At 38.6% G+C, this 263,844-nt stretch overlaps 27 protein-coding genes and 4 long non-coding RNA genes across 52 annotated transcripts in view; 15 read left to right on the forward strand and 16 right to left on the reverse strand.

Moving 5' to 3' along the window:
• Positions 1-8,124: 8,124 nt before the first annotated feature.
• Positions 8,125-15,367, reverse strand: LOC113683221 (uncharacterized). The gene is made up of 8 exons (XM_089180926.1): positions 15,058-15,367; positions 13,877-14,122; positions 12,898-13,437; positions 11,982-12,155; positions 11,008-11,700; positions 9,524-10,525; positions 8,965-9,094; positions 8,125-8,699 (listed from the first exon to the last, which is right to left on the reverse strand). Exons 1-8 carry the CDS (start codon positions 15,188-15,190, stop codon positions 8,555-8,557), a joined length of 3,063 nt encoding a protein of 1,020 aa, XP_089037052.1. The 5' UTR covers positions 15,191-15,367; the 3' UTR covers positions 8,125-8,554.
• A 437-nt stretch (positions 15,368-15,804) lies between these two features.
• Positions 15,805-17,634, reverse strand: LOC113683226 (uncharacterized). The gene is made up of 4 exons (XM_027200440.2): positions 17,444-17,634; positions 17,006-17,176; positions 16,482-16,611; positions 15,805-16,142 (listed from the first exon to the last, which is right to left on the reverse strand). The coding sequence occupies exons 1-4, from the start codon at positions 17,529-17,531 to the stop codon at positions 16,088-16,090; spliced, it is 444 nt and encodes a 147-aa protein (XP_027056241.2). The 5' UTR covers positions 17,532-17,634; the 3' UTR covers positions 15,805-16,087.
• Positions 17,635-19,123: 1,489 nt separating this feature from the next.
• LOC113683223 (uncharacterized) lies at positions 19,124-23,025 on the reverse strand. Its single transcript, XM_027200438.2, has 8 exons — positions 22,708-23,025; positions 21,650-21,997; positions 21,222-21,248; positions 21,012-21,038; positions 20,858-20,872; positions 20,275-20,637; positions 19,821-19,950; positions 19,124-19,673 (listed from the first exon to the last, which is right to left on the reverse strand). The coding sequence occupies exons 1-8, from the start codon at positions 22,790-22,792 to the stop codon at positions 19,385-19,387; spliced, it is 1,284 nt and encodes a 427-aa protein (XP_027056239.2). The 5' UTR covers positions 22,793-23,025; the 3' UTR covers positions 19,124-19,384.
• Positions 23,026-23,096: 71 nt separating this feature from the next.
• Positions 23,097-30,785, forward strand: LOC149041765 (uncharacterized). Its single transcript, XR_016188899.1, has 3 exons — positions 23,097-23,331; positions 30,078-30,192; positions 30,610-30,785. It is a non-coding gene; the product is annotated as an uncharacterized LOC149041765 (long non-coding RNA).
• LOC113683222 (uncharacterized) lies at positions 24,122-26,353 on the reverse strand. The gene is made up of 5 exons (XM_027200437.2): positions 26,287-26,353; positions 26,058-26,084; positions 25,574-25,768; positions 24,992-25,121; positions 24,122-24,558 (listed from the first exon to the last, which is right to left on the reverse strand). Exons 3-5 carry the CDS (start codon positions 25,749-25,751, stop codon positions 24,387-24,389), a joined length of 480 nt encoding a protein of 159 aa, XP_027056238.2. The 5' UTR covers positions 25,752-25,768; positions 26,058-26,084; positions 26,287-26,353; the 3' UTR covers positions 24,122-24,386.
• Positions 26,508-30,821, reverse strand: LOC113683218 (collagen alpha-6(VI) chain-like). 2 transcript variants are annotated; one of them, XM_089213756.1, is made up of 6 exons: positions 30,777-30,821; positions 29,877-30,419; positions 29,280-29,327; positions 28,604-29,140; positions 27,860-27,913; positions 26,508-27,288 (listed from the first exon to the last, which is right to left on the reverse strand). In XM_089213756.1, the coding sequence occupies exons 1-6, from the start codon at positions 30,796-30,798 to the stop codon at positions 26,648-26,650; spliced, it is 1,845 nt and encodes a 614-aa protein (XP_089069882.1). In that variant the 5' UTR covers positions 30,799-30,821; the 3' UTR covers positions 26,508-26,647. The 2 variants fall into 2 exon arrangements, with proteins under 2 accessions (XP_089069882.1, XP_089069883.1); XM_089213757.1 differs by lacking the exon at positions 29,280-29,327.
• Positions 30,822-31,087: 266 nt separating this feature from the next.
• LOC113683216 (collagen alpha-3(VI) chain-like) lies at positions 31,088-39,176 on the reverse strand. Its single transcript, XM_089180927.1, has 11 exons — positions 39,060-39,176; positions 38,907-38,987; positions 37,705-38,022; positions 36,793-37,350; positions 36,294-36,365; positions 35,229-35,780; positions 34,537-34,950; positions 33,612-34,157; positions 33,414-33,449; positions 32,620-33,171; positions 31,088-31,671 (listed from the first exon to the last, which is right to left on the reverse strand). The coding sequence occupies exons 1-11, from the start codon at positions 39,079-39,081 to the stop codon at positions 31,088-31,090; spliced, it is 3,735 nt and encodes a 1,244-aa protein (XP_089037053.1). The 5' UTR covers positions 39,082-39,176.
• Positions 39,177-40,402: 1,226 nt separating this feature from the next.
• LOC113683245 (collagen alpha-1(XII) chain) lies at positions 40,403-51,691 on the forward strand. 2 transcript variants are annotated; one of them, XM_027200461.2, is made up of 19 exons: positions 40,403-40,649; positions 41,344-41,385; positions 41,767-42,348; positions 42,737-42,763; positions 43,158-43,187; positions 43,430-43,468; positions 43,989-44,039; positions 44,199-44,249; positions 44,736-44,777; positions 44,954-45,592; positions 46,286-46,603; positions 47,273-47,329; positions 47,987-48,244; positions 48,559-48,852; positions 49,209-49,244; positions 49,431-49,756; positions 49,886-49,994; positions 50,375-50,523; positions 50,878-51,691. In XM_027200461.2, the coding sequence occupies exons 1-18, from the start codon at positions 40,472-40,474 to the stop codon at positions 50,506-50,508; spliced, it is 3,213 nt and encodes a 1,070-aa protein (XP_027056262.2). In that variant the 5' UTR covers positions 40,403-40,471; the 3' UTR covers positions 50,509-50,523; positions 50,878-51,691. The 2 variants fall into 2 exon arrangements, with proteins under 2 accessions (XP_027056262.2, XP_089036733.1); XM_089180607.1 differs by lacking the exon at positions 44,954-45,592 and having other exon boundaries at positions 40,405-40,649.
• A 610-nt stretch (positions 51,692-52,301) lies between these two features.
• LOC113683214 (uncharacterized) lies at positions 52,302-55,886 on the forward strand. Its single transcript, XM_027200428.2, has 6 exons — positions 52,302-52,630; positions 52,977-53,066; positions 53,401-53,499; positions 54,661-54,882; positions 55,208-55,312; positions 55,758-55,886. Exons 1-6 carry the CDS (start codon positions 52,439-52,441, stop codon positions 55,869-55,871), a joined length of 822 nt encoding a protein of 273 aa, XP_027056229.2. The 5' UTR covers positions 52,302-52,438; the 3' UTR covers positions 55,872-55,886.
• A 1,575-nt stretch (positions 55,887-57,461) lies between these two features.
• On the forward strand, positions 57,462-66,188 carry LOC113683212 (uncharacterized). Its single transcript, XM_027200427.2, has 13 exons — positions 57,462-57,689; positions 58,067-58,186; positions 59,008-59,124; positions 59,318-59,488; positions 60,048-60,152; positions 60,612-60,749; positions 62,938-63,111; positions 63,436-63,552; positions 64,171-64,341; positions 64,578-64,694; positions 65,314-65,490; positions 65,697-65,804; positions 65,994-66,188. The coding sequence occupies exons 1-13, from the start codon at positions 57,564-57,566 to the stop codon at positions 66,114-66,116; spliced, it is 1,764 nt and encodes a 587-aa protein (XP_027056228.2). The 5' UTR covers positions 57,462-57,563; the 3' UTR covers positions 66,117-66,188.
• Positions 66,189-66,485: 297 nt separating this feature from the next.
• LOC113683208 (dystrophin) lies at positions 66,486-81,476 on the reverse strand. Of its 4 annotated transcripts, none has more exons than XM_089180609.1 (18): positions 81,403-81,476; positions 81,018-81,193; positions 74,428-74,489; positions 73,993-74,088; positions 73,340-73,417; positions 73,005-73,097; positions 72,453-72,550; positions 72,270-72,353; positions 72,062-72,177; positions 71,396-71,487; positions 71,169-71,275; positions 70,632-70,785; positions 69,930-70,111; positions 69,578-69,722; positions 69,070-69,381; positions 68,611-68,793; positions 67,975-68,121; positions 66,486-67,552 (listed from the first exon to the last, which is right to left on the reverse strand). In XM_089180609.1, exons 2-18 carry the CDS (start codon positions 81,130-81,132, stop codon positions 67,301-67,303), a joined length of 2,316 nt encoding a protein of 771 aa, XP_089036735.1. In that variant the 5' UTR covers positions 81,133-81,193; positions 81,403-81,476; the 3' UTR covers positions 66,486-67,300. The 4 variants fall into 4 exon arrangements, with proteins under 4 accessions (XP_089036735.1, XP_089036734.1, XP_027056223.2 ...); XM_089180608.1 differs by having other exon boundaries at positions 81,006-81,193; XM_027200422.2 differs by lacking the exons at positions 81,018-81,193; positions 81,403-81,476 and adding an exon at positions 78,918-79,085.
• A 1,694-nt stretch (positions 81,477-83,170) lies between these two features.
• LOC113683202 (uncharacterized) lies at positions 83,171-98,079 on the forward strand. 7 transcript variants are annotated; one of them, XM_027200413.2, is made up of 24 exons: positions 83,171-83,506; positions 84,633-84,694; positions 85,182-85,355; positions 85,698-85,790; positions 86,063-86,145; positions 86,239-86,322; positions 86,686-86,801; positions 87,059-87,195; positions 87,296-87,484; positions 88,058-88,144; positions 88,909-89,040; positions 89,456-89,548; positions 89,666-89,728; positions 90,162-90,380; positions 90,516-90,718; positions 91,176-91,229; positions 92,209-92,362; positions 92,695-92,876; positions 93,313-93,457; positions 93,845-93,946; positions 94,484-94,696; positions 94,816-94,998; positions 95,272-95,418; positions 96,047-98,079. In XM_027200413.2, exons 1-24 carry the CDS (start codon positions 83,479-83,481, stop codon positions 96,293-96,295), a joined length of 3,192 nt encoding a protein of 1,063 aa, XP_027056214.2. In that variant the 5' UTR covers positions 83,171-83,478; the 3' UTR covers positions 96,296-98,079. The 7 variants fall into 7 exon arrangements, with proteins under 7 accessions (XP_027056214.2, XP_027056215.2, XP_027056216.2 ...); XM_027200414.2 differs by having other exon boundaries at positions 94,487-94,696; XM_089180612.1 differs by having other exon boundaries at positions 83,206-83,506; positions 83,616-84,694.
• A 771-nt stretch (positions 98,080-98,850) lies between these two features.
• Positions 98,851-101,932, reverse strand: LOC113683240 (metabotropic glutamate receptor 3). Its single transcript, XM_027200457.2, has 2 exons — positions 100,911-101,932; positions 98,851-100,317 (listed from the first exon to the last, which is right to left on the reverse strand). The coding sequence occupies exons 1-2, from the start codon at positions 101,719-101,721 to the stop codon at positions 99,494-99,496; spliced, it is 1,635 nt and encodes a 544-aa protein (XP_027056258.2). The 5' UTR covers positions 101,722-101,932; the 3' UTR covers positions 98,851-99,493.
• Positions 101,933-102,789: 857 nt separating this feature from the next.
• Positions 102,790-108,765, reverse strand: LOC113683237 (dimethyladenosine transferase 1, mitochondrial). The gene is made up of 7 exons (XM_027200452.2): positions 108,491-108,765; positions 107,879-108,027; positions 106,486-106,594; positions 105,682-105,833; positions 104,918-105,037; positions 104,400-104,527; positions 102,790-103,783 (listed from the first exon to the last, which is right to left on the reverse strand). Exons 1-7 carry the CDS (start codon positions 108,615-108,617, stop codon positions 103,540-103,542), a joined length of 1,029 nt encoding a protein of 342 aa, XP_027056253.2. The 5' UTR covers positions 108,618-108,765; the 3' UTR covers positions 102,790-103,539.
• Positions 108,766-115,187: 6,422 nt separating this feature from the next.
• LOC113683239 (uncharacterized) lies at positions 115,188-117,666 on the reverse strand. Its single transcript, XM_027200456.2, has one exon. The coding sequence runs from the start codon at positions 117,368-117,370 to the stop codon at positions 116,639-116,641; it is 732 nt and encodes a 243-aa protein (XP_027056257.2). The 5' UTR covers positions 117,371-117,666; the 3' UTR covers positions 115,188-116,638.
• An 8,344-nt stretch (positions 117,667-126,010) lies between these two features.
• Positions 126,011-135,001, reverse strand: LOC113683231 (Golgi-associated PDZ and coiled-coil motif-containing protein). The gene is made up of 7 exons (XM_027200446.2): positions 134,762-135,001; positions 132,780-132,944; positions 132,070-132,245; positions 130,892-131,183; positions 129,358-129,611; positions 128,313-128,426; positions 126,011-127,684 (listed from the first exon to the last, which is right to left on the reverse strand). Exons 1-7 carry the CDS (start codon positions 134,975-134,977, stop codon positions 127,366-127,368), a joined length of 1,536 nt encoding a protein of 511 aa, XP_027056247.2. The 5' UTR covers positions 134,978-135,001; the 3' UTR covers positions 126,011-127,365.
• A 3,201-nt stretch (positions 135,002-138,202) lies between these two features.
• LOC113683203 (uncharacterized) lies at positions 138,203-168,832 on the forward strand. Of its 4 annotated transcripts, none has more exons than XM_089180615.1 (14): positions 138,203-138,313; positions 150,664-150,766; positions 152,805-158,493; positions 158,860-159,016; positions 159,411-161,836; positions 162,173-162,335; positions 162,448-162,726; positions 163,179-163,567; positions 164,089-164,394; positions 164,648-164,968; positions 165,555-165,785; positions 166,534-166,855; positions 167,135-167,263; positions 167,613-168,832. In XM_089180615.1, exons 2-14 carry the CDS (start codon positions 150,717-150,719, stop codon positions 167,831-167,833), a joined length of 10,683 nt encoding a protein of 3,560 aa, XP_089036741.1. In that variant the 5' UTR covers positions 138,203-138,313; positions 150,664-150,716; the 3' UTR covers positions 167,834-168,832. The 4 variants fall into 4 exon arrangements, with proteins under 4 accessions (XP_089036741.1, XP_089036740.1, XP_027056219.2 ...); XM_089180614.1 differs by lacking the exon at positions 138,203-138,313 and adding an exon at positions 145,094-145,182; XM_027200418.2 differs by lacking the exon at positions 138,203-138,313 and adding an exon at positions 150,224-150,345.
• Positions 138,776-140,022, reverse strand: LOC149041766 (uncharacterized). Its single transcript, XR_016179237.1, has 2 exons — positions 139,916-140,022; positions 138,776-139,204 (listed from the first exon to the last, which is right to left on the reverse strand). It is a non-coding gene; the product is annotated as an uncharacterized LOC149041766 (long non-coding RNA).
• Positions 168,833-172,817: 3,985 nt separating the features above from the next.
• LOC113683211 (uncharacterized) lies at positions 172,818-182,101 on the forward strand. The gene is made up of 7 exons (XM_089180616.1): positions 172,818-174,631; positions 176,042-178,191; positions 178,276-178,542; positions 179,095-179,166; positions 179,336-179,657; positions 180,094-180,224; positions 180,719-182,101. The coding sequence occupies exons 2-7, from the start codon at positions 176,374-176,376 to the stop codon at positions 180,761-180,763; spliced, it is 2,655 nt and encodes an 884-aa protein (XP_089036742.1). The 5' UTR covers positions 172,818-174,631; positions 176,042-176,373; the 3' UTR covers positions 180,764-182,101.
• Positions 182,102-183,771: 1,670 nt separating this feature from the next.
• On the reverse strand, positions 183,772-189,615 carry LOC113683233 (patched domain-containing protein 3). The gene is made up of 4 exons (XM_027200448.2): positions 189,121-189,615; positions 186,697-187,920; positions 184,975-186,119; positions 183,772-184,652 (listed from the first exon to the last, which is right to left on the reverse strand). The coding sequence occupies exons 1-4, from the start codon at positions 189,171-189,173 to the stop codon at positions 184,369-184,371; spliced, it is 2,706 nt and encodes a 901-aa protein (XP_027056249.2). The 5' UTR covers positions 189,174-189,615; the 3' UTR covers positions 183,772-184,368.
• A 1,586-nt stretch (positions 189,616-191,201) lies between these two features.
• Positions 191,202-194,851, forward strand: LOC149041767 (uncharacterized). The gene is made up of 2 exons (XR_016189204.1): positions 191,202-191,960; positions 192,683-194,851. It is a non-coding gene; the product is annotated as an uncharacterized LOC149041767 (long non-coding RNA).
• A 2,842-nt stretch (positions 194,852-197,693) lies between these two features.
• LOC113683207 (uncharacterized) lies at positions 197,694-217,129 on the forward strand. The gene is made up of 13 exons (XM_027200421.2): positions 197,694-197,887; positions 201,774-207,441; positions 207,558-207,714; positions 208,063-210,497; positions 210,920-211,082; positions 211,582-211,860; positions 212,181-212,569; positions 212,829-213,125; positions 213,498-213,815; positions 214,319-214,549; positions 214,649-214,964; positions 215,182-215,310; positions 215,597-217,129. Exons 1-13 carry the CDS (start codon positions 197,832-197,834, stop codon positions 215,815-215,817), a joined length of 10,659 nt encoding a protein of 3,552 aa, XP_027056222.2. The 5' UTR covers positions 197,694-197,831; the 3' UTR covers positions 215,818-217,129.
• Positions 213,228-215,303, reverse strand: LOC149041768 (uncharacterized). Its single transcript, XR_016189205.1, has 2 exons — positions 214,672-215,303; positions 213,228-213,829 (listed from the first exon to the last, which is right to left on the reverse strand). It is a non-coding gene; the product is annotated as an uncharacterized LOC149041768 (long non-coding RNA).
• Positions 217,130-219,383: 2,254 nt separating the features above from the next.
• On the forward strand, positions 219,384-227,979 carry LOC113683199 (patched domain-containing protein 3). Of its 3 annotated transcripts, none has more exons than XM_089214721.1 (6): positions 219,384-219,565; positions 220,046-220,129; positions 220,780-220,853; positions 223,326-224,549; positions 225,133-226,277; positions 226,618-227,979. In XM_089214721.1, the coding sequence occupies exons 3-6, from the start codon at positions 220,798-220,800 to the stop codon at positions 227,043-227,045; spliced, it is 2,853 nt and encodes a 950-aa protein (XP_089070847.1). In that variant the 5' UTR covers positions 219,384-219,565; positions 220,046-220,129; positions 220,780-220,797; the 3' UTR covers positions 227,046-227,979. The 3 variants fall into 3 exon arrangements, with proteins under 3 accessions (XP_089070847.1, XP_089070846.1, XP_027056211.2); XM_089214720.1 differs by having other exon boundaries at positions 219,425-219,565; positions 219,997-220,129; XM_027200410.2 differs by lacking the exons at positions 219,384-219,565; positions 220,046-220,129 and adding an exon at positions 220,394-220,459.
• An 843-nt stretch (positions 227,980-228,822) lies between these two features.
• LOC113683197 (patched domain-containing protein 3) lies at positions 228,823-235,722 on the forward strand. Of its 3 annotated transcripts, none has more exons than XM_089214718.1 (4): positions 228,823-229,277; positions 231,760-232,983; positions 233,545-234,770; positions 235,068-235,722. In XM_089214718.1, the coding sequence occupies exons 1-4, from the start codon at positions 229,228-229,230 to the stop codon at positions 235,538-235,540; spliced, it is 2,973 nt and encodes a 990-aa protein (XP_089070844.1). In that variant the 5' UTR covers positions 228,823-229,227; the 3' UTR covers positions 235,541-235,722. The 3 variants fall into 3 exon arrangements, with proteins under 3 accessions (XP_089070844.1, XP_027056210.2, XP_089070845.1); XM_027200409.2 differs by having other exon boundaries at positions 233,545-234,689; XM_089214719.1 differs by lacking the exon at positions 228,823-229,277 and adding an exon at positions 230,800-230,950.
• Positions 235,723-236,409: 687 nt separating this feature from the next.
• LOC113683201 (macoilin) lies at positions 236,410-246,336 on the forward strand. 2 transcript variants are annotated; one of them, XM_027200411.2, is made up of 10 exons: positions 236,410-236,629; positions 236,739-236,880; positions 237,052-237,178; positions 237,425-237,554; positions 239,516-239,582; positions 240,646-240,757; positions 241,466-241,962; positions 242,083-242,156; positions 242,505-242,690; positions 243,953-246,336. In XM_027200411.2, exons 1-10 carry the CDS (start codon positions 236,550-236,552, stop codon positions 244,662-244,664), a joined length of 2,127 nt encoding a protein of 708 aa, XP_027056212.2. In that variant the 5' UTR covers positions 236,410-236,549; the 3' UTR covers positions 244,665-246,336. The 2 variants fall into 2 exon arrangements, with proteins under 2 accessions (XP_027056212.2, XP_027056213.2); XM_027200412.2 differs by having other exon boundaries at positions 236,444-236,629; positions 236,757-236,880.
• A 1,447-nt stretch (positions 246,337-247,783) lies between these two features.
• Positions 247,784-251,382, forward strand: LOC113683247 (superoxide dismutase [Cu-Zn]). The gene is made up of 5 exons (XM_027200466.2): positions 247,784-247,939; positions 249,061-249,154; positions 249,598-249,667; positions 250,546-250,663; positions 251,150-251,382. Exons 1-5 carry the CDS (start codon positions 247,865-247,867, stop codon positions 251,255-251,257), a joined length of 465 nt encoding a protein of 154 aa, XP_027056267.1. The 5' UTR covers positions 247,784-247,864; the 3' UTR covers positions 251,258-251,382.
• An 863-nt stretch (positions 251,383-252,245) lies between these two features.
• On the forward strand, positions 252,246-255,792 carry LOC113683246 (superoxide dismutase [Cu-Zn]). Its single transcript, XM_027200465.2, has 5 exons — positions 252,246-252,442; positions 253,074-253,170; positions 253,762-253,831; positions 254,221-254,344; positions 254,673-255,792. The coding sequence occupies exons 1-5, from the start codon at positions 252,380-252,382 to the stop codon at positions 254,820-254,822; spliced, it is 504 nt and encodes a 167-aa protein (XP_027056266.2). The 5' UTR covers positions 252,246-252,379; the 3' UTR covers positions 254,823-255,792.
• LOC113683248 (glutaredoxin-like protein C5orf63 homolog) lies at positions 254,800-257,812 on the reverse strand. Its single transcript, XM_027200467.2, has 3 exons — positions 257,603-257,812; positions 257,065-257,121; positions 254,800-256,246 (listed from the first exon to the last, which is right to left on the reverse strand). Exons 1-3 carry the CDS (start codon positions 257,810-257,812, stop codon positions 256,073-256,075), a joined length of 441 nt encoding a protein of 146 aa, XP_027056268.2. The 3' UTR covers positions 254,800-256,072.
• LOC113683249 (c-Myc-binding protein-like) lies at positions 257,804-262,405 on the forward strand. 3 transcript variants are annotated; one of them, XM_089214722.1, is made up of 8 exons: positions 257,828-257,944; positions 258,035-258,107; positions 258,179-258,227; positions 259,214-259,343; positions 259,922-260,005; positions 260,794-260,885; positions 261,945-261,983; positions 262,262-262,405. In XM_089214722.1, exons 1-6 carry the CDS (start codon positions 257,927-257,929, stop codon positions 260,878-260,880), a joined length of 441 nt encoding a protein of 146 aa, XP_089070848.1. In that variant the 5' UTR covers positions 257,828-257,926; the 3' UTR covers positions 260,881-260,885; positions 261,945-261,983; positions 262,262-262,405. The 3 variants fall into 3 exon arrangements, with proteins under 3 accessions (XP_027056271.1, XP_089070848.1, XP_027056270.1); XM_027200469.2 differs by lacking the exon at positions 259,922-260,005; XM_027200470.2 differs by lacking the exons at positions 259,922-260,005; positions 260,794-260,885 and having other exon boundaries at positions 257,804-257,944.
• A 618-nt stretch (positions 262,406-263,023) lies between these two features.
• The window catches only part of LOC113683210 (kelch-like protein 18), a 2,896-nt gene continuing 2,075 nt past the window's right edge, over positions 263,024-263,844 (reverse strand). Inside the window, exon 1 of the mRNA XM_027200425.2 lies at positions 263,024-263,844. This exon is cut by the window's right edge and continues 2,075 nt beyond it. The gene's annotated coding sequence lies outside the window, so the exon portion shown is untranslated.

Here is a 263,844-nt window from a genome sequence, read left to right on the forward strand (position 1 = left end):
CTCCTTTGATATTCATCGATCCATCTACAAGTACGGCAAGGTCCACTGAAAATAAATAATAATTTGCCTTTCATGAGATTTTTATGGATAACACCTGTAAGATATATATCTAAAAAATTCTTGAATTCTTAGTCATGCTGACATACATACCATGGAACTTCCTAGAGGATTCTCTTAGGTCAGGTAGTCACGATGTAATGCTACCAAAATAGTTGTGTTGTATGCTTCCAGAATGTTTTAGAATACTTTCAAAAGTATGTTACGATTCCATCGTGCAGTAGTGGTGGTTGCTGTTGTCGGGAGTAACCGACTGTATGGAAAGCTATACCGAGAGAGAATGTCTGTGGAGATTGTTACATCGCTAATAGAGCGAGTTTATACTCACCGGCCCTCTTTGCTCCTCCCGCTATAAGATTAAGAAGTAAAAAAGCAAGATTTTCATATTCGAAAATTTCAACTTAACGCAAACATACGGTGAAACTCACACCAAAAGATTAAGAAATTCAATAGCAATCAACGGTAAAATTTAAGGTATTCATGGAAATTATAGAAACGAAGGATCTTTCGATCGAAAGGGATTCAGTTAATGACAAGGGTTTGGAACAACAAGCGGCGGTCTCCCCTTCAAACACTGGTGAATAATATACAAAATCCAAAGAGCCTAAAATATTCGAGCAAAAAATTAAAAAAAAAAAGCGATTGAGCAGCTCATCTCGTCAAGAGAGTGCGATTTCTTAAACTTATCTTATAAACTTACTTGTTCCTTCTGCGACGGCCTTAGCTGCAGCTGTAAGAAATAAAAAGAAAATAAATATCTTTTTCAGAAACTTTGAAAAAAGGGAAGAATTTGTCAAGTTGCTCAATGTTAAGACTTAGAAATGTAAGATGGCTAGAACTAATTTTCGGTTTCATTTGAATGTTAGAATATTGTTCGGCGCTTCTATTGACATATTCTATGGACAAAAACGAAATCAAAACTAAACAACGACAAAATAGTACAACAAACGAACAAACAAAAATATCACGAAACAAGGAACATTAGAAACAAAGTGCAAATAAGTTTCTTCTGAAACATGCTCCATTCATAGGCTAACCAGATATACATAAACGGGTGAAGAGCAAAAGAAAACAAAGCATATCTTCACATCAAGAAAATAAACATTAATTAAGTGTGACTTCTTATATCTGCATAGGTTTGTCTGTATTGCTGTAACTATAGACATCATATCCGGAAAATCAGCGGTGAACAAATGCTCCGGTATTGATTCACTCGCCATAGCCTCCAGCTGGGGTTGAAATCTCCTTAGTCGTCTCAAATTGCCAAGCCCAACTGAAAATATAATAACTCCTTTGTTTCTAAGAGCTTCTGCGGGAGCTCTCACGTCATCGCCTGCTCTCCCGTCAGTTATAACAATGAGCACTCGGGGTACACCCCCCCTAACGTTGTTGAATAAACGTTCTCCCGCCATCTTTAGTGCAGCGCCAGTTTTCGTCGTATATCCGGGATATTTGATTCTGTCAATCGCGGCTTCTACTGCCTGTTCTGTTTTTAAATGAGTGAAGTCAAACTGAAGTTCACTTCTAGAGGAAAATAAGATTACACCAACTCGCGTATCATCAGGAGATATAACAAAAGCGTGTATGAGGGCTTTGACGAATTCCTTGCACTTATCGAAATTACCAGCACCATAGTGGTTGACACTTCCGGAACCATCTAGTAGAAATCCAAGGTCCACTTTGGTTTTGCAAGCTACGAGAAATGAATGAGTTTCGTGACTACACGATTAAACTGGTTAAAATGGTCGCATATTGCTGTAATCTGTACCTCTTTGATAGAAATTAGAGCATCTCTACAATTATTTTCTTATGAATGGACTTGTTTGACTAGTAAATATAAAAACTTGTATTTGCGACGGTTAATTGAGGTATGCACATGCAGATATGCAAATCACATAATAGTAGCTCTTCATTTCAAACGCCTTGGCTCAGAAACGAAAAAATTTCTTCTTAATCACGACTGAATCTCAATAGTCGTAGCACTCTGGGCCCATTCTAGTTGTGGCTTCCTGCAGCTGATTCAGGGATCCTCACCGGTCAAGCTAATAGCTTAATTGCATTCCGATGTATCTTTTCTAGAAAGATGAAACTCTACACCATACTTACTGATTTATGGTGGTATGACAGGCCTCTTTGTTATAGAAGTGATACACAAATTAATATTTTTTGTTGAGTGATAATCGTGTTTACCTTGCGTTGTCGATGATCGTGCAATAAGTTGTCTTCTGTCCCAGGATGTTTGCGAGATTGATTTTAATTTTGAGCGATGTTTCGTTGTTTTCTCATTGGAAGGGCTCTTTGGAGTCGAAGTTAAAATTTTAGAGCTGGCGTTTTCGGCTGATTTTATTCCAACTCTCTTTCTTCCTGTTTGAGAAACAAAATATTTTAAAGCTTTAAGCCGCGTGAAACATTTTGTATTTTCCGACAGAACGCACTAGAAATATATCCCCAATACACCAATTTGAAGTTTCCACGGTTATTTACAATAGCAAAAAATATTGGAAACCAGTCGAGCTCAAAAAAATTAATCATGGCGGAACCAAACGCAAATTACGAGGCAAGGCGCGAAAAACCGATGATTACTTTCACCCCCTTAGTAAACAAGAGAGTCTTTGGGCTTTTGGCCTTTATATTCAGTTTTTGGCGTTAAGCACCTCAGTTTTAAACTTATAATCTACAACTTATTAGGGCTTTATTTTATTACTCTGACGCCATTTTTCTTTTAATTCCATCATAAAAGTGTCATATGGAGATGAAATAACTCCCTCTTTGAACCCCACCTCTTTTTATTTCAGCACCAAAGTTTCCACTGCTACAGCGTATGAAGACATTCCACAATAGAAGGAGATGAAGTATGCAGGTCATTTCTGTACAAAGAACAATGTGAATATCTCTAAAGGCAAGAAGTATTAGGTTACAAGCTCCAACAGAGGGGTTACTAGATGCAGAAGCATCGAAGATCTCACATAACGAAAGTGGAAAAGAACAGTAATAACAGTAACACTGCTCTTTATTTTTACGAGTGACAGAAAGAGGAAAAATTTAGAATATTTTGGTTACGACCACTCCACACTTCCTCCTTTTTTTTTTTTTTGTTCTTGTCTTTATTTTTCTTGCTTATAGTTTGCGACTATGGACATCGGATATCTTTGCATTCCCGTTTTCTCTATAAAGAAATCAAACCGCTTTGAAAAAAACTTTTCAGCTGCTTTTCTGGCGGTATATACACTTAAATTCATCACTTATCATTATTCGTGTTACTTTTTTTCCTACCTAGAATGGCGATTCAAACGCATACATTTTTTTAAACACATTTGTGTTTAAATTTCAAATATTTTCTCTTGAACTAGCAAAAATAAGTCCCCATCTTCTTTACCTTCAAAACTTCAACTAAACCGCATAATACTGTACTGAAATGGCAATAGAAAGCAATAGTCCAATCAAAGCTGTCGTGCAACGTAACCAAAAAAAAATGTGGCATATCATAAAAACTTCACTAACCTTTTCCTCGTCGAGATCGTTTTGTTGGTGTTTAGATTCCCCTTCTTTGATATTTACTTGCAAAAATCACTCGTTCTTTAGATGTGCATAATAAATTTTATGTAACACTGTAGAACCTACTATTACCAACTAAAGTAAACTTTTAACTGGTCTTATTTTAGGAACAATGGTCAGTACATGTTGTGGTGCCGAGATCAAGGCAGGTAGACAAACGCAATTTCATGGTGCTAGAATTTAGACAGGTAGATAACATGCCAGGAATCACTTCGTTTGTTGAAGATCTAAAGAAACTCAAACGTGGCCATGTTGTGGGATTCCATATCAGAAGCTCATAGAGCATTGAACCTGACAAAACTGACAAACGTCTTCTACCGAGAATTAAGGAAGCGGAGTTTGAGCGAGTTTCAAGTTCCATGGTTGCCGTAGAATAAATAATCGAAATTTTTTAATTGAGGGGGCTCAAAAATCTAACCCCGATCTGCAACTTCATGAAACAAAATGTTTCCTTAATACCGCACTCGTTGTGAGTGAGGACCTAATCTCCGTGAGCTTTTCCAAAATGCCAAAATGTTGCTGGGAAGTCAGTGAAATTGCATTCGGTAGAAGTTTCACATTAACCACCACTCTAATAGTAGCCGGACACTGCTACAATGTAGTTGGAGTGTAGTCTCTCGCACTGCGAGAGACTACACTCCAACTGCATCTTAGCAAATGATTTTAACGCTATAATTTATTTCTCTCTTTATTTATTTATTCTTTTTTTACTCTTTCTCGAAATTAAGTGACACACTAGATGGAATACTTTACATCAGAAACTTGACCAGCAATCCAGTTACTGATCACGGCAACGCTTACTCATTCTTAAAATTTGTCCGTTCTTTCGTACCCTTTGTCTCCAACTATGCCGGTATTTTTTGCACGTGTGTCAGCTCTAACGGATACATGAACGAGGGAACTGATTCTTGTGGAATTATTTATCAAACTTATGGCTGTATTCTGGAAATCCGGCGTCCTCCTCATTCATAACGTCATCTTCAATGAATTTGTCTTTTGTTTGTCCCCTAAGTGCAGAAATAAAATAGACCTTAATGGAATAGTCTTACTACAAGATAATTATTAAGTGTTCAGTAACAGTTATAGCTGTTATCATTAATAAGATGTGTTAATAAAGGAGTAACAGGCGAGATCTTTCAGCCTCCAAATTCGAAGATGCTCAGACTCATTTGAGCCGAATCTTTTAGCCATAGAGATTGCAATTTCAATGGTAAAAATGAACGTCTGTTTCAAGGAAGATGAAAAAAGGAAACAAACAAACATAAAAACACCTACCCATCGCAGAAGCCGCATGAAACCACACAGTAGTCTCGGATGTTGATCTCGTCAGTGAGTGAAAGTGGATTGTTACACCATCCGAATTTTACCAGCATGGGACACCGAGGATCGTAATCCCTACAAGGACCTACATACAAGAAACACAGGTCATTCAATAGACTGAAGTATTGTACTTAAGGCCCATTACGCCTTTAAGTTTCCATAGGAAGCCTTAAGCAAAGCAAACAAGCAACAAGAGCAGCACATTAAAAAAAAGAGAAAAAAAATCGAGTTTTTGGAACTTCAACGTAAAGCGCGGTGCTTAAATAGCATGAAGACTAGGCAAGAGATTGTGCAGAATTTTCTTGCTGTGAAAGAATTAAAAATCCATAACAATAACAAATTGATGTTTCCAATCTTAGCTAATAACTACCGTAGACTTCAGGCTTTGGCGAGGTAACTGAATCATGCTTCCCATGAAGATCGGCCATCATAAGGGCATCGGAAGACATGCTTCCTTGTTGAACCCAGATTGGAGCTGGCGTACCCGAGGCAATATTTGCTTCCGTAAACGCCTTCCTATAGCCTGAAGAATGATGACGTATTCTGATTTTTTGTTGGCTTGTTCGCCGTTTTTGGTAATGTTACTGGGGGCGTCCGAGAGCCCTGCCTAATGTTTTCCTTTTTGGCCAGAGTCGTCACGGATGTGGGTTTGATTTTAAGTTTCTTTTGTAAAACTAATCCTTTCCTATTGCGTCCTCCATAAGGCGAAGCTTCATCATGAGTGTTCAACTGTCCTACTCGGATATTCTTAGTTATATGTGCAGAAGGGACAAATCGAGAGTCATTTCCTTGCGATCTGGATGTGCTGGAGCTGATATTGTTTGGTGGTAATTTTTGGGCGATGTCTTCCGATTTTTTCGTAGCCTGCGTGGAATTTGAGGAAGGAATAGATATTTGAGAAGTCGGATGCAGTCGATGAATACACGTAGAATTCCCGGAAGAACACTTTGCCGCGGGCGGCTGAGCTTTCGGTGTTATTCCTGAAGAATGAAGTTTCAATTGGTCGCTGTTGCCGGTGCCATGAGGGGTATTCAAGATGGGCTGTTGAAAGTTGTTGCTCGAGAATTGCTCTAGATTTCTAGTAGGTTGTTTCTTTCCGACACCACTGCTTTTTGACATCCTTAAAGTCCCGAACAAGGAATGGAGAATTTTAATGTTATGAGCGGGAAAATTCTGAGTTTGAACCACTGGGATAGGAAGCAATTGAATCTTTAATGGCACTGAAAAGGAAAAGGACGCATAAATTTAAATACGGCTCTCATTTCTTGCCCTGTGAATGAAAATACAGGTAGTATCAAAGCAGGGTACCAGCTATTGCTTCATCAACGACTTCTAACTTTCAGATTCGCGATCGTACGATACATTGTTTAGATGACTGGCGTACACTTGACCGAGGACATTTATCCTGTGCTATTAGGGATTTCCGCCTAACTTCTGTTCTGCACAGGTTTATACCAAACGGCCTTTGATTAATACAGACCATGTAACGACGTAAAGTCCCCTTAAAGTAATCTTACCTGGTGCATTTCCGTTTGGTTTTTGTGTGCTGCTGGTTTTTGAAGGAAGTGCCTTTTCATTTTGCAAAGCAGTTTTTCTTGGTATGACTGGGTTCCATGTAGCTTCCATTATATGGCCAAGTAATTTCTTGTCCCCGCCATTAACAACGTCGGAGTGAAGAGACGATTCCTTCGAATTTGAAAGCAAGTTTGTTCTCATCTGGTCCCCAATTGGTTCTTGTGATGTATCTATGAAGTTCATCTTTAATCCCTCTTCTTTATTATTATAATTTTCTGCAATCTGCTGATGAGTTCTTGCGCTTCCACCTTGTTCATGATACCCTGCTTTTACCATCATCTTCGTTAGTGTTCCCATATGGACGCGTTGGATATTTTGAAAGCCGATAGCTTTAGCTGAAGTTTTGTTTTTCAACCTGGAATTTAACAAACGCTTGAGTTCGACGCTGAACAAATGAGACGTCCCAGAGTCTGTCAAAATAAAATGTGAATATCCAAGAGAATTGAGTATTTGGCCACTAAAGGCTTATTGCCTGACTGCCAGAGCTTGTTTCCTGTTTTCACAACATCGCGCTAAGATCTCATGTAACCCCCTGAAATTTTTACTATTTTTTTACGAGGGTATCCATTTTAGAAGGAGTGTCTTGCTCAAGAACGCGGTAAGCGACAACGTAACAGGACAAACAACAAGCTCAAATTCCCATGCTTTACAAAGTCTTCGTACAAGTACATCTACATTAATAGTGACCTCATAATTTGTTTTTCAAAGTCCTCCAAAACTAATTTTCTGATCATATAGATGACAGAATATCTCAAAACATAGTGTTTTTTTCCCGAAATTCATAACATGCATTGCTGCTAAATTTCTTTTATCTGCAGCGTTTTATTACGTGCAGCACATACCTTTCCCCAATTTCGGAGAAATTTGTCTAGGCTTGATCTCAAGTGAAGGAATAACAATGCTAAACGAAACACATAAGAAGAGTGCATACGATAAAAAATCCATTCGAATCATTCGAGAGAACATAGTCTCAGCCATTAAAGACATTCCTCCGAATGTTAATTATTGACCAGCATCTATGGATACAATGAACTAAAAAAATATGGAGGCGTTAGAGAAGTGTAACATGACCTGCCTGTTTGTTTTTAGCGTGAATTAGTGACTGACCGAACCACACCTTTTTTTTTTGTTCCTGTTTCACTATGGGTAATGGTTTTCTTGCAATCGTTGTAGTGGTAACAGGGTGTATAGACAAATTAATAATGGCAAAGTATACCGGCATAGGTACATAGGTATCAAGTTATCGCTACTAAGGGAAAAGGAATGGAAGTTGGGTGGCAAGTGGCACCAATTTGGAGTAAACAGGAGTACATCTATTTCCTTTTGTATGGGTCACTTATTAATCCATTTAAGTCGTACATGATAAAAATGTAGACAAATAAATCATCACTTAATATAAAAGATAGTTTTTCGTTATACTTTGAATTTTCTTTGTCTATCCTTATCGCTTGAATGGGGCACTGATCTATTGAAGCCGTATGTAATAAAATGTAAAAAAAAAAAAAAAAAAAAATGAATTATTTCATATAAACTTCACAAAATGTAGACAATTAACAGTTCATAGCGATCGTTTTTTTTTAACCCCGTTAGATAGTTGAATCATGATATTGACTCAAATAATGAGATTCTCATTTTATTAACAGCTAATTTAAACATTGAAGATACAACCACTCCTATAAACGGACCGATAACTATGATAAAGCTGCATTTCCATGCCGAGATTGATAGTTGTGCTCCTTCTAAAACAACTGCAAAGTCGATATCGACGACCAACATCCGGTGTGCATGTACATTTTATTTATTGAAATGAAGTAAATAGTCCTTTGAACCTGTTAACTCTCTACAATCGCTTCATCGCCTATCAAAGCTTTATTACCCTGCAAACTTAGAATATCTTTATATGTTTATTTTAATAAATAAATTAATATGAAATTTTTTTGAAATGTGACGATAGCAGGGGGTGCGTTTAAGAAAGTCGTTTGAGCAAGAATGACAACGCTAATTTTATATACAATAGACATGCTTTTCTTTCGAGACTATGTAACGGTTATCGCTGCAGCTCTTCAGGCATATGAATTACTCGTAAGTTACGTTTTAGAAACTTTCTGCTGTACTCGGGAAATCCAATATCCTCTGGCTTCTTTTCTTTTTTGTGCAAGTCAAAGGTATCTTTTTGTCCATGTTTCACGAAACTGTGGGAGATCAACGCAAGAAAAAGTATAAACAAAGAATATATATAAAAAAAAGGGAGCTATGCCATATTTCAATTCCTGAGACTTGGCTGTTTCACAGGTTTTCATATACCATGAACAGCAACATTATATAGGTGAAGAGAATAAACAAAGCTTTCTCGCAATTTTTGTGACATAACTGCCTAATGGATTCTTCGAGATTGGGACCTTTAACTGCAGTATGAAAAAATTAAATAAATAAAACGCTATTTGCATGCAAACGTACCTGTTGCAGACGCCGCACGACCGCATACAAACCTCACGAACATTAAATACCTCTAAAAAAGGATTGGGCTGATCACACAGGCCACTCAAGAGAAAAGAAGGACAGTCAGGGTGGTAATCTTCACACTGACCTGGACAAGGACAAACACGTTTAGCCGCAAAAGTATTTATGAACCTGCTTATCTGGTAGGTGTAAAAGGATCGTTTAACGAATTGTTGCAATGACAGCAGGACCTGAATTGTCTCACGTTATTTGCTGCGACATAATGTTGTAATCTACGGATTGAATAATCGACGTAGGTGTGGATATAAACAACGTCAATTTTCATCTTTGCTACAAAACAGTAACTAATTGCGTAGAAAAGGTTGTGGTTATTCATCGTGGTGAATAACAATAAAAGCTAATTTTTTTAACTAAGGAATATAATTACTAACTATTAATAACTAATAACTAAACTATTAATAACTAATTAATCTCAATAGTAAAAACTCAAAAAGCAAAAAACTATTAACAGAATGAAAAGTGATTTAATTCTATTTCTAAATGAATTAGTTCTTACCAGCAAAAATGTCGTGTTTGTCTGTTTTGCGAAATGAGCTGATTTTAGGAGCACTTGTTGCAGGTGGAAGAGTCATATACATATTCGATTGAGGATGAATTGAGACTGATCCAGGATCAGTTCCAAATGGTAATGAGCTAGGGGGCATGGGTAAGGGAGCAAGGTTCTGAGGGAACCACCCTGGTCTCTGAGGATAATGTATAGGAATAGGTGGGCCTGCCAGCACCTCAGGGGGAGCCTCTTTTGTTGGTTTTGTTGTTTCCTTGGGCTTTAAAGTAGTTGTTTCCTTCGTAGTCGGTACAGTTGGTTTTGCTGTTGATATGAGTGGACAACAGCCAGGTCCACAAACTATTTGACATAAAACAATTGGTTGTTGCTGATGTGACTGACTGCTCGCTTTATTGTTTGGTTTTGTGGGCGAAGATTTGCCATCAGGCGCACCACCCTTAACTGCGGTCGTAGAAATTGGTTTGTTTTTCGAACCATCAGGTTTTCCAGAGTGCGCTTCTTTGTTGGATGTACTCGACGGAGGAGTGGTGGGATTTGGATTTCTAGAGGTTCCCGATTTCGCTAAAGTTTCTGCCGGCGCGCTCGTAGGTTCTAACTTTGCCGAGCTTTTATTCACAGGCGTTGGCTTTGAAGAACTAGGTACTTGGTTGCTACCATTTCCTGATTTTCCTGGTTTAGAGTTGGCAGAACCTGAGGGATTTTGGTTTCCTGAAGACGATGACGGGTTATGGGGTGCCTCTGGCCCTTTTCTGTTTTTACCCCCTCGGTTGCCTGCGTTAGGGGCTGCAGCTGCACTACTAGTTGTTGGGGTCGGAGTCTGAATGGTTTCTCCATTGCCCTCACGTTCGTTTGTATTATTTGGGGCCTGAGGCTGAAGTTTTTGGGAATTTTCTGATCCTGCTGTCTGTATTGATGGAAGTGCTTGGATCGGAATGGTTTGAATTGGAAGGACTGGTATAGATAACAACGGGGTTTGAATAACTGGCACCACACCTGTTGTAACAAATGCAAAATCCGTTTCAAACGAGGATCAGTTATACAGAAATAAGTAGCATGTGCTTTGGAGTTACATCTTACATATTCAAGAGTTGCGTCTCAAAATCTCTTGTGTGTTAGGGAAATGCAAAAATTTACCTTAAATGAGGTAATCACCCGTCTTGAAGTTAAAAATAGCTCAGTTTATTTTTATAATATCATCAGTCAAATAGATATTTTCCGAATTATGATTTTTAAGAGGATTTTAAAACGTATTTTCTTATTTGTAATTTTTGTAACACCTGGTGGACTAGAAGCACCTCCGGAAGTTCCTCCTGTCCCTCCTGTTCCTCCTGTCCCCCCTGTTCCTCCTGTCCCCCCTGTTCCTCCTGTCCCTCTTGTTCCTCCTGGTCCAGAACTACTGGGATTCGCTACACCGCCAGTTGTTGTTTGGGGAATTGATCCTAATACTTGGTTACTACCCGCCTTATTTGGATTACCTGTGGTACCTGGAGTGACTGCGCCACTGGAAACAGCTGGGGCTACTCCTGGAACTCCTTTCACCTGGCCTCCACCCATCTGATTTGGATTTTCTGAGGTAACGGAGCTGCCTGCCCCATTACTGCTTGGTGATCCTTCAGAGGGAATACCATTTCCTTGATTACCACCAGATGGATTAGGATTAGCTGCTGTAGGAGGGCTGGCTGCCCCATTAGCTGAAACTTCACCCGTTGCTCCTTGTCCCTGGCTGACACCGCCTTGCACTGATCCATTTGTAGAAGCAGTTGACGGGCTCATTGCACTATTAGTGCCAGACCCTTGAGTAGTGACCTTCCCACCAGTTTGACCAGACGATGCCTGCCCTGCTGACCCATTATTATTTGGTAATGGGTTCATAGGAACTTGACTTACTGAGTCTTGGAGCTCATTTTGTGGGCTGTCATTAATGCTATTGACATTATGGAGCGGATTTTCTGCAGCTAAAGTCGGATTAAATACAAATCCTTCATCATTCCAATTATTTAGAGGAGCGGCTGCAAGAGTTGTTCCCACTTCATAAGTAGTACGTGTGGGTCGCGTGCCAAGATTTCCTGTGGTTGATGGTCTTTGAGAAGGATGAACACCTGGACCCGGATACGAGGCATCATGCTGTGTACTGTCACCTCCCAAGGCGGAGATCCAAGAATCTATTGCTTTAGTTTTAAGAAAACGGGAAACATAAGTAAAACTGATCATCTTAACTCAAACTAAGTATATCATAACTGAGTAATAAAAAGTTTTAATACCAAAATGAAGTGGGACCTGGGCATGAAATTCATTCCACCGCCCTAGAAGTTAAAGTAAGCCTTCCAATTTATGGTGAACTTATGTGGCATTCAGTACTTAGCCTTTCTTCATATCTTCATCCACTACTATTCCTTCCTGACTTACAATACTGTTTCACCAAACCAACCTGATTTATCCCCATCCAATTAGTCAAGAATTGGTGGAAGACCTTGCAATAAGTCGTTATCTGTGTAGGGAGCCTCTTCTATCTCGTTGGCATCTAAAGAATTTTCTTCTTTGTAATACCCACTATGTTTTCCCTTTTGAATGACGGACGGATCAGAAACAACTACATTTGCATTAAGCGTCTTAGAGTCGGTCACTGTGGAGTTACACAGATAAGGAAATAATGTTTCAAAAGGAAATGGTACGTACATACATAAGTATAAATATAGGGCCAGGGGTCATGGAAAGAGTTGGAGAAAGACCTCATGATAGTATTAAAAGTCACGAGTTTAGTAAAGATAAGCTCATGGAAATACAGAAATTCGACAGAAAGGAAAAAAACAACAACTTTTGAAATATGTCATTTTGTTCTTAGTTTGTGAGAACTGCTGAGTATCATTCATAACCTGAGCAATATGGCCAAAGAGATTTGGGAGACACTGTATACAATTTTCAGCACAGCTTTTATCTTTCTGTTTTATTTTACGGTCTTTTTAAGCGAAAACGTCAATCATGAACAAACAGTTTCTAAGACATGGTTTGATGCTACTCTGGTTTACAGATTTAATGAATGTAACCAAAGAAGTTACGATTCATAGACCCAACGTTTCGACACTCCTGTCTAGTCGAAAACCTTGGGTCTATGAATCGTAACTTCTTTGGTTACATTCATTAAATCTGTAAACCAGAGTAGCATCAAACCATGTCTGATTGTCAACCTGGTTGCCGTGTGAACTTTAACATATTACACAGATTCTAGTTCGCTGATAATAGTTACATGTCAATAAGAATAATATATCCCAGATTTTTCCATCCTCTCTTTTGTTCCTTGATTTCAATTTTTAAAGCGCAGGCAATAAAATTACTCGCTATTAGCCTTACTCTAGACAAGCATGTACCTCCATTTAAAAATCCAACCACTGTACCGGACATTGCTGGCAAATACTTGATAACCGGAACCTTGAAAGCGTAGAGTGGTGAATCAGCAATGGTTGCCAACTGCTTCATATCTGCTTGACCACCCACACCTATGGTTACGACTCTCACACTTAATCTGCTTAGTTCTTTCGCCGCGTTAGAAACGTCATCCACCGATTTTCCAGCCATGACCACCACCACGGCTTTTGGAGAACCACTTGGCATTTTCATGAAAACATTTTTATTTAAGATCTCAAGAGACTTTCCCAACTCGCAACTTCCACTTACGGGGATAAGCTTGTCAAGTGTGAGGTCAAGTACTTTGGAATTTTGAATTTTTCTGGGAAGGATGTTTCTCTGGGTGTAACGTCTACTGCCACATTCTAGAAGCCCAAACGTAATTCCTCTCGTAGGAATGTTTAAGTTTTTATACACCTTTTTCACAAACAGTCTGTACGAGCTAAGGTCCTCATTGCCGATTTTTCCTGAGCCATCTAGTAAGAACACCACTTTTGCCGAGCCTGAAATAATTAAAGAAATTGGCTTTAAGACGAAAGACCCTTGAATAATTTTCTTAATGAAAATCATTTACGTATAATACGACATCTTGAATCTCATCTGTCTTCGAGGCAGTTGATTATCAAAAGAAGAAGAGGTGTACGGAGATGATGATGGAATAAAAGGAGAAAGAAGAAGAAGAAATGAATGTCTTTCCAATGTCTGGATCAGAAACCATCTATTACGAACAGAATCAGAATTTTTCACCGCTCATTATTCTACCTTTGAACTCCTATTGCTTTAATATGTTCCTTCAGATATCTGAAGTCTTATTCTACTCTTATTGTACTATCTTCCCCTCTACCCTGCCTCACTTTAACAATCATCTATCTCATACCCCTATCCTGTTCGACTGTAATCAACACCTCGTTTAACTAAACTGAAATTACTCTTTTTTCTTACCAGCTGGTCGTAACGATGCATCTTCCTTTTCTTTGATGAATGACGCGATCCTCTCCAGATAGTCCCGACCTGAGGATCTTTTAGATAAGTTTTTAAAGGGTTCGTGTCTTCCAGTTGCGAGGGCCTGTCTTATTTTCCAAAGTTGGACGTATTTTTTGTGCTTCAAGCTGTCCCTGGATGGTGTCATGTTTAATGGACGTACCTTTTCAATTAACCATCTGCGTTCACGATGAAAGGACGATGAAACTAAAAACGATCAATTTCATTATATTAGTGAGGAACTCCTGTGCTTCGGCTTCATCTCGATTCATTATATACTTTTATTCTACCATGACTTAAAGCAGTCACTTGCTCCTTCTTTTCAGGCCTCCATTCAAGAAATCTTTTTGCTTAATACCATTATTTGTCCTCATTAACTTGATTTCATACCATTGCCACAATAAACGTATCTTGTAATGATATGAATCCTTACAGTAACAAAAATAAGATTGGCATGTTCTCCCAAAATCACGTATTTTCTTTAATACTTTTCACAATCAATTTGCACAAATGGAATTTGGCACCCTCTAAGAACTGGTTTCTCCAATTGATCACGTCTGATACAATGAATGTTTGGCTGACCCAGAAATTACGACGTAAATATTAAGACGGCAGAGTTTGTGCTCGGTCGCTGGAGATGGATCAAGATTGTTATTTCTCACTAGCGTGGGACGAAGCTCTAAGGGGTACGCATATTCTTCATTGGTCTCACTCTGCAACAGTTTTATTTAAATTTAAGATTATTTTAATGAAACTGCTTTCAACTGAAAGAATGATCATTAAGCAAGGATAACCCAGTGAACTTATGTACTTAAGATTTCTCCTTGTCGCTCAAGGCTTAGTAAATTTATTCTGTAATAAGGAAACAGTAATACACAAGCACATCCACTAATATATCTATTCTGTCAGTTTCAGGCGTTTTTCGATCAGAGATCTAGCGGTAACACTAAGTTAAATTTGTTTCGAAAAAAAAAAATTAATTAAATCATCGAGTTCCAGGATATTTATTGGCTTGATTGAGTTATGCATCAACAAAAATTACTTGGAAAAAATAACTTATCACTCAATTGTCATGTAACTGCTTTTGATGTAAGTCTAGGGGCTGTCTAGATCCCAAAATAATGATCGAGATATATACATACCGGAAGTATCCTTAAATTGTGGTGGTCTTGGTATCCCGCCTACAACTTCCAACAAAAAAATGTACGCCAAAAATAGAATGGAAACATAGTGCTTTTGTAGTAAAATATCTAAAATGTGTACGTTTTTCACCATAGTGACTCATTTTAAATCCACCGATATGGACCAGGTATTATGTTTCTCGTGAGCCATCGTCATTTTAACGTTATATTCAATTTCCACGGCGATAAGCAATCTTCAAAATTACTTATGCTAGTTGAAGAATTAAGTGGGAGGTAAAGAACACTTGACCCGTTAATTCAGACCTCAATATAAGACCAACAAAACCCTTTTCAAGCCAACTGGTGGTCTGCACTTAAAAGTTATTCATCAATTATTAACTACCGCCAATTTTAAAACTCCTTTATTCTTCAATAACATAACCTACACATTAATATACCAGAATAAACGTTGGTCAGACATCATAGGTACAATGTATCACTTTCCCAGAACTCAAAAGATAATTCCTACTTCTTTTTTCCTCTTTTTATTTCTTTTGGAAAGACAGTGTAAAAGCTTCTTTGTTAAAAATGCTACTTTTATTTCTCGTTTAATTTCATACTTATCTTTACCACAACGTATTAAACGCTTGATGAGATCAAGCGCTTTGAAGAAGTCAAAACAAGTTACTAAGTCCTAGGTAAATGATGTCGATCTTAGCGATTTTTATTTCTCTCTCTCTCTCTCTCTCTCTCTCTCTCTCTCTCTCTCTCTCTCTCTCTCTCTCTCTCTCTCTCTCTCTCTCTCTCTCTCCCTCGATGAACATTAACTACAATGTGGACAATGAGGAAAAATTAGATACTACCAAGATTGCCTGAGCTGTCTTTGGTCACACAGTTAGGATAACCATTACTGGAGTCTCAAGAAACCCCTCCTAGGTTTATGGTGCTAAGATTAAAACATATCAATCCGATTGGCTCGGCCATAGTAGACGTCGTTCAGCCCTTACATTGTGTTTCTAGTCTAAGGAAAAAAACCCGAACCACAAAGGGATCATTGATTATTCCAGTTGCCTCCAACAAAATCTACCTCCCCATTTCGTACGTTCCTAAAATTAAACAATAAAAAAATTAAACAAATACTGAAAACATACTCAATTGAGCTAATTGGAACAGTACTAATGATATTGTTGTTGATGACAATACCATTAATGATGATCATGTTAACGATAGTGATTATGGTAAATATACTTATAATAGTAATAAGAATGACAATGATAATAGCATCACTCATCCATAAAAACCAAAATCAATTCTTAAACCATATAAGGGAACCTGGCTATGCCTAACTATACACCATCGAGCGATGTTGTTTGCAGGCTAGGCTAGGCTAAAGAGACTGTTTGCTGTTTATTACTTAGAAGCTTAAAATAAAAGTTCAGACGTACTTTTTGCAGTATCCACATGAAAGTGCGCATGTCTCATGGATGTCGCGGAGGTCTTGGAAGAGTCCAGGCCAATCACAAAGTCCGTTTAACGCGTAGGAGCCACATAATGGATGCTGGTCTTTGCAAAGACCTGCAAATAAGGATTTGTAGAGTATATTCAGACAATGATTTTGGTTCTGTGAATGAATTAGGAAATTCATGCTAACTCCCCATTGATTCGTGGGAAAGGATACACGGTAATTGCTTCATGGAGGGAAACAAGGGGCTTTGCATCACCTCATGATCCATTTTTAAGGGTTGAAAGGGGAGGGGGATAAATCGCTCGCTTGTCTGTAGTCAAGATCAAGGTATTCAAAAAGCTAAAAAGTTTAGTTTTCTTTGCCACCAGATTCCCAATTTACAGGAAATATCAGTCCATTCCTAAATGTTTTACCTAAGCTACATAACATCAAAATTCATTAAAAGCAGCAAATAATAAAATAAGCATCTAACAGCACTTTTAAAAGGTACAGATATAGCCTTACCAACTTTAAGCGGAACAGTGTAAACCTGCAAACTCTTTCGCAAAGGACGAGGCTGCCTGCTCTCTTTGTGTCTGACTTTGGTTCTTGTTAAAATGAGATCCCAAAGTAACTTTGCTCGAGCAGCTTTATCGCCATCGTCCTCTTTGTAATGGCTGTCGAGCCTCTTGAGGGCTGTAATGATTAGTTTAATCAAAAATGAAGAGTGGCCCTTATGAATAAGACAAATCGTAGCACCAAATAATAATGGGATAACCACCAAATCAGTTCATGTATAAGGTATGGCTGATATGGATTAAGCCTTTATACATTGATCGTATTACGAGCAAAATACGACACCATTTAACCCGTTTGCGGATTACATGAACTGAAAGATTCATTTGTGAATCTATAACCTAGCAGAAAAGACTTAAAAATAAAATGACGACTGATGTACTTTACCCGAGTGATGGTTTCTCGGACGAGTCACGAAGACTAATGGTATGACAACGAATGATAAGTAGAGAAATAGTCCAAAACGGGCGATCATTATTATAGCGGCGAGCCAGCATTAAGTCGTTTCCAGTCGAGACTACAATGAATAATCGATAGCCTCCCTAAGTCAATTGCTTCCCTTCTAAGTGGTTTACGACAGGGGGTTTTGTTTGTCTGGGGTGCAGCCATTCACCGTTGAATATCCCGATGATTGACATGGGGAGTAAATAGGGCGAATGAAGTTTTATACCAGCAATATTATCAGTTTTACAAATCTTCATTTGCTAATAAGCAAGATGGTTGTTAACCTGAAACAATAGCATATGGAAAAAATAAACATACAGAAAACTTTACTGACATATCACTTGAAGTCCTAGATAATAATTATCAGTGGTGTATGTCCTAATGAGTAAGATAACAAAACCACCCGCTAACAAACCAACCATAATGTGATATCTGATCTAATCGCTTTCCAGCCTGGTGATACGACCTTTGATCAGCTTTACTACCTCTTTCATTGCTAAAATGATTAAAACAAGTGCAATTTCAATATTTTACACTAAAAAGGTTATATTTGCACTTTCCTGACTAATTCCAGTTTCAACGGACTGTGACACCGTACTCGAAAGAAAGTTTGTTCATAATCAAGGCTGGTTACAAACAAAGTGTTCGATCGTGTATTGATGTAGGTTAGATTAAAGATGTCTGGTAAGGTTCAATTTTTAGATCGGTTGCGAAGGAAACTTGTCCAAAAATATGTGCTCCAGTCATTTCCATGCGCTTTTTATTTTTGGAATTTTATGAAATTTGCTTCATGTCCAAGCCACATTGCTTTAATGACTGTGTTGCTACGCTTTAACAATCACATGATTGTTCACCCTGAGTCTCTGTCTCTACTACTTTTTTATTCAGTGTATTTATTAAATAAAACAAAGAAGAAAGGAAAAATGCTTATGGAATTAATTAGTCGGTGATCGAGGTTCCTTTAAGTCCTAGGCAGTGACTAGAATCGAACTTCTTCTTACAGTGGCACCGCTGGATCAAACGTTAAGGTCATGAAAATAGATGGAATGATTGCCACCTGGAGTTTCTCTTGATTGTTAGACAAATTCTCTTTGTCAATATCACAGGGGCATTTAAAGAACAATTTGTGAATACGCTTACTGATTTCAGCTTGCAAAAGGGTTAACAGAATTCGTAATAATGACGATTCCCCTTAAATCTCTTTAATTTTGGTTCAGGCCTTTGAGTAGTCCTTCATTTCTAGGATACTAGACTCTCGTCGCTTGGATGATTGCAATCGAGTCCAACATTGCAGATGTATTTGAGATTTGGCTTATTTGGAAGGAGAGCTCAACTAGTACCTTAGAGGCGCCGGCGGGAATCCGGTCAAAGCCTTAGTTGTTTCAAGCTTCGTTTCTGCAACATCTTAACTTGCAGCTCGACTGCCTGTTCATAAACTGAACTATAACTCCGTAGTATCGTAAGGTTAAAGGTCGGATTGCATCGTTAGATGGAGAAAATTATCACAAAACCAGGTAATCTTCGTCCACCACGTAGAGTGTAACGAGGATTTTCTGATTGGTTGTGTAGTGTAAACACGGAACTTATTTTCTCTACAATAATCAATGTGAAATTAAAACAATCTCACAAAATTCTAAAATTTATTTGGAATTATGCAACAATTTTTTTTACGCTCGTTTCTTTAGAAATAAAAATATATCCATCAAACTTAGCTTTTCGCCATTTAAATTATTCAAAGCTAAATTATCCTAAACTTATCGTCACTTTTCCCTTTTTGTTGCCATTTGTGGCTGTGCATGTATCACGGCTATCCTACAAAATAGCTATTCGTCGGGCAATTTAAGCCTCCCCATCTTTCGTAAAAGTAGAACTGTTTCGTGTGAATCATTTCAATTTATCGAATGGTTCGCCCGATCCACTATTCAGTTCGTCTCCTTCAGTAGGCTTCTCTGACTGAATCACACGACCCAAGGCCTGATGACTTTTCTTTACTCCAACTTGTTCTTCTTTAGAGTTGCTTTTAACATGTTGAGACTCGAGTGTTGAATTTCCCTCGAGATCCCTATTTCGAATGATTTGTACTAAGGCTCTGTTCAGTTTCGCACGCATTGCAGGCCTCACATGGAGTCCAGAAGGTGTCTGCCTTCGAAGAAGTGCCGCATTCTCGTCGTAACTGAAACAGAATAATCGGGAACAGATGTTTAGCTTTCGGTGATGTCTTTAGAGTATACGTTTAAGGAGCAGTGAATATTGGGTAAGGCGTAGAACATAAAAAACCAGTAAAGGAAGGATACTTGGAGTGGAAAGATGATTTACTCACTTATTACAAATCCCGCAAGAGAAAGGACATATTTTTCGTATTTGTTGAATGGTGTGAAAAGGCGATGCATGATTACACATTCCCCTCTTGGCATATTGTCTACATTCCGGTAGAACGTCGCGACACTGATCTGTTAAAAAAAAGAAAACAAAAAAGCCACAATAATCGGGCTGGTAAGGATAATAATGAGAGAAAAAGCAAAATCTTAGTGAAGAGAAAAAATTGATACCGTGCTAAATAAAATGCATTCATTTGTGGTAGTTTTACCAAATTGTCAATTGTTGATACACAAGTTTTACAAAGCTGTTTGGCAATGATATTCAATCATCTTATTCTATGCATATCTATCTCAGTAGAAAAACTTTTTCGCAAAGTTATTTAAAATACTTCCTAAATGCTAGTAATGGCTTCTTTGTCATTTGATATAATAAACATAAAACTGTCAGTAAATTACCTATGAATATAGGGGGGCCTTTTAATGGATGATCCACCACTATTGGCCTGTTAGATATGATTGGAGGGGCTGGGTGGAGCGAAGCAGGCACCAAGGGTTGCCTTTCAGGAAAACACGGAGGATGGCACGGTCCCATAGCCGGCGGGGCTGGCACACAGGGTCCTAAGATTGGTGCATGTACTGGTGGTGCGGGTATACGGCACGGCGAGTGGCATGGACGTGGAATACATATTGGACGGCATGGGGGCCTAGGGCAAGGGTTACATGGTACACATACCATAGGGCAAGGGGGAGGTGGAGGTTTCTTTGGGGGAGGGGGTGGTGGCGGAGGTGGACTGGAACAGCAACAGCAGCAACAGCAGGCTGGAATCGTTAAGATTTCAATAAGAAACTGGACTATAGATAACAAATCCCTAAACATATGGATAACAAATCCCTAAACATATGAATAACAAATCCCTAAACAGAATTATATGGTAAGATGTAAATTTCTAATACTGGAGGTAGTAATAGAGGTATACTTTTCGATGTGAAGTGCTATTTCGCCAACTCCTCATCTAAATAAAGGCTACAAAGTACTTACGCGGTCGTGGACAAACTTGTTATGCGATATAAAAAGAAAAGAAAGTGAATTAGAATATGAGTAACATTTGAGTCTGATATTATTGCAATCGAATAAAGTTTCAGCAAAGACAATTTGAGAGGAAAAATTTTATTCTATAAGCCATGACACTTACTTGGCCGAGGACAGCAGATGCATGATCCTAGGAAAAAAAATTGGACTTAGGATAGACATTTGCATTAATCTGATCTGCGACAGGATCTTGACGGACGTGCATTTTTTTTTTCGTTTTTTGATGACTTGCATACTGAAAGTATAGCCTTCACGAATATTTGAATTTGGGGCTTTCATTCAATGCACGGTAATTAAGATTAAATGAGATTACCTGGTATTGTGGATGGACCACACATTGCTGAAAAGAAATGACAAAGACACGTGTGTTATAACTTGTATTACACGCCAATGGACATCTTATCCAATGCTAAGGTAAAATAATGATATATTTTTCAATTTTATCGTTCCTTTTCTTGGCGAAGCTAGATAAAGGTGGTTCTTAGCCTTAAACGGATCTCTAGTGGCATGTATAACATTGAAACCACAACCGATACAAATAGATAAATAGCTGATTCAGATATCATACCTCTGTTGGTCTTAATTCAAGAGTTATGAAAGCATTTCACTTGTTCGAAGTGATCGGGAGGCGATCTTAAGTGTTCCATCATGTGGTACTAAGCAGCCCATAATATTTGTGTAAACATGGATATACGCTTTCGATATCATGCACAACCTCAAAAAAGCTTGTTAATCACTCACATCCGGGACAACAAACCGAGCAACATCCAGGGCGTTCGCCGTAATAACAGGCACGCCTTCCAGCTTGGAGTTTGTTTGGAGCACCCATGTCATTTAGCTTTTTATAACTGAGGCTTAACAAGTAGTTGCTTCCATTTCCACTTTGCGCCTTGGCTGATTTATCAGGATATATTCTAATGATGGTCTCTTGGTTTTTATTCGTGATTTGAGGTAGTATAAGTTTTGCCACTTTCATTGGCATGTTAATGCGGTATGTGCTTCGCCTGGACGCCAATGAGCTGTTGTAGAAATCTTTCACGTTGTAACGACGCGATGCATTGTGGTCTTTAGCTTCAACTGAATGTTTCTCTAGAGTAAAAAATAAGGTGAAATACTTTATTGCACGTTTTCACACCTGAGGGTTTATTGTTATTTTTTATCGCGGTGCGAAACCAATCAAACATGATCAATAAGCACGGTTTGAAAGTAATGCTTCTACGGAATTCTACCCTTTACTAGTATCATTTTTTTATGCTTATCGTGAAGCATATAAACTGCAAACATATCAGTATTATTTCCTTCAGAATTGTCACTGTCTTTTTTTCCACTTACTAATTGTCAAGTGTCCCAGTCCACCTATTTTAGGAACGCTGGATTTTGACTTATTTAGCACGCAGCTCGGCTGGTCGATCTATGTGACATAAACCTCCTTAAGAATAAATGGTTGATACTTACAAAGCAATGGACTTCCAGTCTAAGAGTAAATTTAATTACGAAAATAATAAAGAGAAATTTATGTTGCTCCTCTGCAGATTTCTATGTTGGTAGGAAACGAGGCCACTCGAGGAAATTTAATATGTGATTAACAAATACAATTCCTGAGGCTTAAGTGTGTTAATTTTTGAACGAAAAGACCATTAGTACCATTTAACATAAAGACAAATAGATTAAAAAAACAATAAATCAGCACCTCGGTTGATAATTTTAGCACAATTCTACTCTAAATAATTGATGACTCTGAAACAAAGCCAAAGCCAAAGCCAAAAGAAATATTGACTACGAAAGAAATGATTACAAACCTGATTTCAGTCGCAATGTCGAAACATTGTGAATGCAGATTGCTACAAGAAATATTTTAAAATTTTCCAAAAGTCGAAGACACATGGTAAAACCCACTTGAGAAGGTTTCTCTGACAAAATGCCACATTAAATAGAAGTCTTTGTAGAGTGTAAATGTTCTTTTACCCATTCCTCTGTGGCATGTTTCAGTCTTCAGGAAATATCACATGTTAGTGAACTTTGCTATGTATTTCCAGTGCCGTAAATACAACTTCGGAAAAGCAGAGGTAAAAGTGGCTGGTGGTGTTTTTTCTAGGACAAACGACCACCTTAAAATGGAAATAAATAAAAAATCAGGTCGCAAAGGTCTTCAGCGTCTAAACACCAGCGCAGGTCATTTGAAACAAAAGTGTCGTCAAAAAACTTCAAACTTATCGCTTGTTCGGCCAAAGAGGGTAAAGTCACTCAACAATAACCAAAATTACCTCACGGCCCCAAAGAAAAACTCTTCTGACGTTGCAGAGTTGTACTGAAACCGGCAATGTAACATACATTGATTGGGACCAAACTGAGAAGATGAGATAAAGCAGCTGACGATTTAGATAAAAAATGTCCTCAGGTCTACTGGGATCAAGCATTTCGTGGTAAGACCAAAAATACTGATATCGTCTTTTAATTACACGGTTGAGGGGTGAAATAATATTTAAACGTTAGATACATAATTTGAAAAGCTTGACCGAGCCATTGACGTTAAAATTGCTATTGCACTGTGTTCCTTCAATGTAGTTTCCAAGAAAGGGACTAAAGCCAGGTTATGGTCGATTATGCCATATAAGCTTTTTAAAGTCAATTGTATCTAGTCTACATGAGTTGTGTGGTGAACGATTTATCTGTACATTGGTTAATATAGATTGCAAAGACCAACACTCGGTGAGACACTCGGTAAACCACTTAAATCCTTCTCTTAACATGATCGTGTCTTTATTGACTGAGTGGGAGGGGAGGACGGGAAAACATTTAGATTGGGGTCATGATGTACATTATCATATGGCCACTAAATTTTGAAAATTAAATAAGACTTTCTTGCCTAAAAACGAAGGGCACAAACTGTAAAACTACTGAAAAGACTACAGAAAAAAATTTTTTTTCAGATGGCTATTTCTGTCCATGCACGCACGGGTCTACATACAGGAATCGTTTGTTTTTTCCACAAACACGCGCGGGGGATAGTCAGGGTCATGTGGGCGTTACGCAGTTACGAAGAACGGATCTGCCGTTGAGTTTTATTTTACTCTGATGATGACGTCGAAAAACTTGTTCAAATTTGATATAGTATCACAGCAAAATCATCGGGATGCTCTCGCTCGTAAGATCGCATCACATCGACGAATTTCGGTAATTTTCTCATAATGTAAGAAAATTTGAGAAAACGCTGATGCTACGAGGGGAATTATATATTTTAACCAAAATATTATCATAGATCAATTCAACGTCAAAATACAAATCTACAAATAAGTTCATTGAGCACCAAGATCGCCTAGAAAGGGTATTTGTCGTAACTTAGGGCTACATAAGTATAACCGGTGTATTTGTCTTTCCCCATATTTAAACGGTTTAATTTAGAGCTCACAATGTAACTGTTATTCAGGTTTGACTGAACCGTCTCCATTATGAGGAGGTAGCTTAGTGTATGGGAACATCACGTCACTGGTTTGACATTTTCCTGCTTCTTCTTCTCTCTCCTTCTTCCTCTTTTAGTTCTTTCTTTTGGATTTTCTGAATTTGCGGCCTTCTTCCTTTGTATATTATCAGTTCGTTTTGGAATTTCGTCCCTCTTTATCCATATTCCTCCCGATGTATAATCTTGCTCTCTAGGAAATTAAAAGTTTCAACTAAACATTTCCTCGGTGATCGAAAAAGAACAAAATAGCCAAATGAATTATATTTGACTTTACACATGGCGTCAACATTAAGAAATTAAATCGTGTGCCGACTAAACATTTCCACATAATCACGTTCAACTTTTGTTACTCACGCCACATAGATTGCTAGCTATGGGAAGTCATATGTGACAGGTATCACTCAAAAACTGTTGGACAGTTGCAACGAAATGTCGCTGTCATGGAGTTGTCGAATAAATTACCTTAAGGGTCTTGTTTTACCTCTTGGTTGCACAACAAGCCTATTATAAGATCTGATCGCGTGGAAAAATCAATATGTGTAAAGAAAACTTGAAAGAATCTTTCAACAAAGTGCGAGTGTGGTATCGTGTTCACTGGATTTAGTGAAAGGTATGTAACTTACGTCTTGCATAAGTTGCAACTCTTTTTGCACATCTTCATTAAGTAGTCATTACTAAAACCAATCGCATCTCCATCACAATACCCGTTGACGGTATATCCAGAACAGGCGGGGTCGTAATCTTCACATTGCGCTAAACAACAACGAGTGCAATAAACTTCATCAGGCAAACCTGACGATTTCATGAATTGTAGTAGAAAATTCAACGCACAAGAAAGAAACTGAAAAGGTCAGTGGCCTATCACTTTGGCGTTTCCACTTACCTCACAGTGTAAAAAAACGCGAACAAGTGGAAATTTAGAACTCTTGAAATACTGAGTTTTACAGTTCAAAATATGTGAGTCTCATTCACTGAAAATATTTAGAAAGAAGCTGTAGCGGACTTCACAAGGTATGAGAAATTTAGTTTTTTCGTGCCAAAATACATCGTCTTTATATCTAGCTTGGGGCAATAATGCATACCACGAGAGCACTGCCTTCAAGAGGGTTATGTAACTTATGAAATTCAACGGTGCTGAGGAAGAGAGCGTTACTACCCTGACGCGGTGCTTGCGTTAACTGCTTAACATCAAGTGGATGACTCACTACTGTATTGATAGGAACTGCCAGGAACAGTGTATGGATCTGGGGGCACAGGATTCCGTTGCATTTGTATTTCATAGTTCCAAATGTTAGGGGCTGGACTAAGCGCTTGAGGATGAACTGGGACGAGAGAAGGAACCAATGGAAGAACGGCTTCACTTGGTCCATTATTCCAAAACATGTTTGGCACAAGAGTACCTAATGTAGATTCGAGAAGTTAAGTCTCTCCCTGTCATAACTTAGTCTTAATCGATCGAGAGAATGAAAAGGTGAAATATGTATGAAATGACATGTATGCTTCGTTCTTCGTTTAAGTCCAAGAAAAGGAAGATCAAAACAAAAAGACCAATACCGACACAAGACGCAATACTAAGTTCTCTCCTTTGGGCCCAACGTTTATCATTGTCATTGAAAATATTTTTACCAATTGACTCAATTTTGTTTTTCATAAAAAGTGGCAAGTTAGATTCTTGATTTTTATACTCACCAGTTGAAGGTTCAGAAACATTTTGACCTGCAAGTGCATGCATAAGATTAGGAAGTATTTCCAGTTTTTTTTCGAAAGTAAGGTAACAAAACCAGCACTGTGATGTTGAAAGTGAATCTAAATGTTACGAGTTAAAGGAAATGAAAGGGTATTGGCGGAAGGGGGGTAGGAAGAGGGTCATTTCTTCGAATTTCAAGTGGCCTCTCCCACGTAATTCAAGTAGTCTTACCTGGTTTTTTTTCCGTGGTATTTTTAATAGGAATATCTATAGATAAAGAAACAGTATTAAATTCAGAGTCCTTTCGATCGGCTGCACGCGCTAGTGCTATTGATCTCAATTAACGTGTGTGCGGCATCAAAAGCTATCAAACAGCCAATATGTCTTCATAAATGTCATAGGTTGGGCACAGTTTGGGGCTTTTGTTCCATTTGATTATCCCTATCTCTACTTATCTACCACTTTTGCGTGAACTAGCTTACGTTCTCAATTATGAGTCGACCAATCTATCTAGACTTAATTTTGTAGCGTACGTAAATAGAATGCCTTCTATAACATATGGAGAGCACAAAAATTCATCTCTAACTTTTCTCTAACCTTGCTTCAGTTTATTGGCCAGCTCTTTCCCAGGAATATTCGGTGGCTTGAGTGTATTGATAAGCACAGAGTTATTACATACCGGAGGACTTCCAATGTTGCAAAGCTCCATTTTATTAGCCTCAGGACATGCGCCGGCTGCAACTATTTTGACCTTTGCTTCTTTAAGAACTTTAGCTGGCCCAACTACGTCATCAGCTGACTTACCACACGTAATGTGTAGGAGAACACGCGATACACCAGATTCATTCGTTCTTCCAGCTCCATCAAAAACCTTCGTTCTCACAGCCTTCAGAGCTTTTCCCGAAAAAGCAGCGCCATAGGGCTTTGGAATTGACACTAAAACTTTGTTCATTTCGCTAGCATTGAAGTAGTTTTTGAGATTGAACACTATTTGGGTGTTGGAGCCGTAAACGACTACGGCCACGTGTGTTTCATTCAAGGAGACTGGAAAGCGACTATAGACGTCTTTTACAATGTCGAGCATTACCCTGAATAATGTCTCATTAACCATATCACTGCCTTCGACTAAGAAAACCAAATCAACTGGTCCTATCTTAGCTGCAAGGGGTTGACGAGATTTTGTTGCGTTTTGTGATTGAGGTTGTGGCTTTAACTTTGATGAAGGCTTCGTCTCTGTAAAGAGTAGAAGGCAAAAGTATGAAAATTATTTGAATAGGTCAAAAAAAGACCAACTATTTATGAATAAAGATGATGTAGATTGATAAACAAAAAAATAAAATTTAAAATTTTCCACCAAAAGAAACAACAACTACAAAGAAGTGCAAAAAAAACTACAACAAACAAAAAAAAGAAGAAACGGAACAAAAACAAAACAAAATAAACAAAGCTCTATCATATAGCAGGTGCCGGGTAATGTTGTCAAAAAAGACAGCGATACTTCATTTTGTTTGCGATTTTACTTTTACAAGGAGGTTCTCCACGGCATTTTGAATTGGGCCTGTAAAACTTCCTTATTAACCACTAAAAAGCACTCGCGATTGAAATCTCTGAATATTCTGCTGGAGAATACAAAGCAAACAAGAGGGACATTGAGAAGTTAAACGCAGAAGATGAACGGGGAACTTATTAAACCCTCTATTTGTGTAAATCTAATTTTCAAGGTGACTAAGGTACCACATCGTATAACTCAAACAAAAACACCCGCTCTGAAAGTACGTGTAAAATCATCAGAAGGCAAACTTACCATTATTACTACATTCTCTCACAGGACAAACAAGTCTTTTTCCAATTTCAATATCTTCAATAAACAAAGAAAACGAAAATCTTAATTTTTAGACGTTGTGTTCTTATCATCACTGCGCAGAATGCTTATTCTTGCGACATTTAGTTGCTTTAGCTAAAAAATTATAGATCTGTAATATTAGCGGCGAAACGTACACTCGTTGGTTTTATTGGTTTTCTATTCAAAATGCTACAAAAGCCTACCAAAGGCTGATTTGCACCTGAACTTCTACCAAAGGCAATTGCATGCCAAAATCGTATTTAAAATTATAAAATGAACGAACAAGTCACGTCGTTGCAAACCTACAATATGTTTTCAAAAGGCGATTTTTATCAGCTCAGGATTTGATTACCCAAAGAGTTCAGCTGCTCGATTTCTTAGAATATGATTCTAACCCTTGTAGACCTATAATCTACAAAAGGGTCATGGTTGGCACTGAGTATGAAAGCTTAAGTTTTTTGCAAGAGGTTATTAACATTTTGTCTATTGATATGCTACTTTGGGCTTTCTTTATTAACTCAGAATAGCCGCCTTGTAGTTGCTATGCCTAGAATTGTCCACCATGCCCTTGATTGCGTTTTCCCCTTTGTATTTTCTAATATGCTGGACCATAACTTTTGATTTGTCATGAATTAAGAATTGGCAAAAATTCTGGTATATTGATTAAATTGGGTGGCTGAAAATAAACCGCTCCATTTATCAAACCTCTTTCTAGTTTATCCACAACTGCCTGCTTCATTGTTTCAATAGGTAGAATGCCTGGATCTGGTATAAAAAATTCTTTAGTGGGGTCACTGGTAATGTTGGAGGCAACGAATTCACTGACTTTGTTCTTGGACCCAACTGCATACATTAGGACACCTGCTTTGCTAATCTCAATTGCAGGCTTCGAAACATCATCATCAGATTTCCCATCCAACAAAGTGATCAGCACTTGGGGAATACCCCTTATTCCGCTGTTCCTAAACAAAGCAAGCGCTATTTCCATTCCTTGCCCAAAAGTACAGAGTCCGCCAGACAAGTGAGAAGCTGAAGACACTGCGACGGGGTTGTATGGTTGTGCTTTCAAACCTTGAACTATTTCAGCTCCATTAGAAACTGATATGAGAGCAGTGCGTACGCTTCGAGGATTCACCGTCAAAGAGTGCATTAAATTTCTCGCGAAATCCAAACGTCGAGGAAAATATTCTTTGGAGTTATTCCCACAGTTGCCTATTAAGAGCACAAAATCCAGTCTTGAATCTGAAAACAAATGAGATTCATAAACTATTGAAAAGGTGTTCGATGTTAGGAAAATGGTGCGTTGCACACGGCTGCACATGTATGTCTTGTCTTGTTTGATTATTGGTTTGTTCAGTCGTGTTCAAATTATTGCACTCACCTCCTGGCTGCACACAAAGTTCAGAGCGGGACTTTTGTATCGAGACAACTGTAGAGGCAACGTAGTTGTTGATATGAAAGCTCTTCGCTTTTGACTACTAATACATTCTCGGCATTGATATTTTTAAGCTACTGTAGATGAAACGCTATTTTTGCGGCTTTCGATGTTAAGGGTTGGTCATTGAAATAGATGCATTCCCGCCTATTTCCTATTATAAGATTTAAGAAAATAAAAATTTCAACCTAGTTCAAATGTAATCAACGTAAGTATTGGGCAACAATAACGTTTTGCGGCAATACTGACTCATGTACCACTTATTTTAAGGCGTGACCTAGGCAGTCACATCGTTTTGACTATTACTTTTTCATAGGTCATCACCATGTCAAGAAAATCGTTGAAGAATTTTAAATACAAAAGAAAAGCCATAACTTTAAATATTTTTAATACATTAAAGGAAGATCAGTTTTCACTTATTTAGCCAATAAGAAGCCACGTGTTTCGAAGCCAATTTCAGTTTCTAGCTGTTAGCGTCCGGCCCGCTCGCATTCCTTTGTACCGAAACACACGGCTGGAAACTGGGCCTAATGAGAAACTTACCCTTCTTTATTTTGGCAGCCATTTTCTGTGCCACTGAATTAGCTTCTGGAAAAGTTTCGCTGGTCAGTATATATTCAAAATGAGGCTCACTGGATGCAAGATCCAAAATCTGGGGACTGTAATTGGAAGTGAGTCCCAAAGCAAATAACAAGACGCAAGACATTTTCAACTCATTGATGTATCTTTCAATTTCGTCTGCAGGCGCTCCCGTCAATACAGAGATCAACACTTTAGGAACATTTGGTCGAGAATAAACATCAAATATGTGCGTTTTCACGTCTCTTAGAGCACTCCCCATCATACCTAGTCCAGAGAGGTAAGGAGCAGTGTTTATATCGTTGTCCATACCTTGGGGATCGTAATGCTTCTTCAAACTGAAAACGATCTGTGTCACTTCAGAATATACGACCACTGCAACATGAGTTCCATTAAGAGACACGCCGAATTTGTAATAGATAGCTTTAGTAATTTCTTTTATTTGGTTGAAATCCTCAAGTTTAGTGTTGGCACTTCCATCAATCAGAATGACCAGATCAATAGCATCTATAAGATAAAAGACTTAAATCAATTTATTCACATTTTATCCATATGTATGTCATCATAAAATACTTATGTTCTAAATGTGATCCACAGCGATTTTCTATCATTTAAATGTAATATGTACATTTAAGCTTGAGAAACTTGCGTAAAGCTAACATCTTTCATGCCTAATTCCTTCACAATTCTTTCTCAGATGTTTGTACCCGTGAAAATTAACCAGGAAGGCGAGGAGGGAGAGAAAACAATGTAAACTGAACTCCTTAAGATATATATTTCTAATTTTCTCATAACGATGCATAAAAAAACGCTACAGTTTCCATGTAAAATATATTTTCCAGTTCGACAAATAAAGAACCTTACTTCCTTTTCCATGTGGGGTCATCCGCAGTGTGGGAGTTTGTCTTTGCGCTGTGATAGAAAGCAAAAATTGACTGTTCAATGAAAATAAGGATACAACACTTAAACACTATAATTAAGGTCCAAGGAAACCCCTCTCAAAAATATATACCCATCTGAGTCATTTACTTTGATCGCAAACGGAAGGCGTAACAAACTCGTTCTCGGGTTCTCAGACTAAGAAAACGAGGTGGAAGCGATGTTTAAAGTAGTTACTCTAAAACAGTAATGACACTTTGACGAATATTAGTAAATAACTTCTTTACATGTGTAAGTTAAGCTCTTAAAAACTTACCTGATTCCACTTTCGCAATACCCAGCTTCCCAATAAGATTCTGTGCACCAGCTAAAAAAGTACCAATACCGTTTATCACTACGTGTTTATTCGTTGGCGTTGTCGCTATTTCTGCAATTTCTTGTACTTCTACTCTGTCTCCAAAGCCAAAGCCATATATCTTTATTCCATCGTCCCGCAGCTTTCGTGCAGGGTCGGAGATCTCGTCATTGGATTTACTTTTAATCATTAAAACAAGAACTCGTCTAACTCCTTTCCTGGTACTCTTACTGTAAAATGTATCCCTAGCCGTGATAAGACTGAGTCCAACGTTCGCCACCTGCTGAGCTCCAGAATACTTGACACTGTCTATGGCGGAGTTGAGGCTAATCTTATCAAAATACTTGTCAAAGCCGAATATTATCTCTGGATTACTCGAAATGACACCAAGACCAACATGAACATTTTCTTGTGAAACGGGAAAGGCACTGTAGATATACTTCACCATTTCCATGCATCGAAGGAATTCAGTTTCCATTACATTTGATGATCCTTCAACAAGGAATCCCAGATCAACCTGGATAGCTGTAAAGAAAAAAAATACCCATACTTCATCCCAGAAAAGAGACACGGCTAAAGAGTGGATCCAGTTAGACTTTTAATTGCTTCTTGAAGAAAAGTCGAGAACGTTGGTGAAAAAAACACTCTTAGTAATGACGATGCTAAAAAAATTAAAGAATAGATAAAGATGTTTTTGGTCTTGTCGCGAGCGTGGGACAAAAAAAAAATTCTGAGTCGAACCTCAAACCTTCGGATTCCGCCTTCCGATGCTCTACCACTGAGCTACAGAGACTCTACGGTGCGCGACAAGACTCGTGACAAAACGAAAGACATCTTCCTCTATTTCTTTACTTGGCTAAAAACTTACCATCTCTATTATTCTATTCACAAAATTATGCTATCCACATTGCTGATCTTAGCAATATGCAGGACGTGCGTCTTATAAACTCCGTAATAGACCTCGCTCGCCGTCGAGTCTCTGTGGCTCAGTGGTAAAGCATCGGAGCGTGGAATGGATTCTTATGGGGACTTAGAAATGTTTACTTGTCCCACGCTCGTGACGAGACGAAAAAAATCTCTCTATATTTCTTTATCGAGCTCAAAACTTTACGTCTCTCTTACTCTATTGAAGTAAAATGAACTTGCAAATGACGCCATAGTCATAGAGCGAAACCTAGTTTTGACAATCAGAGCAGAGTGTTCTATTGGATGCGTCATCGTTACTCCCTTATTGTGCTCCTGATATCCCATGACACCAATCAGCGCTTAATGAGTAAGGAATTAAATAATTCTTTAAGGAACACTTTTTGATGCTTCATCGTTGCAATAGAAAGCAGGGTAATGTGAAGGGTCAGTTTGTCTATTACTGGGCGATAATTGAAAGGAACCTTGTTATTTTGGGGATCATGCCTAAAAAATCTGAGGCTACTACAAGCCACAAGGGGGAAACTGTTTTTTTGTTTTTGTTTTTACCTTTTTCAATCCTCGACGCTAGATTTCCTCCAGCAGTTTCTCGGTGTGATATAGTTGCCATTACTACGTGACTCACTGCTGGTAGAGTTGCTATGGCTTCAAGTTCGCTTCTGTCTACATTCTGTCCAACTCCGATACAAAATATCGTTACATTAAGTCCTTTCAGCTCTTTTGATGGGCTCAATACGTCATCTTTAGACTTTCCTCCCGAAATGACCACAAGTATTTTGGGAACTTCCGGACGAGGTTTACCATAAAACAGCTGACTTTTTACAGCAGCTAGACCTCGTCCGAGGAGATTGTCTCCTGATGTTGTGGACGTTACTACCTCATCCAGCGCAATGTCGAGTGACTGTTGTGAAGAATACTGACCCATGGCAATCATTGTGTGAATGTGCTCGTCGTACGCCAGAACACCGATCCGTGTCTTTTCGTCACCAATAACAAACGGCGCATATGTTGATTTTATCGAGTTTAAAACGTTACTAAATTCATCACGCCTGAAGTTGTTGGAATTGACATCCAACAAGAAACCCAGATCCATTTTGACGTCTGAAAATAAAAAGGAAAAGTAAGAGAAAGAAAAGTAAGTTATATTAGTAAATTAAAACTAAGATGGAAAACAATCACAATACTCCAAAGATCACCCCTAAAACCCTTGCATTCAAACAATTTACTGCCGAAATCTGGCCTTGACTCTTTCTCTCATCATTTATAATTTTCCTCTTTCATCTTCTACTTCACGATCAAAATCTATCAATCAAGAAAACAAAAACAAAAAAACAATTACTTACCAACAAGTCTTAATGGAACCACAGTTTCTGTGATATCTGGGATTTTAAACACATAACCACAATTAATCAATGGGTCAACTCAAAGAGGTGAGAACAGAAAACAAAGTCCGGAGCACGTTGATTCAGTTTGGGACGAAATAGGAACTATTTTGAAAAGTGGAATCCTCCCACACGACTAAAAGTCAAATTTGTTCTTACCTTTTCTGATATTCTGCACCACAGGTCCCAGCAGTGTATCCAGCTTATCTGAACTCACCGTAGCTAAATGTTCCCTTTCAGGAGCTGTTACAACATTTTGAAGTTGATTAACATCTACGTTATTACCAATTCCTACGCAGAAAATCCTGACACCCTCGTCTCTCAAGTCGCGCGAAGGTGCTTTCACATCATCCCGTGAGCTTCCTGCCGCGATGATCACAAGTAATTGATGTCCTCCCGGTCGTGCACTAACGTCATAAACATTTTTCTTAACAGTTTGCAGTCCCCTACCCAGAAAGTTCCCGGAAGAATCATATTTCAGAAGTGAAGGAAGCTTCATATCAAGCGTTTGTTTGTCGGTGTATTCGATTAAGTCGAAAATTGTTTTCGATTCTTCACCAAAGACAACAAGACCAACATGAGTTGAATATTCCCCAATAGGAAAATTGCTGTACAGTTTTTTGATGAACAGCTTAGCATCCTGAAAACCGGCATTTGTGATAGAGGTCGATCCATCAAGCAAGAACACAAGGTCCAGCTTCTCATCTGAAATGATATTAACAAAAGCATGATAATTGCATCTGAAAAAACGAAAAATGCTTATGTGATAGTCCATCCAGGAATAATTGATTTTACAATCCATAACATAATTTTGCTCACGCACGATTGGTATGACACATATCATTACCAAATATGCCTCGGCTAAAACTGTGGAATTTACGAAGATATTCACCATCTGATATCCCCTAATTTTCAAACCTTAACTCCAATACGATAAAGTTTCGTTTAGAATTTTATTTCAAATAAGAGAGCGTTCTTTTGGTTGTAATAGAAGACGTAACTCGTAGAATATGAGATTTAATACAGAAGTGTGATTAATTATGTCTCCCTGTTTATTTCACTTTAATTAGCAACTGTTACATACCTTCGACGGGTACAAGAGAAGGAACTGCTGGATTCGGGTGCAGGGGCCTTTTACTCAGAGCCTCATTTCCGGGTTCTTGTCCCCCTGGCAAGGCCACTGGAGCAGTAGGTAAAGCTAATGATGGTCCAACTGGAGGTAGTCTCCCTGGGGGGGATCCTACTGGTGGAATACTGGGTGGGGTAACAGCTGCTGGCTGTATCCCGGGTGGCGGTGCTCCAGTTTGTGGTACACCAACTGGTGATATCGTTCCTGGTGGTACTCCTGCTTGTGGCACTCCTGCTGCTAGCGGAAACACAGTAACTCCTCCTGGCGGCACCCTCCCTTGTAGCAAAACTGCTTCTGCCCCTGCCTGTCCAGGTATATAACGTTGAAATCTCCCATTGGGATCTTTCGGTGGAATGTATGTCGTGCGTGCTGAAATTGTCAAATCAAATCCCCACAATTAGCTTAGATTCTGGGAAATATTTCTTCTTCAAGAGCTGCAAATGCTCATGCTCAAAGCAGGTGGCCACCTTGAGCTGCTAACGTAGGTAAAGTGTATATTATTAGACATTAAAAGAAAAAAATTACGAGTTTTCCGCCTGTGTACTTTCAGAATGAACAAAATGATAATCAACTGAAGTTCTTAAAGAGACAGAATTAAGAAGACATTATACAATTCAAACTTAGGGGGATAGCTAGGATAATCTTACCTTGCTCGATTTTGTGAATAAGAGGTTGTTTTAAAAATGCAAGACCTGTGTAGGTGGAAACTGTCAAAACGTTATCAGAGCTTGGTGAAGACGCTATTCCATCTATTTGCGTCTTCTCAAAATTGCCGCCTACACCAATACAAAATGTAGTTACTGAGTTTTCTTTAAGCATTTCTGCTCCAAGGAATACGTCGTCCCCAGAGCTACTTCCAATTATTACGACGAGAATCCTTTTATAGGAATCCTGGTGTTTGCTACCAAACAAATGTGTTTCAGTCCATTTTAGAGCATCTCCAACCATAACTTTTCCTCCACCTGGAAATGCTGCATTACTTATGGCATTGTTTATATCTGTAATGTCCTTATAACTGTTATCAAAATCGAAAATGACACTCGCATCCGCTCCAAACACCACGAGCCCAAGATGAAGGCTGCCAAATTGAGTCCAAAACGAGTCGCCAATGGTTTTCGCAAAGTCAAGTGAAATGCGAAAGTTTCTTTCCCCAACAGTGTCTGAACCATCAATTAAAAAGGCTAAGTCGATCTTGGCCTCTTGAAAATAAAAAAATTAAAGGTCAATCCAATGATAAATATCTGCAGAGCAACCAAACTATAACAGAGGAAAATATTGAAAAAACCTTTGTAAATTAATTAGGTTTGCAATTGATGTTTTGTCTCTAGAAATGATGAAAATGTGAAATGTGAGGGAATTTTGAATTCTTCTTAGCATCAGTTTCCTTTTTTGTTATTTCTCGTTAGCGTAGGATTAGTGGAATAAACTAAATAACTTTCGCTGAACATACCTACTAGATCTCGATGATCATACACAATTGGGCAAGTTTGAGGGCGTAAAAGAATGCCCTACAACCCAGAGGTCAGTCACCTATCGAAATTGACCTGTCTTGTGATGTTTTTCCCTTTAATTCGTTGAGTTGAATTCTTGAATGCTTTTTAATCATCAACGAAAAGTTTGATCTCATTGCCGCGAATATAGTAAGGTCGCGAAAAAAGGAGAAGAAAGTTGTACCATTATCTACAAAATTTACACTTTACGGTCTTTCTTACCAACAATTCCTCCATCTGTCCATAGGCTCCCAGTGGTTGCTGGAGTCTGTTTTCCAGTCGGTTCGCTGAGAACTGTAAATTTGCTTGGTAAAGTACTAAACAATACAACCATTCACATAGTGGTCTATTGCGAGGGATTTATTATAACAACCTATATTTCCAATTTAAAATAAAACAGAATTGAGAAATAAGTCGCGTTTTTCGAGGATTTGTTTTTTTTTGGCTCTGTCTTGAATCTTTTTTTTGTGGCCAGCGTTCGTCCGTTATATAAATGCCCTATTTAGTAGGCTCAAACGTACTTTAAAAATTAATAAATCTGGTGGATAAACGATAAAATAATTATTGCTCAATTCTGTCATGTAGGAAGGGAATATATTTGGCCGTTGGTCATCACACACGGACCTCCAGAGAAATATTTTCCCGTTCGGCCCTCCCACTAGAGGAACTAACTTCCATGTTCTCAGCAACATGCGTCCTGTGGGGGGAAAGGGCATCTTACCTGACAAAATTCGCGATGAAAGAGTCGGCACCACATTTCGCAGGGTGTTAAATTCAGTTGTTATCACATAAGTACCAGATGGTGAACTAGCAATTAAGTCCAGCTGCGATTGGTCAAACCTTTTTCCAACGCCGATGCAAAAGATCCGTACACCAGAGTCCCTCAGTTCTTGCGCAGACGACTGCACTTCATCCTGTGAGATGCTTCCTTTAACTACCACTAAGATGTGTGCCACTTTTTCGCGGCCACTGTGTGGGAAGAGTTTCCCCATGGCTGTATCAAGTGCATTACCAGTATATGACTCATCACCAGAATATGGAATCGCATCAATAGCGCTTTCTATACCCGTTTGATCCAAAGATGTGTCGAGATTAATATCCACGAGCGCTTTTCTGCCGTACGTTATTATTCCAGTATGTACACCCTGTTTTGAAACTGGAAATGAACGGAGAATTTCCTTCGTAAACTCAAGGCATTTCCTAAAATTTCCGGTTCCTTGATCATCTATATCCTTGGACCCATCCACCACAAATACGAGGTCAAAAGCAAGAATGTTACCTAAATCATAAGGAAAATGAAATGGAGGTGTATCTTAGAAATAATTGCATTTTTTACCTTACGGCGCACACTCCTTTAAGATTAAAGCTGAACATGATGAATCAAACAAAGATGGAAGATGTCTTGCCTTTGAAAAAAAAACAACCTTTGTCAAATTGCTATCAATGGTTAAAAGAGGAAAATGACATGCCGGCCACTCTGATGAAGTATCCTCCCTTAGAAAATCATATAGTTATGAGACCAGCATGGTTTGAACACTTACAGTGTGAAAAAACCTTTGCATCGGACGGAACATTCTGTATCAGTCTACAAAAGTTTTAAGCTTTCGTACATGACAATTTTAACTAACTTTACCCTCTGCAGTGTTGGCTCTTTTCTCACTGTTATCAATGACGGTAACATGTTGAGGCTTTTCTTCCCTTGATTTCAATAGCTCTGTTAGTTGCTCTAAGTCGTCTGTGAGCCGACTTAAGGAGCGATCGTCTGCGTTTTGTGAAATTGAGCGTTTAAACCTTGCTCTGTTAACTTGTTTTTTGGTCGAAGGAAATTTTCTGATTTTATCGTTTGACGTCAGCTCCCTGCTGTGTTTGGTTTTAAGGCGGAACTGTAGAGGAAGACGCATAAACTTTCCATCTTGGCTGATTGGAAGGAGTCTGACGTTTTTTCTATCTGCTTTAAAGGAAAATATAATTGCATTTTAGTGACATTGGAGGTATAATACATCTATCCTCACTGCTATTCCAGTGGTAATTATAATAGCATATTTGATCGCAGTAATCATGAAAAGCAGTTCTTTGGTAGACTTCCTTAAGCATATTTAATTACAACATATGTCGTCTCTGACTGCTTAATGGCGAATAGACAAATAGGTCATGCATAGAGGGTAACAAGGGATTTTCTTTACGTCTAAATTTTGCAGGTGCTTATATGTCACGACATGCAGTTGCGTTCGTACGATTTTTCTTTGCAGATGTGAAAACAGACACCAATATGTAGTCAATTAAATCCCCGGTATCGTGTAGTTTTTCTGATGATTATCTGGGTCCTATATTGAAATCTGTGGTGGTCAAATTTGTACGGGAGTCTTTACACGGCAATGATAGAGAAGAGAGAAATTGTCTCTTAGCTACATTAACATTTTGAACTTATCTTTGACCACTAAATGGTAGATAAGTAGTAGTATTACACTAGAATATGAATATCATTTCATGGACTCGCTTAAAGAAACTCGATACGAGCTGTATTGTGACTAAATATGTCAATTATCACAATTGTCTTGACTGGATTAGTTATGGCATCTATTGCTGGATGTACAATCGGCTGGCAAGTGGCCATGGCGTACTCGACATGTTTAAAACAATTAATCTCATTAACCTCTCGAAGTTTCGTTACAAATTGGAGCTCCCGCATAATATATCTTTCCGATGCAGGTAGCATGGAAATTGTTTATTTACGTTTCTTTCAGCAACAGTAATAAACCAACTCTCTATTCTAAACATCCAATTCTGTATGTTGTTACTTTTGCGCTGTTTAAGTACATAAGTATCATACTTGACCTTTTATAATGTTATTTAACTGACAGAGAGCAGCAGGAAAGCAAAATGCAATCAAGGTCAAGATGATTCTCAAGAGCTGACCTGTCGGAGGAGATGAAAGCAAATTATTCCATATTTAACCACGTACAATTAAGAAGAAAGGATCAATCTCACCCATAGACATAATTTCTTGCATATGACTTTTTGGAAGTCATTTTGTGGTGTGGTTAACGTTTTGGGGACGATCATTTTGTTGAACCATTACAACCAGTTATTTTTCTGGTACCTGTAATTTTGCTTAAGAGACCACGATATTGCTGAGAACGTTACCTGATAATGACACTGGTCGGCACAATAGCGAACCAGAGCAGAGCAGAAAGCTTTGGCCAATTACAGATCGCAATAGACCATGATTTGCAAATAATTATTCAGGCGTGAAGTTAGATCCCACCCCTAAACATGCACTACAACGACTCTAAAATGAAACGAGGAGATTTCATTCCCTGCTTTTCTCTGGAGCTTACTACTTAAACTCATTTACAAAGGTGTAAAATCAGCTTTTTTGTACTAACGAAACACCGGAAGAGTCTATGGAAACTCTAATATGAAAATTGCGTGATACAAGCAGTTCAAATTGAGTCAAAGCTTAGCCAACGACTTGATTCTAAAAAAAACCGGTTTCACACTCGTTGGACCCTTGCATACTGAACTACATCCAACTTGTAGGGGGTAGCGGGGGACCGATTGAAACTTAGTTTGTTTTTGTTAATTTACTTGCTTTGTTTTCGTTGCCTTTTTCTTTCAACTGAGTTCGACCCCCCTTTTTTTGCTGGTGTAGTGTCTAGAACAATTTCTGAATTCATCTCTTTGTAAACTTATTCAGACTTTTAGATGGCCACCGCTGTGCATGATGATTGATTATTCACAAATTTTCGCTTTCAAGTGGGTGATTTTAAGATGTTGCATTATTTTTAGAATGCGCTGCTGCGTTCATTATGGGTTTTGTTTGTTTCACTAAAAGAACGTTACCATCTCGAATTATTTTTTCTAAGAACCCTTCTTGAATAGGCATATCTTTGTATTTCGTTTATTTTCTTGCAAATCAATCCAAACATTTGCTAAGAACTCTTCTTAAATCGGCACATCTATTTACTTCATTTATTTTAATTTCCTTATTTTTGGATTACCTTTGTTTTTAAGATAGGCCAGTTACTGAGCGCTGAGTGGTTCAAATGGATATGCTTTAACTATACGAAACAGAATTCTAGCTGGTTGTCTTCCACATGCTGTGTGAATCAGGAATAAAAATTCTCAAGAAAGCAGATTTGAAATTGTCCCTAATGATTTTCTCCCCAGTGTATACCCATTAGTTTTCATTTAGCTTTTTGAAAGGAATTAAGTTGTTTTAAAAGCTACAACAGGTTATTGACAGATGTCAGTTAGGTGCCATCCCATGACTACCAATTAGATTGATCACAAATCAAAATATCAAATTTCGCTAACCCTAAAAAATTTTAACAAAGCGACTGGTGCACTTTTCTGGAGCCTTTGTTTAAGGTTCTCCCAAGAAAGACCGAAAGGATTGAATGTTATACAAATTGGGAGGAGATAATGTGATTAAGCGTGCCATCTTCGAGATAACACTTGCCATTTCAAGTGCCTGTAAAACTACATCAACCATGTTTTTGCATGAAAAAGGATCGTCTTTCCGATCACTTGGTTACTTCGTGTTTACGATTCATTGGATCGCCATTTTGTCGTCAGGTTTGGCATATGGGTCTCTTCTTTAAAGAGGCTGGAATGTTTATAATTTCTATAATAGCCATAATGAATATTCAGTGAATAGGTGCCCTGAAAACTTAAACTTTCGTTCCCAATTGGACAAAATCCCCAGTAAAAGATGAACATTGTGAATATATCACGGTCTTTATTAGTCCAGTATGCGAACTATAGTATAGATGTATTATCCTTTCTGCAAACCCCTAAGGAGATGAACATCAACATTTTTAATCTTATCCATCGCATCGTTTCATCTGAACATTATTAAGAGTCATTAAGATTCCCACGACGCGCGAATTTTCATGATAGAATTGACACAGCGTAGCTTGTAGGGTGGTTATCAGCTGACGGTAATATCTTGCCAACATAGAAAATAGGATATAAAACAGTGGCCTTCAATAACTAATACCCGCTTATACAAAGAAAAAGTAGTGCTTCTCCGTCCATAGAATGTAGTATAGTGGTAGAAGTTGGTCATCGTCAGATCACATTTCGAAAAAGTTTTCATCAATTGCTTAAAGAAAGTGAACATTCGTGTGAGTCGTGCTTAAATACCAATTTGCGATATGATTTCAAAGATCTTTTATTTTAAGCAAACTATGCGCTACAACATAAGGCTTCCACCTGAGCTGCTGTTCGCACACACCATCTCAAAGGAAATGTATTTATTTTCTTTTAGGCTCAAAAGTCAATGACACTCAGGAGGTGGCGAATTTAATGGGTAAGATAAACATGTATCACGCTAATTGAATTAAGGTGGACGCAATGTCGAGTGGTTAATGCACTCAACTTCTCTTCGAATCGAAAGCTCCAAGGTCCAGCCGTAGCAAAGCCATTTTGTTGAGTGAATGTAAGCTCATGCAGGGAACAAAATCAGCGGTTGGAACAAAATAAAATAATTTGTGTTAAGTCTGCCATCCAAAAAACTTAATTTTTGTTTTTGGCTAATTTATGGAGAGGGGAATTGTTTGCCTCGTGTGAAGCGCAAATGGTAAAAATCATACTATATTTTAAAAGCTCAACGCAATTCATTCAAATTCAGCAATCATAGTTCGTTAATTTGGTGAAAAACGGAACTCAATTTCTTATATTATCTATACAGGTCAACTCTTTGATGATAGCAAAGCGTGCAACACCCCTACTATGGAACTCGGCTTCCTTGTATCAGGCAGTTATAAAGAATCAAAGGACAAGAGTGAAATGACGTTCAGAAAAGCATTACGCTTTGTAAGAAATATGGCACAAAAGGCAAAGGTTTCCGATTCGGGAACCCATATTGGCCTCGTCGTGTATGGCAAGAAGCCTTATTTGGCGTTTGACTTCAACCAATACTTTGAAATATCGAGTCTCTCGCAAGCCATTGAAGAAGTGAAAACGCCCATTGCAGGGAGCAACCTTGGAGAGGCCCTTTCGTTTACCAAGAACCAGCTATACGATAAAAGCGCGCGTCCAAATATTCCAAAGACGTTAATTGTTCTTTTATCCAAAAGATCGGAAGACGCCATTGGTCACGCTGTGAAGGATCTAAAGGATGCTGGAGTGAAAATTCTTACAGTGGGGATTGGTGGTGAAAACGATCCTTTAGAAATGAGTGACTCAGCTTCAGATATTCAGAATACTTTGATATCAGATGAAAATCATTTGGACACTTTGGAGACAAAATTAGCCCCAAAACTATGCCGAGGTAAATATTACTCATCAGTATCGGCCATTCTATTTTAGAATTAATGTCAAGCAAGAACATGTTGTTGAAATTTCGATCGATAGTACTTATTTACTCCATCTTGAGCGGTTCTCTAGTTTTCTTATGATCTCCATGCTCGAGTTTCTCTCTAATGTTCATTATTTCTTACCTTGAAATTGAGGCCCGGAAATCAGACTTGCACTATTGAAGTAAATATGAACATGTTTACAAGAGCTATTTCGAACTTAATGTTTTGAGTACTATTTGCTTTAGTAATCAATAGCCCTTAATTAATGATATATTTGCTTTTACATTTATACGCTAAATAGTTCCTTTTGCAAAATCAGAAATTTCTTCATTTTGCTTTTATCTTTTTGTTCCCTGCCAGATGTAATTGAAGGAAGTAGCTCCCAAGGTTTGTTACTCTCAGTTACCCTTTTTTAATATTAAACGTTGCTTGAAGGCTGATGTGACAAGTAATTGTTTATATCATTATTTTTTCCTTTGAGGGCTATTGGAACTCAAAGATAGCAAAAGTCACCTTGCACCGTAATCGGAGTTGTTCTCTCTTTAGATCGGTTAATTTTGTTATGTTGACCACGGTGCACACATGTTAGTCCCAGCATACATCAATGTGGGTAGAAGAGGAATTTATTGAAATATAACATGGAGAAATCGTTGAAATACCGTCAAAAAATATAATATCGAGAATGAAGCTTTACCTCAATTTTCTGTCACATTGATCGCTTTGTAATATCAAAAGTAAATGTTCACGTTTCTCTTCTTACTTTACATGGTGCAATTGGAAGAAGTGACACCAGATGACTCAGACTCTGCGAGTGAGTATGGAAACGATCATTTTTGATGAGCCATATGACTTGATTTCTCAAATATGCGAGCTGCCGGTTTACGCTCATCAAAATCTGAAGTTACGGAACAGAATATAATGGCAAAATTTGACAAATCAGGAAGTGAGAATTATAAAATATAAGTAATAAACTTGACAGAGACGCAGTATTCTGCAACATTTATCTCTCTAAAATGTTAAAATTAACGTCTTTTTTCTTCTTATGAACCAAAGTGCAAACAGAAGTGACATTGGGTGACTCTGAAGCAGCGAGTAAGTATAGACTCAGTCAATCGTTATAAAATATTTTGACCTTACTCCTCTACCTTCCAATTGCAAGCTTCCGTCAATGCCCATCAAGAATTAATAATATATAGAGCACACTAATTTCCCGGGTTGTCTTGCATACACTATCAATTAAATTGCCATTTAGTCCTTGATTCCTTAGCCACGCACTGAAATCCTGTGCCAAGTATCTATTGAAATCCTTGCACCTACAGAAGTAGTCCCAGAAAGGTCGCAGGAATAGCTTAAATACTTTAACTGCACTGTGATTTTGCTTTTCTTTCAAGGCAAAAATGGTACTAATTTCAAAGAGAGCAATAGAGAACGCAATTACTATCTTGTCCTATGTTACAAGTATCAAAACCTGACTATTTTATCACGATGTTCACAGGTCTTGTTACCCCCCCCCCCCCCCTCCACTTGCAGACCTTGTCAATTCCTAAAATAATAAGTGACTAAAGTAACTGAGTGTTGACTGACGTTTTCTTTTTCTTTCAAATTATTAAAGTGAACCCAAGCGAGGAGCCAGATCCTGAAATTATCACTGTAACGCCAGATGGTAATAGCTTATACGAGAGTTATATAAGAGTCGATGAGCAAAATGTTTTTCAGGGGGAAAACTGGAAATTTTGTTGATAACTTTAATAGCTTACTTACTAAGTGTTGTCGCAAATTCTCCAAAAAAATTCCAACGAATAATTTTTTTAATCTGTTTTAGAGACTCCAAGCGAAGAAACCGATACAGGAACCATCTCGAACTCTCCAAATGGTAGGTTTTCTTGATAGATTAGTAAGAGGTATTCCATTTTTTCGAGTCATGAGAAAATGTTGCAAGATTTAAGGGTTTAATACAAAAGGTGGAATTAGAGTTGGTCAACACTTTGGAACAAAGTTCTCTAGTTTGAGATGTTTAGCTTTGCGAGCGCGGAGTTGATCTTTTTCTTATAATATTTCGAGTTTATCCGCCGTTTAACATGAAAATTGAAGCTTTCCATCTCGTAGAATCGTGTAATTTGCGAGGAAAAATTTTGAGGTTTAGGTTTAACAAAATTTTTGTAGAAAACTATTTTAAAACAAACTCTTCTCGTTTGCGCATTTCATTTAAAATTTCTTTGAAACTTTGACCACTTGAGTACTCGACTGTACAAAATGCATGTAAGAAAAACGTCTGGATTAAAAATAAGGCCGACTCCTAACCCCTGACATGGAAAAACTTGAGAAACTTAACTCAAAATCATGAAAATTGTCTCATCAGCAATAAATTCGCCGAAGAAGCCAAATATTGAAGAAAATAAAGGTAACACATCATTTTTTGTTCATAGAACTATAATCGATTAATCAAAAATGTCAATATATCAGATATACAACTGGATCAGTTTATCCAACACATGACGCTGTTTTTCCCTGCCAGTGTAGAGATAGGAAGCCAAATGTCCCTGAGTGAGGAATCCAACCAAATCTATTGCCTCGCAGGTCCACGGGCTAACAAGGTGGATCTCGTGTTTCTTGTTCAGAGCTCCGGGAAGATGGGTGTTCCTAACTGGATTCGCACTGTTTTGTTTATGAAATATGTGGCTGACGCTTTTGATGTCTCAAAATTGGAATCAAGGCTTGGTCTTGTCGTGGAGGGAAGAACGTTTCACGTTGTTGTAGACTTCAACAGAATCACTAAAAAGAAACTTTTACTTAGTGCTATTGGCCTGATACCGCTTCCATTTGGTGATCAGAAAATAGGCCAAGGCTTGACCGACGTGAGAGAACTTGTCTTGAATCCTAGTGGCCGACCTAACGTCCCTCATATTTTGATTGTGGTAACAGATGGAAAGTCTTCAGATGACGTAACACAACCTTTGAAGTCGCTTGAGAAAAGTGGCGTGGAAATATTTGCCGTTGGGTTCGGAAACAAGATTTCACTTGGTCAATTGGAAAAAATTGCTAGTTATCCGAGTTCAACACATGTATTCCACGGTGACTTTAAGGAGGCCGTGAAACTTGCAAGCAAAATAGTTGCTCAAATTTACGAGAAAAATTTTTGCGGTGGATTGGACGCTCTTTTGAAAAAGCTTTTACTCAGAAAAGCAAGGAAATCAGGAAAAAAGAAGAATGCCAATGGTAGATAATGGCTTCATTCTTTGTGTGGGAATCTTCATTGTTTTTCTTTTCTCCATCTTTTAAGAAGCCTAATATGCGGCTTTGATGGCAAATTATTGTCGATACATAAATGAACCTGCTGAGCGTGGTACGGTTTTCATACTGGGTCACTAGTTAAATCCATCTGTTTCTCTTGAGTGGACATATGGTAAAAATGGACCTAATAGAAGAATATCTTTTTCCTTTTCTTTCTTTCAAGCTCTGCCTCATCTTTCTCTTGTTAGAGATGAAACACGAACGAAAAACAAACAAACCAACAACGAAGAAGGTCAACAACAGGGCTAAGAAATTACGCGTTATCCGAAAAAAATGTTGACGCTTGATGCTAAGTGCAGCTGGCACGATTCGACTCTTTTCACTTTAAAAATTTGAATCAAAAAGCCCTTCATTGCACTACTCCTATCCTAATAGCTAGGTTAAAAGAGAAATCGACAGGATAACAGAACATGTGTAGCAACGATCTATTCATATTTCTGCATTACGTCTTTCACATGAAACATTATTTTTTTGTGATCACATATGCCCCAAAAGCTGATAAGCGAGGTTACACCTACGCCATGCCTCATGATTTGCCACTGATATCCATGTATATGAATCGGTATGAATTTTTCATCTATAAAGTATGGAACATATGCCTCGTATCTTTATTTGCAGTGCATGCAATTCGCAAGCCCATCCCCAGCCATGATGCTACAAATAGAAAAGAAGCACAAGTGGAAAGTACCTTAAGCGATGATGACACCTTCGAAGACGCGATGGTTAATCCTCCGTCAAATCACTCTAACATCTTAGATGCGCTGTTCGAGAGCAGCTACCGAGACAACAGAACAATAGAACCATTCAGAGGAACATCTAAAATGTACAAGACAGAACCAAACTCGATCCCTCAAAATGGGACGTCCCCATACGATGACCATGATGAAAGAAATGAGTCAACTACAAATGACAGCAGCAGTGCTAACATGACAACAGGTACCATTCTATTCCCCTTTTTTTTCAATAACCGAAAAGAAAAAAAAGTACGGACGAAAGAAATCAACCGAAATGTTTGCATAATTCAAATGGTCTATGATCGATATTCTGTTGCCCTCTGCCATCTTGGTGCTTCCATACTTTCCGAAAATATCGAACTTGAGACGGACGCAAACTTTCTATATGTGGGATAGAAAGTTATAAACTATATACCCTGCAGATACGTGATGGCAAATAATACCAGCATAAAAATAACTTTTGGCTTTTAATTAGCCTGAAAATCAGGCACTACTGAACGATAATGGGTGGCATGAATGGTAGAGGAGGAATCCACTCCATTACGCGACTCTGGCGACTCGAACCTTTGCTGGGGGGAGTTGCATATTGTAATCTAAACAGGCTTGGTTTTCAATAACTGTTCGTAATGGAGGTGTTAATTTTTTCGAATCAACTTAAAAAGATAAATTTTTAGGTGGCCAAATTATTAAAAAATCTATGGCGTTGCAAGTCTTTCTGATTTTTTTTAATGAAAAAGTACCTTAGGCATTTGTAATCTGTAGTTTTCAATTCACAAATGAAGATATCACCTCAAAGTGTTTTTATTTTTGAAATTCAATTTTGAAAGTAATGAAACCACTCTGAATTTCTCTATCCCGTTTTTCATTTTAGAGAGCACTCCAGAATCCAATAATAAACACATTGCACTAAAGGACCTAGTAAATAAAGGTAAGCCCTACCGCTGGCAAAAGAGCTGTAGAAAATATCTTTCGTTTTTGAAATTTCAGTTTCCTCTGCCCTCCTTTCATTCTTTTTGTATTCACACGCGGCGCACGTGATTTCGCAAATTAGACATTGAAAACTGACGTGCACATTTTTCGCCTACTTTTGTTATTTGTTTTACAGAGTTGTTAGTTACTTGTATCGAGCTTTGTTCGCGCAAATTTTTACCCGTTGTTTGCAATTTCAAGAATTTTCGGAGTTTTCATTTTAGCCAAATGCTATGGTTATTTAAAAAAAGTTCAATATATAATTTTCTACTGAGTTTGAACTTTAGGCTCTTTTTTTCGTAAATGGATTTTTTACAAGGGTCAGATATTTTGATTGTGTGATACGTTTTATTAAATTTATTATTTCCTCCTCGCCATCCTACCTCTTACTGCGCTCTCAACGTTTTCCTGTCGATGCTCGTGCATTGGTGCAAAACGGGCGCTCGGAGACAATTGTACAGAAGATATATTTTCATATTCTCTATCTTAATTCCATTGGTAACTAGTTTCCTAAATCTTACATAATAACGAGAGCCACCACTGCATTTCACTTTCACAAAAATATTGGTTTTACTCTTCCCTTAAATCCTTCTAATGATGCATTCTGGTGTTACAGTTTGCTCTGCAAAAGCCGATATTGGAATCCTGATTGATGGCTCATCATCAGTAACGGAAGCTAACTTCGCCAAGTTGTTAGACTTTACAAAGAGCCTGTCTAAATCCTTCTCGGTGTCTAAGGATCACACCCACATTGCAGTTGCCACCGCGTCCAGAGGTCCGCGCATGAGTTTTGATTTTGAGGGATTCAATGACATTCCGAGCCTCGACACAGCAATATCCCGCATATCATACAATGGTGGACCATTTTTGTTAGGTAATTGGGCAAGTGGACCATCAAATTTACTGATGTAAGCCAGTTACGGATTAAAGCTTAAACGTCATTTAAAGAGGTGACTTGAGAGTAACGTGGTAAGCAGAACCATAACAATGATTTCCGTTGTTAACAATTAAAAAGTGAGAATCACTTGTTGGTTTGGCTTTATGAGAACCTACACTACATTTATGTATCTAAATATTCCAAATTCGTGTGAATATTTAACAGATAACCTTCCCATGACATGAAAAAAAAATAGATATGAACTATTATTTGAAATTTTATCTCAATATACTCTTTATTACTCATTGCAGGATCAAGTCTAACTGGCGTAAAAACCAGCTGGTTTAAGAATAGTGGTCGTAAAAGTATTCCTCAACTTCTTCTTGTCCTGGCCACTGCATCATCAATTGATGACATCGCAGTACCGTCACGTGAGATGCGAGACCGAGGAGTTCGAATTGAGGCCGTGGGGATTGGGTCTGGGTTTGAAGGGGGGCAGCTGAAAGAGATAGCAACACATCCTGCACAAGATCACGTGCTGGCTGTATCCAAATATGAGCTGCTACCTATGATTAGACCGCTGCTGACCTTCAGGATGTGCAGAGGTAAGATTTGTATCAGTGAAGCGATAAAACCAGCGATATTGCCATTTTTTATAGTTGTGAGGCCTACTTTCTCCACATTATTTTAATACCAAGATGTTCAATAATTATTCTTTGTTGATATCGTATGTTATACTACAATCGCTTCCCAATAGAGGAATAAAATCTTTCATAGTAATTTATGGGAACAAGCTGAGTACCTTATTGACAAAAATTAAACGCCCTCATTTTTATACCAAGATCGCCATTAACATTTACAAGTTGTAACTGAGGTTGAACATATCAAGTTCTGCGATTGCAATATATCACTCAGTTTTGTAGCAGTCACTTACATGATGTAATGATTTATGAATCTACAGCTGTCGGAGGGAAACTTATTGCAAGACCAGATTCAGGTACAATTTTTATTTATAATTTTTTTATAGTCTTCTCAAAGAGCGTGTCAGTCTAGTTTTTGAAACGTTGAGCGGCCTCAATATACGTATCTATACATTCATTTACTTCAGTGCTTTAATTCCTATAAAACTTTCGTAAGTGATGAAGGTTTTGTAACGGAATATTTAAAATTTTTAAATATGCAGATCCTGATCCCGATGTAATGGTATCTAATTCATCTACTGCTGCTAATCAAACTATTACGAATGAGCAGCAGCCACTACCTGGAATCAACCACGTAAAAAACGATTCAAATGTTGGCAAGGAAATGACAATAGATCCAACCATGAAACAAGAAAGACACCCAAGTAAACTGGCAGCTACCTTAAAGCAGTTGGATCAATACAAAATGATTCGCCAACAAAAGAATTTGGAAAATAGCAGCACAGAACAACAAGATGCAATAGAACACAACTCAACTGCAACAAATAAATCGCAACAAGATGAGATTGAGAAAGAAAAGCTCAGGAAGGTAATTGTACAAAGAATCTATCATATATTCTTTCAACACCTATCGCCTTGTGGTCAAAACCCGATTTCTTATTACGAGCTGGCTACAAAATCTTTAACCGTCCGATAATAGTAAGGTCACTCTTTTCAGGATATAAGAAGAAAGCTTTATTCGTTGATACGTCGGCTTGGCGGAACAAAGAAAGACGTAAGGGCTGCTTACAGATCTATCATCTACAACATAAATGGACACCATGATAGTAAGTATTCCCATTGTTGTCGCACTAAACGTGCACGCCAGATTCTATATCCTCTACATGTACATCTACCTTTCCTTTTTTTCAATTTAAGTACCCTCGTCACGCACCCTTTTGGTTTATATCTACGATTAGACTTTAATCTCTAAAATTAATGCCTACAACGTTTCTCGACAGTTGACCACCATTTTCCAAGAAAACAGAATTTTGCGTAGTGTTCCTATGGACAAGGTCATTTTTTCCTTATCCTGTCCGTGCTTATTACCTCTCTCGAAAACCTTCAGTGTCTCTTTGTTTGGTAGTTTCAACAGGATAGAGATAACAAAGGTGCATGATATGCAGATTATATATATTTTCGCTAATTCTACCCCTCATTACTACAGCTGAATACTGCAAAGACCACCACGATCTGTGCAAACAATGGAATACAGATAACCTTTGTGAAAAGGGGAACGATATCATTGATGCGCAATCCGTGCAGAGAGTGTGTCCAAAATCCTGCCAAGTCTGTTTCTGATATCTGGTGTCTCAGGTTTGTTATCTCACGAAATGGCCCTAATTATAGGATCTCTAGCCTGAGCGTAATTTACCTTACCAAAAGATGTTATGTCATGAAAAAAAACCAAACAAACAAACAAAAAACCAAAAAGAAAAAAGCGAGCAAAAAATTGACAAATAATGAAAGAAGTGATTTTCTGCCCACCAGAGATATTTCCGAATATAGGTCGACAGGTCTGTTATTAAAACAATTAAAAATCATCCCGGCTTAAAGAAAAGGATATCGGGCAAAGAGAAAAGTGAGAAAGGAAAAAAAACACTTTATCACAGATTGGAATTTATGTTTGAGCTTTGTCGTGACTTGAACCACCTTTGTTTTCTTCAATAGGAGATTCCGATGAACGAGCACAGAAGTTATCAGTAGCTTTTAGTATGACAGGAATGGAAATGTTTAGTTATCAAAAATTTGATAGATAAGTTAAGGGACAGAATTAAAGATCGTTACCATATTTGTAAATTAGCTTCGATTATGTAAGTATAGGTCGATCACCTTTAGGCTTTAAAAATGCTTATAAATACTTTACTTCAGAGCGTATCGGCAGCATTAAATCACACAGTGTTTAAAGATCATTTGACAAATTGATCTTTTTTAAGGAAGAAATGTAATTCTGAGGAGAAAAGCGTACCTTACTGCATGGCATGAAATATGAAGAGAGTCAGTATCTGTTTTGAAATACATGAGCAATATCTTTTGAGTTTTCTCAGTCTTCAATCGTTTAATATGGGTTCCTTACAAATGAAAATATTAGAGAGAGTAATATTGTATTCTCGTATGGGCATAATTCCGCAATGACGCAGAGTAAAAAATTATATACAATTCAGAGATTAAATCCAAGAAAAGAGAAAACATCATTGGGATAGCTAAGCTGCTAATTCATAAGTGCCTTCATCTCTTTTTTAACTTTTTCCTTTTCTTTTCTTCCCTTTTATCTTTTCCCATCCCCTGTGTTTTTGTCTTATGTTACTCTATTTTACACTGAACTAAGCTAACGTTTGGAAATATATCGATCAGATAATTATACCTACTAAGTACTCACAGCATCAATAAATAGTTATCTGATGCGTAGGTAAATGATTAAATACGATGTATTTTAGGAATAAATTTAAACAAATAAAGAAAGAAATGTATCTTTTGGAACAAACATCTCCTCGGTGTATGTAGCAAGATATATATTTTGATAAGCTGGAGTGAGGTAAAGGCTGCAAAAAATCAGCTGCAGGTTTTTCTATTTTTCCCAGCAACTGATTAAAGAAACAAATATTGACATACCCTTGCAAATCACATACTTCTTGACAAATTTTTGCTGCAAATTATATCTAAAGGTTGCAATGTTTAAGCAAATTGATTTCATGTCTGCCCGAAACATACATTTTTGAGATGTAATAAGCGGTTTCAAGTTTTTCCTCCCTGCTGCTATACTTTGATACTATCACAGCGTCATTTAGTTGATTTCTAGTATGAATGCATAAGCATTTGGTGGACTGCTTATTTTCCTTTAGATTGTGTGCTACTGGGCCAAAGGCGGAAACTCTTGTCCCTTCTTCATTACCAAAAAAAAAAAAAGATATTGGTAACAACCAAGCTTCGAGGGGAAAATATTTTTAGCTTGAGTCAAATTCGGGCAAACACAGCCGGCGGAAAATCCAGACAGCTGGGCGAATTGTTGTTGAAACAGCTTCCCACATGGCAACAGCTGATACTATTTCTGTTTAACCTAATACTTACTAACCAATCACGAAAATGTTTAAATCTGTACGAGAATTGAAAGAGGATCAACTCTTATTGGTCCACACCATCGTTCGTCGAGTACTTATACGAGGTATACTGGGTGATCAGATACCTTAGAAGCTTTCCGTGTGATTGTTGGAGAAGGGAACTGATTCTTAAGATGAAGAGTCTTTTCTCGCTTGCTGTAATCCTCGCGGTTGGTCTTGTATTGGCCCAAGAACCTCCACTCCCGCCGCCACCGGGACCAGAACCCCCAGGACCAGAACCCCCAGGGCCAGAACCCCCAGGACCAGAACCTCCGGGGCCAGAACCCCCAGGGCCACAACCACCAGGAGGAAAACATCCGAAAGACGTGAGTATTAACTTTTCCCTTTTTCTCAAAAATGAAACTGAGTGCTCACGTACAAGAAAAGGTACAGTGTTGAGACGTCCGAGCTGAAAGCAATCACCACCTCCTTTGATCAAAGATATTTTCAGTTGAGGGTCGAAAGAAATCTAGGAATACATTTGTTTCAAAACAATCACTTCAGCTCTCGCTGACTTTTTGTAATATTGTTCTTTGTTCTCATTGGTTAGGTTGATTACCGTGGTTAGTTCAATCGAAATGTGTCCTACTCAGATCGACGATAAAATACGTAAGCCCTACAATTTAAAACGATGAGCCTTATGTTTTAACTGCAGCATTTCTTTGTGATTAGATTTGTTTGGATGAGTGGAACGCATGCGTGGAGTCCGGGGATGGTTTTGGTTGCTTACCAAAATACTATGAATGCCTAAATGCCTACACAGTAAGTAAAGCATTTACAATCAATTAAAATTTATATATCTTTGACTACAATTTATAACTCTTTACGACATGTACAGAAGTGGCAGCTTTCATTAACAACAACCTAAGAGACGATCATTGCGAAAGGAATTTTCAAGTGGCGCTTTCATGCAGTATTTATCTTAGATTGGTTTACCGCACGTCCCATTTATTCCGCCTTCGAAAACATGGCAACGGTTTCCAGAGACATGGGAAGGGGAACTTATCAAGGACAGTCTTCGTTCAATTTTCTTCTCTTGATTTTGGACCACTAACACGTAATTCACCGTTTCACCTTTTTTTAATTTACTTTGCAGAGGATATGCAGGAAAAAGTTCAGAAACCAGGGATGTTATGAAGCACTCGGGAAAGAAGAGTGTTGGAAGAAGCTTAAAATATGCTATGGGCATAAGCCTGAATGAGGAACTCATGGAACTCGTGCAAATTAGTTGACGACAATAAAAATAATCTGAAATAAGCGCGATGTGATCTTCTGTCTTTATTGCGTGTTGAAGAAAATTACCTTTTTCCCTCTATCAAGTTCTATGTTCTCTCTATTTTTATTTGATCAGAGCAAAATATCCTTGGATAAACATTTACGACGTTGAGTAAATACAGAACCATATGAAAAAAGAATCCTGAATACGCGTTGGGCATGCGCATGCGTTTTGAACCAACGAGGACCAGCTTTTTAATCAATACATAAAAAAAGAGCCCATAGCCTAGAATCAAATACTGCATTCATCCATCGAAATTATTGAGGTGAAGGCCTAGCACAAAAAAACGTTTTACTGAAAGTCATTCTTTGAGCAGAATCATACCTTCTGCAATGAGAACGACGCATGTTTTGTTGGTCTTTCAACAGAACTATAAGGGCAGGAAGGCTCTGGCTCTAGCCCATCCAAACAAGAATTCCCCCCCCCCCCCCCCACTCCACGTTTAAGAACATTTTAGCCCACAAAATGCGCCACTGTGCCTGACAAAGAGATAATAATGTTAATATTATTAAGTAGTTTAGCTATTCAAAGTTGTTACGTTGAAACACACCTTAGCGTCAGTACTGAGAACAACTAACAAGGCATTGAATTTATTCATGGATACAACGAGACATTTTGTCAACAAACAGTTAATGAGCGGTTCAAACACATCTGTTTAATTTTTATATTTCCATCCGTCTTTTGTTTTGTAGAATGATTGAATGTACATGTCATACCTGCTGCAATTATTTGAGCGTTTAGAAAAGTAGACAAAAAGAGTCGTTTAACCCTTTCACTCCCAAGATCTCATTAGTAATTCTCCTTACTGTCTGCCATACAATTATTATGATGTTAGGTAGGAGAATTCGATATTGGATCAAATAGAAATCTCTAGATTGATATTTTTCTTTGTTCTCTACACTTGTCTACTTTATATTGTAAGGAAAATTCTCTCTTGGTCACTCATGAAAGTTAAAGGGTTAATGCCTAACAAAATGACACAGACTGCCTTGCACAGCACACCCATAGTTGCCTGAACACGTAAACAACGTTATGTAACAAGGTTACTAAGTGCGCACATTTGAACGTAGTTATTAATCGTTGTCTCAATTTACAGCCATGAGGTTTCTGTTTTGTTTTTGTCTATTTTTCGCCCTGGGTTTGGTTTCAACCGATGATGAAGTCTTTGAAGCAAAAAGAGAGAAAGATCGTGCTGAAAATAACAACGTCAACAATTTATGGCTGCTTGTTGCCAAAGAGGAGGAGGAAGAAGGAAGGGATGAGTCAGGCCACAGCATTAAACCTACCTTACATCCATTCCAGGTTATTGACATTGACATTGTTACTTACAGCATGTAGGTGTAAAATCGTGTTTTTAATCAGTTAGCGCCATGGTACAGATGTCAGGCATGTAACACGAAAACTAATGCGGGGAACAAGGAATTTTAGCACGGACCAGCAAGGGATACTATTTTGAAATTATACATAGAAGGGAAATTGTAGGCTTAAAAACGTTGGATTGGAATCTTACCCACCAGGGGTATTTCATTCAATCAGAAAACAGCGTCAGCCTTAAATTACATCTTTCTAATGGTCGCTTAATATTTATTAATCTTTCTATGAATATTCTATTTATTTTGAATTTCAGCAATGCCTTCAAAAATACCATGTATGCGTCCAAAACAGCTGCAAAATATGGGAGAGACAGAAAGAATGTTTACTCCAGTTTTATCGATGTCAGAATCAATACACGGTTGGTAAAATTTTGCTTGTACAGTTCTCTTCCTGATGATTAACCTGAAGCGATACTCGAATCAGCAAACGCTATGGCGGCCTAAATATCATAACTATATATCAATTTGTAAATCCTAAGATAATATATGTAACTGTGAGACAATTCCCTGTCGTAAAAAGAAGGGAATAAAAATAAAAGAGTAGATCGCACATGCTCAAGGGCTCAGGTACATTTTCGTGATTATTTTCATGACACCTCATTCTTAATAGACATCCAGTTAATCAACGTGTTGTATCCGTTAGCACGTAGGCCTTCTCATATTTCTTGATACTCTTATGGATAACAAACTTTGGGAATTCAGACGCTTTCTTATGGTTTTTATAGACCAAATCTCTATCTGTATTTATGTACACTGTAGGCACCAAGTAGCAAAATTATTCATGGTCGTTTGGTTTTTTCGTAGAGAAAATGCCGGGAGCTTTATAAAACGTCATCTTGCTATAAACGTTTAGGACGTAATATGTGTCGTAAGAAGCTCATTCAATGCTATGGCTCCGACAGTGGAAAAGCTGATTGACTACAACAGGGCAATGTATGCAGGAATTATTGGGAGCAAGCTTACTGAAATGCTCTAAAGTTCACTTGTTGCTTTTAATAAAACTTAGAACCTTCTCTGTGGCAAAATGTTTCCCTGGTCTACACCACATTGGGATTCACAACCGTTACTTAAACTGGCACATATCCTTAATATACCCATGCCAATATTCATCTGACTAGGACTTTTCATCAGAATCCCGTCAACTGAGCAGACTCGCTTTCTGTGATCTTACCATGCTACCCCTTTTAGTGTACTGGAGAGGAATAGTCAAGCTCGAGTCACCCATGCCGCAGAGACAGGGCAAAAAATTTAATTTTGTGACAACTTAGATATTGCTAAAAATTGCCACAGTGACACTTGGAAGGATGCTCTGGTCTTTCTGGAAAAACCGAATAGAAAGTTTCTATATGATTAACGAAAGAAACTATTTTTGCCATATAAAATTAGTTACGTCAGTGCCTTTAAAAAAGCTAAGGTAAACTGTTCGACCTTGATCATTCACGATTCATGCTCTTCTTTTGTTTCAAACTTTATGGAGGTGTTCATTTTGAGACGAAAATAGATCACCAGACACACCTGACCATGCAGACTTCTTAAACTTAACGAGTCCAAAGCGCGACCGTAAATGAAATTATTTGAGAAAGCTTGAAAAAAATGCGCAAGGAAATGCTCTGATGTGTAAAAAGGAATTTTTTAACGATCTCGAACGATTTCGAACGATTTCGGCCATATTTATACACGGAAGTCCCGCAATTTCTACATCAAATCAATGCCACCATTCCTGATTTCGGAAACATTCTCATGAACTCATGACTGATATGCAGATTTATTATCGAACGTCTTCAAATTAAAAAAATAAAATAAAAAAATGGTAAGCACACATTTCGCTACACGTTTATTCCTTTTTTTCATTACGAGTTTCAGAACAAGGAACGAGGTCCAGAACCCAGTGAAGCATGTGACAGGCAAATGGTGTAGTCATATTTTTGCCAATGATCCTATAATTTTAATAATTTCATAGCTCAATTTTTTTTCTATTGTAGCCTACATAAAGGAATCATGTCAGAAACTGAACAGCGAAAACAAAATTGCCATAAAATCACCTGCGGCAATATTTGGGTAACCTTTGTCACGGGGGAAAGGCTGGCTGAAAAGGAACTGTAAAGAGCTTCCATCAATCTTTTTCTCTCCGCTGATGTGGTTCTATTTATCTCACTTTATTTACGGCAAAGTTTAATTTTCATACCTGAAATTACAATAACAGAGTCGATGGCTATGAAAGCCTTTGTTTTCTATCATTGTTGTTTAGCCGTAGTTCCCGAAAATCTAGCAAACAGGAATTGAATCGGTGGTTCTGAGAGCGTTTTTACATTACGCTTTGTTTGCAGAGCTTCAATAAGCGAGTCTGCTGACTCAATTGAAAACTAGCGAAATCTTTTGTTCAAAATGTTTACCTTCCCCGTAAAAGGTTTCAGTAACTTCATTGTTCACACCTTTGGTTTACAAACACACTGAATAAACCATTATTTCTAACGAAAAAGTCAATAATGCATTTGTTTTTCTAAACCTAAAACAAAAGATAGATATAAAAGAGAGCACTCTTTTGCAAAAGTCTACCATAACACAGGCCAAAACTTCCGAAGGATTTACAAGGAGACCTGCAGCTGCACGATGAAATCTTTTCTGGCCATTCTACTTTTTGCCCCCTTCATCGTTAGCCTTCATGCCAATGATCTTGACGAGTACCTTTTTGATGCCGAAGTAGACGGTGAGATTCCTGATCGACACCCAATTGTGGTAAGCATGAGTTAACGTCCCGCAAATGTTTATTGCCAATTGACTTATTGGAAATTTTCTTCCCGAAGGATAAGGAAGTAAACGATGCGCATTTTAACACTAACAGGTTGGCTATCAAACATGAAGTCCTATTATCATTCATAAGTTTGGACTCTTTCCTCTGTTGTCTACTCATACATGCTCTGAAGCCAACGCCTTAGAAAAGCGAGAAAAAAGTAAAAGGTGCGAACGGTTAAGCGCAGAAACGTCGTATGCGCTCTTTCTTGTTCTATTCTTTTCAGTCGTGTGTTCCTCAGTACACTGCTATAATCACTATTGTTGGTTTAATTATAATTACTAGAATTATTCTACTGATTTTATTCTTTGTTCATGTTCAGCAATGCAGCATCGACTTGTATGACTGTCTTAACCTTGGAGAAAAGGGCAAATTCGAATGTTTAAAAGATTACAAAACCTGCATGTCCGTGCTGATACCAACAGCCCCACCACCATTTTTGGTAAGAATGAACCAGAGGTAGCTTTAGTAAACGAGTCAACGAGAATGTAAAACTATGACAGGGCGCGGCTAAGGGAACTAAGGAATAGAAGGGGTAAGTTTCTAAAGAAACTTTGGTGCTGCGTCAGTGGAAGAGCATAACAGGGTTATTTAGTATTATAAACTGAGTTGATAACGTAAATTGACCACTGTGAAGAGTTTAAAAGCTGACGTTTCGAGCGTTAACCCTTTGTTAGCCCAATCGCTCTGACGAAGGGTTAACACTCGAAACGTCAGCTTTTAAACTCTTTACGGTGGCCAATTTACGTTATCAACGCAGTTTATAACACTAAATTACCCCAAGGGGAATAAGGTTTTTTGGGGGGTACGTGATCCCCTCCAATAGGAAAAGGCATTAGTCAGATCACTTTCACGTGATGACTGACACCTCCATGAGGTGTAAGTCGTTTCTCGGTCAACATACAATCGAAAACTTACCATTAAAGGATTGTGTCTTTAAGGAGAAGAAAATACCTCAACGGCTAAAAGATCGATGGGATTTTCCATTTTGGCAGACTTGATATCAGAGGCAAAAATGTAGTCATTTAATTTCGTGATTGTTAGCTATTCTTCCCTTATTTCCTATAAATGCTCTTTAGTTTGGTTTTAAAAGATATGCACTAGCTGAGTGCCACTTTCGAATCATATGATCTGCCAAATTTCCCCCCAGAATGTTGCCACAGATAAGCACAGAAATAATTTAGTTGATTATGTATATTCTTTCAAATTCCATATTATTCTATTTTGTTTTTCTAATGATTATATTCTGTATTGCACATCTAGCAATGCAAAATAGATCTATTGAAGTGTGTCAAACAGGGAAACAAGGATAAACTCGAATGTCTCAAGGATTACAAAACCTGCATTTCGGCGCTGATGCCGACAGTGCCTCCATACGTGGTAAGTAATAGCTTCTTATCAGTTCGTTTTAAACCTTAACGATGACACACAGTTATACGTTGCCGTAGCCTTGAGGATTCAAGAGATCCTATGGCCACTGAGAGCGATAATCTGGGAAATAAACCGTTTTGATATATTCAATTGACGGCTATTATCGATAATTTTTCTCATTGGAATGTTGTTCTTTTGCCAGGAAACCTGTTTTAACAACGCCATACAGTGCGTGAAAGATAAGAAAAACTTAGCAATGAAAGCTGGGTGTCTCAAGGAACTTTTCGTGTGTATAAAAGACAAAGGGCCCGAAGAAGTTGTTTTCGATGCGATCGAAGACATGGGACAGATGGAAAACTCGAACGGTTTCAGAGTAAGTTCGTGTCCAAGATTTGGAAGCACTTCAGTAGTCACTAACTCTTGTCGTGGCTATTTATAGATTGGAGATGAGAGAATTTCTGTTAATGGTCATGCTTTGACTTGGATTAATACCATAGGTGGTAACAACCTTTGGCAATAATCGAAACAACAGTTAACAGGAGAGGATGAGACTCAGGGGTATAGCGAGGAGGTAAAGAAGGTTTCCAAGGGTACCCACGGAAACCAAATCTCCGGGAAAGATTTTTTTTTTCTCTCTTTCTTTTTTTTTAAGTTATGCACTACTATTATCCATGAGAAAAAATACCGGGTAATGCAACATGGAATTCGGATGGGAATGATACGTTTCCCCCCCCCCCCCTCCCCTTTGAAAAACTCCAACCACGCCCATGATGATAAAGCTAAAGTTTTTGTTCTGGCTTTCTAGTCTCCAAACACAGCCCTCTAAGAATTTTTTTTTCTCATTTTCTTAATGCGTTTGAGATATTTATGCGTTGCAATTCCGTACTTACTCGTTTTCTTTTTGTCTAATTTTTTTTTTTAACTAAACGTAGAAATGCCAAAAAGATTTATACCAATGCTTCAAGGACGGAAACGACGGAAAGATATGTTCAGCTAATTACAAAGCATGTATGGAGGCACTGATACCGGCATATGTGGTGAGAAAAAGACAAGTATAATTTATGATTTAAATTTTGCTGCTCCTGTCGTCGTATCTTACTGATAAAATAAAATAAAGATATCAGCCATTGCATATAATGAGATTAAACACGAAACTCTCGAAGCTAAAAGTAGTAAAAATATATAAAGGACAGAGAGAAGAATTGAGATTAAGATATTGGTTAGGCCTGTCCCTATTGTGCATGCTCTTTAAATGCTGGAAAGTAGCTTTATTTGCGTTCAAAAGGTCTATACAAATTCAAGAAAGTTGCATAAATTGAAGTTCTCTATGAAATCATTAACTTTCGTGCTTGATATGCTCTTTAAACCTATTTGGCAAATTGAGAATTATCTACTATCTGTGTTGAGATAGCGAACCAAGAAAAGTTCAATTTTTATTCGTTTTATATCACTCGTGTTATTGCTGAGTTTTTTTTTCTTACCATTTGAATTTACAGAAAAAGTGCTATGCCGAGGCTAAGGAGTGTTTTGGCGATGCTCAGTCTCTTAAAGAAACGTTCAACTGCGCTAAAAAACTCGGAAAATGTCTCCAAAATGGTGCACCAACTACTTCTCCACCATTACCAACCGAAAAATGATTTGAATTGTGCTGGACATAACTGGAAGTAGATGTACTTAATTAGAGTACAAATATAAGAACATGAGAAATGTGAAGTTGGTTTGTCGTTGAATTTTCTGAGATTGTTTTTGAACCGTATTGCTACCCACTGCAAACATTTAAGATTTGCAAAGTCTCATAACACCACACATTCATGAACATTTTTGTGCCACTAAATATCGCGAGCGACGTAAGCGATATGGGCGATGGTTGAAAATGTCGTTCGAATAAAGGACCCGCCATGTTCTTCCAAGCTTTATCACATAGTTCGACGTTATATACCACATGGAAAGTATCTTTTCTATGATCTGCCGAGGTTTAAGTATATATCGCCCATGGTCTCAGAAGTCACTCACCAATTCGTCCCAACATCTGAATTTGCAGGGAGACATTGGGGGTTCTGAAAATCGGAAAACCAATAAAACAGCGCCAACTTAAATAGGATTCTTTGTAATCCCAATGAAAATAACGCTGACGAGACTACAAAAACATAATTAGATAATAATAAAGACGGTGACACTCACGTTCAATAATTGAGTACGACACCATGATAGAAGCAATGCTTGCAATGATAAAAACATTGCAAAATTAACTTCAATTAAATGAGCATGGATGTCCGCCATCTAAGACCACAATAACTTTCGACGTGGGCAGTGGACCACCAATACAACTGTCAAAAAGAAACAGCGTGGATGTGAACGTCCTTTACTTTGCAATCTGTTACCATTTCGCTTCATGAAAACCAGGAATGTCTTTTCGAGACGTCGGGTTAATATCGAAGTCACTATCGTTTGGATCAAATTAATTTTCCCTTTGAGACTTCCAAGAACAAAAATTGGACGGAAGAAGCGATTGAAAATCAAAAGTGATTGAGAAGCGCATGAGAAGGCCATATAATCATGACATAACATTTGCTTGAAATAACTGCAGATGATTCTTCGGTGGGAATGGCGAGATACTCTCTCCCATAAATAACCCAAAACAACCTATTTGTGACGAGAAGTATTTCTCGATAAACTGGGATGACATTTTTTTTTATTTTATATCAGCGATCAGACCAAGCATGAGTTTCTTTTTCGATGACAATTCGTTTTAAAGATGAACTCATCACTACCCATTTCTGCAGGAGCTGAAGTAACCTCTAAACGTTTCACAAAAGGAAAACAGCTTTTCATTGTAATCACACTCGCGCCCAATGATTAAATAGCTGCTATCTGTCATAAAAATAAAAATAAAGATAGATCTTGATTTTAAAAGCTACAATATTTTTTATTTGAATATAGTATGCTGTTGGCTGTTATGCTGACATAATGCTCCACCTAAAGTTCACATATTAATTCAGTTATCTAACAAAAGACGTTTTGGGAAAGAGGAAAAGCTCTATTTTATGTGATTATAACTATAACTCATCTCACATTCGACATTCAAAATTATGGGGCTTCAAAAAACCGGTCTTGGACAAAATAATTCCACGTAGGTAGGAGATGCAAACAACAATGATTGTCAACAATTCCAAATGAGCAGGATGAAACAATTAGTTATAGAAGTGATAAGTATCGGATTACAAAGATCATAAAAGGCATAAATGCAACAATGGAAGTAGAACTACCCTAACTGCGCTAACCTTTGTTAGATTTCACAGTTTCATTCTTAAGAATGCTTATCAGCCGAACAGATGCACAATTACACCTGTGCGAAGGTAAACTGTTGGTGACTAATAATACAAAGAGGGCTAAAGTAAAGAGTGATTGATGAGCAAATAACACAGATTTTAGTTCTGGTTGATTTGTTTAGTATGCATGTTAACTTTGCACTATAGATAGGCGAAGTAGTTATTCAAGGAAGCTCGTGAAAGCGATATATACATAAATTTTTTTTCTCTCTTTTTCGGTACGTATCATTTTCTCTTAGTATTAAGAAAAGGAAGAGGAAGCACCAAGCGTTCTATTTCGTGAAAAAAGGACGGAAGGAAGAAAAGAGAAAATAAATTCAAAGAAAATCGCAATTTTAGTCAGAACAAATGTTCTCACTCAGATTCTTTTGTCTCTATTTAACACCAACACTCAAATAAAAGATTAAACAGCTGCAGATATCCTCTTTTACAAAGTAACACCTCTTTGACTCCACAAACGCTAACCTTTTATGCTGTAAAGAAATCTCAATAAACTTTGAATCTGCCCGGTATCTTTATAAGCAATCACCCAGAGGTAAAAAAGCACATTTATCTCAGGAAACGAAGCCAGTTCAACATGAAGTTTTTCCTCACTGTTTCACTTATTGTGGCCTTCATAGCTATGGTTTGTGCTGATGAACTAAACGACGAAAAAGGAGCATTCACGGTGAGCACTTTTTTTTCTTTTGTGAGACAGCTTTTGGTGTGAGCTACTTTCCAATGTATGAAGCAGGAAATTTGGTACCTCGAGGGCCCTATCAAATCGTGAACTCTGAAGAATTCGTGAGATTCTGGACTTTCTTAACTCTCATCCTTGTTTATTTATACAATTGCAAATCGAAATATTATTAGCTCTACCTTATGAAATTCTTTTCTCCCCGCAACCACAATGGAAACGTCAGAAAGAAAAACTAATGTTTTGGTGCGAAACATCTAACAATGCATTTTAAGATGCTTTGAGATACACATCTTTTTTGAATTATTGTTATAGCAATGCCACAAAGATCTCTACAGCTGCTACAAACAGGAAACCAACACCGCAAAGGAATGCTTGGTGAAATGCAAAGATTGTATGGCCGCGCTTATACCTACTATGCCTTACTTTATGGTAAGCTCTACGTTAATACGTCATTTTTGTTTAGTTTCCTTTTTTTCGTCATTTATGATTTTCTTTCATTTATTTGTGTTGATTTCAGACAGTGTAATCGAGCGCAAGTTTCAGTTGAAACCCCTCCTCCCCCCCACTCCCCCGCTTTTTTGTTGTTTTCTTTCTTTCTAGCCCTAAGCAAAAATCTCGGAAATTCAATGCATTCGCCTCTTGCTCTAATCTAATTTAGCTTGAGGATTAACGATATTTCTCATTTGCAGGCTGGATATCATTCGTCAGCCGGGTTGAACTAAATGAATGAACTTTCCAAGAAAATTCACCCATCTTTCACTTAAATAATAGATACGCGTTTCAGAGTTTGCGCTCGTTTTGTTTAAGTTGTAGTGATACATATTGGTTTGCTATTAGCCTGAATGTAACATTCGTAGACTTCAGATTTTTTTATTGAAATTTCATCCTTTATGTCACACAAAAAAAGTGTTTTAGCACACCATGCAAACCTGTCAATTTTCAGCCTTAATTTGCTTGAAAGACAAAATTTTTGTCGGGTATGAGTGCAGTATTCTGAAACGTCGAAGCCATAACATGGTCGTGATTTTATCTTTTTTTTGTTTGCAGACCTTATGTAAAAAAGACCTGACCTTTGGCACAAGCCATGCACAAGGCATAAAAGCGAAGGCTGACTGTTATATTGAATACGGCAAATGTTTAAAGAATGGAGGTCCTACCCCTGTCACCTATTCCCCTTCCCACCATGCAATGGACGACAGCAGTAGCGGTCAGTTTACGGTACGTTCGCACACGTGAGCCTTTTGCGAATGAGATGAAAAATTCAAATATTTCGCTTCATCACTTCTTTACAAAGTTGTTAACTTTGTAGAGGAAGGTGTTTTTTCTGCCTTGTCAAGAGCATGAGAGATCGGAAAGAAGTTTCCATCCGATGTTTGTTACTTGAAAACTACTTTCGCTACCCACATGTACATTGTATAAATAAACATCGTTTCCTAAAATCACTTTTGCCTCAGGATTGTCATAAAGAACTGTATAACTGCTACAAAGCTGAAAACAGCAGCGCAAAGGAATGTTTGATTAAATACAAAGACTGCATGGCAGCTCTAGTTCCTACAATGCCGTATTATGTGGTAAGAATAACTATCATTATCTGATTGTTCTGAGTAGAGTACAAATAACGCGCGAATCGAAAATAAATACCTGCGTTATTGGACAGTTGGTTATTTTGTACCGTAAAAAAAACTGTTTAATCAAACGACTGCGTGCGCTACACTCCTCTGCCTGCTTCGTTTTTCCATCTTGATTAGATAAGCGTATGAGAAATGTGTATGAACAAAGCAATTAAAAAATAAATAACATGTTAGACAATTTGATGTGTAGTATTGCTGAGTATTTTCACTCGTAGTTTGTATTTTGACCTGCTTTGCGGGCTCGCCAAAATACGGCAGCACTCGTAAAAATACTTAGCGATACATACCAAAACGTCCAATAAGATATAGTTCTCTTTCGCCCAAACCATACCCCGCCTTTATATATATTTCTCCTTCGTACAAGTATTTAATGACAAAAGGTTTCGTTCGCAATGATTACGTAGTTATAGCGTTCTCTAACTAAGTATAAGTTATTAGTTATTGTCTTTGTCCAAGGAAAACTGATATCCAAAAATAGATATCTTGGTAACTAGAGAAAACTGTCCTCAATTATTAATAGATTAATCTAATTACATATTATACTAATCCTTTTTCTCAGACTCTGTGTAACAAAGACCTAAGTTGGTGTGTTAGCCACGCTCAAGGAATTAAAGCACAGGCTGTCTGTTTCTATGACTACGGCAAATGTTTGAAGGATGGGGGACCTACTCCTGTGACTTATGCCCCTGAGAAACGTATGCCTCCAACTCTGGCTCCAACTCATGGTCCATTGGCGGTAGGAATCACTAATCACACATCCACAGTGGTTTTAGATTCTTCTTTTTGTTCAAGATTGATGTTTAAAAGTTAGAACCTGTAAACATGGTTATATATGCTATTAGTAGTATTGAGCGTATCAAGGTGGTACAGAATTGGGAAATAAAGTCCCTCGCCCCATTCAAAGCAGTTTTTGTTTCATTAAATAATCCGGTTTCCTTGCAGCAATGCCAAATCGACCTGTATAACTGTAATAACAACCCAGATAAGACTGTTATGGAATGTCTGGTAGACTACAAGGATTGCATGGCTCAGCTCATTCCACCCTATGTGGTAAATATCTTTTAAGTGATTATTTGTGTACGAGGCAGAAATCAGGGTGTAATGCCTTTAAGCACGTGAAAGAAGTCTCAACTTTCATCAATGGGATAAGCGAGAGAAGTGAGCTCTTGAGAGTTGGAACCAAAGTTGTGCTCTAATTACCCATTGCTCAACATTATCCTATTCTGAATTTTCTTTTAGGCAACATGCAAGAAAGAGGCCGATAAATGTTACGAAAATGCCACAGGGCTTAAGGACAAAGCAAAGTGTGCCATTGACTTCAGTGTGTGTTTGTCAAATGGTGGGCCAACACAGGCTGCCTAAGAATTTATTGTTGTATTCTCGGTATGTAACGTATTTGTCGAAACCTGAACAAATAAAGACTCTTCAAAACCGACTTCAGTTGCGGTTTGATTTCGCTCACCTGCGCGAATCTTGCGCGCTTAGCCGCTTGTGCTGCAGCGCAGATTAGGGCTCACTAGCAGGCATCTTTCGGGATCTGGAAATATGTTTCCCACATTCTAAGTAGCCTTAATGAGATCGTGTGAAGGAAATATGTAAATATCCCAAACTTTTCATTTGACTGCGCCATCATCGACCCTTTATTCTCACTTGAATATACATGCTTTACATACTCACGGTTAAGGTTTTGCACGCTAAAATACAGAGTTCCAAAAAAACTGGAATATATGATACAATAAAGAAACCTTTTATTCGCTCAAAATTGGATTGTTACAACCGTTTGATTGGCTCAATGCTTTTGACGCAATTGTCTGTGCAGCGGCCCTGCGATATTTTCAATAAGCATTTAAGGCGTAACATCTGTATATTCTTATTATCCCATATTTAATTAGAAACAAACGAATTTTTAATAATTTCCCTACAAACAAATGCGTGGCGTATGTATACATCTTTTGAATCCATTTACTGAAACAACTCTTTCAGTATAATGAGACAGAGACACTTGTGATTATATTAGCTGACATTGCAACTTACTCCCTCACACATGACTATGAAGCCCTGCTGCCTACATGCACTTGAATCTTAGTGTCGTTGAAAGGTAAAACAAATCAGGGTCACAGTTTCGTTTCCCAAAGTTCTGTTTATCCATGTTATATTATGCGATTCAGGAAAAGAAGGCCCTTTTCACCCGTTGACCCTTTTAAACTTTTGAACAAATTTAAATGATTTTCCTCTACGAGGCTAGACGCGCTAGAACAAAGCTTTTTCATTCCTAGTGACTCATCACGTCCATCCCGTGATGAAGGTCTGAGAGAACACGTTTCCCCTTTCCCGTAATTCGTTTTCCTAAATTTTTGTCGGAATTTTGCTACTGTATATTTTCTGCATTTTTCAATTGACTAACATCTGTTTCACACTGAGAAAAATTGCATTACGGTTGTTTAAGTTTACATTCTATCCGATGATGCTCCATATAATTTTCTTAATCTAACCTAATGTGATTAAATTGCTGCAGCTACCCATTAGCTTTAGCTTTCTTTATCATTCTATGAGAGAGATTTAAACTTTCTTTTGATGATTCTGACAATACAGCACTCATTTCCATTAACATCTGGGTATCCTTTGTCGTTGTAGCCTTCCAATGCTGCACACACATCCTGCCAGCGGTCATTGAATTGCTGCAGTTCTCCTTTGACGGCTTTCTGTGAAGGTCCGTCAAGAATTTCACATACGTCTTTTCCAAGCCGGTTGACACGATCTACTTTGACTTGCATAGCTGTCTTTTCCTCTAGTTTAATCTAGAACGAAGAAGAAAGGTAAATATCGGAAAAATAATAGTGAAAGAAAAAATGATGATATTAATAATTAAAGCTTAAAGTCATCTTTGAAAAGAGCAAAAAGGAAAAAACATGGATAGAGCGGTCCAAAAACTGCTGGAGATTATTTTTTCATTCCATTTCCGAAGTTTCAGATATTTTTTTGCCAAAGATAAATCGGTCTGGTTCAAGTAGCTACAACGTTGCACGTCTCTGATCTAATGTTTCAGTACATCCTCTTTGTTTGATGGGAAAAAAATTTTCGATGATCTCGAATGTGACTAATTAGTATTCGTGAAAAAAAAATGAAACCAGAGAAGTAAGTCAGCATAATCGAGTGAGGAGTGAGGAGTCGTTATCCTATTAAGTACCTCGCATGAAATGTGACACAATTTGTGAAGTACCTGAGCTCTTTTCTTAAGATTCTCTTGCTCGTCAGAAGGCAAATCTTCTTTGTATCCATTTATCAATGCTTGACCGTCATCCACCCACTGATTTACAGAATCCATTAGGTCATACATCTCCTTCATTTTGTTTTGAGTATTTATCAACTAGGCGGAGGAGAATATAAATAGATCAATAAGTAAACGGCGGGTGGGTGGGAGGGGACATAGTGACTCACCCCCATCAATCGGGGCATTTTTTCTCATGTGCCCGACTAGAGTTCATCTATTAACCTTTTTTTCACCGTGGCCAATTTAGATAGCTAGTTTAATCCGTCTGTTGTTGTGCTCTTCACAATATAGAAATTTTACCCTATGATCTCCTTAGCCCTTCTGTTGATTCCAGAAGGTGCAAATAACTTATAACTAACTCTGTTTTGCTCATGTATACGTGAACTGCAAAATTTCATCTGAACTCTGAATAAATCTGTGATTATACCAGTAGAGATATCGGGGAACTCCGGCAAAGAGATTTAATCCCAGAGTTGTTGCGATCACATCATCATGGTTAAACTAGGTACAACAAGGTTCCACACAATGTGGCTAACGTATTAGAAGACTGACTAGCAATAAGTAAAATATATACGTTTTACGCACCTTTTCTTTCTCATCAATGACTCTCTTGGCAACATGATTCCAGCAGTCGTCAAAGTCTTGTAACTGTGCTTCAATTTCCTTGGTTGTTTCTTCGTCGCGACCAGAATCCTCAATGAGGTCTTTCCCCAGTTGACGGAGCCTTTGCAGTCTTTCCTCCTGTTCCTCAAGCTCCTTTTGAGTTGCCTGTTGGTACATTCGTAAAATTGATAAAACTGGATCATTATTCATGGGGTAGCATTTTACACCTCTAGGGACTGACTCCCAAAATTATTTCAAAGTAAACAGGTGACTGATACAATCGCGTTCAGTATTTTGCTGCTTGGGGAAGAGGAAAAACAAGTTAGGAAAAATTGGTGGCAAAGGAGTATCCTCCGAAGGAAAATCATATCTCTCAAAAACCAACTGGGCGTTCATAAATCGCACTACCATTGAACACTTTTAACTAGGTGTCATCCTTACCTCGAGAAGTTCAAGGCTTTCCTTAACTTGTTGTTCGTCGGCAACATCAGTGTTCGATACTTCTTTGAGAGTTTTTTCTTTCTGGCTGAGCCAGTTTAGAAGTATAAGTTCTTCATCTCGAAACTTCTGCCAATCGATCATTGCTTTGGTTAGCTTCTGGTTTCGATCCTCACTCCAGTTCCAGGCCGTCGCCCACCTTTCGTTCACATTTTTGATTTGTTCTCGAGTTTTGTCATCCAAATCTGGGTCTGTTAAATCACTCCTTAGTACTGAAGCCACTAAAGACATGTCACCAACTCCCTCTTGAAATTTCTAAGGTCATGAAGAAACGACATGCTCAAAATATTTCTATCAACAAAATTACGTGTTTCCAGCAGCGAGCTCGTCTTTACTATCGATACCTTACTCTTTCCCACGTTACACACTCCTAGAAGAGTACAGGAGTGTTATTTGCTATCTCGCAAGGATATGAATACCACCGTGAAACACGATGACATTTGACAATTACCTGATGTTCCTCCAACTGCTCTTTAACAGTTTCGTAGGTAGGGCCAATGTCGTCTCCTGTGTCCATCTTTTTCTCGGCCTTTTTCAACCATATGGTCATTTTGTTTAATTGTTGTTTCAAAAGAACAGATCTCTGCTGTGAAAGCCTATGGCAAAGAACACCAACAAACAACTGAGTTAAAAATTTAGCTTGTTTGATTCATTTTTCACGTATTCTATGTCAAGGTGGTGTTGCCTAATCGTTTTCGAAAATAACTGTCAACTCAGCCCTTCGATCAATTCTAATGAACAGTAAAACATATATAACCAGTGTCATTTGTATGTTCTAAAAATCATATCCCTAAACAACTCACTTGTCCTGATCTCTCTTAGATTGCTCTAGAAGGTTTTGCAACCTTTTATCGACATTATCCATCCGGTCTTGGAAGTGCTCCTTTTCACCTAAATCAAAGTATCCTTCCCCTATCATGGACCGTCCTTCATTCAAAACTTCATAAGTGTGAGACTTCAGTGGCTCGAGGTCTTGACGAAATTTCTGTGTATGAATGAGCAAAAAAAAATAGTTCGTTAAAAATTACACTTCACTTCTGTGAGGTTCTCAATGGGGTGATCGCATTACGGCAACGGTTAAAATCTTGGCCATATTACAGCTAACGGTTGACCTAAATGACACATTTAAGGAGGGAAACATTTTCACGGATAACTTTTTTGACGACTAATGGTTATAATACGATAATTTTGTATGTTTAATGGCTAAATTCTTTGGTCTTTCTACAGCTTAAAGTTAACCCCTTTAAGACCCTCATCTGTACAAGGATTTATCTTTAGTTATTGTTGAGGAAAAGCACCTTCAACATTTCCAGTTTTGGCAAAAAGGCGTCCATTACGTTACTGCTCAAACTCAGATAGCCCTACAACAATAACTGATGCGATGAAACTCTAGGATTAGTTGCTAAAAATAGATAGCTCATCTCTCCATCTTAAGAACCTTTACGAGAGAGATGCCATGATGAATGGTCAGCAAATCATGCCTTACAGGAAAACAATTTTTCAACCTTTTGTTCCTCCAGCTGTTTAGTTACTTCCTCCAAATTAACTGAATCATTTTCATCGTAAACTGGTTTGGTATGCTCTGCGTCAGACAATCCACTTTCCACCTCATTCAATTTCTTGCCAAGATCTGCAACTGCTTTATCGTGTTCTGATTGGCTAAGAAAACGAAACTATTAGTTATTAGTTATAGTAGAAAACATTTTGTGCGATTAAATTTTGAAGTGAATGTCTTAAATATCGGAATGTTCCCGTGGGAGGAAGATTGAAAGCAATTATTCGGCAAAGATCTCCTCGCTAGTAGCAAAAGTTTATCAAAGTCGCTTCTTTCTTTATACACCTACTGTATCCTCTGCTAGTGGAGAGCATGGAAATGGAGGCTGGTGTATTTGTTTTTTCTACTCCTTCGGCACCTTTCGTCAGTTAGATTTATCAACCAATATGTTACAACTGCGCTTTTTATGTCCTGCTGCAGTCTGCAAGTTTCCAAATATTGTTTTCTCTTCCCTCAATTTCATCATAGGGTGTATTCGTAACCATACCTGAAGGCTGGTTTAGAGTCCAAATTATCAAAGCCGTCGTTCAAGGCTCCCTCCACAGCTTCCACGTTATCGACTATGCAAGGATTCTCCATCATTACCGAAACTTTCTGCAAATTAAAGATAATATATCAAACAGCCATTTTAAGCCTGAGATTTTAAGTGTAACTTTGTTTTACCACCTTCCCGAGAAAGAAATTCGATCTTCTAATAATTCTCTTTCCTCTTACCCTTTCTTTGGCCTTGTTTCCCTCAAGATAGTTATACATCTCAGTTAAGTACATGATAATTAGCTTCTTGTCCGGCTTTTCAACGTCAATATCTGTAAAGTTTTAAAACTATTACAGGCTAACATGCTGACAGGTAAGAGATTACAGTTTGTGATTACATTTCTTTTAATTTATGACATCGATTCAATCAACTAACTCACTAAATGTATTCCTACTTTGAGTCAACCTATCGTCTCCGAGGTAACCGTAAGGAATGATATCATTCACATAAGGTTTTTAGCCTTTTGATAAAACAATATCGTTCAATCAGTTAATAAGTAAACCAAACAATATATTTTTGAATGTCCTTACTTTAAATCTAAAACTTCAAAACAAGTTTTTTGGCCAAGAAGGCTACTTCTCAATGATAAGATGTTACAGTTTACGTTACAATAAAGTTCATTGCATCGCGAGTGTGACATGAAGTATAGAATTTCAACCGTTTTTTGTTTGTTTGTTTGTTCTTTTTATAAGATTCGAACCCTCTAGGGTTGGACCAGGCCTTACGTTCAAATTTTGCCGCGAAATGATCCATATCACCACGCCGATTTCATATCGCAAGCTTCGCACAAAAAGACGACACTAGTAAGAAAGGCCCACGCGGAACTTTCAGAAAACATCACAAACCTGTCGGGTCTAAGTAGCGTGGAACTCCGAAGTGCTTCTCTGCCATCTTAAAGGAGTTGTCCAGTCTGGTTCGAGTTGATGACTGCGCGATGGCATTAAAGTCAAACAATCCAGGTCTGAGAGAACAGTAAATTTCGTTATTTCCAGATACAAAGTAATTGTTTTTTTATGTGTGTGTTGATTAAGTCGCATCACAATTTTTTCGTACCCGTATGAATGAACAAGAGCGTTGAATGCCAGGCCATCCCTCCAGCTTGAAGAAAAATCAGAGATAGTGGCGTATTCCTCATACCTAAATTCGAAAAGATTGTTTAGTTAAAAAGAAAAGGTTTATAAACATCGAGGATTACTGAGAATATACAAGGAACTTGTTCAATTGCATCCTACTCACCCTTTCAAGCGTTCTCTGCACCAATCAAGAAGTTTCTTTTCGACATTGAATGATTTCGCTGTCTCCTCCGTTACCGTTTCCTGCATAACCTCTTGGACCTACCAGGTCAAAAATAAAAATTTATTACTTTCTTTCTGTTTTTAGGAAGGCACGCGTGTTACCGACCTTCAACAACTAATCAATTATTATCCATCTGACATGCACTTTACCTTTCTTAGATAAGATTGTGCAGGCTTTCCTCAGGCTTAGTTAGAAACGAGCAATCCTCTTGGGAACAATTAATTAATTGCCCTCATCGTTATCGATTAAACCAGAGGTGACCTCCACATTTCCACAACTACTATGCTACCGGTAATTCAAAATAAGCCATATTTGTCATTCCCACAGTCTTCTTCATTATGCAAATATTCGTAATATCTTGATGAAGAAATAACGCATAAAGCGTACTTAGCTCTTACAACGGACTTAAACAAAAGTAAATGTGACCTGCTCTCGCATTCTATCTACTAAGTGTATTCAGTGGCAATATCAAGTTGCATATGAGGTTCTTACTTGGAATCTAAGAATTACACTCCACATAAGACCAAGAATTACACGAGGTTTTCCATCCACAATGTCGAAGGCATTGATCCCAACCAGTTTAACCTTAAGAATCATAACATCATAGTGAAGTTAGTAGTTCGCGTATATGTAATGGCCAACTGACTGTCACATTAAAAAAAAAGGAAGAAAACGCAGCTTGGCAGAAATGCTCCAACTACCCTTTCCAGCGAACCTATCACAGCTGTTGCAGCACATCATGAGCTAAATACGTTAATGACTCACAGATAAGAACTAGACTGAAAAGGAGCAAGAGCATAAACAAAAGAAATGCACGGTCTCGTTACCTTCTGCTTCTCCAGCAATTTCATAGCTTGTTCAACATTGTTCAACTTATGGACACGCAAGTTTCCTTTCTCTTTTTTCTGAAACAGCAACATTGAAACAAAAGCGTATACTGAGGTCAGGTCGTAGCCACTAAGACTCAGTTTTGGTTTGTCAAAAATTATTTCCGACGGATCAAAACTGACCAATCACGATCGAAGTACACCACTTGAGTCTCACAGCTAATAACATCCTGGCCAAACTGAACAATCAATGTACACGAACCGGACTTACAACAATCGACTGACAAAAACTTCTCACTGGACGCTGACGATGACATTCCCTTAGGTTGTCGAATTTCGAAACGTCCGTCCCCACTACCGACTAAAGTCCCTCTCAGGACTACCCTCACCCGGAAGATTAGACTACACGATCAAGAAGTGTAAAATATATTTCAGTCCTTCTTTTGACCTTTGTCAGCTAGACTGTTACAAAAATCTATAGAAAACTGTATCAAGCGTGGAACAACAAGAGTGATGACAGAATTTTTCAAAATTCATAAAATTTCCTGAAAATGAACTGCCAATAACAAATCTTAGTTATACTATTTGACGAATTGAGTGGTGATTTTAAACGGGTTAGATCCTAAAAACAGACAACTTTCACTTCCGTTTACCAATTTTGTGTTACAAAGAACCTCCATCATGTTCAGCAACATCTTCCCGTCCATAAAATCTATCACAACATCTTTGATTTCCATGGGAGGATCGTGCTGTGGGAAGATAAGGGTGAGAGCATGGTAAGTAAATACAATGAAATATAGTGAAAAATAATGAGCAGAGTGTGGCCCACTACACTTCGAATCTGGCTGAGAAAATCCGTCTTCTCGTCAACTCAGATTCACAGCTACATGCAGTGCCGTCTTTGACATTGCATTTTCCTACACTTGAGTTAATTTAAACAATTTGAACGCAAGTTTGCCACAGCATCCTTGCGACATTTTACTCAATGTGCTCAAACAAAATGATACAACTAGAGGCTAGCTCAGTGAAAATTGAATTTATTTCAACAAGCAAATATATTTCTGAAAGTGAGATAGAGTTTGCCTTACCTGAGCGAGTCTTGCGTTTACCCATTTTGTAAAAGTTTTCCTATGAAGTGTTTCCCTCTCACCTTCAGTAAAAGCAGTTATTTAAGATATCAATATTAGGATTTTGGGATTCTAAGATAGTCCCAACGATATTGGGTCGCATTAAAAAAGTGCTAGTGAATGTGTGCGTGTGTGTGTGTGTGTTTTTTTAAGAAATGTTTCGTTTATTTGTTTTTTGCTTGGTTTTTGACTTTGCTTTTTCTTTTCTCTTTAGTGTTTGCTTTCGCCTGTTTGTTTGTTTGTTTTATCATTCAAGAAAGCTGCGTTGCTTCATTTAATTTTTAAATTTGCTCATGAACTAATTTGAAATATGCTTTTTTCCAAAGAATTTTGTTTAAATTAACTTTTATGTTCGCAGTCTCTTTGTCTGTTAGAAGACGTATTTGAGTCTGTGTTTCATTAAGAAAAAGAAGGATGTCCTACGCATTATATCGTAGGCGTGCCCCTTACGAAAATCTCGAATTTACCATTCTATTCTCCACGCGAATGTCAAGTGAGATTTTTTGTAAGACCTCGATATCCCAGCCTCCGTGTTTCCATCGCTATCCAAACTTTACATAAAGAAGGCCTCGTCATAATAGGAAAGTAGAAAGGAAAAAGCTCAACGTTATAGTGTTCTTTTTTTTGGCAAACAAACATGAAAAAAGACTTTTGCTTAGTAAGATAATTGTGATTACGTCCAATATCGATTGGAGACTAGAAGACATTGCATTGATAACAAATTGTCTTTATGGGAAGTCGCAAAGTGTTAGAAAAATCTAGAAGTTAATTTTTCCATTAACAGAACATATCGCCCCTTCATACTGTTATTATGATATTATTAAGATTTAAAGAGTTGTTGTTGAACTTCCTTGATTTTCAGTATCACTTTCTAAATATAACCGATGTTATCTCTTAATTTTCACTCCAGGTTAACATTATTTTATTTTCAAGTAGATCAGCTTACGCCATGATAGAATAATGGAAAGAAACCAGAGTTAAGTCGTCTCTAGTGCCCCTTTCATTATTGTGATTATTCCATTCAGGGCAAACACGGAAAATTTACAGTTCTGGAATTATGTTACGTCAAATATGTTATGATAAGTTTCCGTCAGTATTCTAGCGTTTTTGATTAAAAAAAATTTTCGTCGGCGACGATTTTAGATCTACACACACTGAAATATTTTTCAACTAAAAGCAAATTTGGATTTACGTTAACAGTTTTGACAAATCTTCATGATCGTTTTCCTCCTTATTAACAGACTGTATCGAATCCTTTTTTTCTATTTGCCTTGTAAAATGATTTTCGATTGATTTGCTTTTCCTTTAAACCCTTCATTGAGTAAAAATGCAAATATCAAGAGTAATTAGATGAACAGTCGTCTCACTTCATTACACAGGTTAGTATATTTTTAATATTCGTATGTATTGATGAAGTGAATCCATATTTGTCCAAATTAAAATCTACATATACAGCCTTCAAGAATACCGTTCCAAGAAAAGGTGAAGCTTTGATTTACTCGCTTCTTCTTTAGCTGGTAACGTTTTATGAGTAAAATTTAACCACCTGATAAGATTTGTTTATCGAAATAGCCATACGTAGCATTCCATGCATATCTTGCAGCGTAGACAGTTAAACACAGCGAAAATTTGTGCTAATTACTGCTCTATGAATACCTGAGTCAACTGTCTACCTAGTAAACATTTCGGTTGAAATCTGAAAACATGCTCACATCCTTTAAATGTTCAGTACTAGTTTTAAAGGATGTAGCAAACTTATTTAAATTTAAGGTTGAATATGGTAAAGAACACAAGAGTGTCAAGTTTCAAAGTACTAAATAGATCTTATTATTTTTCCCTCTTGAACACCACAAAGTTATTGGTCCTTAATTGTGAAATGTTGTTTAAAGTTTAACAACTTAGCAGGAGCCTTCTCGTTAAAACGTGTTGACGTAAAGGCAAAGAGCCTGTGAATTAAAAGTTATGAAATAATAAAGAATGATGAGATACGCATTGTAATGTGTCCTTGATTGTTTACAACTTGTAAGAATTGCAAGTTGTGATCTTTTTTGCCCAGATTAAGAACATCAAGCCCTGAATTTCTAAATGTGAGTGCTGAAAGCAATGAGCAAACTTGTCCATAAGAGCACTGGAACTTCAGGGAAGGAGCGAAAAGTTGCGCTAATTGTGTCAGGGGCGACAAATTGCGCTGATTGAACGAATCGCAGAGGGTAAAATCTTATAAACATTTTCCGAGAGCTACTGCAGAGATAGTATGACGCAGATGAAAAAAGCTTCAAGATTGTCTTTACCTGAGCGGTCCGAAATCATTCTCTTGATTTTCATGGAGTTTTGGCGAGCGACTTCAGCTTCTTGGCCGTTCATGTTTAAAAGCGAGGTCAGCTCTCCAAGATTCTGCTCAAATAGTGTTGTTCAATTTAGTGTAGGTATGCAAATTTATATTCAAGACTTGTCTTTGATGATGACCCCCAGGCCCAAAGGGTCAACTGATTTGAATATGAATGCTTGCACGTGAAGATCCGTTTTGTGCGTTTTCGCGAAATCTAGGAGTGACTTTGTTCTCTAACAGCTTTAATGTTGCATGTTATAATGATTAACACCTTACAACAAACAGACAATATTTTGGGGAAATTAAGCGTTCACGTCAGATTATCACTGAAAAAGAAAAATTGATGCCAGGTAAACAGAGCACGTGAGTGGTCGGTTAGGTCCGATTCCGGTCCGTGGAGGTAATTGAAGTGGTTGACTATTTGGTGAATGACCTCACGTTTTCAGACTTGCAAGGACCCGATTCTGCTATAATTGCACATTTTGAACAAAAGAGTAGTGAGAACAGATATAAACATCCTAGAAGCGTATTATCTAATTGTGATTAGAAAAAAACGCGACGTGTTGTGAAGAAACGGAAAACGAATCCCAGAACTGAACTTTGCGAACCTTAAGAATTGAACCTTAGGAGTTGAAACTTGCCTACCTTAAGAACTAAACACAGTAATGTTATTTTTTATTAGAACCTAGCATGAAACCGAATACTGCTTATCTTATCAAAAGGCGTGTTTATTGACACACACATAGCTTTTATATATCAGAACTGAGTTTACGTCTTGGAGAGAAGTTGTTGTCCACGAGAACGGATTGTTTCTTTTTGACGAGCAAGAACCTTGGAATCTTGTAAATCTAATTGTCGGAGGGAATAGCTAATAAAAACCCCAACAACTGTATTAGATGGCTACACAACACTAATGTCTAGGGAGAACATTTGTGCAATATTGCTATCCGTTACGAGATCATTCAACAGAGAAAATTTTGAAACATAAAAACGATTTTTGCAAACTTCCTTTCCCTTTTTACCAAAGACTATACGGTAAGCTCTTTGTGTGTTTACGAGACTTGTACTCAGCACAAGTTCAAGTTTCTCCAAATTTGTTATGATTCGTTCCAGATGAACAAAAAGGGCCACACAGAGGCTCAGTGAAGCAAAGACTATTTTGCAAAAGATATACGGAGGATTTCCTCTAGAAAAAAAAACCAACATTAGCTGTAGCCTTCTCAGGACTGCAAATTAAAAGTGATAAGACCGGTACTATTACTCACGCGCAATTACTAAATGGATGTTCTTTTAGTATTATTCACGAGAGCTTGGCTGAGAAATGCTGTGACAAAATTTGCAAACCATGTGTTATTTGCATTTATTTTTGGCCTTTTGTACTCAAGAAGTTAAAACAATTTACAGTTGAAATAGGAAGACAGCAGTAGACCCTAACTAGAGATACATTTACATAGGTCTGACGTGTTGTCACTTCATCTGCCCATAGCATGGGCACATTGTACTAATGGCTCCAGTATTCCTTCTCAGTTTTCCGAATTGGCGATACACCAAAAGGGTCTCAAGGCTTTTTTATTTGTATTTTATTATTGCTAGATTTTTGAGCCGAACTTGGCCATATAATATGCACTCAGCTAGTTTCCCGCCAAAATTCATGATTTATGATTATAATAAACATACGAATCAGCAATTTTTTTTGCATGAACGGTCACGTATAATGATTCGCTCGTGCTCTAATTCTCAATTTTCGACCATTTTTTCTTTAAACGCTCATAATATCTAAGAAGATGATTATGTTTTCCCTTCTTCTTTTCAACTCTACAGTCGAAGCACACATGAGTAAATTGAATGTGTTTCATGAGGATCAAATTTATTTGTGCTTTGCTGGATCACAACGCAAACAGGTTACGATTTTTCCTTATTATTGCTAGCTTTCGACATCATGTTATATAAATCATTATAGTGAACACAATGTTAAACCAAAAAATTGCTTAAATCGTCGAATAACACCCGAGTAATATATTTGTTATAGTTTCACCTGTAGCCAGTTGATATAATTGAATATTTGCTTTGATTAGTGTCTCTAAGTATGGAAATCATTTTGTTCAACTCGCTACCTACTTACCAACCAACTGAGTAAATTTCCTAGTGTACTGTGTATTCCGCTGAACGGTTGTCGCTGCTGCTTGAAATTTTCTTAAAGATGACTTGCGAGATCTGTTTTCAGACGCCATCTTTGAAGCAAAAGTCTTATCGATTCCCGGAGAAAACACTTAGTCCACTGTCAAAATAATTTATGTCGAAAATTTGATTCTAGAAAGATTATCCCTGCACAATGACATATTTGGGCCATCAGACGGTTCTCTAGATACCGTAATACAGCGCCGATTTAAAACAATCATTTTCTTTGAAATGCTAGCGTACTGCAAGGAAAGTAACTGACTGCTTTTTTTTCTCTCTAGTAACACTCGACTTCTTCAGAATCGAAATCTTATGAAGAAACTTTGAAAAGCTCATTACAATTTTTAGTTAAAAAGGCAGCTGGGCATAACTTTTATTGAGGCTGCAAAGCAAAAAGGTATCGTTGGAAATATTCAGTGAACATTTTCATGGGATCGGCAGCTACGTTTGTAAACCGAGAAGGCAAAATAAACATCATTTACATTAGTACGTTGATATATTGTTGGAAACAACCTTGCGCTTTTAAATGAACATCGAAGTGTCCACTTCATTGTGATTACGAAATAAGATGTAATTTTGGTAAATTTTGCCGTCGAAATACCATGTACAGAATAACTTTCTAAAAATCTTCGTCTGCTTAGTTTACAGATATTAAGTGGGTTTAGTGGATTTGTTCGAAAAGTTGAAGTATAAGGTTAGCTATTGACCCTGATTTGACAGAAAGTTTCAACAGGCTAAGCAAACATGGAGATATCAGTCAATACAAAAGAAAAGTCTGATGGCTTTGTAACCGCGGTAGTAACTAAAAAAGGCCTCTATTTTTAATAATGAAGATATTTTTATGAAAGTCTGTTGAACCGAAGTACTAAACTGACAGGAAAATTTCCTTAAATAAGTTCCTAACTGAGAACTGTGATATCTGAAATTTAAATCATTCAACCGACTCTTATACATTGGAATATATATTGTGGAAATTCCACATTTTTACGATTCCAAAAATGTTGAATGTGCTCGTAGAATTACCAAGTGAAATTGACAGATTTTTTCATGGTTTGGTTAGAAAAATGAAGATAAAGAGCTATATACATTTTTAAAAATTGCCAAAAACTTAATATACAGAAATACACTAATCAGCTTGCCTTATGCTATCTCATAGAGAAATAAATCAGTTGCTATGTATTTTCACCCAAAGAGGATGAACTGAAGGAGTTCCACGCAGATCAGCTGAGAGACTGAGTGCCAACATGAATATGTTATACAAATGTAGCTGGTATACATATCGTTGATTAACGTTTGCTTTAAAACAGACCAAAACATCCAGCTTTTTGTCAATATAACCACTTGAAAATAAGCAGCGAAAAGTAAATCCTTTTGACCCTGCCTTGTTGGTTTGTTTGATAATCTTTGCTGTTTATCTGCTCGTTTGTTTGTTGGTCTTCCAGAGCCTGTTTTCTTATCCTTTGTTAAATTGTTGAATGCATTTATTTTGAAAGAAGTTACAGGTGTTTGACCCGCCGAACAGTTTACCCGTATGCGATCAGCATTTTCGGCCGAAACTCGGAAAAAATTGAAGACGAGTTGTAACATTTTGTAACGTCGGGTCATGGACAGAATGATATGCATTGACGTAGTATAAACTGTAGCAGAGCTTACTGTGCACTAGAAGCAAATATGTATTTTTTTCTTTTTTTGTAATATATTTACTAATGAAAAAGAATATGAAACGAGTTCTATTCTGATGAATTTTGTTAGCCCAGAAAAATAACAATCTTAAAGAATTTAAAATCAACAACCACTGCATGACACTAAAGTCTGGGCTACCATCACAATACATCTTAGTACCCTTCGCAACATCCATCTCATCATTAAATTTGAAGGCTACTGGCGAGTAACGTTAAAAAAATGTTGCTCTCCAGAGATAGAGTTTATAGGGAAAGGACCTTAACTTGACACCCGTTTAAGTTAAGAGACGCCCTCTAATTGCGAACGTACTGTCCAAATTCAAAGTATGTAAACTATATATATTCTATACCTGTGTACTTACTCCGTGAGTGGCCAATGGCTGACGTGTGTCGAACTCCAGCTTTGATATCTTTAGCAGCTCGCTGAAACAATTTAAGCTTGGGTCGGGCAACAGCAGCGACTTTCTTTGCTTCCATATTCACATCGAATGTAGCCCCGGTTTTAACTTTCAAAAACGTTTATGCAAAATGCAGCTGACTTAAAAAGAACAACAATACAATTTTTTTGTCACCGACCTGTTCTCTGGAAACTGTTCTTTGTCTTGAATGATTTTTTTAGCTCAGATGCTAATTTAGAGCTTGATTTTTATCAGTAATTTCCACACTTATTTTACTGGAATGCTAAGCGGGATAGTAAACTTATGCAAAGTCTCTAGTTTAGTATTCACACATAGACATCAAACATACCTCAGACAGTGAAGAAATTGCTTTTTTCTGAGGCTTCCAGGAGGAACGGGTCTGCCAGCTGCAAGTCTGCCATAACAGCCTACTAGCAGTATTATGCATTAATTGCTTTTAAAAGATTACATTCTTGAAAAATGACAATGGATGGTATTAATTTTAGATCTCTTAATTAAGTAAATATCAACTCAGTCATCATGAATGATGTGCAAAAAGCGAAACTGAAGGCAACTCAACTGTCGTTTACAAATTAAATTAAACTTCGGAGATAAACCTTACTTATTATGAAATGCGGCTCTATGCTTTTACTTTACCACATGGGTCAGGTCTTTTATCAGGCCATTCTGTACCATTAAGATAACAGTTGTCTCTGAACCCTAAACCTTTCTGTAGTATATTGTAGCGTTATTGCTAAGGAAATTAAATCATTTTTTTTTACCTTTTTACCCCTATGATTGACTAGCATCTATTTTCTCCTTACCAAATCACTCCAGAATCAAACTTGACGGTCACAAGAATAAAAGAAATGATCACCAAATAAAGAAGTTGTTGATTGACAGACCAATTCTCCTTGTTTGCACATAAGATAATGTATAGGGGCAGTATGGAGAATATGCATACTGATGTGAGGGTATAAAAGGGTTAACCCTAAGCTGAATGTACTCCCCTGCAAAACTTAACTATGGGCCAGCGGTAATGTACAGGAATCGACAAAGAGAAGACCAAAAGTGTTGTCAGGGGAATTACTGTTTCATTCACTTTGCGATGTGTTAATAACATACTGACCTTATATTTAAAACTGCAATGAAATTAATTTTTATTTGACCTGCGGATGAAAGTCAAGCAAATATTTGTCGCTCCCATTGTCTTGCTTCGTTGCTCAGTTGGACCAGCTAGTACCTGGGAGGCATGGGTTCGAATCCCGTCGAAGCCTGAATGTTTCAGCTTCTTTTCGTATTTGCCAAAATTACGGTCCATTTGCGAGGATCATTTCTTTACTTAAATATATTTCAGTTTGTTGGTAGTTGGTAGGTTTTTTTTTCTCTTTCTAACTTTAAGGTTGCATTAAATGAAAAGAAATTTACATATGCATCAAAATTTTTATCTGTTCACTCAAAAGCTATTTATAGTATTCATCGATTTAATGAGACTTTTATTTTGTCCGAGCTTTGCTCATTATGCACAAAACTCACTTGCGTTCGAATGAATTATTATGTGTCATCATAAATCACGGTTCACAACAAGAAAGTTTCGAGATTTATACTTATTACTACTCACACTATTCCCTACTCGAATGTGAAAAAAGAAAACTCAAGCCATAAATAACCTTACCTGCTTATCAGAGCTTCATTAACATCTGTTTAAGCTTATGTTATGTTATGCCTCCCTTTTAGGAGTAGGAGTGGTTAAAATCCCTGGAAATTTTTCTACCTATATAAGCTTCATTAACAAATCTTGATTGCGCCACCGATCCATACCCCTGAATAGCGTTTATTTTTTCCGGTGGACTCTTTCGATCGACATCAATCCCGTTCTGCTTCGAATGAGGTGGAATTTTCTTTAAAAAGAATCCTATGACATTCCGCACATGATTTTGGTGGTACCAATTCGATCCTACTTCCCCTTCATAAGGATAAGATTAAAACCTGTCAGAAACGGTAGTATCTGAAACGAATTTCAAAATACCGAGGAGCCATGTTCTTAAAAATCTATTTATACATTAGAACAAAATATCTTCTTTAATTTGCATGTGACATGTAATAAATTTTTCTTTACATGACAGATAACAACAACAGGAAAGGCAGTGTTGCGTGACATTTTGTCCATAATGGCGAGAGAATGATAGAAGATCTTCGAGCTAAGATTCAAAAATATTTACCTGAAGTGTACAAGGGGATTTCATCTGAGTTCCCGATCGCAAAACCGCCGATGGACTGAGATCTGGCAAGTTGAACTGATTATCAACAGCCTTCAAACAATCTTCCCTAGTCAAACTGACTAACTCGAAGTTCGCTGAAAGACCACTTTTTTGGAATAAATTCCTTTGAGGATCTTCAATATCGCTCCCAAACGCAATCGACAATGAACGCAGAATACATCTTTATGAAAGGTAAGAGAGATCGCGGTACCATGAAGAAAAATAAGCTGTAAGCTAGCGTTTAAAGAATATCGTTTGTTTTGAATACCCATTAATTGTAATAATTTACATGCGATAACAGCAGATAACAGCAGCATCTCAAGCTCTCACCCAAGAAGGTGGAATGCCAATTATTAAGGATTATATCCGACTATAGCCTAAAAAGCAGTGAACGTATCAGTAGGACTTTTAAGTGTTGCTTCGTAGAGCACATACGTACTCAGAGAGCAGAAACCAATGGTGCGTAATCAAGAAACTTATGTTAAGTGGATTTAGACAAATTATTCTAGGCTACATCGCAGCTAAACATAAGTTTAATTGCAAACTTATTACTGAAAACTTCAACGTATAGAAATGTGCAATTCAGTCGATTTACGTGCTTTGCAAGCTCATAACGCGCATTAATATGCATATTTTTTTTTGGCGGTTGATACCGCTTCTTTGTCGGGTTTAACGCGCCCAAACAATTTCTTTTGTTCTTTCGAGAGCTTCAGCTGTACGAGACAACTGAAGCGACACTTCGCGTACCAAATTTATCCACTAAAACCCTAAGTAATCTCTTTCTCACTGTCAACAGTAAATTATATAAACTGAATCTTTGTTTTAGCATTTCATTGTCAACAGGCCTCCAAAAGGGGAAAAAACGTCTTGGAAAAAACCGAACTATTAAGAGATTTTCGGTACATTGGTGCAAGCACGATCGATATTTTACTCGCCCTTGAAGTTCGGAAAAAGCTATGGATTCAAGAAAAAAGAGCATCGTTGCAAATTCAATTAGATGAGGGAGTCTTCAAACGACCGTAATCTTCAACTATGCAAAACGCCTTTTTTATCATGTCTAATAAACACTATTTAAAAATCTTCTTGTCATGCATATTGTGACCATCTCGGCAATATTAGCACCCTCGCTCAAACATCTGACTTTTTGAAAAAGAATCAATAAGCGTGATGCGGGATGAGCTAGGAACGAGAAGTCCAAGCAGGTGAGAGTCTCGATTCCCGGTGTCCTGAGAGAAGGTGCTCGCTTATTTTTTACATCAGACCGGTGTAAATTATGATCATGACTGGTTACACTAAAGAAATTTTGCTCTCTCCACAGACAGTCAATTGGACAGGCATGAGAGGGTTTTTACTCGATGGATTAATCTTCAATTAGCAAAAGTAAGAGTCACTTGAAAGAGTGTAAGCCGCCATGACCTTGGGATTTATGGCGTCAGAGGGTAATAGTTGAAGGTCGTCTTAGATTTAAGATTCTCACTTTTTTGCTCGATCGAATTCGACTTGATTGCTTTCTCTCTTTTGACCAGTATAGCATTTTAACATTTTTGCTTTTAGTGGACATACTCAGTACATGTGGAGGCTTTGGAGTGGTAGGGCTATAAAGAAAAAAACTAGGAAAGTAGATATAAGAGTCCAGCTTTAAGCCGAATTAGTTTCACTAATGTATAGCTTTTGAGTGAGTTTCCCAATCATTCAAGGTAAAGCTAAGATTTTGAACTATTTACTTTTTTCTTGCGGTATATATCCTCTCTATCATGTTAATAATATCAGTTTTCTTTCCGTCAATTTGATTTTGTTTTTGTTCACAACACCAAAAACAGTTCAGCTACCCTTGATGATTCTAAACTTCACGAAACATTTTCTACAGGCGAATCCTCCAGTAAGAGTCTCTAACCTTGTCAACGGATCGAAAGATGGGAAAGTTTTACTCACACTTGTTGAAGTACTTCTTGGAATCAAAGTTTTGAGAGACACGAAAAACAGCCGCATAGCTAACATTAAAAATATCCAGGAGGCTATGGGACACTTGGCTAGAAACAAGGTATGCATCCTAAAACAAGCTTGAAATATTCGATCGAGTTATTCCATGACTGTCATTTCTTGCTCCTCGAATTGACTCGTGTGTAATTGAAATAAGAAGATAAATCTCTTCAGACAAGACAATTTGAGCCAAACCTGAGGCAACTGAGTCAAGCCTAATAATGAATGCTGTCAAATAATAGCGTTACTGAATTCGTCAAATAGCTGTTAATTGTAATGAAGCCCTGTATCGACCAATCAGAGCTTGCACAGCTCCATGATCACCTGAGCACTGAGAAAAACAGGAAGTCAATCACCAATGCTGTGTTTAGTTATGCGCAACTAATGTCTTGTTTATTCCTAGGTACGAACAGGAAGCGTTACAGCCAGCGAGATTGTATCCGGTGTTCAGCAGGCTACGATAAGCTTGGTGTGGAGTATCATCTTTCAATTTCAGGTTGTTGAAATTTTGATTTGGATGCAGAGGCAACTTATTTTTTTAATGTCTAACATAGTTCTGATAATTTAATATTTTTTCAGCTTTCAGTGTTCTCCTTCGAAGCCGTACAAGTCTTTTCTTTCTTGACCTTCTTTCCCAGTTATTTTTTCCTTATTCTTTTCTGCTTTCCAAAGTTCGTTATCACTATAAACGTTTCGGCCTACATCGTAATGATTTTTGTTACGTTATCTCTTAAATAATTTTTGTTTCAAACTATGTCCCTTGAAAAGGTAATCAAGGCGATTCAACCCTCTCAAACAGATTATGGAGTCGATCAAAAGCTTCTAGGATGGTGTCAATATCAGCTGAAAGGGTTTGTATCTCTCACGAATTCGCAATCAATAAGGTTGACTAATTCTAATGATGAGTTAACATAGCTTTGCTTTACTCTTTTGATCTACAACAGATACAAAAGTAAAGTAGAAGTGACTAACCTAACCACGAGCTGGATGGATGGTTTAGCATTTAATGCGCTCCTTCACTCTTTCAAGTAAGCCTTTCGTGTTGGTATCCATTCAGGCTGATATGGTAAACATACTTATGCATAGCATTAAACGTTATCGAGGGTCACTTATCTCGTCGCCTTGGTGCCCAATGTGCGAACATAAGTATATTTTACTTACGACCTGTCCAAGACACCTCATATCTTTAACTGAGGAAACCAAATATGAGAGAAATTCCTCATCTTCATGGCAGTGTTGAACGATCGGAAGACTGCGTCTCCATAATAGGTCTGCTTTAGATATTAGTAATCAGGCCTTATTTCTCAACTGCTTAAGTTGAGTATATACTGCGATGATCTTCATTTGCTTAAAATATTAGTAATAGTTGCTTATTTTCTGTCATCTTATAGCCCATCTCACTTTAACTTTGATGCAATATCAGCAAGTGACGGGGAGAAACGCCTTGCAAATGCCCTTAACCTGGCCACTAAAAATTATGGAGTACCTCCTATTTTTGACTTGGAAGGTAAAGTTATTACTTGGCATCTATAATGCAAGTACTTTAGCCTTAAGCCTATGTAAGAAAATCTTTCAATAAGAATTTCGTATAGGCAAACTCCTTTTGTATTTTAAGCCACAAAATGTTTTCCACATGTAAGTAATTTACCAAAAGCTAGTTTTACTCAGTTTGTCTAGAAGTGGGGTTTTGCTGTTTGACCGATAACGTCCAGTATATTCTCTGTGATAGATACATAATTTAATTTTTTATCTAAATTCTTCCAGATTTTGGAATCGAAACACCAGATAAAAATATGATAACGCTTTTCTTATCATATTTGTATCAATTCACGAGGAGCGGAGCATTATCGGTCGAGAGTTTTGAAACATTCAGGAAACAAACATTATCTGAAGTAAAAACGGTGAGTATACATGCATAAAAATGTTATTCGTTATCTGCCAAAAATGAAGCAAACAAATAAGGTATCAGACGGGTTTTAATTTCTGGACTTCCTTTTACAGGAATACAAAGTACAGACCTTTTCCACACGGTATGAAACGTCAAGTTCGCGTGCTACAACTTATGATGTCAGAACGACAAGCACTACTCATCAAGGAAAGAATGATAGTGTCTTCTATGAAAACCAATCTGTGGGAAATGAACGAGTTCTTCATGTGACTGGTTTCCCTTCATCGATTCAGATACAAGGGGTACGATGATTCAGTTCTTATTTTCCCTCTCGTGATACCAGTCTATGTCACAACCGATCTTTTTTGCAAGCCGTAACGTGACTCTCCATCGAGTTCGTTCAGTTTTGTTCGCGGAACACTGCCCCTCTAACACCGCCCTAGTGTTTTAAATAAAAGCTGCGAAGTAGAGTTTCGTGATGATAACAATTATACTCAAAATCGTACAACGCTAATAATGCTGACATTAATTAAAATGAAGATGAAAGTGATCCTCGCTCCAATAAACACTAGTAAAGCAGTGGTGATTTTTTTAGGCTATATTTTCAAGCAGTAAGTGCATGTTCGTTACTGGGAAGATCACTCTCATCTTAATTTATTAATCTGCAGTCAATTATGTAATGTTAAATTTTACAGTCGTTCAATAGTTAAAAGTACAGGATGATGAAAGACAAGATAATCTGAGTTTATAATCTCTTGTGAAACGTTGATGTAATTTTCCTCCATGTTAGGCTTATGATCTTAGGGAGTGACTTAGTAAGATGCTCAAAGGCCGATCTGCCAAAGTTAATGACATTCACTTTTTTATGTTTTCAGCGAAAAGGTTTTGTAGTGTCACCGTTTCGAAAACCCTCGGGCAGTTCATCCAGAAATTCATCGAGAGCCTCAAGTCCAGACTCTAAGGTATTGATAAGAAAATTCGATAGATTTAAGCTGGTAGATTGCATTACTCTTGCAGGCCTTATTCCTAAGGGGGGAGTTCTTTCTGGTAATATTTAGATCACTTCTTTTCCCAGCTCCCTGAGAAACTCGGTAGAACCAACCCTGTGCTACGAATTGGTTGAACATTCCATTCCGTCCAACGAACATTCGTTTTTGACAAACCAGTGAAGTAAAAAAGTTACGAACATAAATTGCGGCGTCGCCAGTGAACTGTGTGCATCGAGTGATGCATCAACATCCTACTAGTCCGCCTCTTTTCATACGCTGTAATTCAAATTTTAAATGCTTGTTACGAGGAGATGACTTAATGTAATATGGTATGGTCTGGTTTTATTTGGGTTTGTTTGATTTGCTCCTAAACGCCGATTAGAACGAGGATAACGTGAATATTTGCTACATCATCGGATAGGAAAATTTAGAAATGCATATAATACCGACACTCGCGCAAAAGCATATAACCAAAATGACCCTTAGACCCTGTATTGCTTATGTGTAGTTCTTGGCGGCTCCTAAAAGTGAACTAAACTAAGAAGTCATCTTGCTTTGCTTTAGCGGTCGAGGAGCAAAACGAATTTTGGACAACCTTTGGGCGACGGAACTGCGTAATGACATCCTCAAAAGTAGTGATGGCTTGAAATTGCCTTCTAAGTTAAGGTTTCAGAAGGAGATTGATAACAAACAATTTCGTCTTTATCATCATTTGATGAATTATTTCACTATTACAGGAGCTCAAAGACGAACCTCTAACGTTCACATCGTCACCTCAGATGTCATGGAATGAATCATACGAGTACAAGGTCGCCACCAGAAATGTCACATCAGATAGTCACGTAACATCCACTTCCAGCACTAACATGGTATATACTCGTTTGTGCATTTACACGAGCATGCTTTCGATTGATTGTTCGTTAAAGACATTCCCATTGTACACACATCGACGACACTTCTCCAGCAGTGATTTACGAGAAAAGCTTTACGCAGAAAACTGTCCAATAAAAGTGCAGATAATGATAAAGCAGAATGAAAAAATCTTGCTCTTGAGCTTATCTTCGGTACAAGATAAATGAATGCATTTTAGCTTGTGATATCTTAAAACAGACGTTCTCCGGTTAGGACAAAGTAAGGAATCTTTCTGGTATGGCTTTATTTTAACAAGTTCTAGGTAATGGATATAAGCTTATATTCTGTGGTTAAATAAAGTAGTCGTCTGTTAATCCCAACAGGATCAAAAGTCCTACAAATAAAATAAATGATCGTTTCTTTCCCATATAGTTATCGTCTCAAAATAGCGAAGATGATTCTGCCAGAGTGGATAAATTAATCAGCATGGTTCAGAATGGTCAAACGCATGAAAACCATAAAGAGGTAATTTTGAAGTTTCTTTGAAGTAGAGAGATTTCAGTGTTGAAAGGAAGAGAAGGGTTTATCATTACAATAAAGATACATCACAACTACATCACAAAACCTACATTCCTCTAATAGGTGGTACCTGGCGATGCAAAAAGCGACTCAGAGAAGCGTATTACCTATACAGTAGAGAAGAGGGTAAATGATCAAAGATATATGCTGCATTGGTGGGCAGCTAAAATGTTTAGTTGACGACAAAGTAAATAGTTGATAACATGAGATGTGCAGCGCAGTGAAACTTAAGAAACAGACGTTCATGACATTAGTCCCTAGTAAAGGGAACACTACCATGGCCCTTTTCAAAAGATATCAGATTTGAATCTTAAAATATGTTCAGACAAAAAATGATGTCGACTTGAAATATCCTTATCAAGAATAGTCAGTCGGCATTAAATCGAGTCTCCTCAGTTTCGCGATTAAAAAAAAGTTCGCGTTACAGCACAAATAAGGTATCATACTCCATCTCCAGTTTGCTATTAAGTCATAATAATAATAGAATGACCAAATATTTAAGATTTTTCTTGTTTCCAACTGGAGCAGCCTTATATTTGAATCTCAATTAAATTTACAGACAGAGCGAGCTCCAGTTGTGAACATAGAAACTGAAGAGACAGTTGTTGATGAGATAGTGAAAAAGACAATTAGCACGGTAGAGGATGAACAAGAAAGAGAGAGAAGTGGTAAAAGTGACGCCGAGATTGATGCAAAAGAAGGTGATGGCTCCAACAAGGACGCAGCTACTCCTGAGAAAGATAGAAAGGGAGAGGTGCTCCACGAAAACACAACACTGGTACGTAATTGAATAATCATAAAGAAAACCAAGACAGCCTAATAAAACATTCGTTACAAATTACGAGGCCCCTTTGTTATTTGCACTTCGCAATAAGTATCGGGAACTAATGTCATTCAATTGTACGCCCCTTAGCCTGACGGCAGAACAAATAAAACCAGAGAGGTTTTGTTGGTATCCACTGCACGTATCTCTGGTGAGGAAAATCCAAAGAAAACAGAACCCGATGGACGGGCGTCTTGGCTCTCCGTTAGCACTGAAGATGATGGCGAACAGTCTCCTGATGCTAGCCTGGTTCATTATTTTAGATATGGCAAGGATGAGTCCAGTCCTCCCAGGTAAAGAAACATTAATTTTGCAAAGCGACAGCGTAAAGCTGCGGTACAACGTAGAAGGTACGCAATATCGCCCTATCGTTTGGTACTACGTTAAATAAAGGCCACATATTCTACTTTCTCAACTACTCTATTTAATGAAGGCCTTCTCTCTAGGCTTCCGTTCTCCTTTCCTTAAATATTGCGAGGTCAATCTTGCGTCCCAGGAATGTCATAAAAATACAACATGTACATGCCTAAGGATTCCAAAAAGGCCGGCTGCTTCAATATCCGAATTAAAGTAAACCAAAATGCTAAGATTAGCCCATTGCCGCATTGCGAGAATTAAGCTATGGGTGAGATTATTTTTGTCCTTGAAATTGGAGAAGAGTCAAGTCAAAAGTTTGAGGGAACAAAAAGCACTGTCCAGTTCCAATACAAGTACAAATCTCAACCTGCGAAGCTGACGTTGTGTTTATAGATACCTGACCCAAATTCAGATCAATTTGGGAGGACAAAGAGAAAATAACGTCGGGTAAGGAGCGATTTTGTTTCAATTTTCTCACCAAATTACATCCATTGAAACACGCATTACTAATTGAACACTAATGCATTTGGATCATCTTTGAATCGAAAGCAAATACTATCATTTGGTGAGATTATCATTTATTAATTCTGATCCTGCAACTTAAATCTAATCTCTTGATCGCTATCTGTAACGATCTATGATGACCTCCGTTACAATTTTTTCCATCCGTTCTCTTTCTTGATTTATCAGTTTCTCTCCTATGGCGATTAAATTTCTTTTCTGCTGGTCCCTCCTATGAAACTGTTATTGATAGTTAAGATCGATGAGAGTCGAGTACAGATCGCATCAAAGAAAAAGATCATTTGTAAAAAAGACATTTTCTTAAACTTTTTCTAATCCGAGTTTTCCTGATCAGGTGTTGAGATATTCGAAACCTGTCTGCGATCGATAGAACCACTGATTGTACCCAAGTCTTGTAAGCATGAAGAGAAGTCTACAAGACGATATGATTTAAATCCCCAAGGTCTTAGAATAAAATGAGTTGGAAATAATGGCTTTTCTTCTTTCCTGAAACACGAGTGGAAACACTGGTCACGGATTATCTTTTTGACACAGCCAATAAATTCCTTTCTTTCTGCAAAATTTGAGATTACAAACTAAACCTAACAAAGCACCTAATTTAATATTTTACTTTACAACGTAATTTCTAATGATGCAAACTTAACTGTAATCTTGCAAAGACCATGCCGAGATAGATAGTATTTTATAATGAGAATGAAACTAACAAATCAAAGTAGAAGCAGCCATTGTTGTTGTTGTTATTTGTTTATTCCAATTTTACAGTATGATAGGGAGATCATATGCACCTTGGTAAGCAAAGCCATAACTCAATAGACTAAACGATATTTCGGAGAAGTTGTGGGGGATTTTTCCTAATGAAGGTATCATTCAAAATGCGTATACTTGATCTTCTCATTCACAACAGCTCCCCAGCTGGCTCAATCAACTTTGTGGACTGCCTGAAGAGGAAATTAGACGCCGTTGATCGAGATTTATTTGACATCGAGTACGGTGCAGGACAGTCGGACAAAGAATCAATGGACTTACAGACCACGAAAAAAGCGTTGGACCAACACAAGGTTACTCTTATTATCTGTAGCCCTGATGTTTGACGTTTAATGAGTTTCCGTGTGTTATCCGTTTAGCCTGAGAAGTTGTCTCTACGTTGATCACTATGAATACATATATTCAAATAAATGAAAGAGAAATACGCTTCCCGAAGTCCCAGTTATTCGCAAAGAAAATAAGCAAAAAAAGACACATTTTTGCATAGTTTTACCCCACCAACGAATGGCTTGTAAACCGCGTTTTACATTAATTTGTTGAGTTACTTCCTGCTTAACTACACAACAGATCAAACGTACTTGAAACTAAACTAACGTTTGGGATGATTTCACATTGTCTCGAAAAGGACGTTCTGCTTGAGTTGGAGTCGGTTGAGGCCCATACTTATGATGTTCTAGAGGAGGGAAAAAATCTGGTCAACGAAAAATGCTTTGATAGTTCGCATGAGGAATACTTTAGTGATAGAATGGAGGCAACAGAAGGAAAACTGAAGAGGACTGAGGAAGTCGTGAATAAGGAGCATCAAAGGTAATTGTTTTTCTGTTCTCTTTAAACAGGATAGGATGAAACTGGATCCTGTCTGAACCCCTCGTGACGCGCTAGTTTCTTAATTGTGTTTCTTAAAGATATCGCATTTTGGGATCTAAGAATAACCAACCCTGAGCCAAAAAGTTATGTCACTGGGAATTTTAAACACCTTCGTTCATTCTTCACCAACAGAGCATTTTATTATGTTCTCTTGTACCCTACCAAGACTTTTAAGCAACTCGCGAAGAAAATGCAACAGTATTCCCGGGAGTCCAGAGAGCTTGAGTCTGAAAATACTTGTAAGGAATTTCCTTTAGGATAGGGTCCAGTCTCTTGGCTAATAATTCTATCCTGGCTTAACCTTAAGATAGTTGATAAGCTGACTTATTAAATTGCAAACTCATTCATCATTTACTGATTCTTCCTTCCTCCGTAGGTTGTTCGACCTGTATGTAATTTTGCTCAATCAGCACTTGGAGCGGATGAATGACTGGCTTGTCCGTGCCGAGGCCCGGATGGCCTTAGATGATGACGTGGAGCCAACATACGAAGGAGTAAACCTTCAAATCGTCAATCATAAGGTTTTCAATGAACTCAATAACTAACGTACTTTGCGTCCACCGTTTGTCTTTAAAAGCCACTGATAAGTCAGACATTTTTCAACCTTCCACTGTGGCTGATGCATTTAGATAAGTTGAGCTTGTAGTTAGCTTACCCTCCTATTTAGGGTTATATATATAAAATAAAACTGCTAGAAACGTCGTCCTACTCAATAAGATCCATTAAATTTTTCAAAGCTTTCGATTTGTAACAATATGGAAAAGCTGGTCTTTTTATCTTTCTTGCATAAAATAAGTAAGATGAATTCCTTTATCTTCGATCTTCTCTCGTCTCAAAGTGAAATAGTCTCTTAACTTCACCATGCCCCTCCTACTGTTTCATTTTCTAAAGACTCGATCTTATCCTAGACATTCCAGGAAGACTTGTCTAATCATTCCATGGTGAATATGATACTTGATATGGACATGGAAGATCCTGCTATAGATGAAACCATTCGGGACTGGGTCAAAGTGAGTGATAATCTTTCTAGGAAAATCTCAATGGGGTTAACCTTTAGTCGAACAACGGCAAAAAGTTCAGCCTTAAGGCGTGAAAAACGACAAATTTTAAACTTAAGTCATGAAAAAATTAACCATATAATTTTTTGTTAACTTAAACAGAAAGAAACCATCCGTTACCCATCACCCCATTGAGACCCTCTTCTCAGTGTGAATAAACACAAAAACCAGGAGATGTATACTTACATCGAGATCCCCCTTCAAATAAACTTATCTTTTAGGAGTTAAATGAGTGGTGTGAATGGAATATTTTATGAAATCTCACCAGTAGGCGGCGCATCTTTTAAGTATGAAAAAAATAGGTATGAAATCCTGTCTGTTCATGAAAAAAAAACAGCTAGGGTAATGTTTTGGTGTAAATGATAGAAAACACTGTTCCCGATTAAAGATGAAAGAGAATGGTAATCACCAATTATCATTTGGAGCAATTAGGACGGACAACTTGGTCCTCTATCTCTAATTCACCAGCCCTCCTCTTTTTCTCGGAAGCAGGTTTTGAGTGAACGTTGGGCTGCAGTGTGGACGTGGGCAGAAGAATGGAAAGAGAAGCTTTACAAAGCCCTTATCGACTGGAATAAACTTCGCGAAGAAGAGACTGTTCTACTGTCCTGGTTGTCAAGTAAAGAACAAACCATGGATGTTATTGGCCAAACGGATATCACAGATGAGGAACAAGTGAAAATGCACTTGAATTTGCTAGAGGTACGAAAAGAGCTGATCAGTAATTAAAAGCACAGAAACCCTCGTTCAGTTCTGTTTTACAGCAGCTCTAGGCCCAGCTGCACAATCGTTCACCTTTTCAGTATTTTTTTTTCCAACAGACATTAGAGCGCGAAATGGATGCACAAGGCACGCGACTGGAATCTCTCCACCAGATTGGAGAAGAACTCATAAGAGATGCTGACTACCACAATTCTACCGCTAAAGCAATCTGGGACCAATTGGAAGACTTTGATGAATGCTGGAAAGCGATTAGTAACTCAGTCAAGGAGAGGAAAGCAGTGGTAAGCATTGAAAGTAAAACCAGACGAAACTTACCGTTGCGTTTTCTTTGCAGCGCTTATATTTTATCCCTCTGTTTTTCCCTTTCAAAATAAATCCAACCAAAAATGGCATTGTTGCAAGAATAATCGATGGCGCTGGTGAGTTTAGAGTAAAAAATTATTAGCAATTCCCTTAAATATTACATGTAAGTGTGAATTTCAACAGGAACTTCTGTTGTATGATAATTATGATACAACTAATAACATTGTCGTTATTGAAAATACACATTTTAGCTTCAAGATACCCAAAGTAAGGTGAAACAGATGGGGGATTTGATGAAAGAAGTTCGAGCCTGGATGGACGAGGCCGAAAAATTAATCAAATTTATTCGATTGCAAAGTGACCCTGAGAAGGAAACCAAAATCCAAGAAAAGATAGAGGTAATGGTCAATATGTGTTGCATACTTTACTATACATTCCATCAGAAGTTACATAGACACTGAATACGAACAATCTTTTATGTGAATCCCCGAATGCTTTTCTTTTTTTTTCGCAACATTGCAACAAAGTGTCGGGGCTTGACAAGCTGTAAGGCAGGGTACCTGAATGTTCTGTGTAGATTTTAAAGCAGAAGAAGTGATTTGAGTGCCCATGTAACCCACTTACTTCTTCACCAGGCCACTTTTACTCTTGTAAACTTTCCTCGTGAGGTTCCTCTTGACTATTTCTGATCAAAAATTTTAAGGTTATCCTTCACATTCAAGTCCCATTTTAAAAAAGAGTCTTTTTAGAAGAAAAACTTCTAAAAGGTAAATCGTCTGGTGCACACGACTTGAAAATTGCACTAGCCAAGCATGAAGTTTAAGGGAAATTCTAATCTTGGCAACGGGACAAGTTTATCGACAAATTTTGATTGTTTAGTAAATAAAGTAGACTCTTTAGATATTAAGTTTTTGCTGGGGTAGATTTTAGTTCCCGGTCGTTCTCATCTTAGGGGAAAAGGATGAACTAGCTCTTTCTCGATGTTTAAAATAATCATGAATAGCTAATTTTTACTTCATTTTTCAGCTTAAATGTGAGGAAAAAGACAGAAACCAGCTCAAAGTCGACGAGATCAATCGCCTAGAGGAAGAACTAAGCGCAAACATCGATAAGAGGTCCAATTACTACATGAAAAGAGTCACCAAGCCATTCAACAAACGCTGGGATGACACAAGAATTGCCCTCGACAGATTTCGTAATGATGACTACCCGTTTGTCAAGCCAGACGACTGCTTCCTTGTTAAATGTTTAAAGAAGGCCCTCGTAGTTAACTGAATAGATTCCTCGTGTGCTTAAAATCCAAAGTGACGATAAGGCATGATGTGTGATGCTTTACGCACCAGCTCTCTTTAAAATAGCCACGCTTATTTTTAAAACACCATTCGTGTAAATGAACTAAAGAAAAAGTGGATTTGGATCCTTCCATGGCAGAGGAAGAGAAGGAGTCCCGTTAATTGACTCGGCAAAACGTTCCCCATTTAATTCAGTTTTAAGAGGCTTGACACATCTGCAATCCACTGCAGAAAATACGAGTTGGCTCAGTGTTCGAGCTTTAGTTAACATTAGGTTTCAAAAAAACCATGGAGATGATTAAACTTTCTATTCTGCCACTCAGAGACTTTAGACTCCACCCTAAAAAGATTAGGAATTGAAAAAGCTTAATACCTTATTTGGCTAAAAACTTGGAATATATATAAATGACGAGCTTTGGGCTACAAGGGTAGTAAGCTTTTGTCGCCAAAAAGTTGAGCCATATTCTAAATTAATTTTAGTGAGAAAAAGTTACAATTTTAATATTCCAACCTGTTTAGCCGAGCAAAACTGCCAGTCGCTTTACGTAAAAAAGCTAGAGCAGGTGGAAACAAGGTTCAGTCTGGTTGCATAGTGCCCTCAGCAAACAGCTTCATATGTGTTTGAGAAAGGGTACCATACTATGCCCTACACAAGCTTTGGTGGGTAAACTTAAGTCGTTTTCAACGCCGCGTATCATGGTAATTACGCTAAGCCGTAGGAAATTGTTTTCCATTGACCACGCGGAATTTCATGATGCAATTCCACGCTTTTATCGATGCAGCTATTCTCAATAATTTCATCAGATCGCACGTTACACTAAACATCACGTTTCAAGTTTCCCAACCAATCGAAAGACAGCTTTTGAAGCGAGGGCGTGCCGTGTGTCACATAACTTCAAGGCGTTCCACGCTCTAAAGCTTGTATTTGAAGACCTGAAAGGCTAGACTTTCATCACAAAAGCACTTTGAACGACTGGGTGAAGGGAAGCGGCCAAAAAGCAAAATCCCGATTGACCTGAACGTAAAAGAATATCTACAAAAGACAAATACTGCTGCAGAAATGAAAGGAGTTACTCAACGCCGTCGTATGGTGAACTACATCGAGTATTACATGGACGAATATGATTATTATAATTTCGATCGTGTGGCTACAAATCTGAGTCACTCCCGAAAGGGAAGATCGAAGAAGGAAGCCAGTTTGAATACAAACAGACCAAACCCGGCCGGCCACGAGAGAAAATTATTGACGAAACTACAAAATACGGAGAGGAAGAAGAAGGAGAGTAACCTTAGAACTTCTGCAAAGTGAAGGGTCGCCGATTTTGGAAAAAAATGCCGTCATTTCGACTGAAACTATTAAACCACTGCTCGATCAAAGTCAGTGTTTCAAATTGAACTACTGTAGCTTGAACTGGAATACACGTCGCGTTCTGATGTTTTGTAAGCACTGTTAAGTACTCTGCGCATGTTTTATGGTTAGGTTTGTTGACACAAAGTCGTAATTCAATTGGACATTTAACTCATTAAAATTTTAGCTAACCAAACAGCTAAATACTACAATTCCGGAAAAATGGGAGTTTGTATTACTGAGGATAAATAAACGCTGGATCATATAACGCCAATTAAGTTTCTACATTTGTAATTGCTGTAGTCCGGCTTGTTTTTTGTTATGAAGAAAGAATTGAACAGGTACCTGTTGGGAACACGTTTTGTTACACTGTGTTATGAGAAATTACTATCAAAATAAAATAAGCAACCATTAAACGATAACTTGTAGTGGTCTATGAGAGCACGAAACTCTAGCCTCGTTGTCTGTTAAAACCCATTGTCTCAATCGATCGTAGACAAGTATCTAGAGCTGGGAGACTAGAAGTTTAAAAGCCCGAATCGAAACGGTATTATACGATAAATCCTGATTGAAATTGTCACTTTAGAATTTGTACACAATATACCAAATCAGTGCTCCATTTCGTTCCTTTCAGTTTTCATAATTGACTTTGCGTGTTTTTATTCTTAACTTCATTCCTGGTGGTTTGAATAGGATAACACTTTGCGATTTAGCATTAGTGGCACTTGTGAATTGTTAATCCTACACGATTTCAAATATTGCTTTCTACCTAATTGTCTAACGATGGATTTTTGTTCTCTGACGTGTCTTAAGAGTGCTCATGAGTGTAGGCGTAAATAGAAAGCTTTGAAAATCATCCTCTAAACAAAACAAGTCAAGACACGTCTTTAAAGGCTGGCGTCAGTACACTCCCTAAAAGAGGAGGTTCCTTTTTGTAGACTTGGTTTTGCTTTGCACGGTTTTTTTAAATCTTCCAGAGCAGTTTGTTTGTTTGCTTCTCATTTGAAATGTAAGTTCGTTTGATCGAGTTGCTTCCTCGCCTGCAGTTTTCTTTCTCATGATCATGTGCGTTACTGGTGGACCTGTTACTAGGCTCGGGTAGGAAAATACACCATTCACTTGGTTTATTTAGATAGCGCATGGAATTGCTAATGAAATTGGATTAACATTGTGAACAGTCATCCGAAATCTAACCCAGACAATCATTTTATTGAAAGTAAGATGGACAACATCACAAAATCTCTTTGACATTCAACTCGAAATAAATTCACTTTGACCTAACACAACATCAAAATGAGTTCTAAACCTGTAAATTGTCGGCTTTTCAAACTGAAGCGACTTATCACAGACTAAAATATTCCTTCATCTTTAAGTGGCTAGGGAAAAATCATCCCCTGACTACCCAGTGTAAGGGAAGATTGCAAAAAAAACAACAAAGTGTTAATTGTTCATGCCTTCGCTCATAAAAAAATTGTAACTTTTCCGGCTTGAGAGCCATTGTATACTTTAACTTCCACGACTAATAGACTCTTATCATCTCTAGCTGCCGAGCATTCATTGTACGTGAGGTTTTCTGGTGTTATTAATGACAGCTTCCATTTGGCACGAAAAAATATTTTTCTGTGGAAAATTGTCTGACGATTTAACACTTTTCCAAGAGGAAAAGTAGAGGAAATCAGCACGCTTTGTGGAAGCCAAATGGAGGTTATCGTATCTATGATCCATCAAGTATTTATTTGCGGCGCGCGGAACAAGACGATTACCACTGTTGATTCTAGAGCGGCTTTTTTTACTAAATAAGTCTATTGTTCATCACCTCTGGGAATTAAAGGGCTAAAGCACCATGAAAACGAAGACGAGTGCCACGAAAGAAACAGCTAAAGTGCAGAAGAATAACGTTCTCTGCCACTGAAACTCGCACTTCTTAAAATCCTCATTCGGCCAATAGCCCCTCAAGCAATCTACGCATGTGTAATCATCCTTCACGATTTGATTGTAGTGGCACGTTGCACACGACCAGCAACACTCGTTATCGTTCTTTAAGACTCGAATGTGACCTGGAGGGCACTGGTTACCACAGGAGGATTTTGGCAATGTTTGGTTCCGCCACTTGATTCTAAAGCCGTTAATATACCATGAACTGTCCCAAGTACCAACAGTAACATGATTTTTGACAGATCCATTCGACTTCACAGAGATCAAAGAAAAAATATTTTCCTTCATATGCTGCTGACCCGAAAAACGTTTCCAGTTCTGACTATAGAAAACGTCTAGTACGTGTCCCAGACTCCTCGAAAACACTACTCGGTCGAGCTGCATCGTGGTGCCGATGATGGCGTGGGATGCCTTTTCGTACGCATGCGCAAGCAAATAAATACTATTCATAGATGCTTGAATTTCTTCCTTTCTTCGTTTAGAAGGTGAGTCAGCTGTCCCAATGTTTGAGCAGCTGCTTTGATCAACGGGCATTTCAATGATGCTGTTGAACTCGATTGTATCGCCTTTGTTTTCGAAGTAGTCCTTGAATCCTTCCATGAAAGGAAAGTGAGGGACAATAACAAAAGTGTCATCTTCTGAGTTACCCTCAAAACAGTGCACGTCTCTTTGGTTGGTTACGATCCATGTGAATTGTGAAGTTGGTTTCACAATTTTAACAGCTGTTGAGTAAAATAAAGGGTAAAACAAATTGTCAATTCTCAATAATGCACCTTGTAGCAAAAAATCAGGGACGGGAATATATTCAAGTCGAAGTCATTTACTACGACGAACGAGTGCTGTCGAATGATGTTGTCAGTTGACAGAAATCAGAATTCGGCGCTCGAGTGAAACTACTGAGATTCAAATCGACCGATTTTAGTTTTGCTGTTGTTGTTGTTATTACTTTTTTTTTTTTTTTCAATATTTCCCTTTTGCCCTTAGGGAGTGTTTATTAAGCACGGACATTGCAAAACTTGTTTTTTTCTCAATTATTAAAATACCCCGTAATAGACAAAAGATATTGTACGTCGCCACCGATTATTGAGTGAGCCGTCCGCTAGGAGTGTCGGATCAGTCTCCCTCCGAATCTTGCTCTACGCTATTTTATAGGTTGTGAGTGACTGAGTTGGAAATCGGAATGATCTGAAAACTTGCCCGGTACCTGTTGAAAGGCAATTAATCTTGGCTGTTGGAATCCTTACAAGATGCAAAAAAAAAATACTGAATTCATTATATTTAGTCAATAATGCATGTCTTCTGCCCAAACACTTACTTTGCAATATTTTTTTCGTTTCTCTGTCGTCTGTAAATAAAATAACTATGGTGGACGCTGGCTCAGATAATAGTTTCACAATTGTCTGCTCATACGATACAGAGTGTGTTCCCTCGCCACTATGCAAAACCTTCACCGCAACGCAAAGCTTTTCGATATTGGATATGCGCAAAAATATTTCAAAGTCATCCTGATGTTCAGTTGAATAAACGACAGACACAGCACTCCATGTAAAATATTTGACAAGATCTGCAAGCGCACGAGCCTTGTAATATCCAATGGACACTGATTGTAAAATATCACCTGGACTGTCAGGCGTATTGTTGTCTTTACCAAAGATAATTTGCGGTACCTTGAACAGTCCTAGGAGAGTCGAAGCATCCTTGTTCTTAGAGGAAGATATAACACCCAAAACCGGCTTTAAATCGTCGCCACCATATAACTTCTTCCTGTATGTATATGCAAGGTCGAGGGCTTGTTCTAAAGCTATTTGTTCATCATTACAAGTGTCGCACACAGTAAGTGTCAAAGATGCATTAAAACGCCGTGCGTCCCACTTTCTGTTCACGTCTTCCACTGCATATTGCAGAGCATGCAGCCATAAAAACCCTTCTTGGCGCTTTGGAGATCCGCAAATTCCACGTTTTTCTCTTGAGTGGAGAGGCAAAAGAGCGCCGAACGCGATGTCATGGTTTACAGCTTGATGATAACTTGTAAAATATTGACTTTCACCTCCTGAAACGGCGACCTGCAACTGAAATTGTGTAACAAAACTTAAAGCAATTAAAAGTATCAGCAGCCACCTTTTCATGGCGATGCTGATAACATTTTGCCGTTTCTCTCTTTTTGGGTTTTCTATTTGTAGCAAGCCGACATGTTTTGCAAATTATTTTTGGCTTCATTAGTAAACATCAATATATAAATGATGGGTGTTTATATTTCAAAAAGGTCCACCAATTAAACAGCTTTCTAAATTGTTGACTTTGGCATAACGCCCAGGAGCAGGTACCACAGTTTAACTCAGATGTAAATGATGTCTTCGTTCGTCATTCGATCCTCGTGCTTCACTTTTTTGGGACCTCTCTAAACCTTTGGACGCCCTCGCGTGCTAATCAAAGTCTCCTTTATTTTTTCATCTCTTTGCCTTTTTCATACCATCTAATTAGCACATAAGGAGTTCGCATGCACGCGGAGGGGCAAACCTTGAAAAAATTTCACGATAAAAAAATTTCGGTTTTTGTGCGCTCATACAATATGCTTAACATGATAAAAACCTAACCTAAGTTAGACACTGTGGTTACAGTGTATTAGGGGGTAAGAGTACTAGATGGTAAATTTTAAGCTTGGTCGCGGAATAAAGACGTTTAACATCTGACAAATGATTAATTTCTAGTCCACGTCCCACGCTCGTGACACACGTTAAGCATCGGCTCATTCAAACAAAGGAAAATGTTTTAAGTGGGAAAAGAAAGAGAACACAAGCAAATTGCCTGAGGTGCGGAGGAAGGCGTGCGACGAAGTCGCGACTGGTTAAAGTTTTACTTCCGATTGGTTGAGAGGAAAGTGCATGATTTCTAGTCCCATCACAAAGCGAGCTGAAGGACACTGCCGACTTAGTTCAGAATTTCTTTTAATATTCCACTGAAATTTGCTCTAACGCAGTTTGCATCATCCTCCATTCCTCAACGTGTTGTCCTCGTACGTGTCTTTATTCCGAAACTGGCCGTGTGCAGGTTGCGAGCGGCAGTCAACATTGACAACAACGTTAACGATGGTATTTCAGCCGTAAAGAAGGCAATAGATTCGAGAGCTGATAACTTACCATCGATAAATTGTATATTAGATTCGGTGGAGATGTGCTGTCAACAAACAACTGCAATTTTGCAAATACTTCTTAATTTTATTCAAAGGCATTGAACCGCCATGGGCCCTACACATGTAGTTAGACTGATTTTGCTAGGGCAATTGTTAACGAAAGATCCAAGTCTGAGGGGGGAAATCCACCGAACGAGGGGGAAATCCAGCGACGGCCTAAACACCATATTTATGATCTTTGCGCTCTCTCAAACTAACTTGAATTTACAGAGTATTCAAACTCTCTCCATCTAATCTTCAAGTTAGAGCCAGTTCATTTTTAGAATAACCAAAACGTTTTCGATATTACCATTCGCTTTCGATATGGCTTTATCAAACCGATAATTACGCTGAATACACAGACAGCCACCTGTAATTTATAATTGTCTTTCTCTGGTTCTACCCTCTACATTGCAAATTAGTCATTCCCTGTAAGGTAGAATTGAGAATGAACCCCAATTGTTACTCCGTCGAATAGTCCGCTGAAAAGTGTTTGCAAAGAAACTAAAAAGTGATACATGACGCAATCCATTTTTTTTCCGCGGTTGCCGACTCGACATAACCATCAAAATAATCTCATCGCACGCCTAAAAATTGTATGCCAGAGATGGAACGTGTTACGCTTGTTATCTTAAGCTTGACAGTATCTGTGTTTCCTAAATAAGAACGGGATCGTGAAATTATATTGGCTAGAGTGGCATGACAGATCGAAAGGCCATTCTGTCACGCTACAACACCATGACGATTCTCCTTATCCGCTGAAGTAAGGCCTATATTACTGAGTGATTTGATAACTGGTGTGAGTATCCACGCCAGTGAGTTTCCTCGTTGCCACAGCAACAGGCTTGCGTACTCTAAGAGGCGTGATTGGCATGTCATGTTCACGTGATACTTCTAGAAACGAGCGACAAATTTTCTCATAATCCTCGAAGTTAACTTGGTTAGGCCGTAGAGTGGGATCAACCCCTGTCCTCTCTAATAGCTCGTCCGATAATTCTGGCTTTGTGTGGAACAGTGTTCTAAGGAATACAACAAAGGTTTTTTTGTGTTGGTAAATGTATCGTGTCAAAGGGAGAAGGTGTGTATAGCGAAGAGAAATATGTCTTCAGAATTAAAATGAAAGTCAAACGATCGAAACATCAGCTTTTTAAGAAAATGGCGCCAATTTTTTTGAACCCATCATAGAGTGAAGAAAAACCAAACCAGAGCAGTCCTGCTTTACTTTTAACACTCAATTGAAATCCTTCAAGAGATTAATTAAGCCTTTAACACCCACGATCTGATTGTTAATTTTCCCCTACAGCTACGACGCATTTCCTTGTAAATTACTCACAAGAATTTGGTGTTAGATCAAAACAGAAACTTCAACATGATAAATTTGAGTATTCTCATTACCTGTTTGCTGGATCATGTATGGATTGTGCATGGAGAAGTTACGTGTCAATCACTTCTGGGAGTTAAAGGGCTAAAGACTGATACAGTCTTAAAATCAAGATCGATCTGTACTCTACACTTGATTCTCTACCCTCTCCTTCCTAAACAACGTTTGGTTTCAGGTACACTTACTTGTCATATACCGTCAAATGAATTACAAAATGAGTATAGTAATTACGTTCTATATTACCGTAACCGTACCGTAACGAATTTCTGATGGTTTTCCGTCTTTCTGAGAATATTGCTTTCACTACTTGCTCCACAACAACGAAAGGAGCTTCAATAAGGGGTGTGACTCGTGGTACAAAATGTAACAACATGGCATCAACCTAAAAGGAAATATGAACACAACAGATCCATCTTCAAAATACAACCACGATTGAAAATCTATCATTTCTTTACATTCCTAGAAAAAAAAAAACACTTTAAAGTGAGGTGTCTTTACCTGGGCGTATGTTTAAAATAGTGCTTTTCTATGCTACAAAGCGTTCTGTGTTTCTCAAAAGCTTTCAAAAGACAGATGCAATTATTTTAATGAAGAGAAATTAAGAAACGGTTCTTGTGCTGACTCTTAATCAGTAGAGAAAAAAAAAACACTATATTTTCCTTGTTCCTGTTTTGTGACTCATGATGAAACAAGCCAGCTGCCACTTCATTACTGTTACCTTTACCTCCCGCTACACGTCCTGATTTAATAATTTAATTTACATTCTATATACCTTTGGTTCTGGTACAAATATTTTGCGCGGTATCAAGTATTTCTTGTTGACTTCACATAGATACTGTGTCATAATGGAAAGGCGTGTGCATTCCTTATCTCCAGGAGGAGCTTGGATATTCTAAATAAAAAAAAATTACTTAAATTATGATTTATTATTATTTTGGAGAAGCAAAGATATTGCAAATTATCTCTGGGTGGAGAGGTCCAGATTCACTCTCACAGAGATTCTTTCTCCCCTTTCTCCCCCCTCCCCCCCCCCCCCCCCAGGAGTATAAGTGGATACCAGTGAATTATTTGGGAAGACAGATGAAATGCTAGGGGGTAACCTTGTGATGGACTGGCATCCCATCCAGGGGGGAGTAATGATACTCTCAGTTGTGCTGAGGAAACTGGGATAAGCTGTGGCAAGGTGGGCCACTTGGCTCCAGTTGACTATCCTGATGACCCAGCAGACACTTTTATTGAAATTCTCATCTGAGTCACACAGTTAACATGCACATTTAAAAATCCCAGGACAAAATCAAGGTCATATTCAACAGTTGCCAGAGAGAAAAAAAAACCATTTTATCAATTAGTTTGCAAAACATGTTTCAACAAAGATAAGCTGTCTTCATAAAGTAAATAGTTTGAACCTGAGGAACATTAGTCACTACTATCAACAACAGTCCTTCTCAGGTCTACAATCACCTGCACAATCAGACTACACCATCACATGTTATCTTCAATTCATCAATTTCTGATGACATACTACCACATGCCTACCTCTGCCACTTCTTTCTGAAACACAAGTGCCATTGGTGTTCTACCAAAAGTGAATGGCCCAGCTCTCTGTGGAATTGCTTCAAGCCATTGCAGAAGAAGAGGAATAGATACATTGAATGGAAGATTTCCCACCATACGAACACCTGGAACATCTGAAAATTAACAAAATCAAAGAGACAAAAAACTTAGAAATACTTTTTTCCCAGGGTTTCAAATCTTTCCTTATCATACTTTGCTTTGCTAGGTTTTTTAAAAACCATTTGATCCCTAAGAGTGACTAGCATCTAATTCATCCTTACACTATCGCCCCAGAATCACACATAAAGGTCACAAGAACTAAGAAAATGATCACCAAATAAAAAAGCTCTTTATTGTCAAAACAGTTCTCCTTGTCAGCAACATCAGAAAGATATGGAGAAAAGTAAGGAGAAAATGCAACTGATGTTAGGGTATAAAGGGTTTACTTTATTTATGGAACAGAAGTTACATTTGTTTCCTCGTGTGTTGTGTTTTAAAATATAAAACACCCCTTTTCTTGAGAACTTATATATATTCCATGTTGTCCTCCTTTTGGCCTAAAAATGTATTATATTTGACAGTTATTGCTGACACAAACTGAAGTTTTGTAAGCCTGAACCAAAATCATCAGGGTAAAGAGAAGATGGCTCCTGACTGGATTATCAATGCATCAGCTCTGGTCACAATCTACAATTTTTTTAATGGACCACTCCCATCAAGATGATCATATTAAGGAAACCTATGTATTTTGGCAATATGCATGAATTTCAACTCTCAACAAACCACCTGTGTGCCAATGCACAGCATCAGCTTTTGGTAGAGCATCTGGTATGTAAAACTTCATGATGTCTGCATGATGTATTGACAGTCTTCCTCTGCTGGCACTTTCAAGCATCTAATGATGATACAGCAGTCAGAGAATAAGACATCAGTTAACTTAACAAAAAATTAAATTTAACTTGATGCAGTGTAATAACAACAAAATACTATTTGAACATGACTTGTTATCTAGCATTCATGTTCTTACTGACAAGGTGCAAGATTTTCCTTGTATCTATTTTTTACACACATAAACTGATTTGAAAATTTTAAACCATTAGTAGATTTGAACCACAACCTTAATGACATTAATACATGTATTTCAAGAGCAAGCCTCTTCTAAGTTTTACTTTAGGATAATGAACCATTCCTGTGGCTAGATGACTCCCAAACACAGAATGAAAGTGACTAGGTTCATGGCATAGCCAAAAACATTTTTCTAAGCATTTGAACAACTAACAGCCCTCATTAATGCCATTGCAATCTACAATTATAAGAAATATCACTCACTTAATCCTTCTCAAGGTAAAAAGTGAACAAACTGTTCACAAAAAGTTTTCCCCTTTTTTCAAATGGTTTTAGCTCAAGTGTACAGTGTTCTCCTTTTCAGGCAGTAACTGTTAAAATTTAACGTCTGTAGTACCTCTTATTACCATTTAAAATATCTTGGAATTCTTGAAAATTCAACTGGTAGAAGGATCCCTATTTTACCTGTTATGCTTAAAATAAGGGAGAACACTAAGTGTAACTATCGATTGTGTGTTTTGATGGTGGAGAAAAGGTCTCTTCTCTGTGTATTTGTGCAATTCACTCAGATTTCAACAAAAAAATCTTAGTCAGATCTATTTCTCTAAAATTGCCTCTTCTCTGACTCTCTTCACTGGCAGGGTGCTGAGGGTGAGGATAAAATCAAACCTTAACCCTTCAACTCCCAAGATCTCATTAGTAATTCTCCTTACCATCTGCCATACAATTCTTGTGGTGTTAGTTCAAAGAATTTGGTACTAGATCAAATAATAATCCCCTTCTTGATAATGTTATTCTCATTTCTTGTCTGTTTGGTATTGTATTGATATTGTAAGGAGAAATTCTGTCTTGAACACTCATGGGAGTTGAAGGGTAAGATTCTTCACTTTCCTCAGCCACGTCAGCTAAAATGACAATGGACAAGTCAAATAGCCCATTTCCAAATCATTATTAGCCTCTTTTTCAAAATGAATCCTGGTGCTCATCCTTCCATATGATTATAAGTTTTCATTCACATGCATGCATTTATCTCATTTTCATAGGAATTGTTGAGCACCAGGCCTCATTTTGAAAAAGACGCCCAAGGTAATTCAGAAAAAGGCCTATTGCATACTTCTAAAGAGGGAAGAAATCTCCTGTCAATTTCCACAGCAGCAACATGTTTGGCTCCAGCATGTAGCAAGGACCTCGTAAGTGATCCTGGCCCTGCTCCTACTTCACAAACATGGCAATCAAACACATCTGCAACTTTTGCAATCTTATCTGTTTATAAAAAGCACAGTATGCATGTAGTCTAAAAAGAAATCTTCATGTTTCCAGCAAGAACAGTATACCATAAAGAAAGATGTTTTAAAGAACATGTTACCAACATGAGACAAATTAAGATTCTAATCATCAGCAGGGGAACTGAAATCCAACCAGCAACTTTATTTTGTAATCAACTGATGATTCAGCTATCTTACCCAAGTTATCTTAGAGCTAATCGATTAAATGAACACGCCAAACCTCTGAAAATTAAAGTTTCATGATACTTTCACATTTAATGGTTGATGTCAAAAGTAAGGAGAAAAAAAAGAAAACACAGTTGTTCTGAAACTGACACCTGAGATTCCACTAAAACAAATTTTTTCCTCTTTCAAATAATCAGTCTTCTCTCCCCCCCCCCCTGCTCTTTCCGACCCCCACGTGACTGCCCCTTAACACACATTAACACCGTTGGCATTACCTGTAATGTTCAGATCAAGAATGAAATTTTGGCTAAGTTGCTTCTTCGCAGACAACCCATACACACGAAGGAGGTCAGCCACTTTTGGCATAGGAGGAAGACGAAGAGGCCGTGGATTGGCAGACATTATCCAAAACTGGCTACTCTTATAGATACTTGATAATCATACCGATAAATCAAGCGACGAAAAACGGTATTGAAAACTTACTGAAGATACCCGTGCATCAACGTCCGCCATCTTGAATTTCCTACTTATGAGTAATACCGCTGACATTGTTCGGATTTCATGTTTTGTCCCAGTTTTACTTGGCTGGATTCGCTATCCAGGGATTTGTTTGTTCGTAAGTTTGAATAAGATAGCATGTTCGTTTGTTTATTTGTTTTTAAAGAACAATAGCCCTAAATGATGGAGGACCGCATTTCTTGGTTAAGAAACGTTCTTTTAATAAAATGGAAATTGGTTTATATGTAGTTATAAACATCAAATTCTTTCTTTCAGTTGTATGGTTGAAATTTTTCCCGGCAATTACCGACATTTTACTGACTATCGAGGTTTTACTATTGCTTTCAATCGCTGGAAAAAAAGGTTATCTCTACGTGAGTGAAAAATATTCTCACAATCTTTTCAACAGAGCTTATCAACACGAAACGGACTTCGCCAGTCTATATTTTCGGAATAACCACCTGTTATATTCGGCCTTGTTCGGAAATATGGGCAACTGACGAGTCATCCCCTTGCTAGCTTAATAATACTTTTAAAGGGACCTTGTGTTCAGTTTTGCTGAGAAAATTACGAGTGGGAGAAAGGGGCTGCAAGGGTTTTCTTCTGCCTTTGGTCTTTTGAAGGCCCAGACCAAGTTACACTTGGTATTACTTTATAGTGACGCTCTTAGACAACAAAGCGTTTTAAACAGAATTACCGAGTTGTATAAAAGAATACTCAGTTCTTTTGCTGAAGACTGGATTGATCATGACGAACTAATTTCATTTTTTAGGCACTAAAGATTCCCACAAAGGTTATTTTCTATATAGCAGCAAACAGCATTCGATCCCGCAAAGTGAGTCTTAGGGGCAAATGTATGACGTGCACTAGAACCATCGAGCGGAGGACCATGTAAATGATGTAAGTACCAATGGGCCAGTACAGGGAGAGTACTACTTTGATCGAACATATAGGTGCACTTTTGAAAAATACTGGTCTAACTAAGGTTATCCCGCCGTGATGCAACCTTCATCTCAGCGTGCATTCATGAGAAACCCACACTCGTCAAATGGCAGATTCGAGCCCTCACTTCCTTTCATAGTCTGGAGGTGACCTCAAACATTTATCAGGTGTTATTCTTGCACACTTTTGGATATGCATGCAGAGGTTACTTAATAGAACGTTTATTTCTCTCAGCGACCAGGATGTATGTCAGAGAGAAAAACCCTTGGGCGATGGCTACTCTTTCATGACAAAAACTCCAGGTCAATAGAGAAAAGAGCACATGTAAAATATAAGCAAGCGAAACTTTACAACGAGCAGCACAGTGCTCCCGTTGAAAGGGTGGCGGGGTCAACTAAAAAAAAATATTTTGTGCTGAAAGGCGCCGAAAAGCTGTGCTGAGAAAGCGAGAGGCGTAACAGAAATAAAAACGTCTACATTTAACCCTTAAAGATTGAAAAAATTGCCCTCATGACAGATTTATAGGGAGATATCACGCTTCTGCGGCGTTTTCTGTGACTTAAGAATAGAATCGGTCCTCCTAAACCATCGTATGTTTCCCTAAAATCTCGATTGGTTTTGTGTTTACTTTTGTTAAAGTCGAAAGAGTGTTACAGCTTAACTATAAGCTGAGCGACACATGCAAAAAAAGGAGTGAAATTATAAATACAATAGTGCATATATGTCAAAGGGTGTCTTTTTCTCTCTCTCAAGATGTCACACATGGTTTTAAAATAAACTTTTGATTTGATAACTCAGATATGGAGCCAGCTAGACAGCTCTATTTACAGCTAAAGATAACTGAAACTTTTGTAAGTCAAGTCTTTTCACAAGCAATGGACAAGAAACGTCAGTTTAACATGTTTTGAATCTCATAATGTCGGAATATCTACAAGCGCCCGGTCTTTGGTGAAGGTAACTCTTTTAACTATATGAACTATAAATGCCAATCAAATGAAACAATGTTCTCAAAAGGGACCAGTGGAACAGGTGGTTAAGTTCCGCCCACTCTACCCGTTAATAAAACGACTCTCTCGTAAACTGCCAAGCGTCAGTAATTACGTTCGTCAACTGTGCCCCTATCATCAAAAATAGTCTAACAGGGAGGCAAATCACAGAGAGGCCAAGTGCTTTTTTGACATTTAAATCAGCGTTCGTTTACTCGTTGGAGATTTTAATTTCCGGCCATATTGTGTGGAAACCCGTTTGAAGATCCAATCCCACGGGAAGCCATTTCAATGGCTTAATTATCGCCTTATGCCCATCATGCTTACTGCTGTATATTCTATGCGCTAATCTTTTTAATTGCGTGAAACTTCAGTTATAGGTCAATGAGGATATTGTATTTACTTTAGAGGCAGCTGTACGTCATGGACAGTTTACTCACCTTGATAGTACAGAGTCGCCCCGAATGCTCAATCGCTTTGAATTCTTTCTCCAATCTCACATCTTCCTGTAAAATCTAAAGAAACAATTTTAGACGATAGAAGATGAATTTTAGATGATTTTGGAAGCCACATATTTCCATCAACTGCTCAATTTCTATGCTATAACACCATTTCCGAAGTTGCTTTCTTTCTTGTCGGCTGAAAGCACTCTCTGTTGACATATCATTTGCACTGGCGAGACGGTTGTCTTCTGACTTTTATTTTGTGTTCGATCTTCAATGAAATAACTTCGGCACCCTTAACAATTAAACTTTGTCACCTTCACTAAGGCAATGGATACACATCTTTATTGCAACGAAGACTTCAGAAGTGTAATATTGCCTGCTAAAACATTGTTATTATTGCCCAGTTTTCACTTACTCAAGAATTAAAGCGTTCGTATCAACCATGATATTTCCGACACTCGTGTCCACACAACCACTTATTTACCTTTGGGCTTTCGTGGGGAAATAAACTATTAGGACAAAGAAGCAGGGTTGTTATTATAATCGCTAATGGGCGCTTTTATTTTCCCAGCATCAGGAAATATTTTGCAGTAAGACGCTAATAGACAGCTATAGTCGAGCTCGATATAAGGTTACTGTGTAGTAATTCTGGGACAAATGTCGACTACTATAGCGAAACGAAGACTATAAGATATGGTAATCAATCTGCCAATAACCTTTAAGTGATTAGGAGATAAAACATTCTAAATATTGCAATTGGAGCTAGAGAAGTTCTTCGTGTTCAATTTATATATGACTGAGGTTTATGCCTAGGTTTTCAACCTCCGATGAGTTAATGCTCAGAACGTGCTTTCGTATTTCAATATTTATGGGGAACTAATCACACTTTAAGAGAAAAAAAACGTTGCTGATATCGGCGTACAGGAAACGTATTTATTACAAAGCAGGTTAGTCAATCTTCAGATATTTATTTAGGGATATTCAGAAACGTTTAATAAACTGGTGGTTTATATTTTTTGCCTATTTGGAGGCAATGTTTGTCAACGTCTCCAGACGAAATGTGAACCAGCACACAATAACGTTCTTTTTTTTCTGTTTTCTTAAGCATATTACTTCACGATTTAAATGGATAAAGACTCTTTGTTAAAGTAAGACACCGGTTTTAAACGATCAACCAAAGAAAAAGAGATGAACCCCGCAAATGAGCTGATAAAGGTTATACACTCTTGGCTCAGTGCTATAGTTTGCATAAGATCGCTCAATAAAGGGAATTCTGGCATGGTTTTCAAATTTGTTATTTTAGAAATTACCCAACAGAATGTTTTGTACCGAAAGTTGTTATTTTCAAACTACCTCGTTGAATAAATAATTCATACCAACATTGGCACACTCCAAGAGTGCAATATGTTCAAAATTAATTTCCAGATTCAAGATAACAAAACAAACTTCCCGCAGGCATTCATCGCATACAAAAACACTATGAATTGGGGGGAAGGCCATTCAAATTGTTTGTAAAAGACATGAGGCAGTTCCTGGGTGGAAATGACAAGTCTGTCCAATTTCCCCTCCTCTAGCGTTTATACAGTTTATCGTAACAAAAAAAGGGCCCTCAAAGAGTAAGTCCACTTGAGATAAAGGTGCACTATCGGCTGGCTATGTTATGAAAGGAAATCAAGGCTGTAAATGGCTGCTCCTGGATATTATTAAAGTTCAATTCTTTAGCAAGTTTTTATTTGGACAGAACGTGGCTCCCTGAATTGATCGAGTTGACAATGCGATTGAAAATGCAGATCGAATCGTCCTTTTTCGCAATTAAGAATAAAAAGTTATGATTTATTTATAGCTTAGAAAAATTAAAGTACAACGCTCCGTTTTGTAAGCACTTATAAGCTAGCGCTTCGTTTCAAGAGAGGGACGGTATTTTGTACAAGAAACTCCGAGTTAAAATGCTTTTGTTCGCGATAGAAGTAAGGAGTACATAATAAGACTTGAGTTAGCGTTTATCTTCAGAGTAAGGGTTCACAAGGAGCGATGCAAAATAAAAATGGATGAAGAAACCTTGAAAGAGTCGAACTCTTAGCTTGTACGAGGCATTGTAACAACTCATTGTTGCTGTTTTAGCAACATAAAAACCAGATTTATTTTGCACACCGACACTATTTCTATATTAATACTATGTCCCTAGAAGTAATCAAAGCAGGCATATGCTCACTTCACAAATGCGTGAGCCATGGAAATCTAACCGAGAAGCTATTCTTTTCGTAGCTTCGCTTTTTTCTCTTGGGAATCTAATTTCAAAAAATATACATGATAAAAACCGTAGGATTTAAAAGACGAATGGGTGAAAGGATTCGCTCTCAAAGGGCACACGAAGCCACACATATTAACCAATAACAAATCAAATTCTAAAGTCATCTATTACCTATCTCAAACACCAATCATGATCGAAAGATCGACATCGAACACAACTCAAATTTTATAATGAGTACGATTTTTCCATTCCTGGAGAGAAAAACCGTAGTTTAAAACAAGCACAGCATGATCCGAAAATGACTTTATTTTTTTTCCCTCTCATAATCATACGCAATTAATGTTTACATTTATACGGCAGAAGTAATCCAGCCTCTTCGTCGGTTTGTCCTTTCTACCTGGCTTTACACCCTTCAGCATCTGCCGAAAGCAATTATTTACAAACACTTTCAGGCAATCTTGTCTTTACACCTCCTACGAGAATTTCCCGCAGTTGATTCAACGTCTTCTTTATGGAAACTCCGTTCGCCCTCGCCTTCAAAATCAACACATGCCTTGCGGAGACGTTGACATTACTATGCTCCCGCACTCCTTGACTTTCAATTCCAAACTCTTTATTAAAAATTAAATTAAAAGTTTAAACAGCCGACCTTCAGCTGAACCGGTGAGACAACCGTCGCAGATCCCATCAAACGCTAACATAGGACAGTTTAGGTGTCTCACTATAAAGAGAATAATGCTTTACCAGTTCAAAAAAATGCCTTAATTACTAAACATTTAAGTTCAGCTAAATAGAGAACGCTGCTAACAGACAACAAAAGAGACAAACTATTCTGTTTTATTCTAATAAAAAGATCTGTGTTCTGTTTCCTGATATGCGTATTCTGTTTTGCAACGGAAAGGGCATGAAGAGTTAAACAGGTATTCAAAAAAATCATACTATACTGTGCATCGGGTTTTGCAATAAAGCAAAAAGACATAAATGGAATCAAACACAAAAAAATAATGCAAGGTAATTTTGTAACTAAAAGACATGAACGGTAATCTCTAGATATATTCATGTGACTATTAGTACAAGCTAGGGATCAAGAGTTCCAACTGAAACACAAGGATAAGTAGCTAAGTATGTATAATTTTTGGGATGTTTCTCCAGGAATGAAAGGCAATGTAACAATGGATATGCATTTGTAAAAAAAGAGGTAAAGTCGTTACATAATTTCGTCGTGTAGTGTTTTAGTAATCCCAGATGATTAAAGTGTTATATTATGTAAAATGATCTTCTCTGTATTAAAGAGCATAGGAAATGGGTTTAAGAGAAAATATCTAACTTCTGAACACAAATTGGTCTTAAAAGTGATTTCCATGATTTAGCGACACGTTTTACTGTGAGGAATTCACTAATTTGCTTCACTTAACTTTCATCGACATTTTTCCTTTTACTCGATCAAAAAGGCAAAATCATGTAGAATAGCTGCAAATTATCAGCATTTTGAAGCGCGTGTATTAAAGCAGACTGAAACTTCGAGCAATCGGCGAGAGGAGTTACGGAATTTCCCTTAAATTAATTTTAAACATTAGTGATATTTGAGTACAGCAAAAAATTCAAATGGGTGAATTTTTTTTTCTTTTTAAGTCTTTGTTTTCTTGTAATCTCTCGTTTCAGTTATCTAGCGCATTTTTCGTAATTGTTTTATTATTTCATGGGCTAAACCCTCGTTTTAACCCTAAATTACTCACGGATATGCAAACATTTTTACTTGGAAAAGTATTTTCGTCGAAAAAAGCCTGAATTAGTAACTTAACAAGTTTCAGTTTTATTATGCTCAATGGGCAATGAATTGAGATCAATGTGACGAACGCAAAAACCTTTGTTTTATTTTACTTTTAAGACATAAATTATATATTTGAATATAACACTCTAAGTTTAAAAGCTGATCTGTACATTACTAGATTCTCTAACTAAGAGAAACTCGGCAGATTTCGAACAAGTACGCACGAAAGTCAAATTCCACAAAAAAATAATTACTTTAAAATTTCAAATGAAAATTAAATAAACTGCAGTTCGTTGCTAAAGAGTTTTGCTCTCTTTCTCCCGTGACCCATACTTTAACCTGCATTGGAGATTATTTTCCAAGTTCTGATTACACCAACAGTGTACAGAAAAGCTTTTATGTCTCTATAAAGCCCGAGACAGCGCTTCTTATTAAAGAGCTTACCGTTAGCAACAAAATTTCGACCTTACATCGTGTTTTCTTTAGCATGTCAGAATGTGTTTGTAGTTTGTTGACTCTATGTGTAGCCGTAAAACGATTTAATGAAACTATTATGTCTTTCCTATGCCGACTGGTTTCATGCGTTTAGCGAAAGGTGAAATGAAGGATTAAGTGTGGAGAATTACTAAAACGGTGAAGAGCGGTTTTCCGTCCTTTCTTCAAAGCCGCCGGCTCACACATAAATGCGCTGAACATTTGCGTAACTTTTGCACGCTGTTCAATTAGTAAAGTATTACTTTATACTTGCCACGTGTTTTAGCACTTGGGTTCGACAAAAAGCCGCTTTCTTCACTCAAAATTTACACAGTCAAGTTTACAGAGCCTCGGGAGAATGTTTGGTGCTCATACGAGAAGATCAGTCAGGACAAAGCACTAGTCACATTTTTCCGTTTCTTACCAGCTAGTAAAAAAAATTGACTATTGTACCTTATTGTCAATTTACAGCCTTCTAACGTTCTTAAATGAGTAAAAATTGACTTTTCATTAACTAAATGATTTATTGTAATCGAAGACTTTCGTTTTCCAAATAAGACTTCGTGCAATGATTCATCGCCTATAAATTTAAGTTTAGAACGAGTTTCTGCAAAAAATTGGATATACGGAACAGCGAGTCGATGAACTAAACTGTAAACGTCGGTATATTTGCAAACAGCTTTTCACAAAATGTAAAGTACCGCGTTCGATTTAAGTTACTGTACTTTACAAAATAGTTAAAAGCAACAATAACAATAACGAAAAGCCACTTCCGTTTTGCTATTACCTTCTACATTGGGTTTTTGCGTCTACTTAAGACGATGAGCTGCCCGCAAAGTGAAATTTAAGTAATCATGAGGTACTTTAGAAGTGTCTTCACCAATTAAACTAACAATTTCAACGTCGTTTTGATCAGCAATAAATTTAATAATGTCTCTGCTCGCATTTTTACATCCTAAATTGCCAAATAATATGTCTTTACGCCTCTACTATACCTTCAAATGTTTCTTTCTTGGTAAACTCGCTAAGTTTCGAGAGTTCATGGCGCGCCGTTCTCACGAGTGGAAATCGGTTTGACGCGCCGCGTGCCATGGGTACATTCGACTACAGTACGGTACAGGGGCAATGCGGCTGGAAGCCGAAGACGAACCGTACCAGTTTAGATGCGAGAAGTCAAAATTGGGCCGTAGAGGCAGGTATGGAGGCTCCAGACTCCTGTACGGTACAAAACCATCGCAAGACTGAGGCCGGAAGCTCTGGTAAATGACACTGTGGGTACTGTGATCCGTGTGTGTTGGTTTTGCGTGAGTGCTGTGTGTTATATGATCCTCGCTGCTTACACCAGAGGGTTCTCCGTGAGGTGGCAAGGGTTCCGTAGGAAACGATGGCCTCGAGTCAGGCACTGGGAAATGGTACCTGCTATCGAAGAACCCCGTAGTGTCATGCGGATAGAAGCTGAACTGAAACGGCGTCCCGTGAAGGAGCTTGTTTCTTTTGTTTGTTTTATCACGTTTTCTTGGTTGGTATTTGTAATCAGGATATTGTTGTTTATGCTCCTCTTTCAAACGCTTGGCTTCTTCGAAGTAATTCGCTTTCTCTTCCTCGGACAGTTTTTGCCATTCCAAGCCCAGTTTTCTACTGATGTCAAAGTTGTGCATCTGCGGATTTTCGTTGGCAATGACCCTCCTCCTCTTCTTGGACCAAAGGATAAAGGCGTTTAATGGCCTCTTAATTTTCTCTGAAGTCTTTGTGGAATCCGTAGAGGAACTTGAATCAGTTGTATTCATCTTGCGCACACTGCTCTTGCAAACTGCCGTGTTCCGCTACGGAACTGTTGTCCTATTCAGTATAGCTTAGCTGTCCAACACCTCCGCTCATTAAGCGGTCAAATCCGACGTCCGGCTTCAGTGCGCACTCGCGGAATTGTTACGTTTGAACAATTAAAAGGAGCTCTGCAGTTCTCTGATAGTAGAGCACTAAACACAGGCCTCAGTATACACGTGTTAATTACCTGTAGCTCAAAAGATACAATATTGCTTGATATAGTCCATAAATCCTCCCACACAAAGTAATTAAAGCTCTTTGAATCAACTAACTGTTTTGTTATTGCTGGTTTTATTGGCGATACATTCTTTGTCTTTTAAGACAAGTTAATTTCAATACAGGGAAACGAGAGCCCTACTGTGCTTATGTAAACAAACAAATACCCTTTTGCGAGGCGTGATTGATATTTTTATAGACTTCTTCTGTAAAACTGAACTCATTGTGTGCTCTGTTTACAAATCTCTGAATCACACTGTGAACATAAATCGGTACAAGTTTAATATGTTTGGAAATTAGCATTTTTCATCTAGGAGCGCGCGCTATTAACAACTTTTGTCAAAGAAAACCAAACATCGAAGGCAAGAAAGAAAGCGTTAATACGACCCGTTTGTGTGATTAGAATCAAATCAAAGCTTCATATGACATTTTGTGTCATTTTTCTTTGAGTCACTTGAGGTTTTTTTGGAAGTTCTTTCGGCGCAGGTTCTCATCTCTAAATATATATTACAAATCTGCCGATCACATCTTCCGACTTGTTATAGCATTAACAAACTGATCTGTGTTTGAGAGTTGGTCTCTATTTACCGATTTGTCAAATCGCCTGACAACAATTCGAAGGGTCAGGAATAAATGAAGACTAAATTTTGTTTCACGTCGTGGGAAGAATTTGCGGATTACTCCGTGAACCTATTCTGCAACCTGCCAGTTCTGCTTGCTTCTCAAAAGACCGACAAGTGCTCTAAGCCGACATGATATCGCTTTTGTAAAGCCAGGTTGTCATATAAAAGGACTTCAAAAAATGCCGAAAAAACAAAAGATTAGCAGTTTTACTTTGTACAATTCCCGCTATTCGTTTCTTTCTTAGCGCCGTTTTCATTGAAAGCGCATTTTATTACAATATAAACAGTGCCGGGTTTGACAAAGCGAGCATGAGAGCCGGTCAGGAAGAAAAATTTAAGTTCTGCACTCATTTGCATTACTTTGAAGTCATGAAAGAAACGTTCATTTCTCCATCGTTGCAATGTAAACTCACAAACAAAACACAAATTTCACTCTGTGTTCTCTCTCTGTACACAAACAGGTCATGTCCCCGACGTCTGTAAGGCCATAAACGGTGTTACAACGGTTATATACATTGCGTAAGTCATTTTTTAACTGCATTCTTAAGCGACCCCAAAATGGTAAAGTTTGATTGAGCAATTTTTTTTTTCTTGGTGCTAACTACATTCTAATTGATTACAACTCGACAAAGATTTGAGGCATAATTGTGAAAGGAGAATAAACCGCGCTTTGTGTTTATTTTGATTTTAATTTATTTCTTCGAAGAAATTAAGAGGTTATCGCGCAAATGCTTAATAACTGGAACATGTTTTGTAAAGAGCACTTAAAATACATTAAATCATGGTTATTTCAAAAAACAGAAGTACAAAATTTCAGATTTACGCATCAGGTAGTCCTGAAAGAAGGTTTAGTTTGACAAGCGCATTTTTTAATACTTTTTGTTTAAATTTTGTAGTAAGTGTGTTTTAATTCCAAAAAGTTCTCGCCTTCTTAACAAGCCGGCAAGTTACGGTAATACCGACTGCTCATCAAACAAAAGCACACCAGATATTGAACAATAATCACCGGCTTGACACATAATGAACATTTACGCGTTCGAAAACAGTATTATAAAGAAACTTATGACTATGCTATAGTCATTATTGATGCACGCTAAAAATACCCCAGGTTCCGTTTAAGGAAAAAATGGAGGTCTTTATCTTCTGTCTGAAGGCGGAATATTCCCTAGAAGTTTTCTAATCAAGAGTTCTCGTAAGATGCATTTTGGAGAAAGTGTCACTGAAAAAAAAATGCGCTCATGTTCAAATAACAATCTGTAAAGCACAGACCGCGACGTAAATTCTGTCGTGAGAATTGTTTTTGTGTTTGTCGAGCTTCACTCTTATGCATACAAAATTCACCCAGTTTTGTTCATTTTGGTTGTCAACAGAACCATTTCCGCTCATAAGTCAAACAACAGACAGTGTTTGGACACATTTAATTTCCGTGACCTGGATTTGATTTAACAAAGAAAAAAGAAGACAACTTCAGTACAACAGGCCATAGACGTATATGCATTCAGGCTGCTCTGTTAAACAAAGCATTTCCTGTGTCTTGAACTTAATATCCATTTTTATTCACTCGACGACGAAGCCATCATTCTTTCTATTTTACGTCTCTGCACAAACTTCCAACATCGCTGATTGCAAAGGCATACAAAAGGGGTTGTCGATGGTTTGATGAGCGCCAATGTTCCTCTTTCACAATAATGCGCGAGGTGGCCTGGAGCTCAGCTCGCTGGACACCAGATCGGGAGGTCCTGGTTCCAGTCTTTGAAAGGTCATTTGAGTTGTTGAGCAGGGCTCTTTCTCACCCTCTTTTGTTCAAGGTACCAGCAATCTATCTAGGGAACTCGTTGGAATTCTATCGACCACGTGGGATAGAACTCCAAACCCCTCCTGGCGAATGGAGCTACAATATTCCTCACTGCAGCATGTCTCGCTAGATAGCAAGTTCGTCCCTACCATTTCGCCCCGTTTACGATGAGATCGCCCCATCCAATAGAACGACTTCAACCCGACTTTACCAGTGCACCAGAGAAGCTCTAGCAGCAATAAACCACCAGATCTGTAAGATCTTTACCTTCATTCGACGTAGACTTGACGAATATACGGTCTTCACCATAGACATGACTTGTTCCTCCTAATTGAAGAACCAAATCCAAGAGATTTGCGTATGCTTAGTTTCTAGCCAAAGCTTGTCTGTTTAAACTTAAGGGAAAGTCAGCAGAAATGATCTTCCTTACATACCAGCAAAAAAAGAAAAAAAATGGGAAAAGAAACTGAAGAAGTCGATCCTAATTTGATTCTTTATGGACAAGTCTGAGTTGTAAGGAAGAGCGATTAACATGAACGGTTTCCATTATTTCATGGAATAAAAAGCAAGCAATGATTAAAATTCCCTTTGGAAAAAGATTGGTCACAGTTCTTGATGATACCACACCCAGAGAGGACGATGGTCAGGCAACGATTCGGTAGAAAGAGAGGATACGGCTAATTAATCTGCTAAAAGTACCGTGTGAAAATGAAAAAGCATCGTGTACAACAAAAAATAAAAATGGATAAGATGAAAAAAGTGCCAGTGAAGATATAGAACAAAAAAAATTGGACCTTTTAAACATGCCATCTGAAAGTTACAAAACAACGGTCGAGAGTGATGGCGATTTTTCAGGATAATAAGTGCATGACAAAGCTCAACCAGGTGACGAGTTTCAGACTAAGAAAGGGTTCATCTGTTACACTTGGTTTTGCTTTTTTGCTTTTTTATCAAAGGAGATCGCATTTTACAGAGAAAGGGTTTTTAATAAAGGCATTAGTGTCCTGTGCAGAGATAATGCCGGAGAAAAAAGATCTTTTCAGATGATAGAATACAAGATACCAAACAAAAAAGAGGAATCGCAAAAAAATAATATTGATAATGCAGACTCTTTGGGCCTGCTTCTCTCACTTTTTCACCCCTGAATCGATGACCTGGAAGTAATTAAGTAATAGTAAAGTATGTTTAAACTTGTTTAGGGATGGATTTCTTTTTTTTTGCCACCCAAAACTCCTACGAACATCGAATGGTGGCGTGATTTGTAAGAACTCATTCGTTCGATTTACTGGTCGCAATTCATTGACAAATCTTCATCATCACCATCCCTATCGAAGCGAGTCACCCCACAGGAATTCGCTGAGCCAGTATATGCGGTCGATATGTATGTCAGTCAGTCCACAATGGTGCCAATAGGCTGAAAATCGGATTAATACCCACGGGATATCATGAACCTGCGAGACTGAAAAACCACACGAAAAGCATGCTTTCTTCTAAGTCAAACGCAATAACTTCAGCGCAGTTGTTGGGTCTTAATTAACCCTTGATATTGAGTAATTTCCATAGAAAATAAGCTGCCAAACAAGGATCTGGATCAAGCGGAATTGTGTCAAATATTAACGGCTTAAAACCAGTGCTGTCGGTGAACGAAAACTGAAAAAACAGAAAAAAAGGGGAACGCGGTAAAAAGTTGTCCGTGAAAGTCAATCTCCTCTAAGATACTCTATTCTCATGGTCTTCCATGATAAGTTCTTGAAATATTTTGCTGCAAAGAATAAAATTCCTGTGATGATTATAAAAGCTGTGGCTTTAACAACAGTCTACATTCACAAATTAGTTTTCTCCACATACCCCACCTGGAGTAGGTAAAGAAAAAGAATACAGCATTCCTTTTTTGATAAACATACCCCCATCGAACTAAATTGCTAATATAAATATTTGAATGACATATCTTGCCAATGGACGTCATGCCATGCATGATAAGGACTGTACAACAGAGAAAACTACGTTTAAAAAAAACCTGAGTTGAGGTCTTCAAATATTTCATGATAAATTTACACTTTCCAAAATCCTCTTAAAAAGATCGAAGAGGAAAAAGAGTCAAATAATCGCAACAGACAGTAAAAGTTGAGTGAAAAGATATCAAGTTGTTTCTTTTGCGGCAATAGCGGAATAGTTGAAAGGGATTATAAAATTATTCTTTTTTCTTTCTGTTTTGCTGGAACAAGGATAACGGCCTGTATTGAAGAAAAACTTTATCATTGAAATTGAATACCGGGTACCAAGAGAAAAAAATGTCCCATTACCTTTTCCTTGGTTGAGAATTTATTCCTTAGTCTAACAGTAGACCAACAATACAAAGACGTCCCCTGATTGTAATCCTGAGGTAATCTCGACTTTACAGAGCCTTTTCTCAATTATCGCATGATTATAAGAAGCTGAAGAATGGTAACTAATCTACACTGCAGGAACATATACAACAAGGTTGTTAACGGGAATGAGTAGAAATATCTCGCCTTTTCCCCTCAGTGTGGTTCCTAGCCCGGGCCCATCACCGAGAATTCTCCCTTGGCATTCTTCTTGAAAGTTCTCCGTTCCCTGCATGTGCATATTGGCCGAAAGCATAATATAAGTGACTGTGGCTTGCCTGAATGTACTGGCCCCGGACGGAGCTCAAAGTTGGCAGACAACTCGATTCTGAATCGGTTTCGCACTAACAATTAAGGTAACGCGACCCACTGCTCAACTTATTTCCTAAAGAAACACAACTAAGAATTGGGGGGAGGATTACTTTCTGGCCAGCAAGAAGGGCACTAACACATGTTTCATTATTTCCTACTCTTTCGTGGGATCGGAACAGGAACAAAAAATTGCCTTACATACCAGGGAGCTCGAATTATTTGGTAAAGGGAAGGAAAACTCCGCTGTAGGCAAATTGACTTTCAAGTTCCAATAGGCAGTAGAGGTTCAGTAGTATGTTCAAACGCCCCATTTGGATTGTAGGATTTTGTAAAGACGGAAAGCTTTCATCTTCATTCGTTGTATTCTAGTTTTCAAACGAGAATAGCTGAGTATCATCCGTCCTTTGTTCTTTACATAAACTTTTTCCATGAGCCTCTCACTTAGAAAAAAAAAGCCTTAACGTTACATCAAACTTGATAGAACCGATTGCAAAAGACGGTCATTAAACATTGAGGCTATAAAATACGAATTGTTGCAAATCTGCCTGTGACGTCATATTTGCCTTGGATATGGATATGGATGTTAGAAGCCCCAAAAGGTTTGAGATCAAAAGGCTTTAATTTTAAGGCGAATGAATAGCTGGAATCCCCGATGATTCTGAGGATCAGCAAAGGCTTCGAATTTTTACCTTCAATCTGGACAGAACGCGTATACCCTATTTCAAGATGCCGTGAGACATTATCCAAAAATTATCAAAAGTCATGCGATATTTTGTTTATACGTTAAATGTATTTATTTCTTTTCATTCCCGCTATTATGAAAAAATTAAAATGAACTTTATTTTGTTTAATTCGCATCAATTTTTTTATCTATTATTAGTGCGCTCTGATAACCTTTGCTATAAATATTGCAATGATTGCAAGAATAGATGAGTTTAATCTTTTTATGTTAAATTATGTCAATGTTTAGCATATGCTAAAACAATTATTCACCTCCACTTCGGCGAATGGTTGTCGAGTATCACATTTTTTTTATTATTATTACTATTTTATGCTAATTGCATCAGCTGTGTTCGCACGAGTAAAGTTTGTTTCCTTTGTTAGTTCCAACCAATCAAAGATCACATTGGCGATTCATTTATGGAAATTGCGTCATCCCAGGTTAAAAATAATATTATATAAACAACAACGAGCGCCATCGTGTCCAAACGCTAATCTTCACCTCGACTAGCTTCCTTTCTGCCTAAAAACTCAGCGTAATTTCTGATCTTGACTTGAAGCTATGGAATATTTTGACGAGTACGACCATTACAACTTCGATCCTGTGGCAAATGCTGTGAGTACTTCGCGAAAGGGAAGGACAAAACGCGAAGCAAATTTGAACACGAACCGACCAAATCCTGGAGGACACGAGCGAAAGGTAACGGAAAAACTAAGGAATACTGAAAAGAACAGGAATGTTGTAAAGGGACCAAGATCCAAATAGAAGCAACTACAAGACGAACAAACTAATCACGAAAATGTCCACAAGCAAGGACCACGCTATATTGGAACATGGCCTATGATATTCGGAAACGAATCGAGTTTTGTCTGCCAATGGACATGAGGTTTGCTGCTTGTTGTCGATAGCAGAGTTATACCCGTGAAAAAATTATTGCTACTGGGGTAGTGGTTAACTTATTTCTTAAATCAAGCTATAAGAATTGTTTTCATACGACTGTGATGGAGAGGTAAATATAGACAACAGCCTCAACAAGTAGGACTACTACAAATGCCGTTTCGGATTATTGTTTTGCTGCTTGACTGATGTTCCCAGCTCTAGAGCTGCCGAAACTTATCCCTCTAATGTACATCAACATCTACATTTCTTAAGTTGGTAAAATCTGTTCAGACATCACACCAACTAATGTAATGAGAGGACGTGCAATGAAAACGAAAACATAAATAATTTGAAATTAATATCTCGAGTGATGTTATATTGTGCGGATGCCAGACCCTAAGGGCGGTAAATTAACGCAGTTTCATCCTCAAAACATCAGCGAATGCTAAACCTCTAGGCATCGAAAACGGATCTTCCTTTTGATGCAAGTTTAATGCATTATTGTGGAAAACGAAAATGAAAATGTTGAGTCATCTTGCATACTTTCTAATCACGGAAGGGTCACGAGCTCAATTTTAATCCCTACCACATAAGTCATAAGAATATCAAGTAACGCTAAATCAAATCACTTTTAAGTATCTCCTACGAAGTGGCGTGAGTTTTATTTCCACCCTTTGCGTTCTCTCGCGGGACATTTATCTCTAAGACAACTAGTTAATCCCGGTTCCCTACAAAAAGCGTTGCGTGACATATGACACCCCTCTCCCCAGTCCCGCCCGTGATCCGCCAGGAATCTTAACGAGACTCCCAGACGCACGACGCACTTGATAATTTACCGTCACTACACCAAATTTACCTTCACTAAAAATCTTTTACCGACACCACACATCATTTACCATCCCTGAACACTATCTATCGTCATTAGACTATATTTGCTGTTATTGAAAATTTTTTACCGTTCCAAGACACCATTTGCCATCATCCGAGCTTCCAGAATTTATTTAATCCCAACGTCATAAGCTACCGTTCTAAAATTTCCTATAACGTGACTGAACATCATTCCACAGTAAACATCGAAGCGCATCGTTCATCGTCTCTACACATGTTCATGCATCGTCATCCTTCCTTTTCGGCGAAGTCCGGTGCACGAGTCATAAGAAAATCGGACAGACGACAAAAACCAAAACAAATAGGGGCTAACGCGCTGTGTGGAACTCTGGGAGCAAGAAACACAAAAAGTAGTGACTACAAACGAAGCCCTATTTTTCGAGCGTGTTACTGCTAGTGAATGGCGCACTAGACACTCCTTGTTTCATTTTTTTCTCGCTTGTTATTTTTTTCCTCGCGCGACGGGTTTCGCCCAAAAAGAGGGATTGCTCGTAGTCTGTCGTACCACTACCTGTCATTTACTATCACTCGTTATTACCGGTGTCTCTAAACATCGTTTGCCGTAACCACAAGTCACTTGACGTCACTAAACATCATCTGTCGTCTCTCCATATCATTTAACGTTACTTCTCATCATTCACAGTCATGAGACATCATCGCCCTCATGCCAACGAACTGTCCCCTGACACAATCTCCCATTTCTACACAATATTGGCTGTCTCTCGACACTGTGAACGGTCGCTAAACTGTCCTTTTGTTAAAATTTTAGCATCGACCAGAGCCGTTCATTTATCCTCCTTGCATTGTACGCCACATTGCATTTTTATTGCAGTAGTCCACAACTTTACAACAGTGGCACATGCAGTCATAGACTGTCTTTTATTTACCAACGTGTTTAGTCAATTCTATTTCTTTAAGCCATGTCTGTAAAGGTTTTAAAAATCGCACATTGAAATAAGTACGAGACAAAGCGAAATCTATTCCTAAAGAATAATTCTCTGGTGACATCACAAATATCTATCGTATCATGGCAGAAACGTAAGTGCAAAAATCCCCCAAAATTAAATTTTCTCTCTTTATACAATTTATACTTCACTCTTCACAATTCATACAGTATCAATTACTTCTATATACTCTTAATTTGGTTATCTCCCTCAAAACGAGAAGTTTAAGACGAATCGAAAATCTCACCGCCAACGTTACACGACCTAAACGCTGTTGTGCAGCGCAAAGCTAGTCTTGTCGCCAATTTAGCGTCGGCAAGGCAACTTCGTCACACTTGAGGAAAAGGATAAGGAGTAATGTTTAGTGAGTCTGCACAAAGAAGATCCCCATAACATTATTCTGAAGACAGAGACAAACGAAATTGGGATTTTTGAAAACCTGGGGACAGGTCTGACTGACCAATCAGACAGTGCGTCACATAAATCTCTTGGTACTTATCTGTAATATTCAATAATTTTTTTACCGTAGCCTGATTATTGCAATTGAAAAGGTCAAAAAGCTTTTGATTAGACTTTTTCCAAGCCAGCATTGGGCTTCGGGGAGACTGATGAAGAATTTCCTTCGTGTCATGAGAAGACTTTGACCATAGTCTCCATGATTAAGTTCGTCTTATTTAGAGAGCTAATTTGCGGTAGGAAATTTCAACAATTCTACCCTCATCAAGTTCAACATAAAAGTGATGAAGTGTTTGATTGTCAGTTGGTTTGTTTTCTCTGAGTGACACATAATTATCATCAGAAAAAAAGAGGGAAGAAAAGGGAGAAAAACCCTTAATATAGCTAAATGGCTACAGCCACTTGATTGTAAATTGTGAAATTAGGAAATTTTAGAAAAAAAACATTGGACACGAAACAATCCAAATTTTGGTAAACAAGTCTTACATGCCTGATTTTAGAGCACATTGCTTTGTGTCGCTGTAGAGTGGCATTTCTTTACTGATGTTTTCTAAAGATTAGCGTTCATTCTGAGACTTCATCTCCTACATTCGTCCTAGCAAGACGTTCTTACCAAAAACTGCATCCATTAACACCAATCAAAGAGATTTAATTGTGTAACACTTAAAGATTCCGTGGACTGCTCCAGGGACCTGCTTATTAGTATCAATAAACGTCTCACATTCCCAGCACAACAGATTCTACAGCTATCCTTTTCGCTACGTCGATGGTGAAAACAGCTCTGAGCCTGTATCTTCCCCTTCGGAAGGAGTTTGTATCAAAGGTTCCAACCTCCCAACATTTAATCCTCCGGTTTGATGCGGCGAAAGCGTTGAAGCTAAAGATAACGACGACTGCGAACTAGATCTTGATGACAACTCGGAATTGTTTCCTCTGCTGTCCACTGTCGTTGAAAACGTCCCTGGTATTGTAGCTGGGTTGCGGTACTTCTTTGCTGATTCAGGAGAAGCACTGACTGGTTGCGCAGCCCCAGGATGCGACGGAAGGTACGGTGCTGAACGAGGCGATGAAGGGGGACTGCATAAATAGAAAAAAATTTTAAAAAGAATATATATATATATATATATTTATGATGATATCATTGCTCGCGCGCGATTGGTCTAAAGATATCACGTGACCGAATATCCCACGGATAGAACTGGGGGATATCCGAGAATATCACCCTAGTGATATTCCCCAATTTTCAAACCTTACGTTCACTACGACAAGTCTTCTTTTAAAATTTAATTCAAGACGAGAGAGTGTTTTGTGATTGGAACAGATGAGAGGGAACATTTGTTTCTTTAAAAAGTCGCACCACAGAACACACAAAAGAAAACATCCCACGCAGCAAAAAGGAAGCTATTCGTAAACATTTTTTCACGCGCATTGCAAAATATTTGAAGGATAACATACACAATAGCCTCAATTTTTCGCTAAAATATGCTCGTACTGTATATATTTCCTAGGACATTATTTATTCCACGAAGTTCACTTCAAAACTGGAATTAACGCCAAACTATTGAAAATCTCTCCTGACAGGCAGTTTTCCGCAGTTTTCTCGGGTCCGGGTTTTCGATCATCCTGTTCCTAACCCTCACCGTGAATTCTCAATGTCATCAATTACAAAAGGGAAGGAGATGGACGCTACAACAGACAGTCTTACCTCCGCTGCTCGGTAGTCTGGATTTTATTGGAATCTCTTTTTGAGTTTGTCATGTATACATCACCATTAGACAGTTCATTTGCTGGGTCCTCAACTCTTCCCAGCATGCTGTACCTAGATTTGAATGAACATTTTGGTTTAATGTTTACATACATTTTTATTTCTGATTCTGCTTAGCATCTAACCGGTTGAAAGCGGAGCACGAATTCTTTTCTACCAATGACGTACCGTAGCGAAGCGAACCCAGTGCAATCCCTCATTACTATTGACACTCGATTGAAAATCGAGTGTCAGTATGTCAATATGTCAATATGTCAGTACGTCAATGTCCTCAAGCTTACGTTACTGAATTGTCAGGGACCTTATGCAGACCACGACAGCGACGGTAACTAGAACGTGGCGAATAAAAAGATTTACTAAACCTAACCATGCTTCAAAAGTGTTCATTTTCTCTTAGCCTGTCTCCTGCAAAGAAACGTGATATCCCCAAATTTGCGGGGTCTGAAAACAAGTAACTGATGGCGAATTATTTTACGCTTCTCTTTGGGACTCAACGCTACTCATTTATGTTGAGCTGAAATTGACATGGGGCGCCGGTAACCCTTTAACTCCCATGAGTGACCAAGACAGACTTTCTCCTTACAATATCAACCAGATAAGTGATGAGAATAAAGAAAAATATCAATTTGGGGATAATTAGTTAATCCAATACTAAATTCTCTGAACTAACATTGTAAGAATTATGTGGTTGATAGTAAGGAGAGTTACAAATTTGATCTGGGAGTTAGAGGGTTAAAGACAGTAAACGCGTTCAGCCTTTCTAATCTCTAAATAAGAGTCTTTTTTTTTGTTTTTTTTTTTTTAGTTCGAAGTTTTCCTCAGCGATACCTTCCCGGGCTCGGTTGCTAAAAAGGCACTCGGTTAACGCTATCCAAAGGATAAATCGCTATCCAGCGGATAAGTGTTAGCAAAACCCACTGCGTTATCCACTCGATAGCGATGCGTTATCCAGCCTCCGAACCACTTGAGGTCGTGAATAACTAACCTCTGTCCTTCGTCTTCCTCCCAGGTATCCTCATCATCACTGGAATCATCAGGGGCCACATACAGAACCTCAAGTGTTATTTCACCATGTACAGTGGACAGCACTTTCACTGCCTCGCTATGCTTAGCTTCCTGAAGATCAATACCGTTCACGGCGAGTATGGCATCACCCACATATAAGCCCCCTGATCTGTCTACAGGGAGACCTTCGTGTATCTCTGACACAATAATTGGCACACCATGTTCTTTTCCACCCTAAAATGGAACCATTATCAACAGGTATTAACCCATTAACCCCTGAGAGTAACACGCATCTGATTTCTCCTTATAGTCACACTTACTGGATCAATATCAGTATCTGGGCAACTGCCCACCTACCCCTCCCCTAACCCAACATTAGCCCTAAATCAATTGACTGTTTGTTGAGTTAGGGGAGGGGTAGGTGGGCAGTTGCCCAGATACTGATATTGATCCCACTTGCTTATCCACACCCCTGAATCAAACAATAAGGTCATAAGAAAAAAGGAAATGATAACCAACTAAAGAAGCTCTTGCATGTAATTGTTAAGGAAACACTCTCTGTCATCACATAAGGAGATGTAAAGAGAACAGTACGGAGAATATGCATAATGATGTTAGGGTGAAAATGTTGCAATCACATTTTCAGAATCTCTGGTTTCTGGTTAATGGAACATCACTGCTCCAAATTTTATGAAATGGAACTTGACCATTTCACTGGCAGCAGTGATTCAAAAGAGAAGTCCCCCTTTACAATGTCAATTCATTTCAGGTAGAGAGGTGTTAAAGAAAAATGTATTCATAATGTTTGATCTAAAACCAAATTCTCTGAGTGAAGATTAAAAGAAATAATTTGTAGACAGTGAGGAGAGTTGATGTTGATGGCAATGAAAAGGTTAAGTTGTAGCCTAAATTTTGAAACTGTTTAGAAGGCATTGACAGGTGTGAAACAGCACTTGGTCAATTTATGCTCAACTCTGTTCTTTCATGTTGTTCAAACTAAACTCCTTCAATTGAGGAAAATCCACCACATGAAACAGTCTAAATAGTCTTTGACACTTTTAGAACAAAAAGATGAAGTCAAAGACTCATGTGCACTGTTTTCAGCTATAACTAACCACATGTATTAATGTGAGTAAGTGAACAAGTAACATCAATTTAATGAAAGAATTGTTGAGCAAGACAAAACTTCTATTACTTTTATTACTAGGTTTTGGTCTCCTAAGACCCAGTGGAAAAGTTTGCTTAGTTTAACCAGTTAAAATCCCTGAAATGTTTGAAAAACAACTTCTCCTTACAAAATCACTTAAACAGAATCAACAAACCTTTCTTGGTGTCCCACCCACTTATGCTGACTAATTTATGACAAAATATAAAGCAGTGAGAGGGAGGATTATTAGAATTAATAGTTGGATCTTGTCCTGGGAGCATAGGGGTCAGAAGCTTAGTTTTGAAAGTAAAAGAGTAGGAAATGATTCCACATACTCGTACATGAAACAAAATGAAAAGCCCCTTACGGTAATGGATATTCCAAGCCCTTCTGTTTTGCTTTTTTGAATCACTACAGTCCTGGGTTCACCAATTCCTCTCCTCTTTCTTGCTTTACTATCAGAATCATCTTCATCTTCTAAAGCTTGTGGTTCTGGAGGTGGTGGTGCTGGGGCCTTGTTATTGGGGTCCTTGCGGCCTCTGCATGCTCTGATCACAGTTTTGTGCCTGTGTAGGTGTATTTCTGCTTCAATTTGGTTCCAAAGTTGATCATGTTCACTTCCTCTCATGTCACGCCCAAGCAACTGAATTTGTTGTATTCTATGATATGAAAAGAACATAACTTCTGCTTTCTAATTATTTTCAATAATGCCTGTGAGTTAAAAGCATACTGAACTCCAGTTTAAATACTGATTAGTGGCACAGGGAATGATGTGGAATGCTTATCATGCACCAGGGCTTTCAACAACTTTTCCAATAGGCAGCTGTCAATGGCATAGTGGGCAGTTGAATCATGATGCAAAAACCAGCAACAAGAGCCTACTGGCAGGCTAAACAGACAGCAGTGAGAGATCTTACTGGCAGTCATGGACCATTGCTAAGCAACTTTTACTGAAACCCCTGCATGCACTGAAAATCGGTTCTTTGACTAGACAAGCACATTGTGCAGCATATCCTAGAAAGGTCTGTAATACAAGGCCAAGAGTACTGTACATAGCAAAATACCTATACTGATGCAAAATCTAAAACAGACTTTGTCCATTTTCTCATGGGTGAGCACAAGACAGCTTGAAAAAAGAAACCATTAGTTAATTTTTAGAGATCACTTGAAACACTTTTCAAAAAAAAAAAACCAAAAAAAAAAAGAAATACCAAGCAGGATACAGGCAAGTGGCCAAACAGGCAAGTGGCCAAAAGGCACAAGCAAATGTTAATTTTTCTCACCATCTATTCCTCCCAGGGCTTGCTTTTACTCATAATTTTCTTCCTAGTTTATCTCATTACCATTTTATGAGTTCAGTTAGAAAGCAAGGGTTAAAAAATTTCACATCAGGACAAGAATCAGTTCTGTTGAAATACTCTGCACTACACAAACATCACAAAGCCAGTGAAAATGCCAGCTCCTGGTGCCTCAGGGGATCACTGTTTTTGCCATGTATCTGTTTTCTATTTTGTTTTCAATGTTGTTTTCTATCAGCAAACTTACCTTCCAGCTAATTCTTTATCAAGATATTTGGCAGCTAGTCTTGCTCCATATACTTCTCCTTGCAACGAAAACACGTGGTTCCTAAGACCTGTGTTTTCTTTTTCCAATTGTTTTATTTGGCAGTCCATGCGAGCCTCCTTCATGGCATTGTTTTTATATATGCTCATTTCATTTTCCTAAAAAAGAAATATATAATTATAAAGAAAAATAATGTGAAAAGAACTCCAAAAAAATTTGACTTTTCTCAAAACTATTGAATGGAATCATTTTTTTTAATAGTCCTTGAAGCTGAGGGTCAAAGTATAATGAGAATCCAATGCAAGCCTAAATTTTTATTAAATAGATTCTGAAGCATCTTCCTGTAAAAACAGACAGAAAATGAATAAACAAAGATCAAGAAATTTGACAGAATGAGACAATAAGAAGGGAAAGTGGTCATCTTGTATATAGTGCCAGCTTGTCAAACACGTCTAATATTTCCTGAAAATAGCACACTACAAAAGTGGGCAAACTCAGTAATTTCTTTGACATGAATGTGCTAAAAAATCATGTGCACTATGCGTGTTTGACACAAGTACACAACTACCACTATATACATAAAGAAATGATAAAATTTTAGTTTCACATTATTGTGCTTCCTGGCACTTAACCATATTTAAGGAAAATGATAAAACTTCAAAGAACTTTACAGCTTAAGTGTTGGAACTTACTAATTTGTTCTTGATATTTTCAGAGTCCAAGGGCATTCCAGTATTGGAATGTAGCTGAAGTTGAACAGCATGTAACTGTAGCAACAAATTATTAACTTCCTTCTCCAAGACTTGTTTGGCAGCTTTTTCTTCAACCAGATCATGTCTAAGAGCTACTAACTCTGCCTGGAAAGTACAAAATTATGATTAACACCTTACCACAGTATGCCATTATTATTATTATTTTATTATCATTTTATTATTATTATTATTATTATTATTATTATTATCATCATCATCATTGTTAGTAGTACAGTTAACTTCCAATATCTCGAACCTTCAAGGGAAATTGAAAAAGGATCAAGGTGTCAGGAGTTTGGGTTATCAGGATTTGAAAACTATCCTTACGGTATAATTATATTTAAATCAAATTTAATCATAGGGAAGGTGAGTGAAAATGGAACCCTAAATTACTGTACAAGTTAAATGTTTTGGATTGTAATACACTATTTGTTTCGATTTGTCAGGTATTAAGAGGTTGTAGGACATGGTTTGAGTTATCAAGGGTAAAAGTACATTTTAGAGTTTGACCTGAAGGGAAAGGTATATTGCTTTGAGTAAGCAAGAGGTTTTAGTTATTGAGGGTTCAAGTTACCATGGGGAAATTGACTTGGTTCTTAGTGTAAGGTTTGAGTCAATGAGGGTTTGAGTTATTGGGAGTTGACTGTACTATCATTAATATTGTTATAATTAGTAGTAGTAGTATTACTAGTAGCAGCAGTAGTAGTATCATTGTTATTATTACTATTTATTATTAAATTATTACTATTATTTTGACTCTCTCTTTAATTTTGGTTTTCCAAAGTCCCATTGCATGACAAACCCAAACATTTCTGTCATTAACTTATAAAAAGAGGCATAAAAGTTTTCTTTTCAATGATTTCAGTACTCCTACACAATGAATAAAAAAAAGCCATGAAACAACCTATTCAGTGCACCTTTTTTGGCTCAAATTCAGTTTTCATGACTGTTTCATCATTTTCAGTCACCTTTTAGTTAAAGATATCTATAACATAGTTGCATTGAAATTGCACATTAAGGATGCAAAATAAAAATTTACAAGGAAGACCCACTCAGAAGCAAATTAAATTATATTCCGCTTTTCAAGTTAAAGTCATTCATGTCAGTTCAAGTGAAAAAAAATCCTTCTATTAAAATTATCACAGAAAAATGTTGATAAACACAGCATAGAATAAAATGCCTTAAACTCAAACATGGTGCATAGGATTATATAACTTTTAATGACTGGAAAAATTGTATGCTCACACTAGCTGAAATCATCTAGAATTATCCATTCTATTTAGGAGATATTTCAACAATCACATTTAACATTTTCAAATCTCCATTTTTGGTGTAATGTTTTCGTTTCATATAATTAATGGCAAACAAAAAATTTAGTCGGGCAAAATTCTCTCATCACTTCATCATTTCCCTGATGATATCGCCATGTAGGTGGAAAAAGAAAACAGAAAACTTGATTGTATTTTTTTTTCCACAACAGCTATTTTCAATATTCATGGATCACTGACCACCGTTTTTTGCTAACGATTTCAGAATAACCTACCAGTAACCTTAGAAGTGTGTCACCCTGAGTCCACTATGACAACAAATTACTAAATGGAAAGCCTTCGGTAAATAAATAGGAAAAAGAGAGCATAACGTGGACACTGGGATGAATTTTCCCTTGTTTCGATTCTAAGCTATAATATCCAGCGTTTTTCAAAGAATTTAGATAAATGGCGACATAGCGTTGTTCTGGGCATAATATGTAAATAGTTCCTTAGTAGGAAACATTGATCACATTTAAAATGACCAGATTATTTTCATTCACCTTGTGTTATCTTTTCAACGATTAAATTTAAAAGCTTAAACTTGGACAGGCGATGATCACAGTCAACTTAAGAGTAAAGCTCGCAATGTTTTAACTCAGAAACTCACCGTACCTCTAATTTGGCATTTCCCTGAAAAATTGTCTGCGCTTTGTGAACGAGCTGTGCGAAGGTAGAGGATAGCTGAGTCATTTTCTGTCTTCCATCATAAGTTATCTCACTTTGATCAGGATCAATCTCTCCTAGCAAAATATCTAAATCCACAAAAGTCTTGTCAAATTCTTTTTCTAACAGATCCAACCACCGAAACATTGACACGGCAACCGCCATGTTGGAAATAGTGTGTGACGTCAGCAACGGATGGATGAGGGACTTATGGGAAAATCAATGATTGGAAGTGCATAAAAGACGGACTGGACTTTTAAATTGTGGACCATACTCAAACACATACTGAAATCTGCTAACAACCCCAGATCCCACACAAGTGGTCGGTGAATAAAATGTAATTTAACCAGTCTACACGAGTCACAAAAATAGGTGAGTACAATCTCTTAAGCTCATGAATCATTGCTTTTTTTTTTTAACTTTGAAATTTCCTTATCAGTCATTTCAGCCAATCATATCATGGTTTAAACTCTAATTTGATCTATCACAGTCACCACATGACGGGAAGTAATGGAATCAAAACAGTCACAAACAAATAGATTTGCAAACAAATCTTTTTTCGGATTTCCCGGAAAAAAAGTACAAAAGAAGGAAATCAATGAGATCCGGAGTTGGATTTCTTAATTAAAATCTGCTTTGAGAAAAGCTTCTCAGCGTCGAAATCCGCTTTTCCATTTCAAAATCTAAAACCAGACTCCCACCAGAAAAACATGCCATTAATTTAAAAGATATATAGAATTACACTCATACCACAAGTAAGGAATTAAACCGAAATAGGAGTAAGTCATTTTGCTCACTTCCCTCTGGGTACGTGGGTGGATGCGAATATGGCTACCATGGGTACAGGTAGGTAATTATCCGGTTATTTTAGGTACTGCACGTTACATTGCGAAAACTCACGCCCAAAATTTTGCTAAGATGATCAGAATTTTTTCAGAAACAATTATATGTGCATATAAACAACCAATTAGCTTTTATATCACACTGTGTAGCAGTTAATTTGTGACTTTGCAGCAGTGCTACTCAGATGAAAGAAAAGAGATGGACGAGTAGGTTTATGGATCAGTTTAAAATGCGTAACAAAAGTGCAACAATTTATATTATTTTGACTTCGTCAAGTATTTTCTAAGAATACAATCAACATAAATTCTAGGATATGAACAAATTCGGGCGCGTTGAACTTTTAGACTATTATAAACCGTGACGGATACGGTGGGTCTTAACATGGTTGACGTTTGCGTCATACCATAAAATTGTCGACAGCTGTCTTCCGAGGAAGCTGGGGGGGGGGGGGGGGGGGACACAGAGAATTTCAAATATTCGGTAAAATACTTATTTTAAGTACAACGGTCCATAGCCAATCAATAACAGATAGACTACTGACTCCAAGCTGTTACGACTAAGATATTAACAACCTCAGTTCCAAGAAATCGCTGGGAGGAAATCAGAGTGTATTCTTGGCCACACTTGTCTCCGCTTTTCAAAATATTTCAGTCTAACTGTCAGCGGATCGGGACTCTTGAGAAAGTTGGACATTATAGATAACGATTAAACATTTGCAGTCCTAAAGAAAGGTTAGTACCCTAAACAGAAAGTCTGTAAATATCGTATTTACTTTCAATTGTTGTCACTCAAGATATCATAATTTATCAGGGAGAACTAGCCCTTATCTCGCCTTGATGCATATAAAACTTCACGCTGACCTTTACTGTTGTAGAATCTGATCGAGAAACCAACATACACCTCCCAATCAGAACGTAAAATCTTTTCAAAAACAGAAAAGTTTCAAAATTCCGAAGTCAGAGACTTGCCCTGGATATTAACTCTTGTTATGTATGTATATCTAAGGATAATGTTGTTCCCGTGAGACAGGGAAGGAATTTTTTTGGCGTCCTGTTTGGCTCCGCCGGTGACCTTTAGGAACCAAACATCCGGTTCTTCATGAGATTATGCCCCAGAGACCCAGGGCAAATATTTGCAGTTCTAAATTTATTTTCCATCCCTCGCTGCCGATGTTCATTCTTTTTGTTAAAAAAGATTCTTTGGGTGATATTATCCGTACGCATATTTTTAAACTACGAACGACGATAGACTTAAAAGATGGGTCTCGCTAAGAATAAAACCAAACACACAGTGTTGTGCTTTAAATTAAAATTCGCACGGACTGAATTTTTGTTTTTTGAGACGAACGCTTAGGGAATTATGGAATCGCGCCCATTGAAAAGCGTCGCCCGAGAAAAGTGGGGTACCCATGATGCTTTGCGGGCGCAATGACCTAGGAATGAGGTTGCAAACGCTCACCGCCAACTTCGGTCGCTTTAGATCTGAATTGACAAATTCCCAAACGGGAGTTGTAAAATTTCGCTTTGCGTCCGTTTAGAGACAATGGAGATACAATTGGAGCAATTAGCATTGTTTCAAAGTGACGAAATGCTCTTGTCGTCGGTAAAGAGCGAGGGCCGCGTTTGCATATCAAAAGAGCCGTTCAGAGTTCATCCGTAAGCTTATGAGCGTGAGCGTGCACCTACGTGGAGCGGGAATCTACAACGTATACTTAAGCTTTTCGAAAAGTAATTAGACTACCGACGTGTTATCTGAAACTGACGGCAATAACGGGCCAAAAAGGAAGGTAAAATTCCGCACAGCCCCACACTACATTATACGTTCAGTTCTTGGATAGAGTGACAAAAACAATACTTTACCATTGGGAAAACAGATTTGTTTTACGATAGTATGGGGCAGTACGGAAATTTTACTAAAAGGAATATTTCTGTGATGTTTTGCTTTCTTGGCGAAGTTGATGGTCGAACCTCGCAAATCTGCCGCATTTGAGTCTTAACACAAATTGAAAACCCGGCATTTGAAAGGTAATTTAATTTTACATCTGACCGATTTTTAATCAAGATAACGCCACTAATTACGTCTATTCTTCTTCGATGAAAAGCGCTACGTTTCGGTTGTCTGCACAAGAAACAATACTTTCGAACACTGCGTACACGGGGGATTACATGATTGACAGTCGGATTGACAGGCCTGCGTGAAGTTACGCATGCTCTCTTTCTCTTTTCTAGCTTATTTGCATTTTCCCGTGCGACGTTTTTCAATGGGCGCGATTCTGGCGGCTGCAACGGAAATGAAATTCATGTGTTCGAATTGGATCTGCAAGACGCAAATGTTATCAGGAAAGCGTGATTGACGTTAATTCTAAGAATATTTGATTATGTCTTCAATTACCGTACTTTGACCTACGTCTGTTGAATTTGAAGTGGAATTTCCTTCTCCTCAGGAAGTCGTAGACTCCAAGGAAGTAGTAGAGCAACTAAGAACTTTGACTCAAATCTATAACACAGAGAAACGAGTAAATCTCGTCACAAATTATTTGAACGGAAAAGTACACGTTGAATGATCTCGCGTGGGGTGGAAGCTTGCGTGAATGTAATACATCGCCGTTGTCAAGTTACAAGAGAATGTCCGAAAAGATTAGCTGTCGAGAATTTCCAGGTTAGTCTCGATGTGTTCATCCTATTGATGCGTTTAAGGAAAGGTGACCGAGATGCACAATTCTCAATGACGACGAAGTAAACGCCATTATGCGGAAAATTTAGGGAACAGGTCATTCTTCTGACTCATCACATATGTGTACATGTATATAAATGTTTCTTGTGATGAAGCAAGCATTTTGTAAATCAAAAGTTGTTCCATACCTTGATCAAGGGATGGCCGCAACAAACCCTGAAATTGCAAAAGTTTTCAAAGGCTACAACTGGAGACCCATGCCTATCAATGTAAGTGAAGTGAGAAAAATACATATCTACCGTAATTACTTGTAGCAAACACAGTCCGTAATTCCTTATAGAGAAGATTATTCTGCATCAGCCTCTAAGTCAGGGCAGACGAGCGAAAAAGCAGAGAGGGAGAAAAATCCCACAAATTGAGTGTATGCTATGAAAAATTACTCATGACTTCACGTTAACGTTGATTATGTTCAAAGATACCTTCTTGCAAAGTTGTTACTGCCTCTAAGACGAAGGATAAACCAAAAACGACCTATGTTTGACAGGCCTTTTTTTTTCCAAATTTACCTCAGCAAACATTCCTTTTATTCCATGACAAACTGAAAAGAGAGAGAGTGCCAAGCCTAATTCGCTTCGTTTGAGCAGAAGCGGCCATAACACTTCGTTAACATGGTTTGACGGATGTCTTGTGCAGAGCTCCCAAGTAACAAAGTATTCTGCCGTTGCTTCCGGCCAATATAATTGGTTTCATTGATATCTTGATCCAAGGAAAAGTTTCCTTACTAAACGTCAAGTTCCCCAGTCATTTTTTTTCTAAGTGTATATAGACCACCAATCATCTCATTTTACATCTTTACATTCCACCGTGACTTTACAGCTGTGCTAGCCAAACAAAAAGAAGAGAGATGGACGAGTAAATGTATGGATTTTACAATGCGGTACAAAAGTGCACTAATTTGTTTATTTCGACTTTTTCAAGCATTTTCCAAGAATACAGTCACCGATTCTTGCTGAAATTATGCCTTCCTTACACATTTCATCGCGCAACCAGAGGGGCTTTCGCGACAAAAGGTCATATCGAGTATATTTTTATCCAAAGTTCACGTGGGGCAGATTTAAGATCTCCCTAAGATCCAATTGCAAAAACTCTTCATGAAATTTCTTTGCTTTGGAGAGAACGACGGATGCTATAAATTTCGGGAAAAAAAAGATTGAATGTTAATGAAGACGAAAATTGGTTAGAAACTGCCACAAAGGATCTGTTAGCGATGAACATTCCTGTGAGAACAATTACCTCATTAAATTACTCAATGAAAGTACTGAGTGAGAAAAGATTCCTTTCCCATAGCATGCAACTATGACGATCGTTAAAGACTCAGGGCAAGTAATTGGGCTAAAGGAAAACTAAAGAGGTGCGCGCGGTTTCGTTTCCACGCTTTCGTTTAATACACGGCTAACGGAACCCGTCAAGCAAACTTTCGTATGGAACCAAAATCACCGTTCAATTTTGCTCTCGGGGCAATTTACTACCTCTAGGTTTGCGAGGATAGGCCATCAATAATTTTTAAAATGATTACCTATACAATACCTGAACCTTTTTTATCCTTTTCAACACGTTCTTTCTGTGTATCATTTCCAAATATATTATCTACCCCGTAACCCTTACATTTTTAACCGCGTTCAAGGCTTTAAAGCGGTAAGCCGAGCGCAGTTGACCTTTATGTACCTCCCTTATCAAAAAAAAATCTGCCTCTGACAGGTAATGATTCCTTTTGTAATCAAAAATTTTTAAGCAAACATTTGAGCTTTGATGACCTATAAAACAGAGAAACCTGCATGGTGATGAAGCTTCTGACGCTTAGAAAATAAGGAATGAGAGTGGCTAAGAAGGGAGGAAGAAGACAGACCTGAAAGATTTAGCCTAGGTATTACCATAACGTAACTTTTCAAGACAAATCCAATAAGGAATTTATCAATCCACTTAGACAATTTCCGTGGTCTAAATCAAGTCTGGAGGCAAGGCCAGAAATTCTGAAATAACTCGGATTCCCCCGGCAAATAATAAGTGGGTGGCCTTATTATAAGTGCGTTTTGCTCAGTTGTTACCTCTATCGAAGGTTATAGACATAGGATACACTTTTGGTTTTCAGCTATTAAGCCGAACAACATCAATCAGAATCTAATCACTCCTCACAATATTGCTATTGTTATACATACCAAAGGTGTGCAGCCTAAGTAGACCGTAAAAAAAAATATAAAGATGGAATTAAGCTGCAATATTCCACATTAAGGTAACTGGAATGTAGTTGACACCGCTTCCTTTGAAAAAAAATATTTGCAACGTGTAATTTCAATCCACTCGAACCGTTTAAGTGTTTCCAATGAGTCCTGCAATTATCGGGTTGTGAAGTACATGATGAAAATTAGACGTAGCCTAGGGGTATTTGTAGTTCTGAATTTATTTTCCATTCCTCGTTGCCCATGTTCATTCGTTTTGTTCTATTTTCCTTGAGACAAATCGGCAAACAGCTTTTTGTCCGGCCTTTGAAAATATTCGATCCCTGAGTTAACAAATAGAGAAGCCTACACCAAGCCTTGACTGTGCTCTGGTTTGTTGTGAAGCACTTAGGAAGCGGCTAGAGCACGAAAGAAGTGTAGGGGGAAACACGAGACGTAGCCGAGCGTTTCTCTCTACTTTTTCTCGAGCCGCTTCCTAAGTGCTTTACAATAGAACAGAGCACAGTCAAGGCTTCTCTATTTGTTTTACAATAAAGAATCCGTTAAACAAGACAAATTTTATTTCATAAGCGAACAACAGTGTCGTCAGCATGCTCTATACTCTCATAAAGCACGCTACAATAAGCCAATCAGAATCCCTGTTAGAATGGTTCAAATAATCTGATTGGCTGTACAAGACTAAAGCTGTCAAAAATGTCAAACCATCAAAGTTCAAAACCCATCAAAGTTGATATTTAACAAATAGATTCCAAGTTGCCGTGCGTCTGTTCAGTAATAGATCACAGAGGACGTCAAAATGTGGCAAGAACAAAAAAGTGGCACACGAGGCGCAGCCGAGTGTGTCACTGATGTTCTTACCACATTTTGACGTCCTCTGTGATTTATTACTGAACAGACGCACAGCAACTTGGAATCTACTTGTTTTGAATAATAAAGAATGTTTAAAAACTGTTTAAGGCGAGTATATTATGAATGAACAACAGCCGAATTCACTAGGACATGAAGATCGCTCGGAATGACAGCGACGTAAAACTCGGCTGCAGTGACTAATGAGGCCTTCCACTCAATGCATCAGAAAGGTAACCAGAACAAGCTCTTATTTTAGATAGACCTCAGCATGATCGCAGTCGCTCTGACACCGTCATGATTAGTATGAATTTTAACAGTTATGCCAGGTTATGTTTTTCATCATTCCTGTTTTGTTTTTGAAAATGAAACTTCATATACTATACAAGTGTTAGCTGTGTTTGATTTTTATTATCGTACGTAAACTTGCAGTCTAACTGAGCGTGAAAACCGTTAAAACTTGGACTGTCTATTTTGTTTTATCTTTGAGGATTTTTGTCTCTGCTCACGTTACAGTAACCTAAATTACTGCGCCTGGCATTTTTGCAAACCTTTGCTCGCTTGTTCCGAAATTTCACTTTCAATTAACGAAAGAAAAGCTAGAAAGAAGTCCCGGAAAAGGTCGGACATAGTACAATTTGACAGACAGCGTGACAGCTTTAACTCAGTTCTATGCTCTATACTCTCATAGAGAACGCTCTTTCAACCAAAGACAGTACGTGTTATATCCGAACTTTATTATGAATAAAATTAGACGTAGCCTAGGGGTACTTGTAGTTCTGAATTTATTTTCCATCCCTCGTTGCCCATGTTCATTCTTTTTGTTCTAAAAGATTCCTTGAGTGATATTATTTGTACGCACTTTGTTAAACGACAAACAAAGATGGACTAAAAGGTGGGTCATGCTTAAAATAAAGCCAAACACACAGCGTTGTGCTTTAAATTAAAATTCGCGCGGACCGAATATGCACCTGGCTGCATCAGAAATGAAATTCATTCGTTTAAAATGGTTCTACAAGACGCAAATGTTATCAGGAAAGCATAACTGACTTTAATTTCAGGAAAATTTGTTTAGGTCTTCGGTTACGGTACTCTGGCCTACTGGCCTTTTTTTTCTATGAAAACAGGAGGTGGTGGACTCAAAGGTAAGAATAGAAACTTATAAAGAACCTTGACTCAAATCCATATCTCAGAGTACCTAGTAAATCTCGTCACAAATTATTTTAAACAGAAAAGTACACTTTGAATAATCTTGCGTGAGGTGGAAGCTTGCGCGCATTGTACTACATCGCCATTGTCAAGTTGCACGAGAATGTTTGAAAAGATTAGCTTCGGAGAATTTCGAGGTTAGTCTTAATGTGTTAACAGGTCATTCTTCTAACTCATCACATATGCGTAAAGGTATGTAAATGTTTCTTGCGACGAAGCAAACATTTTGTGAATCGAAAGACGTTCCATGCTTTAATGGAGGGATGCCAGCAACGAACCCTGAAATTGCAAAAGTGTTCAAAACCCATAACTCGCCGTTCCGTCCAATTTAATTGGTTTCATTGGTATTTTGATCGAAGGAAAAGCTTCCTTACTAACGTAAAGTTCGCCAATTATTGATTTTTTTCCTATAAGTGTATATAGACCACCAATCATCTTTATATTCCACCATAAAAACGGTTTATTTGTGACTTTAAAGCAGTGCCAGCCGGTTAAGAGAAGAGAGATGGACGTTTGAAATGTATGGATTTTACAATGCGGTACAAAAGTGCAACAATTTGTTCAGTATAGGCCATCAATAATTTTAAAAACGTTTACCTCGACAATACTTGAACTATTTTTATCCTTTTAACACGTTCTTTCTGTAGATTATTTGCAAATATATTATCGATCCCCTAACGCTTGCATTTTAACCGCTTTCGAGGCTGTAAAGCGGTAAATCGAGTGCAGGTGACCTTTTTGAACCTCCCTCGCCAAAGAAACAGTCTGCCTCTGACAGATAATGATTCCTTTTGTAATCAAAAATTTTATGCAGATATGACGTAACATTTCAAGACAATTCCAATAAGGAAATTATTCCTTTTTGTAGACACTTAGAATAAAGGAAGTTGAATTTCAATGTCGTATGACGCTCAAAGGAAGTTTGACGCAAGCAATTCAGTAAAACAATTTCCGTGGTCTGAATCAAGTCTGAAGGCCAGCTCAGAAATTCTGAAATAACTGGGATTCCTCCGGCAAATAATAAGTGGGTGGCCTAATTATAAGTGTGTTTAATTTTGCTCAGTTGTTGCCTCCATCGAATTGTGTCTACAAGACGCAAATGTTATCAGCAAAGCATGATTGACAGGAGTATTTGTTTAGGTCTTCAACTACAATAATCTGACCTACGTTTGTTGAATTTATGGTAGATTTTTCTTCTTTTCTATGAAAACAGGAAGTGGCGGTCTCAAACTTAGGAATATAAACTTATAAAGAACCTCGACGCTCAAAGGAAGTTTGACGCAAGCAATTCAGTAAAACAATTTCCGTGGTCTGAATCAAGTCTGAAGGCCAGCTCAGAAATTCTGAAATAACTGGGATTCCTCCGGCAAATAATAAGTGGGTGGCCTAATTATAAGTGTGTTTAATTTTGCTCAGTTGTTGCCTCAATCGAATTGGATCTACAAGACGCAAATGTTATCAGCAAAGCATGATTGACAGGAGTATTTGTTTAGGTCTTCAACTACAATAATCTGACCTACGTTTGTTGAATTTATGGTAGATTTTTCTTCTTTTCTATGAAAACAGGAAGTGGCGGTCTCAAACTTAGGAATATAAACTTATAAAGAACCTTGACCCAAATCTATGTCTCAGAGAAGCCGAATTTATACTAGAGACGAGTTATCCGTCAGAGACGAATCATCCGTCTCAGACGGATAACTCGTCTAAATATAAATCCGGTACTAAGACGAATTATGGAGCAAAATTCGTCTCTGGCTGATCCGTCTGTCAGCACGTCTTCAAGACGTGCTAACAGACGGATAGCTCGTCTTAGACGGATCATCCGTCTCTAAATTTTTATCTAGACGGAAAACGAAGACGGTTTTTGGCGAAGTTTCCATATGACATTGTATGAGAGAGACTGGTTTCTATAGTTTTGCAAGATTTCCTGGGATGCCTATTTCAAGATGGCGTCCGGTTAAGTAATCGTGCCCTCGAAAGCAATCACAAAAAAGAAGGAGAAAGCAAACAAGAAGTTGACTTGGACAGATCAAGACACGGACGTCTTCGCAGAAGTTATATATGACCCACAATACAGAGGAAGTGATTACACCGTTGGTGTAATCACTTCCTCTTGTCTTCCTATCTTGAGCAAGATTAGCGAGAGAAAAGGGTAACATGAAGTTCATTAAGCTATTTTCCGGCTCAAACATGCGCTTGACAGAGGATATTCTTCTCTGATATACCGCCATATCCAATGCTGTTCTTCTCGATTTCATCAACAAGGCTACGAGAGCCGCCATATTTAAGCTCTCGCCAGGCTTCCACTCGGCTCAACACCGAGACACCCGTCGTGAAACTCGCGAACGATTTACATCTAGACAGATTATTCGTCAAAATTCGTCTTCGGATTTATACTTGGACGGATTATCCGTATGACAGATGATCCGTCTAGACGGATGATCCGTCTCTAGTATAAATCGGGCCAGTACCGAGTAAATCGGAACAGAAAAGTTGATTATGTTCAAAGATATCTTTTTGCAAAGTTGTGACTGCGTCTAAGAAGGATAAACCAGTTGAAAGGTAGGACCGATGTTTGACAGGATTCCATTTCCAACCTTGTTTTTCTTTTTTTCTTTCTCTTTTCTCTTTCTCTTTTCTTCAGCAAATTCAAACATTCCTTAGATTCCATGACAGACAAAAGGTAGAGGGTTGCCAAGCCTGTCACTATAAAACAATTACCTTGCGATAATTCGCTTCGTTTGAGCAGAAGCGGCCATAATGCTTTGTTTACATGGTCTGGCGAATGTCTTTAGCACGGAATAGCAAAGTATTCGACTTCAAGTAAAACTGCCCGATGACTTCTCGGCAAAAAAATCAGCGTGCCTCGTGATCAGCTGATTCTGTCGATGCTGCTGTCAAAAGCTAGCTTTTGGTCTGCTAAGGGAATTACTCTACAGCAACGAAACTTTAGAGAACTGACCAAAGGGAACCTCCGCTGGACTTAGCTTAGTACGAGAGAATTAGAATTTTTACGGATTCCTTTATATATTGTCACTCACTAACTCGTGGCCGGTCTACGGAACACTTTTACGAAACCATAAGTGCACTTCAGGGCTCGAGAAAATCGATTTTTAATTTTTTGACATTTTTCTTCCACCCGAATTGGTTTTTACACAAAATAAGCTAAATAAATACGCAAAAAAGTTTCGTGTCATAGACACTTTTCATTAGAATCCGCAAAATCGTTTAAAAGAAACGAGCATTGATGCAGAAGATTAACTCCTTAACTCCTATGAATGATCAAGACAAATTTTCCCTTACAATTTCAATATAATATCGAGGAGAGAACTTATGAAAAAAATAGAAAAATATCAATTAGGGGAATTATAAGTTGATCCGATCATACATTCTCCGAACTAACATTACAAAAGTTATGTGGCAGACAGAAAGGAGAATTACTAATTACATCGTTGGAGTGAAAGGGTTGAAAACATCATTCACCTTGATAGCAGACGAGCGATTCAGTTTTGACTGTAAACTGATAGATTGCGATAATTGGCCCGATTTATACTAGAGACGGATCATTCGGCTAGACGGATCATCCGTCATACGGATAATCCGTCCAAGTATAAATCCGAAGACGAATTTTGACGAATAATCTGTCTAGATATAAATCGTTCGCGAGTTTCACGACGTGTGTCTCGGTGTTGAGCCGAGTGGAAGCCTGGCGAGAGCTTAAATATGGCGGCTCTCGTAGCCTTGTTGATGAAATCGAGAAGAACAGCATTGGATATGGCGGTATCTCAGAGAAGAAATATCCTCTGTCAAGCGCATGTTTGAGCCGGAAAATAGCTTAATGAACTTCATGTTACCCTTTTCTCTCGCTAATCTTGCTCAAGATAGGAAGACAAGAAGTAGAGATGAGATAAGAAACAAGAAATGGTGGGAGGACGGCCTTCAAAACTGGTCGGAGTCGCAGTTTAAAAAAAGACTTCGAATTAATAGAGACACATTTCATTTCATTCTTGGAGAAAATTGAAAAACTATAGAAACCAGTATCTCTCATATGGAAACTTCGTGAAAAACCGTCTTCGTTTTCCGTCTAGATAAAAATTTAGAGACGGATGATCCGTCTAAGACGAGCTATCCGTCTGTTAGCACGTCTTGAAGACGTGCTGACAGACGGATCAGCCTGAGACGAATTTTGCTCCATAATTCGTCTTAGTACCGAATTTATATTTAGACGAGTTATCCGTCTGAGACGGATGATTAAAATTACCCCTACGCTGAAATTAATCCTGAAATAAAGTTAGGCCGCCGCTGGTGGTAGTATGATAGAAAAGAAACTTAATCAGCTGAGAATTAGTATGGTAAAGAAAGGATTTGCACGAGTTTACACGTTCTCCGCTTGAACACAAATCATCAAAATTTAATGTGCTGAAGGTAAATGTTTCACATCGTGACTATACTCAGGGTTCTTTAATCTTGAAATTATAGTTGTAATTTTTTGAAGTTCCGATCAGTGTCTGCCTTTACTAAATTTATTCATCTAAATCCATTAATTTAATGTACCAAAGTAAAAATGTTTCGTTGTTTGAACTCGCTGAGGGTTAAGACTCGAAAGAACGTGACCTACATTCACTATTAACAGTCTACTTCACTCGCGTACTTAAAAACCACGGAGAGAATTCCAATATCAAAATCTACGTTTATCTCAATGCTGTAGACCATACTAAGAAAGTTTACGCACGCAGTCAGGGTTGGCATATACGTCCAATCTCCAAAAATAGTCTTCTCCTCAGGTGATGACGGTCTTCCGTCTAATTTTCTAGAATGGTCAGTTCTAACGGTATGTTTTCAAATAGAACGAAAGTTGTTATAGAAACTCAATTTATGACAAATTACGATATTTCTCCTAAAATAGTCTGACTGTTACCGTCAGAGATCACATATCTGCAATCATTAAAAATATTTGAAAACAAGTTCCTATACATTACAGAATCGCGCCCATTGAAAAACGTCGCACGGGAAAATGCAAATAAGCTAGAAAAGAGAAAGAGAGCATGCGTAACTTCACGCAGGCCTGTCAATCCGACTGTCAATCATGTAATCCCCCGTGTACGCAGTGTTCGAAAGTATTGTTTCTTGTGCAGACAACCGAAACGTAGCGCTTTTCATCGAAGAAGAATAGACGTAATTAGTGGCGTTATCTTGATTAGGTTATATTGTTTAAAAATCGGTCAGATGTAAAATTAAATTACCTTTCAAATGCCGGGTTTTCAATTTGTGTTAAGACTCAAATGCGGCAGATTTGCGAGGTTCGACCATCAACTTCGCCAAGAAAGCAAAACATCACAGAAATATTCCTTTTAGTAAAATTTCCGGGTAAAATTTCCGCACAGCCCCATCCTACATTATGCATTCAGTTCTTGAACAGAGGAAACAATGACAAAAACAATACATTTCCGTTGGGAAAACAGATGTGTTGCCCCCGCAGGGTTTTTGGCCCCAGAGGGCCAAAAACCCGAGGAGGCACCTTAGGACTCCCCGCGTAATATAGAGGAAGACTGGAGAAGAGAAAATGTAGGTATTTTCGGTAGATCGTAACCAGAAAAAATCTCGATTTGATCGCTTGCACGGCCGCAAGGTATCAACGTTTTTCCCGCAAATGGTCATGGGCGGCCAGCAAAAACGCGCGCGAGTACTATTGGGATCAGCGTCCTTGATACAAGCTTTGTCCTTGTCGAGATTTCGAGTTAAGCGTCCCTGAAAAGCGTCGAGAAGCGTTTCCAAGTCCAACGGTAAGTGTGTATAGCATCTTTCTAACAATTAAAGGTAGTTTTGAGTTTAAAAGGTGATCAAAATCCGTCAAAAGAGAAACAGTTGTGTGAAGTCTCGATCGAAGGCGACGGAGGGTCCACAGCTCAGTCAGCTAACGTGAGAACTTAAAGCAAAGAACTTGCAGCATAATTAAAGTATAACCAGATATCAAATACATGAAAAAATTGAGCTTCTAACTCGTTTGCTTTGATGTTGGATTATTCTCAGAGTTATAGAGTTTCATTTGTGTTATACAGAAGTTAATACAGAAATAATTTCACCGATGCTCAGAAGACGGTGTAAGTTTAGCATTTTGACCGAAAGACTCAGTTAACTCCGATTTGTCAGCCGCAAATCAAGCTTATTGCACAAAGCCGAAAGACTCGGCAATTTCTGGATTTGTCAGAGGCAAGTCTGCCACCTATAACATTCCAATGTCAAAACTCACCCAAGTCCCTACATTCTGCTTCTTCTTGATCGTGAAGAACAAACGAATCCTAAGTTGAACCACACAGCAAAAAAAAACATCCCAAGCACTTCCCAAAACTACATTTTGTACACTTGTAGTATTTTGAGATCCAAAATTATTAAAACCAAAGTACTGAGCCGCAATTCCGTAACAACATAACAGAAAAATTACACAACTGTAAACAACAAGCCCAACTAAAAAAAAAAACAATAGAAAATGGTACTGTAGGGCGGGGGCAGCTCTAGTGAGAACTATAACTAGTTTTACAATAGTATGGGGCTGTGCGGAAACTTTACCAGTTTCCGTACTGCCCCATACTATCGTAAAACAAATCTGTTTTCCCAGTGGTAAAGTATTGTTTTTGTCACTCTATCCAAGAACTGAACGTATAATGTAGTGTGGCGCTGTGCGGAATTTTACCTTCCTTTTTGGCCCGTTATTGCCGTCAGTTTCAGATAACACGTCGGTAGTCTAATTACTTTTCGAAAAGCTTAAGTATACGTTGTAGATTCCCGCTCCACGTAGGTGCACGCTCACGCTCATAAGCTTACGGATGAACACTTCACGCTCTTTTGATATGCAAACGCGGCCCTCGCTCTTTACCGACGAAAAGAGCATTTCGTCACTTTGAAACAATGCTAATTGCTCCAATTGTATCTCCATTGTCTCTAAACGGACGCAAAGCGAAATTTTACAACTCCCGTTTGGGAATTTGTCAATTCAGATCTAAAGCGACCGAAGTTGGCGGTGAGCGTTTGCAACCTCATTCCTAGGTCATTGCGCCCGCAAAGCATCAAAGCATGGGTACCCCACTTTTCTCGGGCGACGCTTTTCAAGGGGCGCGATTCCGTAATGAGTTTCAGAGGAAGCGGCATTGTTCTCAATAGTGCCTCCGAAACTGAAATTCTTCGCATTTGTTGAATGAGTTGTATAACTTTCCGCATCTTTTTACTGTTCCTGTTCGACCCAACCAGTGTCAATTCTTTGCGGTTTTTTTCAACCAAACAATACAACGATCAGGAATTAATCTCTTTATGCAATATTAATAGAGGTATTGATGTCTATCTTATAGGGAAAAAGCAGTCATGCATACATGTCGCTTTTCTTTGAGGAAAAATTTTTCAGGAAGTTTTTTGGACGCATTTTAGCAAAACAGTGAATTTCCCATCTGTTAGCATCGGTCTTTGGAAGATTCCAAACATCAATGAATCTTAATGATATCAGAGGGCCAGAGAATCTAATTTGGTCTTCGAGTGCTATTCGTGTTGTCTATGCGCCGACGCAAGGAATCTTCCATCCCACGAAGAACTGAAGGAGGTTCTGTAAATTCAAAGGATATTTGAAATTAACTTTTCTTGAAACGTGACTGGAATTTCTACCGATCCTTTCAAAACCAGTTTGGAATAGTGCATTTTCTTCCTCGGTATTTCGTACGTGAACATGTGGCATTCCTGGTAAGGTTACTCCAATGTCAGATGCCCTTTGTCTCGTATTCCCAGAAAGATTTTCATTGTAATCATTACAAAAGTTATTAATTAATAGAAGTTTGTTGAGAAAACTTCGAATGCAACTTAGAGTCTTCACGTGAAGGTAGAAACGTAAGCACTTGTCCTTTAACTGAATGACGTAACAGAAAACGACCATTTACTTAGTGGTTTCATTACTGGTACACCATAATGATTTTCGTTGTTGTTATAGAAGCGTTGGGCGACTTCGCACATTATATATGTAAGCCAATTGCGTGATGCTCTGACATTCCTATCATCTGGCAGGCTGATGAGCTAAAAGGGAAAACGATCATCGTATTGGATCTTATACCTTAGACATGGATGCTATTTCGGAGCAAGAGAACGGCGAAAACGCTTCTAGATATGGGTAAGTACAGACACGACTCTTACTTTTTCAAAACAGAGCCATCTTTAAATGTAGAGGGGTGATCGAGAAACACTCGAGTTTCTTTATCAAGTTTCTGAATTTGCGCAACAAAAGCTACCGCAAAATCATTACGAAAACATTCGACAAACTTTGCAAAGCTCTTTAAAAAATTATCATAATGATAACGCGTTGTTCCGTTTCTACATGAACGCATTCAAATAGTTGGTGTCCCTTTCGAGAATAAGGTGACAATTCCTAAAGCCGTTTTAGAGAAGAGAATTGTTGTAAGGGATCGTTCGCCTATATTTGTGATATTATTGATGCGAGATTGCCGGATCTGGACTGATTTAACTAGAAAACGCAATGTCAATAAAATAAACAACACGGGACCTCCACAAAGAGAGTCGTATTATGTCACCCTCTGTCCTAAGAGACGTTAAAACAAAGTTTTACGTTTCCTTCACACAATATGTTATCTTATGTCAGGGTTTTTTGTTTTTTTTTGACTGACAAAACTAGATATGAAGACTTCCTGATAGGTAGATAATATTGGTGAGTCTTACGGAAGAATCTAGGTCGTTGATCTTTTACTTATAAAGCACTACTTTTAACAAAGTTTGACTCGGCGTTTTTTAAGTCATTCCCTGCGATAGCTTTGACTGTGTTTGCACTCTTTTGACAGCTTTAAGTTACTTATTGTTCTTATGTAATGCTTTTTATTCATGTCAGTTCATGCGTTGAAAAACCAGCTTGCAAGCGGTGAATAGCTGTATTTAATAAACTATTTCTCATATCCTTTTCTTCGTGTTGATTCGCAGGCGTTCTATATTCGAGCCTGAAGCGCTTAATTTTGCTTGTACTGTCTGAAATGCTTTTTTTTTTTTTTTTTTACCGAGCTCGATGTTTAACCCAACAAAACAATATGACGTGCCCAAGAAAGTCATTTAAATCCCAGCAAATCAAAACAAGCTTTTCAAAGTTCAATAATTAAAGGATCAACAACAACTGACTACTCAGCCGGCAAACAAAAAGGTTTTACTAGTGACGCATAAAGGTTGCTGAGGAATCTAGTCTAAGTCAATCAAATGGCAATGTAAAATTTGAAGGAATCTAGTTTAAATGATGTTAAGGATGTCCATATTGTAGAGAGAAATAACTAAAGACGTTGTCATTTGAAACATCAGCTTAACGTTAGTCGCAATACTCTCGCTGAGCTAAACAATAGGACCAGGTCAACAGTTAACCTTATTAAGGCGAGCCCATAATTATACAGATTGGGACGATTATTTATGACAAAATGGTCCTAAATCTTTAAGAAGAATACCAATTTTTGTTCATATAAAAGTAAAGGAAATGAAAGCTGGTTTGTTAATCATTTTCACTTTATTTTTTTCATCAGAAAAGACTGGTTGCAAACCAGACACGAAACTGCTGTAATTCCAACATACAATTAAACTTTTTCCCTATTATCTTGATAGCCATGTTTTGTTTATATTCATGGCGTGATATTTTTCAGCATTGAAGCACCGTCAGTCATGAACTGTTTGTCACTGAATCAAACAATTAGCAACAGAGTGACTCAGAGCAGCTCCGAAAAAGAGATCGAACTTCTTCTCAGAAAACTTTCAAAATGATCTCAATGGTTTATCTAACATTTTTTAATTTGTCTTTGGATGGTATTTAAGAGCAAACAACTACCAAATAGGTAGGAGTCAAACAAAATGGAATAAAGATTTGTGAATCGAAGATTAAAAACATTGCGAAAGGCGTGCAAATGGCCACGTAGCTCTTCCAAAGCCAAAGTATGATTTAAAACGGCGAAAGTGACTTAGTGAGTTAAATCATCATTGTTCGTAATTACCCCTTCAATTTGAAAAGTTAGGAGATCACCTATTTCATCGTTAGTAGCTACTGGAACGTCACTGTAGGCTGCGTACAGCCGCCACCTTCCTGTCACTATTGCGTAAACCGGTTTGGGTTTTTGCTGTTAACAGAAAATCATAGAATCACCATGCTTATTTTTATATTTTGTTAACAGTAATGTGAAATTTGGCAAGCAAGGCCTGGGCTGTGGAGCATTAATAAGAGGAAGAAAAATCATTTCCTATCGAATCCTCGCTTCCTACGAGAAAGCGTTAGAAAGGTTCGGACTTTTTCTCTCGCGACGATCATCTGTAATCTTCCTAGTGTGGCTCATAGTAATTTTCGGAAGTTGCCTGGGATTTATTCGACTCCGTACTGGGCACGACTCTTTGGAGCGTTTCATAGCCAAAAACAGCCAATCCAGGCAAGACCTACATAGTTCAGCAAGACTCTTTCCTCTTCTGGATGCGCGCCAAGAGCAGGTCATCATGATTCCTAGACGCGGTCAGAATATTTTAAGTGAAGGTTGCTTAGACGATGCCTTACGTGTGCACCAAGCTGTACTGAACATAAGTGGCTACAAAGAATTGTGTTTTAAGCGAATCCCTTCTAAAAAAGGGATAAGCATCACTAAACAAGAATGTGTTATCAGTGGTCCTTTCGAACTAACTGGTGGTCGCTTCGAAAATCTAAGCCACGTTTCGTCAATTCTGTACCGCGAGCTGAAAGACCCTACCATAGTCCTATCCACCGGACAAACATTTAATTCTTCGTCCAGTCAAATTTTCAGTAATCTAAAGTTTCAATCCAAGACAGCTCCATTTACTGCTATGGCAGAGGCTCTAAAAATCATTTACTTTATTAGGAAGACAACCAACGTTGCTGAAGACCAGGAAGTCTCAATTTTTGAAACAAGGTTTGGTAGTGTCCTCTCGTCCTTAGAAAGTAGCCTGAAATGTGTATCGACTACCTTCAAAACCGCTAATACGAGAGAAGAAGCCTTGAAAAACATGCTCAAACCAGAACTCCTAGCATTGCTCGTGTCGGCTTTGATAGTGGTAACTCTCGTCTTCATTGTCACATACCTTTCTTCTGTCACTCTGAGCTTCCTGGCAACAATAATCCTGGTGATTTCGTCAGTTTTCTTGCCGTTAATTTGCGCAACAGGCGTCATTTCTATGACATGTACCACACTATTCCCCTCTTCATTATTTATTCCCTTTCTACTTTTTGGCAAAGCAACTTCAGACGTAGTTCTCATCTTAAGGGAGTGGGAACGACATCGCCTACCATCACTTGAACATCGTGTCAGTAGCTGTGTGACAAGGACAGGTTTTCTCTCTGCATCCTGGGCATTATGTGGAGCTATTATTCTAGGAGTGTCAGTCAAGTCTTCCTTTGACGTTATTTCCAATTTCTTCTCGATGACTGTTATAGCGTTTATAGTTCTCTCGGCTGCTTCATTCATAGGAACAATAACTTTATTAATGTGCTTTGAGAGGAGGATGAGAAAGCTAAAAACGTCCCGTTTGTGGTGTCGTAATACGAAGTCAGCGTTACCCAATCTTGGAGAATTGCGAAAGAGATCAGCACAAAGGCTGCAAAATATTCCGAAAGTTCTGGCAAAAAAATTGACTTCAGTTGCTGGTAAAGCTCTATCGCTTGTCGTACTGGTCGGAATTATAATAATGTGTGTGGTATCTGCCTTACAGCCTCTCGAAAGAACGAAAAGTACAGATTCACTTCACCAAAATGACAATTTTGAGAAATTTAGAGAAGAACAAAGAAAGTTTTTCGGCAAAGAAACTGACACAATCATCGTTTTTCCAGATACAGTGGACTATTCCAAGAATAGCGTACAAAACGAAGTTATTAGTACTTGCAAAATGCTAGGAGAGGCTGCATACAGTGAAGGAAGACCTCGATGCTGGATGACAGCCTTACGCCATTATGCGAAGACTAAAGATAGAAACTGCTCAGATTTCGATTTCCACAACTGTTTGGAAGCCTTCCTTAATGAGTCCCATAACATGTATTTTCGTCACGATTTGGTTTTAAAAAATCAAATGCTCAGCCCTCGCATTTTGGCATCTCGTTTTCATCTACGAATTGGGTTGCATGACCGATATCGTGAAGATAGAACAGTCCTCGAGAAACTGAGAAAAGATTTGGCGACAGTGCACTCCCTAAATCCCATTGTATTTTCAAATTCCTTTTTGGAACTGGATGATATTTCTTGGCTAGAGAAAGACACAGTCCTTGTGCTCGGCATTTCTATCGCCTTAACATTCATCATCTCTATGCTTTCAAGTGCAAGTTTCAGAATCGGCGCCTACCTGGCCATAACATTCTGCGCTCTCGTGCTAGAAACTGCAGCCATCATGGCTCTTTGGAAGATTTTTCTGAACCAAATTTCATTCATCGTGCTCATGGTCACAGTTGTTCTTTCTTTAAACTTCAATTTTCAAGTAGCCCATGCATTTGTATTCTCAGCAGAACAAACTGTGCGAGATCGCATGATTGAAGCACTAAACTCCGTTTGGTATTCTGTGTTAGTTGCGGGCCTCATTGCGTTGTCTGGTTCTATGTCATTAGGGTTTATTTATCCCTTTTTATCGGAGATTTTTCATCGAGTCGTCCCGGTGGTCTTGCTTTTAGGACTGATGCACGCCTTCGTTATTTCACCACCAATCATAGTTCTATTTCTCCATTTCCTGGACAACGTGATTTATCAGAATAACTATAATGTCCTACCTGAACAAAGTAACAAATTAGGCGGCATATCCTTGCATTCACAAGATGATCATGCAAAACAACAAAACTCTAAACGCCCCGGCATTTCCATCGTTGGTATCGGTTGCAGATTTCCTGGGGCAAGCGATAAGGATCGATTTTGGACTTTGTTAGAGCAGGGAAAGAGTTCGATCGATGTATTCCCTCAAAACAGAGCGGAGGCGGAAGCATTCTTTAGACTCTATCACCCCAAACGCTTTGTAAGTGGACGCCTTTGTGCCGTGAGTGGTTCCTACCTGAAGGAAATACAAAACTTTGATAACAAATTCTTTGGTATTTCAAATCAAGAGGCTCGTGGAATGGACCCTCAGCAAAGAATACTTCTTCAAGTTGTGTACGAGGCCATTGAAGATGCTGGATTGCTCCTGGAAGACCTTCAGCGGTGTAAAACTGGAGTTTTCGTTGGTGTGATGAATCTTGAATATGGGGCTCTTATAACAGATCCATCAAACTATAGTAATATTGACCAGTTTTCGTCGACGGGTTTGACGGCATCCATTATTGCCAATAGAGTATCCTTCTGCCTAAACCTAACAGGACCAAGTATTGCTGTTGACACTGCGTGCTCCTCATCATTAACTGCACTTAAACTAGCCTGCGATAACCTCTATAGTGGAGACTGTGATATAGCTGTCGTTTGTGCACCGAATATTGTTCTCAACCATGCTATGCAGATGGTATCGAGTATCGCCGGCCTCTTAGCGCCTGACGGGCGTTGCAAAAGTTTTGATGCTTCTGGTGATGGTTATGGACGGGGGGAAGGTTTTGCAGCAGTTATTTTGAAACTTTCGAGTGCAGCTTCTAGCGATAAAGATGATCAATATTGCGAAATCATTGCTTGTGGTATGAATAATGACGGGCAAAATGCTGTGCCGATGACTGCTCCGAGTGCAAAGATGCAAGCGCAGTTATCCAGAATGGTATTAGAACAGTCAGGACTGGCTCCAGAGGATGTGGATTACTTCGAAGCTCATGGTACTGGCACTGCAATTGGAGATGTAGTTGAGGTCACCTCCATAGCTGATACTTACACTAAAAGAAATGGAAACCTAAAACGAAAGCTACGAGTAGGCTCGGTAAAATCAAACCTAAATCATACTGAATCAACCTCTGGTCTTGCTGGGCTGATAAAAGTCGCTCTAATGATAAAGAACAAGAGGCTAGTTCCAACTGTTAATGTGCATGTACTGAATCCCAAGCTTAAATTAGAAGACAAGGGCCTTGTTGTTCAACAAACCAGTGAGCCCTGGAGCACACAAAATGGAAAACCACGAACAGGGGCGGTAAACTCATTTGGTTACGGTGGATCAAACGTACACGTTATCCTTCGAGAAGTCACCCCACACAAGAGCCTGCAAGAAGAAAGTATCAAACGTTTAAACCACGTTCTCACTTTCTCCGCACGGTCGAAGGAAGCTCTTCAGAAAATGGCGCACTACTATTCTGAATGGCTCAGAGATCATATTGATGGCCGAGATGAAAATTTGGTCGCAGACATGTGCTACTCTTTAAATGAACGTCGTAGTCAATATCCCCACCGCCTTGCAGTTGCCTTTAGTTCGACTGGTGAAGCCTCCAAGTACTTAGCGGACTATGCTGAAGACTCCCCAGGATGGAATAAGTCGGTAGTATATGGTGAGGTAGACTCCAGTGATTCCAAAATAGTTTTCATGTTCGGTGGACAGGGTTCTCAATGGTATGCAATGGGAAGACAATTAATGGAAACAGAGAGAGTCTTCAGAGAGGCTATTCTGACCGTAAGCAATGAAGTTAAAGCCTTAGGGGTAACATGGTCACTCATAGACGAGCTTCTAGCTCCAGAAGGAAAATCAAGAATCTCAGAAAGCTGCATCGCCCAGCCAGCAACATTTGCTGTGCAGTATGCGACAGCGCGTTTACTGATGTCTTGGAGAATATTTCCTTCTGCTGTCGTTGGCCACAGTCTGGGAGAGTTTGCAGCAGCCTGCATTTCCGGGACAATAACAGTCAAAGAGGCGGTAGAACTGGTAATTATTCGTTCCACCTTACAAGAAAGCTGTCCTAATAATGGTGGTATGGCTGCTCTAGGAATGTCTGAGGAGAACGCCAGTTCGTTACTGACAGAACTAAGGTTGAGCACTACACTTAACATCGCCGCAGTCAATGATGCGAAAAGCGTTACTGTGTCAGGTGATTCTCAATCAATTGAAGCCCTTGGTGAGCACTTGAAAACCCATTCTCCAGGTACATTTTGGCGTGTTCTTGGGACAAAACGAGCATTTCATAGCTCACATATGGAAGTTATAAAGAAACCTTTCCAGGCAGCCATGAAAAGTATCAAGCTTAAGCCTCAACTATCTAAGATTCCGATGTACTCAACTGTAAAAGGTGATCTTCTTTCCGGTAAAAAGTTCGACAGAGATTATTGGTGGCAAAATATACGCTGCACCGTCCAGTTTTATCCAGCAACTAAGAACCTTTTGAGAGATGATTACAGGCAGATAATTGAGATCAGTACACAGCCTATTCTTGCCCACTACGTCAAACAGATTGCTCTTCAGGAAAATCTTAAAGACGAAGAAATGCCAATTGTCGTGGCAACACTTCCTCGGAAAAGAGTACCTGTCTCAGATCAACATAAGAGTTTTATGCAAACAACTGTATGTACGTTGTACACACTAGGATTCCCTATAGACTGGAAATGCGTTCAAGGAACTCTATCATCTAAGTTTGTTCGATCGATTAGCTACCCATGGCAGGAGAAGAGCTTTTGGTATAGGGAGCGTTCACCCCAAGAGATTATCCCTCCTATAAGTTGTGAAAGGACCTCAAAAAGACCGGCACATCCTTACCTAAGACAGGTGAAAATGACCGACCCCTATTCAGGCCTATATTGCTGGGAAACTGAGATCGACCTTCATCGTTTTCCAATTCTTAAGGACCATGCCCTGATTCAGGGAGGTACCGTGATGCCTGGAGCTGCTTACCTAGAGATGGCCTTTGCCATGCTGAAAGACAAGTTTGTAGATGTTACTGGTTTAGAACTACGCGATGTGAAGCTCTCTAGTCTCCTCACCTTGCCAGATACACAGGTATTTGAACATAATCAGTGCAGGATTGAATAACCAATTATGCTTCGACGTACGTATTATTACACGCGACTTGAGTGAGACGAGACGACGAAATATAATCCTGCTTAATGGAAAGGACACAGAAGCCTAGGGATTACAATTAGTCAAAACTGAGATTCTTATGACAACGTCGTAAATTGTTATAGCTTTCATAGTTAATCGTCAACCCATTTGAAAAAAAATATATAGTTTTTCTTCTAGTGAACAGCTATAAGCAAGAGGTCTCCATTCGATACAAAATTATCAATCAAAGAAATGTTTCTCCTCATAAATTGCTATGTGTTGCTACAAGTTTAGTATCACTTCAATATTAATTTTATGTGGTAGGTTCGCTTGCTGAGGTTGCGTCTTATGAAGAGCGACAGAGTTAACGAAGCCACGTTCCACATCACAAGTGTTCAAGATGATCAGTCTGAAATTAAACTAAGTAGTGGAAATACATCAATCGATCTTATACACAGACAAGAGACGTGCGGTTGTGAAGGTATTTTTATTCTCTCTTCTCTATTTTAAAGTAGGGGGATTTATTAAGGTTGGGAGAAGTCTTTTTTTTTTCATTATTCTTATTGAGAGAAAACCCTGACTGATCAAAGGATCAAATCTACGAAACAAATAATGATAAATCCAGATTATAAGTTGTACCGTTAGTAATGTTATGGGATAGATTTGATTTTAGGGAGCCATGGTCAAGTTACGCATTTGTCTCATTTATTTTTGTCCAAGGATCAGAGATAGAATCTTAAAAGAAGCGTTCATGGAAGTGTCAAGCGATCTATTATTTCCTATACTAAATTGGTATAAACTGATCCCAAACACATAGTAATTCATGGACATAAAGTTTTAATAAAGGCTTTCTGTTGTTCTTCTCCGGCAAACAGCTCCCGATGGAATTTCCCCGGCAGTAAGAACTCTGATGGATCACAAGGAGAAAATGCCGATGGTTCGCTTCAAACAGGTAACAGAGAATTTTGGATTTAAGTATGGGCCCAACTTTTCTCTCATCAAACAGATCTGGCATGGCAACAACGAAGGACTTTGTTTGCTAGACATTAGTGAATCACCGGACATTCAATCAGACAGAGGAAGCTTTGTGATCCACCCTTCAATTTTAGATGCGTGTCTTCAGTCCTGCTTTGTTCCCCTTGGAAGTTCTTCAGTGGAAGACAAGTCAATTGTGCCGGTGGGCTTCAAGAGCATCACACTGAACCGAGTCCCCACTACCAGCCAAATGTATTGTCACGTTACCGCGGATGTAAATGAGTTCGGGAGATTTGATGTCAGGCTTCTGAGTCCGTCTGGAAAAGTTTTGCTTTCCATGTTTGAGTTTCGCATAGCAGAGTTAACAAGTTCACCACGTCAACTTGCATTTGCCGATCTTGCCTATGAAGTACAGTGGAAGGAAGAAAACCTAGAAAGGCAGCAAGAAAATGCCCAAAACATGATTTGCATCGTCCTAAAGGACTCCTCCAACTTTTCAGATTCCTTAGTAACAAAACTTGAGAAAGAAAACGTCAATGTTATCACAATTGACCCACCAAGTGACAGATTCTACAACAAAGAAACACGAGAATCAATACAGGCTGCGTTCTCGAACATTGTACCAAGCAATTCCAGCCTAAAGGTCGTCAATATGTGGCCTATTGAAACGACTTTTCTGCCAGATAGCTTCGAAGTCATTAATCAAGCTGAACAACTCGCCTTCAGTAGCTGTGTTTTCTTACTTCAGCTCCTTCTTGAAAAAGGGGGTTCGGATCCACGCTTATTCTTCGTTACTGAGTCTACTCAGACTTTGGATTCCTGTAACAAGTCTTCTGAGGCAACGTCAATTCCCTGGGGTTCCACAGTTTGGGGTCTTCGAAGGACCGCCAACCTCGAGGAATTTAATGTAAGGGTCACAGCTGTTGACCTTTGCTCCAAGAAGAACATGTCTGATGTGGATTTGTTGGTAAGTGAAATTGTGTGCGACAGGAAAGAAGACGAGGTGGCTTTCAGAGATGGCAACCGTTTTATAAATCGCCTTATCAGAGCAAACGTGCATGACAAGAAAACTGTAAATGACAGCAAAAGTGAACAGAGGAATTCGTTTTGCATATCAACTATGCCTTTGTCTGGAAAAATCTGCCTTCGTGACCAGAGTGTCTCAAAGCCTTCGCAGTCCGAACTCACTTTGGAGGTGCTGCATTGCTGGATACCATCTGAAAACCTGAGTGACATAACCAAACCAAAAGATTGCGTATTCGTGGTTGGGAAAGTAACACATCTACCAGGGGAGAACAAACACAGTTTCAAAGTTGGGGATGAAGTGTGTGGAGTCATTCCGTCTGGACGAGTTTCCCGATCTATTTGCATCCAAGCCAGCAACGTATTTCCAAAACCAATCATGATGACGACAGAACAAGCTACATTCCTTCCTCCTTGCCTAGCCATAGCCTTAAAAGCCCTCCAGCCAGTAGGACCGGGTAAAGAAAATCAGAAACTTCTGATTCAAGAAGCCGACCGTATCATGGGGCTCGCAGCTGTTGTTCTTGCAAAAGCATTGGGTTTTAAAGTATTTTGCACCGTTTCCGACACTTGCGAAGTGTCTACAAGGACCATTCTTCTGGAGCTGGGGGTAGATTTTGTGATGGCCCAGAGCTCTCAGAGTCTTAATGATGATTCTACTGAACCGTTTGACGAAGTGGTTTTCCTCTACCCACCTCCTCCAAATGCTCTTCAAAAAAGCATTCAGTCTATTAAAAGCGGAGGAAAAGTTACTATTCTTAGTAGTAGTTTTCATGGAGACATAGTTTTTCATGGAAACGTTAACGTTAAATATGAGAGAGACGACATCGCAGATGTTTTTCTGACTCCTTTGGTATACAAGAGACTCAGCTCAGAAAGTATGAAGATACTGAATAGCAAAGGAACCATTGAAAAACTTCAGGAGATGGAAATTACTTCTTTGGACTTGAGCGCTTCCATCAAAGTTTCAAATGCATCAATTCCCCAACAGAATTGTCGACCACAAATAAAGTCAGTTGCAGCAATGCCAATAGTTATTTATTCATTTGGTTTATTTGACGAGAACAGTCTGCAGGGCATCCCCATACTTTCGCGAGGATTAGATGGGTGTGGTTTAAAAGGAAATAGAACGTACTTGATAGCAGGAGGGATGAGAGGATTTGGATTCGAAGTAGCTTCTTGGATGGCAGAGAATGGAGCGAAATCAATAGGACTTATTGGTCGCTCTAAGCCTTCTAATGCCAAATTACTTGAAATACGACAGCTTGAGAGGAAGACTGGTGCGAAAATCCACACCTTTCGGGTAAGTTATCAGCCAAGTTCCTGCAATAGTCGAAGTTTGTATGCAAATGAATTTGCCTTGAGTTTGAAATTTCTCAGATAAAAACTTGTTTCGATATTGAGTGGGAGTATTTTTTTGAAAGAGGGGGTACGCAATGAAGGCTACATTTTATTTCAAATCAGCTCTTAAGAAAGATACCACAAAAGCAATTGTTTAATGCAATGGTTGTCTTTAAAAGAAAAACTGACAGATTGAATATTTACTGGTTGTAAGATGAAAGTTAGTTTCTTTATTATTCTTTTGAACAGGAGCGGAGAGTGTAGCACAATTCTTAAACTCCTTTATTTCAATTCACAGGCTGACATATCAAACTCTGACCAAATGACTTCACTACAAGAACAGATAAACTCTCTTCCAGCTGTGGCCGGAATCGTTCACACTGCTATGGTCCTTAGAGACGAATTCATCAAAGATCTGACGTTTGAGAGCTTTCATGAGGTTATGGGCCCTAAGATCAAAGGTAAGCTACGATTAAAACATTGTATTACAATTATCATCATACCTTTATTATCAACATTATTATTCACCTATCAATCAAACTATCGACTCACATTTCTTTCATCGAATTATAGGTTCGTTTCTGCTTCACCAAATAAGCTTGTCGATGGATCTAGATTTTTTCGTGATGTTTTCATCCATGGCTTCAATTGTTGGCAATATGGGCCAATCGTCGTACTCTGCCTGCAATGCCTTCCAAGATTCACTGGCTCAGTACCGGAGACATGTGCTGGGTCTTCCAGGACTGGCTATTAACTGGGGACCAATCAGTGGTGCAGGAGTAATGGAGCGAGAAGCAGGTGTCGCTAAATTACTGACAATGGCGGGATTGGGCTTTATAAATGCCAAAGAAGGTAAATTGAAATTTCACTTAAGTATTACAAGAAACTATAGAAAGAACTCTGAGAATCATCATATTCTTAAAAATAGTCTTCAAAGACCTTTAAGCAACTTCAGTGTAAATTGTTAACACCAACTGCTGCATCTTTAATGTAACGGCATGTCTAAGTTTATCCCGATCAGTTGCCGTAGCTATATTTTCCTAAAATCCTTGTCCGTTTTACATTTAGTATGGCCAATTGTAGGAGTCAAAAAATCCCACGTACACCTAGAGAGTCACGTACCAAGTATGACTAGATGGTATTGACCATAAAATATTAATTTCGTGCGGAGGTACTCAAGTACTCTCACATTTGAGCTTATTGAGAATTGTATTTGCATTGGCTCGCCCCAAGCCACAATATGACATTAGCTGTATTGATCCATAAGTACAATGGGCCGAGACCAATTCTTTGCCATTTGGCAGGAGTTAAACACATGGCAAAAGTACTGATGGAAGATCCAGGTCGCTGCCAGATCTCCCTGTTTGACGCAGACTGGCCTCGATTCATAAAAAGTAATACAGGACTAAGGAAGAGCCGTCGTCTCTTGGAAATAACTGCTGAAATCAGTGGCTCTGAAAGCCAGAACGGTTCAACAGAGTCTCTAGCACAACGTATTATTCTCGAGAAAGATGCAGAAAAGAGGGCTGAACTTGTGAATGAGTACGTTGCCACCTTAGTCACAGAATGGACCGGAATTTCCTCACCTTCTGAAACCGACTTAAACAAAAGCTTGTACAGCTACGGGGTAGACTCTACTGCCGCCCTGACCTTGAAAATGCAGCTTGAATCAAATCTGCAGGTGTCTTTTGAGGTAGGTCGCCCATGAATCTTAAATAGTAAGATCGATAGATGTAATTTTTGATTACCGTGTAAAGGCTGTAACGGGAAAAAAGGGTAGAGAACACTGGTAAGGCTCACCATAACTAAGAAGCCATGAAGAGACCCTAATAAACCACTGGCATTATCTATTAAATTCAAATTTTATGATGTTGATTATCAGGGCATGCTTTGAGAACAATGGATGCCGCCATTTTACGGCAAACAAAGACAAGAAAATAGTTTATTGACAGACAACAATTTAATTAAATTAAAACAATTATTTTGATTCATTTTTATCAGAAGAATGACCGACGAAAATCTATGCAATAACGAGAAAGTGGTCTCCCAAAATAGACCTAAACAAGAAGTACTAGTTGCGAATTTTCAACAACAACAACAACAACAAAAGCCAGCTTAATACTGCAATTTGTAACGGAGATCATTTTCTAGTAACTCTTCATCATATTTGACTGAAGGAACAAACAAAAATTCTAAAAGAGGTTCTTGTTTCAGGTTTTCTACTTTATGCAGCCCGATACCACTTCACTTAAGATGGCCAAAGACATTATTGTAAAGCTTGGTGGACAAACAACACAACAAGAGCCTGCAAGCAAACAACCAGAGCACAGCGAGAGCCGGCAAAGTGAGTCTCTGCAAACAGATGCAAACTCTTCTATTTCTGGTGACGTTTCAAGAAATCAAATACAAGTTGTACCGCTGTACACTCCCACTGGCGCAGCTGTCAAGTTTTTCTGCGTCCACCCGTCGCATCGTTATGCCTTAAGTTTGGTTCCAATCTCTAGCGGGTTTCAAGGACAGGTAAATACCCAGCAGAATATTACTAATACCACCCACTCACCGTCTGTGGATATCAGTATAACCGTGAATTGCCACTACGCCTGGCTTAAGTTTTCACCGTTAACTTCATAAACGCAGTTAAGGGAATAAGTCCTCGGAGCATTAATGGCTAATTTCTAATTAGCCAATTCTACCTTTCTTTTGTTCTTCTTTGTGCCGCAATTTTGTATCAAAAATTGTGTATCAGTTCAGTGATGTTTATTTCTCTTTTCAGGACTTGGTTTCTTTTTATGCCCTGGGCTTTACTGACCCCACAGTCGTCAGCAAGGACTGGGGTGGAGTGCGTGAGCTTGCCAGACAATATGTACAGCTGATCATGAGGGAACAGCGACACGGACCATACTTTCTCGGTGGATATTCCTACGGGGGACTTCTTGCTTACGAAATGGCCTCTCTGTTGATCGAACAGAATCAAAGGGTGGAGTTTGTGGCTATGATTGATACATTTCCCTGGTCTCCACTAACGCGGGTAGTCAGCCCCAGACTGGCCTCCACGCAAGATGAAAGAACCTCGCAACAACTTCGGCGTATTAAGGTGAGTTTAGGAACCCAAAAAACAATCTAGGAAAAAAGAACATCAACAATGAATACAATAGGAACATTTAGGGAAATCTTTAATTTCTGTTAATTTGATCCAAGCAAATGGAAAAAGCCACTGTGTCATTTTATGAAATGTTCCGATATTCTCAAGTGAGGAGAAAATGCTTTTTAAGCAGGTAAATCATTTAAGAACCTCTTCCTGTCACCCTTGAAAATGAATTTCTTTACACTAAAGATAAAGCAATTCTTTGAAATCAGAAGATATTGCATCGCAAACAGTTAACTGAGACGAAGCACTTGATGTCTTTGTGCAAATTAAATTATCAACAATCTAACCGAGAGGCACATCTCGTTGCGGTGATCCAACAACGTGGCAATCTATCTTGCAAGATGCTATTCAAAGAAATACAAACCAACTAAAATGGAGAGCCCTTTGGTCTCCGTACATTACGATCTCTAATTAGTTGTTTATCTATTTATCTATTCAGTTATAAAAATTATTCGAACAGTTCTTTATAAACTGGGAAACGGGACTTGTGCAGATGTTCAAATGAAAACACAAATAAATTTTAAACTTGCAGATTCAGTTTGAAAACTTCCTAAAAAAACTGGCTCTTGATACTCTAAAGATGACTTCGGATGAATACCAACAGCTGACGAGAGGTCACAATCAAGACTGGATCATAGATGAACTAGAGAAAAGGAGCTTGGAGAGGGGACTAGTTTCTTACAATCTAAGGACTCTTCTTGAGTCTCTTCAAAAGGACCAAATTTTTGCTAGTAAAACACACAATGAATGGGGACCTCCTGAGGTAAGGACCATTTTAATGACACCTTACAGTGACACGAACCGAGGTAAACCAACTGAGCTTAAAGCCTTTCATTCCAAAGGAGATGCATTGTTCTCATTTACCTTCAATCCAATAGTATTTTATGTGCTGGCAAACTGCTCACTGATCAAACCTAAAGAAATGTACGCAGCAAGCATCTTATCCAGGCCTGGGTTGTTCACAGATGAGTTTAAATAACCCAGGATAGTCTAAAATTTGGTTTTAGGTTTGAAAGCTTTAAAAGAAATGCAGTTCAAATCTTTTTGCTTGCAATTTCATCAGTGGATGTTCTAACGAGAAAAGGGAAATTTGCCTCTGGAAGGCTTTTGAACAAAGGAATAAAGAAACCTGGATTAAAATTTACGCCTGGGTTAGCGCTAATCGGCCTTCGTACAACTGGGCCCGGGAATGGAACGCTTTACACCACTGAAACCTGAATTAGCACTTGCAGTGTATCCCTGAGGGCGATGGGTTTACGCAAAGAGTAAGCCAGAGTGAGCCCTTTGGAAAATGTGCAATATGTGAGTGTTATTCTGGATTATTTGTGGTAAGTTACACCAGCCCCCTTAGACCGCTTGGTGCACTTAGAATCAGCTATGCCCTGGCCTCAAAGACAATCGACCTATAAAATATCACGTAACGTAGGAGATTAACAGCGCTATCGTGAGTGTGGGAGATGACAGTCAAAGAAGGGAAATCCTACTTACTCCCTTTTTTTCTTCATTCTTAGATTCGTTACAGAGGTCCTCTCACTTTCCTTGAGAGCCTAGACACCCGCCTCTCTCCCAGGCTTCGCTCAAACGAGGGCGCTGAAGAAGTGTGGGGCCAATTGGTGGACGGAGGTACCACAGTGCTAACTTGTCCTGGTGATCACTATTCCTTAAGCGAGTTACCTCATGCCCATGTGACAGGAAGTATCCTAGCGACAGCCCTCGCTCTCAATTACCGCATGTTGTTTCCAGAATTTCCCAGACCTGCGAGAACGTTTAGCCAGAGACGTGCTGTGGAGAAACTTTGCAATGGAGTTAATGTGTTCCTTCATTCAAAACGAGGTACAGTTTCCAAAACTTTTGTTATGTAGTCTCTTTGCATAGCTAAGTTTATAGACGCGATTCATGAATACATTAGCCTAAACTGTTTTGTGTCCGAAAAGATTGAGAGGAATTTGTGTTTAGCGATCATGTGAAACACAAGTCTCTAGAGAGGTAAAACAGACAAAGAGGCAGTGAATTTTTTATGCTCTTATTATCTGGTGATTTATGCTATCAGGTCTAGGCGGTTTTTCTTTTTTTTATTTTGCTTGTGATTTTGAATTTTTCTCTCCATTTAAGGTAACAAAAAGCCTCATTTTGGTAAGTTACTCTTCCATGAAGATGCCAATAAACTCGGGTTGAGATCAACCGAAGATGAAGGAGAAGCAAACCAGAAGGAGAAAATAAAAAAAGTTATCGACCTCAAAGGTGACTATGATAATAGGCTGCAGTTACAAGTCGAATACAGCTTGAGGGGTTACTCAGGCCCTATCAGAGCCTATTGATTATAATGGTAATTAAAATAGTAAGATTTTGTAAGCTAAGACACAAAGGTATCAAATTTTCAATGCAGATACATGGATTCCTCATGGGAACTGGGGACTCATAATTTTTTCTTTGTCCCACGCTCGTGACAAGACGGAAAAAAACATCTTTCTTAATCGATCATTTATTTGACGAAATTGTTAGAAATAACACACAGTAAAGATGTGCAATCTCCTTCATTGATTAATTCTATCAGCATAAGTTGATCACGTGGTAATTTCTGTCATGGCAGATCTACGCATGGTACAGCCGGGAAGACTCGTGTCCAATGCTCTTAAGTACTCCGGCCGCAGACGTAAAGTTGGAGTCCATCAGAGTGGTAACCTGGAACGAGTTGCCTCCGTCATAACTGCTAAACGAGTCTACAATTTGGAATTCATCGACTACTGCGATTTAAAAGCGTTCTACAACACGATAGAGACTGTATTTGCCGTTAAATTATTAACCACTTGAATTTTTCCTTTATTAGAGTGAAACACAGCCTTTACGTTGAAGAGGCTTATGTATAATTTATTAACTAGGTTATTGTTAGAAGGATTTAAGAGCGACGGTCAGGAAATATCGACCAAAATCTTAATTTCGTGGCAAGAGTTGAAAAATCGCTTTCTTTCGTTTTTTGTCCATAAATAGCTTTTGGTAGATAAGATACCTGATGTGGATTGTTCCCGCCAAAAGCTTTTTATTTTTTAGAAAAATTAGAATATCGGTTTTTGTGGTCGGAGTCACAAAATTGGCTAATCATTTACGTGAAATTTGCATACATCAACTTGCCTCTCGTTCGCAAACAAAGTCGCACGGAGAAATTTGGACACTTTATTTCAACAGAATCACTGTTCTTCTTTTACTAGAAGATTCTTTTAGAGCAAAAGCGACACTCACCGAGCAGAAATTATTAAAACATGAGGAATAGGTTTCATGGATAACAAAAACTCCGTTTTGTTATTGATTTTCTATGGCAATATTGTACATGTGGTATAACTCTAAATTGACTTCATTCTATTTAAATCCCACATTTAGACATACATCTAAAACATACCTGGGAATTAGCTTGGGTTATTGAATGAAATCTCTTTAAGGCGGTATCGAAGTTAAGGAATTTTCATGGTGGGTCGGCGGTAATTGTGTAAACACTTCCAGTTTCGAAATCCATGAAAGTGGATATTTGATCCCCAAATACTAATTTTTCTTAATCCTTGTAGGTTTTACAGTTGCAAAGTTGCGTTTCTACTTAAAGAGTGAGATAGAAAAGCCAAAGTGGGTGAATTTTTAGACATTTTGAAACGCTAAACTCTATCGACCGGAGACTCCGCGTGACGAATTGTTTCGTGACTAAACGTAATATTGAGGAGTCGACCATTCACGGAATCACAATATTAACACTGCATTTCTTGACGGCGTATGAGAACAGTGTAAGGGTATAATTGAATGAGTAAAACAGCAAGTTTTGGAAAATATGGCTCTCAAAACTCGGTTGCCATGGTAACGTCAATGCTGACGTACAAGTCACGACGACTTTAAAATGTCCCCAGATGATTTTTAGGAAAAATCTCTAGGTTTGGTGCTCAAAGCTTGAGCGGTTTTGAAGTTATTCAACTTTTTAAGCAAAGGGGGGCTTCAAACCCTTCCCGGTCTAAATAGGGTTAAGGGTGTGAATAAAATAGAAGAACGTATGGAATGCCACCAGTAAACGTAAAAGCTAAACCTCGCTCAACTTTTACGTTTACGTGCGACCTTTCAAACATTGCCTCTATTTAAATTACGCGCCGAAAAGCTACGTGTGTATGCACGTGAAATTTACGCGACAGTGGGAATCCACCCTTATTCACCTACCTAGACGCGAGCAGTAACCAATTAGAGAGCACTCATGTAGTAGGCAGTCGAGTAACATTCATTATACACCTACGCCAGGCGCGCAACAAAATTATTTTCCTTTTTCACTTTCTTATTTTACCTTGAAAGAATCCCTTTCGTTTGCATTTTTGTAGCAGTTTGCCAGCGTGTACATCAATTCTTTATCCAAACCACTAGAACAAGTGTGATTTCCAGTTTCATTTTGTTTTGAGGACATAATGGATTCCCAGAGAAGATCTGGATCATTAGGCGCTATTTCACCAAGAACAACTGAAACCGCTTGCTTGGCTTTGCGCTCATGCAGTCGTCTGGTCCTTCCACTGGCATCGTTCCAAGGTGTCTTTAGGGTGTACCTAATAGGACTAACGTCTCGACTTCTTAAGAAACTGTTAAGGTGGTCAATAGGTTCTTCCGACTTCATTCCTGTAGTGCTTGTCTCGGTTTCTTCTAGGAGGGTAAACATAATGACGTTTCTTGCTCTAGTAAGTCATGTGCTACCACCTAACAGGGAGTACTTGCAGCAATTCGAAGGTTACACATCACGCCCTAGACAAGGACGCAAAATAAATATAACGTAAACTGTATTAAAAAAATTAATTGAATACATAATTATCAACCAACACTTAGACAAAGATCAATAATCCCACCTGATCTTTGTTGCCTTTATTCTGGACTAAAAATAAAACATTTTTTGCTGCCTTCATTTATGATAAAAAGTGCCTAATTTATTACATAAAATACCTTTCATTATGACAAATAAGTACGAACTTTAAAGCGAGTGGTAAAGGAACCCGAAGTGGTATATTGGAAACCCGAAACGTTTTTCTGGGCGTTATTCACCGTATCCTTAACCTTGAGAAAATCACATGAACTCGTATCCCTGGCGGTATAAGGTGGAGAGATGCGTGTGTGTTGGTGGGGGCAAGTGGGAGCAAAAATGCAGTTTTTTTTAAATGAACCCTTTATTCTTAAAAGAACAATTTGGCCTCAGCTTACCATCGCGGACTACGTGGTCTTTAACTTGTTGCCACTGCTTCAAGTTCTCAGATTTTGGTGAGAATAAAAATAGAAAATCCGCTGAATAAATTTCAACTGTGTGCAGACGCAAGGGCGACATAAAATGCACGGGGTATTAAACCTCTTCATTATCTGCGGAACTCAGGAAAAACTGACGTAGAAGGCACAAAATAAGCATATAGCATTGTTTTCTTGGATACCAGCACACAGTCTGAGGTCTACGAAATCGGTTAATTTGTGCTCTCTATCCCTATTCGTTACATTTTAAGGAAAGGCAGCAAGGAAACGGGGCCCGCTCATGCAGACTTTGTAATGATGAGGTCCCTATCCATTTTTTTTTTTCTTTTTTGCCCCGCGGGCCTTGTTTGGTGCCACTGTTAATAACACTATTTCCATTGAGTGCCAGTTCAGAACTTACAGAAGTCTCAATGGTCTCAGTCTCCTCGTAAGAAAGGTTCTTGGTCTCCGGAAGCTTTGTGGGCAGCTCCCCTATTTTCTGCATGTCAAGATTAACCCGGCAGTTGTGACAAATAACTGTTGAGTGAATCGATGGAAAATGCAGGTTTTTGCTGGTACGATATAATCACTATTCTGAACAACTACGGTCTTAATTTACACAAGTAAGGGAACCTGTTTCAAAAAACTTAAATGATAGATTTTCCTGCCCTTTCATATACTTCAACTCTTCAATTCCCTACCCTTTGATATACCTGAAGCCTAATAAAGGTACACTTTAGGAGCTGAGTCTCCCTGTAACTATTTATAGGCCATCAGGGAATCTGCTTTAAAAAGCTGTAATTTAGGAGTCCGGTGAAGGCTTCTAAATTTACCTTTTTGCTGCTACGATCACTAATATAAAATGTTAGAATAATGAAAGGAAAAGAAACACGTAAATAAACAAAGGCTATTGAATTTGCGACCGTCACGGCTACTTAATTATTGAAAAAGTCAAAATAAAAAAAAAAGAAAAGTGCTTACAAAGTGCTTTAATTGAAGTGTCAGATTGGACCGTCATTTTAGAGCTGATCTGTTTGGTTGAAAAAGATGAAAAATGATGTATACGTACCTGAACCAACTGGAATAAAAATTCCCAGTTTCTTCCATATCAAATAACAAGCACTTTTGCCAAGTCCTCTTTCTGCCTTTGCGTTTTTTTGGGCTTGTCCGCCGTGCTTCGAGATTGGCGGAGGAACTCGGCACAGATTCGATCCTCGACGCCACCCTATACCAAGGGATGAGCGGTGCCGGGGACAAATCGTTAATTCCGAAAGGTCTAACTCCGAAGAAAAGGATGTAGATACTCTTCCCAAAATAAGTTCGATTTCGGTTTCTACGTCAGTTATTGACAAGGAAGACTTATGACCCGCGATGTCTCTTTTGCAGTTCAGAAATGGAATAACCTCAGTTGATCTGCTCCTATCTCTGGGGTCATAAGAGCAAGAACCGCCGACTAAGGAGCTAAAAGAGCACTTAACGTCCATGATGACACAAAACTGGCAAAAGAAATTCACTCTAACTTCGTTAATTAAATTTTCCCTCTGCATTTAATTGACTAATTCAATTTACTACGGCCAGTAAACTGCTTCGAGCTTTAGCCAACTCTGTCATTTCTTCAACAAATAATAAAAATAAATCCTCACAATTGAAGAAAATATCAATTTAAAAAGCATCTATGATTTTTGTCTTTCTGTTCCGATTCTCCTGAAATCAAAGGAAGCGAAAAAATCAAGTATAAAAGTTAAACAGGTTAGCGGAGAGCTAATCAAATTACATCCTGATATTTATCAGGGAAAACATCTTACACTGAAAAGAAAAACTTTCACCTTAACAATGAGAAAAAATAACCTCTCTTTGGCCGATTACCTTTTTTCAATAAAAAAGGACGAAAAGCTCACACCAGAATCGTTTTCAGTACGCTTTCGTGTATATTCCGGCCTGCTGTGTAAAAACTTCGCTTGACGTTACGGTCACGCAACAAGAATTGTTTACTCAGTCGTTGTAAAAAATTTGAATGAATTACTGTCATTTCAAAACCTTCGCGTGAGGCACTGTAAAGAAAACCCATGCTGATTCTAACATATTATAAAGGAAAACCTTAAATCCCTCTAATGACATAGTTAAAAGGAAAATCTGAATTATACCACATAGTGAAAAAAACGTTTGAATTAAGGAGGTATTTGCGGGATTTTTCACATTTGAAAATACAGCAATTTCCTGCGCGTTGTTTGCTATTTATGAACAACAATAAAGATAAGTCATATAGTTTCTGGGAAAGTACGGCACTCACTCTATCAAAATTCGGTGTCATGATCCTTTGAATCGTTTTTCCTTGAAGACCAAAAGTCAGTTTAAAATATCAATTTCACACTTGCTTGCGGGACCTTTCGGGATCGTCGCGGGTCAAATTCGTTTTTCTCAGTTTTCTCAGAATAAAAGCGCTCCGGAAGAAAAAGAAATACATTAAATTTCTTCTATTCGTATTAGCTTTTTATAGTCAGAAAATAAGCGAAATTCATTTTTCAAGTCTTGCCACTCAATGGTCGATATTTCCTGACCGTCGCTCTTAAGCATCTTACGAATTCAAACAGATATCAAGTTATGTTAGAGGTAACCTCGAAAACGTGAAAGGAATTCAAAATTCGAATATCAAATTAATCGCAAGACATTCACTCAAAGTGATTGAAAGTCCTTAAACGTAAAGCTCTGGAACAATCCAACATCAGACTGGGACGTAGGATCATAGTTTCTAAAGAATCTGTGATGCTGCGTCGGTGGGATAGTATTAAAGGGTAATTTAGTGTTATCAACCTAATTAATAACGTAAACTGGCCACTGTAATAGTTTTAAAGCTGACGTTTCGAGCGTTAGCCCTGCGTCTGAGCGAATGACAAATGGCTAACTGACGAAGATTCGTGCTGACAAAAGGGGCTAACGCTCGAAACGTCAGATTTAAAACTCTTTAAGGTGGCTAGCTTACGTTATCAAAACACTTGATATATCCCTAATTACCCTGTTGTGACCTGGAAAACTTACAAAGGTAATGTGGTCAGCTCTCCTATTTGGGATTAGTTGGCTTTATGCGTCAAGAAAAGTCAGTGACAGTTTAGCGATAAGTTTTCAAGCTTTTACTTTTCGAGGTCTTCCTTTCGAGGTCTCGGGTCTTAGCCTTATTATAAAGCGCGCAGGAGGCAATTAGAGCACGAAAGAAGTGTAGGGGGGAAACACGAGACTTTGTCAAGTGTTTTCCCTAATCTTTTCGGAAGATGGCCGATAGCAATTGGCAGATAGCATAGCAGCTCCATGTTTTTTACTCAAATAAAAACGCTCCTTTAACCAATGACAGCGCGCTTTAAACCCGGACATTATTGTAAATATTCATGAAATTGCTCTAGATTATTTCCTCATGAACTTCTGCGAGCGTGTGGAAATTTCCTCTTCCGTGCTTATCACACATTGTTTTAATAAAAAATCCCCTAGTGATTCCAAGTCGATCAAAGAGCTACATAAATCTTTTAATCTTTGAAATGGAGACGAAAATATTGCTCTAGTAAATAGATTTGTTAATTATGTCGAATCTCTCGTAGCATCTAAATAATACTGTTTCAACACTTTATTTTGGTTCGCCTGATGCTTGTTTGTTTGTTCCCCTAATCATTTGAGGATTTTGAAATCCACTTTGTAGTAGTATCAAAATTCTAGGCGACTAACATAAACTGATAGCAAGCGATAACACCGTAGATTTATTCAAGTCAGGCATAACGTTTTGAAAATTCTTTCGGCAATTGTTCGTTTTAAAACGACGAGGCTAAAAGCAACTGTTAAAAGACAAAATTGGCATCAAACAAGAAATTTCTCTAGAATGTATATGTGATTCTACTTTATTTAAGTGTTGGGAAAATGAATGGAAATAATTTATCGTAAACCATTTAGTAGAAATAAAAAAAACCAGCTGAATATCCCCCATTTCATTAACGACCTCACTTTCCAACTATAGCGACTGTTACATTCAGAAAGTATGCCAAACAAAACAAGAACAGGATGTGAAACCACTACAATAGGCGTATATGTAAATGTTAGAATGACCCTGGGGGCGGGGTGCGCCGTTCATTTCTTTGAGTGGTTACCCTTGCATAGAAATGGTCCGTGATTATAGAGATGCGCGCTCGCTGTGATGTGAGACTGTCATGGCGTTCGGACGTGGTTTGCTCTGATCCGCCATGGTTTTCAATTTAGCCCATAACATAACTCCATTCGAATATCTAAATTGAATGCCGTTAGTTGCCTGCTTTTTTGACCGTGAGAACTCTGGGTACAGAATAGTTTCAACGCAGGGGGTCTTGAAACTGTTAAAAACTTCGTGGGCGGCTATGGAGGACTTTCCTGGTAAGTAACTGTGTCTTCTTTTCGATCTTTTAACATCCGTGCCTTATCCTTGCTAAGGCGTAAAATCTTACCGCACGTAAAGAGAGACTGAATGGAATTACTAAATGAACACTGCCGACTGGAAGAAATTACGCTGTTAGTTACTGGCGTAAAGTCTTACATATATACATCAACAACTGCAAGAAATGACGCCGTTAGTTACTGGCGTAAAATCTTATATATACGTCATCGACTGGAAAAAATTACGCCGATAGTTACCGCTGTCATTGGTTGAAGGAGCGTGTTTTATTTGAGTAAAAACCATGGAGCTGCCATGCTATCTGCCAATTGCTATCAACCATCATCCGAAAAGATTAGGGAAAACACTTCATCAGGTCCCGTGTTTCCCTCCTACATTTCTTTCGTGCTCGAGTTGCCTCCTACGCGCTTTATAATAAGGCTAAGACCCGAGACCTCGCCGTTAGTTACGTAGGTAAAATCTTTCCAACTGGCGTATAAACTAACAGTATGAATTTATTACGGACAGGCCCTGCTTCTAATTCAGCTAACTGAATTTTACGTCAATAACTAACGGCGTAATTTCTTCCGGTCGATAGTATTTATATGTAAAATTTTATGCCAGTAACTAACGGCGTATTTCTTCCAGTCGGTGATGTATACATGTAAGATTTTACGTCGGTAACTAACAGCGTAATTTCTTCCAGTCGGTGATGAATATATGTAAGATTTCACTTCAATAACTAAAGGCGTATTTCTTCCAGTCGGTGATGTATACATGTAAGATTTTACGCCAGTAACTAACGGCGTCATTTCTTCCAGTTGGTGATGTATTTTAGTAGAAATAAAAAAAGCCGGCTGAACATCCCCCATTTCATTAATGACCTAACTTTCCAACCATAGAGACTGTTACATTCAGAAAGTATGCGAAACATTAATCTTTTAATCTTTGAAATGGAGACGGAAATATTGCTCTAGTAAATAGATTTGTTTAGGCGTATATGTAAATTTTAAAATGACCCTGGGGGCGGGGTGCGCCGTTCATTTCTTTGAGTGGTTACCCTTGCATAGAAATGGTCCGTCATTACAGAGATGCGCGCTCGCTGTGATGTGAGACTGTCGTGGCGGTCGAACGTGGTTTGCTCTGATCCGCCATGGTTTTCAATTTAGCCCATAACATAACTCCATTCGAATATCTAAGTTCTTCTCTGTCTCACTGTGACTTCTTGGATAAGAACGGTTGGTGTAAATCGAAAAGAGCTGTTCCTGTTACACATACAACGTAATGACACTATTGCTTATACAATTTCATTCTGAAACCAATATTTTTCTGTCAACCAAAGTGATTTGAGAGAGAGAAAAGAGAGGATTGATAAGTTATTTATATTTCTATCTATCTTTCTATCTATCAAGAGGCGTACTAGAACAGCCAAGAGGGGCTACAGAAGACGTGGATTACTTTGAAGTACATGGACAGGTACCATAATTCAGTGGTGATGTAGTGGAAATCAACTCTGTAGAGGACCAGGCCAACCTTCAACCAGGCCACAAGGTGTACGAGAAAATTGAGAATTGGCTCTGTGAAATCTAATCTCAATCACATAGAATCTGCCTCTGATCTTGCTGCGCTAGCTTATAGGGCCATCCTGCGGACGATACGAAATAAGACGCTTGTACCAACTATCAACGTTAAGGTGTTAGCAGAAAAAGGGCTTACTTTGAAACAAATTAGTCAGCCTTAGAACATGGTAAAAGGCTTACAGCGAATGGCAGCAGGAAACTCATTCGGCCGCGGTGGGTCAAATGTGCAAGTTTTTCTTAGTGAAGCTACATTAACGCCAAGCTTCGAAGTTGAAAGCTTCAAACGCAAGAATAATGTTATCACAATTACAGCACGTTCTTTAAAAGCTCTAAAGAAGCTGTCATATCTCTACTGTGAGTGGATTAAAGACAACGCTGAAGAAATGGATGAACATTTTGTGGAAAACTTATGTTACTCTTTCAATGAACACCGAAGCCTTTATCCACATCGCATAGCACTTACCTTTGGAACCGCTTTCGAAGCATCCCACTCACTAGAAGCTTTTGCTGATGACTTCGCTGGTTGGCAAACATTCGTCGCTTACGCCAAAGTGACCTCAAGTGATAGAAAAGTTGTTTTCATGTTCGGGGGTCAGGGATTAGAGTGGTATGCCATGGGAAGGCAGTTAATGGAATATGAAACTGTCTTCAAAGAAGCTATTTTAACAGTGGGAAGATTACTAAAAGATATGGGAGAAACGTGGTCACTTGAAGACGAACTGATGGCGCCAAAAGACGTCTCACAAATGACAGAGTGCTACATTGCTCAGACGGCCACCTTTGCTGTCCAGTACGCAACCGCACAGCTTCTTAAGTCCTGGAAAATTCTTCCGTCTGCTGTTATAGGTCAAAGTTTTGGAGAGTTGGCAGCTGCCTGTGTTTCTGGAATCATAACTGTCAAGGAGGCACTTCAGCTGGTAGTAATTCGCTCCACTCTTCATGATAGCTGCCCAAAGAATGGAGGAATGGCTGCCCTGGGCTTGTGTGAGGCAAAAGCCAGGGATTTACTTTTAAATCTAAGGTTAAACGCCACCCTTGACATAGCAGCAGTTAATGATGCAGACGGTGTTACTGTAGCGGGTGATTTTAAATTCATCGAAGCTCTGGGGGAACATCTATCGGTGAACGCAAGAGATGTTTACTGGCGCGTTTATGGAACAAATCGTGCATTTCACAGTTCACAGATGGAACCCATCAAAATCCCTTTTCAGGAAGCTTTGAAAAGGGTTCAACTAAAGCCTCAGTTATCAAAGATTCCGATGTATTCTTGCGTTGAAGGCGAAATTGTCTCAGGTCAGCAGTTAAACAGCGATTACTGGTGGCGAAATATTCGCTGTCCTGTTCGCTTCTATTCAGCAATGAAACACCTACTACGGGATGGTTACAGGCAGATAATTGAGATAAGCATGCAGCCATTTCTTTTCCGCCACGTGAACCGGATAGCTCTTCAGGAAAATCTAACGGAACGGGAAAGGCCCGTTGTTTTTACAACTCTTCCTCATAAGACAGTGCCAATCGAGGACCAACACAAATATTTCCTTCAGAACACGGTATGTAAATTGTTTACAGTGGGATTTCCTATAGACTGGAACTCGGTGGAGGGGAACCGATCAGCGAGGTTCATCCGGTCCGAAACATCTCCACGGCTGGAAAGCAGCTCTTGTTACAGGGAACATCCACCACAACCAAAAGAGCAACAAATTAGTTCCAGAGAAACCATTAAGAGGCCAACTCATCCTTATCTATCAAAAGTCAAAACGACCGACTTATGTTTAAGACTACACTGCTGGGAGACTGAGAATGATCTATTAAACATTACATCTCTGAAGAACCACGACCTAATCGAGGGAGGTGCCGTTATGTCTGGGGTTGCTTACCGGGAGATGGCCTTTGCAATGGTAAATGACAAATTTGTTCATATCTTTAGCCTGGATCTGGGTAATGTGAAGCTTTCAAGTCCTCCCACTCTTCCAAAAACACAGGTAACTACAGAAGACTCATGAATTCGAGTCATGCTGTAGAAGATAAAATGAGTTTACCTTGTCTTAGTGTTTTTTGTAATTTAGGTTGGATCCTTAAGTCCCCGCCTTTTAACGACAGGCAGCAGTGAGAATTGGGGTGAAGTGTGTAACCCTGCTGCTCCGTACGTTCAGCTGATCGTCAAAGAACAGCGCCATGGATCATATTTTCTCGGAGAATATTCATGTGGAAGGTTCCAGAGTGTGGAGTATCCCGTGATTGACACACTTCCCTGGTCATCGTGTTCACAGAACATAACCATTAGGTTATTTTCCATTACGAAAGACGGACGACTGACATCGCGACACGTTCAGGTACGTACAATAGCTCAAAATTACTTTAAATCATATTATGTTGAGCTATTGTCCTTGAAATAAGTAAACCTCTCGTTCACAGACACCTTCAAAGAACTATCTCCTACATAAAAATGAGTAACTCTGGAAATTGGTGGCCTTGGGCTTTGAAGACACATCTCATTACTTTCGCCTCATCTGGTGACTTAATGTTTAGAGTGATTATTATGTAATCATGATTTTTATCACGTGGATTTCGATATCGCGGAGATAAGTGGATCTTTCTCGGTCATAAATATGTTTGTCTTAGAGGAGCTAAGTGTGACGGTGAATGTCAAATGTCTCCCCATAAGTGGACCGACTTGATAACCATAAATTTCAATCGGCCTAAAGCTATTAAGTGGCTTTGTTGGACATTAACAGATGTTGTTGATCTCTATTTAGCTCCAATTTAAAGGCTATTTGGAAAAACTTGCAGTAGTAGACAAATGAGAGAGATACACTGTCAAGACTGGATCATCGATAAATTACATAATAAGCTATACTAATGGTCTTACTTCCTACATTTTAAAGACTCTAAGAGAAGCTCTCCTGAAGAATCAAACTATTTTCAATAAGGAGTACCAAGAATGGCAGCCTGCTGAGGTAAGAGGTACTCTTACTGAATAAGGAATATCCCCACAGTAAGTTATTCAGGGGCAAGCTGTGCAAATGCCATCAGCACAAGGAGAAGAGTACCAAGCCATAAATTGGAGACATGCTTACAAAAGGAAAATAACTTAGACAGCATTTTTGCATGCTTTATCTTCAATAGGTTCGAGGTCCTCTCTCATTTCTAAAATGCCAGAATAATAGATTTTTGCCACGTAATCCCACAACATATGGCATCGAGGAAGTCTGGAGCCAGTTAGTAGATAAAGGTAGCACAGTACTCGTTTGTCCTGGTGATCATTACTCCCTTAGTGAGTTACCTCGAGCGCAAGTAACAGGCGGTATCTTAGCAACTGCCCCGGCCATCAACTGCTGCATGTTGCTACCAGAATTGCCCACACTTCCAAGAATGTTTACCCAAAGACGTGCTGTGGAGAAACTTTCCGGCGGTGTACATGTAGGCGTGTTCCTTCACTCAAAGAGAGGTAATCTAAAAAGAAACGCCTGGACCTTTAATTAAAGGAGCATGATTTATTTTTTTTCTTTCAAATATGATCAGTGTCCAAATTCATGCAGGAATTTCGTTTGTTTCACTGCTCCTCTAAAAATCCACTTTGGCAACGAAATTGACCTTTTCACTAGCTTTTCCCACGCCTCTAATTTTTTTCATTTTTTCATGGTTGGCCATTTCAACCACAGTTTATGGTTTTGGTCCAACAACTTACGATCAAAAAGTACCGTAAAAGAAGGTTTTACAAAACTAATCCATGAATTAGATATTTTGCCTATGGTTTCTCAGGGTTTCTTTCTTTCCAATCAACGAATTAAAATTGCCAGAGATCTGCCACGATAAAGAATATGATAAGACGGATAAAAGTATCCTGTTTAAATCCCATTCTCAACTTATTTCTGTTGTATTAGGCAACAAAATGCCGCGTTACAGAGACCTATTTTTCCGAGAAGATTTCCACAAACTTGAGTTGAGATCAAAACCTGGCGAAAGAGAAGCGATTCAAAACGAGGAAACTAAAAAAGATCATGGATCTGAAAGGGTAACGATACTCTTTACTTTAGGTTACGTTGTCAATATTTTTGTCTAAAACTAAATATTCCGCTTGGGACAAATTTCAAAAGATACGACACATGCTTCCTTGTAAAGAGAGGATCAAGCAATGAAAACTGAATCCCAGCCCATTCAGGTCTTATCCCTTCGAAGTAACGCTCGGAATCTGGACTTGTCACCTTCATCTCGTATTTTGCCTCAATGAACTAATCGGTAAAATACAGCCCAAGTGGAAGTTAGATTCCCTCAGCCTAAACGTATCTCGTCTGTTACCTAATCCTTTGGAATAAAAGATTAGGTCTGATTCCTTTCACGTTTGTTTTCTCTTCTTTTTGGGGGAGACATTTGACATTCACCGTCACACTAAGCTCCTGTAAGACAAACATGTTTATGACCGGGAAAGAATCGTTGTTTTTTTTTTTCTATTCTTAAACTCATAATCGAACGAAATTTTTCTTAAAATGAAATCAACTTTAATTTCAGAACCTTACGTGGTGCAGCCAGGAAGGATCTTCTCCAGTGCCTTGAAGTAAACTTGGCGAAAGCGAAGAGTTGGAGGTTACGAACGTAGGAAACCAAGGACTTATTCCATAGAATTTTGTCGAATTATTCCGATTTGAAAGCGTTTTACGACATTTTAGAGGCTGTGTTCGCTGTGAAGCTAGTGACTGTTTAGAACCATAGTCATGGTATTCAGCAGTCGTGTAAAAAAAAAACCAAGAATTAATTAGCTTATTTGAAGTATCAAGGTCAACCGACGTTTATAATTTAATGATAGTGTTTACTTTTTATTTCCTGCCTTCACTTAAGAACCATGCTGAATAGAAAAGGAACAAATCGGTTTTCAAGTTAGATTTGATATCTTATTATTACGCATGTCCAAGTGCCACTGCCTATTCTTTGCGATATCAGGCGGCACTTCTGACTGAGGCAATTTTAAGTAAACAGAATCACTCCATTAACAAGCTTGTGTAGCAACTATCTCTTTTTAAGCCAGACGACAGAAGGGTTGGCTGAGCGAAATTTACGCACAGGTATAGATAAAAACCCTCAAACCACCCGTTCTAAAGCGATGAAGGTGCTTTTCAACTTATAAAGGAATTCATATGCTGAGGTTTGGACTGCAAATCTTTAACGGTTGATTTTTGGGGGAATATGTTCCTTAATTCAGTTAGCCTTCTCAAATTTCTAGATACAGATATAAAGTCACACCTGTATACAACGGCCAAATATAAGGCATTTACAAGAAAACCACCTGATAATTTTCCATTTTATTTACTGTAGGGTTGAGGTGTATATCACGGTCACTTTAATGTTGCAGACACGGTCACCTTTACATTTTCTGATTCCACAAGTCCATTATTATGCACCTGTATATATAACGGTCACTGAACTGGATTACCATAAGCGAATTGTTGTCAACATTGTAGCTATCGGGGCAGGGGTATCAATGAACACAACTACAAATACTATATGGCATCGCCTATGTCCAGAACGTGCTTGGGAAGTACAGTAATAGAATTGCAGGAGAGGCTCAAAATCTCTTTCAAGCTTTTTTTTTTGTCTCCATACTGCAGTAGCACCCGTATTTTCTGAAATAGTACAACTCTAATTTACATTGAAAAAATTGAGGGACATCCTGTATAGGATCAAGCTTCGCGCTCTGAAATCTCAGAAAAATATAACTTATCTTTATTTGTCTTTACTGTTAAGCAAAGGGTTGAAGAAACGCTTTTAATTAATTGAGTTAATTCGGTTAATTGAGTTTACAGTGAACTGAAATATTTTGTGGCTTCTGCACCGTATTTCTTACGTTGCTCGTAATTGTTATTGTCAAAAAAAATAAATTGAGTGGTTATTCTCACATCTAAACATTTGAATTTTATAAGAGTTCACGGGAAACCTGTAAATAAAGGTCCCGAAGCCAATTCCCGTGGTAAATTTTTATATACAGGTTTGACTGCTTGTATATACACACCTCTTTTTGAAGTGGTGATAGAATGCGTCGATTTCGTCTTTGTGTATATTCAAGTGTTACCCACAACCCTAGTGTGATGAAAATCGATTCTAGTGTTGGCAGTTTAACAGAAAATTGCGCGCGTGCCATCGGCATGTTTCATATATTGAAGAATGATACGTGAGCGCGCGTAGATATGGAATTTCTCTTCGAGTGTTTAACTCGATAGCTCACTCGTGAGCGCAGCGAACGAGTGAGATGTAGAGTTGAACACGAGAAAAGAAATTTCACATCTACAAGCAACCATGTATTATTTTGTTTATAAACACAATTGCCCTTTGCGGACAAGAAAAGTCGACGTTGTTAATGAAAGGAAAAAAAAGGATCGACAGTCCGCGAAAAAAAGTCGTAAAGTGCGTTGGCGATAGGGCTCATGAAGAAAAATGCGTTGAATCATTAAAAAACAAACGATGGACGTAACTTTCAATTTACAAAATTCTCAGTTATTGACTTTTCCTTGCCGACTGCCGAAATTTATTCAGGTACACAGCCAAACTCGGCTTGTGGCAAATCTTCCACTTGTCGATTTTCGTTCTGAGCCACGGAAAATGCCATTACCAAAGCCACTGAGTAGGTAACTTTCGGTATTTCTTCCCCTCCTAGGAAATTTTAAAAGTCACTGCCTACCTGCAGTAATATAAATCTTCGAGTGTTTTAGCACCCATAATCCGAGAAAATTTCGACAAACGACCTTGGATTGAGAATGGTGAGGGTTTTTCCATTCGTTCATCAACATATAAGAGTGGCGCGAAAGGCGTGTGACGTGTCAGCAACTGATTGGCGATATTAAACACACGTGAAAAATTATCATATCTTTTCACGTGTCGTTACGGCTTTTCTCAGGGCAGGAAATCCTTGAATAACAATGCAGTTTGTATGATAAATAGAGAATAATACGCGGGCGTGCGTAGATATGGAATTTCTCTTCGAGTGTTTAACTCGCCAGGTCACAAGTGAGGGCAACTAACGAGTGAGATGAAAAAAGTCAACTAATTAATGAATGAAAATAAAAGAATTGACAATCCCCGAATAAAAATTGTAAAGTGCGTTGGTGCTAAGGCTCAAAATGAAAAAATGCGTTGAAACAACATAAAAATAAACAATAGACATAATTTTCAAAATACAAAATTCTCAGTTAATGACTTGGTCCTTAGTCAGATAGGAAATCATTCAGGCACTCGACCAAAATCGGCCTGTGGCAAATCTTCCAGTCGTCGATTTTCGTTCCCAGCCGCGAGAAATGCCATCACCAAAGCCACTGAATACGTAACTTTTGGTTTTTCTTTCCGTATTTTGGTTTTCCTCTCCTTCTACGAAAGTCTGAACGTCACTGTCTGTAAGCAACACAGATTTTTCAGTGTTTTAGTAGCTCTAATCCTGGAAAATTCCGACAAACGACCTTGGATTGAGAATGGTGAAGGCTTCGCTGTTCATTCATCAACCTGACCGAGCAGCGCGAAAGGCGAGTGACTTAGTCACATGACTTAGTCACATGAGATAAGAGATGTACTCAGTGCGATTTTGCTTTTAATTTTTAATTAACTATTAATTTAATAATTTTAATTAATTTAATCTAACTTCAAATTTTGAAACCTTCTCTTTTTCCATAAATCATCACCTTCGCATTTCTCAGGATGTGTTCCGTGAAAATGTATTTTACAATAGTCCAGCATTAGTATTACACATTTAGTACTGGGACTTGTGGACTAACGATTTTCAATGGATTGGTGCACAACTAAATTGGTCAGTCCATAAATCCTATTTCCGACAAAAACCTGAAATCAATCACTTAATTTCCACACGCTTCTTCCCACGTTGGTTGCTTGTTGGTTCCATTTGACAAATATTATTTTTTGATAGGCGTTTATGCTGAATAAGGTTTTATGACAATCAGACAAGCTTTGCAGTTGCTTAGCGCTAACGAAGCGTTGTCACGAGTGACGTGTGAGTAGCTTATTGGCGATAATTCACGTTGTTGTTTCGATTAAAATCTTGGCTTTTTGAGGTTAAAAGTCATTTAGTTGGCTTAGTTAGCTAAAACAGCAATTTTACTGGACTGCTAGTAAAATGCAAGGCACCTCTGCCCAAACATCATAAAACCTGCAAGGCACCTCTTTTAGACGTTTGTTTCCCTGTCACATTCATCCTTCAAAGATTCAGGGGCGTAGAGTGTATCAACTCGGCTGTATTCATTGCCTTGTTTCTTGGAAGTGTCCTCATGTGAGGGGGGTCTGATCCCAACAGCTGGTCTCCAGCAAAGCAAGGACAGATGAACAGGTAGAATACACAAGCCGTGGAGGAGACCGAGCACGACGATGCCGAAGAACATTTTAAAGAATATACGGAAGATCTGTGATGCGGCAAATGCAAGAACGACCATGCCAAGGAAAGTACTGAACCCTAAGAAACAAATAAATAAAAGAAGGAAACCAAATTAAACAATGCTAGAGCGCTGGCAAAATGGTCACCTTGTTTTTACAGTGTGGAAGTAACTCGATTCTAAAGAAAATTCAGAGTGTAATTGAATAAATCGTTGTGTTGAACCACACAGAAAGAAAATAACAGTCACGACAAGTTTACGTCCAAATGAAGGAGAATCTGTAGTTTTCCTTCATTGCGTTCGACTTGCTACCGAAATATTTATGAGAAAAAAACTGCAGAAGTGAGTCTAAAGTGTCCGAATTAAAGATGAAAAATAAACTTAAATGTACACGTGACTAACCTCCCATGAATACACTTGCTCCTAATGTACTCAAGGCATCTACCACTCGTCCATTGACTGTTGCTTCGTTTGACGTTATGTAAGCATGCGCGATATGTGCGCTGTAATCGACTGCAAATCCAATGGCCATAACGAGGTTAACCATAGAAACAGAATTAAGGGAAACATTCCAGATGACCATCAGTCCAAATAACTCGCATATCAGGGCCGCAAAGTTCAGCACTACAATGAACGTAACTGTGCAGTCCACTAAAAAGGGGCTTGTAACAAGCAGTACCGCTATGGCTGCGATAATGAGATTTCTTACGGTTTCCCTGGAAGTAATGGCGTACTGCTCGAAGTATATGAAGAGTCGATTGATTGGAAAGGCATCAAGTTCCGACTTTTCTGTGATATCTTCACGAAGTGTGAGCATGGCGTTTTTCTGGATGGTGGAGGTGCTGGTACTCTTCATAAATCCAAAGATGCGAGAGGCTTCCAGTCTGGTGTCATCCGTGGTAAACTTCAAATCTTGACTGAAATGGGAAAAGGCTGGAATACGAAGGAATTCTCTCAAGGCAGGCAAAAAGTAAGGACCACTGATGCTCTTATTAGTTTGCTCAGCGTAACGAGAGAACGTGTCCATCCAGGATAACGAGCGGTCTCTGTAGTATTTGTTTTCCGTCACGATGTTTGTCAATGCTCTGATCTGTTGCTGGGTTGTATATTTCTCATAATCTAACGCGCCAGTCTCCACGATGCTCACTGGAATAGAAAGGTCAAACTGTTTTTCTTGAGCGGTCAAAAACTGTTTCAAGTAAGAATCATCCTTTGCTAGGATTCTTCTGTTAAACGCCTCGTCCACTTGAGTGACTCCGTAAATTCCAGCTCCAAGCAGCAGCAGCGAGATGAATATCACCGAGCATTTTGTTGCTGGAAACGTCAAGAATTTTCCCCAAGTCTTCATGACTCGATTTGACGTCTGTGTGATGGGCTCGTCCCAGGCTGGCTTTCCATCTTTGGGCCGCGGCGCCAGGCAGCATGGGAGGCAATCTCTGCGACCGGATTTAATTCTTCTTATGTCATAGGTCATGACGGCCACAAAGAAGGTGACAACCATTAGGAATGATGACGTTACTGTCAGGGCTGCGTAGATGCAGAAATACCTACAATAGGATGAGTTAAGCATCGATCAGTAATCACTATGTTACTCTATCTACGTAAGTGTTTTGCAAAATTGAAACCCATGCTTGCCTTGTGTAGTAAATAGCAAAAAGAGCATGTTGGCCTGCATAGTACAATTAACATCGATGCACACGTAGTTTGAATTCGAAACACTTAACTCTTTATCGCGTCACTGGTGATCGCACCAGTGTTTTCCCTTAATCACAACTTTTTCTGAGCCAGTGAGAAAGCTTCATAAAACGCAACAACCAATCAGATTTCAAGGCTTCTTTAAAGTAGCCAGTCAAATTGAAAAGACTTAAAGACACTCCGGCCAAGCCACGGAAATTGTAAAAAGGCCTGAAATGGAAATCCTTTTTATCCTTCGTGACGCGATGTCTTTTATTCAAAGTGTGCCGAGATTTGTGAACACCCTCATAAAATTATTTTACCGCGTTGCATTATAAATATTTTCCCTAGATTAGTTATTCAAACAGAACCACAAGGAATCAGTAAAATTTCTTCATAATTGCTACCTGGAAGAGTAGACTTAGTCGGCAATCAATTCAACTTCCTTACCTAATGGCTGGGAATGAGGTGGATGTGCTGACTGCAAATGCCACTAAATCCGTCATAGTTGTCATAGTAACAGTCGCACCTGTATGCCTCATGACTGCTTTGATCTTTTCCGTTGTCGAAAGGTCACACGGCTGTCGGTCAAGTTCATCCACTAAGATGAATATGCCATCGAGGCCGATTCCAAGGACAAGGAACGGAAGCACTCCCACGATACTGACAAATGGCACTCGGAACCACATACCGAGGCCGAGTCCAGCTAGAATCCCCAGAGCCACTGCGAACACTCCTGCGTTAGCGAGCAGGGAATGGCCGGTCAGCGGATTTTTAAACTTTCCCAGCATGATGCAAGCAAAGGAGATCATCAGAGTGTAAGTGATTGACACCAGTTTGACGTCAGACCCACTGCTCTCAGCGACAGCGTCATCCAGGCTCCTCTCACTCGAGTAGTGGACTTCAAAGCAGGGAAGTTCGTCCACCACAGAAGCCATCTTATCGATAAACTTCTTCTCCCAGTTGAGGACCCTTTCGCGGGCGTCTTCATCGGACGGATCGCGAATATGATAAACTATTTGCAATGCTTTCGCACCAGTTATGATCTCTTGATTTCGGGTGATTTTGCCAAATATTCGGTTCAAGTTGAGCCAGAAGGGGCGTCCGTTTCGCATGATGAAGCTTGTGTTCTTTAAGGCTTTGCTTAGTTCATGTTGAATTTGGCTAATGTCTTTGTTGATCAGATAACTCTCATTAAACTGCAGAAATTCCAGCGGGTTGATCATCACACAGTCTTCTGGTGATCTGGATTTGTTCCCCGACAGTGTAACACAGAAATCGGTATAAGATTCTAAGGTCATTACTGCCTTGTGGGCACGGAAAGCCTGTCTCAGACACTCAGGAGAGAGAACATTGGGATGACCAGGCGCTGCCACCAAAAGGACGATTTCTTCTCGAAACTTGATTCGGAAGTATTTTTCGGCAGTCTCCAAGTCCTTTACAGCGTTGCTGCTTTGAGGTACGAAAAGTTTGTCAGTTCTTGTTTCTGACCGGAACCAAACAAACCCCACAGAACAAACACTGACAAACAGAAGACATATCTGAATTGTTATCAGCGGATGCGTAGCAATCTTTTCCCCAAACCAGCCAAAGAAATGTCTTAGAAGACGCAAATACCAGCTGCATATTGACGACCACAATAAACATGGATTGAGTCGGCGTGGACAGCAGCAACTGTAAAAGTGATCGTATCAATAAGACAAAGAAATGATTCAAATAATATAAATAAAACGAATAATAATGGTATTAAAATAAAAACACCCATAATAACGTGAGTAGTAATATGATGATGATGATATTAATCATTATAATGATGGAGGTGGTGTTATTATCGTCATCATTCTTATCATCACGTTCATTACCATCTTCATGACAAATGTATAATTTTTTATTTCATTCTGAAGACCCAGTCTTGTTTGCTTTCAATCGGGCGCTCTGCTTACTAGTGAAAAATAACGCCTTAAATAACGCCTTAAATAACGCCTTAAATATTTGTCTTATTACTATCATGACAAATTGCATGAACTAAGGAGGTTTTTCTGCGTACTCGTTTTCTAACACCTGAAACACTTAAAGGTAAGCGCTTCTCCGAGAGGTAAAGGTAATTCAAAACCGAATGATTAAACGGAAACAAAATTTCTTCACCTCAACGTTTTCCGATTTTATGTCAAAAATAATTTAAAATTTGCTCCTCAAAAGAAAAAAAAATGCATCTATCATATTTCAGTATCCTGCAATCTGACAAGTACAAATTTGAAAGCATTTTAAAAGCATGGTCAATAGATCGTACAAATACAGGCTTTCAGAGAGGCCGACGGTTCAATACTTCTCCATCACCTATTGGGAAAACGAAGCTTCGGTCTCAGCCAAAAATATCCTAAGCTCACCGTTGTGGTTTCGTACCCCGAACTACTCGGAATTCCACTAATACCTCACAATGCAGATTAATTCGGACGCTTTCCTGCTTTCTTATCCTTTCTCGCCAAAGAGCTCTGACGAGTTAGAGAACGCACATAGCAGGAGTCGCTTTTTTTTTTCCCGTTCGCTATTGAATTTCCTTTAGAATGGTCAGACGTGCTTAGAGTTTCTGACAAAGTTTCTGAATTGACGAAGTATATTTGCTCTTAGGGCTCACGACAGCTTCAAACGTCCGCAGAATATGCTTAGTTTTAAGGGTTTTAGAGTATTATAGCGGAATAACTCGAATTGAGAAAGCATATTTCCTAATATTGTTCTTGTGTTTTGATGTTTTTCTATTTTAAATGTTACTACCCGTCTAAAGCAGGAACTGTGACAAAATATTTGCCACTTTGAGTAAGGTTAACTTTTCTAAACATTGTATCAGAAATAATCAACACACAAATCCGCACTAACCTTGGTTCGTTTGACTCTTGCTTTTGGTCGGGCTGCTTCTTCATTCTGGCCATGATGAGACTTGGAAGTTAGGCGAGAAGAAATAGCTGTGGACTGCGGGAGCAGTTCAGTTATGAATGAACTCAGATGGCGGGTTATTTATATATACTTACTTCGAAAAATTTGATTGTGCCCATGTTTGGCATAATTTTGTTTTCGAATGCACTTCAGCAACGGACAAAGTTTGAAAGATGTTAATTTTCGTATTTCGTGACCGCCTTCAGCGGCGAGAACGCGAGACGAGCATGTACTATTTTCACGCGTAAGATTTTCGCTTAGAGCTGACAGTCGCAAAGATTTCGGTCTCTGTCTCTTGTGATATTCGAATCCTTACATTCGTATACCATTCAAAATCGAAACACCACCAAACATGGAGAAATAAATTATCTGAGACACACTGATAGCCGGCTGTTTATTCACCTGCATTAAATCACCCGTCACCTTTCAGACTAATCCTTTGTTTACGGGCAGTCAAAACATCTTGGCGGTCGCGAATAACAATTAGTAATGGAGCGCAAGTCACGTCTTACCTGCCGGCACATCACGAATCACGTTTCACATTAAAGGTTTGAGACTGAAAGCCCCATTCTCGATGTGAACGATAAGAAACCTTTAATTGATAATTTTTTTGTTAAATTTAAAGCCTGAGATGAAAAAAGAGAGAAAAAAGATTTTCGTCCATTGTTTCGACCGGTACAGATGTTATATAGAATTTCCGTTGTTGCTATGCCAGAACGTCGTGTATTTATGACAAATAACTGCGACAGGAAATTAATACGTGCGATATCAGAATGAGTGTGACAGGAAGTTCATCTATATTCGCTTCTTTTAGCTTTAGTAACAAAAATTGTGTTACAGGCCAGAAGGACTGGAGGAGGAAAACATCATCAACGAGATAAACTTATGCTCCTTCACTGAGAGGGAAGCAGTCTTTCTGAGGCGGGTTTGAGCACAGATGATATTTGATGAGCTAAGTAGAGACGCGAGAGAGCTTTATTTCGCGGTCTATGATAAGTAATTTTACCTGAACGTTACTTCACATGCTCAAACATAAACACTCACCATAACTTTGAAAAAAGAGGATTTAGGGAAAAATTGCACTAATTCCCTGGAGTTTCATGCAACAATATGTGCGTAATTTAGTTACCCTGGACGAGGGGGTGTGCAAAATCATAACGAACCTCAAACATGCGGGTTGCACGTGCAAGCGAGGAGACGCGAGGAGACGCGAAGAAATAAAAATTTAAGCTAAAATAGTCAACGAAACAGAGTCTCCCTCTACAAGAATCTGTCGACTGGAAGTTTTGTTTTTCGTGATTTCTTATTTAGTACAGTAGCAATATTTCAGAGAGGACGCTTTCTTAGAGTACTATTACGATAGCCACTACATAATTGATATACCAAAAAGCAGTAATAGAACAAGCGGTTAAGTCCATTTCCATCAACACACATTCTTTTCATAAGCTGTAAATGATCTCTTTCAAGCCACGCAACAACTATAAATATATTACTTTGCAAACGAAATGAAACGGATGCCTGTAAACTACATCAACTTAATAAACTTGTAACCTGATCTCATATGCCGATGGGAATTGTGTTCACACTCGATAAACTGTTGGGTGGGAATGTACTTCAAAAATTTTGTAGCCCTTTAGCACACACCAGATCACTTTCAGATATATCTTGCAACGTCGTCCTGGACTGGACTGCTGAAAGCCCCATCGTTTCCAAAACTTGCCATTATACCTCGCTTTGAGAGGTACTTCTTGTTGAATTTGTCACCGTGTAAGTCCAACTCTCCCCACCCTGCAGCAGATCACTTCTAGATGTATCTCGTAAAGTAGTCCAATGGTAGACACCAGAAAGTCATGTTCTTTCTCAAACTTGCAATCGTAGTTCACCTTGACTGGCACTCTGTTGTACTTGTGACCGTTTAAGTCCTACCCTCCCTTCCCCCCCTCCCCAGATTTGTGTCTTATCTAACGCAGCATGCGCTTTGATGGATGACTTGTGTTATGCAATAGCTTGGGATGATTTTTGTTATGCAATTACGTACTCTACATTTCGGCGAAGTAGACGGTCGTTCGCGACGTTTTATTGGAGATATTACGTACATATTTCGGCAATTCTCCTCGATTATTCAGAAACAGATGGTATTTCAGCCCGCTGGGAAGGATAGCGGCAAACTATTAAACTGCTCGCGATAGGAAAAGGATCAAATTGCCGACCAGAACCGAGCTTTGTCGGCGCAGACCGTCAGATTGAACGCTCAAGATCCTTATTTCACGTTGAACGACGTTGGAGAATAAGCCACTTCTGAAGCGAATGATCTTATGAAAAGCATTCTTTTCGTGATACAAGCCAAAAGTCAACTGTCTGGCTAACGAATCGAAACCGTCGAACAGTTTATGATCAGGTTAAGACCAAACCATTGAATTTGGAGACACTGCCGCTGTGGATGAGCAAATTCGTGAACAAAAGTGTTTGTCGTATGAACTCCGCCAAAGAACATTGGCGAGACATTACGTTTTGTGTGGAGGAATCTGAGAAAAAGGCGCATTCACAAAGTGGCGAAGTCTGTGGTGAGGTAAATAATAATGAGTAGGGAGACGGATTCCATAGGGATGCTAGAGCAAGAAATGTGCGGCATAAAGTCAATGCAGAAAGTGTAATGATACTGGACAGCTTGAGGTCGTGTGTAAACCTAAGGAGACTAAGAAGAATTAAAAGAGTGGTCGCGGCGCTGGAGGACCGCGTGGATAAAACTCTGTAGGAAAGAGTAGTTCAGCTCACCATGTAAGGTAGGTGTACGTTGAAGCTAAGTTGAATGATGATTATGATGATGCGTTTGGCGTTTTAGGCGGTTCTAGTGTTTCTAGTGATAATGAAATTTCTTCGAAAATAAGAGGCTTGCCATGAACAGCGATTAGTATGCAGTGAAAAGGTGGATAGCGTTGAGGGTGCACTCTGATTGGCTACTCAACTCAGAATACTTTTGGCTATATTCACCTTCGAGCAACACATTTGGCACACATAATGGATGCCGCGTATACAAACGACCCAGATTCAGTCTAAATTGTGTGCCTGAGAATAGCAGAAGGTACTCCACCACTGAGAAGTCCTACTTAAAAGGATGGCGCCCATAACATTTCTGATGGTGTGATAATACATGCTCTCGTTGAGGAGGAACATGACAGAAGATTTGAGAACATAATCAGATTATTGAGCAGCCTGGGGATGACTCTGAAGTGTGGCAAGTGTCAGTTAAAGATGTCAGAGTTTGGGTTCATAAGTCGTACTCTCTCTGCCCGTCGAATTGGTACACCAGATGTTAAAGTTAAGACTGTTAATGATGTTCGTGAACCGAAGAATGCTGCTAAAGTGAGGAGTATTATTGGACTGGTGAATATCACTGAATTTTTTTTTCCTGGCAACAATATCTGCACCTCTCCGACAACATACCACCTCTGAAAAGAAGTCTGTGGAATATTCAAATTACACATGGCCTTCTTTTTTCTCTTAGGACCAAAAATGGGAAACAATTTGTAAGTGGCCTTTCAAGAAGTATTTGGAGGGGAACGGAATTGAACATAGGAAAACCGCACTTTAATAGCCACAGGCCTAAAGAGAAATTGAAAGGCAAAACCGCAGTATCGAAATGGGGCTCCTACGTATTGCCGAAGCCGAGGGTTGCAGCTGAAAAGCAGAGATCGACATCTCCAAATTAATAGGTCGCAGTACACCGCATCAACAACTTGGGTTAGCCTTGCCGAATTATTTTGTGGATGACGCATCAGGACCAAACTAACCCACCTTTAAGAGTTTTAACTCTTAAAGGTGGGTTGGTTTAAGCATTGAAGATGAAGTCCAAGATTGCGACAGTGAAAGGAAAGGAAAAGGGAAGGTGTATGCAGACCGCAGGAGAAATTCATATCAAAGCAAGACCCAAGAAGATGACAAGGAGTTAAAGCGACAGATGGAAGAAAAGAAAATGTCAAAGAAGTCTCCTTATACAGTTTTTAAAGTCAGGAGAATGGAGGAAAAGTTTTCCTTGTAGGGGCTGACGATGTACAATATCGTCGCAATGTAATGTTTTCTCAAAGTACGATGATGATGTTATTTCAGCCCCGAATGAGTTAACAGACTCCTAAGATGCACAGAAAACATAGGAGAGTTCACCTAGCCTGGAGTGTAGACAATTTGGAAATGCTCCGTCTGATAGAGCAAGTGGAGATACTCCAGAGGAATACAGACCATCATACGATAGCACTGTGAGGCCAAACAATTCTACCACTTTGCGTACATTAAGAGTCAAAATATTACCCTCTAGAGTTCAACGCAATCTTCTTGGCTGCGTTCAGCTACGTGCAGAGCAAAACACTTAGACCCAGAAGTGAATGAGGACTTTATTCTGAGGAGGCTATAGTCTTAGAGCATACCCGAAGTGAGGGAATCAATGCTGGCCACTTAAAGATGGACCTAATTTTAGCCCGCTCCTAAGCCTTCCCTCTTTCCTCTGTGATGTCGGCTTGGACCAATAGCGAAACCCATTGCTTCCCCCAGCGTTTAGCCAACGCAGAGGGTTAATCGACGCCGATGTTTACCACAGCTTTTGAAGAATGCATAGAGGGGAAAGGTCAGAAATCCGAGGGGCGAAGCAATGCAGTGCTGCAACGCACTCAGGCTCTGACAATTGCATGATTACACTTTGTTCTGCACGTACATTTTTTTGGTTTAATCATCATAAAAGCGTACTTCATTGATATAAAAGAAAATAAAACGCACGCGAGCATAAGTAGTTGCAATTTCTATATGAGGAGAAACGTTCATGTGTTTCTCTTTTGTATGCGGTTCTCTCTTAACTCTTCTCGCCAAATCCTTGAGAACATACACAAATTAGCCTCCTGAGTATCTTTTGCCCTAAACACCGTGACTTACGTAAGGGTACAATGTCAATGGGTCAAGGAGAGATATATTGCTTTCAAACTCACAGAAATGCAAATTCTTTGGACCTTTAAAAGTTTGATTTGTTAATGAAGTTGATTGCCCACAACGCGACCATTATCATGATTTATGTTTGGATAATAGTAGCTCATCTCCTGTAACCTATCTGCAAAGAAATACTTACGTAGGCACTTACTAAGTTACTGTCTTATTCAAGGGATCTACAGATGTTTTTCTTTGACGTTGTGGTTTACCGGCGACCACGTTGATCAATGAGAATGTCAACACTATTTCGCCTGCAGGTTTGGAGAAATTGCCGACAATCAATCTACAGTTGACTCATATACGTTTTGATAACCAAAATGCTGACGCGCTCCCTGCTCTGCACTGAATTAAAGCCTGATGCCAATTTCTCATAATTTTTTAGGGTTTTAAAAAATGATGCGAGGAAAAATCGCACCACGTTTCCTAAGCCGCCGGGAGGTATCTTCAGACGAAAGTTATTTTCACTTGCGCTCGACCGTAGTGGGCATTTTTTCTTTAAACGGATGCAAAATTAATAAGTTTTTTCAGAAAGGATAAAGACCCACACCAGCCTTAGTTCAACGAACGTTCGCTTTTGTTCAAGTGGCTTTTTCAAACTGGCGATGAAGAGACTCGATTGACTCGTAAGCCGTTCAGTTGTGAGTGAATTCACTTGTTGTTCTGTATCTACGTTTAAAAAAATAAAATCAAAACAGGCAAAACAATGAATGCAAAATTGTTATCGCCTTTAGCTGTGCTAAATCATACACACAGAAAATTGTTCTCATAGTGATCACGGGAGGCAGAATTGCGTTACAGACTATCCATATTGAACAAAACGCAAAGTCACGCGATTTCGGAGAAAAGCGAGTCATGTTTTGCATCTAAAGGGAAATGTTGAGCGACGAATATGATTATCTGTACATGTTTGTGGATACTTTGTTTGGAATTAGACAAGAAAACTGGAGAAGGACCAAACAACGTATTTGTCCAGTGAACCATGAAACTTTCCTCAGGTATTCGTCTTTTTAAACCGTCTTTACCACCGTGTCGCTATTCCATCTGTTTTTAAGATGGCGGCCTGTCGCTCGCGCCTCGCAGCAGCTACTGATGTGTCAAAGCGTGGTCGGCCAAGAACTTCAGACACTGCTATTTGTGCTTCCCGGAAAGTTGCCGAAGCATTTCGTTTTGCTCGTATAGTAAGAGCTTGTAATTTTCTCACATTTTCGTAGCGAACAGCTTGAAATAACTTTGTTGGGTTTGCCTTGTGGCCTTTCGATGGTAGCATTAACATGAATCTTTGATTTTCTGGACCTTTCATGTTTCTAAGAATTAATTTGCTGTTAAAATAGATTGCTGCACCTTTTTGCCGACCATGTTTTAAACAGCAACAGTTCTCAGAAAAATGTTTGTGGCTCAATAACACTTCGCTTTTGACAGAACACTTGTGATTCGTTTTCAGAAATCACGTGATTTTGCATTCCTTTGTAATTAAGTCACTTAATGTGGTTACATTGTTAAGACAAGGAGTCAAGGAACAGAAATTGGTGGACGTACGAAAACTAAACTGGAACAGCTGGACACTTATGAAATCAGTTTGAGCGAAATAAAAGGACTTACAGTGAAGGACGTACTCTCATCAATCATGTAATTGCCTACTCTCATTAAGCAGATAGTCTGTGGCCTTTTTATTGTCCGGTGTCAATGTTTGATTTTCTTTATCTGTTGTCCTTCTTTCCAAGAATAGACGCATTATACGTTCAGGCGAACCTTAACATAGAAAAAACCTTTAATATCTGCTTACTTCGCAAACTTTTCATGTTACAAATTATGTGTTGACTGTTGTTTTCGAGTGCACTTCAGCAACAGACAAAGTTTAAGAGAGGTAACATTTTTTTGGATTCCGTGACTGCAATCAAAACAAGACTCTTCGCCAAGTGTGGGAGAGAAAGGGAAAGATTACGTAATATTGTCAGGCAGACGAATTGGCGTCGGAATCAAAAGCTGTAAATATTTTTAACTCCCATCTCGTGGGTAATCTTGAATTCTAGTTTGTCTAAACCCGCAAACTGAAACAAAGCGCCTAACAAGAATAAACTCCTTGAAATGAATTCTCTGAAAAGCAGGAAGTTATCCGATTACGTAAGATCACCGGTCATGTTTAGATGAATCAAAGCTTATGTCACATTTACGATCACAGCTGTCTTCCAAATGAACAGAAACTAAAAATTGTATTTCACACGAAATGTTTTGAGATTGAAGTAAGTTTACCGGCCATGTTTCAGACGATTTGAAACGTTGGTCATCTTTCACCGGCCGGTGGAAAGATCTTGGCTATTAAGATCATAAAAAACAAACAAACAATATCCAGAGTCGCGTTTCACGTGAAAAATTATGACATTGAATGCGCCATTGTACATTTGGACCATAAATTTCTAGAAACGAAATTTGTCAAACAAAAGATGGATAAAAAAAATCGTTAAGTATTCTTAACCGCAATAGCACCGATGCATGATTATTTCACAAACAATTATGTTCCTCCCTTAACGAAGTTCTTTATTTTTGTGAAGGCCAAGGTTGTCGCTATTTCATTGGCTTACTCATGACTGACTCGTGTTACAGGAGATTCTTTCACTTTTTACTTTTGTATCTTCAGCAAAGGACAAAGTTCGGAAAAGCACAAACGTTATCACAATAGGCGTGACGGGTAATTCATTAGTTTTCGTTTGTTTCAGTTTTGATAACAAAAATTGTATCAAAGGAACTCGTTGCTAGGAATAGAACATCATCAGTGAGATAAACTTTGTATCAGTTTGATCGCTGACCATTTTTTATGTGCTAAGTTGAGCCGTGAGCGAGTTTCTTACTGCATTTGCATTTATTTTAAATCACATAGCATAACATACGAAGTCATCTTAACTTTAGCAAGAGAGAATAAAAGGAAAAGATAGCCATAATCCTCAAGAGTTTCTTTGACATGCTATACAAACAAATTATCTACCTTGGAAACGTGAATAACATCAGCGTCAAGCGTGCAGGCTGCACATGTAAGCGAGGAGACACGTGAGAAACCATAATGGGGTTTAACCCCAATAACTCTTATTAGAGTTTCCTTGAAATGATAACCTAATAAGGAAGTTACTTTGGCAACATGAGTAACATCGAACTGAGTTTGAAGTGTGCAGACTGCACGTGTAAGTGAGGAGACACGTGAAGGGTTGCACGGAATCGTGATGAATGCGTTAGGGTTTCCGTGTACACGAGTCTGTCGATTACTCACGAATAGATTAAAATTGAAAAGAAGAGGAGTGTAAGATCTTAGAGCAGTATTGAAAAGAAATAGACAAGGTTTATAGCCTGCAAAATAATAATCTAAGCATCCCTCGCTGACAACGTTTACGAAAATACTTGTCCTCGGAATTTCGAAATTGTTTACACAACTCTGGGTTTGAAACGAAAACTGCAAGCGCATCAAAAATTTGCGTTACAATCTGGAACGGATGGGCGTGAAAGATAATTCCAAGAAATGTTTTGTTCCTGAAGTCCTGAAGAGATGAAATAGCCAAACAATGCACTGCGCACCATTGACCCATCCAATTATAAGGAAGCGTCGTTCTAGAGTTCTCGTGTCATCCGTGAGGAGAGCGTCTTGCTGAAACACCTCTGGACATTTGTAAGTTAAACTCAAGAACTGATATCTGATTATGGAGGAGTTTGAGGTAGATAATGATCTGGAAAGCGATTCGAGCCAGCCAGACCGGTACGTACACAATTATAGCTGTTTTTTCTCCTGTTTTGTTTTTGGTTTTTTTTTTCCTTTCTTAATTGTTCCTATACCCAGTGAAAACTTTCTTCTCTCTGATACAAAAGTAATGTTTCGGTTCTTTTCCGTCAAAAAATTGTACTTATGGCAGAAATGACTCTGATTTCATTTGCAATGGGAACATTCCCGGAAAGGATAATACAGTGCCCGTTATTGAAGAAAATACGAGATAAAGCCGTTTAGGTCGTTTGTAATAGAGATCCAAATCGCAACAGTTAAGCAGTCAATAACTTTGTCTTTTAAGAAGATTATGGCCTCTTTCACAATATTCGCAGTTCTGTAGCACGATATATGGCTTAAAATTACGATGCAAACTTTGTTTCTGTTTCAATCTACCTTTTTATAACTTCACTGATTCTCGAAACCAGTCTTTACAAATAGAATTAACTTTCAATTAGAAGCTATGCGACTAAGCGAGCTCCAAGTCCTGAGTTGTAAAATTTATTTTGCGCGCACGGTTGCTTAACGTGACTCAGAAAGAATCAAACTCGTACCATATATTTCCTAGCTGACGCTTTGTGCGCGATTCTGTTCCAAACGCCATAGATCTTGCTTTTAATACGATTGAATTTTTCTGCCAACTGGTTAAATCTCCTGCGAATGAAATCCTGTCCAACATTATTGGAATTCTTCACCCATCAAATTTTCCGCGAAAACATCAACCGAGTGATGACTAACGCGACTGAAACTTTTTGATATTTGATTAACCGGTCAAATTTCTTACGAATTCTTCACCGATCGAAGCTTTGTGAATAAGTCAATCAGACGAGCAGCCTCTGCATCCATCTGATAATGCGCTTTCAACAAAGTAAAGTAAGCACTTACACACGAGTTTCTTCGTTGTGCAAGAGTGCTGTCCCGGCTAAATTTTCGCGGCACCAAAGTGTCTCAACGGGAAACACTGGTCCAAACAGCCGTCATATTTGAAGAAATGACGATTGGATCACGTCGGCAAAATGAAAGTGTCAATCAAACCTGTAAACAATCAGGGATCTAACCAATAGAACCTTTTTAGTTCCACACGTCATACGTTGGTCACGTGGTCCGAAAGGCGGAAACAACAGTCGCGGCTATTTAAAATTAACTGCGAAGCGTACAGAATACTCCACTATTACTGCGCGTAAACCTCCTCCGCCGGCTGTTCCTCTTCAAGGTAGTTCCTACTTGGCACTCTCCAACCAGAAGCTTTACAAGCTAGCTTTGAACCGAATTTCCCTAAAAAACTGATTTAAGAGGAGAAAGAATACACTTTATTCGGCCTTTCTTTAACGCAGTTAAAAACACGCTGGTTAGCGAAATAACGTGGGATACTATTTGCGCTGTTTTTGTAGATTTATAAGCGTTTATAATCATTCTGCGAAGTTGGATGATTATCATAATTATGGAACTCTTCGTATATGATTATCCGGAAGCTTGGTTTTTGAGATAAGAGCAATCTTGCTTTGTTGCAAGATCAATAATTACAAGTTCACAACCATATTTCGTCTCTAGGTTAAGTACTTTATGCACGAGTTGGCCATAAGTGTGTTCTTTGATTGTTTTCCAAACAAATTTAAGTCAAGTACTTAAACCTAAGTTTTCCAAAACTGAAGTTAGTATCTTGCAACGTGACCTTTAGTACCCCCTTGCATCTACCGGACACGCAAGAGCTCTTAAGAAGCATAGATTTGAACGAAAGTTCATCACAACGCGGCGGTAGCAATTTGTTGATCGTAGCCTAAGAGCGAGTTAAATCAAACTCACAACTTCGCGAAGTATCTGAGAGTCTCTGAGAGAAAAACCTAAGCTTTCGTCAAAGGAAAAAACGCTGTCGATGTTCACAAGGCCATTTTGACCATTATCCGGATTTTCGAGGGGGCTTCTTCCATAAGCAGAATCTCGTAGCCCAAAATGGGTCTTGTGAACATCGACAGCGTTTTTTCCTTTGACAAAAGCTTAGGTTTTTCTCAGATACGTCGCGAAGTTGTGAGTTTGATTTAACTCGCTCTTAGGCAACGATCAACAAATCGCTACCGCCGCGGTAGGTGCCAACGCTGACTTTGCTATAGTTGATATTTATGCATTGCTCTTATTTGCTTTTTTTATGAATTCTTGCCTCCAGAAGACATTGCACACAATTAAGCATCTCATTTTAATCCATTTCGAAACGAAAGCTGAAGTTAGAGAGGGAACATTTCACAGCGGCACGAAAAAAACACTGTAGCGTGTGAGAAATATTGTGTGATATGTGACAATTTATGCAGGTGTTGCATCATGGGAGAGTTTCAGTAACACTGCCATCAAAACCATTTCATATGACCTCTTAACCAAAAGAGCAGAAAGCTTAATCGGTGAAGTATTCGCAGAAATTTGATAGGTCTCATTTCGCAGAAAATTTGAACAATGATTTTTCGCCGAAAATTTGGCAAGTTCTAAGCCGCCGAAAATTTGACCGGTGAATCAGCCGGAAGAAAAATTCGATCGCATTTAGGACCGAGACCTAAGTCGTTCGACGAAGAATCGCTTTCAAAGCGTTATTGAAAAAACATTATACGATTTTGGATCCTTAGAAAGTTATCGAGCGCCAAAAGTGAATATCGCAATTCAAAATTCGGACTTAGCGTAAATATATCATTCACCACTACAAACGCACATTTAGAATGAAATTTTAGCAGGAAATGTCGAGAAAGATTTAGTCGAAAGTAAACATGCAGCAATGGCTGCTTTTAGAACGCAATTATGAAGAGAAAGTCTTGTTTCGAAAATCATTGAAGATATAAAGATAGGTTGAAATAGAGCCTGCATTGTAATTTTTGACACAAATGACGCAAGGTAATCGTCATCTTCCACGGACCAATTCAGTCCGTTATAATCATGATATCGATCCTCTCGGACTTCCTCAATTCGGTTGGTTAATATTACTCCGTCAATTGTACGAACCTATTCGTCGACATAAAATTTATTCTGTTCGTTTTATTCAGTTGTTCTTTCAGTTGTAGTCATGATACTCTGTCGCAGTAAGTTTTACGATCGCTTAGGGTCGTTTGTAGAAGGAAACAATGAGGTAATTTTAGCCCAAGCCGCTAGGCTGCGTTAAAGCCATTTTTGTTTTTAACCTTGGCTCACTCTTCAAGGAGCTCCTTAAACATTTTTCTGCGATAAGAGAGTCACATGGGCTTTTTGTCTAACTTGCGCATTTCTTACAAATCTTGGATCATCATAGTTTTCTGAATAAGCGTCAAAATTTAATCAGAAGAGATCATTAACTTTATTATTGCTTTTTGTGCCTAGTTGGATTGATATCGTTTTCGTTTCAATCTCATGGTGTGTATAGTTTAATCTTGATGGAGTTGTCCATGTGATGAAAAAAAATGTGTGTTGCAGACAAAACAACGGCTTTAATGCTGAGATTAAAATGTGCTACCGGAAAAATTCCTTATCAGTCGACCATCGAAGATCTTCTTATTGCATTCTTTAAAAGATGTAAATCTTACGATTTATGAAATGCATGGACAATGACAAGCGATGAAAGCAAAGGTGTGTTGAGAGTTTAGAGGTTACCTCACCGAAGCTAGACTCTGAACAGCAGGTGCCTTCGTTCGGAAATCATAAATTCTCGTACACCTCCTTACGATATAAATACAACATCAAGCAGGTCCTCCACAATAAACAAAGAATTATCCTGAGGAGAATATTTATCTCTTTTTTTAATCCCCTTCATTCCTCACTGAATTCTTGAAATCTTGAATTCTTGACAGTGGCACCTCGTTAATTTAGCAGATTCTGTGTCGCAGTTCTTCTATATGTTTCCTAATTACGAAACAAATCGCATATTCACGTCTAGGTCCTATAAGGCTCTGCAAACCAGAAAAAAGACTCGATGGGAATGTAAAGCTACCACTGAAGGACACAGAACGCTATCATATCGTATTCTTTACACCTACCAGGCAACTTTCGACAAGCTGGGATTCGTTCTAGTTCGGAAACCATGGTTTTTCCTGTTCGGATTTCTTGCAGTTCTTATCGTAAGTTGCCTAGGACTCATTCGATTTCGTGCGGACCCACCTTTAGTGGAGAGTTTTACCGCATCCAGTGGCCAATCTAGGGAAGACTTGCGACATGCGTCACAATTCTTTCCTCGCCTCGATGCGCGGCAAGAAGAAATTATTATGACCCCTAAGCTTGGTAATAACATCTTGAGATGGAATTGTTTGAAGGACGCTTTACTTGTGCACTGGACCGTGGTGAACATCAGTGGATTCCATGAAATATGCTTGAAGAATTTGAATCCAAATCCTCTCCAAAAACTTGCCAAACAACCCTGCATTATCAGCAATCCACTCGAGCTAGCTGAATTTCAGTTTGATAAGTTAAAGAACCTTTCTTCCATTCTGGCTCGCGAGTTGAAAAATTCGTCCACGGTTCTCTCAACCGGTCAAACGTTTAATTCTTCATACAAGGAAATGATGGGTAATTTTCAGGCCCAGCCGAAGACATCTTCACAGAGTTCAAGAGCCGACGCCCTTCGAGTTATTTACTTCATCAAAAGTACAACCGATGGAAAAGATCAGCAAAAAATTCTTGCTTTTGAAAAATCGTTTGAGAATCTCCTCTATCAGATTAGCGATCGATTGAAATGTGTGTCACTCTCCTTCAACACTGCGAGGACAAAAACTGATGCTCTGCAAAATGTTTTGAAACCTGAATTATGGTCACTTTGCTTTTTTCCATTTGCAATGACTGTTCTTGTCTTCATTGTCATACACCTTTCCTCTAAGAGTCTCCGTTGGTCATCAACAATGTTATTGATGGCTACTTCTATTTTGGCCCCACTACTATGTTCTGCTGGTATTATCTCAATAGCTCACATTACCTTTTTCCCCACTACCTTGTTTATCCCCTTCTTTTTTATGGCGAAAGGAAGCTTAGATGTTGTACATTTCTTACTCGAATGGGAACGGCAGAAAACAATAGCATCACTTGAACATCGAGTCGGTATTTGTGTCTTCAAAGTAGGATATCCCGCTGTGCTATCTACAGTATGTGGAACACTACTTTCTGCGGTTGCAGTTAAATCTTCATTCGATGTCATTGCACATTTTTTCTTAGCAACCCTTGTCGTTAATATGGTCACTTCTGTGGCCTTTGTGGTGACAGCCATTTTGCTGATATCTCTCCATAAGATGTCACAGGTAAAAAGTGACGAACCGGAAATGGAGCAAAATCAGAAGAATAAAACACCACGTATTCTGAAAGCCCTCACGCGCATAATGACGTCGTCTGGTGGAAAAGCTGCTGCCATTATTTTCCTCGTCTGTGTCTTCATTTTGTGTACCTTATCTGCTTTACAACTTCTTGACAAAACTAGCACCATTGAGTCACTTTATGGAAATGACAACTTTAAGAAGTTTAAGACTGCACAGACCAAATTCTTTACAAGGAAAGGTGACATCAGTATCCTTTTTTCCCAGAACAGTGACTATTCCGAGCCGGCCGTGCAGAATGAAATGGTGAAAATTTGTGATAAACTAAAAAAGTCCTCTTACAGCAATGGAGTAACATCTTGTTGGATGGAAGCGTTACGAAAGTGGGCGATATATCAAAATAAAACTTGCTCATACTCAGCATTTTATACGTGTCTAGGACAGTTCCTGAACCAATCCCGAAACGCTCCCATACGGCAAGACTTGCGTTTTGGACCTACAGAATCCCCATTCAAAATTTTGGCATCTCGAGTTCATCTGAATATGCCACTATTCAACAGATATCAGAAGGACGAGAAATCCGTGGAGATGTTGAGAAAAGACTTATTACAGTTTGACTTGGAACCCGTCGCAGTATCCAAGAGATTCTTCGATCTCGAAGATGTGTTTTTGTTAAAACAGGAAGCATGCATATTCGTTTTTGCAGCTGCCACAGCCGTGGTGTTCGTAATCTCCCTGTTATCAACTTTCAACTTAGAGATTAGCACTCTCTTGGCTCTTACAATGGACATCCTATTATTGGAGGCGGCAGCTGTCATAGTGGTGTTAGAGATTCCTTTCAACAAAGTCTCTTTTCTCTCTGTCTTTGCAACCAGTATGATAACCCTAAATTTTTGCTTTCAAGTTGCCTACTCATTTGTATTTTCAGCAAGGACAGAAATTAGGTATCGAGTTATCGACGCTATACGCTTTGTTGGGTGGCCTGTGGTTATTAGTTGGTTAGTAATGAGTTGTGGTTCCTTGTCACTAGGCTTCATTTATCCCAGTCTGGGAGACATTTTCCACAGACTTCTTCCTCTAGTCTTTGCTCTTGGGCTGATTCAGGCTCTGGTTGTTTTGCCAGCAATGATTGCACTATTAACCGAATTAGTGCATCTTTTGAGTTCTCGGTGCAGTGCAGATAGTTTTCCTACGTCTAAGGAACAAATCGATCTACTGCCGTTATCTATAGATGTACGGGATGACAACAAACGCCAAGTCAAGTCTAAACGCCCTGGAATTTCAATCGTTGGTATCAGTTGCAGATTCCCTGGAGCCAGCACTAAAGACTTGTTTTGGGATCTACTTGAGCACGGGAAGAGTTTCCATGGTGCATTCCCCAAGAACAGAACTGAGCAACATAAATTATTTCATGAATACTACAATCCTCGGCGCTTTGTGAGTGGACGCCTCTGCGTTGTGAATGGCTCCTACTTAGAGGATTTAACACAGTTTGACAACAAGTTCTTCGGTATTTCTGATCAAGAAGCTCGTGCAATGGATCCTCAACAAAGAATCCTTCTACATGTGGTTTACGAAGCCATCGAGGATGCTGGTATGCGACTTGAAGACCTGCAGGGATGTAGGACGGGCGTCTTTGTTGGAGTGATGAATATGGATTACCCCGAAATTGTAGGATACCCATCAAACTACCATAATATAGACCAGTTCACCGCAGTTGGTAACGCAATGAGTATTCTTGCAAACAGAGTTTCCTTTTGCCTTAACTTGACAGGTCCTAGTATTGTTGTTGATACAGCATGTTCTTCATCTTTGACTGCTCTCAAACTAGCCGCTGACAGTCTGCACAATAAGGAATGCGAGGTGGCGATTGTTTGTGCACCTAACATTGTCCTGAGTCACGTTAAGCAAATGGGGTCAAGCCTTGGTGGACTTCTGGCTCCTGACGGGCGATGTAAGAGTTTTGATGCCTCTGGCGATGGTTATGGCCGCGGAGAAGGTTTTGCAGCAATTGTTTTGAAGTTGACGAATGCAGCCTTATGTGACAAAGATGATCCATACTGCGAAATTATTGCTTGTGGTGTGAACAACGATGGACAAAATGCAGTACCGATTACTGCCCCAAGTGCGAAAGTGCAAGCGGAATTGTCTAAGCTGGTCCTGGAACAGTCTGGTTTGACTGCAAAAGATGTGGATTACGTGGAGGCGCATGGAACAGGTACTGCAATCGGAGATGTGGTTGAGGTCACCTCCATAGCTGATGTATATTCTAGAAATATAACATCACCAAGGCGAAAATTAAGGATCGGCTCCGTCAAGTCAAACCTCAATCACACAGAATCTACTTCCGGTCTTGCGGGCATAATCAAGGTGGCGCTGATGATCAAAAACAAGAAGTATGTACCAACTGTCAACGTTCAAGTCCTAAATCCAAAGCTGAAGCTGGAAGAAAACAAACTAGTTGTGCAACAAACAAGTGAGCCGTGGGAAAAAGAGGATGGAAAACTACGAGTAGCTGCCATAAACTCATTTGGTTTTGGTGGATCAAATGTGCATTTAATCCTTCGCGAAATTACTGCAAAGCAAATGTCGCATGAAGAAAGTGTTCTTCACCGAAGCCATGTTCTTACCCTGTCAGCGCGTTCTAAAGAAGCTTTACAAAAGATGGCCCATCAGTACTCTGAATGGATTAAAGATAACGTGGAAGAAATGGATGAAACCTTCACAGAAAACTTGTGCTTCTCTTTGAATGAACGCCGAAGTCGGTTTCCGTACCGGTTGGCAGTTCCTTTCAACTCCACTGCTGAAGCATCTCACTCTTTGGCAGCTTTCGCTGATGACTGCGTGGGTTGGGATAAGCTGGTTTCTTACGCCGAAGCGAGCTCTAACAACGGAAAATTTGTTTTCATGTTTGGTGGTCAAGGATCACAATGGTATGCAATGGGAAGACAGCTAATTGAATGTGAAGCCACCTTCAGAGACGCTGTCTTAGTGGTGAACGATTTACTTCAGAATTTAGGCGCGACATGGTCTCTCATGGATGAGTTGATGGCACCCGAGGGAGACTCAAGAATTTCTGAGAATTACATCGCTCAGCCAGCAACGTTTGCCATCCAATATGCGACTGCAAAACTATTAATGTCATGGAAAATCCATCCATCTGCCGTGATTGGGCACAGCTTAGGAGAGTTTGCAGCTGCCTGTACTGCTGGCATCATCACTGTCAAAGAAGCAGTTCAATTAGTCCTAGCTCGGTCCACCCTTCAAGATAAATGCGCTGAAGATGGTGGTATGGCAGCTCTGGGCATGTCCGAAGTAAAGGCGAGGGCGTTATTGGAGTCTTTACAGCTAAGCGACACGCTGGACATAGCCGCAGTGAATGATGCAGACAGTGTTACCGTGGCTGGAGAATCCCGTTCAATAGAGATCCTCGGTCAACATCTCGCAATGTACGCAAAAGATACCTTCTGGCGCATTCTTGGTACAAAACGCGCTTTTCACACCATTTACATGGAACCAATCAAAAAACCGTTTTCTGCAGCTGTAAAACGCATTAACCTGAATCCTCAGCTGTCTAAAATCCCAATGTACTCTACAGTACATGGTGAAGTTCTGTCGGGTCAGCGGTTTAACGGCGACTATTGGTGGCAAAATATTCGCTCCTCGGTCCAGTTCTATCCAGCCATGAAACAACTTCTCGGCAGCGGCTTTAGACAGATTATCGAGATAAGTGCACAGCCAATTTTAGCCCATTATGTTAAACAGATTTCTCGACAAGAAAAGCTAGAAGACCAAGAAACTCCAGTTGTTCTGGCAACACTTCCTCGAAGAAAGGTACCTGTTAAAGATCAACACAAATCTTTTCTTCAAAACACAGTTTGTCAACTGTACACGACGGGACATCCAGTAGATTGGACTTGTGTGCAGAAGAATCCATCAGCAAGGTTTGTTCGTTCTCTGAATTCTCCCTGGCTAGAGAAAACTTTTTGGTACGACGAGCGTTCAACTTTTGCCACAATCCCTCCTTTCGGATCAAAGCAGATAGAAAAGAAACCATCACATCCATTTCTTCCTCAAGAGAAAATGGCCGACCCCTACTCTCACTTGCACTGCTGGGAAACTGAGATTGACCTCCATCGCTTTCCAACACTCAAGGATCACTCTTTCATTCAAGGAGGTGCTGTTATGCCTGGAGCTGTCTATTTAGAAATGGCATTTGGAATGGTGAAGGATAAGTTCGCAAACGTGTCCGGCCTGGAGCTTAGTGATGTAAAGCTCTTTAGCATTCTTACCCTGCCCGAAACACAGGTAACTAGAAAAATACGCGTACAGATCAAATTATTTTTTAGCACGGTGGAAAAAAGCAAGGTAGAAAATTGCTTCAGGTGTCCTTATTCATTTTGTATTTTTTCTTCGCTTCTAAGGTCCGATGTTTACGTCTTCGGCTTCAAAAAAGCAGCAGAATTGACGAGGCTAAATTTCATATTACAAGTGTTCAGGATGACGAGTCTGAGATAACATTGAGCAGCGGGAACATCTCCATAGATCTTTTGGAAAGTCGCCACAGTTTTGATAATAAAGGTATGATGTCGTTAAATTTTTGTTTTCTCTCTATCACCATCACCAGGCAATCGTAGTTGTTTTTTTTAATATCAGAGAGCACTGAATTTGTCAGAATAGGTTATGATAACTCATTTCATAAGACAGAGAAAGCCGAATATGATTTCATCGTTCCTGTCAAGACCTCCCGTTGTAATAATCACGGCGTGGGATCTATACTTTGGTATAATGTTTCAATATACTATATTTCCATTATTTTCCTGGAACGAAATTTCTTAAAATGCATCGATTGAAAATCATTTGTGTAGAGATGACAAATATTGACATCACCTCACGTTATTTAACTGATCCGCTGTTTTTGCTTTATAGTTTTCAATCAAGGTGGTTCAAGTATAAATGAGCTGAAAGCAAACATGGAACAAATGCCTGTGGAGAGCTTCAAACGACTAACCGAAAAGTTTGGCTTCAATTATGGCCCCAAATTCTCATTAATCAAAAAGATATGGCAACGGGACAATGAAGGATTTTGCTTGATTGACATAAGTGAATCGCCAACCATTCAAAACGAAAGAGGTGCTTACGTCTTACATCCCTGTATTTTAGATGCCTGTCTGCAATCCTGCTTCGTTGCCCTTGGAAACTTAGAGGGCGAGGATACATCCATTGTGCCCGTGGGGTTCAAAAGCGTCACCCTTAACCACGTTCCAGCAACCAACCAGCTTTATTGCCACGCCATTGAGACCAAACTTGGAAGTTTTGATGTTCGTTTGATGAGCCCTTGTGGAACAGTTTTGCTAACCATAGGTGACTTTCGTTTGGCTGGGGTGACAAGCACGCAACGTGAATATCCTTTCGAGGAGCTTAGGTACGAAATCCAGTGGATACAAGAGGACTTACGAGAGAAGAGAGGTGCGGAGCCACGTTTGAACTGCCTACTGCTAAAAGAGTCTTCAAGTTTCTCGCATGCCTTATTAAGAAGACTTCAGGAAGCTAACGCAAACCTGACCGCTCTTGACCCGCCAAGTGATGGAGGTCCTAGGGGTACGGTAGAAGAAGCAATAATGGCAGCCATTGATGACATACCACCGGGAAATTCATCACACCTCTGCGTCATAAACTTGTGGCCAGTAGAGGCGACAAATCGACCTCATGACTTCAGTGTAATAGATGAAGTCCAAAGCCTTGCCCTACATAGTTCCGTTTTCTTAATGAAGTACCTAACGGAGAAGAAGTGGCACAACTGCCAAATCTTCCTCGTCACCGAGCGTTCACAGATGTTGGATAGCTCAGAGAAGTTTCCTGGGACAAACTCCTTTCCGTGGTGTTCTACAGTCTGGGGTTTTCGCCGAACAGCAGGCATCGAAGACCCAAACTTCACAATCAAAGCTGTTGACATTAGCAACAAAAGGGATACAGGCGACGTAGATTCTCTAGTGGATGAAATTTTGAGTGAAAGCAATGAAGAAGAGGTAGTCTTTCGTGACGGCAAGCGCTTCGTCAATCGCATCGTGAGATCAGAAACTTCCTCAGAACAACCCACAACTAACGCAGTTAAAAGCAAAGAGAGAGCCACCTGGTACCTATCAAGAAACCCGTCTTCATCGACGATCTGCCTACGTGAGAACAGTCTTTCGAAACCATCGTACTCAGAAGTTACAATAGACATTCTTCATTGCTGGACTCCCTCTGAATCTATTATTGATGTTTCCAGACCAAACGGAAGTGTCTTCATTCTTGGAAAGGTGACGGATTTATCAGGAGGGAGCCTAAACACTTTGAAGATTGGAGACGAAGTTTGTGGTATCATGTCCTCAGGCCGGGTTTCGCGCACCGTTACCGTTCCTATCAACAACGTCTTTGTTAAACCAACCAGCTTAACAAGGCAGCAAGCCACATTTGTTCCTGGAAGTTTAGCCATAGCTTTGTACGCCCTTCAAAGAGCAGCAGAAGCAGGAAACGGAAGTCGAAAACTACTGATACATGAAGCAAACCGGGGTCCTGGGCCTGCCGCAGTTGTCCTTGCAAAAGCATTAGGGCACCGAGCATTCTGCACCATTTCTGACGCTTGTCGTTCAGACACAAAAACTGTTCTTACTGAGATGGGTGCGGAACGTGTAATAAATCAGAGTTCCTGTGGTCTCCATGACGATCTCAGTCACAATTTTGATGCCGTGGTATTTTTTTACCCACCTTCCCCCAACTTACTTCAGAAAAGTAGTCGTTCTCTCAAAAGGGGTGGACGTATTATCATTCTAAGTTCCAAATTCCAAGGTGACGTTGTGTTCAACGCAGATACCAATATCGCATATGAGAGAGCAGAAGTTGTGGATGTCCTCAGAGCTCCTCAGGTCTTCCAAAAGCTTAGTGCAGAGAGCGTTCAGTTGCTAAGACGGAAAGGAAATCTGGGAACGCTTCTAAGAATTCAGTCAGTGTCTAGTAAGGTAGAAACAGCCATCGAAGTAGCAAATGCCGCCCTCACCGATCCGTCAGCTTCAAGTAGTCATAAGAATGCATCCACTGATATATCATTTCTACTCTATTCGTTCCCATCATCTGAAAAGGAGAGCGGCTTTAACAAGATTCCTATCCTTCCACGTGGTTTAGATGACTGTGGTCTAAGAGAAAACAGAACGTATTTGGTAGCAGGGGGTATCCGCGGATATGGGTTTGAAGTGGCTCGCTGGATGGCTGAGAATGGAGCGCAATCCATAGGACTCATTGGTCGCTCTAAACCCTCGGATGCCAAACTTCAAGAGGTGCGAGAATTGGAAAAAAGGACCAGCACAAAGATCCATATGTTTCAGGTGGTTATTTTTGGTTGCATGGGTTATAGAATAATCAAATGGCAAATATCTGAGCTTAAAAAGCGAATAAATTATCAAAAGACAGCTGAATTAGAGGAATTTAACGAAATCAGAGAGGTCAAATGCGGCATGAACTTATATTACCGCAGTTATAAACACAAGTATTAGCATTTTGAATTCACATTATGCTCATTCAGGGTTGGCCCGATAATGTCATTAGATAGACGCCCAGCCAGTTTTACGAGGGCACAAGTAAGAATTCTGTAAAGGCCTGGATTTGTTTCAGCTTTATTTTCAAAACTATTCTAGCTGCGTGCACAACCTCGATGATTCCTTTTCTGCTAAAAGAAATGTAGATAAGGATAAAGTAATCCTAAAAAAATAGATTTCAACAAAAATATACGTTTTTTGTCTCCGTATAGATCGACATATCTGACGAGGATCAAATGTTGTCTCTCAAAGAGAAACTTAAATCCCTGCCAAGCGTGGCTGGCATCGTGAACTCTGCTATGGTTCTCAAAGATCAATTCATAAGAGATTTCACTTTTGAAAGTTTCAGTGTCGTCATGGGCTCCAAGATTAAAGGTTTGTAAATGGTTCAAATGTCTTTTCAATTTATCATTTCATGCAATAGATGTGACACCACATATCAGACATTTTGTTTTTGTAGTATTTTACAATGAAACATATTTTATTTATCCTCCAAAGTTTTAATTTTGGCAGAGTGCAGGGCAGAAATCCCTTATTGCTGCCTATTACTTATTTATACATTCTTCATAGATCAATAAGAATGAGATATGTTTCTGAGTGCATTACAATATTGCTTGTATCACCTGTATCACTTCACTACTACTATTATTGTAACTATGGTTTGTGCTAACAATTTAGTAACATTCAGCCACATTTGTAAGTTTCGATTACATTCCATTGGGGTGGCCGTGGCCAAATGGACTCTTTTCACGAAAAGCTTCAACGTGTTCATTAAAGGTGGTCAACTTGCCCTTCCCCCAATGTTACAGTTTGCTAAAATGCGTCCCGGGACTATTTCAAATGGTTTAGCTAACAGTTTTCAACCAACCTATAGGTTCATTCTTACTACATCAAATGAGCCTGGACATGGATTTGGATTTCTTCGTCATGTTTTCATCCATTGCTTCAGTCTTGGGAAACATGGGACAGACGTCATACGCAGCTAGCAACCATTTCCAAGATGCTCTGGCTGAGTATCGAAGAAAGGTTCTTGGTTTACCGGGACTGGCTATAAACTGGGGACCCATATCTGGAGCTGGAGTAATGACACGAGACAGCCATGTTGCTAAGCTGATGACCATGGGAGGATTGGGCTTTATCCATGCCAAGGATGGTAAGCCAAAATTAAGTAAAATCTCAAGATAAGTTATAATATATAAAACTGCGCAAGGAACTCCTCGGCTGGTGGAAAAAGGGAGCTAATCTGAAGCTGGCTGATAAGGAGAATTAATTCAAACCAGACACTGGTTGTTTAAAGCAGGGGTGATCGTTTACGCAGGTGGTTTTGTGAGATTTTTCACAAGCTTGATGGGTGGAATTCATAATAACTCTTAATTCATAAATTCATCACGGGCACCTAGTCGTAAACTTAGCATAGTTCATGTAGAAACTAACCCATAACGGAACATTTCTTTCTCAAAACTATTTTCCTAGGAGTTAAATACATGGCCAGAATTCTCACTGAGGAACCGAGCCGCTTTCAACTTATGCTATGTGGACTGGACTGGCCACGCTACCAGAAGACCTATGAAGGCTTGAGGAAGACACCCCGACTATCGGCTATAACTGCTGAACAAAGCATTTCTGATAACCAGACCAATTTAGCAGTTTCTCTTGTGGAAAGAATTGTGATGGAGAGGGACTCAGAGAAGAAGGAAGCGCTTGTTTTAGAGTACCTCGTTTTGGTTCTTCAAGAGCGTACAGGGCTCACAAATCTCTCCGAAACAGATTACAACAAGAATTTGTATAGCTATGGCATTGACTCAACAGGGGCTCTTATTCTAAAAATGCATTTTGAAGCTGAATTGGAGGTCTCTTTTGAGGTACGTTGCTTCATAAAAACTGACGGTGACTTGCCGAATAAACAGTTTCCTTGACTCGCAGAGAATGGTAAACATAATAGCCAATTGATGACTTATGACACAGGCACATAACCCCCGTTCTCTTCATTTACGTTGAGTGACATTTCCGTTGCTTCTCGTTTATTATTTCAGACTTTGTCAGCATCATTCATTTTTCGAGGAAATATGCTATAGATTTCTTTATTGACACCAATAAAAAAAATAATCTGGTTGTTTTCAGGTTTTCTATTTCATGCAACCCGATACTACCCTGATCAAATTGTCAAGAGACGTCACAGCAAGACTTAGTGGCCAAACCTCAAGTGGGCGACCTCAAGAAACTCAAAGTCAAGAAAGTGCAACTCAACCGGCTAAAGTAATGGTGGAAATGCCTCATACAACGACACAGGAGCAGCAGCAGGTCCAAGTCGTTCCACTGTACACTCCTGTCACCTCAGCTGTCAACTTTTTCTGTGTTCACCCCTTTCACCGTTATGCAATGAACTTGGTGCCAATTTCCACTGGATTTCAAGGACAGGTAAATGGTCGTAAATAGGTGATCTTAAGTAGCTCAGGTAATGGAAGCATTTTCTGTATGCTAAAGCTTTCTGTGATACCAATTGAACGTTATCAACACTTAAAGAAGTAACCTTTCTTTTCTAATTCTCAATTTAAGTCTTATAAAAGGTTGGTAAATGTGGTATTTGTCCAAATTTTGAAACTGCACAAAGCGTTAGGACGCTCGACCACTAAAACATTACCACTTTAAAATAGAGTACACCTCTATACTATCGTTTCAGTAAATCTTGAACCCCACAATGGGCAAGTCATCGAAGGGTGCAGTTTCCAATCATTTGAACAACAGTGTCACCTTATAATTGTCACTGAAATTATTCCATCACCTCTCTAGGATCTGGTCTCCTTTTACGCTCTGGGCTTCACCGATCCAACAGCAGTCAGTGAGGACTGGGGCACAGTACGCGAACTTGCCGCACATTATGTTCAACTGATCATGAATAAACAACCTCATGGGCCTTACTTCCTTGGCGGATATTCGTACGGCGGAATCGTTGCTTACGAAATGGCTTCTTTGTTGACAGAGAGGAATCAAAGCGTAGAGTTTTTGGCCATGATTGACACATTTCCTTGGAATCTGCACACGCGGACAATTAGTGCTAGAATGGTTTCCATTCAGGAGGATGCAGCCGCCTCACATCGACACGTACAGGTGTGTTCGCGATCCTTATCACACAAAATAGGAATAAATTTGTGGAATGGCTCTTATGTCTGAACTATTTTCCCACTTATTTGCATTGAAGCCATAAAGAAAATAAACAAACTAACTTCTGTTTTGAAGATTTACAAAAAAAACGTTTACGCCTCTTTCTGAGACTGAACCACTAGCCTTGAAAGAATTTGATAACTTCTTTTTAACTAGCACTAGCATAATTTTTTTCACAAATAAACAACAAGAGACTATAACTGAATCTCAGTTTATAATCTCTAGTGGAGAGTAATAGGAAGACAAATGATTGACCCTGTAAAATTCTTATGCATGTTAATCCTTTCTACTGATAAAATATACTCTACACTTAAGGCTATCACTAACTCAAAAATGCTCTTCGGATCCATGCTGGTAACTATGGACTCATGTTCATAATTTGCCCATCTTAAAAGTCTTAGTATCTTAATGACCATAAGAGAATATCGAACGCTTTTCTTTGTTTACAGTTTCAATTTGAGAACCATCTGAGAAAGGTTGCAGTGGACACCCTGATGATGACAGCTGACGAATATCAGCATTTGCGGGAGAATAACACACAAGACGAGGTTATGGAAGAACTACAGAAATTGTGCCATGAGAAAGGTCTCTTAACCCACGACTTAAAGGCTCTTAGAGAGTCGTTACTGATGAATCATAGAATATCTCGAAGAACACATCTAGAATGGCAGCCTCAAGAGGTACGAAGTGTGATTTATGATATGCGCAATATTGGTTTGATGCCCAATCACAAATGGAGAATATTTTAAATGGTTTTTTACTTCTGCATCCACCTCTAGGTTCGTTATCGTGGTCCCCTTACCTATCTCAAAAGCCAAAACGAGCGCTTTTCTCCGTGGTCTCCCACCTCGGTCGAAGAAATATGGGGTCACCTAGTAGATGGAGGTTCTACCGTGCTGGTTTGTCCCGGAGATCATTTTTCCTTGAGTGAGCTACCCAACGCTGAAGTTACAGGAAGTATCTTAGCAACAGCCATCGCATTTACCTATCGCTCTATGTTCCCTGAAATTGCCAGACCTACAAGAACTTTCAATCAAAGGAGAGCCGTGGAAAAACTTTGCTGTGGAGTTCGTGTGTTCCTTCATTCCAAAAATGGTAATATTCTTTAAGAAGATGCTCGGCTAGTAGTGTTGTTTATGCAAATCTATATGAACTAGTATCCGTTGGCGCACTATAACCAATGTAAATTTAGTGATCCACCATCTAATATTTCATATTTTTATAAATTGAACACAAGATGAAAACATTAATTAAGGTTTCATGTGGTCGATTGTCTGTCATTTAACGATTTCCAAACCTCCTTCCATTCCAGGTAAAAAATTGCCGCATTTTGGAGAACTTCACCTCCAAGAAGATGCCGGCAGACTGGAGCTGAGATCCAAGGTTAACGAAGGAGAAATGAAGGAGATCAAGAAAACGAAGAAGATAATTGACCTGAAAGGTAATCAAAATAATCAGTTAGGCTTCATCGCATTTGTTTCGATTTTTTTTTTTTTGACATTGTATAGTTTCAATAAGGTTTCACGTCTAGACTGTTACGCCTGCACATTCATCATCATTATCTGCCTTAGTAAATTCGACTTTATACAGCAATCATATCTTAGACCACAACTTTGCCTTATTACACTCTTAACTACATTAAAAAGAATGATAAACGTTCTGTCACTAAACTTGAAAAAAAATTGTCATTAGGTAACTTTAAACCCGGTTTTTATTGTTTCTCTTAGACCTCCGAATGGTGCAGCCGGGAAGAATTGTTTCCAGTGCCCTTAAATTTGCCTGGCGAAAGCGTAGAGTTGGAGCACATCAGAGCGGGAACCTGGAGCAAGTTGCATCCGTAATTACGGGACGCCGTGATTTCAACCTAGAATTCACTGATTATTCTGATCTGAAAGCGTTTTACCACATGGTGGAAGCTGTGTTTGCAGTTAAATTGTTGACTAGTTAGGTCCATAAACTTTGCTTCGGATCAGATCAGTCGCAAATATGAAGGTTTTATTTTTTAAAAAACAACTACTTTGTCGCACCAGAAAGAGTTTCAAAAGCTGTTGAGTAGTAGGTTCAAGTTAGGCTTAATTAAGGGGTAAACTTAAGTAAACTATAGAGGACATTCACTCACGACTCTTGGTAGAGAGAAAAAAAAAAGCTGTCATATGATATCTTTTTATGAATAACTATAATTCCTAAAAAAAAGAAATTTCAGATCTTTTTATTAAGTGAAAATTGGTCGTGTATCGTTTATCATGTAGCAAGCTTTTTAATGTTCGAATCTAACTTATGCTTAAGAGGCAAATGGTACAATCTGAACAATTATACTGTCTATCTGTCAGTCATCTGTAGAAATATCTACATGGGTAATGAGTAGCAAAGATTTTTCCATTTTCCATTTCCCATTGTATCTGAGAAAGGATAAGATAAATTGGCGACGTCAGAAGAAATGCTATTACCGTTTCAGTTGTAGTAAACTTGGTTCCAAAGCTATCATATGATGGGGCTGCCTGAATCATTCTATAACAATCAGGTTCTTAGACGATAACAATACACTTTATGTTTTGAAAAAATACAAAGCTGGAAGTGGCATTCACAAAATAGAAATTAAAAAGAGAAACAGGCGAACCTTTTTCAGCATACGTGCATGAGGAAGGTTGAAAAGTGTGATTTTTTTCAAACGATTAGTTGTGGATTCGAAAACAGAGCTTTAACAGCTTACAGCAATCAAATCCCAACTAATTAACGTACGACCATACTAGGACAATCTTCATTTCAGTACATTAAGATGTAAACTTACTTATTGCAAGATAAAATTTCATTATAATCCTCTCTTTTGATTAACTAAAATTTCAAAACGTGTTGCATTTCAAGACTAGAATTACGATTGAATTCAATGGTAAAATTAAGGAGCAACTGTAGAATACCCGGCCACTCATTTACATGTCATTGAATATGAATAGCGTCTATTGTGTTATGCCTCGATATTCAAAGCCTACCGACACTTGTAAGTGAGGCGGACCAAAGCGGCCGGGTATTCTGCAGTTAAGCCAAAATTAAAATTGTGGGTTAATAACATTTATGAAATTGAAGTTTTAGCTCATGTGTGTCTTTTTTATGCATGTTTAGGTAGCATCATTCTTTAACTCAAAAAGCGCTGGAAAGAGCTTATGATTTGTTTTTTTTATTGTACGGTTACAATCGTTTTACTTTTATTCATTTTTCCATTATTCGTAGTTTAGCTGAAATAAAGATTTTTATTGTGACAGTGACCAAACTAGTATTGTGTTGTTTGTTTTTAGATAACATATCTGGCATAAGTCCCAATCTTTACATAGGGGTCCTCTAAGAGAACGCGCAGACCTACCAGTAGACAGAGCTTCATACCAGAGCAGAGGGAAAGCTGAACTCATGAAAGTAAATCTTGCCAATTCAAATGAAGCTTTCAATGGCAATTTTTTTGCGCAGGATTCGATTATCAAAAAAGGTTACTTACTTAGTTTACTCTGAAACAATGCAAACCTTTGAATGGCTCTGTTGAAACTTTCCTTAAAATATAAACAGAACAAAAAACAAAACGAGTTATTAGCGGATAGACTTACCCTGGGACTTTAAGTAGCCTTGACCTTCATTAAATTCAACAAATTGAGCACAGTTTAAGGTAATAACTATGAATACCGATTAATAAATATGATAGAAATAACATTTACAAAATCAGCCTCAAGATGCGTCTTTAGCACTACTAGCGGCCAACCCTATGGCCGACTGCGTCCACCAAAAAAACATGAAATAGCACAAGGTTATGCTACCATAGTCAAATACGAACCGTCCTTAAAAATCTCAGTGATACAGTGAGCACTAATGGCCCAGGAGTAGAGTTTCTTTAAACGAACGAAAATTGTCTTGATTAGCCTTTCACTACCACCTATCAATATTGTGGTATATGACCTCTGATCTTCAGGAAATGTTCTCTATCTCGTGTGAAAGGCTGAAATCTTGTATCCTCCAATTAAACCTCAATACATTTGTCTTGTGAACGGTTGATGTGACATGCCGAAATGCGCTTGACGGCTTTCAATTGAAACTATTGTGCCTCCCACCCTCCATAAAGTTATCGTACCAAGAAAATTTATAGCATTATGGGAGGATACATCACAAAATGGGTGATTGTACAATCAGTGCTGTTTGTAGGTTAAATTTGTCGAGAAAAACTGATGTCATTAACATAAGGCTTTGTTTTTGGACGAATTATCCATCTCAGAGTGGAGAGACTGAATCAAGCTCCTGTCAGGTATTTTTGTTAAGTTATATTATTGAACTATTTTCAAGACGTCGCTTTTTACAATTTCTCCTTGACGAAATTATCTTGCCGGAAAAACTTAAACTTTACCCAGCGCTCATTTATATGCAAACGTCCCCGTTTTATTGCGCAAATAGCCACATTGATGGCATTTTGGCCAGCCGATCTATTTTCATTTCCGGCGACCATTATTGTTTACAACTCGCCTTTCCAAGCTTCCACACTTGCGTTTTGTGTATATCCACGAAAGATGGCCAAAGCACCAAACCTCAGTTGAGCAGCAGACTAGGGAAAGTAGCATGGCGTCTGATGGTGACTTGTCGTGGACTAAAAAAATTGTTTGTCGGAATCAAAGCAGTTGTAGAGTGACGGCAAAATAGAGTGACGGCAAAAATTATCTGTCAGGATTGTATTCAGGGTACGTGTGCTTTGAAATGGCTTGAGGGGTCGCGCAGTGTGAAATAGAAACGAAACGAAAACGTTGGATACTATGAAAGTGTGTTCCGCAGCCATTTCTGAACGTGTACATCATAATGAGATCTATAAATATTGACAGACAAACGAAAGGGTACATTTGAATCCCGGTAACTCGAATTGCCGAGGGAAATTGAAATTACTTCGAGTTACCGGGGTTTTGTGTTATAACTGGGTTTTGAAAAAAAAAGACCAGAAACGCTTGATCGATTCCAGTTGCGCGCCGCTATTTCTCGTCGCCGGCAAGAGCTGTCAAAACTGTCTGTCCACGGACATACAAACGTGTGATATCGACGAGGTCAATTGGTCATAATATATATATGTATATGAGATTACATGTAATCTTCCGGTGCAAAATGTTATGACTCATTAGCCCGCAATTTCGAGTTATCGAGGGTAAGATTACGAAGAAAAGTACCTGACAGGAAGTAAACATCGCTTCGAGTTTGCGGGGTTTCGAGTTATAGGGGTAAAAATTACAGTAAATGTATGAGGCAAATCCAAGGGAAATCAGTTTTGCTTCAAGTTGGCGGGGAATTCGAGTAACCGAGTGTTCGAGTTATCGGGGTTCAACTGTTCAAATGTAGTATCTATTATTCACTGGCTAACTTGAAATCAAGCCAAATGAAAATGATTTTAGTCTGTTCCTTTAAAATCTAAACTTTCCAAAAAATAGTCTAGCCAACGCTTTCCGATTTTGTCCGTCTTCTCTCAGATTATGTACAGTTTTAAGCTCTTTTTGAGATATTGTCGATCAGTGTGAGATCGTTACCTTGACGAATTTCAAATTTTAATCATTACGTGATCATCCACTCCTCGCCCGCGTGTCACGCTATTTATACGGGCTTACAAACCGACGGAATTTCAGTTTTAAATGAAAATCATCCGCAAAACACACTCCAAAACGTAACCCTTCCCACAACAGCTAATTTAGGTATGTATCAACGTATGGAATTTTTGAAAATTTCTAATGATTTCTTGCGAAATCCTCACCACCATTGTTTACCTTGAAATACGTCAAAGTGACACCATTCAACCGTATCTCTAAGGCATTTAATCAAGGCATCGGATAGGATTTTTTCAGAGTTTCACTATTCCTAGGCTTTACATGAAAATTTGGCAGAGGCTAAAGGGACGAAATGTTTTATCTCACCACTCTTGTGCAGTCTCATCACCCTATCTGCAAGCTTTTGAATCCAATAAATTTGTGTTTCTGAACATCTAAATATTTAGATCACGTTTTCAAGTTAATCGCCTCGATAGTGTTTTTTTCCTTTCAGAAACGTGTCCCTTTAGAATTACTCTCGTTACTAAAACTGAAAGAAATGAAAACAAATGAACTTCCAGTCACGCTTTTTCATTCAGCGTAAATAAGCTTCGCACGCGTTCTCTTTGACTATGTGCCTCACTGAAGCTGTAACGGTAAAAGATAAATAAATGCGACAGACTTACCCGACAGAAACGACGGAACTTCGTCAAGGAACGAAGATTACAATTGGTATGTAACACAATTCCATATTATTTACCCTTTTATTCATTTTTTATTCTTATTCAGGCTTTGATTTCATCAATTTCTGACCTGAAAATATCCCCCATTGAGTAGAACGAGAAATGGCATTACAATCTTTAAATATTCTGCGTGTAATGTTATTCTGCCTCGTGTGTTTTCGTGGTACGTGATCACCACCATGTGAAACGTGACTAAGGCTCCTTTGTTGTGGAATCGTCTGAAGCGCGATCGGTGATCTCATTTACGCGAAAAACTCTCTGGTTATTCTAGTGTTTAAATAAATTTATATGTGTTCAGCGCAGTGTTACAGGAATTTCAGTAAGTAAGGCACGTGAAAATTTCGGTGAAATCCAAAATCAGAGCCATCAGCGGGATTGTCACTTACAAAGCGAATTCATTCGCGTAATAATAATTTTGTTACTCGCTTTTTCGCCACAAAGCAGAATTTAGCGAAGAGCCTGGCACTGAACCCAGAGATCACGGAATTTCTAAATTTACATCATCCAGACTTCGCATGTTGCTGAAGCGCATATGAAAACATCCTTCAATTGTCGCGTATAAAGTCGCAAAGACTCGTGATGTGAATTTATTCTTAAACTAAATATTTTACCGAGTGAACACTTCATTTTTCTCTCTAGAGTCAATCGTGTTATGTCATGGCCAACTTAAAGACTACTCTTGAACTAAAGCAGGAACTAAAAAGCGAACCAAGGTTGGTGTGGTTTTTTGTTTTCATTATTATTAACGAAAAGCATGGAATATATTTTACCCAAACAAGCTAAAAAAAAATGCAATACACAGAAATTTAAATATGACAGAATAGGAATATCGCTCAGTTAAAAAATAATTTGCCAAATCAAAATATCCCGCGACGATGATTCAAGAAAACCGAAAGCTAAACACATTCGGCAAATGTTTGAAACCGCCGTGAGCCTTGAAAGAGAAATCTTCATTGTCAAACATAACAGCACTTGGTCGGACACTTAAAACACTTCTGGCTATGCGAGAGCAAAATATTACAGGCTGAAAGCCTAGAGACAAACGCCTTCACAGTGAGTCCCGTATGGTCGTCTAACATCTTAAACTAGTTAACTAAAAAACGACAGAACACCGTGTAGCTCCTTTGCTTTAGCAAGGAATGGAGTAAACATGTCAATGCATTGTAAATTTTGCATGGTACCAGTTCTTGGTCATCTTTCTCGAAACTACAACTTGAGAGCTTCGCTTAATTCTGCGTAGTTTGTCTTAGGTTGACCATGACGGTGACGTTTTGACATTTATTATCGAAAGTGAACCGTCTGTATTCTGTATCAGCCAAAGATGACTCTCGGTTCTACATAACAAGCTCGCTGTCGGTAGCAAGTTCTAGTCTAAGTAAATTTGCAATTGTGAGGAAGCCAGAGCCGAGTTTTCATTTCCACTACTTTCCTCAGTGTTTTTCAAGAGTACAATCGTATACCTTTGCGCAGCTAATCACTCTGATCATGAAAAACAACTTAGCAAAACAGCGAAGCAAGCACTTGTTTCCACTCTTTCCACTACTGGTGAAACTAACAGCTACGTGACTAGCTACCAACCCTCTTTGTTCCAAATTATCTGAAGCTTAATAATTTACAAGTCAGCCATTTATCTCTGATTGCATAATTGGCCTATTATTATAACTAGGAAAAAGAGAGGGGAGACAGAAAGCTAATGTTCAACATTCAGAACTCAAAATGTCAAGTCAAAGTGTTGAGTTGAAAGAAAAATTTCATAATTTTGGCAGAAAATTATAAATCGTGATATGACGAGATTTCTTTATTTATTTATTTATTTTTTTGTCAATCCATGTTGTGCGTCGCCGTTGCCACCCAATGCAACCTTTAATTGTCTTAAAAACGGCGAAGATCAAGAAGCCGAATATGTATGGCAAATTTTCTAAGTTCGCGCTTTTTCCACAAATACCCCAAGCAGGCCGTCATACGACTCCATACCGGGCAGGAGAGCTACACTCGAAACAAAACACAACTTTTCAACGATCGATGCTCGAAGTGCAACGATACGCGAATAATGATGGACTGTCGGCGATATTTTTAGCGAACTAGGGCCTACAGCAACTTCGATAGAAATACACTCTGGCCACTGAATCTCCTAAGTCAAGTAAGAATCCCTATCACTATCGGTGAACAATATTTCCGCTCAGATGCAAACTACGATAAATTTTCCTTTTTCCGGAACGGCAAAAGGGACTTGTCGCTTTTGGACATGATGACAGCTTGAAAACAACAGCTGAATTACAAAAACAATCTCTCTAGCTTTCGGAGAGAACTAATGTAAGAAGACTTCTTGATAACGAATGAGCGATTTCGGAACTGTACAAAACTATACAGTGTGCATCGTAAATCAAGATTGGAAATCGTCAATTACGTGACAAGATGAAGCTGACATGAGGTTTCATCAATCTCGCACCTTCCGGTCTACTCTTAATTCATTTTTTTGCTTTATATCTTCTGAAGTAATTTCAAAATTTCAGAAGTTGATAGATCTCTATTTTTTTCATTAGATATAACATTCTCAGGAAACTGAAAAAAAATTTTCCATGTGATGCCTTAAAAAACGGTGAAAATCAAGAAGTCGAATATGTATAACAATTTTTTTAAGTTCATGCTTTTTTCGCAAATACCCCAAGCAGGCCGTTATACGACTCCGAAACATTTATACTGTCCCCTAGCTTGATTATTCTGTGGCCAGCGCAAGGTGGTAGTGAAAGAGAGCAAACGTTAATTGTTTTAGATTTAAGCCTATAATTTTGATCTTATTAAACAAAATTGCGGGGAGAGATGGTAAAAGCTAATGATTATGTAATGATTATAGTAAATTTGATAGCAGCAATGATGGTGTTTATAATGATGACGACGACGACTGACAGCCGAAAAAAATACGTGTTTCATAGCAATATCATAAGCATTATTATGGTTATTATTATTATATCATAAGTATTATTATCCTTATCATTATTGTAAGTATTATTAATGTAAAATTGTTGCTTTTATTTGAGTTCGTCTTTTTAACAGAATGTATTTTTGTAAATATCGTTTGTAAATGAGTAAATTATCATTATTATTATTATTATTAATTATTATCATTATTAATATTATTATTATTGTCATCATCATTATCAATATTACTATTAATATTGATACAGTTGCAGCTGTCCACGCTCATTCAATCCGTGTGTACTATGGTCTAAGCTCTGCAGCTGGTATTTGCGTCTTTTTGAAAGCTTTTTCGGTTGGTTTGGTGAAGGGATCGCCAAGAATCCATTGATAACAATCCAGATATGTATCATGTTCATTAGTGTCTGTTCTGTGGGGTTTGTTTGGTTCCAATCAGAAGGAAGAACTGTCAAACTGTATATACCTCAGGAAAGTAAAGCCCTAGATGACTTGGAAACTGCTGAGAGATACTTTCGAGTCAACTTTCGAGATGAGATCGTCCTATTGGTAGCAAAGCGCAATCATCCCAATGTTCTTTATCCTGAGTGTCTGAGACAGGCTTTCCGTGCCCACAAGGCAGTTATGAACCTGGAATCCTATGTCGACTTCTGTGTTACACTGTCGGGGAACAAATCCAGATCACCAGAAGACTGCGTGATGACCAACCCATTAGAATTTCTCCAATTTAATGAGATTAACCTGATCGGGAAAGACTTGACACAAGTTCAACTTGAACTAAACAAAGCTGCTAACGACACAAGCTTGGTCACTCGAAATGGACGCCCCTTTTGGTTCAATCTCGACGGAGTATTTGGAAGTATCACCCGAAAACAGGAGATCATAACTGGTGCGAAAGCATTACAAATGATTTATCCCATTCGTGCTCCGTCTGATGACGACGCATACGAAGACGTGCTCAAGTGGGAGACGAAATTTATCGAAAAGATGGCCTCGTTGGTGGACAAACTTTCTTGCTTTGAAGTCCATTATTCAAGCGAACGGAGCATGGATGACGCTATTGATGAAAGCACTGGGTCTGACGTCACACTGGTGTCAATCACTTTCACTCTAATGATCTCCTTTGCTTGCATCATGCTGGGCAAGTTCTTCAATCCACTGACCGGCCATTCCTTGCTTGCTATCGCAGGAGTGTTTGCTGTGGCCCTAGGCATTTTAGCAGGACTTGGACTGGGCATGTGGTTCCGCGTGCCGTTTGTCAGTTTCGTAGGAATCCTGCCGTTCCTTGTTCTTGGGATCGGTATCGACGATATGTTCATTATGGTAGATGAGCTTGATCGACAACCAAGTGACATGTCAACGATAAAAAAGATTAAAGCAGTCACGAGGCACACAGGTACAACCGTTACAATGACAACCTTGACGGATTTGGTAGCATTTGCTGTCAGCACATCCACTTCGTTCCCAGCTGTAAGGTAGGGCATTTAGATTGATTGCTGAATAAGTGTACTTTTACAATGGCAGTTTGGAAGAATATTGTCTGATTCTTATAGCACTGTCAAGACAACTAATCAAAGAGTGGCTACAAAGTTTTCGGTACTAATATAAGAACCCTCTTTTAGGGGGAATTTTACAAATCATAGCGCGCTCTTAACAAGATTTGCGTAACTTAAGCACAAAAGTTTTTCACTTTTTTCCAAGTTGCTTCATTTGCTTGAAAAACCCACCATTTGAATTCCAACAAGTAATTATATAGAAAATATAAAATGAGAAGAAAGTAGGAAAAGTTAGTGGCCCGTAAAGCAGCTAAATGGTATTGCTGAATTGATTATCTTTAGAAGGATATGGTTTGCTCAGAAATATTCCAACCAGTCTCCAGACAATTGTGAAGGGTAAATTATTCTCATTTAATTGTTTATCCAGTAATGATATAAATACTAGAATGGCCCCTACAATAAATTTTTTTTTTTCATATACTGAAAATTTCCACCTATTTTACGAGCCATTGGCACGTGGAATACGACACTGATCAGTGGCGCTGCCTTATCTTTGTTTAAGGTATTTCTGCATCTACGCCGCTCTCACCGTGACGTCATCATTCCTGATGATTGTCACCTTCTTTGTGGCCGTCATGACCTACGACGTGAGGAGAATTAAATCTGGTCACAGAGACAACTTTCCATGCTGTTTGGCACCTCGGCCCAAAGATGGAGAGCCAGCCTGGGACGAGCCCGTCGCACAGACGTCAAATCGGGTCATGAAGACCTGGGGAAAATTCTTGATGTCTCGAGCAACAAAATGCGTGGTTATAATTATCTCGCTGGCCCTCCTTAATGCTGGGATTTACGGAGTCACCCAGGTGGACGAGGCATTTGATGAGAGAATGCTCGCGAAAGATGATTCTTATTACAAACAATTTTTAATGGCTCAGCAAAATCACTTCGACCTTTCCATGCCAGTGAGCATCGTAGAGACTGGTGGGGTCGATTACAAGATGAGTTCCACCCAGGAGCAAATCAAAGCACTGACAAACATTGTCACAGAGAATGAATACTACGAAAAACGCTCGTTATCCTGGATGGACGAATTCTCCAATTACGCTGAGCAAACTAATAAGAGTATCACTGGGCCAAATTTTTTGCCCGCTCTGAAGGAATTCCTTCGCATTCCAGCCTTTTCTCATTTTAGTCAAGATTTGAAGTTTACTGAGGATGGTGCCAGACTGGAAGCCTCTCGGATCCTTGGTTTTATGAAGGGTATCATTAGCTCCACCTTTCATAAAAACGCCATGCTCACACTCCGTGAAGATATCACAGAAAAATCGGAACTTGATGCCTTTCCTATCAACCGATTTTTCATATACTTTGAGCAGTACGCCATTACCACCAGAGAAACTGTAAGGAATCTACTTATCGCAGCCTTAGCAGTGCTAGTTGTCACAAGCCCCTTTCTGATGGATTGTACCGTGACTTTCCTTGTGGTGTTGAACTTTGCAGCCCTGATATGCGAGTTATTTGGTTTAATGGTCATCTGGAATGTTTCGCTGAATTCTGTAACTATGATCATCCTCGTTATGGCCATTGGATTTGCAGTCGACTACAGTGCCCACATCGCACATGCGTACATAACGTCAAACGAAGTTACAGCTAATGGACGAGTAGTGCATGCATTGAGTACATTAGGAGCTAGTGTGTTCATGGGAGGTAAGTCATGTGTTTGATCTAGTTTATTTTATACGTTGTGTTAATTTCACCGATCATTTGCACTGTTACTGGAAGTGTGAAATACCAGTGAAAAAGTATATCTATTGATTTATTACTTTCATGTGAGTATATCGGCAGTGAGTCGACTGCCACGAAAGAAGACTACATATTCTTTACTTGAAGTCGTTGTAACTGTAGTTTTCTTTGTGTATGCTTTAGCATGTCCAAATTTTCTTTTGATCTGAGTAACCTCCACATTGTGAAAAGACGGCGACCATTTCGCCCGTTTCTGTGTATAATTGTCTTATTTGGTTGTTGCCGTCTTGTTGCATGTTCCTAGGATTCAGTACCTTCCTTGGCATGGTCGTTCTTGCATTTGCCGCATCGGAGATCTTCCGAATATTCTTCAAAATGTTCTTCGGCATTGTCGTCCTCGGTCTTCTTCACGGCCTGTGTATCCTGCCTGTTTATCTGTCTTTGCTGTGGTGGAGACCGTCTGTTATTATCAGATCCCCCTCACTAGGGGGCGCCTCTGGGAAACTTGGCAGTGGAGACGTCAGAGTGGAAGAGATCGACGTGACAGAAAACAAAGTTCAGCACGAAAATAGAAGAGAGAAAACCACTTTGATAGGTAAAAATGAAGCCAGCCACGGAGAAGAACAAGAAACAGACACCGCGCAAGGCCTATTGACGGATTCCGTCGAAGCATTCGTTGATGAATGGGCACTAACAAGGGTTCCTGATCCTGAAAGGGAAACAAACGTCTAGAGGAGGTACCTAAGACTATTTGGGTAACGCTGCTCAGTATTCCACTAAACGTCCGTTGAAACTGCTGACTTAGCTGACTAAGCTAACTTATTGACGTTTAATCTCACAGAGATATTTCCAATTCAGAGATGAAATCGGGACAATCAGTAGCACACGGGCAACTGAAAACCATTTTGATCCCGGAGTTTTTAAACTAAGTGTTATAAAAGCAAAACTAAAATAAACAAATCGATAATTCAAAACTTAAGTATCCAAAAGAACCCAAAAAACCGCTTCTAGGGCGGGAGAAAAAGTGTGACTTAATCGCAATTGTTTTAAGGCTTGTGCCTGATTGGTTGAGGTGACAGCGTGAGTTTTGTGGGCCATTCCCGATGAGCAAAAAAACTAAAACAGTGAAAACTCTACTCCCAATAGTAAATAACTTCTGCCTTGGAGAAAAGTGAGCGATTTTATTTTACTCGCTTCACAAAGCTCGAAAAGTATTTATAAAAAAGGAATTTAAAAGACATTTATCACATTATTGTATGTAATGAATATACCTAAGGAGTAATGTGTGGATCAGTATCAGTATCTGGGTAACTGCCCACCTATCCCTCCCCTAACCCAACATTAACCTTAACTTGTTGTCAATTGACTGTTGTTGAGTTAGGGGAGGGGTAGGTGGGCAGTTGGCAAGATACTGATATTGATCCTAATGTGTTAAAAAGAGTAACACACCTTTCAAATTTTGAAAATATTCCGGTTAAAACCTCATTACTTCATTTCATTACGCGGTACCGTTCTGTTTATAGTTGGCACTAGTTCTAATTTATGAAGCGAGTATTTTTCCTGCATTACTATGAGATAAATCATTGGTATCAGTAAAAATTTCGAAATAAGTTTTTTTTTTAACTCGTGTAATTTGTATTCCAATGAAAGCGTGCTACTTAACTTATCTCGACTACAACTCTAACAACAGCTTATAACTATTAACAAAAATCTATGCGCTTATATTCTCATGTGGATGTGTTTTCTTAACCTTGGAATCGGAGTTGACACTGCGTCTGTGCCTCATGCGAAGTAAAAGGTATACACAGACGACCGTACAATGAACAATCTGAAGCACATGAGGCTTAATTAGTGATAGGTGATAATCTCCATAATTAGAAAACAATCACAGATGTGAACCTTACGCTGATAAAACGGCTTTTAAGTCTCATGCAAATGAATGCTTAAAATAGTGATAATTATAGAACCATCACGTTTGAGAAAGGAACGACAAGTACCACAAAAATATCATACTTAACCCCTTAACCTCTAAGAGTGGCTAGCATCTAATTTCTGCTCGTGATATCACCCCTAAATCAAACATTACAACTCACAAAGGTAGGATGGGTCGAAATTCAGTCCACTCGTGTGGGACACTCTGTTATCGTCTTCTTGTTATTTCTCTTTTCATATCAGGCAGAAAAACATTCCGCTAGCGTTATTTTCCAATTTCATCCTCAGTATCGTTGCTTCTTAAACTCTGGAAACGATTGTGACGTTTAAGAAGTGCTTAAAGATTCTTTACCATGTCGCATCGATGACGCAGGTTGCGCGATTCCGGTTCACTTCACACAGAAAAAAGGAATCTTAGTGTACTTTACACTTAACTAAATGATTTGATCGACGCTTTTTCGATTTCCTTTAATCTCGAGTGTTTTTATATATCTTTAGGTCTCTCATCACACGATACGTCAACTTTCAAAGAAAAGCAAAACAGTTTTATCTAAGAGTTAATTTTTTTCCATACGGTTGTGAAGGGAAAATTAATTGAAGAAAATGCCTCAGGGTAATTTTAACCTGCATTAACGTTTTTGTTAATTGTTTTAACGTTGTTACGTCAAGCCAAGTGCGCTCTTTATTTATAAATACTGATTGAGCATCTCCTCCAATCATCAAACATCTGAAAAGCAACTGTTTTGTATTCTGATTTAAAATATTCACCATATCGAAAACATTAATATTTTCACTTCAGTTCGCCGGCGCAATTCACGCATGCAGTAAATATAACTTGATTTACGTCAGGAATTAGTACTCAAAGATTGATTCTCTCTCACTCCAATTGGAAAACTTTTACCGATCGGCGAGACTAGTGAATAGCCACAACAACTTTGCGTACGTGGTATAACAACGGCCTTCGACATCGGCCACAAAAACCATGAAACAAGTTTCGAATTCGTCCGCCGAAGTGCAGTCAACAAATAAGAGGTATATATATATTTATCAAGTACGGCATTTTCCGAATTTAAATTACGTTTAAGCGCTTCTCAACAGCGCAAAACGAAAAACAATTCCGAACAGTCTCAAAAATACGGGTGTAATATAACATATGTGTTATGTCACAACAGTTCTTTCACATTGAGAACACGTATTCACACTTGTGAATATTCTCTCATAGGTGAAATAACTTGCAGGTGAAATACAAGCAGACCGAAATTTAATTGAGGTCTGTTAAAGATCCTCTGGGAAATGTTACTCTTAAACAGAAGCTAAAATGAGTATTTTTAGCCTTGTTATGCATGTCGTCATTACTCAGGCTTTTCAAAGGAGACTCCCGAGGTGAAATTTCCGGGCCCTTTTTTTTCTTCCTCGTTCAGTCACGTATCGCCGTCTATGCCTTAAACCGCACGCGTAGAGTAGGGCTCAGTGCTCTGCACATCGCTGAGAACAAGATAAGAGGAAGTTTTCGTTTGAAAGGTTATGGCACGGATTCCATGACTTCAAGGGAGCTGAAATCACATAGGAACGAACACGCCATTCGCGGTAGATCCACACGAAAAGAAGTCAAACATTTTTGGAACGGCTCGGCTGCATGCCCTTCGAGAGATCAATTTACGAGCGAACATTTATGAGTGAAAAAAAAAAAAAGAAGAGAATCATGTTATACCAAATGAGCTATCAGATCTTAATCTTGATAAAACGCATCTTCAGAAGCGTCATCGTATTTTTTAGACGTGATCGTGCACCAAGTACTCGGAATTCCAGTACGAACTCTACAACGTCTAATTCTAACATCAAACTATGCGATGTTAAAAGAAAATGATTAATGAAAGAAAAAGCATTTACTTCACGCCCTAGCTTTACGAACAAGAATAAAGTATTGTAGATTTTTTGTAAATCATTACATATGCAAATTCCCAGACGACCATTCCATCTTGTCACGAAGCTGGGTAGAAAACACTTTCAAAGCTGTAAACCAAGTGACACACAGTTGTCGCCGTTTTGTTTTTAAACATTAAGCAACGCACATAATCTATATTTCAACATAAAAATCAAATTTCATTGAGAAAGAGAAGCCCAAGTACACGCAGATATGCGTCTAGTTACTTTAGAGTTCTCGCACCATTAATATCTTTGCGCTTTCATTAAACCGTTTAATTTTCGGGAACTTTGAGAAATTTAACTCAGTGATCTTTGAATTTCTTTTTCCCTTCGCTCAGAGAAACCATGATTGCATGGATCATGGATGCACAAGTGCAAATTCTTCTGAGAAATTGGAAATTTTATAAAAAAAAATTGCAAATTTTAACAAAGAACTAAAACTCTATATTACGTAACGGCGTTACGTAACAGATGTCAGTATTTGCTTCGAAGTTAGCTTCTTAATATTTGAACAAGTTTCGTCTCTCCCTAAAATGTTACAAGAATCAATATCAAGTCACATAACTCGAAGATACCAGATAAGTATTTCAACTTCCGAGTTCTTGATGAGTTAAAACCAATAGTCAATATGCCACTGAATGTACGTCACAATATCTCGCCTTTGGATGCAGTTTGATACGTTTTAACTGGCATCAGATGGGAAAACTCGTGGTTTTATTTACAAAGCCCCAGTTGGTTTAAGTCGACGACATGAGATCATATTCAAAGGCTAATGAAAGGTGGAAGACACTTATCTTGCATATTTCAAAGCAACATAACTCTCCATTAGCGCCATTTTCTTTACACATCCCCACTCTAAAACGCCACCTTCTCCTTAGAAAAAAAAATATTATAAAAACACAAATTAGAAGCGAGTACCAAAGAGAGGTAAAGCGGTCCAAAGCCCGATTTACCACCGGATTTTAGAGAAAAATTACGCGTCATGTGTTAAATGGTATTTCAAGCATCACGAATTTCAAAGTTAAAACCGTTATATCTCAGTTTATTATACCTTTCTATAAAATTCACGCGTCACCCATTGATTTTGAGCTTAACCACTCGTCACGTATAAACCACGAGGGGTTTTTACCATTGTATTGTGAATTTTTGGGTGATGTTGGGGATACTTTACAAATTATACTTGTTTTTGAAAGGCTGAGCAAGTTTCCATTTTTGATGCAGCTATAGTTAATTTCGTAAACGAAGTGCCTACTGTTTACCGTACTCATTAAAGGTTGTCAAAAGTTCAAGAGGAAAGTAATGCATCAGACATTGTCTCTCAATGAGTTCTCCCCTCCTCCTCTATGAAATAAGCCAAATCTTCCTCTTCTGGTAAGCTTTCCTGTCCAAAGAATCAAGTTTTATTAACCCCTGGAAAGAGGAAGGGGGCTCTCATCGAAGTGTCACAGGTGATCTCAGATTGGAGAGCCAAGGACAGCAGTTAAGGTTTACAAACATCCAACAATAACACTGAGGGGAGGGGGGGTTCAAAAACTCTTAATAGTAATGTATGCAAGAACTAATCTAACTTTCTATTTGGTTATTATAGCTGCTGCTGTCCGCGCCGACTCAATCTGTGTCTACTGTGGTCCTCGTTCTGCAGTTGGTTTTTACGTTCTTTGGAACGCTTCTTTGGTTGGTTTGGTGCAGGGATCGCCAAACGTCCATTGATAACAATCCCGATATGTCTCGTGTTTGTCAGTGTCTGTTCCGTGGGGTTTGTTTGGTTCCAGTCAGAAACAAGAACTGAAAAACTGTTCATACCTCAAGACAGCAAGTCCATAAATGACTTGGAAATTGCTGAGAAATACTTTCGAGTCAAGATTCGAGAAGAAATCATTCTTTTGGTGGCATTGCCCGGTAATCAGAATATTCTTTCTCCTGAGTGTCTAAGACAGGCCTTTCAAGCTCACAATGCAGTTATAGAATTGGAGTCGTATACCAATTTTTGTGTCACACTATCAGCGAACAAATCAAGGTCACCAGAAGAATGCGTGATGATCAACCCGCTGGAATTCTTACAGTTCAATGAAAGTAAACTGAGTGGTAAAGACCCAACACAGATTCAACATGAACTAAGTAAAGCGTACAACGACACCAGCTCGCTCATGCGCAATGGACGCCCTTTCTGGTTCAACTTCAACCGTATGTTTGGTGATGCTATTCGCAAAGATGGAATCGTAACCGAAGCCAAAGCATTGCAAATGATTTATCTCATTCAAGACCCTAGCGACGACGAAACAAACAAAAAAGTTCTCGCTTGGGAGAAGAATTTCGTGGACAAGGTAGCTTCATTAGTTGACAAACTTCCCTGCTTTGAAGTCCATTACTCAAGTGAAAGGAGCTTGGACGATGCTATCGCCGAGAGCAGTGGGTCTGATGTCTCACTTGTGGCAATAACTTTCACAATCATGATCTCGTTTGCTTGCCTCATACTAGGAAAGTTCTTAAATCCGCTGACCGGCCATTCCCTGCTCGCTAACGCAGGAGTGTTCGCAGTGGCTTTGGGTATTTTGGCGGGGCTTGGCCTTGGTATGTGGTTCCGAGTGCCATTTATCAGTCTCGTGGGAGTGCTTCCATTCCTGGTTCTTGGAGTCGGCATCGACGACATGTTTATCATGGTAGATGAGCTTGATCGACAGCCACGTGATCTTTCAACGGTTGAAAAGATCAAAGCGGTTATGAAGCATTCGGCGCCTACTGTTTGCATGACAACAATGACCGATTTGGTAGCGTTTGCTGTTAGCACTTCCACGTCATTTCCGGCCATAAGGTAAAATAGTGCAAACTAAGTGAGAATTTAACTTACACTAAATTACATCCCTCTTCTCGAATGTAGCACTGATCGTCTTAGGCAAGACACCTCTTTCTCGCTCACGAAGCCTCTTTCCATCAGTAATAATAATAACCAATTGTTTGGCAACTTGAGGAGTTCCCGGGGGAGCTCCTGGACTAACTGGGCTATTCACTTCATCCTACAGAGTGAGAGATTGAAAGGGAAATAGTATAGTGGGTCACTAAGCTTTAGTGACTGAATGCGTGGCATGTTTTATGGATACTTCAGTCTTTCTAAATTTTGAAAAGAAAACCATAAGGGATTAATTTGTAGTTTGACTGTTGTAAATCACATTGGTAATCAATTTGTTAAATAAAGTAACAATAATGAAATGATCAACTTTCGTAGCAATCCCCCTAAAGCGTGACAACAAATTCCTTTCCACCTCCTTCTCGCACGAAAACCCACCGAGAGCTTACTACCTAGACCAGAGTTAGAATCGGCTCAGTTTATTTTCATGATTACCTGTTTGTAAACTAAAAGACTTCTTCCGTTTAGGTATTTCTGTATCTACGCCGGTTTGACCGTCACTTTCTCTTTTCTCATGATCGTCACATACTTCGTGGCCATCATGTCATTTGACGTAAGACGCATTAAGTCGGGGCGCAGAGACTGTTTACCATTCTGCCATGCCCCTCCGCCGAAGGAAGGTGCGCCTGCCTGGGATGAGCCTCTTCCACAGACGTCAAATCGTGCCATGGAGTACTGGGGCAAGTTCGTGACAAAACCAACGACTAAAATTGTAGTCATTTTCCTCTCACTGTCTCTCCTTGGTGCTGGGATTTATGGAGTCACTCAAGTGGATGAGGAGTTTGATAGGAGAATCTTAGCAAAGGATAATTCATACTTGAAACGATTTCTGACCGCTCAACAAAATCACTTTGAACTTTCCATTCCAGTGAGCATCGTGGAGACTGGTGGGGTCGATTACGGAATGAGCTCCACTCAGGAACAAATCAGAGCACTTACGTCAATCGTCACGGAGAATAAACACTATAAAAACCTGTCTTTCTCGTGGATGGATGCATTTGCACAGTATGCTAAGAAGTCTAATAAGAACATAACTGGTGAATGGTTTTTGCCTGAATTGAAAGCGTTCCTCCGTATCCCTGACTTTGCATATTTCAATCAAGACTTACGTTTCTCCGCAGACAACTCAAAGTTGGAAGCTTCTCGCATACTCGGTTTTATGAAGGATTCTGCCAGCTCCACTTTTCGAAAAGATGCAATGGTCACGCTAAGAGAAAAAATAACCGAAAGATCGAAACTAAATGCATTTCCGATCAATCGGAATTTCATTTTCATCGAACAGTTCGCTATCACGACAAGGGAGACTATAAGGAACCTATTAATCGCGGGCCTTACGGTCGTAATCATCACAAGCCCCTTTTTGGTGGACTTCACCGTGACGCTCCTCGTGTTGCTTAACTTTGCGGCCCTGATATGCGAGTTATTTGGTTTGATGGTCATCTGGGGAGTATCCCTGAACACAGTCTCTATGGTCAATCTTGTCATGGCTATTGGTTTTGCAGTTGATTATAGTGCGCACGTCGCGCATGCTTACGTGACATCTGACAAAGCAACAGCCAATGAGCGAGTGATAGAGGCTCTAAGCACACTAGGTGCGAGTGTCCTAATGGGAGGTGAGTGGTACACTGTAGATGACACAGCGGTCAAACATAAGGCATCCGCAGGGGTCGCGCAAAAGTTACGAGAAGAAATTGGTAGGTTGGTAGAAAACTGCAAAAGGAAGCAGAAACAGGGAAAAAAACTTGAGACCTTGCGAACAAAAAAAAATATTCAAGCACGAGTATCGGGTATCGTTCTATCGATCCAGAGAATATGAGCAAGAAAATATAAGCTCAAGTTCTCTAGGTTGTCGAGCTGACAGACCTAAAGAATCAAAATTTGATAACTATCAATAAATGATTTTTTTCCGACATTGCCTTGATGCGGCAGTTTTGATAGATTTTTGTAAATTAAAAACTCAACTGTTTTTTCATTTTGTTTGTGTCTATCAGGTTGTAGTACTTTTCTTGGTATGGTCATACTTGCATTTGCAGCTTCGGAAATCTTCCGGATTTTCTTCAAAATGTTCTTCGGAATTGTCGTGCTTGGTCTCCTACACGGACTGTGTATCATGCCCGTCTACTTGTCTTTCATGTGCTGGAAGCCCGTTGTTATTAAACCTTCCTCGACTGAGGACGAAACCGAAGAGATGAGTGGAGGAGTGGTGCGACAAAAGGATTCCCAAGTATTTGGCAACGGTTTACAACTAGCATGCCTTGCGAATGAGGAGGAGATTCCTGCTCACCAGAAGACTGTATCGCAACTTTCTGAGGATGGCACCCAAGCCCAGCAAATTGATAAAAACGGAAAGGGCAGCACCCAGCGTGATGATGACACTGGAGGAATTGAAAATAAGGGGATTACTTCTGATGAAGAAGAATTAAAGTCAATTAAGTCAACAGATGAAAAGCATATAGGCATATAAGCATATTGAAACCGTATAAGCCGTTCATGGCGATTCAATTAGGTATTGGAAATTCACCTTAAGTTAGTCCCCGTATAGGGCTAAAGTTGAAAAAGAATCCATCAAACCATAATAAATTGTTCTCAATTTTTATGGATTTTTCTTCTTCTTTCTTAATAAAATGGATGATGAATGAAACTGAATCTCACCTCTTTGTCCTTACTTGAATCAATCCAGGCCACAGCACACTGTGGTCAGGACTTCGGGTTGGGTTTTTAATACTAGCTGGGTCATCGTATTGTGCTTTTGAGCAGGAAAATTGAAACTCTCTCACACAGAAAAGTAGATGAGTAATAGCACACTGGCAAATTGCTCGTGGGGATGGCGGTGGGGGAGGGGGGCACTTGCGTTGCGGTTAGCTCGAACTCGGTTGATTCGTTAACTCGAACTAATTTTACTTCCCCTTGGTTTAAACCTGGAGATGTTTTGATACCAATGGGAACCTGTTATGATCGGATAAGAAGCTAACTAAGGTATTGTGAGTTCACAAAGATTACATTCGTTTGTCAGTTATTGGAGCAATTTTGCGAAATGATAAGTTTTTTTTATTGGTGGAATAATAATCATATTTGGAAAGTCTCACGTGCACGTGCAACTGCCCAGCTTAAGGTAGTCGAAGGGACCCCTCAATCAAACCTAGTCCATATTGGCCTATTCTAATGAGAAATAACGAGAAATTAACCCTGCTTTGAAGGAACTAACTGGGAATGATTTTATTTGAAAAGGGTGAGATTGTAGTTGTAAATGCAATTTTTCCTTCATGCCTGGTTAATTCCCTGGGGGACACGACAGGGGCGGGTTCGAGGGAACGGTGGCCATGTGATAGCTCCATGTGACGTCAGTTCACGCAAGCGCAATGGTCGATTACTTAGGGAAATCAGTTTAGTTATTCGTTCTCCTCACTGTGTTAATTCTATATTTTTCATATTCACGCTTACTGTAAACCACACTCGATGAACCACACGTCGAAATGAAGAGACGAAGTATTGATCCTTCGAAACTTAGAAGACCTTTAAAACGTTCTCGCATCACAGAATCGATATATGGAAGGTAAAAGTCGAAATGTTGAGTCAGAAACATTGGCCTCTGTCCGCTCGCATTGAAAACCATGAATTTATGGTTGGTTTTCTGATCTGTTCTTAATTTCTGTTTCATCTAGTGTATTTCTGTACGTCAGATTTTTCTTAGTATGGATTATGGTGTTGACTGCCGACTTCCTATTGGAATTTCGCTTTGAATATCTTTGGCCTTTTTGGCTACTGTTACGGAGTGCTTACGACTCGTTCAAGTACCAAGGTTTGGTAAGTCGAGTTACTATTTTCACGTAATTTACCGTAAATCATGCGTTTCTCGTTATTCATTGGCCCTCAGAATAATCCCAACATTGCTAGGCTAATGCGGTTTTACTTTGAAATTGTCCTAGCGTCTGTAATCTCGTTTTAGTTTTGAATTTTCCTGTTACATTTTTTCAGGCTTTCTCTCTTCTGTTTCTTACACTGGCGTTCTGTTCAGACTTAATATGTTTGATGTTTCTCCCTGTGCATTGGTTATTCTTTGCGGCTAGCACATACGTCTGGGTTCAGTTCGTCTGGCATACAGGTAATCCTAGAGAGATAATTTTTAGCCGATAAAAGTTGCTAAAGGCGGGTATAACTTCATTCACTCGAGGAAAATTTCCAATGTTTACATTTCGTCAGGTCGGCTGGTGGATCAAGATATAGTATTCCTGAAATCGCCGTGAATCAGATATAAACGATACGGAGTTTTCACAAGTCTATTGGAAGTTTATGGTCAAATATTTCATCATTCTATAGTCTAATTATTGACGGCTTGTTCTGTTTTCAGATCGTGGTTTATGTGTTCCAACCGTTAGTCTATGGTTACTGTTTGTATATGTAGAAGCGTCGGTTCGACTTCGCGAACTGAAAAATCTCCCATTTCATTTAGACTTATGTCGACCGTTTGCCGCTCATTGGTAAGTTTGAGCTTTTTGCATTGCCGTGATACTATTAATTTGGCTGTCTATGATGAGTTATACTTTCTTTTAACAAGGAGGTGGAAGCACTTTCTCGGGAAAAAAGTAAAGTGCTTCCCTAATTTATATTCTTCCCTGACATTTTCAGAGGCAGCTGGTTATTTCATGCAAAGCAGTTCGTATTAGCGTCGGAAGTAAGGTCCTATTGTAGTCAGAAAGCTTCGTCGAAAGGTTTTTCTCAAAATTTGGCTTTTTCAAGCATGAGATTCCATTTTCTGATATTATCTTGATGAATAAAATATCTCCAATTTGTAATGTACTGCCATTTTTATGTCAGTTTTTCTGTTGAGACTTCGGGAGTTCTCACTTTTGCGAGTAATTAATCATTTAACTACGATTTAGTTTAAGATGCTTAGATGGCAGCTCAAAGACGATTTCGTCTCTTCAAAATTTAAACGAAAAACGTGATGGTTATTTTTTTTAAATAATCTTTTCATTTCGCAATTGTAGTTTCCTACTTACTTCGCGTACATTGTACCACTTTCTTTGGTTATTTTGTTCGAACCCGTTCTATATCTTGCCGTTAATTTTAAACCACTGTGATACAAATTGTTCATTTTTAATGAAGATAATCTGGATAAAAGCACAGTCAACCGTTTTCCTCATGGCACTACCTTAAATGAAATTCATAGATAAAGCAGGCACAGAGAATTTGTTCCAAGAGTTTTTTTGAAATATAAGAAAATTTCTCTAGTTAATTCGAAGTTGTGTCTTAAGCTGTGGTAACCACACAAGCCTCCCATTGTCAACTGAGCTTGTGATCTTGTTTTCTCTTACACCATTTCCCTCCTACATTTGTTTGACATTATTTGATGCAACTGAAAGGCTGGTTAGTCAAGTATTTGTTGACAATGAATGCCTTTTTTCTTGCTTAAATAATAAAAGTCTACTGCACCACCTACAATAGAATTTTTATTTCACTAGCCCTCTTGTTTCTGAAAACCCTAGTAGTTCAGGTTAAAAGATGTTTCATTAACCCACTTGAGCACTGATTTTCAACCCCTAATTTTCCAACCCTCCCAATCATTCAAACCAACTCTTTTACCACTAGAAATTTGAATAATCACAATTTTATTGTGAATGAAAATTTGTAAGTGCATCATGTTTTGATGCCCAGACATAACAGCCTGAGGCTTTAGGAAAGTGAGTACATCTGACCAATTGTCATGCTACAGTGAGTTTGTCACAGCAGGAAAACAGGGTGCTTAGTATACATTAGATATCAGAGAATTCCCAGGGTGGCATGCATAATTCTCTGTCTACACTTGATGGCTTGTGCATGTTCTTAAGAAATTTTTTTGAGAATTTTTTCCTGTTTCTACACACAGTTCTCCTGCAACTAAATTTCTCAAAGAAAACCCTGGTTAACATTCTGTAGACTCCTATATAGAATATGTGACTTGCACAGAGCTGCTACTTTTAAATTAATGCTCTATTTGTCTCATTTTGCCTGCATTATACTGATTTTCAGTGTTTTAATACAGCTTTGTTAATATTTAGAGTTATCAACTGATATCTCCTCTGTACATTTAGCTTTCACTTGTCATTTTGAGATATTTAGCTGATAGTAGATTTTACTGTTTTAAGTGCTATGAATATTGGCATGTAAATTTTGTTCTTATAATACTAACACAATATTGAAGACATATAGACCTAAATTAGGGCTGATATACCTTGTGTTCTTGAGCAATAACCATTACTTTATTAATTCCTCCCTCAGATATTTTGCTTGTATGTAGAATATGTTTGAAGAAAATTCCCCTCCCTAAACTTGCCACTTCACTGCTGATATCTAAAAGCGAACCCTCTTTTTTGTTGGCTACTGATGGGAATCTGTTGCCCTTTTTGAGGCAATATCTGATTTAATGAAAGAATTCTTTGACTGATTTTTTTTTTTTCAGCATTGGTTATCCTGTTGTTACACTTGGCTATGGTGTTAAGAGTTATGTAGGCTATAAAATGCGTCAGGTAAGGACAGCTCTCAGCATGATGTTAAATGGCCACGTGTGATCATTTCTCTCGTGGGCACAGTAGATGATCGAGAAATCATCATGCAGAGAGTGTGAAATGTGTGCGTGTGGATGAGCATGTAGTTTGAATTATGGCTACAGTATTGGCTTCAGATTTAAACATAAATAAATTCATTCATTTCACAAATTGCTGATGGCGATGATCGCTTACATGGTAGCTGAAACATCAAAATTTATTGTCAAATTTGGACACAAAGCACATCCATTCCTCCATAGGGAAAGTTATTCTTTCTGATGAAGGGTGATTTTGTAGTTAAGCTTTGAACAAACCCTTCGTATTGGCATTAACCCGAAGAGAAACAGACACATCCTGAAAATTTATGTATGCCAGTGTAATTAGAAATGAGAAGGCAGTTAGAACAACTAAATTTTTTTTTAATTGTGGGTGACAACTGTTCCCTGTCTGTGACCAAATAGCAAGCTCTTTCATCCAGCAGCAATTTGAGAAAAACATCTCTTATGTTCTCCTGAAGTTTTTCAATTTTTATAATTTATGTATGGAATGCAGTAGCAATGTAGAGCACTGTCAGCTGTGAATGGTAGACAGGGCTTATTTTCTCAGCTGTTATTCAGGCCCCCAAAATATATTCACATTTACTTTGTCATCTGTCAGAAAAATGCATTTATGGAGGAAACAGGTGGTAAATTTTTGTTCGCAAGGAATTTCACTTTCTGAGAAATCTCTTTATTTTATTGTAATTCTGAGTTTTCTGTGACCAATTAATCACTGAGGAATGTCTAATCTGAGAGAAATCAAGACAAAAGAAAAAAAAAAAGAGTCACAGAAAATTCTTGTGGGTTAGTTTTTTGCTATTTGCAGGGTATTCAAAGAATATTTTTAGGAATCAGTTTATGATACAAAATTTGTGGCACGCTCTCATGCTTCCACTGCAGCTGGTGGATTTTTCAGAGCCAGCTTAATTTGACAAACCTGTAGGTGCTAAGGTTATGTTCCATTGGGGGTTCTTATTTGTTTATTTTTATTTTACTCCATTTCACAGAGAAGAGTACAGCATGTTGCTAAAGAAAATGAGTTTTATATGCAGCTAATTAATCTGGCACTGCCTCCTGAAACAAATAACCATGCAGAGGCAACAGAGAGATCATCAAGAGGTATGATGTTGCCTTGCACAGTATTTTTATGGAATTTCCCTTTGTTTAAAACTGGAGTTAGATGGTTAGTACGTAAGGGAAGTTTTAGTGAATGGCAGATGGTCATCAAAAAATAAATTTATATAATTTTTTACAAATCAAATTTAAATTATGTTTAAACCAAATTATTACGTTTGGATAGATAAATTCCACATTTCTCCAAGCTGTCACCATTGTGTTTATTTCAGGTAGTCGCAAAACATTTTGGCAACTAAACTTTTAGGTTGCCAGATTGCCTTCCTGTATTTAGTATTCATGCTCCAAAGCTTAAGCTTTCCACTTCTTATCATTCAGGGTCTTTAGTTGATGTGAAGTAAATTTTTACAAGAAATATTATTTATACTACGTCATTGCCTTTTTCTCCGGAGTTGTTTTGTGCAGTTAAGAATATTGTGCTTTTCTTTGATTGTTTTTTGTTGTTTTTGTTTTTTTAACTTCATTGGTGACTAAAGTTTCATTTCTGAAGAACATTTGAAGATTTGGGGGCGCCAAATGGTAACTTGGATAGAGATGACTACACCACAAAGTCGCTGAATTGAAACGGAAACTGGAGCATGGCAGAGCCGTACACGCAGTTTAACTATTTTTGTGTACATGTACAGCTGAAGGTCAAAAATTTTTTGAGAAAGATATATTATTGACTTGGTTTTCTTCATTCTTAACTTTCAGCTATATGTAATGGTAAAGTTGCTAATGGCGAAGTCGCATCACCAAGAGGTCGGCCTGTACCAGTAATGACAAATGGAATTAACACTAAAACAGATCTTGAACTCTTAATAGCTAAAGAGGCCAGTCGTCGTGGCTTAAAACTAAGTGATCTAGAGTCAAGGCCTACTTTGAAGGGAAATGCATTGTTGAAAGAACTTGACGTGCTTTCAAACTTTACATCGAAGAAGACCAGCGAGGATCATAACTTAAATGAACTTGATAAACTTTCGTTAGAGGGAAGTCATAAGAGCGGGAAAGCAGGGCAGCAACCTCGCGCAGCACTCAATGGAGTTATAGGAAAATCCTCAAAGAAAAATGGCGCAAAAGGAAATGAAAAGTTGAAGGAGTACGACGAGAATGACGAAGAGGACAATGATGAGTCTGATAGCGATTCTTTAAGTGCGTCGAGTAGCTCCATCAATAACAGTCGAAAGAACAGCAGGAGTAACTCACCCAAGGTGTGTCTGAGAAGCTCTCAGTCGGTCTATTTTTAGGCCGCTTTTGTTGTTGTTGTTTTTGTGTTTGTTTATTCCTTTCCTTGTTGGTCTCATGGCTGTGATCCTCTCTTAATTTCTCAGGGACATGAGAAATCTCAGTCAGTTGACCTTGGACCCAGTCTCTTTTCTCAACTTAAAGAGGAGAGGCTGCTACGGTAAGCGAAGCATTTATTATGTCTCCATGATGTACGAGTTCCTTCAGAACCACAAAGAGCTAAATAGCGGTGTGTGCATTGTGAAAGATTCAACGTTCAATCTTCTTTATCCTTAACTGTTCTTAACCCCTCTTGATTTATAACTGCTTCTTTTGCCGTTTTGCCCATGGAAAAAGAAACATTTTTTCTCCCTTCTAATTTTTTCCAATCCCTCTCTGACGAGTGTCTTTGCTGTCATCCCGGGTTAAAATGTAGCGTACCGATTGAAAAGATGTATTTCCCTTCTAACCAAGACTAAAAATGTTTTTTTTTATTATTATTATTTCTTGTTTTTATTATTACTTTCAGTCGTCGTGCTGAGAGCAATTTATCCCAACTAGAGAATGATAGTAAACGACTCAGAGTGGAACTGCAGACGAGTCGGCTGGGAGAGCAGGAACTGAGGTCCACTATGCACAGCCTGATGGCCAGTGAGCGCTCCACTAAGGTAGAATTACAGCAGTTAAAGGCTGAGTGCGAGGTTATTCAACAGAAGTAAGTAGGACTGAGGTGTTTATATGCAATAGAGCCAGTAGTTCGTTTCTCTCTCACCCTAAAGAATAACTAAATTCGGAATACATTCAAGTTTCTTTTTCGGCAATCTGAAACTACATTGTTCATAGGGTGCTGTATTACCCGATCTCATTTGTTGGGAAAACTTTTCTGTCGATGCAGAACAACAGGTTCTTTGGAAATTTTAAACGGAAAACTTGTGATGCTTATCTGACCTATCAGATTATCCAACCAAAATCATTCAAAACTTGATCAAGTGGTAGTCCCGTGCCTGAAGAAGGTTGTTTGCTTTCCTTCGTTCAGATTTGTTTCCTTTGTTTCTTTGGAGGTTGGATAATTCCAGGCATTACGTGAGACTCAGCAAAAGGGAGGGTTAGGAAATGAATTGGATGCATTGAGGAAATTTTTATCTTTTCTGCATAGCTTTCGTTTTGAAAGTATTCTTGTTCTCGAGTATATCACCGCTAGTATTCCGTCACAAATGCTGTAGTCTGATTGGCTGTGTTACTCGCCATCAATTCCTTGGTAGATATCATTCTAAGTGGATGAAGTGAGTTGCCTGACATTGCGCGGTTGTATACTTTGAGTGGCTTGTATATTTATACTAAAACAATTAGATTATTCGCTCTCAATCTCTATGCTTGAAATTGATTTGGGCTTTGCCCTCAATTGTTATCGTGCGCTAGAAATCTCTAGCACGTTATCTAATTGTTGATTAGAGCAACTTTCGATTGTCTGTCGAGAAGGAATCGAGATTGCTTTGGTTTTACTTCACACCGCTTTGTAGTTGGTTTAGAAAACTCGCGCGAAATTCTCAACCAATCAGATGCTAAACTAAAACCAGACATGACCTGGCCGCTCGCGTTTCCCCGCGTTTCAGGTAGTTAGCTGGTTTTAAGTTGGAGTCCTCATTGGCTTGTGATATTTCCCCTTGTTCTTATTAACTGTCGTTATTAGTTTGGTTTTGGTTTTACGGCACTAAATGAAAAGGCACTTTTACCCTCACGCCCCAATATCAGCATGCATATTCTCCATACTCTTCCAATCACATTTTATATGGTACTGACATTAAGAATTTGTGTAACAATCGATAGCTTCTGTAGTTGGGGATTATTTCCTTTATTTACACGAGCTTAAAGTTTGCTACAGGGGTGATTCTGTAGGGAGAAATTAGATGCTAGTCACTCTTAGAAGTGAAGGGTTAAGTCGCAAAAACAATGGAATGTTTATGATTTTATTCACAGATTGCAAAATATGTCGTCTGCGCGTCAGCAAGATCGTAATACAGTCTCCTCTCTGGAACGAAAGCTAAAAACTGAGCGAGATTCCCGGCTTTTGGCGGAGAGTCAGTTGCGCGAGGAGCGCAAAAGACAAAAAGCTGAGGACGCCGCAGCAAAGCAGCGCGATGAAACGACAGGCCATGATGCGTGTAATGCGCTCAGGATCGAGCTGGAAGAAGACAGCCGCCAGTTGCGTGCTCTTCTGCAGGAGAAGGAAGAAGAAATAAAACGCGTCGACAAGGAGGCTGAAACGCTGCGACAGAAGACCAGGGAATATGACAGCATGCAGCTGAAGAAGGAAACGGAGGTGTTAATGTCTGCGCTGACAGCTATGCAAGGCAAGAACACTCACCTAGAAAACAGCTTGAGCTCGGAGACTCGCTTGAAGCTGGACTTGTTCTCGGCGTTAGGCGACACGCGCAGGCAGCTGGAGATTGCACAAACCAACCTTAAGACCAAGGATCGAGAGATCGAATCCTTGAAGCTGAAGATCGCTGAAGTGATGGCTGTCATGCCCACCGCTACAACCTACACTGCCGGCGATTCGCCCGGAGTTCCTCGCTTCGCCTCCAATCATCTCATCTCTCCAAATCACATTGAGTTGTCCAACAGTGGCCTCGATCCGAGCGCTCCCTGCTACATTCCTGTGTGTAAGAGTCCCAAAGGCTTGCTGTAAGACGCCTGAAGGATTTCCCGTATTTGTCGCTACCCTGATGTTGCTCTTAATTTATAATCTTAACTAAGTTATTGGGTTTGTCAGTTGGGTAGCAAGGTGGATCAAGTTTGCGTGCTTTACAGTTTTTGTCTGGGAATCCTTGCCTTTAGCTTATATTTCGTTAAATGTAATACTAATGTTGTATTAGTTTGGAGAAAGAAAGTGTGGTTGCACTTTATCTGTTTCTGATGTCATAGCGCGTTACTTTCAAATTCAAGGCGTTTTCGTCGCTTACTAATTGCGTCTGTCATGGTTGAAGTGGAACGATTCTTAGCTTCTCGTCAGGCTACGGTTCACACGGTACCGGACGAATTTTCCATCAGTGGAAAATTCGTGCGTTTGGGCGTTTCGTTCACATGGAACCACGCCAAACGTGAGGAAATTTGGACGCCCAAGCGTTTGAAAACTTGAACACCAAAATAGAGGACAAATGTTTTTCTCGTAAATGTGTAGGCCATGCCTAACTTACCACGCACGTAGGCGACGTTGTGTTGATGTCTTGATAATGTCAGAAAATCAAGTTAAAAAACGTCGTACATCTTTCTGTAAATCGAAAACGTCGAAGCAGCGAAAACGCTGGACGCCATTTTGCATTGGGTTAAGAAGCGTCCTGCGCATGAGGAGACGGTAAAACGCTGAAAAATGTCATAAAATTCATCTTGTTACCAGTTCCATCTGATCAGAACGAAACTTTCGCGCGGTTCCGTGTGAACAGAATGTTCGGTCGAAATCTTTGGCCTGTCGAAAATTCGTTTGGCACCGTTTGAACGTAGCCTTAGTTCGTTCATTGTTGATACTTGTGGACTCCTCTTTCCTAACCGCAAGCGAGATTCATAGCACTTTTCACATCTAAGTAATCCTTCTGACTGTAGTTCCTTAGCTGACTGACTAAGCTAGTTACCGCGTAGCTCTTCTTGATGTTAAAGCTGCTTAGCTGTAGACAAATACAACTGTTGATATTTCTTGAGAAAGTAGAGAAAATTACATTATGGTAACGTTGAACATTAGCTTGATAACAAAAAAAACAAAAAAACAAAACAAAAAAAAAACGGAACAATCGGATCACGTTCAGATATCGCTCCAGTCGCTGCACGCATAGTCTAGAGAGACAATTATTCAATCTCTGGGCTATCACGCGGAATCCAAGATCTTGTATATTTTAGTTAGATAGGGCCTGTTTGTGCGAGTTTAGAAAGGTAGACTTAATAGCTAACAACGCGGGGAGCAGACTAGCATGGATTGTAAACGACCATCGTAAACACGTTAACCTAACTTTTCCTACCTTAAAAACTGCCGCGTTACACCTTCAATTTCACTCTGACTCGCACCTTCAGGCTCTGAGTGTTGAAGGTTTCACACGAAGTATGTTTTGTTAACTATTCCACCCCTCAGCAATTCGGCTTTGTTACGTTTTTCATTTTCGATCATTTCATGAGCTGAGCTCTTTTGTTCACGAGTGCGAGCGAGGAAAGGCGGGGTCTACTGTATTTGGAACTGAGACGTCAACCATGTACAGCCACGCACAGAATAAAAAAGACAAAAAAGTAAAAAAATACATATAAATTAAGATGAAAATTGCAGTCAAATATTCATTGCCTTAGTTTAATAAATTATGATGCAGTTGAAGACGTGACGGGTCGATATAGTTTTTGAGTCAGTTTATGGGGATCCCGCGGGACAGTCTCGATTTAGGGCCTCTTCATATGAGCCCGGTTGACCGGGCTGGCCCGCTTACCGGGAAGAATTTCGCCTTGGGTTCATATGAGAAACTTCAGCCCGGTTTCCGAGATGAGAAAAGGCCGAAGATCTTAGGGACGAGTTTTGGCGCGAAATTAGAAAAACAAAACAAAGATGGCGAAACGCAACTGAGTTATTATTTTGCGCCTATCATGGCTTTGGCAACCCTTTTAACTGTATCACTACAGTTAAACGGGTTGCTGATGATGTGGAAAATTCATCAGGCAAAGTAAAACGATGCCATTCGGGCCGCCTGGATGTGTAATGAAACTGCGCTACTAAGTCATCGACCATTTAACGCATGCGCTATTGCGAAAAATTCATCCCGGTAACCGGGATGAAGTGTTCATATGGCAAAATTTTCCTGCCAGCTTACCGAGATCCTGGTTGGAAAAACCGAGATCTCGGTAACCGAGCCAAGCCCTCTCATATGAACACATCGAAAATTTTACAAAGGATTTAGAGGTAAGGCGAGATTTCGGAAACCGGGCTCATATGAAGAGGCCCTTAGAGAGTGATACGGAATTCTTGAACTTATACTTCGGAAACCACGGAAAACATGAAGTCATCGTCGTCGTCCTCATCATATTTTTTTTTTTGCCTTATTTACACAATACAAAAAAATTTATTTACAGCGGTTATCGCTAGAAGGCGAGGAGACCCAGTCAATGCGCTCCTTGTTAATTAACGTACGACTCAATTCATAAATGAATCAATCGATCAACAAATAACTAGGGAAAGCAATTAATATCTGTTGGTGGCGAGAGATTGTGTCGGGGCGGGAAACTCGCAAGCTTCACTCGCTTCTTTCCTCTGCATCTCTTTTGAGATCATTCGAAGATCCCTACTCGTATTTTGATTCCTGAGGCATTTGATCCTCTTTAATCTTTCTAATACTCTTACGGGCTGAATTTTCTCTTTGGAATTATCCTCACCCTCAAATGAGGGGTCTGATCATTTATGATCAGTGTTTCATGTTACTTAGTCCATGGTGTCCATGGGCGGCCTTTGTTGAAAACTATTCCTCTTTGGAATTATCCTCACCCTCAAATGAGGGGTCTGATCATTTATGATCAGTGTTTCATGTTACGTAATTCATGGTGTCCATGAGCGGCCTTTGATGAAAACAATGAGGTTTGTGGCTGTTAAATTAAGAGAACAAAACTAATTAATGAGCGAAGGGCGAATCTTACATTAGTCTTTCGACATTTTTCCTTAAGTAATGGGAAAAGAAAAGAAAGAAATCTGTAATGGTAGTTATGATGACAAATCATGACAAGGCATCTATGGCGGTATCGTCCATTTTTTCCCAAGTTCCTCTGAGGGCCAAGCTCTTAATGGTCACATGTTCGAATGCGACAGAACACTCGAAGGTTTGTTCTGCACATGTGCCCTTAACGTGGTGAATCATCGTTTATTTTACAATGTCAGGACCAAAGGCAGTTTGCGTTTTATTGCCCAATAACAGCCCTGTGAAAGGTGTAATCCATTTTGAGCAGGTGAGTTGACCACTAGCCTTGCACAGGCGCCGTGGCCTCGATCCACTCCAGTGTCGCCTAAAATTGGATTCGAATGTACACATCGTACCTTTGGGAGTACACTTTTGGAATTTCTAGATTTACATTTCAGATTTCGTTGGCCTAACCATAAATGGCTGGGAGTTATTTCTCTATGCCAGCGTGACTGTTCGCCTCGTCAATTGCTTCAAACGAGAATTGCACAAATACCTTTTGACTCCTGCGAAGTGCAGTGAATCGACACCCCGAAGGGTTCTAAATTAAGCAGACAACTCCTTCAAACTCGAACATAAACTCTACCTAAACGTCAACTATTTAATTTATGCAATTCGCAAAAGTCAGTCTTCCTAACACCAAAGACACAGAGCAAGATATTTTATTGATAGTGTGACTAAGAGGTTCTCTTTCGGGAGCGTGACGCCCTATTAGAGTAGGAACCGAATTATAGAGTGTTCAATGGAGGATATTTAAATTTGCCAAAGTCTTTGTGAAACAAATTTTTACTACGGTGATACACAACCACCGTGAAACGAAATTTTTGCAATGGCTTGCAAGGGTGGTTCAGTACGCGCTGCGTAGTTGTTGGAGGAGCGGAACAAATTTGATTTTATCAACTGAGTTGATGTTAAAAGTTGTCCACTGAAATTAGTTTCAAAGCTGTAGTACTGCAGTAGTTAACCCTTTTCGCTACTAATATCTAACTACCAATTGTGTTTACTGTCTACTAGACATTTGTCATAAAGTCTGCCCCTAAGAATTTGTTTTTTAACTAAACAGTACCCCCCAAGGTTATGTTTTTCATTCTTCTCATCACTGTTTTGCTCAAAAGTGTATTGATATTATAAAGAGAAATTACCTTTTCACTTCTGTAAGGGGAAGATATTGCAGCAACAAAGAAGCTGTTCTGTTAGCACAACTGTAGCCAGTCTGCTTACATTTTGAAATACTCTCGGTGGGATACAGTTAAAAATTAGTTAAAGGATAGTTGTGAGATTCACAATTATCATTTATGCAATAGGACCAACTTACAAAGGAAAATACCTAATATTGATTAATAAATGCAGCATTCAGGACTTAAACCTTTCATTACGAACTATCAACAGGTGGGAGACACATGCAAGATAACTGGTGAAGTAGAAGGACTCACAGAAGGAGAGCATGGTTTTCATGTCCACCAATTTGGAGATGGCACAAATGGTAGGTAATTTTTTGAGGTAAATGAAATTTAAATGTGCTTAAAATTCAACTAAGAACCCCACTTATTCAATCTTGCTGAGGAACCTAGCTAATTACTGAAGATATTCAAAGTGTAACTCTTCTTGTTCCAACTTCTTGTCAATCTGGTTCAGCAGCTGAAATGACACATAGAAGAACCTTGGGCTCAAAAAATGATTTTGTAAGAAATAGCAGCTGCTGGTGTGAACACAAAACCATTGTGGGTTTGTAGGTGTGGCAAGGTTTCTGAGTTGTTTTCAAAATGGTAGTTAGATCACTGTTTTGAGTCTCAAAATTCAGTAGGTTGTTAATTGCTGGAAATCCTTTCTATTGGCAAAGACTAAAAATTTTTACAAATTTAAAGATTTAATTCATATCATTATATCATAAGCTGTTATCAGATAGAACATTTAATTTTGTTTTAGGTTGTACAAGCGCTGGACCCCACTTTAATCCAAAAAATAAAACTCATGGAGGGCCAACTGATGAAACACGGTACCATAACTCTCCCTTTGACCCCTTACAGTGACTGGCATCTAATTTCTCCTTACATTTTCACCTCTGAATCAAATAGAAAGGTCAAGAGAATAAGGCAAATTGTCACCAACTAAGGAAGCTTGTGATTGTTAAACAAATCCTCCTTGTCAATACCTTTGGAAATGTAAAGAGAACAGCATGGAGAATATTAGGGTGAAAATTGGTAACACTTTAACTCCCAGATCAAATTTGGCATTCTCCTTACTGTCAGCTATATAATTCTTTTAATGTTAGTTCAAAGAATTTAGTATTGGATCAACTAATTATCCCCAAATTCATGTTTTTATTTATTGTCATCACTCATCTGAAGTGATGTTGTAAGGAGAAATTCTGTCTTGGTCACTTGTGGGAGTTAAAGGATTAATAATGTTTATACTAGCTGTGTTTTCATTTGGGAAGCAGGAGCATTCTTTGGTTAATTGATCTAATATAAAGGTCCTAAAGAAAAAAAAAATGGGAAAAAAGATGAATGATGTGATGCTACTGTACAGCAAGCTTTATTCAACAGACTTACATTTCAGTCAATGTAGGATTTATCATATTGCCAGAAGGGTTACACCAAATTACTTAAACAATAATTTCAGCAAACTCTTAAAAGTGGATTCTAATTTGTTTTGACTCTCTTAAAGACATGTGGTTAAGTGCATTATTCAAATTCTATTGCTTTGAAAGCTGCTCAAAGAATTTCCTCTGGTTAGGATTAAAGATTATCCAAAGTTGCCAAATTTGTGTTTTCTAGAAAAAGTGTCTAGCCTATTACTAGGTTGTATATATTCTGTTAAGCATAATTCAGCTCAATGATTGATAATGTTCCTCGCTGTTTACTTTCCCATTAGTCACTATGGTGATCTTGGCAACATCAGAGCAGGAAGCGATGGTAAAGCCAAAATTGACATGACGGACAAGCTTGTTTCAGTTGTTGGACCAGATTCTGTTGTTGGACGTACAATTGTGGTAGGTAAACCAACTTTAGCTGTGCCTAAGATTTTATTTCTCTGAGTTTTATATTTATGTTTTTTTCAATTGATATTTGAAAAGAAATTGCAATAACCTCTCTGAAAAGTGTACTCCTGTATAAGGGAGATCATATGTGAAATTAAGCTGAGATAAAACATGAAATTCTCCCTTGTCGTAAGACATTTCCCTGTTGTAGGTAATTTGGTTTTATCAACTGAGTTGATAACGTGAATTGGCCACTGCAGTGAGTACATAAAGCTGACAGTTTGAGCATTAGGCTTTTGTGAGAGGTGACTCCTTTCATTCATAAGAAATAAGTGTTTGTCCAGGTAGCTTCTTACTTCACATTACCTTACTGGTCAACAGATAGATATTGAAAGGAGAGGTTCCACCTAACTTTGTTCTGGCAAATGATGCTTGCCAATATGTAATGTGGGTTGCATTTCATGCCAGAAACTTCTGTTTTATTCAACTTGATGTTAGGTTCATGCTAAAAAGGATGACTTGGGAAAAGGTGGAGATGATGAAAGTCTGAAAACTGGAAATGCTGGTCCACGTGTTGCTTGTGGTGTTATTGGCATTAGCAAGTAAACAGTACCCTCAAACAAGGAATTTGACAACTGGAAAGCTTGTTGTGTTAAAAGATGAAATGCTTTCACACTAAAATCTATGTGGTAACTAAAATCAGACACACAATAGTCAATAAATTTAAACTTTTTACTGTACTCTCTTCATTCTACCTTACCACTCTCTTCAAGTCCTACTGCACCATAAAAATGTCAGTAGCACCACCTTGCTCTAAGATGTTGCCTTTCCACATGGGCTCAGAGACACATGACCTCTGGAAGGAGATCGATATTCACCCAGTTTTGTTGGCTCATCTCGCATTGTTCTTCTTGTGCTCAGTCTACTCCTGTAAGCTTTTTTATTAGAAACATTGGCAAGGGGAACTGGAAAATTTCACAACAATTGTGATAAAACTTTCCTTTAATACTGCTTTTGCTATAAAGTACAAATACCTCATAATTCTCATTAAGTCCTGAAAGATAAAAACATCATAAAACAGAGAATGGATCAGAGGAGATTCTTAATTTTCTACTCAGCTGAAATTTACATCTACAGATTTGTTTCTTAATTAAGGCTGATACTTGCTCCAACCATCATTCTGCATGTGGTTTGAACAACAACGCCATTTAGCATGCTATCAGATCCATTTGCCATGTGAATAGAAGCTAAATACTGGTGTGATAAATTTCAAATATTGAATGTATAGTAAGTAATTGAAAGAGTAAATTTGATTGATTGCTTGTTTCTGTTGAAGGGAATTTTTCAAAATCGTTAAGTGCAAACTTCTTCCTTGGAGTCATCCCCCTGATCACACCTTAACCATTTTAATTCACATTTGTAAGTGGATATTAACTTTAATAAGAGTTTTTCTTATCATTGATAGCACTCAATAGTCTAGATGACTGTGGGGTTTGTTCCTAATCTTCGATTTGTTAACTCAAGTCCACCCCTCTATCCCTCCTCCTTTCCCTCCCACCCCCTCCCCCCTCCTGTTAGGCTAAAATTTTTTATGAGGTCAGCGGTTTGTTTTCACACGCGAGTATCGAGGCGACAAAGTTATTGTTATGCACTTTTCGCGGTCTTCGCGGAAAAGGGTTATTAAAAAATATATTTGCCCGCGAAAGATCGATTGACTTCTTCCTGGTTATGGCTCATGCAGTATGCCACTTAGCTGGTGACATTCAAGGAACAGTCACATTTTTCCAAGGGGTAAGATTTTCGTTTGAAGTGGCTTCACTATTCAAGATGACCTCTACTGTGTCAAATAAACATTGTTTGTCAGCTTAAAAATGCATTGTTTTAGTATTCTCAAGACGTGGGAACAATTTTTCGAGAGGGCTTTGATTAAAAGTATTGTAAAAGGTTACGATTAGAATGCTTTCATTCTCACGATTAACTTATTAGCTCGAGCTGCATATATCTTCTAAATGGCGTACGGGACAGGATCCCATTCAAGTAAGATTAGGGAGGCTATATTTGAAGCTTAGTTAGAGGCAGTGTCTAACCCCTTACCTCATTCCTCGACTTGAGTGCAGTTTTGAATTTTTCCGACTTGCATAACGTGCAGAAACAGTTTTAAATGCATAAGAATTGCGTCAAAACAAGCTTTTGAGAGTTTACTTCGTAAGCTCGCCTTCAGTCGATTAATTAAAAGTTCATTAACTTATCTTGAAACTCACAAAAGCGAAATTAGTGAAGACGTGTTGACACCATTGGGAAATCAACTGAAATGAAAAGATGAAAAAGATCACATCAGCAAAGCGGTTAATTTCAATATTTAACATAGGATTGAGGAATTGTGAACTCATTGAGTAAATTGTTGAACTTTTGTCTTAATAAGCAACCTGGTGGGCCATGTGTAATCAGAGGAATTTTACAGGGTTTAACGGAGGGACATCATGGCATCCATATTCTAGAATATGGGGATGTTTCACAAGGTTTGAAACCAATGCTCACTCATTTTTTGCTTTATGGTTCAAATATTTTAATCGGATTTTATGGCTATTGGAAAATTTCAATTTCCTCTCAAAGGAGAAAAATCCTTAAGGGAAATGGGACTTGTTGAAGCACAAGCTTTTCTAAAACATACCACTCTATACACAAACATAGAGTTATTTTTTATATATATTTATAAAAGAAATTACTCAAAAATTGTATAGCATATCTGGATTTTCCTCAAGGTTTGGTGCTTGGAAGGGAAAGAACAAGGATCAAAGTATAAGCCATTTAGTAGTTTTATTTGTAACTTCTGCAATATATTTTTTTTAAAAAGATTTTAAACTTTTTTTTGACAAGAGTGGAACAGAGAAAATGTGTCTCCATTGATTAATACCCTAGCCAGTTGTCATATCAATAAAGCAATACCAGCTGAGATACAAGGAAATCCTTGGCAAATGACCTTATTTACCAGGTTCATATTTTGATTATCCAAGAAGTCGTCTTAGTGCTATTATACTGTTTGAATTTTAACTAGGTTTTAAAATGTATGTTTTGGTAACTTTTTGCATCAATCATAATTTATATTTCAGGTTGTAAAAGTGCTGGTGCTCATTTTAATCCACATAATAAGACACATGGTGGACCAGAAGACAACAACAGGTCAGAATTATTTTTTTTATAATCCATAATCACAAAGGGGTGCACACAAGGTCATGCACTTCACATAATTATTCACTTTACACTTGTAAAAAAATATGTTGGTCTTGAGCAAATAAATGTTATCTCACTGTAGTTGCCACTATTTAGCTTATCTCAAGTCATCTGTGATCTTCTGGAATTAAAATGATATAAAAAAAAAAAGAAATCTTCTGCTGTAAAGGAAGTTATTCACTGCTGGGAAAGTGTCAATTAGGCTGAGTCTTTGAGAAGCTAGATAGCTCCTGCTGGGAAACTTTAATTTTGGTTTAATTTCCACTTTTTACCAGACTTGAAAACTAAAATTATGTTAATTGTTTTAATATTTTTATAACTTTTGGCTTGATTTGAAGCAACAGACATGCTGGGGACCTTGGAAACATTGAAGCTGATGACCAAGGACAGGCAGAAGTCAACATCACTGATAGTGTTGTGTCATTGACAGGGGAATATTCAGTGATAGGTCGCACCTTGGAGGTCAGTGTTTTGTTTTTTGCCAAGTGAAATTTCATGGGACTTCAGAACATTAGGAAATGTACAGATATTTACCTTTGAACACAAATGCATTTCTTCCCTTCTCTTCTACCAGCCCTTCTTGGAAAAAAAAAATGAATAAAGGTAGCCCTATTGTTAAAGTATATTCCTTTTTCTTCATCCTGTGTGCTAGGATCAGCAGAATATCACAACAGAGTTGATGGCCAATCACACAATGTTGGCTGGCAGTTTTTCATGGCCTGCATAAATCATGTCATAATTGGGGTTTGTGTTGGCAATCATAGAAAATTGCTCTTCTATCTCTCACTAGCAGGTTTGTGAAGGTGTAGATGATCTTGGGAGAGGCGGACATGAATTGAGTCTTACAACTGGGAACAGCGGTGCTTGTTTAGCTTGTGGTATCATTGGAATTGCAAAATATTCAGAGCATACTAAAGTTTCACCAGATGATTCTGTTTAATCAAGTTAGACATCACACTCATAATTATGATGCGCAAAATTTTCAAATGGTGAGAAAAGTATTGTACAGTTATTTTGTTTATAGGTTAATTGGTTCAACCCATTTTGTCTCATCTGGAGCTAAATTTTTTCTCAATTCCTTTTTTTTTTAAATTCTCATGATGCAGACAACAAGTTTTAAGAATAATTAAGATAATTGCTGCTATGTTGGAGGAAGTTCCATTTCTAAATTTAACCAATGCAAACAAACTTCTAGGTTCTCTGTGCGCCAAACTTTCTTAAGAAATTGTATGTGCAGAAATAGCTTTATTGGAAAAAATTCTGTAGATTTAAATACAAAACACTGCAGTCCCATGCACAGTGCATCAATTTTCCTTTTCCTTACTACCTGGAGTTTGCTAGTATCATATTCCTTGAATTTGAATCGAGTCTTCATTAGTTTTAGTCTTGCTCCTGATGACTTAAAGGGCAGTGTAAGTCACTAAGTGTGGCAATTTACACCCCAACATCAGAATGCATATTCTCCATACTGTTCTCTATACATTTCCTAAGGTGCTGAAAAGGAGAATTATTTTAAATCCTTTATTCTCATGACCTCAGTTTTTGATTCAGGAGTGCTACTGTAGGAGAAATTATAAGCTAGTCACCATACAAGCTACTCTATATTAACTTCAATTAAAGAAACTTTTTAACTTTTAAGGATAAATATGATATTTTCACCTAAGGTGATGCTTGTCCATTTTGTAAGTATTAGTAATTGTCAAGGAGTTGTTAGACATATAAGTGACAACAAGAAAATTGTAGTATATAAATTATTTATTAGTTATACAGTATATTAGTTTTATTTAATGTCAAATATTGATTTTCCTTGCAACTTATTATGCAAAACACTTATTAAAGAAATTATAATGTTTTTGCAGTCCCATAAGAAAAGAAAACATTGTAATAAAGCTTTCCACTTTCTTTCACTATTTGAAGACTGATCAGAAGACATAAATATTCAGTTGAACATTGCATATAATTTTGACTTTACTACAAGAATTTGATCAAAAAGAGTTCATTTTGAGCAGGATAAGTTATTGTTTTCTTGGGAAAGACACGCACATTACCTTCACTTTCTATACCTTAAAAGTAACTCCTTTCTCTTCTGGAGAGTACTCTTTGCCAATCTTAGAAAAGCAGTTTTAGATGATTTCCTATTGTGATGCTGTGAAGTATGGTATTATCTTATTCTTTGAAGGTCATCTTTCTCTAGCCTCTTTGTTGTTCTTCAAATTTACTTAATTCCCTTTCCAATACCTCTTCATTCACCCTGTGCTTCATGAGAAATGATCCATTTAAATGGAACACAGGAATTTCATATCTGTATTTCTCAAACCATGCTTCATTTCCTTTTGCTTTGATGTCCACTTCTTCAAACTGAAACTGAGGATTTAGATATATATTATTATTTATAAGCAAGCATCTTCAAAGTAAAGTAATAATAATTAGTATTAAATGAATTATCAAGTGAATGTTTGGGTTTTGTCAGGCAAAATTTATTGTAGATGTCAGTACATCTAAATCAATGTAGCTTTATTATATGGCAAGGTAGTCCTAAGGTTAATTCAAGTTTTCTAATTAGTTCTTACTTGGTCTGTATTTTGCCATACAAACCATTTCTATGGGAATGAATATATCATAATATGCCAAAAAATTTTTGTTTGCAGAAGCCTACATTTTCAAAATAAACAAGTTTGGTCTGATTGCCATATAATAAACTACTTAATAATATTGCTTTACTAGGGAATGTTGGTCCTTACTTGTTTTTCTATGGACATACTGCCACAAGCTTGGGTCAATATTACCCAGTACCACCCTCAAACTCAGTTGGTAAGAACTTCATTAATTTAAGGAAGCATTAAATTGAAGTATAGTTCACTCATTTATTTTCTACAATCACAGAAAACATGGAGAACCACTATACAAGGGGAGAGGGATTGAAAATAACAGTATCAGGGATAGAATTGGTGTGCACTTCTAGAGTATTGCATTATCAATGTTGATGTGTCAACAAGTTTGTCAGCCTGGCTCCTGCCTCTTGCTTGGCAATCTAACTACACTTTTTTTTTCTTTTACATAGACTGATAAACTTTCTTATTTTTAAAGTTCTTGTAATTTAGTCTTATTTATAGCCTATTAATGTTGAGTTAAGTTGTTTTTAAATTTGAAAAGAAAAAAAATCTGATAGTGTGAATACCAACCCTGTGTCTGTAGCTCTCTATGGCAACCTTGGCTTCATCACAAAGTGGGCAGACATGCTGTACAGAGGCAATAGAGTTGAGAATTGTCGAAAAACAAATCCTCCCCTGGGTTCATCCTTAGCATTGGGAAGGGGTGGAGAAAAAGGGAAGGGTTAAGAAAATCAAATTTGCCAGAACCTTCCCTCACACTGTCCACGCCTTCCACACTCATCTCAATTTCTCCATCTCTTGCAAAACACGGAAATTATTGATTAAAAAGGTGCTTACGATTTTGCAAGACTCTCACGCATCCAGCTTTTAACTCTACCCATTCTTGTATCCTATAAGTTCAGCCTAATACCTACTCTCCGGAGCTCCTAACCTGTTTGTGATAATATTAAGACCATTATATTTTTATCCAAGTGAGTACTTATGAATTAGATGTAAATTTAAGTTAATGCCATAATCCTAGTGACACTAACATACATGGAGGAGTAGTTTTAAAAAACCTGCTCTGTAGGTGAAAAGAAAGAAGCACTATCTAGCCGAAAAATCTTACCTTGGTGTACAAAGTAAGAACAGGGAGAGCTGACTTGGTGGAAAAACGAGTAAAGCTGCTGCCGTTAAGAGATGTATTACCCAAGTGCAACTTGGTTGCAATCGCAAAAGCAGCCCCAATCCATTTAGAGGTAACCAGAGATGCCGGCCCAGCCGCCATCTTGGGAGAACGCAAGACGTAGGAAGGCTGGGCTTGACTAACTTTACCCATAATACACCTCAAAAGTGTAAGGATCTGTTGATTTGTAATTCTTGTTGCTACAGAGTTTTTTATTTCGATTTCACAAATCTTCTAAACTCCTTTAAACCTTTCGGCCTCAGAAAAATGACTTCACAATACAGGGTATGTAGTGCGAAGTTTTTTTGCAGTTGACCCTCTTTTAGTGTGATTGAAGTGTTTTTTCGATGTCGATTTTTTTTCCTATTTGTGAAGGTGGCCGATTCGAAACGTGAAGAGTTTAGAAAGTATCTGGAAAAGGCGGGAGTTATGGATGCTTTGACCAAAGGTGAATTTCTAGTCGATTTCCAGTTCATTTTATTCCTTTTGCTGAGTTTTTTCCCTTTGTTGGTTCAACAGTTCTTGTGAATTTGTACGAAGAACCCGAGAAACCAGCGAATGCGTTAGAGTATCCTTTGTAACGTACGTATTTGTGTTCTGTCTTTTAAACAAAAACTGTATATTTCAGCACAGATTGTAGTAGAAGTGCCACCTCTTATCGAGAAGTTGTTACCTATTAAGCTTTAATGGTGATGTTCGATGCATCACAAGTCTGAAATGAATTATTATTGATAAGGACACCTTTGCTTGGTTTTTATTTGCATTTGGTAATCAAAAGTAGGTCACATCGTCCCATTGCACTCACTCCAAGATAAGGTACCCTCCAAATGTAGTCATGAATTCCCATCCCATGCTAGATTCAGGGTAGATCATATCACCCCCCCCCCCCCCCCACTCCCAGGTGCACTCAAGTCACCCTATGTTGGATTGAGTGAGTTGGTTGTGTTTGCATTCAAAATTGACTCCAGTAAAAAAATGCTCCTGAATAAGGAGTAATAGTTAGATGTTATGATGAAGCAACAATGGTTTGTGTAAAAAAATAGGCTGACTTCAGTCAGCCTGACTTGGGATGATATGTCTAGACTGGGTGAGGTCCTCCAACTTAGGGCACTGTTACCATGTCAATCTAACAACTTTCCATGTCCTAATTATTTTTTTTCACCAACCAACAAGTCAATTAGGTTATAGAGAAAATTTTATCATTTTTTATTGCAATTCTAATGTTAGTTGGGTTGAGAACCAGCCACAGGCTGTTACCATTCTTGAACATTCAAGGTGTGGTACAAACCTTTGATCGTGATTTTCCCCATACCTAAGCACTTTAATTTATTATTTTTGTTGGGTTGAGAAACAGCCACAGGCTGTTTTCATTCTTGGTTCATAATTTCAAGGTGTGGCACAAACCACTGATTGTCATTTTCCCCATAGCAAAGAAATTTACCCTAGCAGGCACAACAAGTAATCAACATATTGCCCCATGGTCTTTTTCTCTATGAGGATAAGTTGGTCTTAGTATTTTACCACTAATAATCTTGGACCTTAATGATGTTGAAGCTTCATGAAGGATCATCTCCATGGAGGTCCCCCTGAAACAGCAGATATTGAAGCTTTGAAAAATGAAGTCTCCGACTTAAGACAAAAGGTTGAGCAGCTGACGATGGAAAACAATGATCTTAAACAAAGAGTAAGTTCAAAGACTTTTTGCAATAAATGGGTTATGTGCACCACACACTAAGTTTACAGTATATTACTCTAAGAACCAATTATGCTCTCTTGGTTTCCAAGATTTGGTCTGGTCAGTGTTTCCATAATGAATATTGGCTCTTTTTTTTAATCTTATTGGGCTAACAAAACCTCACTGGGATCACCAAGTTTGACATGAAATCATGAAAAAAGAAACTTAATAGCACACTACCCATACTTGTCATTCCTGCCGTCTTTTCCTAGAATTTAGAGGTTCTAATACCAAATACATGTTCCAAACCACAATGCAATCCTGCAAATGCTGACCTTATGCTTATTCCAGATGACCTGTTAGCATCATAATTCATCAAGAACCTTGCCATGGGTGATATAGGAGTATGGATGTTGTGAAATTAAACTTATAAGCTTTAATTTTTCAATCACACCTTCCCAATTCTTCTTTCTGAAACAAACATAATGTTCTTTTAATTTCATGCTAACCTGCCTAATTCTCCTCAAATGTTCTGGTGAAGCTGAACAGTTTCACCTTTCATAATAACAATCATTTAATTATAACAGATAACATCCCTTTCTGAGCCTCCAGTCTCCTCTTACACTCGCAAAAGTGTTGAAAAGAGATTATCTTGGGCTGCGGAAACTCCTGTAAGTCTTGTCAATGCATTTAACAACTGCTGTCAACACTTTGGTGACCTTGTTTCATTTGAATTAAGCACAATTATTTAAAGTAACTTTTGTCTTGAATAGCATCAAACTAATATTCTGAAACAATTAACAGAAGCAGGTATTCTAAATGTAAATCACTGTGTCTATCTCTTCTTGTTATTTACTTTATTGATATCAGGCTCTTGCAGAAACATGTAGAAGTAACTACTTTTATCAATAACCTTTAAATCATTGACAGAAAAGAAAGCAACTTTAAGATGTTTTTAATAAATGATGTGTAAAGCGTAATACTCCTGATATTATATTTAGAGGTAGTAAATATTTTTTAAAATGTTTTTAAACTCATCTCTTGAATACTTAAATGTTGGTTTAATTAATGGAGGACTATTGTAAGTATCTGCTGGAAAATCAGAAAATTTTAAGCCTTGGATCAAGTACTATCCAAAACCAACCCAGCCAACATAGAAAGAAAGACTCAGGAAGTTTTCATGGCTCATCATTTTAAAAATTTTCTGTGATTCCTCAGCAATTACAATGATCTTATTGTAACAGTATTTCTTGCTGTTATCAGTGAACGTTTGAAAACCACTGAGTTGGTAACAATTTAATAGTCTTCAACTATTTAACTAACCAGCAATCTTGCTAAATGGAAAAAATTTGTTAAAAGCTGGTATTTAAGTGAAAGCTTTTCCAAAGAAAGATATGAATGGTCATACTTTTTTTTATGAAAACAATGTAACACTAAATTAAAAGTAACTTCAAACTAGGTTCAAAGCCGTTCCAACAGCCGTAAATCTACAAGGACCCCAGGGTCTCTTATTCCTCAAGAGCCAATTGTTGAACTTTCTGAATAAAATCTGTGAGTAATTTATGATCTCTGCACCTTGTCTAAGTAACCTCACACCTTTAATAGGCTACACCCATTGATTTGCAAGTCATATTACAGCCTACTGAGTTGTCAGTAGGAGAACAGGGGGAAGGATGTGATGTGTTTGATAACATTTGGCACAAGACTGTGAATGTAGCAGACTAGGCTAGGAGAGGAAAACGTAAATTAGCCATCGTAAAGGGTAAAAAAGCTGACGTTTCGAGCATTAGCCCTTCCCCAATCGCTCTGGCAAAGGGCTAACACTTGAAATGTCAGCTTTTTTACCCTTTACAGTGGCTAATTTATGTTTTCAACTCAGTTGTTAACACTAAATTACCAGTTATATTCTCCCACCGACACAGCACCACAGTTTCTTTAGAAACTTACCCCTTTAGGCTAGGAGACAGATTTATCCCAGAGATACTTGAGTTTCAATTCAGTGAGGCACAACGGAAGTTTGGCAAGCACGTTTTGACATTAGAGTTGTTTTGTTATCATGGGTAACTAACACCCTTTCCAGTGACATATATTTTTACTTCTTTTTGAGAGATTTCGCATGTGATGGTTGATGACACATGGCACTTTAGGTTGAGTTGTCTATGGAAATGAGGAAGGTTGTGCATGACAATAATTTTTAAGGCCAAAACCATGTCACCAAACTGTTGCCACACCTCACTCAACTGAAAATCGTAGTCTTTCATCATTTTCCAGGGAATCATAAATTGTATATTAATAATTTGATATTTATAACACCCTAACAAACATGTCAAAGAGAAGGAAATGTGAGGAAGTAACCAATATCAATAGTAACTACGTGCCTTCTGTTAGAAATCTGATCAAGAAAAAGTCTGAAATTCAGCTCTACCTTTGAACTGTTTATGGTGCAGTAAGGTTCCACCCATCTTTCTATTCCAAAAGAAAAAGGATTTCAACCATTGCTGAGCATTGGCAAGAACACAGTAAAGGATTGACTGTCAGATTTGATGGGCAGTTCCTTTGTTTTCAACAACTTTATTTTAGTGGTAATGTTGATGTAAATCTTTCTTTCAGTTACAGTCCTATGAACCACAAGCTGAGGATAATAATCCAGTAAGAGACTGAGAATTTTAAAGTTATTTATTGAATTAATTTCTAATCCCTCTCAGACAGATGGTATATTTTAGGGTTATTTCCTAGGCTTGTCTTTTGTCTGTTAGAGAAGTACACACTCAGTGGTGCTTGCACCAGCAAGCTGCCCAGAAGGCTTCCTTTTTGAATGATTCTACTGGTGACAAATTTAGCCCTTTCTGGGTATTAAATGTCACCATAGCTAAATCCATCAAAGGATATCTTGCTTGATCCCTGACTGCTTTTTTTTTTCCTTGCAGGGAGAATAAGTGAAGAAAATATTTACATAGTTCATCCTCAGTGTAGAGAGATCCATCTGTTTTCGTTGTGGATTTGTAGTTCATTTTGTCTTTTGTAAAATAGCAACTTTGTCATTAAAGTGGTGTGTTGTTAAGTGAAATTAAGACTGCTAAACTTTTAATTTACTTTGCTCCTGTGATGATGTTAAAGGTCCTATTGTCATCAACATTTCATGGTCACCTCTTGATGTCTTTCTCTACTAATATGTAGCTCAAAACTTTTGGGTTTGAGCTTTTGAAGATTGCCCCCAATTCATCAATTAAAAGTAAGTTCATGCAGATCATCTCAAATGTTTCACTTTCATTTTTTTGCCCTGGCAAATAATTGAAATAAAATTCAAGATGGAAAAAAAGACCAAGCGAAGGAAGCACTTGTTTTCAGGGAGGTCTCCTCCCCCTCAAAAAGAAAAAATTTTTTTAAATAAGATTAAAAACAACAACAATAAAACAACAGGAAACATGGTCTGGTGGATCTTTACAACTGAAAAACATACATGGAATCTTATGTCTATATTTCCGGTGAGTGAATTGCGGCAGCAAGAGGTTGTGCAAGTAATTTACATTGCATCAACTTTATAATTAGCATGCTCTGTTGATTCTTTCAATACATAACAAGACTTCCTCAAGTTGAAGTTAATTCAGTCTTATTTTCTTAAATGCATCACTTTATGTCAAGGACTGATCTATTACTGGAAAAAATAATTTATCACTTTCATGCAACACTTATTATCATCATCTTTATTTGAAGACTTCCATTGATTTCTGAATTTAATCCTTGCCAAACACAGAATACTACAGGTTGTTCATTTGGCTTTACAGATTAGAGAATACATTGGTTAAATATTTCCAGCTGACCTATTTGAGGTGTTAACAAGTATTTTCTCTTGTTACCTCACACTTTTCCCAGTCTGCTACTACATTTCTTAGCCCTGTAACTCCCAAAGGTGATAAACTAGTAACTTCTCATTGCAATTCCAATAGGTTATCTTGCAAACAGGGTGTGAGAATACACAAGCTCATCAGATGAGTGTTATCTTGATGTAAATTGGAATTCTCATGTCTTATTTACAAGGGAATGTATGGCATTCAGTTCAAAGAATAAATAATCATAACCTGGGAGTTAAAAAGAGTTCAAGAAAATTTGGTCAAGAAATTTATGAAGAGCATTCAGTGGCTTCATGAAATTATGATTACATCTTAAACTTTGTACAGTGTGTTTCTGATATTTATCTAAAACAGCTCTCTTACAAATGTCTTAGCAACCTTAACCTGGCCTAGGTTTAACTCAGTAAAGATGAGCTAAAGGGAAGGCTGATGACAAACAGCAGTTTCTTTTCTTTGCCAGACAGCATTGTTGGCATACAGATTTTTGGGGGTTTATTTCCAGTGAGATTGTAAAGTACCTTAGTCTTGATCAAGTTGTACATTGTGAGCAAGAAAATGGCTGTACAAATTTGATGAGTAGAATCTTACCAGATGGTGGGGAGAGGCCTGATAAACAGCTGCAGTAGAGTTCCAACAATTGGGAGACATGAAATTGTCAT

The sequence above is a fragment of the Pocillopora damicornis genome, chromosome 8 (genome assembly GCF_964200805.1).
Source record: "Pocillopora damicornis chromosome 8, jaPocDami1.2, whole genome shotgun sequence".
Classification (NCBI taxonomy): Eukaryota; Metazoa; Cnidaria; class Anthozoa; order Scleractinia; family Pocilloporidae; genus Pocillopora; species Pocillopora damicornis.

What these genes read in the sequence shown, in the direction of transcription:
- LOC113683221 (XM_089180926.1), bottom strand. Translation starts at nt 15,190, where the DNA reads ATGGTGAAAAACGTACACATTTTAGATATTTTACTACAAAAGCACTAT. An exon ending in TCTTCCACCAATTCTTGACT is followed by an intron (nt 11,701 to 11,981) that starts AATTGGATGGGG and finishes TTAAAACTAAAG; the next exon opens with CAATAGATTCTTGGATCTCC. An exon ending in CAAACACGACATTTTTGCTG is followed by an intron (nt 9,095 to 9,523) that starts GTAAGAACTAAT and finishes GTCCTTGTCCAG; the next exon opens with GTCAGTGTGAAGATTACCAC.
- LOC113683226 (XM_027200440.2), bottom strand. Translation starts at nt 17,531, where the DNA reads ATGATCGCCCGTTTTGGACTATTTCTCTACTTATCATTCGTTGTCATA. An exon ending in TCCGAGAAACCATCACTCGG is followed by an intron (nt 17,177 to 17,443) that starts GTAAAGTACATC and finishes TAATCATTACAG; the next exon opens with CCCTCAAGAGGCTCGACAGC. An exon ending in CACTGTTCCGCTTAAAGTTG is followed by an intron (nt 16,612 to 17,005) that starts GTAAGGCTATAT and finishes CCTTATTTGCAG; the next exon opens with GTCTTTGCAAAGACCAGCAT.
- LOC113683223 (XM_027200438.2), bottom strand. Translation starts at nt 22,792, where the DNA reads ATGTGTCTTCGACTTTTGGAAAATTTTAAAATATTTCTTGTAGCAATC. An exon ending in GACATTGCGACTGAAATCAG is followed by an intron (nt 21,998 to 22,707) that starts GTTTGTAATCAT and finishes TTTTTACTCTAG; the next exon opens with AGAAACATTCAGTTGAAGCT. An exon ending in TCTTGCGGGATTTGTAATAA is followed by an intron (nt 19,674 to 19,820) that starts GTGAGTAAATCA and finishes ATTCTGTTTCAG; the next exon opens with TTACGACGAGAATGCGGCAC.
- LOC113683222 (XM_027200437.2), bottom strand. Translation starts at nt 25,751, where the DNA reads ATGTTTTGGAATAATGGACCAAGTGAAGCCGTTCTTCCATTGGTTCCT. An exon ending in CAGTTCCTATCAATACAGTA is followed by an intron (nt 25,122 to 25,573) that starts GTGAGTCATCCA and finishes GTTGTTGTTTAG; the next exon opens with CGCAATGTGAAGATTACGAC. An exon ending in AGTTGCAACTTATGCAAGAC is followed by an intron (nt 24,559 to 24,991) that starts GTAAGTTACATA and finishes TTAATTTCCTAG; the next exon opens with AGAGCAAGATTATACATCGG.
- LOC113683218 (XM_089213756.1), bottom strand. Translation starts at nt 30,798, where the DNA reads ATGACCCCACATGGAAAAGGAA. An exon ending in GACCCCACATGGAAAAGGAA is followed by an intron (nt 30,420 to 30,776) that starts GTAAGGTTCTTT and finishes TTTATCTTATAG; the next exon opens with ATGCTATTGATCTGGTCATT. An exon ending in GAGAGAATGTAGTAATAATG is followed by an intron (nt 27,289 to 27,859) that starts GTAAGTTTGCCT and finishes TACTCTTTACAG; the next exon opens with AGACGAAGCCTTCATCAAAG.
- LOC113683216 (XM_089180927.1), bottom strand. Translation starts at nt 39,081, where the DNA reads ATGCAAGAAATTATGTCTATGG. An exon ending in GGTGCAGAATATCAGAAAAG is followed by an intron (nt 33,450 to 33,611) that starts GTAAGAACAAAT and finishes TTAAAATCCCAG; the next exon opens with ATATCACAGAAACTGTGGTT. An exon ending in GGTTCCATTAAGACTTGTTG is followed by an intron (nt 33,172 to 33,413) that starts GTAAGTAATTGT and finishes TTTTATTTTCAG; the next exon opens with ACGTCAAAATGGATCTGGGT.
- LOC113683245 (XM_027200461.2), top strand. Translation starts at nt 40,472, where the DNA reads ATGTTATACAAATTGGGAGGAGATAATGTGATTAAGCGTGCCATCTTC. An exon ending in GGAGGTGGCGAATTTAATGG is followed by an intron (nt 41,386 to 41,766) that starts GTAAGATAAACA and finishes TTATCTATACAG; the next exon opens with GTCAACTCTTTGATGATAGC. An exon ending in AAATATTGAAGAAAATAAAG is followed by an intron (nt 44,778 to 44,953) that starts GTAACACATCAT and finishes ATTGCCTCGCAG; the next exon opens with GTCCACGGGCTAACAAGGTG.
- LOC113683214 (XM_027200428.2), top strand. Translation starts at nt 52,439, where the DNA reads ATGAAGAGTCTTTTCTCGCTTGCTGTAATCCTCGCGGTTGGTCTTGTA. An exon ending in AATGCCTAAATGCCTACACA is followed by an intron (nt 53,067 to 53,400) that starts GTAAGTAAAGCA and finishes TTTACTTTGCAG; the next exon opens with AGGATATGCAGGAAAAAGTT. An exon ending in GATGTCAGAATCAATACACG is followed by an intron (nt 55,313 to 55,757) that starts GTTGGTAAAATT and finishes GTTTTTTCGTAG; the next exon opens with AGAAAATGCCGGGAGCTTTA.
- LOC113683212 (XM_027200427.2), top strand. Translation starts at nt 57,564, where the DNA reads ATGAAATCTTTTCTGGCCATTCTACTTTTTGCCCCCTTCATCGTTAGC. An exon ending in CAGCCCCACCACCATTTTTG is followed by an intron (nt 58,187 to 59,007) that starts GTAAGAATGAAC and finishes TTGCACATCTAG; the next exon opens with CAATGCAAAATAGATCTATT. An exon ending in CAACTCATGGTCCATTGGCG is followed by an intron (nt 65,491 to 65,696) that starts GTAGGAATCACT and finishes GTTTCCTTGCAG; the next exon opens with CAATGCCAAATCGACCTGTA.
- LOC113683208 (XM_089180608.1), bottom strand. Translation starts at nt 81,132, where the DNA reads ATGGAAGCAAAGAAAGTCGCTGCTGTTGCCCGACCCAAGCTTAAATTG. An exon ending in CTCACGGAGTAAGTACACAG is followed by an intron (nt 74,490 to 81,005) that starts GTATAGAATATA and finishes CTTTTACTGAAG; the next exon opens with GTGAGAGGGAAACACTTCAT. An exon ending in TTCTTTGTAACACAAAATTG is followed by an intron (nt 73,418 to 73,992) that starts GTAAACGGAAGT and finishes TTGCTGTTTCAG; the next exon opens with AAAAAAGAGAAAGGAAACTT.
- LOC113683202 (XM_027200413.2), top strand. Translation starts at nt 83,479, where the DNA reads ATGAACGCAGAATACATCTTTATGAAAG. An exon ending in AGAATACATCTTTATGAAAG is followed by an intron (nt 83,507 to 84,632) that starts GTAAGAGAGATC and finishes CTCTCTCCACAG; the next exon opens with ACAGTCAATTGGACAGGCAT. An exon ending in GCGCTCCTTCACTCTTTCAA is followed by an intron (nt 86,323 to 86,685) that starts GTAAGCCTTTCG and finishes GTCATCTTATAG; the next exon opens with CCCATCTCACTTTAACTTTG.
- LOC113683240 (XM_027200457.2), bottom strand. Translation starts at nt 101,721, where the DNA reads ATGAAAAGGTGGCTGCTGATACTTTTAATTGCTTTAAGTTTTGTTACA. An exon ending in AACGAAAAAAATATTGCAAA is followed by an intron (nt 100,318 to 100,910) that starts GTAAGTGTTTGG and finishes TTTACTCAACAG; the next exon opens with CTGTTAAAATTGTGAAACCA.
- LOC113683237 (XM_027200452.2), bottom strand. Translation starts at nt 108,617, where the DNA reads ATGTCTGCCAATCCACGGCCTCTTCGTCTTCCTCCTATGCCAAAAGTG. An exon ending in TCTTGATCTGAACATTACAG is followed by an intron (nt 108,028 to 108,490) that starts GTAATGCCAACG and finishes TTTTATAAACAG; the next exon opens with ATAAGATTGCAAAAGTTGCA. An exon ending in TGCTGTGCATTGGCACACAG is followed by an intron (nt 105,834 to 106,485) that starts GTGGTTTGTTGA and finishes GTTAATTTTCAG; the next exon opens with ATGTTCCAGGTGTTCGTATG.
- LOC113683239 (XM_027200456.2), bottom strand. Translation starts at nt 117,370, where the DNA reads ATGAATACAACTGATTCAAGTTCCTCTACGGATTCCACAAAGACTTCA.
- LOC113683231 (XM_027200446.2), bottom strand. Translation starts at nt 134,977, where the DNA reads ATGGCGGTTGCCGTGTCAATGTTTCGGTGGTTGGATCTGTTAGAAAAA. An exon ending in AGGGAAATGCCAAATTAGAG is followed by an intron (nt 132,945 to 134,761) that starts GTACGGTGAGTT and finishes TGTACTTTCCAG; the next exon opens with GCAGAGTTAGTAGCTCTTAG. An exon ending in GATAAAGAATTAGCTGGAAG is followed by an intron (nt 131,184 to 132,069) that starts GTAAGTTTGCTG and finishes TTCATATCATAG; the next exon opens with AATACAACAAATTCAGTTGC.
- LOC113683203 (XM_089180615.1), top strand. Translation starts at nt 150,717, where the DNA reads ATGGATGCTATTTCGGAGCAAGAGAACGGCGAAAACGCTTCTAGATAT. An exon ending in TATGGGCCCTAAGATCAAAG is followed by an intron (nt 162,336 to 162,447) that starts GTAAGCTACGAT and finishes ATCGAATTATAG; the next exon opens with GTTCGTTTCTGCTTCACCAA. An exon ending in CTAGCGGGTTTCAAGGACAG is followed by an intron (nt 164,395 to 164,647) that starts GTAAATACCCAG and finishes TTCTCTTTTCAG; the next exon opens with GACTTGGTTTCTTTTTATGC.
- LOC113683211 (XM_089180616.1), top strand. Translation starts at nt 176,374, where the DNA reads ATGGTAAAAGGCTTACAGCGAATGGCAGCAGGAAACTCATTCGGCCGC. An exon ending in CCACTCTTCCAAAAACACAG is followed by an intron (nt 178,192 to 178,275) that starts GTAACTACAGAA and finishes TTTGTAATTTAG; the next exon opens with GTTGGATCCTTAAGTCCCCG. An exon ending in AAGATCATGGATCTGAAAGG is followed by an intron (nt 180,225 to 180,718) that starts GTAACGATACTC and finishes CTTTAATTTCAG; the next exon opens with AACCTTACGTGGTGCAGCCA.
- LOC113683233 (XM_027200448.2), bottom strand. Translation starts at nt 189,173, where the DNA reads ATGGCCAGAATGAAGAAGCAGCCCGACCAAAAGCAAGAGTCAAACGAA. An exon ending in ACCTCATTCCCAGCCATTAG is followed by an intron (nt 186,120 to 186,696) that starts GTAAGGAAGTTG and finishes ATCCTATTGTAG; the next exon opens with GTATTTCTGCATCTACGCAG. An exon ending in AGCAAGTGTATTCATGGGAG is followed by an intron (nt 184,653 to 184,974) that starts GTTAGTCACGTG and finishes TTTGTTTCTTAG; the next exon opens with GGTTCAGTACTTTCCTTGGC.
- LOC113683207 (XM_027200421.2), top strand. Translation starts at nt 197,832, where the DNA reads ATGGAGGAGTTTGAGGTAGATAATGATCTGGAAAGCGATTCGAGCCAG. An exon ending in GATTCGAGCCAGCCAGACCG is followed by an intron (nt 197,888 to 201,773) that starts GTACGTACACAA and finishes ATTCACGTCTAG; the next exon opens with GTCCTATAAGGCTCTGCAAA. An exon ending in GTTCCTTCATTCCAAAAATG is followed by an intron (nt 214,965 to 215,181) that starts GTAATATTCTTT and finishes CTTCCATTCCAG; the next exon opens with GTAAAAAATTGCCGCATTTT.
- LOC113683199 (XM_089214721.1), top strand. Translation starts at nt 220,798, where the DNA reads ATGGCCAACTTAAAGACTACTCTTGAACTAAAGCAGGAACTAAAAAGC. An exon ending in GAACTAAAAAGCGAACCAAG is followed by an intron (nt 220,854 to 223,325) that starts GTTGGTGTGGTT and finishes ATATTGATACAG; the next exon opens with TTGCAGCTGTCCACGCTCAT. An exon ending in ACTTCGTTCCCAGCTGTAAG is followed by an intron (nt 224,550 to 225,132) that starts GTAGGGCATTTA and finishes TCTTTGTTTAAG; the next exon opens with GTATTTCTGCATCTACGCCG.
- LOC113683197 (XM_089214718.1), top strand. Translation starts at nt 229,228, where the DNA reads ATGAAACAAGTTTCGAATTCGTCCGCCGAAGTGCAGTCAACAAATAAG. An exon ending in GTGCAGTCAACAAATAAGAG is followed by an intron (nt 229,278 to 231,759) that starts GTATATATATAT and finishes TGGTTATTATAG; the next exon opens with CTGCTGCTGTCCGCGCCGAC. An exon ending in ACGTCATTTCCGGCCATAAG is followed by an intron (nt 232,984 to 233,544) that starts GTAAAATAGTGC and finishes TCTTCCGTTTAG; the next exon opens with GTATTTCTGTATCTACGCCG.
- LOC113683201 (XM_027200411.2), top strand. Translation starts at nt 236,550, where the DNA reads ATGAAGAGACGAAGTATTGATCCTTCGAAACTTAGAAGACCTTTAAAA. An exon ending in CGACCGTTTGCCGCTCATTG is followed by an intron (nt 237,555 to 239,515) that starts GTAAGTTTGAGC and finishes TTTTTTTTTCAG; the next exon opens with CATTGGTTATCCTGTTGTTA. An exon ending in AACAGAGAGATCATCAAGAG is followed by an intron (nt 240,758 to 241,465) that starts GTATGATGTTGC and finishes CTTAACTTTCAG; the next exon opens with CTATATGTAATGGTAAAGTT.
- LOC113683247 (XM_027200466.2), top strand. Translation starts at nt 247,865, where the DNA reads ATGTCAGGACCAAAGGCAGTTTGCGTTTTATTGCCCAATAACAGCCCT. An exon ending in GTGTAATCCATTTTGAGCAG is followed by an intron (nt 247,940 to 249,060) that starts GTGAGTTGACCA and finishes AACTATCAACAG; the next exon opens with GTGGGAGACACATGCAAGAT. An exon ending in TTGTTGGACGTACAATTGTG is followed by an intron (nt 250,664 to 251,149) that starts GTAGGTAAACCA and finishes ACTTGATGTTAG; the next exon opens with GTTCATGCTAAAAAGGATGA.
- LOC113683246 (XM_027200465.2), top strand. Translation starts at nt 252,380, where the DNA reads ATGGCTCATGCAGTATGCCACTTAGCTGGTGACATTCAAGGAACAGTC. An exon ending in CAGTCACATTTTTCCAAGGG is followed by an intron (nt 252,443 to 253,073) that starts GTAAGATTTTCG and finishes TGTCTTAATAAG; the next exon opens with CAACCTGGTGGGCCATGTGT. An exon ending in GGACCAGAAGACAACAACAG is followed by an intron (nt 253,832 to 254,220) that starts GTCAGAATTATT and finishes CTTGATTTGAAG; the next exon opens with CAACAGACATGCTGGGGACC.
- LOC113683248 (XM_027200467.2), bottom strand. Translation starts at nt 257,812, where the DNA reads ATGGGTAAAGTTAGTCAAGCCCAGCCTTCCTACGTCTTGCGTTCTCCC. An exon ending in TTCTTACTTTGTACACCAAG is followed by an intron (nt 257,122 to 257,602) that starts GTAAGATTTTTC and finishes GCCTCTGTACAG; the next exon opens with CATGTCTGCCCACTTTGTGA. An exon ending in TAGAGAGCTACAGACACAGG is followed by an intron (nt 256,247 to 257,064) that starts GTTGGTATTCAC and finishes CTAAATCCTCAG; the next exon opens with TTTCAGTTTGAAGAAGTGGA.
- LOC113683249 (XM_089214722.1), top strand. An exon ending in ACAATGATCTTAAACAAAGA is followed by an intron (nt 259,344 to 259,921) that starts GTAAGTTCAAAG and finishes TAATTATAACAG; the next exon opens with ATAACATCCCTTTCTGAGCC. An exon ending in CTTGGGCTGCGGAAACTCCT is followed by an intron (nt 260,006 to 260,793) that starts GTAAGTCTTGTC and finishes ACTTCAAACTAG; the next exon opens with GTTCAAAGCCGTTCCAACAG.